A 288358-nucleotide genomic window follows, 5' to 3' on the forward strand; every position below is an offset into this window, starting at 1 on the left:
CTCCAATACAAAGTGAAGGAATATAGGTTATACTTGCAGCTGAAGGCACAAAGCCCACATAACTATTTGTTTTCATATATGATAGACCTGTAATAAGTGCCGTTCTTGGGAGTTGCTATTCTCCGAGATTGGTATGTACGGAGAGTGGTCTTTCAATGCCATTGCTTATAGTTGACACATTGACTTCAAGTATTCAAAAGAGGACATCGCTAACTTTCTACAGCATCTGGGCTCTAAAATTAAATTAGTTATTTTATCAGCCAAATTCTGTTAATTCTTACAAGGCTACATAATACAGTAATGTCATTCAACCCACAGTACATTGTCAGAAGAATGAGTAAACCTTGTCCTATGAGGAGAGATAGAATAGACTACATTTATTTTTCCTAGAGTTAAGAAGAATGAGAGGTGATCTCATTGAAATATATAACATTTTTAAGGGGCTTGACAGCTAGATGTTGGGAGGATGGTTCCCCTGGGGAGTCTAGAACTAGGGGTAACAGTCTCAGAATAAGGGGTTGGCCATTAAGGACAGAGTTAAGGAGAAATTTCTTCACGCAAGTGGTTGTGAATCTTTGCAATTCTCTACCCTAGAGGGCTGTGGATGCTCAGTCGTTGATTATACTCAATACAGAGATTGATAGATTTTTGGATTCTAAGGGAATCAAGGATATGGGTATAGGGCGCAAAAGTGAAGTTGAGGCAACAGATCAGCTATGATCTTATTGAATGGTGGAGCAGGCTCGAAAGGTGGAATGGCCTACTCCTGCTCCTAATTCTAATGTTCTTATGTTATGCTCTCCTTCTCCCATGCCAAAATTTACAACGAAATAATGGCTCCACATTAAATGTTTTTTAAAATCTGGAACGTCAGGATGTTAAACAATTTTTATTCTATCATGATTACTGAAAACACGACAGTGTTAATTCTGCCACTACACAAGTGCACACACTGCCAAGACTATACGTCAATGTGTTACCTGTTCAAAGAGACTTCTCACGTTCTTTAGCGGGATAATGGTTTTGGATGGTGTAATGTAAGTACCAGTGAGTATGCTCACAGGTTTGTAGAGCTGTTGCATTGTGAGTGGCTTAGCCAGTCACGTGATGTTCACAAGACTCAATAAAACCTCAGTCAGTTAGGTCTAGGTCATCCACGATGAGGCATGCCGTTGTGAGCCTAGTGGGTGAACTGGTTGTTAAACCTTTGTTCTTAATAGCAATGTCTTGCTATGAATTATACAGCAAAGAACCATGAAGCGAATACATTACAGATGGTCCTGCTCATAGTTAGTTCACTTGTGAACACTTTGACATGGTTCCTAACATCGGGTTCACATCCAACAAGTGAGTAGATTTTCTTGATCGATTCCTGCAGTGGTATTTAATCAGAGATTTTTCTTCGGCTGTGTATTTTCAGCAGAGACAGAAAACTGCAGTGATATTATGGATGTCACATTTTTCTTCTGATCCAGGACTGCTCAGGATGCCCTCTACTCTGAGGCTAATTCATCATGCTCAGACAGGATCCCAAGAGACTAATTCCAAACTTCTTGCTACTGCGTTAGCAGTGACCCTGCGAAAAGACTTAGTACATTTTCAAACACTTTCATTTGCTACTTCCTGCAACCAAGACACTGTACTAGGATCTCCACAGTCAAATTCAATGTTAACTAAAACAGAATCTTCAGAATGCTCGCTGTAATGTTCTACTCGGGGACCAGATACATAGAATTACAAAGAATTAAAGCCCAAAAATAGGCCATTCGACCCAACTGGTCCATGCCGGTGTTTATGCTCCACACGAGCCTCTTCCCACTCTGCTTCATCTCACCCTGTCTGCATATCCTTCCATTCCTTTCTCCCTCATGTAATTATTGAGCTTCCCCGTAAAGGATTCTATGCTATTCGCCTCAACTAATCTATGTGGGAGCGAGTGCCACATTCTCAGCATTCTTTGGGTAAAGAAGATACTTTAGAACAGAGGAGGCTGGGGAAGACCTAATTGAGGTATATAAAATTGTATGGGGCATAGATAGAGTGGATAGGAAGGACCTATTTCCCTTCGCAGAGGGGTCAACAATCAGGGGGCATAAAGCTAAAGTAATTGGTAGGAGGATTTTGTTGGTCGGTGCAGACACGATGGGCAGAAATGGCCTCTTTCCGTGCTATATATTTCTGATTCTATGGGCTAGACTTTCCACTTCACATCGCCCATCTATGGCCCATATGTTGCCCAGGGAGATCAAGCACACCGCCTGCCCTTCTCCAGTAGGCGATTGCTCACCTCGCTGACCTGATCTCCGTGGGGTCGGCGTGTGCAATATGTCGCGCCTTGGCATCGCCAGCTGCACACCGCTTGGTCCCAGTGCCTCATCGCTCTCAATCGAGATGATCGCAGGTTCATTACCACCACCCCACATCAACAGCCTCCTCGTGCGGGAGCTCCACCTCCTCCTCATCCACCAGCTCTTGCTCCTCAAACTCCATTTGAGGAAATATATCTCCCTCCATCTCATCATCATGTTCCTCCCGCTCCACCGATTCGGACGGTGCTGGTGCCAACTGCACCTCTACCAGTGTATCAGGTTTCCCTTAAAAACACACATGATGACATTTTTACATAGCTCATTGGAACATAATGATGAACATTACCAAGAGACGTTACATATCAATACTTTTCACGACCCCAGAAAGCTGTAACTGCTGCAATCCCTGCTTCATGTGCATGCATGAACTGACATGACATCATTAGTACATCATAAAATTACAGGACATTAGATCAGTTACATACTTAAGTTTTTAATACTGTTTTTAATGTAGTGCGACAAATTACAAATTACTCACGAGACGCATGGCTGGGTTCAGCCAGACCACGGGTGGTGGCCGAACGGCTTTTACGGCCAACCAGAGCGGCCGCACCCTCCTCAATGTTGCTCAAGGGCTGCCGTTGAGCAATGCCGTCCGCCTTTGTTCCGCATTATTGATAGATATCTTCTTCTGCAAATAGAAAAAGTGCATAGCATGGCATGGCGTAAGCTAATGGACCAGGTAGAATCTTGATGTCGCAACAATTTAAGATGTTTAAAATGTCACATGCTGCTGGTTCACATAACACATTTAAGAATGACAAACATTTTCGGTCAAGGGTTGTTAGTTCATACAATAATGAATGTCCAGGTTGAATTAAATGCAGGACATTCATTACTCTATTAAAAATTTGCATGCAAAAGTAAAACATTACATATTTAATTTTTAAATTATTATTTGCAATTTACTGTTAACATGGTTTAACTAAAACATTCAAGATGTACATGCAATGCAGGAACTTCACTGCTCTATTAAAAATTTGCATGCATCAGTAAAATATAAAATATAAGCAGTAAATCACAAAATATAAAATGCAATTTACTCACTGCAGCCACCAAACTATTCCAGCGTTTTCTGCACTGGTCACAACCCCTCGCCTCATGGGATGCCGAGGACAACACCGCAGCGATCTCCCCCCATATTCTCCTATAAACACGGGGTGGGAGCTTGCCTTGTGAACCCCGAGTCAAATCGGCCCACAGGGAATGGACCACGTTCACCAGGGAATTGGCCTCATCACTGAAAGGCTGCGCCCTTTTCAACTCAGATTCATCAGACATTTTTAATATTATATTCGATAATATAAGATTTCAATTCAAATTTATATTCGCTAAATTATTTTACTGCTCTGCAAAAACACAAATCTCTTTCCCCTTTACTCACACTACAGTCTTCCTCCTCTCTCTCTCTTTCTGCCCCTCCCTCTGCCTTCTGAGCATGTGTGATGACCCCTGACCTCACGAAACGTGGTGAAACCAGTCGGCCAGGAAAAAAAATCTCACACATGCGCACAAGGCCGTTGCTAGGGAAGCTTTTTGACTTCCTCTTTCGGTGGGCGAACGCGACTTCGCCGAAAATGAGATTGCCCATTCAACATCGCCGGCCTAAGGCCGAGTGGAAAATCGCCCCAAAAAAATGGGCCATGTAAGGCTGAGATGTCCTACATCGCTGGAACAAGGCCCATTTTTGGGGGCGATGGCCCCCTAGTGGAAAGTCTAGTTCTTTGATTCTCCTGAATACTTTAATGGATTTATTAGTGACTATCTTATATTGATGGCCCCTAGTTTGGCACTCCCTCACAGTTTGGAAGATAGTCCCAAAGGATCTGAACTGTTATTACCCCCCAGAAAGTATATTGTGTCATGAAGATAACTTGAGTTTTTTTAAGATAAAGGAGGCTGATTGACAAGATTGATCAAGGCAAATTATTCCCCAAGTTGAAAGGTTCAAACATTAGAAGGCACGATTAAAAAATAAGGAACTTAGAAGTAAAGAGAGTGAAGCGGAAAACCTTACTCTCAATAAACTTGGGCTAAGTTAGCAGGGAAATCCACTGACGTTAGCAGCGTAGATAAGGCCAATATTTGATTCTCACAACTGTAAGAGTGAAGAAACGTTCATGTAATCAGCATGGGTTGGATGCAAACCGTGTGTGTAAATCATCTGTGTCACCCAGTCACCTTAAATCAACATCCACAGTTTAATTAACTTAAGGAACTGTAAGATTTATGCTCATTTCTTTAATTCAGCATTTCCAATTTTCAATTTAGAGCTGGCATTTCAAACAAAGCTTAAGCCCATCAAGAAAGTTATGATGAACCTGTATAAAACACTGGTCTAACCTCAATTGGAGTTGTGAAGGCCTTAGAGACGGTGCAGAAAAGAATGGTTCCAGAGATGAGGGAATTCAGTTATGTTGATAGATTGGAGAAGTTGGGGTTGTTCTCCTTGACACAGAGAAGGTTGAGAGAAGATTTGATAGAGGTGTTCAAAATCACGAGGGGTCTAGAGTAGATAGAGAGAAACTGTTCCCATTGGTGGAAGGACCGAGAACCAGAGGACACATATTTAAGGTGACTGGCAGAAAAACTAAAGGCGACATGAGGAAAACTTATTTTCGCAGCAAGTGGTTAGGATCTGCAATGCACTGCCTGAAAAGGACTACGGGGAAAACGTGGGGGAGTGGGACTAGCTGAATCTGCTTTGCTTCTTCTGGTTTTCTGTTGCTTCCTGAGACCAATGGGAAGTTGTGAGACAAGTTATAATATCTTCTAAATATCATGCCATGAGAGAAGGAGGATTAGAAGAAGCTTGTCGGCTGGGTCTCGAGCACCGAACGAGTGAGTGATTTTTGCTTTCAATATTCAACTGCTGGATAAATGGGACAGGTGCCAGTTGCAATTTACCCCTCTGCCCAACTCCCCCATCATTTTTTTTCTGGCCTATCCTTGCTGCAATTAGAATAGTATAGCCAAAAATGAGGGCCTTCATTCACATTTTCTTTTTGGAATGCAACCCGTTCTTTTCACTATATTTTCTGTTTATTTTTTTCCATACATAACTTCCAAGAACTAAAATGAGATTGCAAGACTTAGAGTCAAATGTAGCTTTAACATAAGAAATAAGAACATAAGAAATAGGAGCAGGAGTAGGCCATACGGCCCCTCGAGCCTGCTCTGCTATTTAATACGATCATGGCTGACCTGATCATGGACTCAGGTCCACTTCCCTGCCCACTCCCCATAACCCCTTATTCCATTTGAGGAGTGGTTATGTTTATAACAATGAATATTGACATCATTGTGTCAGCCAATCAGATGGGGCAGGACTTAAGGCAGGGCTCACAGCAAACAGAGTCTATTTTACAGAAGAGTCTATTTAAAAAGAGCCTGTACGAACTACAGCAAACAGACCTCATGACCGAAACTACAGCAAAGTCTACCGATAAAAGCAGGGCGGTTTTTCCAGCAAAATGCAGTGAGTGGAGGATGATACACAATACCAATTATGTGCATAAAATCAATCCCAGTCACTTATAGCAGTGCCATCACCAGTCGTGATTGACAGGGGAATTACCCAATCATCTCCATTCTGGCCAAGACTCGCATTGTCATTCTATACGGCTTTATTTTAAATGATTATGAACATAAGAATAAGTGAGGCCACACCTGGAAAACTGTGTGCAGTTTTGGGTTCCATATTTACGAAAGGATATACTTGCTTTGGAGGCAATTCAGAGAAGGTTCACAAGGTTGATTCCAGAAATGAGGGGGTTGAAATGAGGAAAGGTTGGGCCTCTAATCATTGGAATTCAGAAGAATGAGAGGTGATCGTATTGAAACGTATAAGATTATGAGGGAGCTTGACAGGTTGGATGCAAAGAAGATGTTTCCACTGATAGGGGAGACTAGAACTAGCGGGCATGATCTTAGAATAAGGGGCCGCCCATTTAAAACTGAGACGAGAAGAAATTTCTTCTCTCAGAAGGTTGTGGATCTGTGGAATTCGCTGCCTCAGAGAGCTGTGGAAGCTGGGATATTGAATAAATTTAAGGCAGGAATAGACAGTTTCTTAAACAATAAGGGAGTAAGGGGTTATGGAGAGCAGGCAGGGAAGTGGACCTGAGTCCATGATCGGATCAGCCATGATCGTATTAAATGGTGGAGCAGGCTCGAGGGGCCATTCAATAAGATCATGGCTGATCTTCTACCTCAACTCCACTTTCTCGCCCGATCTCCATATCCCTTGATTGCCCCTAGACTCCAAAAATCTATCTATCTCAGCCTTGAAGATATTCAGAGACTCAATATCCACTGCCCTCTGGGGCAGAGGCTTCCAAAGATTGACAACCCTCTGAGTGAAGAAATTCCTCCTCAACTCAGACTTAAATGGCCTACCCCATGTCCTGACACTGTGGCCCCTAGTTCTAGACACTCCAGCCAGGGGAAACAAACTCTCAGCATCTACCCTGTCAATTCTCCTGTATGTTTCAATGAGATCACCTCTCATTCTTCTAAACTCCAGAGAGTATAGGCCCATTCTGCACAATCTCTCATCATAAGACAGCCCTCTCATCCCAGGAATCAATCTAGTGAACATTCTTTGCACCGCATCCAAGGCAAGTATATCCTTCCTTAGATAAGGCCAAAACTGTGCACAGTAGTCCAGGTGTGTTCTTACCAAGGCCCTGTACAATTGTTGCAAGACTTCCTTACTCTATACTCCAACTTCCTTACGATAAACGACAACATGCCATTTGCCTTCCTTATTACTTGCTGTACCTGCATGCTAGCTTTCTGTGATCGGCCCTTTTGGCTAAGATCATGCGTAACTGACCTGACAGGGGAGTAACCACCATAACCCCAAGGTGGTTCTCCCTGGATCAGGAAGGTATATGCTTGCTTTTTTGGAAATAGGAGGTGGGTGGGGTGGCTTGACCCATCCACCTCCACGGAGGTGTGTGGGGGACCTGACCCATCCACCTCCATGGCACGAACCTGGTATTGCAGTACTTCCAGGAACGGTGCAGTGGCTCTAGGCCTTTTGGCTAAGAGCATTGGCGCAGAGTGATCCTTGAATGGGCCCAAGGTGACCTCTGGCGTTTGTGATTTGACAAAGAATTGGAACGATTGGCTACGAATTTCAAAAAAAAATGCTAGCTTTCTGTGTTTCTTGCACAAGGGCACCCAAATCTCTCTGAACACCAACATTTAAAAGTTTCTCACCATTTAAAAAACATTCTGTTTTTCTATTCTTCACATAACTTGTGATCTGTGCTCCAGTTGGAAAGGTGAGTGTTTAAACAAATTGCAAGGTACTTGATATCACCTTTCTCTTCCTGCTCCTGAGGCCCAGGTATTTGCTTCTAGCTCTACTTTTCCCTGAGGGGCAACAACTGCACAGTCTCCTCCTTCATGGAAGTGAGTCACTGGTGTTGGGACCCTAATGGGCTTTATTGTATTCAGACGCAAGTTAATTTGTTTTTAATCATTTCCAGTACCATCCTCATCACTGCTGATTGTTGAAATTGCATTATATTTGATTCAACCGTCTCAAAGGGTTTTGATCGAGTAAATAAGAAGAAACTGTTTCCACTGGCAGGAGAGTCGGTAATCAGAGGGCACAGATTTAAGATAATTGTCATAATAACCAGAGGGGAGATGAGGAGAATTTATTTTATGCAGGGAGTTCTTGCGATCTGGAATGCGCTGCCTGAAAGTGCGGTGGAAGCAGATTCAATAGTAATTTTCAAAAAGGAATGAGATAAATACTTGAAAAGAACACATTTGCAGGGCTATGTGGGACTAATTTTCAAGAGTCAGCACAGACATGACGGACTGGATGGCCTCCTAATGCACTGTATAATTCCATGATCTCCTTCCATCCTATTTACTCCCAAACTGTGGTTTATTTTTTTGCATAATATATTTCTTAAAAATCATTATTTCTAATCTTTGAGATGTTTCTTGCATTGTCTGCAAGCCTGGGGCAAGTCTTTTTAATGGAACTGCCTTTTGAAAATAGGCAGCATGGGTTTATTTTTCACAGCAGGAACGCCCCGAGCCTCTTATCTTTGCGGGACACTTAGTTGGATTCCATGGAACCTTGTGGGCCATCCACGTAATTTATTTCAATGTGCCCATTAATTTGCACATACTAATAGATTTTGTTGTTCTAATTTGGGATCCGTACACCAGCGAGCAACCAGCCCTATGCAAAATTCCAAGAAGCTTCCAAGAAGATAAACCAGAAAGTTAGAAATTTAAGAAAAGATTTGCATTTCTCTAGCGCTTTTCACGATCATTGGACGTCCCAAAGCACTTTACAGCCAATTAAGTACTTTTTTGACGTGTAGTCACTGTTGTAAGGTAGGAAACATAGCAGGCAATTTGTGTACAGTAATCTCCCACAAACAGCAATGTGATAAGGACCAGATAATCTGTTTTAGTGATGTTGATTGAGGGATGAGTATTGGCCAGGACTCCGGGGATAACTCCCCTGCTCTTCTTCGAAATAGTGCCATGGGATCTTTTATATCCACCTGAGAGGGCAGACGGGGCCTCGTTTTACCATCTCATTCAAAAGACAGTGCAGCGCTCCCTCAACACTGCACTGTGGTGTTAGCCTAGGTTTTTATGCTCAAGTCACAACACTCTGGGTGAAGAAAGTTTTCCTCATCTCAGTCTAAAAAAAGTCAACCCCTTATCCTGAGAATATAACCCCTAGTTCTAGATTCATCAGCCAGGGCAAACAATCTCTCAGCATCTAAAAGTAATGGTTCATTTAGATTAGAATGAATATGTGTGTGTGAATAAATTCACCTTGCAGTGTGGTATTGAGCCATAGAGACTGAGAAAGAGGTAGATTCAATCCGAATATTGGCCACAATTCAGTTGATCACCCCTGGGAAAGTGACGGGAAGAATCAGCCAGGGTTCTTAGAGCCAAGTGCTATCCAGTGATGTCTGTGAGATGAGCAGAAGATTTGCCTCGGCTGTGATGCCCTACCTAGTCAAGCAGCCTGCCTATACTCACATGTGAAGGCTGACTTGTGAGCAAGCAAATCCCAGCAGGGTGCAATCGACAAGATGTGTCCAGAATGCACTGGTTTTGCCGAGGTAAAGTAACACTCAAGTTTCTGCGCCTACTCATTTGCATAAGCCCGAACATATAATCTCCCTTGAATCAGCGCAATTGAGCGGCGTAATCGAATGGTGATTAATCGATTGTAATCGATTGGTGGCTATTCTGCAATCTTTTTCACTAAACAGCAGCAACAGGGGAGAACTGGGGCTTCAACTGACAGCTGGTCACTGCAGGTACAGATGATTATCACTGGATTCATGTGACCATGGGTGCCTGGGTGCCTGTGATTCTGGGCGCAGTTTGACGACCGCACCGCCCCGCCCCCAAACAAACGCAATCAGCGGATACTCACCATTCCGCCCTGCGGGGCCGTGGCCAGTAAGTGGGGGCGCACTGATTCGGGCAAAGGGTTCATCGAATGGAATTCGAAGGCCGCGGATACTTGGGTGTAACGCCGTTATGGGCGCAACTCACCTACGCTTAAAATATCGCCACCTTTTGCGCTATTTGATTTGATTGCACCTGGATGAAGCATTTATCACTGATGTGCCAGCTGTGGCTCAGTGGGTAGCACACTTGCCTCTGAGTCAGAAGGGTGTGGGTTCAAGTCCCACTTCAGGGACTTGAGCACATTAACCTAGGCTGACACTCCAGTGCAGTGCTGAAGGAGTGCTGCACTATCAGAGGTGGTGTCTTTTGGGTGAGACATTAAACCGAGGCCCTGTCTGCTCCCTCAGGTGGACCTAAAAGATCCCACGATACTATTTCAAGGAAGAGCAGGGGAGTTATCTCCGGTGTCCTGGCCAGTATTTATCCCTCAATCAACATAACAAAAACAGATTATCTGGTCATTATCACATTGCTGTTTGTGGGAGCTTGCTGTATGCAAATTGGCTGCAGTGTTTCCCACGTTACAAGTGTTACTACACTCCAAAAGTACTTCATTGGCTATAAAGTGTTTTGAGATGTCCGGTAGTCGTGAAAGGCGCTATATAAATGCAAGTCTTTCTATCTGGGTGGAAATCATGCGGAAACCCCTGGCTACAATATTTATCCTTTTGAAGGTATCAATAGGCTCAATATTTAAAGTGCAATGTCCGAAAAATGTTGAATAAAGTGTGGTGACCCTATTAAGACAAATATTTTCTCTTTTAAATTCCAGGCCGGTGCAATGCTTTAGAATTGATAAGTCCTTGATCTTCACACTGGCAAGCGGCAGGCCTGTTATATCCCCTCTGTGCCAGTTCCTTACAATGAGAGGAATTTAGGAAATGTTGTTGCTATTGGCTGCTTTCCAAGTCCTCCTCAGTCAATTTCTGGAATATAATCAGCTCTGAACGGCAACAGTTGAGCGACCGTGCGATTTATGCAATTGAAAGCGAAAATACCACAAAATTACCCCGCCGGAAATTTTATTTCTTGTTTGCAAAATGACGAATAAAAAATACAGGATGCTAAAGCAGTTCAACATGTGGCAAACTGTAAATATGTAATGCCAATAATGACAAGATTACCAAGTATATCAATCTTAGTTCTGCAGTGCTGTATATTTGCAGGATGCATAGGTGATGAACAAAATCATAGGCCAGGCTTTTAGCTGCAGACACATTGAACGTGGCCACAAGGGCTGATTCCATTCAGTCACATATTCCTGCTCAGACTCCATGATTACAAAATCATTGAATCAGATCATCGAATCATCGAGTCTTCCACATTTGAATGAGTGAGGACAAATATCGGGCCGGGTTTCTCGCTGATACACCCAGTGCAAGAAGTGAGGAGGCAGTCAACGGGTGAAACAGCTCAAAATATGTATATTTTTTGCCTCAAAGCCTTGCAAAGCACATAGTGATGTAAACTGAGTGTCCAATTTCATTCAACACTGCATTTAAAAAAATTAATTCATGGGATATGGTCACCCCTAATTTCGAGAAGGTGGAGGTAAGCCGCCGCCTTAAGTAAAATTGAGTGGTGTCTGGAGTCACATATAGGCTAGCCCAGGTAATGATGGCAGATTTCCTTCCCTAAAGCATATTTAGTGAACCTGATGTTTTTTTTTAATGGATAATCAAGGGGCTATTCTCACTAAAGAAGACTTGTGACGAAAGGTGGAGCAGGTTGGGCTGTAGTCGTTGGAGTTGAGAAGAATGAGAGGTTATCTTATTGAGACATATAAGATTTTGAGGGGGCTCAACAAGATGGATGCAGAGAGGATGTTTCCACTCGTGGGGGAATCTAGAACTAGGGGGCATAGTTTTAGAATAAGAGGTCACCCATTTAAAACTGAGACGAGGAGGAATTTCTTCCCCCAGGTTGCAAATCTGTGGAATTCTCTGCCCCAGAGATCTGTGAGTCATTGAATATATTTAAGGCGGAGATAGACAGATTTTTAAGGGAATAAAGGATAATGGGGAGCAGGCAGGGAAGTGGAGCTAAGTCCACGATCAGATCAGCCATGATCTTTATTGAAAGGCAGAGCAGGCTCAAGGGGCCAAATGGCCTACTCCTGCTCTTATTTCTTATGTTCTCCGACAGTGCATTGGAGTGTCAGTTTAGATTCTTGTGCTCAAGTTCCTGGAGTGGGACTTGAACCTACAGTCTTCTGATTTAATGGCATGAGTGCTACCCACTGAGCCACAGCTGACAAAGTTTTGCAAGTGTAAAACAGCACTCCCCTTTATAGAAACTTCACAATTTTTATTTGCCTTGAACTGTTGTGACTTGGAACTGAATGAGCAAATGCTTAGGTGTCCAATACAATTACCTCTCCACTTTGGTGCCTTCTATACATGAAACACTTTTATTTTGTATCTATAACCTGTCTGCAATACTTTTACATCACAATGAAAGGGTTATAAAGCGGCTAGAGGATTCTGGCCGACTGCCAGCCCCCTGTCATCAGTTGTAGTTGGTCCTAATGGACATTTTGTGGTCTCACTTTGTCAACACAAACAATCCTGCTGATGAATGACTCTGGGTGTAAGATTTATTAATGGCCTTAGGCCACTAGACCATTGGAAATCTGCTGGCATGGTAATCACTATGTAAATAAACAGTGGTCTTCTTTGGCTCCGTCCTACACTACATGATCAGGGCTGAGAGGTCAGTCCGTTAAGGACTGATTTGTTTTCAGATGCCGTGAAAATTCTTAAACAATGGATAGCTGCTTGAAGAGAAAAAGGAGAATCATTTGTCAGTTCCTGGCTTTTGTTTAGACAATTGTGACAGCTGGTACCTGCCACCGTAAGATGGACAATTCACCTTGTGCTTAAGCAGTTACCACTTGTTACCAGACGGCTTCATGAGAAATTTGATGTTAATTCAAAGGAAATAGATTTTACTTTCAGTTTATTAGGCCTTTTAACTCAAAAGAAAAATATTGGGCTAGAAATTCGGTAGGTTAGTGCCTCAAGTTAACACCTGGGTGAGGTGGGGGAGCGCTAACCGGGTGCTAAGGGGTTAGCGACTGGGCGTGGCAAATGCAGCGACATCTGCGAACTTTTTAGTGCCTGGGCCTCCAGCGCCTCGCAGATCATAACGTCATGAAGTATGCAGCACCCCTGTTATTGTCCCAGATCTAAAATTGCCTGCCAGTCCCTGCTGTATCGCCTCACACCAACAACGCCAGCAAGAGGAGGCATTGTGAACTCGGCCGGCCGCTTGGGGAGCGGTAATTAAAGGGAATGGTTTTCAGCTAGCGCAACCTTTATTATTTGCACCAGTTTGGTGCCTGTGCAAAGTTTTTCATGTTTCACTGGTGCAAGCCCTCCACTTTGTGAGAGTGTTTGGGACAGTAATGGCAGTTGCGTAGGTTGCCTTGCAAAACAGAACTACTGACAACTAGCTTATGCAGCATTATTGGCCCTTCATTTAAGCGAGGGAAGTAGCCTCTCATGCCGTTACCAATGTGCTCAAAATTGTTTTGCGCTCTTCTGCTACTGCCCCGCTCTCGGACTTTAGCGCCTTAAGAGAAATGGTTGGCGTATGATTTAGTGCTCCACTTCCCTCTTGCTCTGAAACTGAACATTGCTGGAGGAGAGAATGATTATTGCCTTGTGCTACTTTTTCCAACTTTTCAAAATTTGGGGCGCTACTGAATTTCTAGCCCAAATACTTGCATTTATATAGTGCCTTTCACGACCACCGGATGTCCCAAAGGGTTTACAGCCAATTAAGTACTTTTTGAAGTGTAGTCACTGTTGTAATGTAGGAAACACAGCAGCCAATTTGTGCACAGCAAGCTCCCACAAACAGCAATGTGATGATGACCAGATCATCTGTTGTAATGATGTTGACTGAAAGATAAATGTTGGCAGGACACCAGGGATAACTCCCCTGCAAGGACAGGAGGGTGTGAATAAGAGCGAGGCAGGCATCAGGACCCAGGATGTAGTGATGGAGGAGCTTCAGCCCTTGTTTTTGTCCAACTGGTATGATGTACTTGCAGCCTGTGTGGACGAGAGCAGAGACTGCAGGGAGGATGAGCAAACTGACCACAGCACCGTGATTCAGGGGGCCATCCATGTTGGGAGGAGCATGCAGAAACCAAACGCAGACAAGAGTGTGCGGAAAACCAGATTCCCCAACCGTCCTTTCCTTCAACCACTGTCTGTTCCACCTGTGACAGAGGCTGTAGTTCCTGTATAGTCACCTGAGAACTCACTTTTAGAGTGGAAGCAAGTCGATTTCGAGGGACTACCTATGATGATGATGATTATGATGATCATCATGTTGAGGGAGTAAAAAGGAATGTAGGGGACAGTATAGTTTGTGGGATAGATACTGTTCTCTGCAACCAAGAAGTATGAGTCCAGAAGGCTGAGTTGCCTGCCAGAGTCAAGGACATCTCTTCCAGGCTGGAGAGGAACTTGGAGTGGGAGGGGAAAGATCCAGTTGTTGTGGTTCACCTAGGTAGCAACGACATAGGTAGGACTAAGAAAAAGGTTCTGCTGAGGGAGTATGAGCAGCTAAGGGCTAAATTAATAAGCAGAACCACAAAGGTAATAATCTCTGGATCAGAGAGTTGAATGCGTGGCTCAGAGATTGGTGTGGGAGAAATGGATTTCGATTCATGGGACACTGGCACCAGTACAGTGGAAAGAGGGAGCTGTTCCGTTGGGATGGGCTTCACTTGAACCATGCTGGGACCTGTGTCCTGGTGAATCGAATAACGAGGGCTGTAGATAGTGCTTTAAACTAAATAGTGGGGGAGAGGGATCCGGTGAGGGGTAATTTAAAAATTCAAAGAGAAAGGAGAAGGCGATATGGCAGGGTAAAGATAGGGGTAATGATAACCAGAGTATGACAGGAAGGGACAGAGATTACAAACATAAGAGTGCACCAGCAATTTGAGTCAGAGTAGGGAAAAATGGTAAAAAGACAAAATTAAAGGCTCATTATCTAAATGCATGCAACATTCGTAACAAGATAGATGAGTTGACCGTATTAATCGATAAAAATGGGTAGGATCTGATAGCCATTACAGAGAGGTGGTTGCAAGGTGACCAAGGCTGGGAACTGATTATTCAGGGGTATTTGACAGTTCAGAAGGATAGGCAGAAAGGATAAGAAGGTGGGGTAGCTCAGTTAGTATAGGATGAGAACAGTACAGTCGTGAGAAATGATATTGGCTCAGAAAATCAAGATGTAGAATCAATTTGAGTGGAGATAAGAAAGTTAAGGGAAATAAGTCACTGGTGGTAGTAGTCTATAGGCCTGCTAACAGTAGCTACACTGTAGGACAGAGTAAAATCAATAAATAATGGGGGCTTGTAAGAAAGGTACTGGAATAATCATGGGCGATTTTAATCTTCATTATAGATTGGACAAATCAAATTGCCAAAGGTAGTTTTCATAGAGAGTATTCGGGATGGTTTCTTAGAACAGGGAGCAGGATATTTTAGATCTAGTAATGTATAATCAGATAAGATTAATTTATGATTTCATAGTAAAGGATCCTCTAGGGAAGAGTGATCATAGCATGTTAGAATTTCAAATTCAGTTTGAGGGTGAGAAACTTGTGTCTGAAACTAGTGTCCTAAATTTAAATAATGGCAATTACAAAGGTATGAAGACAGAGTTGGCTAAAGTGGACTAGAAAAATATACTAAAGAGTATGACAGTAGATAAGCAGTGGCAGACATTTAAGTAGATATTTCATAACTCTTAGCAAAGATATATTCCAGTGAGAAAAAAAGACTACGAGAAGGATAAACCATCCGTGGCTGACTAAGGAAGTTAAGGATGGTATCAAATTGAAAAAAAGGCGAAGATTAATGGTAGGCCAGAGAATTGGGAATTGTTTAGAAATCAGCAAAGGATGACTAAAAAAATAATAGAGGGACAAGATAACTTACGAGAGCAAATTAAGAGAAATATAAAAACAGACAGTAAGAGCTTCTACAAGTATATAAAAAGGAAGAGAGTAGCTAAAGTAAATGTTGGTTCCTTAGAGGATGAGACTGGGGAATTAATAATGGGAAACAGAGAAATGGCAGAGACTTTGATCAAATATTTCGTATCGGTCTTCACGGTAGAAGACACTAAAAGTATCCTTATAATAATAGATAATCAAGGGGCTCTAGGGAGGGAGGAACCTAAAACAATCACTATCACTAGAGAAAATGTACTAGTCAAATTAATGCAATTAAAGACGGACAAGTTCCCTGTATCTGATGGTCTGCCTCCTAGGGTCTTAAAAGAAGTGGTTGCAGAGATAGATGTAATCTATCAAAATTCCCTGGAATCTGGAGAGGTCCCAGTGGATTGGAAAACCACAAACAAAACGCCCCTATTCAAGAAAGAAGGGAGACGGAAAGCAGGATAGTAAAGCCTAACATCTGACATTGGGAAAATGCTGGAATCCATTATTAAGGAAGTAGTAGCAGGATATTTGGAAAAGCATGATTCAATCAAGCAGATTTAACATGGTTTTATGAAAGGGAAATTTGACCACTTTATTAGAGTTCTTTGAGGATGTAACGAGCAGGGTGGATAAAGGGAAACCAGTAGATGAAGTGTATTTTAATTTCCAGAAGGCATTCCATCAGGTGCTACATAAAGGTTACTGCACAAGATAAGAGCTCACGGGGTTGGGGGTAATATATTAGCATGGATAGAGGATTGGCTAACTAACAGAAAACAGAGAGTCGGGATAAATGGGTCATTTTCAGGTTGGTAAACTATAAATAATGTGGTGCCATAGGAATCTCTGTTGGGGCTTCAACTATTTACAATCTATATTAATGAATTGGATGAAGGGAGTGAGTGACCATAACGATGCGCCCATGGGGAGTGCGATTTTAAGCCCATAGGAATTTAAGTTCAGTACATAGCTGATTGACACAGGAGTTAAATCGACAAAAAAACTCACTCCTTATAGCTAGTGCCATACTATCATGACAAAATTCCATGAGACACAATTTTTGCATAGTCCTGCTGTAAATGATACAATTAAAGTTTCCTATATCATAGAAATTGTGACCATACGCAATTGAGAAGGCACTGTTCATGGTGCTTGTGGTAGAGTTTTAAATTCCCCTCCAGCACTATCAATTTTAGCATTGTACAGGGCTCTCCCTATATTGACCTTACAATGTACCTTAATCCAAATCTCAGAGCATTTCCTTTTCTACATAACACCAACATGGTATTTCTGCTCCTCGCTCTCTGTATCCCTCGGCTTCTCATTGTGTGTCCAATTAATCATGAATTCAGAGCAGTCTTGTGCTGTGCGGTCAGAGTGCTTGGGAACTTGCATTGAACATGTCGGTACTAATTTTACTTTTTAACAGCCAGCAGAGAGTAGAGATCATCCCTTCTGTCTGAGATGCATTCAAACCCAGAGGCGAAAGGACATTGCTTTAACCAACTGTACCACCCTATCCTTGAGCCTTCTGTTTAAGCTGTCTCTCTAATACTAACTTGTGCTCTCTAATATTAAAATATTCAGCCTATATAAAATCCACAGTCCTGGATAGTGTGGCGAGAGTTAAAGGTTGCCGAAGTTAGCTGAAGCTATAAAGCAAGATAATTTTACAAGCTAAGTGAGAGATTTATAAATTTCAACATAACCCCAAGCCTGAGTTTTAGCCTTAAAATCTCCACAGGATCTATTATTCCATTGCACATATCTAGCATGGCTAAGAATCATAGAAGTTAGACAAGATAACATAGTATACAAAGAGCAGAGAATACTGGGGTTTCTTTCTGATTTTTGTATTTCATCTGATAAAGTTTAGATGTTCATTAATGTCACAGGCACAGAACAGGTCATTATACATAATCACGCTCTCTGCAGAAGCCTCACACATTGGCAAATTGAGCGCACACTCCTCTTCATTTTAACCGGAAGGTAATTATGGGCAGCCTGTGCTCAATATGTGTTGCTGGTGTGTGAAGCTTCAAACTGAGGGTGAGATTTAACAAAATGATTGCTTTTCATACCACCATACTGTCTGACTTTACAATTCTCATCATTGTTTTCACATCCCTCCGTGGCCTTGTCGCCCCACCCCCCCCACCTCCATCTCTGTAACCTCCTCCAGCCAAGCAATCCTCCAAAATGTCAGTGCTTCTCCTATTCTGGCCTCTTGTGCATCCCCGATTCCTGTCACTGCACCATTGGTGGCCCTGCCTTCAGCTGCCTAGGTCCTAAGATCTAGAATTCCCTCCCTAAACCTCTCCGCCTCTCGACCTCTTTCTCCTCCTTTTAAGACGCTCTTTGACCAAGCTTTTGGTCACCTGTCCTAATGTCTCCTCCTGTGGATCGGTATCAAATTATGTTTGATAACCCAGCTGTGAAGCATCTTGAACTGTTTTAGTATCTTAAAGGTGCTATATAAAGGCAAGTTGTTGTTGTTGAGTCCAGCGGCAATTGGAATCCAGCAGCCTTCCATTACATTAACAGCCTTTGCCTAGATTACATAGAATGTACAGCACAGAAGCAGGCCATTCGGCCCAACTGGTCCACGCTGGTGTTTATGCTCCACATGAGCCTCCTCCCACCCCTCTTTAACAGAAGCTAAAATTTTACAAAGTACTTCATGGTTGTAGCCCCAGGTCGAGTTGGGACCAACTGCTATACGGGGCGTGGAAATTCGACCGCGCCCACGAAAGGGAGCACAGAGGGCGCACATCCGCCTGTTGCATGGACCATGTAAAATTGGTGGCCGCTCATCATAGTGACTTAGGTGTTCAACCAGCGCTACCTGCGCTCTTCATTGGCTTGACACTGTGTTTCAAGGGGTTGGGGGTCTCTGAAAATTGGTGTCTCTGATGCCATTTAAAGATAGCTATCAGGTATTAAAGGGGAGAGGTTGATCCCCTCATGGAGGAATCTAGAACGAAGGGGCATAGTTTCAGAATAAGGGGTCGCCCATTTAAGAGGACAAATTTCTTCTCTTTGGAATTCTCTATCCCAGACAGCTGTGGTGACTGGGTGATTGAATATACTCAAGGCTGAGATAGGCAGATTCTTTGAACTATAGGGGAGTCAAGGGTTATGGGGAAAAGGCAGGAAAGTGGAGTTGAGGCCAAGATCAGATCAGCCATGATCTTATTGAATGGTGGAGCAGGCGCAAGGGGCGTCTGGTCTACTCCTGCTCCTATTTCTTATGATCTTATGGGAGGTTGTTTTCTTCTTGCATCCATCAGGGAATGCTTTTGAAGGGACAGCTTTCTGCAAAAAGTCCAGGCAGTGTACCCAGGTTCTCTGATGCCACATTGGAGGCCCTGTCCAGGCAGCTCCTGTTTCCCCCCACCCCAGGGGTCAGAAAGCCACCCCCGGGCAACACCTACGGCCCCAGTGGGAAGAGATCAATACTAGGAACCTCTTATGGTTTGGCATAGGTGATGTGACGCACTGGACACCTCCTGATCAACGCTGGCCCCTAAAAGCCAAAATAGTTGCCATCTGAGCTTCCCTGGCTGAGGTTCAATCTCTGTCGTGTTCATGGAGTTGGCCTCTTGGTCCTTGTTGGATGGAACGGTTTCCGTGCTCTGCGCAAACCTCTGACACAAGTTGGAGCTGGATTCGTCCATGCTCTAAGCCATTGTGCACGTGCTCACTAGCAGGCTGCCCAGTGCACCTAGCATTTCCCGGTGTATGCCCATTAGCCTTCATCAGTAGCCCAAGGTGTGGGGGGAGTGAATGCTGCAATAGTGGTGAGTGTGTGAGTATGTGGAGAAGGAGGTGGAGTAAAGTGTGGTGCAGTGATTGTTGGAGAGTGAAGGGAAGCAGAAGAGGGCAGCATTGTGAGTAGTGAGTCTGGAGGGGGTGGAGATGTGTGCAGAGTAAGAGAGCACTATTCTGACCTTGGCAACTCTGTTGAGATCATTGGACTTTTTGCTTGTTCAAAGAATCTTCCTATCTCAGCCTTGAGTATATTCAATGACCCAGTCTCCACAGCTGTCTGGGATAAAGAATTCCAAAGAGAAGAAATTTCTCCTCTTAAATGGGCGACCCCTTATTCTGAAACTCTGCCCCTTCACGCAAAGCCACAGACACTGTCCCAGGAGAATGGACCTGGTTCCATGGGAGAGGCACCTTCTGTCCTCCCTCAGTACGACAGCATGCCTGCATCTCTGCCACCTGCTCAAAGATGTCGCTGTTCCTCCTGGTGTAGACAGCCTTGGTGGCCTCTCTGTTATAGCGGTGGACTGCAAACTATGAGATGCCTGGTGAGAGTCTGTAGAATATACGTTACGGGCCGTGGTGACCCTGACCAGCACAGGCAGTGCTGTCCATGGCCTGGTACAAGGCTCAAGTTGCAGCAGGTGACATAGCTCGGTGACAGCCTCCTTTGTGAAGTGAGGTTGAGGAGATCAATTGCGGTGAAGAGAATGTGAGCGGCAGTGTCTTCACAGCATTCACAGGTGCGCAATTACTGACAGCAGTGCCCACAAAGCAAATTATCGCAATCTGCTACTCAGGATGGTGTAAGTATGATAGTTTCTAACATGGATCGATGAAATTGAGTGCTTTCTTTAAGTACTGAAAATATACTGAAGTGAGAACGATAAGCAGATATGTTGAAAAATAATCTTTTGCCACACATTTTTGCACGAGTGCCAATTCAATTTTGTGCTGGTTGCTCTTAGCAACAGAGGCTGTATTTACTTTGTGGGAATTGTATAAAATGATGCCTGTGCTAAGGCAGAATTTTGGGGACCAGAACAAGCACTAAACAGACAAAGCAAAATTGAAATTTAGTGATTTGCCAAAAACGTTTTACTGCTCTAGCATTTTTATAATCATTGCGGTTGATTTTAACTTGCGGGGGTGCGGAGGCGGGGGGGCGGAGGGGAGAGAATTTGGGGGGTGCGAAAGTTCGAAGTGCGTGATCATGTGACTGGTTGCCTGGAGAGTGAGGCCTGGGAATGACGTCAATGCTGAGGGATAGGGGTGAAAAGTCACGAGAGGAACAGGTCGGCATTAGGGACTAACTATGGCTCAGTGGGTAGTACACTCGCCTCTGAGTCAGAAGGTTGTGGGTTCATGTCCAACTCCAGGGACTTGAGCACATAAATCCAGGCTGACACTTCAATGCAGTGCTGAGGGAGTGCTGCACTGTCAGAGGTGCCATCTTTCGGATGAGATGTTAAACCGAGGTCTCGTCTGCTCTCTCAAGTGGATGTAAATGATCCCATGGCACTATTTCGGAGAAGAGCAGGGGAGATACCCTCGGTGTCCTGGCCGATGTTTATCCCTCAATCAACATAACAAAAACGCAGTTTATCTGGTCATTATCGCATTGCCGTTTTGTGGGAGCTTGCTGCGTGCAAAATTAGCTGCCGTGTTTCCCAGATTACAACAATGACTACACTCCCAAAGTACTTCATTGTCTGTAAAGCACTTTGAGACATCTGGTGGTCATGAAAGGTGCTGTATAAATGTAAGTCTTTCTTTTTTACTGATGCAGTCCCCAGCCAGATAAGTAAGGAAGGGGTTGGAGGGGAAGAGAGAGCAGCGATGATCGAGGGTGGGGGGAGGGTAAACCCAGGGACAGGGCGGGTGAGCAGGGGGTTATTTCCAAGGAGAATCCTAGTGCTCTTCCTGGCTCACAAGAATTCCACAAAGAGTCATTCCTTTAAGGTGCCTTGGCCTCTTCTCCCCACTCCCCTACTGGGGGAGTGCTGCACTGTCGGAGGTGCCGCTTTTCAATTGAGACATTAAACTAAGGCCCCATCTGCTCTTCCGGGTGAATATAAAAGATCCTATAGCAATATTTGGAAAAGGGCAGGGTCCTGACCAATATTTGTCCCTCAATCAACATCACTAAAAATATATTATCTGATTTTGTTGTTTGCTGTTTGTGCAAATTGGCTGCCAATTTTCCCGACATTGACTGTACTTCAAAAGTATTTCATTGGCAGTAAAATGCTTTGTGATGTCCTGAGGTTGTGATTGGCACTGTAGAAAGCACTGCCTTTACCTTTTTAATAAATCAAGATTCCTCAGCTTATCACGCTTTTTTCCAGACCGAAACACAGTCTCCAATTTAAATTTTTACATGCTAATTGCGAGATTGATGTTTAGCGTAATTATAGATTTAAAATTCATTTTAAGTTATTTAAAATCAGGCGACTCGCATGTGGTGGATGAGTCACTGGGGAAGGTAATTGCCCTGCGCCCTGATTGGGTGCAGTAACCTTCTGGGGCCGGGACTTTTAGCGCCCAGTGTGGAAGTCCCACCCCTTCCGTGTAATTGCCGTTACCGTCCCTGAAAGGAAGCGGAGCGCAATCTTTCACGCTTCATTTCCTTTGGGGGCTGTACCTGGGGCACTGATGGGAGCATTACATGGTTGCTTCACATAGCACTTGCATGCTTCAATGCCCCTCCCCTTCGCACCAAGGGGAGGGGCGCTGCACACTCTGCACAGCCTCTGAAGGTCTCCACTGGGCCACCAGGGCAGCGTGCGACTAGGCAGCAGCCAGCACCCAAGACGGAGGAGCGGGCTGCACGATGCTGGCCCGGACCATGCTACGGCCGCCATCGTCGAGCTGACCCACGAGTCAGTCAACAAAAAAAGATGGCGGCCTGTGGCACTCGTGCCCTCCCCTTGAAGCACCACCCTGAGAGCGGACGTTGGCCAGTTTCACGATCTGCAAAGCTGGGGTTGACGTCCGTTCGCTCCAGCCTCACGGCCCATGGTGCAATTCCCCCGTGGAGCATTAAAGGCTCTGAGCAGGGTGGTGAGGGGTGGCCGCACACGGCGATGGTGTCAACGCTGGCTGCGCGGCACTTCAGTGGCAGCGCCACCCAAGCAACTTCCCCAGAGGCGGTAGCGCCCTCCTCCCCTGGGTGAAAATGCTAACGGGGCTGTAAAAAGATCAATTTCGCCCCCTCTGATTAAAAATGCCTATGTTTTGATGATAAACTAATTTCCAGCTCTATTAAGCAAACTGCTCCAAGTTCCCACTCTTAAATACACCCAGGAATATTTTTCAATGCCAAAAAAAAATTACATTCTAAAATGCTGGCTAATTGCCCTGGTTCATGAACGAATTTACGGTTTGTGATTATGCAAATGAGTTTGAGCAGAAACTTGAACCATAAAATAAATTTGGAAAGCTTGCGCAATTTTGAGCACAATTTGAGACCGGATTGCTGATTGTGCTCGAAGCAGAATCTTTACGCCAGAATACCTAATGGGGATTAGTCGCTTGCAAGAGAACTAAGTGATTGGTTCCTAAATTAGTAGCCAACAGGGCCCACCTGACCCACTATTATTTTTCAGTAACCATCAAACCCTTGAAAATATTTTCTTTATATCATATGTTAAGTTATAACTTTACGCAGGTATTTTACAACAACGTACATTCTTTAAGGAGGAATTATTATTATCCAAGACCGGTAGCACTGCTTTCTCATATTCTGCAGATAGTGGGGAAGATTTCTTCTGTGCACTTGGTGTAGCAAAATTGTAAAGAATGGTTTAGGGATTTACTCCGCTGTTCTCCAGTGACCCCCAAAACCGCTGTGGACTAGGCATGAAATGGCATTAGAAAACACCTAGGAGTTGACTTTAAATTCCCTTCCTTTCTTAAAGGAAGGCAACCAGTAAGGAGTGTGCATTTCCCAGAGCAACACGGCTGAGATTAGGAAGGTAACAGGGTGAGGGATCAAACTTGTGTCCAACTATTCCAACAATGTGCCCAGCAGTTCTTATTTAAAATTTAGACAAATAAAATTTTCAGCGACTGCATTTTACAGTGACTATGTTGTTGATTGCTTACAGTGGGTGTAAAGAGGAGGTGATATTTGAAAGGTTACTATTACTGTTTGGGCTGGTATCTTATTCCATACGCAAGATCAACAAATTTGCCACTGCATAAATGGAGGTTGAACAGTTTTATGGCTTTTTTTTCATTATTTTCTTTAGTTTGTCCTTTGTTGAACCTTCTCTCCCAGACAGTGCTTCTTTCTAGACAAAAGATTACATGGCCAGCCTTTTCAAATGCTTCTGACAATAGCACTGTAATTATGATTTGAAGGCGGATGAGATTGATTTTGATTTCAGAGACGGCTCCAGCCACTTTCTGTCCTTCCCTCTTGGGAAGTGCTCTCGATTTCACCACCCTACCCCGATGGCATACTTGCATTTAATACGCTATGGCCAAGAGAATGAATGCGTTAGCACCATTAGGACAGAGTCTGGGGGATTTACAGACAAACACTCACACGCACATGCAACGTACACAGCAACAACAACTTGTACTTATATAGCACCTTTAATGTAGCAAAACAGCCCAAGGCGCTGAACAAGAGCAATATCAATAAAAACATTTTTGACACTGAGCCAAAGAAGGAGATATCAGGACAGGTGACAATAGCTTGGTCAAAGAGGTAGGTTTTAAGGAGCATCTTAAAGGAAGAGAGAGAGGTGGAGAGGTGGAGAGGCGGAGAGGTTTAGGGAGGGAATAACAGAGCTTAGGGCCTAGACAGCTGAAGGCACGGCCACCGATGGTGGAGCGAATAAAATCGGGGATGCGCAAGAGGCCAGAATTGGAGGAGGACAGAGATCTCGAAGGCTTGTAGGATTGGAGGAGGTTACACAGATGGATACATGCACGCACACCCGCACCAACATGTGCACTTCTCTCACACATTCACGCGCGCACACACACACACACACGTACACATTGCTAATATCAATTAGTGTGGAAACATGCAGGGGGGAAAGCCCTACAACTAGACCCAGCTCGTGGGAGAGTCAATCATCGCAAGGTGGATTCAGTTCGGGAAACTTTTTACCTGTCATTGAAAAGTTAAACACATCAATGATTGTTATGTTTTTCCCTCCTTAAAGTAAAAGGCATCGAGTCATGCACATAAGAAGCACGATAAATATAAAAACTGTTATAGTCTTGTCAATGCTATTTGCATCAAAAATGTTATTTACCTATCAATTTTAGTAATTTAGTGATGTTATAAACAAGCCACCTGTAACTTCCTAATATTTAATTGCTTGCATTATTATAACAGTACCATATTGGGTGCATGCACACATGCAGGCTTGTTTTCACTATGCATTACCTGTAATCGTACAAGTTAATTGTAACTTGTTAACACTGCTTTAAAAAAAATATTTGTCCAGGCATGATTGACGGGGGAATTGTCTAATCATCTCCATTCTGGCTGGGAATAGCGGTGTCAATGGGTTCAATTTTGGCCGAGCCCGTTTTTTGGCGTACTTACTGGAGTTGCACAGCTTATTTACGTTCCCAGATACGCCAGAAAAAAATGTTGTAACTTTGGCCGCTGTCTAGCCTTTTCACTGCAGGCGCACAGCGTGGCCAGTCATTCTGCGCTGGAAAATGTGCCGGGACGTCTGCACATGCGCAGTGGTGATTCGTGATGTCCGCGCATGCGCAGTAGCGCGCAACAACATGTTATTTTGGTGGAGCCACCCTTGGAAGAATAGCAAACTGGGGTAACCGTTGAGAAGTGCTGGACGTGGGATGATGTGAGTTGTAGATGTGCTTACAATACTTCATTTTCTTTTGTTATGGTGAACATTCTACAAAATGTTATATTTTCTCTGTAAATGTTTGCCCTGTACCTGCCATCATTTTTTTTTTAAAGACTAAGATGAGGAGTATTGTATTCTCAGCTAATAACTTGTAATTAATTAATTGTCGATCAAATAATTTCAAAGTATTAAGATATAGGTGGCCGGGTGACCTCCCGGTGTGATCGATCACTTAGTGCTCCTGCCTGCCAGTGATTTCTAAGAGATTGATCGCACTGGGAGGCCACTCAGCTAGGGCTAGGGGCAGGCAGGAGAACTGATAGTGCTCTACCTGCCAGTAATTTCCATCAGTTCTCCTGCCTGCCCCTGCCCCTAGCCCTAGCTGAGTGGCCTCCTGGTGCGTTGTCCTGCTCCTAGCCCAGGCCGAGTGGCCTCCCACACCGGCCGGCCTGCTGCCTTCCCAGGCCGAGTTTGAAGATGAAGTTAGGACTTCAATTTTGTATTTTTTATTGAACTGTTAGCATTTTTTGTTTGCAAATATTGCTAAGGCTAAGGTTTGGTCCTCTACGCTTTCTGCCCCTATCCCAGGCCGAATGGCCTCCGATGTACCGACCTGCTCCGATTTCTTTAACTCTCCGCAAGGGTTTTCTTAAGTGGCCGCATTAAGTGGTCTAAGTAGAAATGGAGTTACCATTAGCTGGCCAAAGTTGCCTAAATGGGCAGAACTGTTGTAGGTGGCTGGTAACGCTCCCTTTTGAGAAAAAAAACAAACCTAAAAAAATCATAACTAACTCAGTTACGCTGGTGCAAATTAATTGGGGAAAATGGGGATTTTTAAGTTACGCCAGAAAAACCAAGTTGCTCCAAGAGCCCATAATGTGCAGCCATAAAAACCCCACAGATGCGCAAAGATCAGTTTCTGGAGACACCAATGTCAAGGAGCAAGTCTGGTCTCCGAACCCCAGTCCAGCCACTTCATTATTCCCTCAGCAAAGTGGATGATGACTGGAGGGGGATCACTAAAAATCTGATTATTTTTAAAGAAGTAAAACATACATTTAAAAGTAAATGAGTGACACATAGACAAGTATGTATCATTGATATAGCATGTAGCTGTGATCTTACCCTTTCCTTGAAGTGAACTTGAGAATTTTCTTGCGTGATTATCTATCTAATCTCAGTTAATTTCAAGTACAGGCGACACCTGATCGTGTGTAACTACTTTGACAAGGAATGTTACATGGATCAGGGTTTTTATGAACAGGGGATAAAAATGGGCAAGCTTTTCATTCTGTCTTATTTAAATATTTGTGCAGCAAATTAAGCGAAACAAAATGAATCCTCGAGTCATGCAGCACAGATCATGATGGCTCTAGACAGAGTAGATAGAGAGAAACTCTTCCCATTGGCGGAAGGGTTGAAAACCAGAGGGGACAGATCCAAGGTGATTAGCAAAAGATCCAAAGGCGACATGAAAACAACTTTTTAACGCAGCGAGTGGTTAGAATCGGCAATGCATTGCCTGAAAGTGGGATGGAGGCAGATTGAATCGTGGCTTTCAAAAGGGAATTGGATAAGTACCTGAAATAAAGAAAAATTTGCAGGGCTACAGGGAAATGAGTGGGACGAGCTGAATTGTTCTTGCAGAGAGCCGGCACAGGCTCGATGGGCCAAATGGGCTCCTTCTGTGCTGTAACCGTTCTATGATTCTATGATTCACAGAAGGAGCCCGATCGGCCAATCATGCTTTTGCCTGCTCTTTGAAAGAGCTATCAGATTTGTCTCACTTCCCTGTTCTTTCCCCGTAGCCTGTAAATGGTTCCCTTTTCAGGTATTTACCCAATTCCCTTTTGAAAGTTACTATTACATCTGCTTCCACCACCCTTTCAGGCAGTGCGTTCCAGATCATAACAACTCGCTGCATAAAAAAAGAATTCTCCTCATCTCTGCGTTTGTAAAAAAAAAATGAGCATTGCTCTGTGAAACAGAGAAAAGGGCAAGCAATCATTCACACCTTGGTGTGCACAGAATTTATATTTGATTCATCTCGATGACCTCCAGAGCTAATAGAAATGAAGTATCCACTCCTGTCTGTTCCCAGGCTTAATTTAATCACTATCAAATTATTTTTCTAAATAAGTAGAATGTATTAGTTCACTGCAGGTGTCAGTGGAGTCATTTTTTACATATGACTCTCATTCATTTTCAGATTTGCTTGCTCAATTTAGCTGTTTGAGTCTCAGCCAATCTGAGGACTACACCAGACACCCCACAGTGATTTCATTAACAAAATATTAAATTAATTGTCTGACAGCTCTGAAAGACAACAACTTTTCAAGCCTTAGGTTCACATTACAAGTCACGCTCCTCCACTAGCATTCGCGCTGCATAGTCAGGAGAAATTCTCTCACAGGGTTTGGTTTTCTCTACTATGTTAATAGACTCTCAACCAAATCTCCACTGATGTTGCACAGCTCAATTCCTGTTCAAAACTAGATCTGTGTAAAAAAAAAACTTTAAAAAGTATACAGCAAATACACCGAGTCCTGTTAAAATGTAAAACTGATCCACATGGAAAATTGCCATACATTAGGATCTTAAGGCCTTGGAGAGGGTGCAGAGATTTATTAGGATGCTACCAGGGATGAGGGACCTCAGTGACTTGGGGAGACTGGAGAATGTGGGATGTTTCTCCTTCGAGCAGAGAAGTTTAAAGGGAGATTTAAAGGAGTTGTTGAAAACTATGTGGGGGTTTTCGTAGAGTAAATAAGGAGAAACGGTTTCCACTGGCAGGGGGGTCGGTAACCAGAGGACACAGATTAAAGATAATTGGGTAAAAGAACCAGAGGGGAAATGACAATCTAGAGTGAACCACAGCGAGACTACCTCTAGAGGGGGTGGTCATAAGGCACTTTGTTAACACTGCAATGAGTGTAAATGTGGAAACCAGTTCATAAAGAGCTCATAAAGGTCCATTAAACATCCCTAAACCCCAAAATTTGGGGAACCTAACTGATCTTAATTTAATTGTTTGATCTGGTCATTATCACATTGCTGTTTGTGGGACCTTGCTGTGTGTGAATTGGCTGTCGCATTTCCTACCTTACAACAGTGAATACTCCAAAAGTACTTTGTTTGGCTGAAAAGCACTCTGAGATGTCCTCAAGCCGTGAAAGGTGCTATATAAATGCAAATTATTTTTTCCCTGTTAAATGGATCATTCCAGCTAGCCAATTTTCAAAGGGTTCTGCTGGAACACAAACCTGTAGCTCGCAGATTTCGGCTGGCAGCTGCAATGTAAATGCTCTCCTAAGATACAGTACACACAAAGAAAGTATTGTAAAACATTAGTCTTAATTCAGTAAGAAATTTTGGAGTATATATTATGGTAAAGGGATTTCAGTGAAACTTTTGGGGGCAAAATTGCCCCTTTTTATAGCCCCGTTTTCCCCAGGGGAGGGAGAAGCTACCACTTCCCGGGAAATAGCTTGGAGGTTTGCGGAGACGCTGCCATGGCAGGGCTGCACCCCGCGGTCAGTGCCCGGAGCCGCCATGCAACCGGCCATGAAGTCATCGGCGTGCACGGGAGACCCCCTCACCACTCCACACCGACCCCCCCCGCCACGCCGCGGCAACCCCTTAACGCCCCGCGGTGGAAATTGCCCCGCGGGCCTCGAGTCTGACATGAGCGGATGTCAATGCCAGCTTAGCCAGTGATTAAAGGGGAGGGCGCCAGCGCCGTGGGCCGCCATCTTTGTTTGTCAGCCGACACTCGGGTCAGCTCGACCATGACAGCCCTAGCGTGCTCCGGGCCACCATCATGCAGCCCAGCACTCTGTCTTGGGTGCTGGGCATCTGGCCCGGTCGCACGCTGCCCAGTGGAGGCCATCAGAGGCCGTGCAGACCCCATGCCCCAGTAACGCCCCGGGACCTGCCCCTAAAGGAAGTGGAGTACGGGAGATTGTGCTCCACTTCTTTTCAAGGGCAGTAAGGGCAATTCCGCAGTGGGAACAGGACATCCGAGCACTAAATTCCCAGCCCCGGAAGGTTACTGCTCCCAATCAGGGAGCAGGACACTTTTGCCCTCTTTATTCCTCTTTCCATCCAGTCGCTGTGCAAAGCCCATCTTGGTTGTGTTCAGTGGTTACCAGTAGTATTGCCAAGGCCCTACTCCCACCACAGCTCCACAATAACAACACTTGTTGATTCAAAGTAACATTTTCGATTTGCACACAGACATCAGACGTTGAGGCTTAAACAAAGAAAAACTTGCATTTATATAACGCCTTTCACAACCACCAGATGTCACAAAACACTTCACAACCAATTAAGTACTTTTGGAGTGTAGTCACTGTTGTTATGTGGGAATTGCAGCTGCCAATTTGCGCACAGCATGCTCCCACAAACAGCAATGTGATAATGACCAGATAATCTGTTTTTGTTATATTGATTGAGGGATAAATAATGGCCAGGAAACTGGGGTTAACTCCCCTGCTCTTCTTTGAAATAGTGCCATGGGATCTCTTTCGTCCACCTGAGAGGGCAGAGGGGCCTCGGTTTAAAGTCTCATCCGAAAGACGACACCTCCGAGGTTCAGCACCTCCTCAGCACTCCACTGGGAGTGTCAGCCTAGATTTTTATGCTCAAGTCCCTGGAGTGGGACTTGAACCCACAAGCTTCTGACACAGAGATGAGAGTGCTGTCCACTGAGCCACAGCTGACACTTGAAGTATGATGATCAGTTGATGGTAATGGATAAATGTTTAGCTTCTTTTGTAGTGAAGGAAAGGGAGAGAGAGAGAGAAAGAATGCTGACAGATAATTGAAGTGATCCTGAGGTATCATTAAAAGGCTAGACAGTACAGTTAGGTAACGTTCAAGTAGCCAGCCAATTGAAAATCAATGTCTTCTTATGCTGAAAATTTAGCAGCCATGTGGCATGTTCTAATTCAACTGATTTTTGGGTGGTCAGTGCCTTATACCAAAGGTACGCTTAAACTTTAGGGTAAAAGGGAATCCATAATTGGATTACTCTCTGATTTGCCATTGTAACGTAAACCAGTTAAGAGACCTTATGCTGTGATCTCCCCTTGCAACACCCAGGCCCATATATATAGGTTACAAAGCATCAAATAGTATCAACATTTAAGGCTGTTATCACATTTTTTGTGTTCAAACGCCCTAAGTGAAAGTGAAAAATGATCCAGGTTGAGGTGAGAGTCAATGAGGGTTTTCAGGGAGCAAATCGGTCTTCTCTCCAATCCCACCAAACTGAGGATTGGAAACTTGCCTAAGAATTCACAGCAACACATATCTATTAAGAACTAGTTGGTATATTAACAAAGGTTTAACAATCACACTACACATTACCAGTTCATCCACTAGGCTCACAACTGCATACCTCATTGTGGATCCCCTAAACCCAAATTACTGGGGTTTTATTGATTCTTGTGAACATCATGTGACCAGCTAAGCCACTCACAAACCTTTGAGCATACTCACAAGTGCATGCATTACAGCCTCCACTACTTCCTGTGGTAGCAAGTTCCAAATTCTAACCACTCTTTAGTTTCTCCCGAATTCCCTTGAATTTATTAGTGACTGTCTTATATTTATGTGCCCTAGATCTGGTTTCCCCACAAGTGGAAACATCCTCTCTGCGTCGACTCTATCAAACTGACTGGGGTTTTATTAAGTCTTGTGAATAACACGTGACTGACCACTCACAGTACAAAAGCTGTACAAACCTGTGAGCATGCTCACAGGTGTATACATTACACAAATCTTATCCTTTATTTTGTGTATTCAGTAAACACATCAGAAGGTGAAGGCAGGGAGGGGAACTTAGAAATGATTTCATATCTAACTTTATCTACTTTTTGTAGCACAATCTGTGTGTAGGAAGGAAATGGAAAATAACGCCCACTGAAGCTCTGCAAAGATGCTGCTGCATCCATCAGATTGTTCGCTATGTTTAATGCGGACCTGCTGAATGGGTTGAAAGCGTTATCTGAGCTAAACTGCACAGCAGGTTGCTCAGCACCTTATTCTGTTTAGACAACCACCAGTATTGGTTCGTTAATTGTGTGGTGGGTGCAGTGAGGGATGCTGTTAATCTGGAACATCAGGATGGAAAGGCAGGAATGCTGCAGCATCCACAGTATGGTATTTGCTGAATTTAAAATGGCAACATCCCTTTTTGTTGGCCCCACCAAGACAGGAATATAAAAACCCTGGAATTCATAGAATCATAGAAGTTTACAGCACGGAAGGAGGCCATTTCGGCCCATCGTGTCCATGCTGGCAAACAAAAGGCTATCCAGCCTAATCCCACTTTCCAGCTCTAGGTCCGTAACCCTGCAGGTTATGGCACTTTAAGTGCCCATCCAAGTACTTTTTAAATGCGGTGAGGGTTTCTGCCTCCAGCACCATTTCAGGCAATGAGTTCCAGACCCCCACAACCCTCCGCATGAAGAAATTTCCCCTCAAATCCCCTCTAAACCTTCTACCAGTTACTTGAAATCTATGCCCCTGGTTGTTGACCCCTCTGCTAAGGGAAATAGGCCCTTTCTATCCTTTATATCTAGGTCCTTCATAATTTTATACACCTTAATGAGGTCTCCCCTCAGCCTCCTCTGTTCCAATGAAAACAAATCCAGCCTATCTAATCTGTCCTCATAGCTTAGATTCTTCACTCCCGGCAATATCCTCGTAAATCTCCTCTGTACGCTCGCCAGTGCAAATACATCCTTCCAGTAATGTGGTGACCAGAACTGCACGCAGTATTCCAGCTGTGGCCTAACCAGTATTTTATACAGTTCAAGCATAACCCGCCTGCTCTTGTATTCTTTATCTCGACCAATAAAGGCAAGCATTCTGTATGCCTTCTTAACCACCTTATCTATCTGGCCTCCTACTTTCAGGGATCTGTGGACATGCACTTCAAGACTCCTTTGTTCCTCTACACTTCTCAGTATCCTACCATATAATGTGTATTCCCTTTCCTTGTTAGCCCTCCCATAATGCATTACCTCACACTTCTCTGAATTAAATTCCATTTGCTACTGTTCTGCCCATCCAACCAGTTAATTGATATCTTCCTGCAGTCCGCAGCTTTCTTCTTCATTATCAACCACATAGCCGATTTTATTATCATCTGCAAACTTCTTAATCATACCTCCATATTCAAGTCTACATCATTGATATATATCACAAAAAGCAAGGGTCCCAGTACTGAGCCCTGCGGAATCCCACTGGAAACATCCTTCCAGTCGCAAAAACACCCATCAACCATTACCCTTTGTTTCCTAACGCTGAGCTAATTTTGGATCCAATTTGCCACTTTGCCCTGGATTCCATGGGCTTTTACTTTTGTTACCAGTCTACCATGTGGGACCTTATCAAAAGCTTTGATAAAATCCATCTACTCTCCATCATATGCTTTGCCTTCATCGACCCTCCTGGTTAACTCCTCGAAAAATTCAATCAAGTTAGTCAGACATGACCTTCCCTTAACAAATCCGTGCTGACTGTCCTTGATTAATCCCTGTCTTTCTAAGTGAAGATTTATCCTGTCCTTCAGGATTTTTTCCAATAATTTTCCCACCACTGAGGTTAGGCTGACTGGCCTGTAATTACTCAGTCTATCCCTTTTTCCCTTCTTAAACAAAGGTACCACATTAGCAGTCCTCCAGTCCTCTGGCACCACACCTGAAGCCAGAGAGGATTGGAAAATGATGGTCAAAGCCTCTGCTATTTCCTTTTTTGCTTCATTTAACAGCCTGGGATACATTTCATCTGGGCCTGGGGATTTATCCACTTTCAAAGCTGCTAAACCCCTTAATACCTTGTCTCTCACTATTTTTATTTAATCTCTCATATTTCACACTTCTTCTCCTCGATAGTAGTGTCTGCATCGCCCCTCTCTTTTGTGAAAAAAAACACAAAGTATTCATAAGAACTATACCCACATCTTCCACCTCCACACACAGATTACCCTCAGGATCTCTAATAGGCCCTCCCCTTTCTTTAGTTATCCTCTTGCTTTTAATATATTTATAAAACATTGTTGGGTTTTCTTTGATTTTACTTGCCAAAAATTGTTCATGCTCTCTCTTTGCTTTCCTAATATCCTTTTTAATTTTACCCCTGGACTTTCTACACACCTCCTGAGATTCTGCAGTATTTAGCCCTCGGTGTCTGAGCTCTCAGGGAGGAGGGATGAATTCTCATTTTAATATCTCGGCTTAGAAAATACATGAAAATAATTTTGATTAAAGCGTTGCATGAACCAGTTAAAAAGAATAGACTTCACCCTAACATATTCGCATTCCATGTGAATATTTACTAGGAATTAATCCAGTTCTTGTCTCTGCCCCCTGCCAGCTGCAATGGTGAGCTTATGTCACCTGTGACTGTCGCATGCACTGGCTGGAAATGAGGTCTGTTTGCAGGTGGACACACAGATCGCTTTGGCAGACTGAGAATATTGGTGATTCTGCCAACATTCCAAGGGACTTGTGCAGATACTGTAACAGTTTAACAAAAGCAAAAATACTCCGGTTGCTGGAAATCTGAAATAAAAGCTGAAAATGCTGGAAAAGACTCAGCAGGTCAGGCAGCATCTGTGGAGAGAGAGAGAAACAGAGTTAACATTTCAGCTCAATGACCTTTCATCAGAACTAAAGGTCAGCGAACTGAAACTTTAACTCTGTTTCTCTCCCTCTCTCCACAGATGCTGACTGACCTGCTGAGTTTTTCTGGCGTTTTCTGTTTTGATCACCCTAATAGTAATGTTGTCAATAGCAGCAATGTGTCTAGAAACATCATTTTAAATGACTTTTGAAGAAAATCGTGAAGTGAAAACAAAAGAAAGACTTGCGTTTACATAGCGCCCATCGTGACCTCAGGTCATCCCAAAGCATTTCACAGCCAATGAAGTACATTCGAAGCGCAGTCACTGTTGTAATGTGGGAAACACGGCTGTCAATCTGCGCACAGCAAGATCCCACAAACAGCAATGTGATAATGACCGGATAAACTGTTTTAGTGATGTTGGTTGTGGGATAAATATTGACTAGGACACTGGAGCTAACTCCCCTGCTCTTCTTCTAAATAGTCCCATTGGCATTATCTTCCATTCGGCCTGAACAACTGGGGTAAATTTTGGTGTACTTCCATTGTAATTCTGGCATAAATGTGATCAAGAAAATTCAGGGCCAATGACTCGTCAGCTATAATATTACAGCAATAACAATCAACAACAATATAATTATACAAGTTTAAAAGCAAAATGTGCAACAAGGAGGCTTGTATCACTAAGTGTTAAGAACCATTACTATCCTGGTAGTTAAGTGGATAAATGGACTAAATGTTGTAATACTGAGTCTCACAGAGCAGAAAAACCCAGATTTGGTGCCTAGTTAACCTGTATCTGCCAGTGTGTCAGCTAGTTACACGGAGAAACATGGCTGTGCCCTAATTTCCTCCCTTCCCCACCTCCCCCACCCCCCCCTTCTCCCCCACACACACTTATGGCCACTTTCAGACCTATTCCAGGATCTTGAACCACGACGATAAAGGAACAGTGATATGTTTCCAAGTCAGGATGGTGTGTGACTTGGAAGGCAACTTGCAGGTGATGGTGTTCCCATGCCCGTGCTGCCCTTGCTCTTCTAGGTGGTAGAGGTTGCGGGTTTGGGAGGCGTAAGACATAATCCTGTTAAGTTGCCCCCTCAACATGAGATGCAGTACCTTGGTTCCTGCCCCCAACCCCAATTACTAAATCGGCAGTCATTCGGACACTTTGCCACCAGTAAATTACCAGGAGCATTAGATGCTCACAAACTAAACCCACATTGAAGAAAAGCATGTGTTGCTCTTTTTCTGAAAGTGGCAGCTCACGTTGTCATATGATTGCACGGGCTCTGACTATCATCTGGTAATTCAACCAGGTTGCCATTTCCATGTAGTAGCCTGGACAGTGAGTTTTGCCTGTTTATTCATGGACAGCATCACAAGGAAGCCTGACGCTGTCTGCTTCCAATGTCCACATGTACATTCCAATAATGAACACAACAAGAACAACTTGCAATTATAACATAACATTTAATATAGTAAAACGTCCCAAGGTGCCTCATAGGAGTGTTATCAGACAAAATTTGACACCGAGCCACGTAAGGAGATATTAGGACAGGTGACCAGAAGCTTGATCAAAGAGGTAGGTTTTAGGGAGCGACTTAAAGGAGGAGAGAGAGGTAAGAGAGGCGGCGAGGTTTAGGGACAGAATTCCAGAGCTTTGGGCCCAGGCAACAAAAAGCACGGCTGCCAATGGTGGAGCGAAGAAAATAGGGGCTGCGTAAGAAGCCAGAATTGGAAGAGCGATGAGTTCTTGGAGGGTTGTGAAGCTGGAGGAGATTACAGAGAGACGGAGTGCTGAGACCAGGGAGGTATTTGAACACAAGGATGCAAATTTTAAAATCGAGGCAATGCTTAACCGACAGACAATGTCGATCAGCGAGCACAGGGATGATGGGTGAACGGGACTCGGTGCGAGTTAGGACATGGGCAGCCAAGAGCAGCAGTACTGCAGGACATGTTTCCCTCCGTAGCTGGGAGAGGCCACGACCAGCTCTTTGATCTGTTCTTTATGGCTCAGTATCCCATCATCACGTATTGCCTTTAACCCCTGACCCTTGGGATTGCCTATGATGATGATGATAACCCTTAAGCAATACGCATTGACAAACCTTTACATTCACCCCCAGCCTTTGCTATTAGAACGAAAATCCACTGCAGTTGCAGGGAGGGACCTCTTGCCTATGTATACTTTGAAGAGGCAAGCACAAATCTTAATTGGTCTGCATTTAAAAGAAATCAGATTTTGTTTAAGACAGTAAAAATTCTTCCAACATGAACAACATCAGGTGCAGCACTCACCCTGCCCTTCACTGAATCTGTCTGGCAATTCCGAATGAAAGAAATCCCCGCTCTAAAACGGTTGCTAGGGATACAAGTGGAAAGAATCTCAATAATCTCAAACCGTTTCTCAATTGTCACAAATCCTTTTCACCATAGTGCCTCCAAATTTATAATTAACTGTGCAACCTGTGAGCAGTTTGAAAACTGAAATTATGAGAATCGGAAATGTCAGGCTGGTAAATTCAGTGACGAGGCAAGAGAATGTGTTTAGAGGTTGAGGTGAGGTGGAAACAAAACTAATGTGACTTGGTGACTGAGTTTACTTTCATGGGACTAAAAATTAGTTTGGTTTGCACGGGGCACTAACGGGCCGCTAAGCGCTTACCGCCCGAGCGCCACGCAGTTAGTGCCTGCCGCGAACTTTAATGGTGGTTTAGCGGCGGAGCTATCAGTTAGCGCCACCCACTTGGTGACTTCAAGAGTGTGCAACGCGACATTAGCACTGCGATCCTGAACTTTACTCCTCTTGCTTGCCGTAGCACCTGGCACCATCACCGACAGGGAGAGCAGGCGTTCCATGGAAGCTCCCGGGACGTTATTATAAAGCCGGAGCAGGATGGGTGTTCAGTGTAAAATCTGTTAACATTGCTGTGACTCTGTGAGGTCTGACAGTCTGTTGCTGATGTTTCCAACGCTTCCTTCAACTTTCTCTCATTGTTCGGGTGGTCCAGCTGACCTCCCCGTTAGGCGCGAGGATACCGGTTTCCTAGCGCCAGACCTTCATTATCCCTGCAGCGCTACCACCTCATAGCGCCCTCGGAGTAGCGTGGAACATTTCCCTTAGCGCTCCACTCCCCTCTTGGGGCGCTAATAGTGAATATCTCATTTGGGGGCGGTAAACATCGGCCAGCGCTATATTAGCGCCCAGCGGTGTAACCGCCTCAAACCGGGCTATAACGAATTTCTAGCCCATGGAGTTCCTCGACATAAAGGTGAAAATTGTACCATTCATTTGTCCTGACAGCTACCTCTTGTAGAGACCACAAAAGCATCTTCTTTGCATAAAAGACCAATCACAATGACTTTTAAAGGCTGTACAGATGTTTTATCAATATCACAGTGTAGAAAGACCATGGGGCCGAAATTGCCCACCGTTGGATACGGGGCGCACCTACTGTGTTTCTGTTGTTTTTACCGGCGCAGTGGATGTGGTGGCCTCTTGAGCAAAATTTGTCTCGTTGGCTTTTTTTTTCAGCGGACCGGAAGTCGGTCAGAATGGGGACGGAAGTTCGGAGTCTAGAGGGGCGGCAGGTGGGGGTTGGTGTAGTGGACACCGCTGTCAGTCATCAGCGTAGCGCTGACAATGTCGTCACGGCATTGCGGCACCACGACTCTCCCCTTCACTTAAAGGGGAGAGCCTGCGCGATTCTTTAAGTTTGGTCCACTGGGCCACGAGGGAGGGTTTCAGCCGGGCCAGCAACCTGGCACCCAAGCACCTAGCCGAACCCGGGGGCGTGATTGCTAGCCCGACATGGCAGTCGGCCGACAAAAACAAACATAGCAGCAGTAGGTTCTCCCCTTTAATGGCAGCCGCACTGCCATTTTAGAAGTACTCCAAGCACGGTGCACTGACAGAATAAGCTGCTGGTGGCACCGAGCAGCGGGAGCAAGACTTTTTTGGCGGAATTTCGACATCGGTGGGGTTGGGGGGGAGGCGGGGGTGGGGGGGAGCATCAGCAGTGCATGCTCTGATGATGCACGTAGGACGGATTGGCAACAGCGGGGCGGGGGGAGCGGTGGTGGGCAGGGGGGTGGGTCACCGCTGGGATACCGCAGGAGCAGAATTTTCAAAATGGCAGCCATTACACGAGAAATTGGTGGCCATTGCACACCACAGCATGGCCGCTGATTTCCGCCGGTAATAGGCCTTAAGGAAAGGGGCAATTTTGGCCCCCATGACTTGTGCAGATACTCGCCCTAGAGGAACATCCTGCTGGCGACAGCAATGCTATAGAATGGTGCACCTGACAGGAGTCCGGTAGCAAATGTTTCCCAGTTCGAGTTATCACATTTAAATGTCAAATCCCCATGAGCACAGTTTTTAAAAGCATCTTACATTCTATTAAATGCAATATTTGTATTGGGAAATGTACTTCCTTAGAGGTTATTGACTTGCAGACAGATTTATGACTAGGGTCACAAGAATTTTTTTTTTGCTGGAGTTAGATGAAGTCCTTACTACTAGGGGGAATCAAGGGGTATGGCGAGAAAGCAGGAATGGGGTAGTGAAGTTGCATGTTCAGCCATGAACTCATTGAATGGCGGTGCAGGCTAGAAGGGCCGAATGGCCTACTCCTGCACCTATTTTCTATGTCCATACAAATCAATATTTAATTTATAATGCACCTATTTCCATCCTGTTGGGATTATACAAGATGACTGTGCCAAATGTGCTGTGGTATGAGGGAAAAGCCTCCTGCGTACCCATGTTGTATTAGCTGTTCTGGTTTGCCAAACAGCAAGCAATTAGAAAAGCAAATGGTATGTTGGCTTTTATTAAAAGAGGATTTGAGTATCGAGTAAAGACGTCTTACTGCAATTAGTATAGTATAGTATAGTATTAGGCGGTCCCTCGTGTCGAGAATGACCTACTTCCACACCCAAAAAGGATGAATTCACAGGTGTTTCAATGAGGAACCTGACATTCCAGGTCCCGAATTACATCTTGAAGGGTGGAAGATGCCTGAAGTGGCCACTGCTGCACCTTTCCTGGGCCCTGACCTCGCTGTTGTTATAGGCTACGCCACTCCTGGGCCTCTGCCTCACTGCAGGGCTCCATGACTCAGACCTCGCCACTCCTCGACTCTGACCTCGACGCTTCTGGGCCACGATCCCACTGCTCCTCCACTCAGACCTTGCCGTCCTGGGCCATGACCCTGCCGCTCCTCAACTCCGACCTCACCTCCAACGTCGCTGTTCCTCAACTCTAACCTTGATACGTCCTTACTATACAGTATAAATGCACACGAGGCCCATGCTTGAGAGAAGGTCAGTCTGTGACCTGTCCTTTATTCCTTAGCACTCAAGTGATGAAGGTGGATAGAGCTTCCCCTTTTATACCTGAAGGTCCAGGTTAGGAGTGTCTCCCACCTAGTGGTCATTGTTCTCACAGTGTACAATTTAGGTCAGATTATATATGGGTTACAATGCTGGTTGAATACATGACAAACCTCACCGCTCCTGGGCCCTGAATTCTCGTCTCTCCTGGGCCCCGATCACACCATTCCTGGGCCCCAAAACTTTCGCCGCTCCTCTGCTGCTTGTCACCTCTCCTCCTGCACCTGGGCCCCGACCCCGCCGATGGTCCCGCCCACGTTCCAATCAGCGACCTGGATTCTGGTGATGTCAATCCAGTTGCCCTCCTCGAATCTGTTGCCCTCCTGGAACAGCTCGCACTGCTCCCCGGAGTGGGACTTGAATCCATGGCCTTTTGTCTCAGAAGTGAGTGTGCTCACGAACTGAGCCACGGCTGATTCAAATTTGGCAGCCGGTGCACTTCGAAGAGGGGAATCGGACATGGAAGGAACACTATGCTCAAATATTTGCCCCCCACATCCCATTTTCCTCCCAGAAATTGGTCGCGACGAGTACCAATTTCTCCCCCCCCCCCCCCGCCGAGTCTCCAATAATTTACCCCGTTGGTTTAAAGACAAACTCTAGTCACCATTAGATTCTAGAAATGCAGAAAGAAAAAACTTTTGTGAATAAGGATGTTCTTTTGAACAGGACAAGGCTCCAACTCTACTTCTGTGTTATATAAGCAATAGTTGAAATCATGAAAAGTTGGTACCTCAGCAAGTTATCAATTAATTAACTGCATCATGCAGCCCAGGACCGTCTCTGCTTTGACCCAGTCAGCCTGATCTCAGCCAGCTTGGCGATTGTGAAGTAAAATTGGTCTCAACACCCTTGGGTTAGGGAGGGAAAAATCAGACAGGATTCACATTATTACTCATTAGTCACTGACCCCTGCTGGTATTGTGCATGTGTGGGCCTCAGGTTAGGATAGTAAGGGCTCAGCTGTGATACCGTGAGTAATATAGCCTATCAGTACACATGGACAAAGATCATGCATGAATAATGGCCAGTAGTACGAGCTGCCAGAGGTCTTTCGGGCACTGTGGAATCACCTTCCAACAAGTATATCAAAAACTGTGTCAGATGGAATTCAATATGGGCAAGTGTGAAGTCATCCACTTTGGATCTAATAAAGATAGATCAGAGTATTTTCTAAATGGTGAGAAGCTACGAACTGTGGAGAAGCAGAAAGATTTCAGGGTCCATGTGCAGAAATCACTAAAGGCTACTGCACAAGTTCCAAAAATTATTAAAAAGGCTAGCAGAATATTGGTCTTTATCTTTGGAGGACTAGAATAGATAGGGGTGGAAGTTATGTTACAGTTACATAAAGCTCTGGTTAGACCCCATTCTGGAGTACTGTGTTCAGATTTAGGCACCGCACCTCAGGAAGGTCGGATTGGCCTTGGAGAGGGTGCAGTGCAGAGTCACCAAATGATACAGGGGCTAAAAGGGTTAAATTCAGAGGACAGGTTGCATAGGCTAGGCTTGTATTCCCTTGAGTATAGAAGATTAAGGGGTAATCTAATTGTGGTGTTTAAGATGATTAAAGGATTTGGTAGGGTAGATAGAGAGGAACTATTTCCTCTGGTGGGGACATAACCTTAAAATTAGAACTAGGCCATTCAAGGGATGATGTCAGGAAGCACATCTTCACACAAAGGGTAAAGGAAATCAGGAACTCACCCCCCAAAATTGGGAGTTAATTTAAAGCTGAGATTGATAGATTTTTGTTAGGCAAGTGTATTAAGGGTTATGGAATGAAAGCGGGCAAATGGAGTTAAGATAAAGATCTATTTGAATGTCAGAACAGGCTCAAGTGGCTGAATGGCCTCCTCCTGTTCTTAGTGTCAGCTGTGGCTCAGTGGGTAGCACACTTGCCTCTGAGCCTAGAAGGTTGTGGGTTCAAGTCCCACTCCAGTGACTTGAGCACAACAAAATCTCGGCTGACACGGCGAGGGAGCTCTGCACTGTCAGAGCTGCCGTCTTTCAGATGAGATGTTAAATCGAGGCCCTGTCTGCTCTCTCAAGTGGATGTAAAGATCCCATGGCACTATTTCGAAGAAGACTGGGTGAGTTATCTCTGGTGTCCTGCCCAATATTTATCCTGCAATTAACATAACAAAAAAACATTGCCGTTTGTGGGAGCTTGCTGTGTGCAGATTGGCTGCCGCGTTTCCTATATTACAACAGTGACTACACCCCAAAAAGTACCTCATTGGCTGTTAAGAGCTTTGAGACGTCCGGTGATTGTGAAAGGTGCTATATAAATGCAAATCTTTCTTTCATATGTTCCTAAGCAGAGGAGAGTAGGGGAGGGGAGAAAACTGATGTTGTGAAAAGAACTTGTTATATGTGCCATGTCAGAAATAGCAGTTTTGGGGTCAGTAGTAAGTTAGGCATGGTTTCACCTACCCATCAGTTGTGCAATGTTATGTTGCCTGCATCCACTTACTGGGAAAATAGGTCCATTTATCGTTCAGCTCGGAACCAGTCTGGTCAATAATTGTGAAATTCACTGCAAATTGAATTTTTTTTGATTGACAGCTGCATCACGACTCTGAGGTAGTAAATATACACATAATTGAACTTTGTATTTTGACATGTCTGTCAATTCTTAATAAAACATTTCCAATTTAGAATGTAATGACTGAAATCTCTTTAGTAGCAAGCACGATGGGTGACTATTAGCTGACAGCACCTTTCATGAATTTCTAGGACTCAATAGCTGAAGAATGGGAAAAAGGATTTGTGGCAGTTTGAATAGATGCAAGAGTATAAGTAATAATGTCCTTTTTTTTGGGGTTCCAGTAAGTGTTCAGCTACACATGTCTGTGCAGAAGCCGTGATTTTCTCATTGATTGAAGGTTCCAATCTGTGTTTGGCGGCTGCAGTTCAGGGGGATGTGTTGAGGTGAACAGCTAAGAGGGTTGTGGCTGGAAAGGACAAAAGGCAGATCCCTAAATATCATCCCCCTCTAAAAATGTGTTCTTTTATTTTCGTTGTAAATAAGCCATAAAATAAAGTTGTGTAAGTATAGGGGATAAATTGTCTCCCCCAGTTTGAAGTACAATGCCCCAGGGGTTAAGGTGAGCTTGAATGGTCTGCTGCCACTTTCCGATTCTCATATTTGACACCAGATCTGTGCAGCAAATGGCACAGGTGGTTTTTTTTGTAATATGTGAGGGGGGAAAATGTCAGAAGCAGAACAAAGCATCACCACCCGGTGGGAGAGACTAGAGCATGAGAGCCCACTGAGCAGGATGGAGCCAGTGGGTGCCTGTGTATTGGAGCGCAAGAACTTCAGGGCAGGAAAACAGACGATGGAAAAACATTTTTTTTTAATAAAATGCCACATCAAGAAGTAAAATGTGACAGCCAATAGTATTTGGGGAACTGCGGACAGTGTGGGACTCCCCCTGATTTGAAGTAAAGATTATGCCACACCGCCGATGATGTAATCAGCCCGCGACTTTTGAATGTTAAGTAGGCCCCGACCTACCTTTAGCGTGAGCCTCATCGATTGACCGATTCTCTGTCATAAATAGGACGGTGGCCGGGAATGCAGTGGGTGGGAGCCGGGAGCTATAATTTTCAGATTTAAGATGCTGGATCCTGAGAGCAGAGAAGGCTAAGGGGAGATTTAACAGAAGTGTTCAAAATCATGAAGGGTTTTCCTAGAGTAAATGGGGAGAAACTGTTTCCACTGGCAGGGGGATCAGTAACCAGAGGACACAGATTTAAGGTAAAAAAATCCAGGGGGGAAATGAGGAGAATTGTTTTTACGCAGCGAGTTGTTATGGTCTGGAATGCACTGCCTGAAAGGGTGGTGGAAGTAGATTCAATTGTATCCTTCAAAAAGGAATTGGATGAATACTTTAAAAGGAAAACCTAGCAGGACTATGGGGAAAGAGGAGGGGGAAGTGGGATCATTTCAAAATTGACACAGGCACGATGGACCGAATGACCTCCTTCAACGCTGTATGATTCTATGATTTATTTAAGAAGGTTTATTCAGCACAATCCAGCATGAATAATACCTCAGTGAGCAAGCAGTCAAAGAGGTATCTAAAGGGATTCTAGAGTCTCTTGCTGTGTGATTGAGCCCTCAAAAAGTGGCGCGTAAAGAGGCCCTATCCTCGACTTATAATCTGGCTCCAAGCCAATCATTGCATGTGCATGGCCTGCAAACCTCTAACTTTCTCAATTCCAGTGGGGTCCTAAGATCCACAAGCTTGTCAGCGTCCCAACTTTTCCAGGTCTGTGCCGAGAGGGTCCTGGAGTATAGGGGAGAGAGCTAAACATAGATCCCCAAGTGCCAGAGAATCTGAGTCCAGAGAGCAGCAGGAATGAAGGAAAGCCCAGCAGAGAAAGTAGGGAGCCCGACAGATGAATAATGTATCTGCAGAGAACCCCGAATGCCTGACAACAGAGAGCACAGGTACAATTCCTATAGTGAGGTCAAGGAAGTCATTACGAACAGTCCGCCACAGATCATGCAGATTTGAAAAACTATTTTTCTATGTTTCTATTTTTCTATGTTTCTATCGAACATTGCAATTAGGGGCAGCATCATCAGATGTTAGGGACAGTTTGAGGCCTATAGGTTGAAAAGGGGGTTAGTCCAAGCTAAGGTTGCCAATACTGGTTGTACGTTTTCCTGAAGGTTTCATCACATGACCTCCAACCTCCAACCATCCCGCCCAATCAAACAGTGTTATTTTTCCCCCATCTCCAAAATATTTATAACTTTGAAAATAAAAATGCTCAAAGAAAATGAAGAAAACACACAATTTTCTTAATGTCCCTGTCACTTTTCTCATGGGTTACCTGAAACTGTGCCCAGGGGATTCATCTTTAATTTCTGGATACTCCATGATAATCCTAGAGGGTTGTCAATCCTAGTCCAAGGCCTCGAACTGAGATACTAGGGAGAGGGTTACTGTACCGTGTAATGAAGGTAAGTTATTCTGTAGTGAACATGAAAATTTAGCAAACTAACAAATGCTGGCCAAAAGTTGACATAGCCCTCCTCAAAAAAGCTGCCCTCTCAAAGTAGGCTGAATGTAGCCTTTGGTACATGTGCAAGATTGAAGCAGGGATTCCAACCCTCTAGGACTGACCTTGGAGGCTGCAGGATTAAAGTACTGGACCCTGCTGCAAGAAAACACAGGAGAAAGATTAGTGGCATTAAAAAATGGTGCTTCCTTCTCATTTTCTTTGAACACTTTTATTTTAATTTTTTTATTCGTTCACGGGATGTAGGCATCGCTGGCAAGGCCAGCATTTATTGCCCATCTCTAATTGCTGTTGAGAAGGTGATGGTGAGCCGTCTTCTTCAACTGCTGCAGTTCGTGTGGTGAAAAGTACTCCCACAGTGCTGTTATGGAGGGAGTTCCAGCATTTTGACACAGTGACGATGAAGGAATGGCTGATTATATTTCCAAGGCAAGATGATGTGTAACTTGGAAGGTGTATAACTTGGAGGGGAACTTGCAGGTGATGGTGCTCCCATGCGCCTGCTGCCCTTGTCCTTCTAGGTGATCGAGGTCGCGGATTTGGGAGATGCTGCCGAAGAAGCCTTGGTGAGTTGCTGCAGTGCATCTTGTAGGTGGTACACACTGCAGACACAGTGCGCTGGTGGTGGAGTGAGTGAATGTTTAATGTGGTGGACCGGGTGTAAATCAAGTGAGCGGCTTTGTCCTGGATGGTGTTGAGCTTCTTGAGTGTTATTGGAGCTACACTCCTCCAGACAAGTGGAAATTATTCCATCACTCTCCTGACTATTAATTATAATAATATTGGAGTTTGGAAAAAAGGCTGTTTAACTGAGTGGGGCAGTTAAAGGCAGGGAGCCATGTGATGAAACCTCCAGGAATATGTCCAATTAGAGTTGCCAACCTTAAAGTGAAATGGGAGGGAGCTGAACTTTCAGTGTCTCCAGTTTGCAATCTAATATATCAACTTTTTTAGATTATTAATGTGACTCCTCAGATTCTCCCAGTGGATGTTTACTGATACAGATGACACGGGCTCTCTCCCTAGTTTCTTCTCAGCAGCCAAACAACCTCCAGCATGCATGCCTAAACAAACTGAAAACAGCTTTCTAAATTATAGAACATAATGATGCACTGCCATTCACAAGCAAACCGATCCATGCCTCTGTTACCTTTAGCCTTGACAATTCCAATGCTCTCCAGGCTGGCCACCCACATTCTACCCTATGTAAACTTGAGGTCATCCAAAACTCTGGTGCACATGTCCTCATTCGCACCAAGCCCGTTCGCCCATCACTCCTGTGCTTGCTCACCTACATTGGCTCCCGGTTAAGCAATGCCTCGCTTTCAAAATTTACATCCTTGTTTTCAAATCCCTCTATGGCCTTGCCCTTCCCTATCTCTGTAACCTCCTCCAGCCCTACATCCGGCCACCCCCCCACCGAGGTATCTGCGCTCTAATTCTGCCCTCTTGAGCATCCCTAATTATAATTGCTCAACCATTGGCGCCTGTGCCATCAGCTGCCATGGTCCTAAGCTCTCCTTCCTCCTTTAAGACGCTCTTTAAAACCTAGCTCTTTGATCAAACTTTTGGTCATCTGCCCTAATTTCTCCTTATGCGGTTTGGTGTCAAACTTTTGTCTTATAATACTCCTGTGAAGCGCCTTGGGATGGTTTACTACGTTAACGGCGCTATATAAATACAACTTGTTGTGGTTATCACATATTGCGGTAGAACATTGCAGTTAAGTTTTAAATATGGCAATCTCAATGTAATTTAAAAAGGTATTGCTCATCCAATGTTATTTCCAAACTATAGCAATTCCTCAAGTACAGTAATAGGAATAGTCAAATGAAATCATCTGCCTTTACAACATCTTCCTTATCTCAAAAAAGCAGCTGTAACTAGTTTTGAAGAAGATAAACTTTCACTTTAGACAACAAACAAGCTTACTCCAAATACATTTTTAAATGCTGTATTTTTTTCAGCTGTCTATGTCTAATTTTTTTGTGGACAAATGCGAAATATTATCAGAAAATTCTGGAAACACTCAGCAGGTCAGGCAGCATCTGTTGAGAGAGAAACAGAGTTCACATTTCAGGTCAATAACCCATTGTCAGAACTGGAAACATCTTAGAAATATAAAAATAAAAGGTTTTAGGCCAGGAGTAGACATGGATACAGAAAGCAGTATAAGATTTGATTTCCATTCCTTGTCTACTGCAGTACACCCCATTCAGGCAGTGCAGCAGACAGCACCATTATTGGGTACAAGAAGAAAATACCTAGTGAATTCTTGGTAATATGCTCGTAGGTAAAGGATAATTAATGAATGCTGTAGCAGCATTTGACTTGACAGAAAACATGAGTAAAATTGATGGACTCATATTGTAACCAGGAGTGTTTGGAGTCATGAACTATTTAGCAATGAACTTTGCTGAATTAATGCACATTTCATACAGGCTTAATAAAATCAGGAATGTAGGAATATATCCCATTTCTAAAAGGTAGTTCTTATTCCTATCACGACTTTTCAACTCAATCTTTAGAAGGGACAGCAAAGACAATTCAATTAAGCTCATTTAATTCCAAATACTGGATCCATTTAGGTTGTAATGAGTTAAGTAAGAAAAGGAACTCATGAGGTAGGTGGTCAGGTTCCAAGCAACATGGAAAATACAAACCCTTTTTGTTTTCCCATATACTCTCCTTCAATTTCCTTTCTGGGCCACACCCTAGCTCTGTAGCCTCCTCCAGCCCTGCAACCCTCCGAGATCTCTGCACTCCTCCAATATTGGCCTCTTACACATCCCCGCTCTGGAATTCCCTTCCTAAACCTCTCCACCTCTCTACTTCTCTTTCCTCCTTTAAGATGCTCCTTAAAACCTACCTCTTTGACCAAGCTTTTGATCACCTGTTTTAATATCTCCTTAAGTGGCTCAATGTCAAATTATTTCTGATAACGATCCCTTGAAGCGCCTTGGGATATTTTACGACGTTAAAGGCGCTATAGAAATGCAAGATGTTTTTGTAAACAGATGAAAAAGGCTACTTTATGTGTTACGTTGTTGCCTCTCTAAAGACTTTCGGAATTCCATTGCAGATATCTCCAATAAAGTTTGCGCACATAAATTAGAGCAACTGATATTTGAATTTTGCAATAAATGTTTTTATCTCTAACAGTCCAGATGCAGAGCTTTGTGCATTGGGATTGCATTTCACGAAGGAGGACACGAACAACCTTCCGGTTATAAAAGGGGTCGGGGGGTCTAGTAAGGAGGAGGAACTGAGGGAAATCCTTATTAGCCGGGAAATTGTGTTGGGGAAATTGATGGGATTGAAGGCCGATAAATCCCCAGGGCCTGATGGACTGCATCCCAGAGTATTTAAGGATGTGGCCTTGGAAATAGTGGATGCGTTGACAGTCATTTTCCAACATTCCATTGACTCTGGATCAGTTCCTATGGAGTGGAGGGTAGCCAATGTAACCCCACTTTTTAAAAAAGGAGGAAGAGAGAAAACAGGGAATTATAGACCGGTCAGCCTGACATCGGTAGTGGGTAAAATGATGGAATCAATTATTAAGGATGTCATAGCAGTGCATTTGGAAAGAGGTGACATGATAGGTCCAAGACAGCATGGATTTGTGAAAGAGAAATCATGCTTGACAAATCTTCTGGAATTTTTTGAGGATGTTTCCAGTAGAGTGGATAAGGGAGAACCAGTTGATGTGGTATATTTGGACTTTCAGAAGGCTTTCGACAAGGTCCCACACAAGAGATTGATGTGCAAAGTTAGAGCACATGGGATTGGGGGTAGTGTACTGACATGGATTGAGAACTGGTTGTCAGACAGGAAGCAAAGAGTAGGAGTAAATGGGGACTTTTCAGAATGGCAGGCAGTGACTAGTGGGGTACCGCAAGGTTCTGTGCTGGGGCCCCAGCTGTTTACACTGTACATTAATGATTTAGATGAGGGGATTAAATGTAGTATCTCCAAATTTGCGGATGACACTAAGTTGGGTGGCAGTGTGAGCTGCGAGGAGGATGCTGTGAGGCTGCAGAGCGACTTGGATAGGTTAGGTGAGTGGGCAAATGCATGGCAGATGAAGTATAATGTGGATAAATGTGAGGTTATCCACTTTGGTGGTAAAAACAGAGAGACAGACTATTATCTGAATGGTGACAGATTAGGAAAAGGGGAGGTGCAAAGAGACCTGGGTGTCATGGTACATCAGTCATTGAAGGTTGGCATGCAGGTGCAGCAGGCGGTTAAGAAAGCAAATGGCATGTTGGCCTTCATAGCAAGGGGATTTGAGTACAGGGGCAGGTGTTGCTACAGTTGTACAGGGCATTGGTGAGGCCACACCTGAAGTATTGTGTACAGTTTTGGTCTCCTAACCTGAGGAAGGACATTCTTGCTATTGAGGGAGTGCAGCGAAGGTTCACCAGACTGATTCCCGGGATGGCGGGACTGACCTATCAAGAAAGACTGGATCAACTGGGCTTGTATTCACTGGAGTTCAGAAGAATGAGAGGGGACCTCATAGAAACATTTAAAATTCTGACGGGGTTAGACAGGTTAGATGCAGGAAGAATGTTCCCAATGTTGGGGAAGTCCAGAACCAGAGGTCACAGTCTAAGGATAAGGGGTAAGCCATTTAGGACCGAGATGCGGAGGAACTTCTTCACCCAGAGAGTGGTGAACCTGTGGAATTCTCTACCACAGAAAGTTGTTGAGGCCAATTCACTAAATATATTCAAAAAGGAGTTAGATGAGGTCCTTACTACTAGGGGGATCAAGGGGTATGGCGAGAAAGCAGGAATGGGGTACTGAAGTTGAATGTTCAGCCATGAACTCATTGAATGGCGGTGCAGGCTAGAAGGGCTGAATGGCCTACTCCTGCACCTATTTTCTATGTTTCTATGTTTCTATTTCAGGCACATGTGTTATTAGTACTCGCAGTGTATATGTTGGGATTGCTTAAACCAAAGGTGCAGGTGAAACAGACTCTCGAGGCTTCCCCTAAGTTCATTAGGTGACAACCATGGCTCAGTGGGTAGCACTGTCACCTCTGAGTCAGGGAAGGTCGTGGGTTCAAGACCCACTCCAGTGACTCGAGCACAAAAATCTAGCCTGACACTCCAGTGCAGTGCTGAGGGAGCGCGGCACTATCGGAGCTGCCGTATTTCAGATAAGACATTAAACCGAGACCCCGCCTGCTCTCTCAGCTGGATGTAAAAGATCCCATGGTACTATTTTGAAGAAGAGCAGGGCAGTTATCCCCAGTGTCCTGGCCAATATTTATCCCTCAATCAACATCACTAAAACACAGATTATCCATTCATTATCACATTGCTGTTTGTGCAAATCGGCTGCTGCGTTTCCTACATTACAACAGTGACCACACTTCAGAAGTACTTAGTTGACTGTAAATTGCTTTGGGACGTCCTGAGAATGTGAAGCAGGCTATATAAATGCAAGTTATTTCTTTCTAAAATCCAGTTCTAAAAATTAGCAACTTCAGATGGGTTCTACTGTGACAGTACTGGGTTGTGCCTTTGAGATTTAGTCAATAAAAACCTGCAGATACTTTGAAGGATGCAAGATTGAATTAGTCTCTCAGGAATTGCTCTTTTATGTTAATACAAACATTATTTTAAATTAAAATTAATATTGAAGAAATTTATAATTACAATATTAAATGCATTAGATCCACGGCTTATAGGGCTCAATTTTCTCCAAAGCTTTTTTTTTGGCGTACTTGAAGAGTTCCGCCCATTTTTTGGGGGCCCAAAAACGCCAAAAAAAAATGTTCTATGTTTCTCCATTGATTTCTTCATTTTGGCGCATCCTAACCTGCCCTTTAGTTTTGGGGGGTGAAGCCTTGATCTGCGCCAAAAAGATCGGGTTGCCACGGTAACCAGGGACACCATGCGAGCTGAGGCTGCAAAGTGAAACATACAGCCAGCTCCCAACACATTAAAACATATTGCATCAACTTTAAAACACATTAAAATATATTGCAGCAACTTACCTCCAATTAGTAAAGCCAGTCCCGCTCCCCCGGCCCTAGCCCTGGCCGAAGGGCCTCCCGGTCTACTTGCCTAGCCCGCCCTGAGCCCCTTGCCAGTGCCAATCCCGCCATCACCTCCCCCCCCGCTCCCCCGCCCCAGCCCCGAGTGTCTTATCAGTCCTGCTTCCCCCCCACAGTCCCGAGTGTTTTGCCAGTCCTGCTCCCCCGCCCATAGCCCTGGCCGAAGGGCTTGCCGGTCCCGGATCTCCCCCACCCGGCCCCTCCCCCAGCCCCGAGTGCCTTGCCGGTCCGCTCCCCCGCTCCTAGCCCTGGCCAAGTATCCCCCAGTCCGCTCCCCGCCCCTATCCCATGCTGAATAGCCTCCTCCCTTCCGGTCCCCGCACCTAAGTGCACCCGAAAAGCTTCCCCTCACACCCTCTCTCCCCCCCACACCCTTCCCGCCACCCTTCCCCACCACCTACCTCTCTTTCCCCCCACCTCTCTTTCCCCCTCTCTCTTACCTTTCCTGCTGCTGGTGTCCGGGCATCTGCTGCACTTATCTGCGCCGATTTCTTTAACTCTCCACAAGGTTTTCCTGCAAAGGCCATAAACACTGGCCTAAGCAGAACTGGAGTAACTCTCAGCTGGCCAAACTTCCCGAAATGGTCAGAATTGGCGCGGGTGGCAGGTTACGCCCCCTTTGGCTGAAAAAAAAACTAACCTAAAAAAAATCGTAACTAACAGAGTTGCGCTGGTGCAAATTGATTGGGGAAACTGTTTTTTTTAAACTTGGGCCAAAAAAAGCAGCCTGCTCAAAATAAACAGGGCAAATCACTGGGGAAAATTGAGCCCATGGTGAGGGGAGGTGATCTGCTGCAATGCAACATCTTCCACAATGCGTGATGACGAATTAGCATAATTCTACATGTAGAAGATTCAGAGAAGTTGTGAAAATACTGATTATTGAAAAAATTAAAGTGATCAAGCATGTCTTGTCACAACAAATCACTGGCACCGCTTACAGGCCTCGATTATTACATAGAAACATAGAGACATAGAAAATAGGTGCAGGAGTAGGCCATTCGGCCCTTCTAGCCTGCACCGCCATTCAATGAGTTCATGGCTGAACATTCAACTTCAGTACCCCATTCCTGCTTTCTCGCCATAGCCGTTGATCCCCCTAGTAGTAAGGACCTCATCTAACTCCTTTTTGAATATATTTAGTGAATTGGCCTCAACAACTTTCTGTGGTAGAGAATTCCACAGGTTCACCACTCTCTGGGTGAAGAAGTTCCTCCGCATCTCGGTCCTAAATGGCTTACCCCTTATCCTTAGACTGTGACCTCTGGTTCTGGACTTCCCCAACATTGGGAACATTCTTCCTGCATCTAACCTGTCTAACCCCGTCAGAATTTTAAATGTTTCTATGAGGTCCCCTCTCATTCTTCTGAACTCCAGTGAATACAAGCCCAGTTGATCCAGTCTTTCTTGATAGGTCAGTCCCGCCATCCCGGGAATCAGTCTGGTGAACCTTCGCTGCACTCCCTCAATAGCAAGAATGTCCTTCCTCAGGTTAGGAGACCAAAACTGTACACAATACTTCAGGTGTGGCCTCACCAATGCCCTGTACAACTGTAGCAACACCTGCCCCTGTACTCAAATCCCCTTGCTATGAAGGCCAACATGCCATTTGCTTTCTTAACCGCCTGCTGCACCTGCATGCCAACCTTCAATGACTGATGTACCATGACACCCAGGTCTCTTTGCACCTCCCCTTTTCCTAATCTGTCACCATTCAGATAATAGTCTGTCTCTCTGTTTTTACCACCAAAGTGGATAACCTCACATTTATCCACATTATACTTCATCTGCCATGCATTTGCCCACTCACCTAACCTATCCAAGTCGCTCTGCAGCCTCACAGCATCCTCCTCGCAGCTCACACTGCCACCCAACTTAGTGTCATCCGCAAATTTGGAGATACTACATTTAATCCCCTCATCTAAATCATTAATGTACAGTGTAAACAGCTGGGGCCCCAGCACAGAACCTTGCGGTACCCCACTAGTCACTGCCTGCCATTCTGAAAGTACCCATTTACTCCTACTCTTTGCTTCCTGTCTGACAACCAGTTCTCAATCCATGTCAGTACACTACCCCCAATCCCATGTGCTCTAACTTTGCACATCAATCTCTTGTGTGGGACCTTGTCGAACGCCTTCTGAAAGTCCAAATATACCACATCAACTGGTTCTCCCTTGTCCACTCTACTGGAAACATCCTCAAAAAATTCAAGAAGATTTGTCAAGCATGATTTCCCTTTCACAAATCCATGCTGACTTGGACCTATCATGTCACCTCTTTCCAAATGCACTGCTATGACATCCTTAATAATTGATTCCATCATTTTACCCACTACCGATGTCAGGCTGACCGGTCTATAATTCCCTGTTTTCTCTCTCCCTCCTTTTTTAAAAAGTGGGGTTACATTGGCTACCCTCCACTCCATAGGAACTGATCCAGAGTCAATGGAATGTTGGAAAATGACTGTCAATGCATCCACTATTTCCAAAGCCACCTCCTTAAGTACTCTGGGATGCAGTCCATCAGGCCCTGGGGATTTATCGGCCTTCAATCCCATCAATTTCCCCAACACAATTTCCCGGCTAATAAGGATTTCCCTCAGTTCCTCCTCCTTACTAGACCCCCCGACCCCATTTATAACCGGAAGGTTGTTTGTGTCCTCCTTCGTGAATACCGAACCAAAGTACTTGTTCATTTGGTCCGCCATTTCTTTGTTCCCCGTTATGACTTCCCCTGATTCTGACTGCAGAGGGCCTACGTTTGTCTTTACTAACCTTTTTCTCTTTACATATCTATAGAAACTTTTGCAATCCGTCTTAATGTTCCCTGCAAGCTTCTTCTCATACTCCATTTTCCCTGCCCTAATCAAACCCTTTGTCCTCCTCTGCTGAGTTCTAAATTTCTCCCAGTCCCCGGGTTTGCTGCTATTTCTGGCCAATTTGTATTCTGGGGCAGGGGGATGGGGTGGGGCCAGTAGTGGGCAGCGCACTTGGAGAGTTTGGGGATATGGAATAAGGGCAGGGCCTCATTTAAAGAAAAGTTTCCCGAATCCCCGTACGATACCAGGGCAGACTGACTACAGGCTGGCGGGTGGGAGCGGGAACTTGATGGCAGGAGGCCAGATTCGGGGACAACTGGTAAAGGTCTATCCATGCATATCATTTTTCGATAAAATTGTTGTCAATATTACAGTTGACTAGTTAGGAATTGATTAGAATTGTGTGCTAAGAAATAAAGACTTGCATTTATGTAGCGCCTTTCACGATCTCAGGACATCCCAAGGTGCTTTGCAGCCAATGAAATACTTTTGAAGTGTAGTCACTGTTGTAATGTCGGAAACACGGCAGCCAATCTGGAGACAGGAAATCCCATGAACAAAAATATGATATTGACCAGCTAATCTGTTTTTTTAGTGATGTTGGTAAGGAAATATTGGCCAGGACACAAGGAATAACTCCTCTGCTCTTCAAATATTGCCGCGGGATTTTACATCCACCTAAAAGAGCAGATGGGGCCTCGGTTTAAGGTCTCATCCAAAAGGCAATGCAGCACTCCCTCAGTACTGTACTGGGAGTGTTAGCCTAGCTTCTGCACTCAAATCTCTGGAATGGGACTTGAAGCCACAACCTTCTGACTCAGAGGGGAGAATGCTACTCGCTGAGCCACAGCTGACACTTGTATTCATGCATGCACAATGATGAGCAGCAGCCTTGCCTGATTACATCTTCGTAATATGTGCATGATGTTCCATTATTCTATACAGTACAGTAAACAGAACTGATTGGATGACTTTGCAAAGGGAATTAGTTTGAAACTCTCTTCAGTTAATGGAATTACACTCTCAGCGGGTATAAACTTGGATTAGATGCACTTAAGCAACACTGAATAAAACAATGCACATTAACTGAGAAATAATATATATTACAGGGTTAGCGCAAAGTATTCAGGATGGATAAACTATAGAAACTGCAAAGTAAATAGAAGAGAAACCAACTTATCGTTACTAAGCTGCAGCAGTGCCAGGTGAGAGCAAGGAAGCTCTGGGTCGAAAGTCAATCCTTCTCCATTGAGCTTTGTTGTCCATGTCACCTTTTGGTAATAAGAATGGCTGCAGCAAGAAGGGAAGTCTCCCTGCTGATTTCTGAGAAGCTGAGTTCCTTTTTATAGATTATTATTACAACACCCTGAGCGCCATTCGTCATCTTGGGAGACATGTCAGAGGATGCCACAGGACAATTTGATCAGAGGTGGCTAGCCCTTGGTTGCTAATAGTTTCTACCCGTATAGTGCAGAAACTGGGGAACCTAGAGTCGAAGACACTCGTTTACAATTCTCCCAACCTCCACCGATAAACATATCAGGCTGAATGGAAAGGGATTTTTGTTTGTTTTTGTAGATCTTCCACCCTTTCCAACAGCACTTTCATTTCAATATATTAAGCGGCACGAATATTGATTGCACTGTCGATAAATCATTCCATTGTTGCTGCTTCAATTATTTCTACAACTACATAAATACACCCTCTGGAAAACATGTATTGCAAAGAAATTGTACTCTGATTACAAGGAAATTAAAACAGCAGGGAGGAGGATGATAGGTCTGTGTGATTTGCCGATCAATACTATTTGACCTTTTCCTGTCCGTGATTGATTAGTTCTTCAAATCTTTAAAAAGGTGGATTGCCCTCTCTGGTTAGAGAGAGTTGTTTTACAGCATCTGTATAAATTTGTATTGTTCATGACCCTGTTCTTGGCTCTGATTGTCATTTAATGGATAGATCGATTGGAAGAATTCATTAACCCAATTCAATAGATTGTGACCCGGCAATAAGTTGTGGTTAGGGGCAGGTTCTGACATTGCAGCTCAACACTAAAGGATTGCAATACAGCTTCTTCCTGAGGTAGAGAGAGAATAACACAGCGCTTTTCAGCAGTAATGTGCTGGTTATCAGCTTGCCGATTTACTGCACTCATTGCTTGTTTAAAAATATGGAATTTCACTGTTTTCTTTGCCTGCCTGCTCAGGGAAATACAGCTGAACGAAGTAGATGATACATTATACTGACAGAATTTGAGGGCTATAGCAATGATGTATTGACCTGAAGTCACAGAAATGGCCAAGAATTTGACACAGCACCACAAGCCAAAGAATATTGTACACTCAAGTTCAGTTTCATAACCTAAGAGGGAATAGTTAGCCACTTAAAGGACAAAACTGCAGTCAGTGTTTGTTTTATGAAACCTTCAGACGAAAGCTTTAGGGGGTCTTAAAAAGAAAAACTAATCCTTCTGACAGTAGTTTAGAAATAATATTTCACCTGTTGCTCACTTGACAGTGAGTTTAAGGGAAAAATGCCAGCCCTTAAATGCACCTGAGGAATTGTACAAGACACAGGGCAAGAAATACATCTCAGGCAGTAGTACATTACAGTCCTTATTGATCTGGCCGCCTGTCAAATCCACTGAATATCAGGCGCTGTGTATACCAGCCGGCTGATCCGATACCACCCCAGGTGAGTTTGTAGGCCCATATTGATAACATCAATACTCATCTAGAAAATATTAATATATCATAATAGGTTGAATATCATGATGGCTATATGAATAAAGGTCAACACAGAAAATGCTGGAAACATTCAGCAGTTCAGGCAGCATCTGTACAGAGAGAAACAGAGTTAACATTTCAGGTCGATGCCTTTTGTCAGAACTGGAAAAAGTTAGCGATGTAACAGTTCTTTAAGCAAGTGTATGGGCAGGGAAAGCAGGAGGGAAGGAAAGACCAAAAAGGAAGGTCTGTGATCGGGTGGAAGGCAGAAGAGATTAAGAGACAAAAGGGATGATGGGGCAAGTTAGAAAGGGTATAAATGGCAGAACCATCAAATGGGAAAGAGAAAAACAAATAGGGGCAAAGATTATGGTCTGAAATTGTTGAACTCGATGCTATAAAGTGCCTAAACGAAAGATGAGGTGCTGTTCCCGAGCTTGCATTGAACTTCATTGGAACTGTGCAGGAGGCCGAGGACAGAGAAATCAGAATGGCAGTGGAGCGGAGAATTAAAGTGACAGGCGACCAGAAGCTCGGGGTCGCGCTTACGGACTGAATGGAAGTGTTCTACAAAGCGGTCACCCAATGTCTTCTGCCTCCCATTCTATCACAGACCTTCCCTTTTGTTCTTTCCTTCCATCCGCCCTTCCTCTGCCCCTCATCATCATAGGCAGTCCTTCGGAATCAAAGAAAACTTGCTTCCACTCTAAAAGTGAGTTCTCAGGTGACTGAACAGTCCAATATGGGAATTACGGGTCCCAATTTTGGCCATGACTTGCATCAATTTTTTTGGAGTAAGTTGTTTTTTCTGGCGTAAGTTTAAAAAATGCCATTTTCCCCCCAAAATTTGCTCCAGAGTAAGTCAGTTAGGTACGATTTTTTTTAGTTCAGTTTTTTTTTCAAAAGGGGGCGTTCCCAGACACTTAGTCCAGTTTTGGCCATTTATGCCACTTTGACCAGCTAAAACTTACTCCAAATCGACTTAGGTCAGCGTATGTGACCAGCTCTGAAAAACATTGCGGGCAGTTAAGAATTCGACGCAGGTTAGTACATTTAAAGCACCAACATTTACAAAGCACTAAATAAAGCACAAAAATAAGCATTCAATAACAAATAAAAAATACAAGGAAGCTGAGAGGACTGCACCAAGACTTAAAAAGCACTAAACAAACCACAAAAAGTAATAAGCAATCAATGAATAACAAATAAAAAATAGAAGTCCTACTTTTATGCCAGAATCAAGTTTTTTTTTTAACGTTTCCCCCCCGCATCAAAACACTCTTTCTCCCCGCCCCCCCCCCCCAAAACGTCTCCTCCCCCCACCCCCGAAATCAAAACTCTCAAGCACAACCATCAATAAATAGAAAATAAAACTGAAGTCCTACCTCGGTCTAGGAAGTCAGCGGACCGGCCGGCCGGTGCGGGAAGCCATTCGGCTGGGGATAAGGTGCAGCAAGATCGAGGCGTCCCTTCGGCCAGGGATAGGGGCTGCGAGCATCGGGTCCTGCTCACAGCCCGCAGGGAGGGCAGGAGCATGCGCGCAGACTTCACTGCACATGCGCGCAGACTTCATTGCACATGCGCGCAGGTGCCGGCACTGTTTTTGGCGCTGGCCTGTTGCTCCGTCCCCCCCCCCCCGCCCCACTGCACAATGCATGTCACTCTAGAACTCCGGGGATTCGGAAGAGCGGCCAGGATGGGGCGACTTTTTTCCGGCGCTGTTTCCAGCACGCAAAGTTGGCACGCTTAAGGTAAGTGTGCCGGAAAAAGGGGTTGGGCAAAATTGAGCCCACAGTCTCTGTAACAGGTGGGGCAGACCGTGGTTGGAGGAAAGGGTGCGTGCGACTGGTTTGCTGCCCGTACACTAGCTTAAAAACCTGTAACATCTCTAACTCTTTCTAATTCTGACGAAGGGTCATCGACCTGAAACTAAGATGAATCTAGATAGGGTGTAAATGGCAGAATCATCAACAGTTGCTGTGTGGAAAGCAAAAAAAATAGGAAATAAAAATAGGGGCAGAGGTCTGAAATTGTTGAACTGGATGTTGAGTCCAGAAGTCTGCAAATTGTCTAAACGAAAGATGAGGTGCTGTTCCTCTCCACATATGCTATGTATTTCCAGCATTTTCAGTTTTTATTTCAGATTCCAGCATCCGCAGTATTTTGATTTTGAATAAAGGTCAATTTTCCTTATAAAATGGCTAATTAGAATCTAACAAAACCCTTGGGGAAAATGGTTCTCAAACTCTTGTGAATGGAGAACTCTTTGCAAACACAGTCTCATGTATCCCCTGCCCTAACTTCCAAAAGCTAGTGTTAACATCCCAAAGGAAAACAGTGCTATTGTTGAGGAAATTATGTTTCATTAACTTGCAGCAACCAACACACGCAGAAAACTTCTGAAAGCTGATGGACCAAGGTCTGGTGACCTCAGAGTTCTCTATAATTTAGGGCCTTCTGTTTTAAAGCCTATGTTTAGGGACACGATTCTAACTTAGCTGGAACAGAAAAAAAAAATGCTGGAAACACTCAGCAGGTCAGGCAGCTTCTGTAGAGAGAGAGAGACACACAGTTAACATTTCAGGTTGATGAACTTTCACCTATTTCCAGTTCTGAGGAAAGGTCATCCACCTGAAACGTTAACTCTCTCTCTCCCCACAGACGCTGCCTGACCTGCTGAGTGTTTCCAGCATTTTCTGTTTTTAATTCAGCTTTCCAGCATCTGCAGTGTTTTGCTTTTGTATCGTACAACAGCTACTGGTTTGGAGATTTGTACCTACTTAAAACAATGTATACTTGACAAACCTAAACCTAAGCTATACTGTCAGCTCAGTGCCACTGTTTAGTCAAGTAAAAGAGAGCTCTGCGCACGTGTGCAAAGTGATTCGAAATTAGGTTTTTGGAGACAAGGGTCGTACAGTGAGTTAGACATTATCCTTTCACAGGGACTTCAATCCAGAATGAAGGGATTAAAAAACTCCATCATATGGGTCCTTGTGTAATGAATTTGAGCAGTCGCCTACATTACAACAGTGCCTACACTTCAAATAGTACTTCATTGGCTATAAAGTGCTTTGCGATATCCTGAGGTCATGAAAGGCACGCTATAAATGCAAGTCCTTCTATTTCAATCCATTTCTTAGAGGGTATGGAGGTTAAATTGCCCCTTTTTATAACCCCGTTAGCACCTCTGGGGGGGGGCACGTAAGGCAGGTTTTGCCTGGGGGAGGGTGGCGCTACAGGCTCCCGGGAAATTTCCCAGGAGATTCCCAGAGCAGCATCGCGTCTTATGATTAGTGCTCCGAGCCGCCGCACAACCGGCAATGACATCATCGCGGTGCACAGCGACCCCTCAGCACCCCGCGCTAACTCCTTACCATCCCGTGGGGGAAATTGCCCCGCGGGCTGCGGAGCTGGCGGACATCCGCTCTTGGGGAGGTGATTAAAGGGGAGAGTGCCAGTGTCCCGGGCCGCCAGCGATCTTTGTCGGACGATTCTTGGGTTGGTTTGACCAAGGCAGACCTAGCGTGGTCCAGGCCGACATCGTGCAGCCCTGCACTCCGTCTTGGGTGCCGGGCATCTGGTCAGGTCGCACGCTGCCCTGGTGGCCCAGTGGTGGCCATCAGAGGCGGTGCAGAGTGCTCATCGGCCCTCCCCATCTCGCCCCTGTAGCTCCCCGGGACCTGCCCCCAAAGGAAGTGAAGTGCCGGAGATTGCGCTCCGCTTCCTTTGAGGGGCGCTAAGACCAATTCAACGGCAGGGCAGGACTTCCATGCCGGGCGCTATAAGTCCTGGCAGGTTACCGCCCCATAATCGGGCCGCGCAGCTGTCCAGAATTTGGCACTAATTGGAGATCTCACTCAGGGAGGCCCAAGAATAACTGATAAGGGAGATTGAAAAATTATCACACTAATGCTTGAGAGGCTGCGCTCCTGAGGCTGGGACTGAGCATTGCTCTGCATCTGGCTCAAGCGCAGGCAGTGGAAAGAGCATACGGCGAACCAGTCCCACCCACCCCTTCTCTCAACGACTATCTGTCCCACCTGTGACAGAGACTGTGGTTCTCGTATTGAACTGTACAGCCACATAAGAACTCACGTTAAGAGTGCAAGCAAGTCTTCCTCGATTCCGAGGGACTGCCTATGATGATGATGGCATCTGGCTCTGTTGTCACTGATCTCAGTGCTTTCTGCAGACACTGGGTGCCTGAAGTGTGAATTGCCTCATTCCCCAGCTTGATGAGCACAAACAAGAAATGGTCCAAAACTTCAGATTTGAATTATACTGCACATTTTGTGGAATGCAAAGTAAAAACCACAAGGCTTCAATGCAAGTACAAGGAGTACTACAGATTAGCCTTGTCATTTGACATGCTCGCAGTGAAAGTAAAGTTTAAATTCCAATTTCCCTACAATTGGATTGTCTTTTGCCTGCCCTGAAGGCCATTCTTTATTGGTGAGCCTAGATGGTGAGTGTCAGTAAACCGACTGAAGTGGAGGGTAGCACAGTTAAAGCTGGCCTTCTCCTCACCTGACATAGAAACAGAGAAACATAGAAAATAGGTGCAGGAATCGGCCATTCAGCCCTTCGAGCCTGCACCACCATTCAATTAGATCATGGTGATCATTCACCTCAGTACCCCTTTCCTGCTTTCTCTCCATACCCTTTGATCCCTTTAGCCGTAAGAGCCATATCTAACTCTCTCTTGAATATATCCAATGAACTGGCATCAACAACTCTCTGCGGTGGGGAATTCCACAGGTTAACAATTCTCTGAGTGAAGAAGTTTCTCCTCATCTCAGTCCTAAATGGCTTACCCCTTATCCTTAGACTAGGTCCCTGGTTCTGGACTTCCCCAACATCGGGAACATTCTTCCTGCATCTAACCTGTCCAGCCCCATCAGAATTTTACATGTTTCTATGAGATCCCCTCTCATCCTTCTAAACGCCAGTGAATACAGGCCCAGTCGATCCAGTCTCTCCTCATATGTCAGTCCTGCCATCCCGGGAATCAGTCTGGTGAACCTTCGCTGCACTCTCTCAATAGCAAGAACATCCTTCCTCAGATTAGGAGACCAAAACTGAACACAATATTCCAGGTGAGGCCTCACCAAGGCCCTGTACAACTGCAGTAAGACCTCCCTGCTCCTATACTCAAATCCCCTAGCTATGAAGGCCAACATATCATTTGCCTTCTTCACCGCCTGTTGTACCTGCATGCCAACTTTCAATGACTGATGTACCATGACATCCAGATCTCGTTGCACCTCCCCTTTTCCCAATCTGCCGCCATTCAGATAATATTCTGCCTTCGTGTTTTTGCCACCTACAGCATCTGTCATGCGTTTGCCCACTCACCTAACCTGTCCAAGTCGCCCTGCAGCCGCTTAGCGTCCTCCTCACAGCTCACACCACCACCCAGCTTAGTGTCATCTGCAAACTTAGAGATATTACACTCAATTCCTTCATCCAAATCATTAATGTATATTGTAAATAGCTGGGGTCCCATCACTGAGTCCTGCGGCACGCCACTTGTCACTGCCTGCCATTCTGAAAAGGACCCGTTTATCCCAACTCTCTGTTTTCTGTCTGCCAACCAGTTCTCTATCCACATCAGTACATTACCCCCAATACCATGTGCTTTAATTTTGCACACTTGTGTGGGACCTTGTCAAAAGCCTTTTGAAATTCCAAATACACCACATCCACTGGTTCTCCCTTGTCTACTCTGCTAGTTACATCCTCAAAAAATTCTAGAAGATTTGTCAAGCATGATTTCCCTTTCATAAATCCATGCTGACTTGGTTCAATCCTGTCACTGCTTTCCAAATGCGCTGCTATTTCATCTTTAATAATTGATTCCAACTTTTTCCCCACTACTGATGTCAAGCTAACCGGTCTATAATTACCTCCTTTCTTAAAAATTGTTGTTACATTAGCTACCCTCCAGTCCCTAGGAACTGATCTAGAGTCGATAGACTGTTGGAAAATGATCACCAATGCATCCACTATATCTAGGGCCACTTCCAGAAGTACTCTGGGATGCAGACTATCAGGCCCCAGAGATTTATCGGCCTTCAATCCCATCAATTTCCCTAACACAATTTCCTGCCTAATAATGATTTTCTTCCGTTCCTCCTTCTCACTAGACCCTCGGTCCCCTGGCATTTCTGGAAGGTTATTTGTGTCTTCCTTCGTGAAGACAGAACCAAAGTATTTGTTCAACTGGTCTGCCATTTCTTTGTCCCCCATTATAAATTCACCTGAATCTGACTGCAAGGGACCTACGTTTGTCCTCACCAATCTTTTTCTCTTCACATATCTATAGACTCTTTTGCAGTCAGTTTTTATGTTTCCAGCAAGCTTCCTCTCATATTCTATTTTCCCCCTCCTAATTAAACCTTTTGTCCTCCTCTGCTGAATAATAAAATTCTCCCAGTCCTCGGGTTTGCTGCTTTTTCTGGCCAATTTATATGCCTCTTCCTTGGATTTAACACTATCCTTAATTTCCCTTGTTAGCACGCTGTGCTTCCCAGCACAAGTCACAGTCATTAAAATACTTCGTTACGTCTAAAAAAAAAAGGCGTTTTTAAAAATAAAATCAACATAATTTACTTCAAGCTGAGAGCCTTTGCAGGAAGCTGACAGACCATAATATATGAAGTCACACAAAAACATAGTGCAGGCTGTGTTTTTTCAAATTAGTAAAAGTGCTTGAATTTATGGCAGAGCAGCTTATATATATTTTTAATGTAACACACTAATGTGATACAAGTCTGAGAAGCTACTGAATCAATTTGCATCCAGCTATGCCAAATCTATACCGCTTGGCTGTAATTCCATTCTCACACACGCACAAAATCAAAAGTAGCGCCCGCCTGATTGAGATCCACCAACTCAATGCAAAGGGTTTCAACTGTGGCTCAATGGGTAGCACTCTCACCGCTGAGTCAGATGTTTGTGGGTTCAAGTCCCAGTCCAGGGACTTGAGTGCAGTACCGAGGGAATGCTGCACTGTCGGAGGTGCCATCTCTTGGATGAGGTGTTAAACCGTGGCCCTGTCTTCCCTCTCAGGTGAACGTGAAAGATCCCAATGCACTATTTCAAAGAAGAGCAGGGGAGTTATCCCCGGTGTCCTAGTCAATATTTATCCCTCAATCAACATCTAAAATAGATTATCTGGTCATTATCACATTGCTGTTTGTGGGAGCTTGCTGTGTATAAATTGGCTGCTGCATTTCCTACATTACAACAGTGACTACATTCCAAAAGTACTTCATTGGCTATGAAGTGCTTTGAGACGTCCGGTGGTTGTGAAAGGCTTTTCACGCAAAAGGTGGCAGAAGTTTGGAACTCTCCTCTGTAAATGACAATTGATGCGAGGTCAATTACTGATTTTAAATCTGAGAGTGATGGATTTTTGTTAACCAAAGTTAATCAGGGATATTGGGCAAAGATGACTATATGGAGCTAGGTCACGGATCAGCCATGATCTAATTGAATGACCGAACAGGCTCAAGGAGCTAAATGGCCTCCTCCTGTTTCTATGTTCCTTAGAGCCTACTTGCTCCTAATGACATCCTGAGGGCAATTAGAGGGTAATGGCTTTGCCTGTAAATCAGCAGCTGATTCTAAATCATTTGCTTCTCCCCGAGACTACAAAAACCAGCAGGCTTTCCTTTTCTTTTTATTAAGGATTGATTTGTCTGTGAAAAAAAGAGTGACACTTTGAAGTATGACAGATAAAACTTTATTATAGTTAGTTAGTTAGATCAGTCGATAGATAGATATAGATAGATAGATGTAGATAGATAGTTGGATGTGAAATAAAACAACAACAACTTGTATTTATATAGCGCCTTTAACGTAGTGAAACATCCCAAGGTGTTTCACAGGAGAATTATGAGATTAAAAATTTGACAGCAAGCCACACACATAGAATTTACGCAGGAGACCAAAAGCTTGGTCAAAGAGGTAGTTTTAAGGAGCGTCTTGGAAGGAGGAAAATAACAAGAGTTAGACATGGAACTGATACAGCACTGAATGAAGAATGCAATTTTTTCACGCAGAATAACATTGCCAGGTGATTGACAGAGCAGATAAAAGAATTATTTTGTAATTGAGAAGGAGCTGCATAGGACTGTCAATTCCAAACTATTAATGACTATAATGTAGTACAAGTACAAAAATAATTGAAGTACCACAATTCTGGCCTGTTCTGAGAGTTGCAGGACTTTGTTGTTTTGTATGGTACGGGTCGGTTCACCTCCACCTGGTGGAGGCACTCATTAAACTGGAATGTATGTGTAAACCCCACATAGAAAACCTTTGATCAAAGCCACCAACCGTAAACTGGCAGTGTAGCCTCGGTGAGAGGCCCTCCCACTGGCAGTTTCGGTTGCTAGGTGACAAGGATTTAGTCTGAAGGGAGGACAAAAGAAAATTAAATATAAGTCTGCCATCTAAATTTTCGCGCATGAAGATTGCTGCTGTTTGGAAGTTTACTGGGGCGCAGATACAAGTGAGATGTCTGGCAGCAGTGCGCGTCCAAACACGACTTTTGTCAGCGACAGTCTTGGAAAGACGGTGAAAGAAAAGAGACGGTGATGAGTTCCCTGTCATTGTGCTGATTACTGAGGCGAACGAAAGCATCTACTTTATGACATTGAAGCACAATAGACTATTCAATTGCTTTCTGACTGAATGAAGATTGCTGCTGATAATGTACTGGGCTATTGTGAGAATTATTTTAGTGGAAAGAATCACTCTCCAGCCTTCTTTTTAGTCTTTATTCAAAGCTATAGTATATATTTCAATCTATATACATCAGGAACATGCATATATGTAGTACCTTTAATGTAGTAAAATGTCCAAAGGTGCTTCACAGGAACGTTATCAAACAAAACTTGACATCGAGCTGCATAAGGAGATATTAAGACGGGTAAGGAGTCTCTTAAAGGAGGAAAGAGAGGTAGAGAGGCAGAGATGTTTAGGGAGGGAATTCCAAAGCATAGGGTCTAGACAGCTGAAAGAGGCCAGAATTGGAAGAGTGCAAAGATCTTGGAGGGTTGTGGGGCTGGAGGAGGTTACAAAGTTAAGGAGAAGCGAGGCCATGGTGGGATTTGAAAAAAAAAAGGCAAATTTTAAAATACCATGCCATTTTAACGTGGTACTTGGAAGACAGCCAAATAGCAGGTGATAGTGGGGAAGCAATATCGCTTCCGACTCAAAGAATGTAAGGGCAGCCACTTGGGAGGGCTTAGTGCAGCCAGTTGGGCTTTTAAATTTAGAAGCTTTGCAATGTGCCTGTTGCTCTACAAGGTTATCTTTAAGCGTACAAGTCTGCTTTCACTGCCCATCACCGAGAGTGGTTTCTAAGAAATAACCTCTCCATGCCAGTAAATACTGTAATATTAAGTAATCTCTTGTTGTGTTAGCGTGCAGAAAAAGACAGAACGTCAATGACACAGGGAAGGACAGAACCAAGGTGTAAATGACAGTGTGGGAAGAGGAAAACAGCCTGGATGTGAATTACAAAGTGACTTAGGAAAGACAGTGCAAAGACATAAATTACCAATTGGGATGAAAAAAAAAACTGACAGGTTGTGAATCAGAGAGTGGAATGTAAAATTGGCTCCACATAACCTACAAAAATGCAATGAGAACATTATTCATTCAGCTGTCATGCTACACAAATCAATGAAAATTATCCAATCAGATACCGGCCCGAATAATTCACAGGCAAATTTGTTAAGACTTTGTTGCTCTCCCCTATTTTAGACTTTGATCTTTTCACATTGCATCCTGTTAATAGTCCACGACACAAGGCACTCACACTCGATTCGAGGCTCTTCGCCATTCTGGAATTTCAACCGACGGCTATGCCACGTTCTAACCTTATGCCAATATGGTGGGCAGACCACCAGAAAAATTAGGGCTTTGCCAACAGGAGGTGCACAAGACTAGCCTAGAGCGATTCTTCCATTCTCTTACATTTGAAATAAGCCTGGAGATCCAAGAACTAATAGATCGTAAATGCAGAGTATTTCTGAGCCTCAAGCAACAACCCAACTCGGGAGCTACAAAGGAATGTTGCAGACGGCTCAAGGCTGAAGTCCAACAAAAAACCCGGGACCTAAAGACAGGTGGTGGATGGAGAAAGCACGGAGATACAACAGCCAGGATATCTGAGGATTCTTCATTGCAGTCAAGGCCACCTCCGGTCTAAACTACCAAGGCCCCACCCCACTCCTGGCCAAGAATGGAGAAACACTCATCAAGGACACCGAGGCTGTCAGGGCCCGCTGGAAGGAGCACTTTGAAGATCTCCTCAATCGAGACTCTGCCTTTGACTCGAGCGTTCTCAACTCCATCCCACAGCATGCGTCCCTCCACCACCTCAGTGAAACCCCAATGCCGCACGAGGTAAGCAAAGCCATAAAACAGCTCAAGAATGACAAGGCTACGGGTGCGGATGGAATTCCTGCTGAGGCGCCAAAGTATGACGGAGAGGCGCTGTTGGCACAGATACATGATCTCATCTCTCTCATTTGGAAGGAGGAGGGCGCGCCAGAAGATCTCAGAGATGCAGTGATCCTGACCATCTTTAAAAAGGGGGACAAGTCCAACTGCGGCAACTATAGGGGAATCTTCCTGCTATCAGCCACTTGGAAGGTTGTCGCTAGAGTTCTCCTCAACCGTCTTCTCCCTGTGGCCAAGGAGCTCCTCCCGGAAACACAGTGCGGATTTCGCCCCCTACGGGGCACAACAGACATGAACTTTGCAGCGCGACAGCTGCAGGAAAAATGGAGGGAGCAGCGCCAGCCCTTATACATGGCCTTTTTCGATCTTACAAAGGCCTTTGACACTGTCAATCGTGAGGGCTTATGGAGCTTCCTCCTCCGTTTCGGATGCCCCCAAATGTTTGTCAACATCCTTCGTCTGCTCCACGAAGATATGCAGGCCGTGATCCTTGCCAGCGGATCCATTACAGACCCAATCCACGTCCGGACTGGGGTAAAACAGGGCTGCGTCATCGCTCCAACCCTCTTCGCAATCTTCCTCACTGACATGCTCCACCTCACAGTCAACAAGCTCCCCGCTGGAGTGGAACAAAACTACAGAACCAGTGGGAAGCTGTTTAACCTACACCGCCTCCAGGCCAGGTCCAAGATCATGCCAACCTCTGTCGTTGAGCTACAGTATGCGGACTTCGCCTGCGTCTGCACACGTTCGGAGGCTGAATTCCAGGATATAGTCGATTATTCACCGAGGCATATGAAAGCATGGGCTTACGCTTAACATCCGTAAGTCAAAAGGTCCTCCACCAGCCTGTCCTCGCCGCATAGCATTGTCCCCCAGTCATCAAGATTCACGGCCTGACCCTCGACAACGTGGACCACTTCCCATAACTCGGGAGCGTCTTATCAACAAAGGCAGACAATGATGCGGAGATTCAACATCGCCTCCAGTGCGCCAGTGTAGCCTTCGGCCGCTTGAGGAAAAGAGTGTTCGAAGACCAGGCCCTCAAAACTACCACCAAGCTCATGGTCTACAGGGATGTAGTAAGACCCGCCCTCCTGGATGGATCAGAGATATGGACCATGTACAGAAGACACCTCAAGTCACTGGAGATATATCACCAACGATGTCTCCGAAAGATCCTGCAAATCCCCTGGGAGGACAGGCGCACCAACATCAGTGTCCCTGCCCAGGCTAACATCCCCAGCATTGAAGCACTGACCATACTCGATCAGCTTCGCTGGGCAGGCCACATAGTTTGCATGTCAGACATGAGACTCCCTAAACAATTGCTTTATGCAGAGCTCCTTTACGGCAAACGAGCCAAAGGTGGGCAGTGGACATGTTATAAGGACACCCTCAAAGCCTCCCTGATAAAGTGCGACATCCCCACTGATACCTGGGAGTCCCTGGCCGAAGACCGCCCTAGGTGGAGAAAGTGCATCCGGGAGGGCGTTGAGCTCTTCGAATCTCAACGGCGCGAGCGTGAAGAGGTCAGGCGCAGGCAGCGGAAGGAGCGTGTGGCAAATCAGTCCCACCCACCCACTTCTACCCAACGAATGTCTGTCCCACCTATGACGGAGCCTGTGGCTCTTGAATTGGACTGTTCAGCCACCAAAGAACTCACTTTTGGAGTGGAAGCATGTCTTCCTCAATTCCAAGGGACTGCCTATGATGATGAGCCGAATGAGCCAGGGTCTCCAAAAGCATGGAGGTCCTTCTGCAACTGTGTAGGGTATTGGTGAGGCCGCACCTGGAGTACTGCGTGCAGTTTTGGTCACCTGACTTAAGGAAGGATATACTAGCTTTGGAGGGGGGGTACAGAGACGATTCACTAGGCTGATTCCGGAGATGAGGGGGTTACCTTATGATGATAGATTGAGTAGACTGGGTCTTTACTCGTTGGAATTCAGAAGGATGAGGGGTGATCTTATAGAAACATTTTAAAATAATGAAAGGTATAGACAAGATAGAGGCAGAGAGGTTGTTTCCACTGGTCGGGGAGACTAGAACTAGGGGGCGCAGCCTCAAAATAGGGGGGAACCAATTTAAAACCGAGTTGAGAAGGAATTTCTTCTCCCAGAGGGTTGTGAATCTGTGGAATTCTCTGTACAAGGAAGCAGTTGAGGATGGCTCATTGAATCTATTCAAGTCACAGATAGATAGATTTTTAACCAATAAGGGAATTAAGGGTTATGGGGAGCGGGCGGGTAAGTGGAGCTGAGTCCACGGCCAGATCATCCATGATCTTGTTGAATGGCGGAGCAGGCTCGAGGGGCTAGATGGCCTACTCCTGTTCCTAATTCTTATGTTCTTATGTTCTTATATGCCCAAGGTTAGCAATAACAATGATCAAAATGATCAATATAGGCCTAGTAATCCCGGTCGGCTGCTTCCCGCGGGCGATCGACTGCAAAAGTTAAAAAAGATGTGCACTTACCTCTTCCTGCTGAACCAACGAGAGATCCCAGTCCTGAGGCTTTCACTCACTGCACGTTGGAGCGCGTGCACGTCGGGATGTCCATAAGTTGGAGCTGCAGTCACATGGCTCTGGACAGCCAATCAAGTTACAGTATTTTCTCATTCATAATAATGGAAACTCCATAAGTTGTACATGGCCTTCTTTGAGCTCACAAAAGTCTTCGCCACTGTCATCCGTGAGTGATTATGGAGCGTTCTCAGCTTCGCTGGCCCCAAAAGTTTGTCACCCCCACCCGCCTGCTCCACAATGACATGCAAGCTGTGATCCTGACCAATGGATCCACCACAGACTCATTACACGTTCGGACCGGGGTCAAGCAAGGCTGTGTCATTGCACCAACGCTCTTCTCAATCTTCCTTGCTTTCAATGCTCCATCTTACCCTCGGCAAGCTTCCCACTGGAGTGGAGCTAAATTACAGGACAAACAGGAATCTGGTCAAACTCCGCCACCTCCAGGCCAGATCCATCCTCCGTCATCGAATTGCAGTACGCAGACGACGCTTGCATTCTGCGGACACATTGTCAACACCTTCACCGAGGCGTACAAGAGGATGGGCCTTACACTAAACATCCATAAGACAAAGGTTCTCTACCAACCTGCCCCCACCACACAATACTGCCCCCCGGTTGTGAAACTCCACGATGAGGCCTTGGACAATGTGGACCATTTTCCATACCTCGGGAGCCTACTGTTAACAAGGGAAAACATCGACGACAAGGTCCAACACTGCCTTCAGTGTGCCAGTGCAGCCTTGGGTCACCTGAGGAAGAGAGTATTTGAAGACCAGGACCTCAAACCTGGCACCAAGCTCATGGTCTACAGAGCAGTGGTGATACTCTCCCTCCTATATGGTCTCAGAGACACGGACTATGTGCAGCAGGCACCTCAAAACACTGGAGAAGTACAACCAATGTTACCTCTGCAAGATCCTGCAAATCCATTGGCAGGATAGACGCACCAATGTTAGTGATCTCCCTCAGGCTGACATCCCCAGCATCAAAGCATTGACCACACTTGATCAGCTCTGCTGAATGGGCCACATTGTTCGCATGCCTGACACAAGACTCCCAAAACAAGCGCTCTACTCAGAACTCTGACACGATAGGGGAGCCCCAGGTGGGAAGAGGAAACACTTCAAGGACACCCTCAAAAACTCCTTGAAAATGTGCAACATCCCCACCGATATCTGGGAATCCCTGGCCCAAGTCTGCGCAAAGTGGAGGAAAAGTATCCAGAACCATAAGAACATAAGAAATAGGAGCAAGAGTAGACCATTTGGCCCCTCAAGCCTGCTCCGCCATTTAATAAAATCATGGCTGATCTGATCATGGACTCAGCTCCACTTCCCTGCCTGTTCCCCATAACACTTTACTCCCTTATCGCTCAAAACTCTGTCTATCTCTGCTTTAAATATATCCAATGGCTCAGCCTCCACAGCTCTCTCGGGCATAGAATTCCATAGATTTACAACCCTCTGAGAGAAGAAATACCTCCTTATCTCAGTTTTAAATGGGTGGCCCCTTAATCTGAGACTATGTCCCCTAGTTTTAGTTACTCCTATGAGTGGAAATATTCTCTCTGCATCCACCTTGTCAAGCCACAACATTATCTTATATGTTTCATTAAGATCACCTCTCATTCTTCTGAACTCCAATGAGTATAGGCTTAACCTACTCAACTTATCTTCCTAAGTCAATCCCCTCATCTTCAGAATCAACCAAGTGAACCTTCTCTGAACAGACTCCAATGCAAATATATCCTTCCTTAAATACGGAGACCAAAACTGTAGGCAGTACTCCAGGTGTGGCCTCACCAATACCCTGTACAGTTGTAGCAGGACTTCTATGCTTTTATATTCTATCCCCCTTGCAATAAAGGTCAACATTCCATTTGCCTTCCTGATTACTTGCTGTACCTGCATACTAACTTTTTGTGTTTCATGCACAAGGGCCCCCAGGTCCCCCTGTACTGCAGCACTTTGCAATTTTTTTCCATATAAATTATAATTTGCTTTTCTATTTTTTCTGCCAAAGTAGATAACTTCACATTTTCCCACATTATACTCCATCTGCCAAATTTTTGCCTACTCGCTTAGCCTGTCTATATCCCTTTGCAGATTTTTTGTGTCCTCCTCACAATTTGCTTTCCCACCCATCTTTGTATCATCAGCAAACTTGGCTACATTACACTCTGTCCCTTCATCCAAGTCATTAATATAGATTGTAAATAGTTGAGGTGGCAGCACTGATCCCTGCGGCACCCCAATAATTCCTGTTTCCCAACCAGAAAATGACCCGTTTATCCCGACTCTCTGTTTTCTGTTAGTTAGCCAATCCTTTATCCATGCTAATATATTACCCCCAACCCCATAAACTTTTACCTTGTGCAGTAACCTTTTATGTGGCACCTTATCGAATGTCTTCTGGAAATCTAAACACACCACATCCACTGCTTCATGCTTATCCACCCTGCTCGTTACTTTAGCAAAGCTTTTGATAAGGTCCCACATGATAGACTGGTCATGAAGATTAAAGCCCATGGGATACACGGCAAAGTGGCAAGTTGAATCCAAAATTGGCTTGGAGGTAGGAAGTAAAGGGTAATGATTGATGGATGTTTTTGTGACTGCGAGGATGTTTCCAGTGGGGTCGCGCAGGGCTCAGTACTGGGTCCCTTGCTTTTTGTGGTATATAGCAACGATTTAGATTTGAATGTAGGGAATATGATTAAGAAATTTGCAGACGACACTAAAATTGGCTGTGTGGTTGATAATGAAGAGGAAAGTTATGGGCTGCAGGAGGATATCCAGCTAATGGTCAGGTGGGCAGAGCAGTGGCAAATGGAATTTAATTCAGAGAAGTATGAGGTGATGCACTTTGGGAGGTCTAATAAGGAAAGGATATACACATTAAGTAGATGAATGTAGATGAACAAAGGGACCTTGGAGTGCTAGTCCACAGATCCCTGAAAGTAACAGGCCAGCTGGATAAGGTGGTTAAGAAGGCATACGGAATGCTTGCCTTTATTGGCCGAGGCATAGAATATAAGATCAGGAAGCTTATGCTTAAATTGTATAATACTTTGGTTAGACCACTGCTGGAGTACTGTGTGCAGTTCAGTTATAGGAAGGACGTGATTGCACTAGAGAGGGTGCAGAGCAGATTTATTAGGATGCTGCCTGGAATGGAGAATCTTAGTTATGAGGACAGATTGGATAGGCTGGGTTTGTTCTCATTGGAACAGAGGAGGTTGAGAGGAGACCTCATTGAGGTGTACAAAATATTGAGGGGCCTGGACATAGTGGATAGTAAGGGCCTATTTCCATTGGTGCAGGGATCTATTACGAGGGGGCATAGTTTTAAGGTGCTTGGTGGAAGGTTTAGAGGGGATTTGACAGGGGGCTTCTTTACGCAGAGGGTTGTGGGGATCTGGAACTCGCTGCCTGGAGGAGTGGTGGATGCAGAAACCCTTACCACTTTTAAGAGATGGTTGGATGGACACTCGAAGTGCAATAACCTGCAGGGTTATGGTTCCAGAGCTGGTAATTGGGATTAGACTGGATGACCTTTTGTTGGATGGCACAGATATAACGGTAAATACTACAGGGAATCGAATATGGCCAGGATGATCTCCTGGACTAGTTTCGATGAGTCAAAGAGGAATTTTCCCAGATTTTTTTCTCCCTAAATTGGGTTTTTATCTGGCTTTTGCCTCTCCCAGTAGATCACATGGCTCCGGTTGGGGTGGAGTGTAGAATGTTTCAGGGGTGTCGCATTTGTATGAGGCGGACTAGTTGGGCTGGGTGCTCTTTGCCTTTCCGTCATTGTTCATAGATTTATATGTAATCTTTAGGGCTACTGACCAAGGGCTGTGTGGCTCTTTTCGGCCGACGGGGATACGATGGGCCGAAATGGCCTTCTTCTGCGCTGTAAATTTCTATGTTTCTACGTTTCTATGTTACATCCTCAAAGAACTCCAGAAAATTTGTCAAACATGATTTCCCTTTCATAAAACCATGCTGAATCTGTTTAATTGATTTATGCTTTTCCAAATGTCCCGCTACTGCTTCCTTAATAATGGATTCCAGCATTTTCCCAATGACAGATGTTAGGTAACTGGTCTATAGTTTCCTGCTTTTTAAATAAGGACGTTACATTTGCGGTTTTCCAATCCACTGGGACCGTCCCAGAAACCTGGGAATTTTGGTAGATCACAACCAATGCATACACTATCTCCGCAGCTACTTCTTTTAAGACCCTAAGATGTAAGCAATCAGTTCCAGGGGACTTGTCTGCCTTTAGTCCCATTATTTTACCGAGTACTACTACTTTAGTGATAGTATTAAGTTTCTCCCTCCCTATATCCCCTTGATTATCCACTATTGGGATGTTTTTAGTTTCTTCTTCCGTGAGGACTGATACAAAATATTTGTTCAATATCTCTGCCATTTCCCTGTTCTCCATTATTAATTCCCCCGTCTCATCCTCCAGCGGACCAACATTAACTTTAGCTATTCTTTTCCTTCTTATGTACCTGTAGAAACTCTTAGTATCTGTTTTTATATTCCATGCTAGTTTACTTTCATAATCTATCTTCCCTCTCTTTATCATTATTTTAGTCGTTCTTTGCTCGCTTTTAAAAGTTTCCCAATCCTCTGGCCTCCTACTAGTCTTGGCCACATTGTATGCCCTTGTTTTCAATTTGATACCATCCCTTATTTCCATAGTTAGCCACGGATAGTTATCCCATCTCTTACAATCTTTCCTTCTCATTGAGATATATTTTTATTGCTAGTTTTGAAATATCTCCTTAAATGTCCTCCACTGCTCATCAACCGTCCCACACTTTAATCTATTTTCCCAGCTATTTTAGCCAACTCTGCCCTCATACCTTTGTAGTCTCTTTTTTATTTATGCTTATGACACTGGTTTGAGATCCAACTTTCTCACCCTCCAACTGAATTTGAAACTCAAGCATGTTATGGTCACTCATTCCTAGAGGATCCGTTACTAGGAAATAATTTATTAATCCTGTCTCATTAGACAGTACCAGATCTAAGATAGCCTGCTCCCTGGTTGGTTCCGCAACATACTGTTCAACGAAACTATCCCGGATGCATTCATGAACTCTTCCTCAAGGCTATCCTGGCCAATTCAACAGCGGAAGGAGCATGTGACAACCCAGGTACCCTAATCTCCCGCTCCTCCAACCTTCGTCTGCCCCACCTGGGCCAGAGACTGTAGGTCCCGCATTGGCCTCTTCAGTCACCTGAGTACTCATTTTTAGTGTGGAAGCAAGTCATCCTCGACTCCGAGGGACTGTCTAAGAAAAAGAAGAATAACTATTATGGCTATACAATAGACTCATACACCTGGTTTCCTGCAGATTCAAGGTGATCAAATTTGGCCTCCATGTGGTGTTGGACTTCTGACCGTCCCATGAGCTCTCTCCACAAGAAGGCTCTTACCCAATCTTTGTCACCAGTTTAAGGGACAAACTATTTGTACTGCACTTTTTTTTGACAGACAGGTGTCTGTCCTGCCCCGCCCATCCTGCACTTTTCTGACTGACAGGTGACAAGCCCCCCCTCCCCCCCCCCCCCCCGGCCAAATCATTCCATGCTCGTGGTGCCAAGAAGCAGGACCTGAGGCTCTGACTCTCTCTACCCCGGCACCGCCCCCTGGCCAGCCAGGGCCCCGATGGCAGCGGGAGGGGGGGGGGGCCTAATGGTGAGAGAGAGGCTGGGATGTGAGAGAGAAGTGGGGCTCCGAACCGGAAGTGGGACCCTGCGATCAGTCTGACCACGTTGTTGCTCCACGGGTTCTTTGACCAACTGCAAACCGGGCTTCCCACTGAGCCCCGAGCCTCCAGTGAGCCGTGAGTCCTGAGCGGCGGCGGTGGCGGGAAAAGAGAGAGTGCCTACGGGTTGGAGAGAGAGAGAGAGAGGCTGGGGGCGGGGAGAGAGAGAGAGGCTGGGGGCGGGGAGAGAGAGAGAGGCTGGGGGCGGGGAGAGAGACAGAGGCTGGGGGCGGGGAGAGAGAGAGGCTGGGGGCGGGGAGAGAGACAGAGGCTGGGGGCGGAGAGAGAGAGAGGCTGGGGGCGGGGAGAGAGAGAGGCTGGGGGAGAGAGAGGCTGGGGGAGAGAGAGAGAGAGAGGCTGGGGGAGAGAGAGAGAGAGAGAGAGAGAGGCTAGGGGAGAGAGAGAGAGGCTGGGGGAGATGAAAGAGAGAGAGAGAGAGGCTGGGGGAGAGAGAGAGAGAGAGAGAGAGAGAGGCTGGGGGAGAGAGAGGCTGGGGGAGAGAGAGAGATTGGGGAAGAGAGAGGCTGGGGGAGAGAGAGAGAGAAAGAGGCTGGGGAGAGAGAGAGAGAGAGAGAGAGGCTGGGGGAGAGAGAGAGAGGCTGGGGGGTGGGGGGAGAAAAAGACTGGGGAGAGAGAAAAACATGGGAGGGGGTTGGGAATTGGAGGGGAGAGAGGGAACTCCCGGAAGACGGATCATGTTCTCCCATCCCCCTATAAGGGACATTGTTGGAGTGGATGATATCCAGAAGTCACGACACTGACACAATTCACTTTATACCCAATAAGCCTGTTAACAATCCGTACACAATGGCCCATTTATGGTGGGGCCGGGGGGAGAAGGTGGAGGATGCACTTTTACCGGGTTAAAGTACTTCAGCTGAGAGAGATATGCACAGACTGAAATAAGGCACTTTGGCTGTGGAGGGATGTACTTGAACTGGGGTAAGGCACTTTGGCTGGGGGACGCATGCACTTGTGCTGGGATAAGGCACTTTGGCTGTGGAGGGATGTACTTGAACTGCGGTAAGGCACTTTGGCTGGGGGACGCATGCACTTGTGCTGCGGTGCGGGACTTTGGCTAGTCCTTGCTGTCTTCTGGGGAGCTCTGTCCTCTGTCGCTTCAGGCAGTCAAACTGGATCGAATTTGTGAAGTCAATGAGACCTTGGGATGAGCGGCTCCAGTGATACATTCCCATGAAACTTCAGGGTGTGGCTTATCCTCGAAGGGACCAATCAGAAACAAAGGCATGTTGGCCATTTTGGCAGTATAAATTTACATATCCTCAGTTTACAACCCTTACAGCCATCCTTAAAGTACCTTCACCCTTAATGTGAGTCATATCACTTGATGCCCAGAATGTATATTGAAGCAAACCTTACCAAACCTCCAGACTTGACATAATAGCCACCTTTAACTGTTTAACTGTTAATCAATTTAACCTGACATCCCTCTTTAACATAACAAAAGGAACAGGATGACCTATACAATCCCAGATAGTTTATCATCATCATAGGTTGTCTCTCGAATCGAGGATGATTTGCTTCCACATCAATAAGTTCACAGGTGTTTCAATGAAGGATCTAAAATTCCAGATCCAGAACTAAATCTTGAAGGTTGCAAGATGCCTGCGCATGGATTTTTTTAATGTGTGGTGGCCGTTGCTCACCAGCCACCACATGGGCTTGACAGAGCTAGGTCTTGGTCCAGTAGCAAGGATTAACCAAGACGACTGTAGACCAGCTCTGCTGCACGGACCTATGCTGCACGAACATAAGAACATAAGAAATAGGAACAGGAGTGGGCCATATAGCCCCTCAAGCCTGCTCCGTCATTCAATAAGATCATGGCTGATCTGATCATGGTCTTAGCTCCACTTCTCCATCCACTCCCCATAACCCCTTATTCCCTTATCGTTTAAGAAACTATCTATTTCTGTCTTAAATTTATTCAATGTCCCAGCTTCCACAGCTCTCTGAGGCAGCGAATTCCACAGATTTACAACCCTCTGAGAGAAGAAATTCCTCCTCATCTCTGTTTTAAATGGGCGGCCCTTTATTCTAAGTTCATGCCCTCTAGTTCTAGTCTCCCCAGCAATGGAAACATCCTCTCTGCATCCACCTTGTCAAGCCCCCTCATAATCTTATACGTTTCAATAAAATCACCTCTCCTTCTTCTGAATTCCAATGATTAGAGGCCCAACCTACTCAACCTTTCCTCATAAGTCAACCCCCTCATCCCCGGAATCAACCTAGTGAACCTTCTCTGAACTGCCTCCAAAGTAAGCATATCCTTTCGTAAATATAGAAACCAAAACTGCACGCAGTATTCCAGGTGTGGTCTCGCCAATACCTTGTATAGCTGTAGCAAGACTTCCCTGCTTTTATACTCCACCCCCTTTGCAATAAAGGCCAAGATACCATTGGCGTTCCTGATCACTTGCTGTACCTGCATACTATCCTTTTGTGTTTCATGCACAAGTACCCTCAGGTCCTGCTGTATTGCGGCACTTTGCAATATTTCTACATTTAAATAATAACTTGCTCTTTGATTTTTTCTGCCAAAGTGCATGACCTCACACTTTCCAACATTATACTCCATTTGCCAAATTTTTGCCCACTCACTTCGCCTATCTATGTCCTTTTGCATATTGTTTGTGTCCTCCTCACACATTGCTTTTCCTCCCATCTTTGTATTGTCAGCAAAATTGGCTACATTACACTCAATCTCTTCATCCAAGTTGTTAATGTAGATTGTAAATAGTTGGGGTCCCAGCACTGATCCCTGCGGCACCCCACTAGTTACTGGTTGCCAAACAGAAAATGAACCATTTATCCCGACTCTCTGTTCTCTGTTAGTTAGCCAATCCTTTATCCATGCTAATATATTATCCCCAACCCCTATCACTGTATGGGCTGGCCCGTACTGCCCCTGGGCCCTCGCCTTTCCTGGGCCCCGAACTCGCGCCTCTCCTGGGCCCCAATCACATCCCTCGACAACCTCTCGCTGCTCCTTTGCCCCGACCTCGCTGCTCCTGCTGTATGTGCCCACACTGCAATTACCGACGTGGACCTTGGTGACATCCCTTTTCACTGCCATTGCTCTCCTGCTCCAGCACGTGCTGCTCCCTGGAGTGGTACGCCTCCACGCCACTCCTTCCACTCCCTTAGTTTAATAATGATACTGCGAGAGGGCTTCCATTGTTCTGGCCAATTCCTGAAACTCGCACCACACATGGGATGTAGCCCACCTGCCTGCTTTCTGCTACTCCCATTGTCCCGACTAATCTCCAATATTAGCATATCCTAATGGCCTAGAGATATAATGATTGACCTTACACAAAGCAAGTTCTAACAGTCTTGTTAAAATATAATGTCAACTGTGGCTCAATGGATTCTGAATCAGAAGGCTGTGGGTTCTAATTCCACTCTCGTGCAATGCTGAGGGAGTTGCTGCACTGTCAGAGGTGCTATCTTTTGGATAAGACGTTAAACCGAGGCTCTGTCTGCCCTCTCGGTTGGATGTAAAAGATCCCATGGCACTATTTCGACGAAGTGCAGGGATGTAAACCCCAGTGTCCTGGCCAACATTTATTCCTCAATCAACATCGCAAAACATCACATTGCTCTTTGTGGGAGCTTGCTGTGCACAAGTTGGTTGCCGCATTTCCCACATTACAACAGTGCCTACACTTCAAAAAATACTTAAATGGCTGTAAAGCACTTTGAGACATCTGGTGGTTGTGAAATGTGCATTATAAATGCAAGTCTTTCCTTCTTACAATCAGTCATATCAAATAATATCATAAGGTATCTTGGACAGGTTGATCAGATTGCAGCGAGTCAAGGAAGCCCCAAAGTTTTTATTCTCGGACTTAGATAGCCAGAAAATTTGGGAGGAAATAATTTTTGTTCATTGTACTCCTTTAATAGAGTGAAATAATTTGTTGTCGCTGTTTCAGTAAAAATGGCAGTTCTCTTAACTGTATGGAAATCTTTGAGTTGCACCTCGCTTTCTGCTGGTATCATCTGTCCTGCAATGGCTCCATGAAAAGCAGCACAGGCCATAGTTTCAGACTGGCCCAGAGTCGCAGAATACCAGGATACCATGCTCTCAGTTGGGGAGTCTTCATTCCTAGCCAGTAGTATGGTTTCCCAGTATTCTGCTGCTCTCGATTTGTGTCTCCCAACCTTTGAAGTTGCAGGCCCTATTGTTTGTTGCTGGAGACATTAAATAAAGCAAAGACGCAGATAAGGTGACCCCAATGTGAGAGTACCCAAGCAGGTAAGAAGATTGGCATTTGCACTAAAATGCCAAATCACTGCCTGCTGAGTACATTTTACTTCACAAAATGGGGCAAGTACTGAACAAAACATATTCTCTCCTGGACTTTCCCTCTCTTCTGAGTAGCTTTGCTGTGACAAGAATAATCAAAGACCAATTCCAAAGCAGATTAAACACTCCATTAAACTTCTGAAACCAAGGCTGTAAGATAATCAAAGACCATAACATCATACTTAGAATTCAGCCAATATTAAAATGATGGCCTATATATCATTTCCAGTGATATGTACAGTTCTCTTAACTGGTAGAAGTGCCGAATAGGCAGCCAAATCTCTCAATATCTGGGATCTCTTCCAAGAGATACAAATCAACCATCAAACAGAAATGAGCACTTCTTCATATTTTTGCTATCCAACTTCTCTAAAAGGGAAATCAAGGAGTTCAGAGGCATGTAGAGGAAATATTATCATATTCCCAAATGGTAATATCTTTAAAAAGTACACATTATATTAATTGTCAGCACAATTTAGATGTAATAGATCTTAGAAATGGGGGCCAAAATTCACCAACCGCAAAGGGACGGCAACCGCGGGGCTTGGGCGGCCGATCGAAAAAATCGATCAGCGGCCGTTGTTGCGTGTTTTTCCCTCCCCAAGTCATATTCAGCTCGGGCGGGGATTTGAGCGGTGCGCACTTCCGGCGGAAACGGTGGGGTGAAGCCACAGTACAGGAAGGATTTCAGCTGAAAAGCGGCCAGACCACGATATTGAGCATCCAAAAAGGTTGGGTTTTTCCCGGCAGTGCCTCCGCGAGGTATTCCAGTCGGTGCACGAATGCAACACCTCTGGAGGTTTGCCGCGACCAGATCCGTTAGATAAGGACATTTTTTTAATTAACTATTACTGCTTTTATTTCAGATTCCAGCATCCACAGTATTTTGCTTTTGAAATAGTTTTATTAATTGTTTTGGCTCCATTAAACCGACTGAGTGCTGCTCAGAGGCTTTCACAGACTTGTCTGACTCTTTAGTGGAGGCCTGTGGGCTGCAGAGAGCTGCTTGGCAGGTTTCACCCTGAGGATGGGAGGAGTGTTGGGAGGGCAACACCTGGTACACCTGGTCAGAAGCAGGGCAGCACACAGGAGAAGGCTTCGCCGTCAGCACCGTGCAGTCAGGCAGCGGGCAAGGGAGGCAGCAGCCATGATTCGTTCATTCTGTGCCAGACCAGTGTGCCTGTTACCTTCACCGGCCCGAATCAGGATTGCGGTTGACAAGGGATATCCCCTGTCCACTTGGCTGCTCACTCCTCTGTGGAACCCCAGGACAGCGCCAGATCATGCATACAATGACGCTCATTGTGCCACCAGGTGCTTCTTCGAGCAGTGCATAGGCATCCTTAAGCAGTGGTTCCGGTGCCTGGACTGCTCTGGTGGCACCTTGCAGCACTCTCCTCAATGGGTCTCCATAATCGTCATGGTTTGCTGCATGCTGCACAACCGGCCATCATGAGAGGACAGCCACTGGAGGTCGAGCCAGCAGTATCCCTGAGGAGGAGGGGGAGGAGAAAGAGGAGGATCCCCGTCGCACCAGAGCTAGGAGGCGTCGACCCATCACCATCCTGGAAGGGCCGGGTGCAGACTCGCCAGCACCCTCCTGGGTGGGTGCGTCCTCACATATGTGGAGGTGCCTGACACCTCCCCTGCAATCTCCCTCCATGCATTATGTACTGCCTCTCTGCCAGGTCTCCCCACGTCAGGAAACAGTATTCTTCTTCTGTCCTCCGCATCATCCATCAGTGGCTCCAGCTCCATATCAGTGCACCTCTTACACCAACCATCCTTCCAAAACTCCTTCCCCCCTCAGGGCCTTGCTGCAAATTGCCTTTAAAAAGGTGATGATAACACTCAAATTAAGACAGCCACATCACTGAGAAATCTACTTTGGAAGGGTTCATTAGCACTGGAACCCATTTGTTCATTTTTGGAGCTGAATATAGGGTGGCCTAGCCACAAAAAAAATTTGTCGCTGATGATCCTAAGAAGGTGGGGGAGCACCAGCTTTCCCCAAGCAGCCAACCCGCAATCTTGATTTGGGCTGGTGAAGACGGTGGGCACACTGGTCTGGCGCAGAATGAACGAATTTTGGGCCCACAATCTATTCAAGGCGATCTCAGTCTTTGCACAATGCAACTGGCACAGGAAGACTGTTATTGTTCAATTTTTATTCTTTTATAAATCAATAACCCCAAAATCAATCTACATCTTACGAACCAAAACTCAATTGTTTAGATGTATTTGTGTTAGTTATTTTTACAGTGATGTTTTTGTTTACTTTCTTGTCCACCAATGTATTTCTTTAGACAATGCAGGATCCCAAGCTGCTCTCTTTCAATCCCCCCATTGACTACTGCTCTCCTCAACACCCCAGTGACATTGCCACAGAAATCTCTTTCCTATTTTCATCACTTAGTCTTTGCAGCAAGCAGATTTTCAACCTCTGTCATTTTCACTCACATCCCCCTATTTTCTCTCCAACTTCTGTACCCTTCTCTCCTCACACAATCATACCCTATAATTAAACACCCTCTTACACACCCATGACCATCATGAAAGGAGTCACCACCTCCACATAGTCAATCACTGACAAAGGCCATCCCAGATGACTGCTTTTTCTCCCTGGTGTCAGCTATGGCTCAGTGGGTAGCACACTTGCCTCTGAGTCCCACTCCAGAGACTTGAGCACAAAAATCTAGGCTGACACTCTAGTGCAGTGCTGCACTGTCAGAGGTGCCGTCTTTCAGATGAGACGTTAAACCAAGGCCCTGTCTGCTCTCTCAATTGGATGTAAAAGATCCCATGGTATTATTTTGAAGAAGATGCGGTGAGTTATCCCTAGTATCCTGTCCAATATTTATCCCTCAACCAACATCACTAAAACAGATTATCTGGGTCATTATCACATTGCTATTTGTGGGAGCTTGCCTGTGTGCAAATTGACTGCCGCGTTTCATGCATTGCAACAGTGACTATACTCCAAAAAGTACTTAATTGTCTGTAAAGCACTTTGAGATGTCTGGTGGTTGTGAAAGGTGCTATATAAATGCAAGTCTTTCTTTACATTCTGCCCCCCTCCAACCCAGTTACTCTTAGGATGGGCTTATCTGCCATCCAATTTCACCCCCAACAAACTTCCTGAAGGTACCGGGAATCCACTTGGAACTGGTGCAATGACTCCTAATTCTTTTCTGCCCCGTCCTTCAAGATTATCTAAAATCAGGTAGAATTTCCTTAGAAAATCATGTTCTATGCCCCTATTTTAATTTTTTATGATTTGCCAACCAATAGAACCAAGACTATTTACTCTGCCAAAACTTTCATAATCTTGATAACCTCGATTAGATACTCCTTTATCTACTTTGTTCTCATGAAAAAGTCCCAGGTTTTTGAGCTGTTCTTCATAACTTTAACCTTTCGTTCCCAGTACCAAACTCGCAAATCTGCACTGTATCAGTCAGTGAAAGTTGGCATGCAGGTACAGCAGGCGGTGAAGAAGGCAAATGGCATGTTGGCCTTCATAGCTAGGGGATTTGAGTATAGGAGCAGGGAGGTCTTACTGCAGTTGTACAGGGCCTTGGTGAGGCCTCACCTGGAATATTGTGTTCAGTTTTGGTCTCCTAATCTGAGGAAGGACGTTCTTGCTATTGAGGGAGTGCAGCGAAATTTCACCAGACTGATTCCCAGGATGGCTGGACTGACATATGAGGAGAGACTGGATCAACTGGGCCTTTATACACTGGAGTTTAGAAGGATGAGATGGGATCTCATAGAAACGTATAAAATTCTGACGGGACGGTACGGGACAGGTTAGATACGGGAAGAATGTTCCCGATGTTGGGGAAGTCCAGAACCAGGGGACACAGTCTTAGGATAAGGGGTAGGCCATTTAGGACTGAGATGAGGAGAAACTTCTTCACTCAGAGAATTGTTATCTGTGTAATTCCCTGCCGCAGAGAATTGTTGATGCCAGTTCATTGGATATATTCAAGAGGGAGTTAGATATGGCCCATACGGCTAAAGGGATCAAGGGGTATGGAGAGAAAGCAGGAAAGGGATACTGAGGTGAATGATCAGCCATGATCTTATTGAATGGTGGTGCAGGCTCGAAGTGCTGAATGGCCTACTCCTGCACCTATTTTCTATGTTTCTATGTTTCCTTGACCCGGAAATGCATGATAAGCTCCAATTTTGACTTAACCACTGACTTGTGCAAATTCAAAGCCATTTTCTTGTATTTACATTCAATGCTCCGGTGGGGAACAAAAGACAGAATCTTGTTTACCTCTTTCATAGCTTCTTCAACCAGCAGAACCAAGTCTTGAAGATCTGACTCTCTGCATCCATAGATCACTCTGTTCAAATCTTACCATTTAGCATAGAGTTCCCAGTGCTGGGAATTCCCACTCTGTCCAACATCAATGGCCATGTCTTTAGCAGGCATAGGCTCCTTGGTCCCCTAACAGTCCATTGCAGATCATCATCATCATAGACAGTTCCTTGGCATCGAGGAAGACTTGCTTCCACTCCTGAAGTGAGTTCTTTGGTGAATGAACAGCCCAATATGAGAGCCACAGACTCTGTCACAGGTGGGACAGATAGTCGTTGAGGGAAGGGGTGGGTGGGACTGGTTTGCCGCACGCTCTTTCCGCTGCCTGCGCTTGATTTCTGCATGCTCTCGGCGTTGAGACTCGAGGTGCTCAGCGCCCTCTCGAATGCACTTCCTCCACTTAGGGCGGTCTTGGGCCAGGGACTCCCAGGTGTCAGTGCGGATGTCGCACTTTATCAGGGAGGCTTTGAGGGTGTCCTTGTTACGTTTCTGCTGCCCACCTTTGGCTTTACCGTGAAGGAGCTCCGAGTAGAGCACTTGCTTTGGGAGTCTTGTGTCTGCCAAGCGAACTATGTGGCCTGCCCAGCAGAGCTGATCGAATGTGGTCAGTGCTTCAATACTGGGGATGTTAGCCTGAATGAGGATGCTGATGTTGGTGCGCTTATCCTCCCAGGGGATCTGTAGGATCTTGCGGAGACATCGTTGGTGATATTTCTCCAGCAACTTGAGGTGTCTACTGTACATGGTCCATGTCTCTGAGCCATACAGGAGGGCAGGTATTACTACAGCCCTGTTGACCATGAGTTTGGTGGCAGTTTTGAAGGCCTGATCTTCAAACACTCTTTTCCTCAGGCTGCCGAAGGCTGCACTGGCGCACTGGAGGTGGTGTTGGATCTCGTCGTCGATGCCTGCTCTTGTTGCTAGGAGGCTCCCGAGATACGGGAAGTGGTCCACGGTATCCAGGGCTGCACCGTGGATCTTGATGACTGGGGGGCAGTGCTGTGCGGTGAGGACAGGCTGGTGGAAGACCTTTGTCTTATGTATGTTTAACGTAAGGCCCATGCTTTCATACGCCTCAGTAAATACGTCGACTATGTCCTGGAGTTCAGCCCCTGTATGTACGCAGATACTGTATTGCAGATTCTAGACCACCAAAACTGGTTTGTGGCCCTTCTGCTATACTCCTGCCAAAGTTACAGCAGGGGTTTAACTGAAAAGCCCTTATTTTCAAGGCCCTGGGGCTGAATTTTCGGCTTTGCTCGTTTCAGGGCGGTAACGTCTGTAACATTTGCGCCCAGGAACAGTTTGCGCTTTAGTCAGCAATATTGGGCAGCTGGGCCCTGATTGCGGGACGGAGCGCTAAGGAAGGCATTGCACACCTCTCTTGAGGCGCTAGGCCGGCTGAGCATGCAAAAGTACCGAGCTAAACAGCCGACCCGGGAGCGCTGGGGAGAAAAGAAAAACATGAAAAAAAACACCCAAAACATTCCCAAAAAGTAACTCGTGGTACCACAAAATAAATCGCAAAAAAAAAATAGGATCTATATGTGTGCAATATCTAAACATCATCACTTGATAGGAATCAGCAACGGGGCTCTGGCTAATTTTCTCCCCCTTTCCTTGTTTGGGAATAATATGGAATTCTTCAGGGCACTGTCTTCAGGCAATTTGTCAATGACGTTCCCTTCGTCCTAAATTCAGGCGTGGGTGTGTTTTCCTGACCATTCCATAGTGTTCAGCTCCATACACAGCTCCTCCAATAATGAAGCAGTCCATGCCAACCTACAGCATGAATTGGACGGGACAATATCCAAGCTTCAGCTGACACGTGGCAGGTACATTTGGACAAATAAGTGGCAGGGAATGACTATCTCCGACAAGAAAAAGGCCAGCGGCACCACTGTAGCTGAGTTCCCCCTCCCATCCCCCCGCCCCCTCCATTAACATCTTGGCACTCACCATTGGCCAGGCATTTAACTTGATCCGGCATATCAACACCATGGTTACAAGAGCAGGGCAGAGGCTGGGCACTCTGAGGTGAGTGGCTCATCTCTTAACCCCTCAAAGCCTCTGCACCAACTAGAAGGCTCTTGTCAGGAGAGAGTCCGGTACTGCACCGAATGAACCACAAGTGCTACCACAGCTGAAAAGCACAGCCAAAGCTTTAATGACACCCTGTCCATGGTCAGTAATGAACATGCCCAACACACAACCCTGTCATTTAGAACATCTAAATTGCAGTCTACAGTACCTAAACATGTATTACAAACCAGGAAAGTTGATCACATTCTTTTCCAATCATCTGGATGGGTGCAGCTGCAACATTCAAAATGCTGTCACATCATCCAGGACACAGCAGTTTGCTTGCTTGGCACCTCTCAATATACTGGACTCAATATCCATCACTGGCATACTCTGGTTGCACTATACACTAACTACAGACTGTACTGCAACAACTCACCAAGGTTACTTCGACAACACTTCCCTCCCCACTACCAACAAGATGCACAGAGGAACAAAGTCATGGGCGTGCTATCACCTCCATGTCCAAGTCATCTTGATCTGATCATCTCTCAATGTTTCTGTTATGTCTTGAATAAAGAATCTGACCAGATGCTGTAAGCTTAATGTAACGTGTGGCCTTAGTCCTGTCTTACAAGTCTCCAGAGTGCCTATCCAGCCTGTGAGGCCTCCTTATGTACAGGTGCTCCCAAGGGATTGTGGGATCCCTTGGGACTCCAGGGGATGAGCCCTCTGGTGGTTAAACGAGGTATTTACAGGTTTACATATATAACAGTTTCTTCATCGTCGCTGGCTCAATATTCTGTAAGGTCTTACCCAATGCCAAGGCCGAGGTACCATCAGCACAAAGACTCTAATGGCTGCAGGACCACGTCAGAACTATAAATGCTTCCTTACCTGGTGTCTTCCGCACCCCAAAATTGACTACCTCTGTCCTGGCTGAGATCAGCCAGCGCAGTAAATCTGTGGTCTTCTTGGTCTGTACCAGCTGTACATTTATAGTGCACTTACAACAACAGTTTGTATTTATGTATCATTTTTAACATAGTAAAACACCCCAAGGTACTTCACAGGAGCATTATCAGACAAAATTTGACACCAAGCCACATGAGATATTAGGACATGTCACCAAAAGCTTGGTCAAAAAAGTAGGTTTTAAGGAGCATCTTAACACAGGAAAAAGAGGTAGAGAGGCGGAGATGTTTAGGGAGGGAATTTCAGAGCTTGGGGCCTAAGGTACGACCACCTATGGTGCAGTGATTAAAATCAGGGTGGCTCAAGAGGCCAGAATCAGAGGAGCGCAGATATCTCGGGAGGTCATGGGGGCTGGAGAGATTACAGAAATAGGGAGGGGCGAGGCTATGGATGGATTTGAAAACAAGGATGGGAATTTTAAAATCGAGGCGTTGCTTAACCGTTGAGCTATTAAAAGTGTCCCCCCAACCCCCCTCTTTTCTCGAAGAGCCACACCGGGTCACAAAATGCTGTTCTTCCAGTGTGAAAGGCTTTGCCACCTGCAGTGGAAGTTGTACTCAGAGTGGCGGAGTGACAAACCCCACAGGAGGATACTGTTGGAGACTGTGTGTGTGCGATCTGCTAACTTCAGAAAATTGTACTCTTTACTCCTAAATACTGACGTAAGTCAAAAAGTGGTAAAAACAAACCATATTGAATCTGTGACATTGAGATTTTATTGGCTATTGGAAATAAAATAGCATGTTATAAAATCAGAAGGCAAACAGGCTGGGATTTGCACTAAAGCGTGCTTTCAGAGGGATCACTCATTGCTTTGGAGATATTTCTACTAAATTAGTACTTAACGTCATTTGAGCTGTAATAACAACAACAACTTGTATTTATATAGCGCCTTTAACGTAGTGAAGCCGCCCAAGGAGTTTCACAGGAGTAAGATGAGATTTAAAAAATTTGACACTGAGCCGCGTAAGTAGAGATTTGCGCAGGTGACCAAAAGCTTGGTCAAAGAGGTATGTTTTAAGGAGTTCTTGAAAGGAAAGAGAGTCAGAGAGGTGGAGAGGTTTAGGCAGGGAGTTCCAGAGCTTGGGGTCGAGGCAACAGAAGGCACGGCCATCAATGGTTGAGCGATTATAATCAGGGATGCTCAAGAGGGCAGAATTAGAGGAGCGCAGACATCTTGGGGGATTGTGAACTGGAGGAGATTACAGGGATAGGGAGGGGGAGAGGCCATGGAGGAATTTGAAAATAAGGATGAGAATTTTGAAATTGAAGCATTGCTTAACCGGAAGCCAATGTAGGTCAGCGAGCACGGGGTGATGGGTGAGCGGGACTTGGTGCGAGTTAGGATACAAGCAGCCAAGTTTTGGATCATCTCTATTTTACATAAGGTAGAACGTGGGAGGCCGGCTAGGAGTGCGTTGGAATGGTCAAGTTTGGAGCCTGGCTTCAGATTCAGGGACCCAGAACTTGAAGAACATCCCAGAACTGAAACGCCTCATGGTGTGACAGACCAGTCTGGAGGCTGCGAATGGGACTTGTTGGTGACCGGGAACCCGCACAACATGTTTGCACGTTAGTGGATATGCCGAAAAAAAATGGAGCAAACAAGAGAAGTCAATGGCACGGTTCCATAACCCAATGCTTCAGTTAGAACTGTCACCTCTTCAGAATAAATCTAATCTCCTGCACCCTTGCTTTGTTCTTTGAAACGCATAGCATGCTCTAACAATTTCAAACCAAATTTAACAGTGGCGGAATGAGTAGTACAATGGGTTAGCACACTCTCCTCTCATCTTGGTTTGAATCTAATAAAAACAAATAGAATGGAAGCTTCTGCATAAATTAAGTTTAGGCAGTGTAATCTTAATTCTAGTCGTTATAACTTGCAGTAATAACTGCCTTAATAACATGGATGTTACAACTATCAAGCATCTCTAGGTATATAAACAGGAAAAGATTAGCAAAAGTAAATGTGGGTCCCCTACAGGCTGAGACAGGAGAAATTCTAATGGGAAATAGGACATGGCAGAAAAATTAAGCAAATACTTTGGGGCTGAATTTTACCCCCTCCTTAAGGCCCAATACCGCCTCTAAGAGGTGGTAATGAAGCAGATCTGCCTCACCGACCGGGGGCAGACAGATGGGTCGACCCATCCGGAATTGCCCCTGGGCTGGGAATGGAGGGGATGGGTTTCCGTGCTGCCCCCCCGTCGGGCTTACAAACTGGTGGCGGCCCAATTTCCGTTGGAAATTGCCCCATGGGAGCAGAGTCGGTGCCACTGACAGCTTTCCCCTGATGACACCGCGTGACTTGCGCCCCGCTCTGGACCCCCTTATACCCCTCAGCCGCCCCAAACACCGTCCGGAGGGAAACAATAGCTCTAGGGCTGAATTTTCGCCACCATTCTGTGCCGTTTTTTTGGCGTATGCTGTTTTTTTTGGAGTAGACTAAAATCTGTAAGTTTCACCAAAGTTTTTGCAGCATCCTAAAGTACTTAACTTTGATTTTTTTTTAGTTCCCAATTTTTTGACATCACTGGGGACGGAACCTGCTAGGTGTGCCATTTCTGGCCATTTAAGTCGGTTTGGCCAAGTATAATTTTTTCAAAAACGGCGTACTGTACCCTTCTGAAAAACCTTACTGGACTAAAGAAAATCGACGCAGAGAAAAGAGGAAATCGGCGCAGAGAAAACGCCATTGTTTTAGCCAAGCTGAAGACACAACACCAAGGGGCCTTTTGGCCCGGGATAGGAGCGGCACCGGGAGGTTCTTTTCGGTCCAGGCTAGCAGCGGCAGCGGCGGGGGGGTGCGGGTCCATTTCGGCCCAGGCTAGCAGCGGGGGGGTGCGGGTCCATTCGGCTCAGGATAGAAGCAGCACCGTGGGTTCTCCCGGCTGCTGAGCACGTGAGAAAACTGAATTCACGGCACATGCTGCGTCCATTCGTCCATTCGTAGTCCAATTTCACAAAGGGACCTGAAACAGGCCCCCGGCTCCAGATTTGCTGAGGCAATGGGCCTTATTCCAGGTGCAGGAGTGCCTCCTGGATAGCTACCGAACAGTCCTAACTAATAAAAGCGGCCAGCACACTTCCGGCATGGAACGAGCGCAAACACGTCTACCGCCATATTGGGCTTTCGGGCGTCTATTTTACGCCTGTAAAATAGAGACAGCGCAATCGAATTGCTAGGTCTTGATTTCTAACGTGCTTTGGTCTGTATAGTTCACTGATGGTTTGTGAGTTATTATGATAATGAAAACACTGTAAATTTTATGGAACTATTGTCTTTCTTGGTGCCACTGTCACATAGGGCCCAAGTTTCGGCCTCAGTTGTTCCTGATTTTTTTGAGCAACTGGTGTAGAATGGAGTATCTTAGAAATTCAAATTCTTGGCATTTAGTTTGCTACAGTTCTAGTCAGTTAGAACAGTTTCACTTTGGAACAGAATTTTTTTTTCAAAAGGGGCGTGTCCGGCCACTTACGCCTGTTTTCAAAGTTTCGGCAGTGAAAACTTACTCCAAACTAACTTAGAATGGAGTAAGTGAAGATTTTTGTACGCTCGAAAAAACCTTGTCTACACTTTAGAAAATCAGGCGTAGGTTATAAATTCGGCGTAGGGAATGGCGGGTTGGGGGGGGGGGGGGGTGGTTTAAAGGGAAGTTTACAAACATTAAACACTTCAGTTTTACAAATAAAGAGCCATCATCAATAATAAATGATAAATACATCAATAAATCAACCAATAAATCAATCAAAAAAATTAAATAAAAAATAATTTAAAAAAAAAATCAATAAATAAAACATTTTCTACTTACCGACTGCAGCACCGGGAGTCCTCCAACAGCGTGCTGGGACGGTCCCCCCAGTGTGTCTCTTGTCAGTGTCTCTATCTCTCTGTGTGTGTGTGTCTCTCACTCTCTGTCTGTCAGTGTCTGTGTTTCTAACAGCGGGGGGAGGGGGGAGGGAGAAGGGGGGAGGGGAGGGAGAAGGGGGGAGGGGGAGAAGGAGGGAAGGAGAGAGGATGTAGGGAGGGAGGGAAGGAGAGAGGAGGGAGAGAGGGGAGAAGAGAGGAGGGAGGGAGGGGAGAAGAGAGGAGGGAGGGAGGGAAGGAGAGAGGAGCGAGGAGGGAGGGAGGGAGGGAAGGAGAGAGGGTGAGGGAGGGAAGGGAAGGAGAGAGGGGGGTGGGAGGGAGAGAAGGAGGCTGAACGGCCGGACCCAAGACCTCGGGCAAGATTTACAGCTAGGTGGCGTCAGGTCTCGGAGGGTGGGGGGGGGGTCGTGGAGGTCCGGGGGGGGGGGAGGTGAGAGAGAGTCGCGGAGGTCTGGGGGGGGGCGGGGGAAGAGAGAGTCGCGGAGGTCCGGGGGAGGGGGCGGAGCGGAGAGAGTGTCACGGAGGTCGGGTCGCCGGGGGTGGGGGGGAGCGGGAGTCGAGTCGGGTCGGGAGGAAGCAGGAGCTGGCCGTGGGAGGAGCCTTATTCACGCAGCCCCAGTGAGGCCATTCGGTCAGGGCTAGGGGCTGTGTGCTTCGGGCCCCTCCCACACGGTTTTGGGCGCCTGGAGCTACCGCACATGCGGCCCACTGTAGCGCGCAAGTGCAGAGGTCCCGGCACTGTTTTCAGCGCAGGGACCTGGCTCCACCCCCTACAGCTCGTGCTGCGCTGCGCCCGCTGCAGAAGACCTGCAGGGAGCCGGAGAATAGGGACGTTTTTTTTAGGTGCACTTTCTGGGGCGAAAAACGGGCGTCCAGGTCTGGGCTGCGCCGTTTTAGGCGCGTCCTGAAACTTGGGCCCATAGTGTGCAGGATAAACATGTTTGAATTTGAGAAGCCTAACTATCGCAATTCATTAATAAGATCCACAGGTTATTTTCTTCTCCCTCGTACTAAATATGTGCCAGTCTGTTCACTGCAGAGTCTGAGCTTTACTCAGTCCTCGAGTCTACTTTTGTTGCACTAGGTGGCAACCTCTTTCATATTTTAACAACTGATAAATGTAAAGTAATTTAGTTTAAAATTTATTTTGCTCCTTGTTTTCTAATTTCTAATCCTGACGCCTTATTCTATCGCAGTTTAACACAAAGAGCGTCTCTAAAAGTAGCCCATTGATTCTCTTCAGTAGCGTTATTAATTTTTTCCAGTGCGGCCTTTTATATACTGAAAGAGGTCGGGAGAGAAAAAGGTCTTGGTGTTATTGTGCGCAGATCACTGAAAGTTCATAATTAATGCAGAGAAACTGCAGCTATATCTGACAGAGTGTTGGGTTGTATTAACAGAACCAGTCAATACAAATCAAAGGACACCATATTGTCACTGTACAGGTCACTGGTCAGACCACACTGTGTACTGAGCCCAGTTTAGCCCCCCCCCCCTCACATGGTGGGTAATGTAGTGGCCTTGAGGAGAGTCACAAGAATGATTCCTAGCTGAAAGAACCTCGGCTACTCAGATAAGCTCAAGGATCTTAGTCTATTTACTTTAGAGCAGCGCAGATTAGAGGTGACCTGATAGAGGACTATAAAATCATTAAAGGCTGGTAACATCCCCATTGATAGATTATTCCAGTTTAGATTGAGGAGGAGCAGAGGACATGAGTTTAAACTATGTTAGAGCAGGAATAGACTAGATGTTGGCTGGTTCTTTTTTCCCCAGAGAGTAATGAATCTCTGGAATACATTGCTGGCTGGTGCAGTGGGAGTTGACCCTCTGCCTTCAGGAGTGAGCTGGACTGGTCCTTGACTGAGACAGAGATCGCAGCATATTGAATATAAGTGCCTTTATAGATAACACCTGGTCCGTTTGATCTTCTAAACTGGTTTTGGGGTCGGAGAGGAATTTTCCAGAGTATTTTTTCCTTTATTGACCCTACGATTTGTTTTGCCTCTCCAGGGAGATTACATGGCTCCAGGGGGATTGGTGGGTGGAGAGGTAGGATGTGTCTAGTTATGATGCTTCGGCTGTCATGGTGTGGGACAGTCTTGATGAACCAGCTGATCTTTCCCTGCTTGTAAATTTTGGATGTTTGTGTAGCTTGTTGATTCAAGTTCCATCACCTTTTCAGCATAAGGGTAGCAGATAAAACAGAGGGCAGGAAGGGTAAAGGGTTGAAGTGACAGAGAATTCCAGATTGGATTGGCCAAACATGAGTCTATTAGCATCTGGAAGGGCCCCAAATTGAGGTCTGCCTCAAAGGTGGGTAGAGTTGATGAGGCTTCTGATTCAGATCATTTTTTATTAGCAAAAGAGGTCTGGACTTTGGACAAAGCTGAACCCATTTTGTTGCAACAAACAAGGCGAAAGGCATGTGCATCTTTGTTACTAATTAATTGCGGGAGAACAACTTAGAAAGTTGTTTATTCCTTCATATTGACAGTGACATAGGCCTGATCTTAAAGTACCTTCTGAGAACCATGGAAACAATATTAAATAATCAGAAGGCAGGTGTAGAGTTAAATGGAACTCGGGCAGTCTTACTTAAAATTACATAAACTGACTGGGCTCTTAAAGACACTTAAATCTTGAATAAGTGCCTCATTAATGTTCGACAGAGTACTGATGCTCTTTAAGATAAAATCAGTGCAGTTTATTCTAGTGGTAAAGTTTTTTTTTTAAATTGCTTCTTTTGAAAAACGACCAAAGATGATGTGCTGGCAAGTACCATCTATTACTGCAGCAGATACTGGAAAGAAGTCTCTGGTACAATTAGGGTACTGTTAAAACTCAGCGCTGATGGAGGCGGCGGTGGTAAGATTAAGAAAGACTTGCATTTATATAGCACCCTTCATGACCACCGGACATCTCAAAGCGCTTTACAGCCAATTAAGTACTTTTGGAGTGTAGTCACTGTTGTAATGTAGGAAACGCGGCAACCAATTTGCGCACAAGCAAGCTCCCACAAACAGCAATCTGACAATGACCAGATAATTTGTTTTTTTGTTACGTCGATTGAGGGATAAATATTGACCAGGTCACCGGGGATAACTCCCCTGCTCTTCTTCGAAATAGTGCCATGGGATCTTTTACATCCACTTGAGAGAGCAGACGGGGCCTCGGTTTACCATCTCATCCGAAAGATGACACCTCCTTAAGAATGGGGAACCCTGTTTCCTATCCGACTGCATGACACCGTATACAAGCCATGTGCAAAAAAAAACGTACTGCATTGGCATCAGCAGCTGGCTATAGAGACTACAGAAGATAGCATTTCAAAGGGACAGGTTTGTTCAGTGAAACATGTCACTCCGAGAGAGTGCTAAACTGGGACCTGATGCCCTTTCACTTTCTCTGTGGCAGTAAACCCTTCCTAAGGCAATTAGGCAGTAAATTGATGTTAAATAGACAGAATTAAAAATGCATGTTTGAGCAGGAAGAAATTTTACTGCATCCCTTCGACACCAAAACACTGCTCATGTCATGAAACTTTGGGGACTTTTTTTTAACATGCGAAGATCTATTGAATCGAACAATTGCCGCAGCCTGAGTTAATTTTTAACCGTGCTTTCCAATAATTATTCTCTCTTGCAGCCGACCTGGATCATGGTGCTTCTTTTAAAGGAATTACATTTTCTAGCTGTTCGCTCAATAAATTAATTCTCACAGTGTAACGGTAATGAGCTCCTCAGTGCCATTGCTGCTCGCCTCGGGAGGCAAAACGCTAGGACCAGCGTCCAAAAGCCCCAGGATTGAAGCCAGCAATCATTTGGCGAGAAACTCAGGGCTGACACAGTGCCACCTCGCACATTCCTTTAGTCGGGAGTTAATCTGATTCTGGGAATCTGAGAATTGAAATCAAATGACATGATAATAAATTCAGTTTTGGAAGCCATGGGATTTTTCGCACGCTTCTGGCGAAAAGTTCAATTTGTGTGGGTCGGTGTGAGACTGCTCATACCCGAACCTGACAGGCAGCTGTGCCACAATGGGCTAGTTGTGTCTTACTGTTTGAGCTTCCCGTTCTTGTTAAGCAATCCTTTGACACGACCTGCCGAGTGCATTGTCCTGCCCAGTTACAGAAAGGTTGTGATTGTTCAATTATGGGTGCTGTACGTGCGACTCTCACACACAGTCTCTGGGAGAAGAGGCCCAAAGGGTTGCCAACTCTGGTTTGACATATTCCTGGAGATTTGATTCTGTGACGTTTGATCACATGATGTTTTCCTTTGAAAAAAACAGAGGTCAGCAGCAGTTCAATTCCAGGCGGGTCCACAATTATTTTTCCTCAAAAGGTCTTGTTCATTGTACTTTTTTCATATTTCTTGTTCCAATGCGCATTTTCTTATATTTAGAAAAATTGAAATCCATCTGTTTGACTCAATAAAAAGAGTCAGACTCCCACACATTTGAAGGAATGATTGCTTCATGGTTATGTAACCCTAACCCTAACCCTAACCCTAACCCTAACCCTAAATGAGCTGGAGATATGAGTTAAAATCCCAGCACGGTAGCTGGAGAATTTATATTCAAATAATTAAATAAAAATCTAGTATCAGTAATAGTGTCTGTGAAACTACCAGATTGCTATAAAACTCCATCTGGTTCACTTATGTTCTTCATGGAAGGAAATCTGCCGTCCTTGCCCGGTCTGGCTCATATGTGACTCCAGACCCCACAGCAATGTGGTTGACTCTTAACTGCCCTCTGAAATGGCCTAGCAAGTCACTCAGTTGTATTCAAAAATGAGGCTCATCACCACCTTCTCGAGGGTAATTAGGGATGGGCAATAAATACCGGCCTTGCCGGCGATGTCCACACCCTGTGAATGAATTTTTTTTAAATCCTAGTTTTGCTCAAAAGCACTTTTTTTCACAATACAACGGATATAAATTGTATCTACAAAGGATGCCAGCACTGAATTTAATTGATCCTCATTGTCCAGTGCCTTGCAATGACTTCACTGTCAATTGAGCAACCGGAAATGATGGGTTTATACTATGATAGGAGATGTTACGTCCTAGATTTAGATATCTAACTTGCACCCCATTTATGTGCAATGTGCATTAATTGTAAAGTGTTGCACGAAGTAACTAAATTTATCGAGGAACTTGCAAACTTTGTTTGCATTATTGGTGAATGCTGTTTGAAAGTGCATTCTGATCAAGTCCTTAAAACCAGCTGCTCTCATAACGTAACTTGCCTTTTTTTCTAACTTACACATACATTGAGACACAGATACACGGACCCCAATTTTAACTGCCCCCAACCTGGCGGAAACAGTGCGGGGTGTGGGTCAATATAACGACAGTCAGTTAGTTACCCACTTCGATCCCGCTGTGACCCAGTATCAACCTGCTCTTTCGAACAGGCAAGCAGGACACTCACAGGAAGGGAGCGGAGATGTTACTTTAAATATGTAGATCAGGTCCGATGTTTTCAAGCGGAGGTCAGGGGGGGTCAGTGTCAACTTTCCGGTCAGGTAAAACCTTGCAGGAGCCGGGCCCTGGGCCAGAAGAGTCTCAGAAGACAAGTTTTAAATTTAGTTTTCCTGTGTCCTTGTGGGGCAGGAGTCCTCCGGACCTCAAAAGGAAGCCATGGACCTCCATTGCTCTGGGCAGCCCCCAATTCACCTGGGTTGCACTGAGTCTCTGCCATTTCTGGAAATTCTGAACTTGCCTCGTAAGGGGCACAACATCACTTGCCCCTTACAAGGCAGATGCCATGAGGGGAGTGCAACTTGGAGCAAGGACTCCGTACAGCAGAGGTTCCTGTTCCAGTGGGTCAGTCTGGACTAGAGGCTGCCACACAGAATGAGTTAAGGTGTGCTGGCTTCCACCTGGGCAGATGTGAACCCCACCTGTGGGCTCCAAGCCAGGGAAGCCCCATGAGTCCACTTGCACTAGCCAAATTGAAACACTCGCTCCGACTCATTGTTGAGCGATATGCAGGACATTTCCAGTGTGGCCTTTCTTTCTATTTAATGGTTGACGATTACTTGCCAACAGTCCTGACCTTAAAAATGTATATTATGGAACAGTTATATTGCCTGTTTTCCTTCATCATGAAGCAGCTTCCATTTTGCAGTGATAAGCGATGAGCAATATAACTACTGGTCAATCAGCATCAACATTTGTGAAACCAGGAAGAGATACTCGCCTCACATAGCCTCAGCTGCAGACTGGATATATATTTAAACTGGAAAGAAATAAAGACTTGCATTTATATAGCACCTTTCACAACCTCAGGATGTCCCAAAGCTCTTTACAGCCAATTAAGTATTTTTGAAGTGTAGTCACTGTTGTAATGCATACAGCAAGTCCCCACAGACAGCAATATGATAATATCTAGATAATCTGCTATTGTTATGCTGATTGAGGGATAAATATTGGCCAGGAAACCGGGGATAACTCCCTGGCTCTTCTTCGAAATAGTGCCATGGGATCTTTTATGTTCACCTGAGAGAGCAGACGAGGCCTCGATTTAACATGTCACCTGAAAGGCGGCATCTCCAATAGTGCAGCACTCCCTCAGCACTTCACTGGAGTGTAATCCTAGATTTTTGTGTTCAAGTCTTTGGAGTGGGACTTGAACCCACAACCTTCTGACTTTGAGGCAAGGGTGCTACTCACTAAGCCATGGCTGACACATTCAATAGAAGGAGCCTAGCTTTAAGTTTCTAATGTTGGAAAGGAGCTAACTATCTCATCGGTCCTTTTCAACATTAAAATGTCACCAGGATTTTTACGCAGGCACACAGAGTTGTATGTGTTTGAGCTCTGTTTTGATGAGAAGGTAGTGCGAGTGAACGGTTTATCCAGCAGCTCTAGCAATGGTACTGATGCCAAACTAGCAACTATTCTACTCTGGAACCGAGCCATTTAAGGATTAAAAAAAAAACCTATTGAGGTTAAAGAGACGTTCTGTCTCTCAGCAAGAAGCAGTAATCTATTGGCCTAACGATGACTACACTCACTAAGAGTGAGTTGTCGTACATGGATGGCACCAGTGAGTATACGTTCCTCCAACTGTTAATGTAATCAAAAAATGTCTTTCATCGTATAAAATAGAGAAACCCAGCACATGGCTAACATGAGTGACTGGAATAAAATATACTCGTAGCATACTATCAACTGAGAGTTGTTAATACCCAACTAAAAGTGGCACATTTTCCTCAGTTTATCTGTCACTGTTTTGTGATATCCTCTCTGCTGTCACACTATCACACTAGTGCTGCTGCCAGCAGAATAGTTAGCTCTTCACTAACATTGAAACAAAATAATTAGCAAAACATTCTTATGTTCGCTGTGGCTCATTGGATTGTTGGTTCAAGACAAATTCCAGGGACTTGAGCTCAAGATCTCAGCTGACACTCCAGTGCAGTACTGAAGGAGTGCCGCACTGTCGGAGGTGCTGTATTTCAGATGAGACGTTAAACTGAGGCCCTGTCTGCTTTATCAGGTGGATATAAACAATCCCATGGCACTATTTCAAAGAAGAGAAGGGGGAGTTATCCCTGTTGTCCCGGCCAATATTTATCCCTCAACCCAATTCCTAAAAACAAATGATGTGGTCTTTATCACATTGCTGTTTGTGGGGAGCTTGCTGTGCGCACATTGGTTACCATGTTTCCTTCATTACAACAGTGGTTACACTTTAAAAGTACTTTTCAGTGCTTGTGAAGCGCTTTGGGACATCTTGATGCCATGAAGGGCGCTGTGTAAATGCAAGTCTTTCTTTCTTAGGAAGCCTCACCTGAGCTGCAGTGATACCTCAGCTGGTGTAGGGCCAGTAGTGCATAAGCCCTCCTGCAAAGAGCGGTCTCATACCTTGACAGTCAAATACCAAGGCCCTTTTACAGTTCAGCTAGCTCATTGTAATTGAAAACTGCAGTTGGTGTTTGCTTTATCACATTCTTCCACTTGTTGCACATGCTGCAGCTTAGCTTTGCGATCTCAAAGATAGGCTTTGTCCATTTGCTGACTTACGCTTACTGATTATTGAAGACATTGGCAACTGATATTAATTCTTGGGCCTGTTATTTTGGTCATCAAGGCTTTTTGCCTGTAGCATTTCTGTCTGATGATACAACAATGATGGGGGCTATATATTATATTATATTGAGATACAATTAGTGTGACATCACTAATTTAATCTGCACAAATAATTAGTGCATATAAAAGAGCATAACTACATAAGAAATAGGAGCAGGAGTAGGCTATTCGGCCCTTTGAGCCTGCTCCTCTATTCAATAAGCTCATGGCTGATCTAACTCAACTCCACCTTCCCGCATTATCCCCATATCCCTTGGTTCCCTTAGTATCCAAAAATCTATTGATCTCAGCCCTCTGGGGTAGAGAATTCCAAAGATTCACAACCATTTGAATGAATACATTTCTCCTCATCTCAATTCTAAATGGCAACCCCTTATTCTGATAATGTGACCCCTAGTTCTTGACTCCCGAGCCAGGGGATGCATCCTCTTAACAATTTTATACGTTTCAATATCTCCTCTCATTCTTCTAAACTCTAGGGAATATAGGCCGAGTCTACTTAATCTCTGCTCATAGGACACTCCAACCCGCCCCATCCAGGAATCAGTCTAATGAGCTATCCTTAATTATCAGAAAAGCTTTTTCCTTTACTATATGAACTTGAACTTGTATGCTATTCATCTCAACAGAGTAGTTGAAACGAATTGCATAGATGCATTTAAGGGGAAGCCAGCTAAGTACACAAAAGAGAAAGGAATATGAGGTTATGCTGATCGGGTGAGACCAATTAAGGTGGGAAAAGGCTCACATGGAACATAAACACTGGCATAGACTGTTTGGCCAAATGGCCTGGTTCTGTGCTGTAAACACTGTGGGCCATAATTTGTGGTCCTGACGGGAACGTGCGATAAGGGGCCGCGCAAGTTCCGTTTTTATGCATGAGCTGCACATGTGCTAAAACCCGAAACTTGCGATCTGTCAAGAATTATCTTGACAGATCACATGAATCCCTGGGAAAAGGGCATTCATGGGCGGAGAGTTGGGCTATTTGCCCAAATTCTGCCCAGCGAATGCCCATGAAATTCTTTCTCCTGGTAAAAGCAAACGTAGGGCCTGCTTTTACCAGCGTAAGAGTTTTAAAAAACAAACATTAAATTTTATCAATAATTTATACATTTAAAAACCTGTGACTTTTTTTTAGCCCCTTTAAAACATGTAAATTTATTTTTCAAAAAATTAAATTACTTGTTTTGAATATTTAATTAAATGCCATTTTAATTAATTTTAAATTATTGATTTTTTAAAAATTTATTTGAAGGCTAGTGTTATTTTTGGGGTATTCCCATTCATACTTCTAGGGTTTCCATACATACGGAATCTCCATAAACATGAATGGGGATTCCCTTCTGTCATTTGTTGGGCTGGCCCATGTGATCCCGGGGCGCTCGCAAACCGCCTGCACCCCTGAGATATGTGGGCCTCTATCCGTGGGTGCCCAGAGAGTCCCAGGACTGCGAGCCTCCGTACCTCCTGAACCACCAGGTACACGGGCATTTTATTTGCGGATCGGAGGCATTTCCCCCGCGGGAAGCCTCTGACCATAAATTCAGGGCCTGTGTCATTCTGTATAGAAGTTTGTTGAGGGCTGGAATATATAGCCTCGTAAACATTAAAAAGGTTGAAGAATGTATATTCAGGGGCCGAAATTCCCCTGTTCTGCGCATCCCGTTAGCGCCTCCGGGGAAACTGTTTTTTGGCTGGGGGGGGAGGGGCGCTGCCATCTCCCGAAAAATTGCCTGGGTGTGAACGGAGGCACAAATGCATTCACGCCGCACCCCTGCTGGTAGCGCTCTGGGCTGCTGTGCCTCCACCGATGACATCGTCGTCGTGCGCAGCGACCAGTTTTCGCCCCGTGGCGGCCCCTTTCCATCCTGTGGCGGAAATTGGCCAGTGCCCTATCAGGTTTCTGTGGGCAATGTTCGCGCCAGCCTCGCGGGTCGCGAACTGGGCCAGTCACCCATCGCGGGGCGAACCTTAAAGGGGAAGGGTGCTACTTTGCGCATCACCAACTTCTATTTACCCCCAACCCCACTTAACCGGTCAGCCCATGCTCCATTGATGTTGCATGATCTGGGCCGTGACCGTGCAGCCTGGCACTCTGTTTCGGTGCCGGGCTGTGGCCACGGCACCCCGTATCACTGGTGGCCCAGTGTACACCATCAAAGGGTCTGCAGAGTTCGCAGAATCCCTCCCCTGTAAAGGGGGTGTTGAAATACATCAGCGTATGCGGCGTATAGCGTTCCGCAATGCGATCGCATGGTGAGCACCTCTGATCCCGCCCCAAAAGGAAGCGGAGCATGCTCCACTTCCTGCGAGGGGCGGTAACCGGAATTTTGCGGCCAGGTTGTGACCTCCGCGCCGGGTGCAGGAAGTCCCGCCTTGCCTCGGTTACTGCCCCCAAACGGGACGTAACCGAATTTGGCCCCCTCATTTCCTTAGTTGACATCCAATTTTGGAAGCTGCTGTAACTTTGATAATCTGATCTGAATTAAAGGGTCTAAAATGCTCAAAGTGCAACTATTGGCCCTGAAATTCCGTTGTGGCCTTCCCACGACTATTTTAGAGAAAAATATGCACCTACCGTAAGCTGCTGCCCACGTTCGACTTTCCGATGCTGTGACCTGAGCTGACTGCGTGTCGCAGCACATGCACGTCGGGACTTGGGCAGGCCTGGAGCTGGAGTCACATGGCTCTGGGCAACCAATCAGGTAAAGTATATACTCATTCAAAGTAATAGGAGTTCCGTGGGATCCTAAACTCCTATTACTAGGAATGAGAATCACCCCCCCTCCAAACACCCAAGACAGTAATAAAAAATAGAAAATATACACCTCATTCATTTAAATTAAAGTTATTAATGTCTTAAAAAAGTATATATTTTCCCAATTTTTAAAAATATTTTTTTTAATAAACTTACCATTGTGGGGAGGGCTTTTAATGATAAAATATGTTTTAATAACTTTATTTTTGTATGTTTTTGTGTTTTTTATGCGCCTGCGCCTGCTTTTTCAGAAGCAAGATTTTTGAGGACATTTGTATGCGTAAATATCGGAAATTTGCACTTACAAATGTCCTCACTCCCAATCTGCAGAGGATCAAGCCAGAAAATTGACAGATCGGAAAAGCCGGTTTCCAGCGCATGCGCATTGCGCGCTGAAAACCGGCTTTTCCGATGCCTTCCCAGGTCCGTACAAACTTCGTACGGATCTGGGGAGGCCGGAATTTCAGGGCCAATGTATTTTGATGTATTATGAAATAAGAAGCTTGCAGATCAGCATGTTCTGACATCTAACAAGGTTTAAAAATTTTTTTAAAAGTCTTTGGCTATCAATTGAGAAGCTCAAAGTGTTCCAAGATTTATAAGTTATTGATGTACCAAGTTTGGAAAACATCTTGCCAGCAGTCACCTTCTAATTGCTGCACGGAGTAGATCAATAAAGTGGCCATTTAGCTGGGGGCTGTAAAAATAAGTGAGATAATGGAACATTCGTCCCTTCCAATACTCAGAGCATGGCCTGCATTTGTGCGGAGCAGGTTACTGCTCTTTCCACTCATTTTATCTTATGAGTTGAACAGGTTTTCAATCTGCAGAGACCACAAGGTGCTAGAAAATAAATCGCAACTTTAAAAAGCTTTCTCCGTGAGTGATTAGAAGTGTTCTCCCATTGTAAGCCACGTATGTTCAGCCAAGATAGGAGTTTCGCATCGTGCAAAATATATCCGATCGAATCACAAACTCTGCATCATTTTGCATAAACACAGGAATTCCACAAGGCAGACGCATTAGTGGATGAATGTAGACTTCTTGGAAGTGTCAGAAATGACCTTCAGGCTTGCAGTAAGCATTCACGTTCTACTGTACTAATGGAATATGTGACTTCACCCAAATGTCAAAAATTGTATTAGGCTCTCTGCATATATCCTTGTGTTTTGTATAATCTGTAACGTAGTGTGAATCCTCACCTAAGCAGCTACTTAATTCAAAGCAGGCCAATTCTAACAATTGAAAAGATGATAGCAGAAAGACAAGTTACATCTGGCAACCAGAAAACAATTTTCTTTTTAAAAACTTGAGTTAGTGCTAAGATATGGAGTGATCATACATTTATGCATTGCCTTTCATACAGTCAAGACACAGCAAAGAAACTCACAGCCAATAAAACACATTTGAATTGTGTTTGAACTGTTTTGTATGCAAATTCAGAAGTCAATTTATGCAAAGCAAGATCCCATAAACATCAATAAGAAGAATGACAAGTTAATCTGTTTGGAGGTGTTAGCCAGGGCACTGGGGAGAACTCCTTGCTCGTCTTCAAAAAGGTGCCATGGGATCTTTTACATCTACCTGAACAGGCAGACAGGGACTTGTTTAATGTCCATTCTGAAAGCCAGCACTGCTGACAAGGCAGCTTTCCCTCAGTAATGCACTTAAGCATCAGCTCGGATTATATCCTGGAGTGGGACTTGAACCCACAATCTTCTGACTCAGAGGCAAGAACACTACCACTGTGTCAAATAAATTGCCTGATGTGAGCAGAATGTAATCTTTTAGTGACATTTGCATCTAGTCAGCAGACACTGGCCGGAATCATCACAGTCCTGTGAGTGCAGGTTTGGAGGCGAGCCCGCTGTCAAAATGGCCCTGATTGACATGGGGGCCAGGATCCCACTCTGAACCCGCCTCCGTGTGAGTTTCTCAGCTGTCAGATCTGCTTTCGGATAGCAGACCTGACAGCAAATGGCGGGATAGGTAATTAACATCATTAAAAGGTATTTAAATGCTGGTTGAGAGGCTTAAAAATGGGCACTTACAATTTTACTCACTTTTTGACGGCTTTGCCGTCCCTCGGGTTTCACGCCTGAGGGACGGCAAAGTTGAGTTGGGTTCTCAGTGACTCTCTATTGCTTTGGCTAGTTGACAGCCGCAGAAGTGGTATAAAAGCTACCATTTCACAGCTGTTCACTTTCCAATGTCAGAAGCTGAAGCCTTCAGGTTTTGGAAGAGACTTTGAGCTGTAAGCACTTTGGAAATGTTTACAGTGAACTCTCTATTCACTGTCACCACCATAGAGCAACCTCTCTCACCATTGACAGGGCGCTTCTGTCATCTCAACCCCACCTGCCATCTATTCCAACAGCATCTGTGCCCTTGAAAATATCTCACCTTGGTCCATAGAATTCCACCACGATCAGCCCCAACACCAACATCACTAAACACACCTGCACCATCACCAATAACACCGACTTTCTTTGTAATCACCTGATATGTAGGGCATCAGCACCTGACCACATTGCTGCCCGGGAGACCAGTGATGGCTTCACCATGGCCATATTTACTTCACCTCACGCTGTACACCCTGACTCCACATGATGCACCAGATTGGCACCACCCCACACCAGCTCCATAAAGCATACCTGCAATGTCCAACCCATTTCTTTCACACATTAACATTGTGGGGGGTACTGTTATGTCTCACCATTCACTACAACTCACTAAGCCACTTCCAAAGGTGCTCAGAAATCTGCCCAAAAACATAAAGTCCTGAAAATAAAGATTTCAATGTTTGACAGCACATCAACATTAACTATACATGAACATTGGCTAAAGGACCCAAGTGCCTACCCTTGTATGTTGTTAGTTGGTATGATTGGACAAGGATGAGGGTGAGTGTGAGGGGTGGCTAGTGAAATGGGGAATTGATAATGTAGATAGAGAGAGAGAGATGGGTGGAGGTGCAAGTTAAGCAGGTGTGAGTAAGAATATGCATTGGAATTGAAGGAAACCTCCCTGCATGCTGTGATTCCCTCCATAAGTATCTGGAGGGAGTCATGGGAGAACCTGAGTGCAGCCGTGCACCTCTGTGCAGTGTTTGTCAGTGTTTGCTCAATGCTGCAAAAGACTGACAGAAGACCTGTCCAAAAAAAATTGGGCATGCTCCCGTTAAGGAAACCAGCTGATGGCATGTCATCAGCTGACGTCATCAGTCCTGCTTCCAGTTAATTGGCCTGGAAACCCGCAGGGCGGGCTTAACAAGACCAGTCATGGAAGATTGAAGTGAGAGGTTGGGCTGCACTTCGGAGCGGATTTTCCACACTGCACCAATGCCGCCCACATCGAATTCTCCTCTGTTGGCAAAATCCCGGGCACTGTGTCAGCTTTCAACATCTGGATGCATTCTATCACATTTTCTAGTAACATGCTTTCAGAAACACAACAGTCCTGTGTTCTAAAACTTCGTTCCAAGGTTGCTTTTCCCATCATCACTCATGAACATACTGCACCCTAGAATGCATCAGGAAATCCATTTCTAGCTGTCACATAAGCATAGAAACATAGAAACTGGGTGCAGGAGTAGGACATTCGGCTCTTCGAGCCTGCACCACCATTCAATAAGATCATGGCTGATCATTCACCTCCGTACCCCTTTCCTGCTTTTTCTCCATACCCCTTGATCCCTTTAGACATAAGGGCCATATCTAACTCCCTCTTGAATATATCTAACGAACTGGCCTCAACAACTTTCTACGGTAGAGAATTCCACAGGTTAACAACTTTCTGAGTGAAGAAGTTTCTCCTCATCTCGATTCAAAATGGCTTACCCCTTATCCTTAGACTGTGTCCCCTGGTTCTGGACTTCTGCAGTGTTGGGAACATTCTTCCTGCATCTAACCTGTCCAACTCCGACAGAGTTTTATATGTTTCTATGAGATCCCCTCTCATTCTTCTAAACTCCAGTGAATACAGGCCCAGTCAATCCAGTCCCTCCTCATATGTCAGTCCTGCCATCCCGGGAATCAGTCTAGTGAACCTTTGCTGTACTCCCTCAATAGCAAGAACGTCCTTCCTCAGATTAGGAGACCAAAACTGTACACAATATTCCAGGTGAGGCCTCACCAAGGGCCCGGTACAACTGCAGTAAGACCTCCCTGCTCCTATACGCAAATCCTCTAGCTATGAAGGCCAACATGCCATTTGCCTTCTTCACCGCCTGCTGTACCTGCATGCCAACTTTCAATGACTGATGTACTATGACACCCAGGTCTGGTTGCACCTCCCCTTTTCCTAATCTGTCGCCATTCAGATAATATTCTGCCTTCGTGTTTTTGCCACCAAAGTGGATAACCTCACATTTATCCACATTATACTGCATCTGCCATGCATTTGCCCCCTCATCTAACCTGCCCAATCACTGTGCAGCCTCTTAGCATCCTCCTCACAGCTCACACTGCCACCCAGCTTAGCAAACTTGGAGATATTACACTCAATTCCTTCATCTAAATCATTGATGTATATTGTAAATAGCTGGGGTCCCAGCACTGAACCCTGCGGCACCCCACTAGTCACTGCCTGCCATTCTGAAAAGGACCCGTTTATCCCGACTCTCTGCTTCCTGTCTGCCAATCAGTTCTCTATCCACGTCAATACATTACCCCCAATACCATGTGCTTTAATTTTGCACACCAATCTCTTGTGTGGGACCTTGTCAAAAGCCTTTTGAAAGTCCAAATGCACCACATCCACTGGTTCTCCCTTTTCCACTCTACTAGTTACATCCTCAAAAAATTCTCCAAGATTTGTCAAGCATGATTTCCCTTTCATAAATCCATGCTGACTTTGACCGATCCTGTCACTGCTTTCCAAATGCGCTGCTATTTCATCTTTAATAATTGATTCCAACATTTTCCCCATTACCGATGTCAGGCTAACTGGTCTATAATTCCCCGTTTTCTCTTTCCCTCTTTTTTAAAAAAGTGGTGTTACATTAGCTACAGTCCAGTCCATAGGAACTGATCCAGAGTCGATAGACTGTTGGAAAATGATCACCAATGCATCCACTATTTCTAGGGCCACTTCCTTAAGTACTCTGGGATGCAGACTATCAGGTCCTGGGGATTTATCGGCCTTCAATCCCATCAATTTCCCTAACACAATTTCCTGACTAATAAGGATTTCCTTCAGTTCCTCCTTCTCACTAGACCCTCAGTCCCCTAGTATTTCCGGAAGGTTATTTGTGTCTTCCTTCGTGAAGACAGATGAATGTTCGAAGAAAATTGTAACACCTTCATTCAGTCAGATCTGAAACTCTTTCTGGGCAAAATTCAGATTCACCCTCACACGTTCGAAACAACATTTATCATGTTGGTCACCAATCATAAAATGCTGTCAAAAGATTCAATAAAGCACAAAATGGGTGGAGATTTGATTCAACCTAACTCTGACAGCTTTCCTATTGGTAACATGCACTTTAGAACTGATAATCAGGTGTAACAACAAGAACATAAGAATTAGGAGTAGGAGTAAGCCATAAGGTCCCTCGAGCCTGCTCCACATTCAATAAGATAAAGGCTGACCTTCGACCTCAACTCCACCTTCCCACACTATCCCCATATCCCTTGATTCCCTTAGTATCCAAAAATCTATCGATCTCAGCGTTGAATATATTCAACATTGCAGCCTCCAAAGACCTTTGGGGTAGAGAATTCCAAAGATTCACAACCCTCTGAGTGAAGGAATTCCTCCTCATCTCAGTCCTAAATGGCCGACCCTTTATTCTGAGACTATGTCCTCTACTTCTAGACTCTCTAGCCAGAAGAAACAACCTCTCAGCATCTACCCTGTCAATCCCCCTCAGAATCTTATATGTTTCAATGAGATCACCTCTCATTCTTCTAAACTGCAGAGAGTATAGGCCCAATCTGCTCAATCTCACATAGAACAACCTTCTCAATCTAGTGAACCTTCGCTGCACTGCCTCTAAGGCAAGTATGTCCTTCCTCAGATAAGGAAAGCAGAATTAATAAGAACATAAGAAATAGGAGCAGGAGTAGGCAAACGGCCCCTCGAGCCTGCTCCGCCATTCAATACGATCATGGCTGACCCGATCATGGACTCAGGTCCACTTCACTGCGTGCTCCCCATAACCCCTTATTCCCTTATCAGTTAAGAAACTGTCTATCTCTGTCTTAAATTGAGCATAGTACTCCAGGTGTGGTCTCACCAAAGCCCTGTACAATTGTAGTAAGACTTCCTTGCTCTTGTACTCCAACCCCCTTGCAATTAAGGCCAACATGCTATGTGCCTTCCTAATTTCTTGGATTATAAAACTAACTCTCTTACATCTAAAAGATTACCTGTATCATAAGAACATAAGAAATAGGAGCAGGAGTAGGCCATTTGGCCCCACGAGCCTGCTCCGCCATTCAATATGATCATGGCTGATCTGATCATGGAACCAGCTCCACTTCCCCATAACCCCTTATCCCTTTATCGTTTAAGAAACTGTCTATTTCTGTCTTAAATTTATTCAATGTCCCAGCTTCCACAGCTCTCTGAGGCAGCGAATTCTACAGATTCACAACCCTCTGAGAGAAGAAATTTCTCCTCATCTCAGTATTAAATGGGCGGCCCCTTATTCTACGATCATGCCCTCTAGTTCTAGTTTCCCCCATCAGTGGAAACATTCTCTCTGCATCCACCTTGTCAAGCCCCATCATAATCATGCAATAGTGGAGAGTCTGCCCTCACTATAGCTTTCTTTTTGAGCATGAGAGCAACACCAGCCTACCAACACTTCTACATTGTGTGGGAGTATCACATTCACAAGTGTGATTGCAATCTTCCTGCCATCCAATTAAGAATTGCAATCTTGCACCTATTTAGACTGCATTAATAATTCCCATCGATTTTCTCGCTAGAGAATTAGAGAAGGTAAGAAAGCGTAATAGAGTCAGGGTTCTTGTAGCACATATAGAGGTAGTGAAAGCATTATATTAAATTACATAAGTTCTACTTTATGTAAACTTGACATCATCCATCACCTCTGTGTTCGCTGACCTACATTGGCTCCCGGTTAAGCAACGCCGCAAGTTTAAAATTCTCATCCTTATTTTCAAGTTCCCCTATGGTCTCGCCCACCTATCTCTGTCAACTCCTTCAGCCACACAACAACCCCGATATCTGCGTTCCCCGAATTCTGCCCTCTTGAGCATTCCTGATTATAGCGCTCGACCATTGATGGCTGTGCCTTCATCTGCCGAGAATTCCCTCCCCAAACCCTTCCGCCTCTCTTTTCTCTTTTAAGAAACATCTCTTTTCTCTTTTAAGAAACTTTTAAAACCTACCTCTTTCACCAAGCTTTTGGTCATCTGCCATAACTACTCCTTATGTGGCTCAATGTCAGATTTTCTGTCTTATAATACTCCTGTGAAGCACCTTGGGATGTTTTACTATGTTAAAGGCATTATATAAATAGAAATTATTATTGTTGTTGTTGTTATAAGCCTAAAGTTGTAGTAGAGGATTTTCACTAGCACTACAGATGTTAGAACAGATTTTCACCATAGCAGTCTTCTGTTTTACTTAAGCGTGAAAGCAGGAAAATATTCATCAGTCCCATGGCCAGTCTGGCTGTAAAAGGAGAATGGGTTAGGGTTAGGGTTAGGGTTAGAAAACGATAAAAGAAGAAAAGCACAGTGAAAAGAGGCTGAGAGTGAAGAATATGTATAATAATGCCACTTGGTCACTCTACGTGGCCCAAGAGACAGAGACAACTGGTCTAGTCTTGACCATAGCATGTTACAGGTGTGACGTCCAAAATCCGGAAACCTTGGGACCAAGGCCATTCCGGATTCTGGGTAGTTCCGGATTTCGGAACGTCTTTGCCTGGGCCGAGGATTGTAAGAAGTGGGGATCGGTCGGGCTGCCGGAGATTGGGGGTGTCGGTCAGGCCGAGGCCGGGAGGAGGTTGGGTGGCCAGAGGTCAGGGGAAGGTCGGGCTGAATCTGGGGGAGGTCAGTTGAGCAGTCGAAGATCGGGGGTGTCGGTCGGGCCGAGGTTGGGCCAGGGCCTGGGGGAGATCGTGCCGAGGTCGGTCCAAGGCCGGGGGAGGTCAGGCAGCCAGAGATTGGGCCGAGGTCGGGCCAGGACCGGGGGAGGTCGGGCTATGGCCAGTGGGAGGTCAGGATGAGGACAGGGGAGGTTACACCGGTGCAAGGGGAGGTCGGGCCGGGGCAGGGGGAGACCGGGACGAGGCCAGGGGGAGGTCAGGCCGGGGCCAGGGGAGGTTACACCGGGGCAGGGGGAGGCAGGAACGAGGCCAGGGGGAGGTCGGGCCGGGGCAGGGGGAGACCGGGACGAGGCCAGGGGGAGGTCAGGCCGGGGCCAGGGGAGGTTACACCGGGGCAGGGGGAGGCAGGAACGAGGCCAGGGGGAGGTCGGGCCGGGGCAGGGGGAGGCAGGGACGAGGCCAGGGTGAGGTCGGGCCGGGTCCGGGGGAGGTCGGGCCGAGGCCAGGGGGAGGTCGGGCCGAGGCCAGGGGGAGGTCGGGCCGAGGCCAGGGGGAGGTCGGGCCGAGGCCAGGGGGAGGTCGGGCCGAGGCCAGGGGGAGGTCGGGCCGAGGCCAGGGGGAGGTCGGGCCGAGGCCAGGGGGAGGTCGGGCCGAGGCCAGGGGGAGGTCGGGCCGGGCCAGGGGGAGGTCGGGCCGAGGCCAGGGGGAGGTCGGGCCGGGCCAGGGGGAGGTCGGGCCGAGGCCAGGGGGAGGTCGGGCCGGGGCAGGGGGAGGCAGGGACAAGGCCAGGGTAAGGTCGGGCCGGGTCCGGGGGAGGTCGGGCCGAGGCCAGGGGGAGGTCGGACCGAGGCCAGGGGGAGATCGGGCCGAGGCCAGGGGGAGGTCGGGCCGGGGCAGGGGGAGGCCGGGACGAGGCCAGGGGGAGGTTGGGCCGGGGCAGGGGGAGGCCGGGACAAGGCCAGGGGGAGGTCGGGCCAGGACCGGGAGAGGTCGGGCTATGGCCAGTGGGAGGTCAGGATGAGGACAGGGGAGGTTACACCGGGGCTGGGGGAGGTCAAGACGAGGACGCTGGGAGGTTGGGACGAGGTCGGGCTGAGGCAAGGTCGGCGGCCGAGATCGGGCCGGAGCCAGGGGAAGGTCGGGCAGAGGTCGGGTGGCCGGAGGTCAGGCCGAGGTAAGAGTCTGGATTTCGGAACATTTCCGGTTTCCGGATGACCACGCCACGGATCGGCCTGGTGTCTGGATTCCAGAGGATTCCGGAACATTCCGGATTCTGGAACTTCGGATTGCAAAAAGGTAGATGCTCAGGAAGTAGCTCTGCCGTGACTCCTTGAAGCATGTATGCACTAAGTGCCATTAGAATGCAGATTTTAAGCCATGATTTCTCTAATAGTGAGTTCCTGATCTTCGCTGCACTGTCAACTGAAGATCTGGTTTGTGACAGGGAGGGTAAGTTCTCAGTGCACTTCATAGCAGCTGGGGAGAATTACTGAATTAGCAGAGCCACAGGGATGAATTGTTCTTTTGCTCTACAAAGAAGGGGTAGATGGTGTGTGATGTGGGGAAACATATAACAGGAGACAAAATGATCAATCCGCCTATCAAAAATACAGGGTGGGGTTCTGTCTTCATAAGGGGAGTTCATAATTACCACAATTTGTGCAAGAGCAGTGTCAAATGCATCTCCGCCAAGTATTGCAAAATGCAATTGTAAATATATTTCTTTTTTACACATTAAAAAAAATTAGAATCAAGAAGTATGGCTTGGAATCCCCCACCTCTCGTCCCTCCACCCCCTCCCCGGTAGATCGAAGTTTCTTGTAAGTGAAAGACTCCTGATCCATGATGTGCTCAGGTGGCTTTAAGGAAATTTCCCTGGAGCACAGCTGGCTCCTTCATCCAGCAAAGTTTGATCCCCTTGACTTCTTCCTCTTGAGTTAAACCTGAAGGAGCGTGTGTACATACTGACAGTCCCGCTACCCTGGAGCAGCTTTCGTCCCGCATCAAGCGTGAAATCAGGAGGCTCCCTTCAGAGATGGATTTCAAGAGTTGCGGGCAATTCTGCTGCCTGTGCAGCAGCTGGAGTCGTGCAGCAGCGTGCAAGGTTTAAACAGTGCTTTCTAAACAGCTGTTGAATCAGTGCCATCGAAATTGTTAAGCATACCCAGTGAACACATCAGTGTCACTTGATTCTTATAAGACGAGAAATTACTGCTGTCAATATCAATGAATGCTTAGTTAATGTGTTCCTAGGACATTCACCTGTCTCTTATTTTAACTGAGGGGGTTGGTAAAAATGTTTAACTGCAATAGGAATATTTGAAAAGGGAAAATTTACACGGCTGTGGGCAAGGTTCTCTCTAAAATGTCATCGTTGTGCGCGGACAGCTTTTTCAATACACAGTATTTGAGAGCTTGTGAGTGGCCAGCATGGTATCTTTAAGATTGCTGAGCACCGTGCACAGCTTGGAGGGAACATTGGCTATGGGGAAAGAGCAATGGAGTGAGAATAACTGAATCGCTCTTTCCAAGAGCTGGCACAAGCACGATGGGCTGAATGGCCTCCTCGATGATTTTAAAAGCCTCCACTAAAATAACAGAAGAATGTTGCTTAAATGCATTAAGCCTCCATCTGCCAATATCACTGAGAGTAATTTTTAGGCTAGCAATAAAAGCCTAACCCTCACTACTCCCCACCCCCCAACGATCACTTTCCCTTTTTAGATCAAAATAAAGAAATGCTCAAATGATTTGTTTGATGATAAACTGATTTGATCAGCCTTCATGACAATTAGGCAAAGCATATTCATTGGGGCTGCCAAATAACTTGTATTATTGTTCACCTGTCATCCAGGGCCACAGATCGCAATTCGCACACTTGCCAAACACAGGCCAGGATTTCACATATTGGCATATACCCAGCATATCTTGGTCAAGGCAGAAGCATCAAGCCAGGACACAAATGATTGGATGATATATTCCTGTCACTTGCATGCCATTACAATTGCCACCCCTGTCCCCCCAATACACCCATAGTTGGGTAGAACTAATGTAAATCCCCTGTCACTTTTGGCGGAACATCTCAGAGTGATAGAGGCCACAGGGCGGGGGGGTGGGTGCCAGTGGAGTGTCTTCCAAAGATTTTCCCGTCATACTCTGCGGGAGTTAAGCTGGGGAGTCGGATAACCTTGCAGTTTTTTTTAATATTCTGAACCATTTAACATGTTAATGAAACACATAAGGTCATTGACATGTATTATGGTTCCTTTTAAAAGACTCTTAATGAATCATGTTCTCCAAAACAACATACGTTTTTTCTCCTGTTGTAGGATTACATAGGCATCTTCTATTCTATTGACAGAAAATAAAGTGCTGTTGATTCCTTAATTTCAAACAGAGAGTGAGTGAGAGATTGATTACTCATGGAGGTCAATTTCCAGTACGCTTGAGATTCCTACTGGATGTGGTGTTGCTCCCTTTTCATAACCAAGACCCCGCCAGCCCTCTCAGGTGGATGTAAAACATCCCATGGTGCTATTTTGAGTAAAAGCAGATGAGTTCTCTCTGGTTTCCTGGCCAATATTTATCCCTGAACCAGCATCACTCAAACAGATTGTCTGGCCATTACCGTATTGTAATTCGGAGAAGTGTGAGGTAATGCACTTTGGGAGGGCTAATAAGGAAAGGATATACACAGTAAGTGGTAGGCCACTTAATAGTGTAAATGAACAAAAGAACCTTGGAGTGCTTGTCCACAGAACTCTTTTAGAGGAGACAAAATAAAACATTTAAATGAAGTACCCCCCAATCTGGGGGGCCACTCCAAACATTTTCCAATGCCCTTTTTTTTTGTATTTTTGTAGTTTTTTTGGGGGTTTTTTTGGGCATTAAAATCGTATATTTTACAAGTGCCCCCTATAAAAGGAGAGGGGGACACTAAAACCCGGCAATTAAAACAAATTAAACTTTAAAACATATAAATTCAAATTAAAATTTGTTTGCCGGGGGTAACGATGCACTCCAGCCCCTCTGGCGCCCAGCTCTCGCGGAAGGCCGCAAGTGTACCGGTGGACACTGTGTGCTCCATCTCCAGGGACACCCTGGCCCGGATGTACGCGCGCAAGAGAGGCAGGCAGTCAGGCTGAACGACCCCCTCGACCGCCCGCTGCCTGGACCGGCTGATGGCACCCTTGGCCGTGGCTTGTCCACAGATCCCTGAAAGTAGCAGGCCAGGTGGATAAGATGGTTAAGAAGGCATACGGAATGCTTGCCTTTATTGACTGAGGCATAGAATATAAGAGCAGGGAGGTTTTGCTTAAATTGTATAATACTCTGGTAAGGCCACAGCTGGAGCATTGCGTGCAGTTCTGGTCGCCCTATTATAGGAAGGACGTGATTGCACTAGAGAGAGTGCAGAGGAGATTTACCTGCCTGGAATGGAGAATCTTAGCTATAAGGACAGATTGGATAGGCTGGGTTTGTTCTCATTGGAACAGAGGAGGTTGAGAGGAGACCTCATTGAGGTGTACAAAATTTTGAGGGGCCTGGATATAGTGCATAACAAGGGTTTATTTCCATTGGTGGAGGAGTCAATTACGAGGAGGCATAGTTTTAAGGTGGTTGGTGGAAGATTCAGAAGGGATTTGAAGGGGGGCTTTTTCACGCAGAGGGTTGTGGGGGTCTGGAACTGACTGCCTGGAAGGGTGGTGCATGTAGAAACCCTCACCACATTTAAAAGGTGCTTGGATGGGCACTTAAAGTGCCATAACCTGCAGGGTTACGGACCTAGAGCTGGTAATTGGGATTAGACTGGATAACCTCTTGTTGGCCAGCGCAGATATGATGGTAAGTACTGCAGGGAATCGAATATGGCCTGAGTGATTGCCTGGACTAGTTTCGATTGCCTGGATGGGTCGGAGAGGAATTTACCCAGAATTTCTTTCCCCAATTGGCCTGGGTTTTTATCTGGTTTTTGCCTCGCCCAGGAGATCCCATGGCTCCAGTTGGGGTGGAGTGTAGAATGTTTCAGTGCAAGGGGTGGTCGCAGTTGTGTGGGGCAGACTGGTTGGGCTAGGTGCACTTTACCTTTTCGCCATTGTTCATTGTTCATAGGTTTATATGTAACCTTCAGGGCTGCTGACCAAGGGCCGTGCGGCTCTTTGTCGGCCGGCGCGGACACGATGGGCTGAAATGGCCTCCTTCTGCGCTGTAAATTTCTATGTTTCTATGCTGTTTGTGGGAGCTTGCTGTGTGCAAATTGGTTTCCGCATTTCCCACATTGCAACAGTGACTACACTTCAAAAATATTTCATTGGCTGCGAAGCACTTTGGATGTCCCGAGCTCGTGTAAGGTGCTAAATAACTGCAAGTTCTTGATTTTCTTTCATTAACAATTAACCAGGAGCTACCACAGTAGGTAGTGCAACAAAAAGTGCAAAATCTCTGCACTATTCGGTTTCCTTCCCACACCAGAAATGTGGGGCAGATAGTCATTATCTGTGCTTGGACATAATCAATTGAAAGTAATGAGTGGAAAATGGGCAGGCTCTGTTACAGGCATGGGATCTACTCCACCACTCCAGGCATCCCAGTGAAAAGAGGACAATCTGCCCCATGGCATCCATTTTTTAGGGTATGATGGAAAGATGATATTTCCACCGATATAGGTGTTCCAAACTAGGAGGCAGTGACTAATAAATCCCATTGGAAATTCAGGAGAAACTTCTTTACCCAGAGAGTAGTTAAGATGTGGAATTCGCTACCACAAAGGGTCGTTGAGGTGAATAGCATAGATGCATTTAAGAGGAAGCTAGAGAAGTACATGAGGGAGAAAGGAATATAATGAATTGCTGATAGGGTTAGATGGAAAGAGGTGGAAGGAGGCTATTGGGCTGAATGGCCATTTCTGTGCTGTAAATTCTATGTAAAACCTCTTCAGGAGGGTGAAAGCTTGAGTGAGCCACAATTCAAATCGAAGATCATTTGGCTCCAAATCGAGCACTCAAATCATTGAGCTGACTAAACTTACAGTCTCACTTGTCTTATGCAAGTGACTGGTGAGCAATCGTACTCTGTAGAGGCAGACGCATTTGTTTCCGTCAACCACGCAAATACTTCTTTACAACTAAAATCGTTGTTATGGTTTTATCTCTCAGAACTGTGGAAGCTGAGTCCAAAGTTTGAACTCTGCCCTATGAAAGTAAAAAAAGAACTACTTGCATTTATACAGAGCCTTTCCTGACTTTGGGATGTCCCAAGTCATTTTACAGCCAATGAAATATTTTTTGAAATGTAGTCACTGTTGTAATGTAGGAAAATCGGCAGCAATGAGATAACGACCAGATCATCTGTTTTAGTGATGTTGATTGAGGGATAACTATTGGCCAGGACACTTGGGAGAAATCCTCTGCTCTTCTTTGAAATTGCGCTATGGTATCTTTCATCTACCTGAGAGGGCAGATGGGCCACAGTTTTAATGTCTCATCTGAAAGATGCAATCTCTGACAGTGCCCCCAGCTATTTACAATATACATTAATGATTTAGATGAAGGAATTGAATGTAATATCTCCAAGTTTGCAGATGACCCTAAACTGGGTGGCGGTGTGAGCTGTGAGGAGGATGCTAAGAGGCTGCAGGGTGACTTGGACAGGTTAGGTGAGTGGGCAAATGCATGGCAGATGCAGTATAATGTAGATAAATGTGAGGTTATCCATTTTTGGGGGCAAAAACAGGGAGACAGAATATTTTCTGAATGGTGACAGATTAGGAAAAGGGGAGGTGCAACGCGATCTGGGTGTCATGGTACATCAGTCAAAGTTGGCATGCAGGTACAGCAGGCAGTGAAGAAGGCAAATGGGATGTTGGTCTTCATAGCGAAAAGTTTTGTGTATAGGAACATAAGGTCTTACTGCAGTTGTACAGGGCCTTGGTGAGACCACACGTTGAATATTGTGTACATTTTTGGTCTCCTAATCTGAGGAAGGATATTCTTGCTATTGAGGGAGCACAGCGAAGGTTCACCAGACTGATTCCCGGGATGGCAGGGCTGACATATGAAGAAAGGCTGGATCGACTAGGCTTATATTCACTGGAATTTAGAAGAATGAGAGGGGATCTCATAGAAACATCTAAAATTCTGATGGGATTGGACACATTAGATGCAGGAAGAATGTTCCCAATGTTGGGGAAGTCCAGAACCAGGGGTCACAGTCTAAGGATAAGGGGTAAGCCATTTAGGACTGAGATGAGGAGAAACTTCTTCACTCAGAGAGTTGTGAACCTGTGAAATTATCTACCATAGAAAGTTGTTGAGGCCAGTTCGTTAGATATATACAAAAGGGAATTAGATGTAGCCCTTACGGCTAAAGGGATCAAGGGGTATGGAGAGAAGGCAGGAAAGGGGTACTGAAGTTGCATGATCAGCCATGATCATATTGAATGGTGGTGCAGGCTCGAAGGGTCGAATGGCCTACTCCTGCATCTATTTTCTATGTTTCTATGTTTCTATGTGCAGCGGAGGCCATCTCACTACTGCTTTGGAGTGCCAACGTAGATTTTGCGCTCAACTCTCTGGAGTGGGGCTTGAACCCATGACCTCCTGACTCAGTGTGATAGTGGGCAACTGAGAACGAGGTCTAGACTCCAGCAGAGAAATGAATCCCTTTGTTTACCGACAACTCATTTTTGTCTTCGAGCCCCGAGCAGATTTCATTATGTAGATAGCAAGGTTGGGGCACTCTCTACCCAAACTTGTCTCTGCCATCTTTGTAATGCTAGAAAACTGAGGAAACCCCTGGATCTGCCATCCTACCCACAGATTTAGTGACACGTTTATCTCTACCCAAGGGCCTCATAGTGGTTGATTCGTACCACTGCCCCTGCAGAGCGAAGATAAGTGTTCTCGATTGAGACCAATTCAAGTGTTGTATTCGCAGCAGGAAAAATATGCACTTACCTTCCAAAACAGCACTTTCTTGCTGTGTATGACTCCCATGGTATCAAAGGATCCATGTAAAGCTCTCTTGTTATAAAGAGTGCCCCTTGATGCATTTTCTTTTAAAGCAAAGCTCAATCGAAGTTTCCTCAGGGTGAATTATGCTGAAAATATTTCTGAGTGAGCAATAATAAAGGCTGAGATACTTTATCTGTTTACCTCAATAGTATTGGCTCAAGCATGAAGTGATGAATTCATATCTGGACGTTTTTCTTTCTAAGAAAGTGCATTCTATTGTAGTAAAGCTACAATAATATCTCAATCATTATAACTGAATTCTGTGTTCAATACTCTGCCTTACTGAGCCACTCTTGTATGCTCAGTGCCCTCTTAGGTGTACCCACAGCCCAGTCTCAACACAGAACAAAAAGAGATGGGACAAAGATTTTGCAACACGATTTTTCTGACAGTATCAGCAGGCAGGAGCAACTCCTGACAGTAAACTTCGTGGAGACTATCCTGCATTTGTCATTCACAAAAATAATGTGCGATGCTATCTGTTAGTAATAGGGACCGTGTATGAAGTGCATGACAGCTCAGAAAGTAGGGCGTCAAGAAATAGCCTGTCAGCTCTACGATTGCAAGAAAAACACATATTTAAACCCAGCACACAGTTCGTTTTCTTTTATTAAGCTGCTACTTATTTGTCTTCATTAATATATGGTCAATTAACCAATCACAATAGATCAGTGCCATGCTGAAAATGTCCTTTCTAGTATTCATTGAATATATTTAATGAAAAAATAAAATGCAATTAAGTGACAATATTCCTCCTAATTTTTTCAATACGTTTTTTGTCATGAGTGAGGTGAAGAGTGTCAGATCTGAAGAATGGAACTTATTTTTTGTTGAATTTGAATGCTTTATCTGCATCAAACACAGTTGAGATAAAGCTCCTTCGGTGCTGTGCTAACAACCGGAGTATGGCATTTTCATCAATTGTAAATTAGGTCAATTTGAGTGATTAGATTGAGACTGTTCACATTAATTTTAATTAAAGCCTTTAAATCCAGCAGAGAGAGGGTCTTTCATCCCATCAGTCTGAGCTGGATTCAAAGGCAGACTTAAGCACCTTTTCAGGTCTAATTGGAAATTATTTTTTATTTGTTTTATGTGGGCATCGCTGGCAAGGCCAGCATTTATTGCCCATCCCTAATTGTCCTTGAGAAGATGGTGGTGATCCACCTTCTTGAACCGCTGCAGTCCATGTGGTGATACTTCTTTGTAGCAGTTTGGTACAACTAAATGACTTGCTCGGCCATTTCAGAGGGTAGATAAGAGTCAACCACATGGGTCGAGAGTCTGTAGGACATGCGGAAATAACAGTTCATAGTTTATAGATTTCAGACCCGTGGAACAGAACAACACAAAAAACAATAAGTCTGTGAAAACTTCTTTTTACTTAAGATCAGCAAGAAATTACAAGCAAGTTCACACAAAACTATTGCCTATAATATCTCCTTGATTATACTTCAGGATACAGGATTATTCCCTGACTTTAAAATCAAGCTATGATAAGCAAACACCACATGCATACTAACACATGAGAGTGGTCGGTTCGGTGATGACTAGACATATGACTTTAACTGGCAACTGACCAGGTTGCTCTCGACTGAAGCCCCTAATGACTTTTTGATGCACTGTTTATACCTCAAAACTTGGTAACTTGCCCACTGTGTGCATGTTCCAAACTATATTAGTTGTTTTCTTCATTTCTTCTCATCAACAGTTAATTAAATGTTTTATGTTTTACTTCTGTAGCCTCAAAGACATCATTATTCACAGATGGTTTTGTTTTTCCTTGTGATAGCTAAACAGTCCATTCCCATCTAAGGTCAGTTGTTCCCCCTTATCTACAAAAACAGCTCACTGCTTCAACAGTTTTACAACAGTTCTCACAGGAATCAATCTCTTGGCTTCCCAAAGCATACTGGGTCATTAAATTTCATCAAGCTTTTAAGCTTAGTCAATTTATAGCAAAGTTACAGCAAAAATGGTGTATTTTTAAAGAGTCACATATAGGCCAGACCAGGTAAGGATGGCAAGACACTAATGAAACAGATGGGTTTTTATGATGATCCGGTAGTTTCATGGTCACCATTACTGAGACTAGCTTTTTAGTCCAGATTTATTTAATTAACTGAATTTAAATTCCATAGCTGCTGTGGTAGATCATTGGTCCAGGCCATCTGGATTACTAGTCCAGTGACATAACTACTATTTACTGTACCTGTTAACAGTTGACAACGTAACAGTTGAGCTGTATGCAATAGCACTGATGCACTCTTTTTTTTTCTACATCTGTTTTTTTCAGGTGATGTTCCACTTGGTCCCAGAGGACTAGCTGAAGCGACAGAGATGTGCACTCAAGAATGCTTGGTACTTGGCCACTCGGACAACTGCTGGATGCCTCCAGGCCTTGGTTCCTATCAGCAGCTCAAGTCGCCCCTCTCTACTTTTGGATCTCAGAAAGAATGGATTAAGAAAGATAAGCTAGCGAACGGACATGCACTGTCAAGGGCCTGGAAAGAAGATGGTAAAAGAAACCAGTTCAACGACAGGAAGCTGATTAGTGGCAATGAAGGACATTATACCAGTGGGAGTCAAATGACGGACATTCCTTTGGCCAGTTTAAAGTCATACAAACATAAACCAGCAACTTTGGAGACACCTAATGAACATCAACTATGAAGAGTGCTTTTCCCTTACCCAACATTAACTCATGCAAGCCTAATTACAGGCTGTAGTGGTAGAATATGCTTATCCTGTGTGTCAGACTTCTGTGTTACGGGTAGGCCTTTAGACCAGTGTTGCAGCAAGTACTTGAGGTTGTTTGTGTTTTAGAACCACGAGGTTTTGTAGTCCACTTGCTGTCAGTTCACATGCAAAAAACAAAGAGCTAAATTCTGTGATTGACTAACGGACTAGCGCGAGTTTGTCACTCCGCTTCAACTGCATCGCAGACAAAAAGAAAATGGTGGAATTGTCGCAAGTTTGTGTCCGTAAAGCCACCAAGAAAACAAGTTGCGTAGATATGACAACCGAAGCAGAAAGTGTGGGGGGAAAGAAAATGCTTCTTTTACTTGATAACCAGTTGCTGCTGCTCTATTTAAAAATAAAAGTCTAAACAGGAATGATGTTGGCTCTGGCCACAAAATGGACAATACGGCTGCCTCTCTTGTGCAGTAAAATGATCCTAGTGGACACTTCGACCGTCATTCAAAGTGTTTGTAAATAGGACAAATCATCAGTAAGAACTACTTTTTATGTAACTATATCCTTCACCAAAAGTAGCAAAAGACAATGTTCCACAGTTGCTTCCCCCCCACCCCACCCTCCCCCTCCTTGTTTGTATCCTTTTTGGAGTATTTAATTTGCTTCTTGTCGCTGAACTCCAGTGAAAGTGATATGAGTGTTTGTAATCTGTCCAACACCACTGTTTTCATATTCACAGAATATTTAATGTGTCGTGCCTTCATAATGTACTAAAACATAATACTGGTCGTTGTGGGAGCTGGCCGAAACGCTACTAGTTATCTGTACATTTGTTCTATGCCTGGCAGGTACCAGCATCATGTTTATTTGTTCAAGCAGTATGAGGAACTTTTCAACGCAGCTTTTAACGGCATGTTTAAGCAAATGAAAATCAATGCTTCTTATTTTATTTTGAATTCAACAGTTTAGGCATGGAAAGCCAATTTAACAATCTGGTAGATTGCATGTTTTGCAAAATTGGCTGATTTCTTTTACATTTTCAAACACATTCCAATATAGTTACACTGAGGGAAAAATAAACACACAGACACACACATACACACACACAACGAAAAACTAAGTAAAATAGGCAACCAAAAAAAACACAAACAAGCCCAGCGTTCATTTAAAAGCTGCAGTTGTCCCTTTCTGGGGTTTCATCTCCAAACGTTCAAAGCTACGTGTGAAATAATGGACGGCTGAGTGTGCCTAATGAGAGCTAGGGTTAGAACAATGACAGACTGCTTAGCAACACAACTCAATTATCCATTTCTATCTGTTATTTATATCGACTGTTATTTATTTTGATACATATAGCGTACTTTTTTTTGTACGAAGAGAGTTGGGATAGTCATTGAGTGTAACGTTTACAAATGGGTCAATGGCGCGAACTTAACACAATGAGCGTATATTATTGCAGAGATTACTGTAATGTAACTTATATTTTGGCAACGGATGCTACAAAATATGAAAGAAAAGATTGCAAATACGGAAGTTTTTAGTACGCTGTATATATTATAATTGGATAACATTTTCCCCCAATTATTAAACAGTTTTGTGCTAGTTTAATCATATAATTTTTTAAAATAATTATATATAATATAATATAATTAAATATAATCAGATTCAGGTGAACTTATAATGGGGAACAAAGAAATGGCAGACCAATTGAACAAATACTTCGGTTCTGTCTTCACAAAGGAAGACACAAATAACCTTTCAATTGTACTAGGGGACAGTAGGTCTAGTGAGAAGGAGGAACTGAAGGATATCCTTATTAGACGGGAAATTGTGAAAGGGAAATTGATGGGATTGAAGGCCGATAAATCCCCAGGGCCTGATAGTCTGCATCCCAGAGTACTTAAGGAAGTGGCCCGAGAAATAGTGGATGCATTGATGATCATTTTCCATCGACTCTGGATCAGTTCCTATGGACTGGAGGTTAGCTAATGTAACACCACTTTTTAAAAAAGAGAGAAAATGGGTAATTATAGACCGATTAGCCTGACATCAGTAGTGGGGAAAATGTTGGAATCAATCATTAAGGATGAAATAGCAGTACATTTGGAAAGCAGTGACAGGATCGAACCAAGTCAGCATGAATTTATGAAAGGGAAATCATGCTTGACAAATCTTCTGGAATTTTTGGAGGATGTAACGAGCAGAGTGGACAAGGGAGAACCAGTGGATGTGGTGTATTTGGACTTTCAAAAGGCTTTTGACAAGGTCCCGCACAAGAGATTGGTGTGCAAAATCAAAGCGCATGGTATCAGGGGTAATGTACTGACGTGGATAGAGAACTGGTTGGCAGACAGGAAGCAGAGAGTTGGGATAAACGGGTCCTTTTCAGAATGGCAGGCAGTGACTAGTGGAGTGCAGCAGGGCTCAGTGCTGAGACCCCAGCTCTTTACAATATACATTAACGAATTAGATGAAGGAATTGAGTGTAATATCTCCAAGTTTGCGGATGACACTAAACTGGGTGGCGGTGTGAGCTGTGAGGAGGATGCTAAGAGGTTGCAGGGTGACTTGGACAGGTTAGGTGAGTGGGCAAATGCATGGCAGATGCAGTATAATGTGGATAAATGTGAGGTTGAATATTATCTGAATGGCAGCAGATTAGGAAAAGGGGAGGTGCAACGAGACCTGGGTGTCATGGTTCATCAGTCACTGAAAGTGGGCATGCAGGTACAGCAGGCGGTGAAAAAGGTAAATGGTATGTTGGCCTTTATAGCAAGGGGATTTGAGTATAGGAGCAAGGAGGTCTTACTGCATTTGTGCAGGGCCTTAGTGAGACCACACCTGGAATATTGTGTACAATTTTGGTATCCTAATCTGGGGAAGGACGTTATTGCTATTGAGGGAGTGCAGCGAAAGTTCACCAGACTGATTCCAGGGATGGCTGGACTGCCATATGAGGAGAGACTGGATCAACTGAGCCTTTATTCACTGGAGTTTAGAAGGATGAGAGGGGATCTCATAGAAACATATAAGATTCTTACGGGACTGGACAGGTTAGATGCGGGAAGAATGTTCCCGATGTTGGGGAAGTCCAGAACCAGGGATATAGTCTTAGGATAAGGGGTAGGGCATTTAGGACTGAGAGGAGGAGAAACTTCTTCACTCAGAGAGTTGTTAACCTATGGAATTCCCTGCCGCAGAGAGTTGTTGATGCCAGTTCATTGGATATATTCAAGAGGGAGTTAGATATGGCCCTTACGGCTAACGGGATCAAGGGGTATGGAGAGAAAGCAGGAAAGGGGTACTGAGGTGAATGATCAGCCATGATCTTATTGAATGGCGGTGCAGGCTCGAAGGGCCGAATGGCCTACTCCTGCACCTATTTTCTATGTTTCATGTTTCTAATTGCTGATTTTCGAGACAGATTCTGTGTACTACTGTTCAACAAACAACATCTTTATTATAACTGTATTCAGTAAAGGACTTATTGAAAAATATTTTTAACTTAGGATACTTGTGAGGTAAAAAACATTTTTTTCTTAGAATATGTGCAAATAAAATATCCACAGAATATATGTAACTTGTAACTTAACTCAACTCTAAAGGTGTTTCCGATACTGAACTTTGAAATAAAGGTAGCATGTTAATATGAAGTTGACAATGGATTCACGTGAAATATAGTCTGTAAAAGGGTTGGCTGCAGCTTTAACTGTTATATGTTGAAAACATTTTGAACCCAGTTATTCTATGTATTTGGGCGCAAAATGCATAAAGAAAGAATTTGCGTTCTCTCGTGTCGTTCACAATCTCAGGACATCCCCAAAGCGCTTTACAGCCAATGAAGTACTTTTTGAAGTGCTGACACTGTCATGCTGTAGAAAACATGGCAGCTAATCTGCATACAGCAAGATCTTTCAAACAGCAATGTGAGAATGACGGATCATCTTTTTTAGTAATGCTGGTTTGAAGGTTAAATATTGGCCAGGAAACTGAAGAGATCTCCCCTGCCCTTCTTTAAATAGTGGCGGTGGGATCTTTTATGTCCACCTGAGAGGGAAGACCTCGGTTTTAGCGTCTCATCTAAAAGAGGCACCTCTGACAGTGCAGCACTCCCTCAGTACTGGCACTGGGTGTGTTGGCTTGGATTATGGGCTCAAGTCTCTGGAATGGTCAAGATGGTGCCCAGTCTTTGGAGACCTTGCCTCCTCCCCCTTAGAAAGCTGCCATCTCTGACTGATGGAGTGGGCTTGTTGGCTGAAACAGAGGAAAGTTGTCATGGTCAGTCCCTGATAAACCATTTCCCCCAGTTTTTTTTGGAGGAGTGTGTGCGGGATGGGAGGGGAGAGAAGCAGGCTGAAAAGCCATGTGAAATATGAAGACGTAAGATCCACTAATTGCAGATTGATTTGTTTTACATCCCTGCAAATGGTCAGAAGCATCGATCAGCAGTGGAGTCCAACAGGGGTGAAATGTTTGTCTTTAAACAAAATAATTAACAATAAAATAATAACCAAAAAAGCTCCCCTGAAAGGGATAAATAAAGACTTATCTTTGGGTGCTGCATCCCTACTGTCCTTCTGTATGCAATCAAAGAAAAGTCCAGCAGGACAGGGATATTGAATCCCATATATATACTATTTAAATATACATTCACTTACATACTGGGCACTGGAAGCAAATACAGGAATCACCTATTTGTGGTTGTGCGTAGCACGGAACAATTATGTCATGTTTTGACTTTCGATGATCAAAATCCTATACTTTCTGTAAGCAGTTCACGTGACTTTGGTTTTGTTAAATTGTTCCAATGTGCGTTACGGGTGATCTGCTTAGTCACAGTAAAGTCTGTTAGTTTGCAAGAAGTGTTTTGATGATGATGGCAAAATATATGACAGTTACCCTTGTTACTGCATTGTTGGTTCAACGTTATTTACGGTTATTCTGCTCTGCAATAAATGTTTGGCATTCTGTAATGTGTTGTATTATTCTATAAATTCACCACTAGAATTGAATCATGCTACCCAAGTAAAATTGGTCCACATTAAATCTTGATATTCTTCAAATCTTAATTCGTCCGGCTGTTAATCGTCTGTTTATGTGACCTTTAATCTTGCGGCTTATTTTTTCCTGTAGCTAAAATGGACACCTGTTATTGCCGTTGTATTGGTTCCAATCTGATTGAGGTTTATAAGATAATGAAGGGAATAGATGGTGTTCCAGCTGACAATTTATTTCAATTTGATAAGTTAGGCAGGACCAGGGGTCACAAATTTAAGTTGTTTCGGGCTGGATCTAGATTAGATGTCAGAAGGGGGTTCTTTTCCCAGAGAGTAGTAGATCTCTGGAACAAGCTTCAGTTTCATGTGGTGGATGCAGACTCGCTGAATTCCTTCAAGCAAGAGCTGGATCTGTTTCTGGCTGCGGCAGAGATCACCTCGTACAGAAGGTGGGTACTGCAGGGAATTCAAGACCAGAGTGATCTCCTGGACTATTTTCGAACACCTAGATAGAGGAATTTCCCAGAATTTTTTCCCCCAAGTTGGCCTGGGTTTTTAAATCTCTCCCAGGAGATCACAAGGATATGTTGTGATACACAAGGTATCGCAATTGTGTGGGACAGGCTCAATGGACCAAATGGTCTTTATCAGTCCGTCATTGTTCATGTGTTTGTAGATTATGCACCTCAGAGGTATACTTTCTTTTTGGGAAGGGCACAAATATGCAACAGCACTTAACCTGACCACTGAAGGCAGTACAGAGGGACTGCCTGTATAGGTTAATATATTATTTAATTTTATTTAATATAATTAATCTTGATTTACTGATTCTACTATAGTAGAATCCTTATTGTATTTACCATGTAAATTTAATTTTTTTTAAAGTTTTTCGCATGTATCTATCTATATGCTGCCGCTTCAGACCCGAGCATTTGACTTCTTTTTACATTTCCTTCTCCCGCATTTTCTTTCTTTCCTTCCCTAGTCAGTATCTAATGTCGACATGCCACCTCTCATCTATCCTCTCTCATATACTCTGTCCTCTAAAATCCCTACACCAACACTTAATTACTCTACAATCTTCCTACTCCCATGCTGTCATCCCAGACTTGACTCCGTTTTAGACAAGCCGGCATCTTCCCTCTGTGCCTCTCTTGGCATCCTCCAAAGGACCCACCGTGACACTCATCGCTGTCTCCTCACAAGCAGCAACCCCAACTGTCCCATCCTACAGTCTCACCGACCTTAGCACCCAGCTTGTCCAGGGAGGGCTAACCTTGCAAATCTCCTCTTTGTCCGACTCATCGCTCCAAGCAATGACCATGTGTAATCTGGCAGTAGATCAGCCATTATGGATTATCTCAAAATGTCCTTGCAGAATGTCTGTTCACTTTCAAACAAGCTGCTTGTCATCCCTGACCTTATCGTGGATGACTGCATTGGCCTCATGGCACTAATGGAAACTTGGCTGAGGGATAATGACACACTACCTTTAATCAAAGCCACCCCTCCTGGCTATACCTGGCACCCCTCCTTTGCCCCGCCCAGACTGCAGTGGTACCGGTATAGCTCTCATCATTACATCATACTTGGTCTGTCCCCCTATTCCTCTGGCACTTTCTCATTTTTTGAATATCTCGCCTTATTCCATCCCTGTCGCCTCTCATTCAAAATTCTCGTTCTCTACTGCCCACCCAAATATGATAAAATCTTTAACACGGAGATATCCTCACTGCTTTCCTCCTTCAGCCTATGCATTGAGTGACTTCTCATCCTCGGTAACTTCAACCTCCATCTCAATTCATCATGCTCTCTCTCCTCTGAGTTCACTACCCTCGTGTCCTCCCTTAATCTCTCCCTCCAAAAACTCTCTCCAAACGCTCTTACAACTGTACTTATCAACTCAACACTGTCCAGCCTTTGACCCTCTTTTAACAATGACATTTCTGCAGCCACCTTTGATGCCGTTAATATGTCCTTACTATACAGCATAAATGCACACGAGGCCCATACTTGAGAAAAGAGCACTCTGTGACCAGTTACCTTTATTACCAAGACCTCAAGAAGCAGACGGTGGGTGGAGCTTCCCCTTTTATACCGGAAAGCCCAGGTTAGGAGTGTCTCCCACAAGTTCGCCCCCTTTGGTCAGTGTTCTCAAGGTATACAACTTAGATCAGCTTATACATGGGTTAAAATGACAGTTGAATACATGACAGCCCTAGTCCCTATTAAAAACTTTACTCTCTCCCACGCTAGCTGTTCCCTCTGGTACAGCCCTCATCTTCGCTCCCTCAAGTCAAAAGGGCGCAGACTTGAACGGATGTGGCAGACAACCGGTTTAGCCATTCACCGCCAGATAAGGCTCGAACACATAAAACATTATCGGTTCCTACTCTTGTCTACAAAAACTGCTCACTATTCCAGGATCATTCTGGATTGCAAAAATTACTCTCGGTTACTATTCTCTACTGCTAACTGTCTTCTTAAAACCCTCTCCCCTATCTCCACCAGACTCACCTCCAACAATAAGTGTAAGGAGCTCATGGACATCTTTGTCTCAAAGATTGAGACCATCTGATCAGCTGCCTCTATGAGTTCCCTTCCTTCCCCTAGCCCACAGGGCCAAATTTCATCTGACGTTCTCACCTGCCCTAGCCCTAAACTCATATCTTTCTCTAGTTTCTCTTTGATCTCCCCTCTTGATCTCTCTAAACTCATCTTGTCCATGAGACAGACCCACTTCCTGCTCTCTTAACCCTATTCCCACTAACTGCTCCAATGTTAGCCGACATCGTTAACGGTTCTCTCTCCTCAAGTACTGGTCCCCTCTCCTTCAAATCTACTGTCATCAAAAAACTAACACTTGACCCTATTTTGCTTTGGTGGAGATGGGTTATCACCCCATCTCCACCCTCCTTTTCCTGTCCAAAGTAAGTGAATGAGTTGTCACCTCTCAAATCCATAACTATCCATGAATTCAATGTTGACTACTCCAGCAACGCCAATTAGGGGAGTGCAGATTATCTCGGAGAGTTGTAGGGCTGGAGGAGGGTACAGAGATAGGGAGGGGCGAGGCCATGGAGGAATTTGAAAATAAGGATGAGAATTTTTAAATGGAGGCGTTGCTTAACCTGGAGCCAATGGTGGTCAACGAGCACAGCGGTGATGGCTGAACTTCAGCTAATCAAAGGTTAATATTTCTGGTGTTGATCCCACCTCCAAAATGGATGATGGGATCTGTGAGGCTCAAAGCAAAATGTGGAATGGGTTAAAGTTAGAAAAAGGAATTAAGATATCGAAATCAAAGAGCAAACAAATGAGGAAGAAAAACTTATAAATAAAAAGGAAAGACAAGGTGAGCAAGAATAAAGGTTGGTGTTACTTATTTCCATGTTTTACATGTTCTAGTAATTTAGAGTTATTAGGCTCAATTTTCTCCAAAGCTTTTTTTTGCCATATTTGAAGAGTTACGCCCAATATTTTGAGGCCCAAGTACGCCAAAAAAGATTTTTTCTCAATTTTCCCATTGGATTTTTTCATTTTGAAGTGACCTAATCTGTCCTTTAGTTTTGGGGGTGGAGCCTTGATCTGCACCAAAAAGATCGGGCTGCCATGGTAACCAGGGACACAATGCGAACTGAGGCTGCAAAGTGAAACACGCAGCCAGCTCCCAACACATCTCTCTCTCTCTCTCTCTCTCTCTCTCTCTCTCAGGTCCGGGCACCTGCTGCGACGATTTATTTAACTCCCGCAAGGGTTTTCTGCAGAGGCCACATACGTTGGCCTAAGAAAAACTGGAGTAACTCTCAGCTGGCCAAACTTCCATAAATGACCAGAATTGGCGCGGGTGGCTGATTACGCCCCCTTTGGTTGAAAAAAAAACTGACCTAAAAATATCGTAATTAACTGAGTTACACTGGTGGAAATTGATTGGGGAAACTCTGGTTTTTCAACTTAGGAGAAAAAGAGCAGCCTGCTAAAAAAAACGGCGCAAATCACTGGGGAAAATTGAGCCCAATATTACTGTACTAAAGCAATTGATGACATTTAGTAGCTGTGTTGCTGTAATATTAGAGCTTACTTGAGCATCACAGTATATGAGCCCATTTAAAGACAACAGTGCCAAAAATCCCTCAGCCTGCCTGAGCTTAATCCCATGTCTCCAATAGTGATGATGTTCACAGTCACTATTGAATCAAAAGTATTTAAAAAATGATAGGAATGGGCTCAACAAAAAGAAAACAGATATTCACGTTAATGGTAGCACTTCATAATTGATTTTTAAAGAGGCCCCGATAGAGGGATAACCTCTTTAAACAGAAGTCAAAGGAATAGAATACAGGTGCATCAGTTAATAGAATAGAACACAGTCCTTTGGAATGCATTCTTGCATACACTGTGCAATGAACAACGGTTCATAATTTTTCTTCCTAATTAGTTACACGCGAAAGGAAATAAAATAAGGTGTCTGCTTTATATCTGAAAGTTGCAACGTGGACAGAGAAATGATTCTCTAACTTGCAGGGTTTTGCTTAATAACGAATAACCCATGGGGTTTGAGGTGGGCGGGGGTACGAACTGTTCCTAAAGTTCTTGACTTACCATGCACTGAAACAGAAAGTCGCGATTGAGACATTAGGAAAACAGTTTCTTCTGAACTTCAACATTGGCTGGAATTTTCACCTAAAAAAAAAGGTGGGTTTGTAGCGTGGGGGCAATTAAAGTGTTAAAAGTGCGATTACCAACTTGATCCCACCGGCCCAGTTATGGTTTTAACGGAGGGTGGGCAGGCGACCAATCTGTTCCCAGTGGGTGTTACCTCAAATTAAATATTATAATGTGACTGGAAGCCTCTTTTTCCCATCCTTTTTGTGTTTAACTACCGGGTGACAGGTTTCACACAATTCGTGAAACCCAGCAGTTAAACAGAGGCAGGGACTACTGCATCCAGTAGGTAAGCGGCTTTATACCAACCTCCTGGAGTCAGACTCCCGACCATACTCAACCCCCTGTGAACGGAGAGCCCCCACAGAAGGCCGCCGATCCAGCCCCCAAGCCCTCCCCAACCCCCCCCCAACCTTCCAACGATGATGATGAGGCTGGCCACGAACCTCTTTTCCTCCCCCTGTGATCCCTGGCCAACCGTACTGCCCTCTCCCCAACACCATGACCCTTGGCCGACCCACACCTCCGTGATTCCCCTTCCCCTGCCAATCCTCTCCAACCACCCCCACCGGCCCCCCCACCACACCCCAATCCCCAACCCCGGTCACTCCTCTCCCAGCCACTCCCGGACCCTGGCTCAACCTCTCCCCCCTCAACCCCCACCTCCCGATCCCAACCCCGGCCAATCCTCTTTCCAGCACCCCCACCCCACAACCCCCAATCTCCGACTCTGGCCAATTCTCTTTCCCCCTGCCCTCCCGATCCCTGACCCCGGCCAATCCTCTCTGCACACCCACCACCCCAACCCGATCCCCAACCCCGGACCAGCCTCTTCGCATCTGAAACCTGCCCACCCACAGTCAGCTGCCTCTCAATCTGGCTGGCTGCAGCCAGGAATCCAAGGCCTCACATTCAATCAGATCCGGCCGTTAAAGTTGGAAGGACCTGCAGGAAACCCGGCCCCCCCAGGTTTCCCACCCTTCTTGGAGCCCCCCAGCCCCCAACCCGCATCCTTTGAGAAAATTCCAGCCATTGTGTACCAATCCAAAGCTTCCTATAGACTATCAGTAGAAACACATCATATACCTCTTCTCCAGCCCATGGGATTCCCTCCCAGACAGTGATGTCTCTTGAAAATGTGTTACAAGGATCTAGAGGTTGAAACTGACACTTGACCGCCATTTGCTGAACTGGAATGATTGCACTGTGCATTAGCAATTGGGAACCCTTCAGCCCTGCCAGTTATGTCCAATAAATCTCTCCTGCATTTTCTGTGCTCCCAAGGAAAGATTTGTGCGACATGTTTCTACCCTACGTAAACTAGAGATGGTCCAAAACTCGGCTGCTCGTGTCCCAACTCACACCAAGTCCCGTTCACCCATCACCCCTGTTCCTGAATGAAATCCGTGGTATAAACTGAACCATCTAAGTAAATAAAGTTTTGCCGCCAGTTTAGGTGAATTTTGATAGCAACTACTCCATACATCCATAGCTGTGATAAATCGAACACTTGATTTAGCAGCAGCTCTGCAGTGTGTCTCCAGTGAATGTCCAGATGCGAAAGTGTGGATATTTGCGCCCAGGCTTTCTGACTAGTAGCTGTCTCTGGCAGGGTGGAATTCGCTTTTTTTCAATGGGGCGGAGTGTAAAACGGAACGGACGATCCGACCCTCTCATATTCCCGCCCGCCAGGTGGGATAGGTTAGAATGACTACCCACCCCCCCACCCCTCCAGTCAAGCTTGCTCCAAACTCAACAACAAGGCATGTTGTGACTTCCATCTTCCACTGACAAAGAGATACCAAGGTTGGGGGGGGGGGTGGGGGGTGGGGGGCTGTGGGGGAGGATTTTCGTGGAAGCAGATTTTAGGCAAATGAGCACCAACCATCCCTTCACCAATTGAGTCAATTTGAGGCTGGGCTATATAAACACCCAAGCCTTATTTACTTCCCACTGAACAGGCCTCATCACCCCACCCACCGAAACAGAAATAACAACAACAACTTGTAGTTATATAGTGCCTTTAACATAGTAAAACGTCCCAAGGCGCATCACAGGACTGTTACAGGACAAACAAAAATTGACACCGAGCCAGATAAGAAGAAATTAGGTCAGGTGATCAAAACCTTGGTCAAAGTGGTAGGTTTTAAGGAGTGTCTTCAAGGAGTTAAGAGAGGTAGAGAGGCGGAGATGTTTAGGGAGGGAATTCCAGAGCTTAGGACCTAGGCAACAGAAGGCATGGCTACCAATGGTTGAGCAATTATAATCAGGGATGCACACAAGGGCAGAATTAGAGGAGCGCAGACATCTCGGGAGGTTGTAAGGCTGAAGAAAATTACAGAGATAGGGAAGGGCGAGGCCATAGAGGGATTTGTAAACAAGGATGAGAATTTTTTATTGAGGCCCAGGCTGCCCACTGGCAAGTCATGGGGTGGGGAGTGGGGGCGCGGGGGTGGGGTGGAGCAGAGGTGGAATTTGACAGGGTCTTGCAAGTAGAAAGGGAGGGAGACCTGGGTAGAAGAGGACCAGACTTCGCATGCGGGGTCCAGGAGAGCAAACTTGCAGCTCCTAACCCCATAACGATTGCCCTTTTAGGAGCTCTGTTTCTTCCCCGATGGGATTTCCTCCACAGGCGGCCATGGTATGGTAGGAGATTTGCTCTTCCAGGTATTTGGGCCAAAATTACACCGTAGGACCATGATTGGCCTGTATTAAAGAGACAGGCGTGCAACTCGGACACCTTAAAAAAGAAAATGCTCCTTTAACATGGCACTAAGTGGGCATGGAGTGGTGAGCTTCTGGAGGAGTTCCTGCTTGCCGGGATGGGTTAAAGTCTGCCCCGCCCCATCCTCAAAGGTCCAAATCTTTAAAGAAGCTGGAATGGGAAGAACCTGCCATAACACTAGGAAGTGAATTCCTGCTGTTTACTCAGCAGAATCGGGTGGTATGCGTGTGGAGAACTCGTTTTATGGGCCAAAACCGACAAACCCTGAAAAAGAATCGGAGAAAGTAGTCACACAGATTCACGTTCCGATGGGCACCCTCTCCTCTCCCACAAGGAGCTGTTTGGTGCATCTTGGCATGGGAGGCGGTAGCTTAAAGCATCCAACACCAATCAGCCACCACAGTCTCGGATGTGGATAAGTCACATCCAGGTTCTCCGAGGGTGGTCTGGGACCCAGCAGAATCTGAGCCGGCCATAAATTGAAGGCCTGTATTCAGTCAACACATTTATTTCTCCCACCAGGGAATCACTTCAAAGAATTTCTAGGCTAGTTGTTGGACATCACATACAATCCATAGCACAAAGAGGAAAAGAACTGTAGCAAAAGCCCTGCCAAACTTTGCAGATTGTGCAATTTATCCAATAATCTCAATACACTTGATTTGGACATCGTGTCAAGAATGTTTTTGTGATTTTTTTTTGCAGGGAACCACATCAAACGATGGATATTGATGGGATAGAAGAAGTGCTGAATGCAGTTTTTTATGTGAGCTTTTTTTATAATATGAAGAACAGAAAGTATTTTGTATGAGCACAATTATCCAGGCAGCTCCAGTGTTTCTGGAATAACTTGCTCATTTTTCACTGCCTTCCTCCTATGTTGGCAACCCTTCTGATTTTGACCTTCTTAAGTCCCTTTGCAGAACAAGATTGTGGAGCACACTAGAATAATCCTGGTGAGAATTGGGGGTTGCTGTAATCCACCCTTGGTCGGTTTGGACATCTCAGACGCAGTCTCAAGGGACCACTGGTGTGCTCAATCATGATCCTGGTGGCCTAAGTCTTCTTGGTGGACGTCCAATTATATATCCACAACTGAAGCTCTTGCAGAAAGGACCCTGTTGAATTCCTCAACCACCTTTTCCTCTCCAAAGTCTAAATTCTAGATGTGCTATGAAGCAAAGCTTGCACCAAATGAAATTCAGCAAGAATGGAAAGCAAGAGAAAAGTAAGGAAAGTGCAAACACCACCAACCAGTGAGTTACAAACAAAGGATAGAGGAAGCAAAGTTGAAACTAAAATCGAAAGCAAATATTTAAGTTTCAATGGGTTAATGTATATTTTGAAGGAAGGATTGATACAGGCAAAGCCTAATCTTCATACGAGGAACTCTGGGAAAGTAACCAAGGGAGCTGTGGCCATAAATTTTCTTTGTGTTCTCTTTTATTTGAAAAAATAAATTAAATATATATGAAGCGATGAATTTAAAATAAACATGGTCTCCCATAAACATCATTGCAGTCCAAGTGAATACACAAACACACAGTGATCCAGGGAGCACTCTTTGAATGGCAGTGCCAGTAATACAGTTTCTGTTAATCTCCTTTTCACCAGCAGTAACTCAAAAACAGAAAAGAGGTTAAATAAAAAATAGGCAGCAGTTCAGTGATAAGTCCTACTGCTTGTGCTCAGAAACAATGGCAAATTGAAAACCAGATTTCTGGCCATTTTTTAAAAGGCAGATGGAAACTCTTTCCGCACCACTCAGATTGATTCACCCTGGAGGCAGATTGCCCAAGGTTTCCATCAGTGCTCGACTTGACCCTTAGGAACGATCGAACATAGAAAAGAGAAGGCTGAGGGGAGAGGTCTTTCAGATAACGAAAGGGTTTGATAGGGTAGATGTAGAGAGGATGTTTCCATTTGTGTGGGAGTCCAAAACTAGGGGACATAAATATAAGACAGTCACTAATAAATCCAATAGGGAATTCAGGAGAAACTAGAGAGTGGTTAGAATGTGGAACTCGCTACCACAGGGAGTAGTGGAGGCTGTAATTCAATCAAGTAACGCCACTCATCAATAACCTGCCCACTCATGTTGGACTGCTTTCTAGTGCTTTTTCATTTTGTTGCTTTAAAAGTCAGGTTACACACATACTCACTCAATTCAGGATTAGGTCTTTACTGAACCCTCATACTATCCACCACCAGTATGAGTGCACAAGCCTCCACTACACAAAACCAGTATGAGAGTTGCTGAGACACACTCGATGTGATTCCAGTGTGAGCACAAGCTACTGCTGAGAAACCACACTATCCACGATTCCAGGGTGAGCTGCTCAACAGTGTTTCATTATATTTCTTATACTAACTTTTGCCTTTCATCACTACATTTCATGCATACTACCAATAAACCATCAAGCACATCAAGGATACACACAAATGCCACAGAATAACAACGTACGTGTAATATATGCACCTGTGAGTATGCCCACAGGTTTGTAGAGCTGTTGCATTGTGAATGGCTTAGCCAATCACGTGATGTTCAAAAGTCTCAATAAAACATCAGTCAGTTGAGTCTAGGTCATCCATGATGAGATATGCAGTTGGGAGCCTAGTAGATGAACTGGTCATGTCATCATCATTCATAGATTGTCCCTCGAAGCGAGGATGACTTGCTTCCATGCCAAAAAGGGATGAGTTCACAGGTGTTTCAATGAAGGACCTAATATTCCAGATCCTGAACTACATCTTGAAGGGTTGAAGATACCTGTGCATGGAATTTTTTTAATGTATGGTGGCCGTTGTACACCAGCCACCACATGGGCTTGACAGAGCTATGTCTTGGTCCAGTGGCAAGGATTACCCAAGACGACTGGAGACCAGCTCTGCTGCACAGACCGAGCGCGCACACACACATAGCAGTGTGGCTGGCCCGTGCTGCCCCTGGGCCCTCGGCTCTTCTGGGCCCCAAACTCACGCCTCTCCTGGGCCTCAGTCACTTCCCTCTACAAACTCTTGCCGCTCCTTCGCTCCTCCTGCTATGCCTGCCCGCACGGCAATCAGCGATCTGGCTTTGTCATGTGTAGTGTGATTGTTAAACCTTTGTTAATAAACCAACTAGTTCTTAATAGCATTGTGTTGCTATGAATTCTTAAGCAAAGGTTCCTTGAAGCAAATACATTACAATAAATTAAACAACCAGGCACTTAACTCTTCTAATTGATTTGCGGCTGCAATAAAACTTTCCACTCTCTAAATAGAGTTATCAAGTTGACACATTCAGATATTGCTGAATGACACTTACACATTCTATTATTTTCTTTCCTGTGAAGATATCCTTTCTTTAAAATCTTCTTAGCCGATTTACAAACCATGCTCAGCAGAAAAATGTTTTAAGTTTTAACTCATCGTGTGCTGGTCTCACAGACTGTGCAGAAAGAATAGTGAGGTACACAGGTCATGTGAACCCTTGTTCCCACAACTGACACAGTTCAGGCTCTGCAAGAACCACTTGGCTCCAAACCTCATGACAGTCGTGTTCCAGACATGGAGACAAGAACTGGATGTTGGAAGAGAGTCAAAATTAGTTGCTCCTCAACACCAACGCAGCATGCGACTAGTTCTGGCGCCAAGAAGCCCTAGCAAAACTGAGCACAATGGAGGGGGTTAAAGGGCAAACTCTCCTGGGGCTGAAATCATACAAACGAAGATAGTTGTTGGAGGCCAGTCATCACAGACACAGGACATTATTGCAGGAGTTCCTCAAGGAACCATCTTCAGCTGCTTCATTACTGACCATCCACCAGTCATAAGGTCAGGAGTGGGGATGTTCACTGACTCAATGATCTTGTATCCATTCCTGACAATTGAAGAGTGCAATTTTGAAAAATTGTCGTTCAGTGGTGTAAATTTCAAGAGTATATAAAGTGACACCAAAGTTCCCAATCTGCACCTCAGTGTATGTGAGTAAAGGAGTAAGCATCCTGCTGCTGGTGTATGCTAAATATTTTGTGTGTGTGTGTAGTTCGTTTAAAATGTAAGTATGGCAAAAGTTCTAGTTGTATGTTGCAGCTGGAATGAATGCCGTGCTTAAGTATGTCGTGCAAGCAATCAAAGTCACAGGTTGTCTGAATCCTATTGATTAGGCAGTAATCAATGTGTAATCCAGGCGTACTGCAAAACTTAGTCCTGCTGTGGCACATACCAGGCATCATTAATATGCTCGCTGACCGATAGCATCTTCCAGCAACGCCTCAATCTTTAAAATCTCATCGTTGTTTTCAAATCCCTCCATGGCCTCGCCCCCTTTCTATCTCTGCAACATCCTCTTGCCCTACAACCTTTTGAGATCTCTGCGCTCCTCCAATTCTGGATTTTGATCTCTCCACCATTGGCGGCCAGGCCTTCAGCTGCCTAAGCCCTAAGCTCTGGATATTTATCCCTAAATCTCTCTGCCTCATTCTCCTCCTTTAAATGTCAGCTGTGGCTCAGTGGGTAGCATTCTCACCTTTGAGTTAGAAGGTTGTGGGTTCAGGCCACATAATCCGGGCCAATAAACCAGGCATTCCCACGCTGCAGCAATTGGCGACATATTTAAAGTGAGGGAGGTGGATCTTACATCGCGGGTCACATTGACTGCAGTGGTTGTGTGCATCGCGCTGCGTGAAGCTCTGACTTGAAAGCAGAAGTTTTATCTGCCATTACAGTATCCTTATTGTTATGTATGAATAAAGAGTCTGACCAGATACTGTAAGCTCAAAGTAAAGTGTGACCTTAGTCTTTTATTACAGGTCTCCAGAGTGCCTCTCTAGCCTGTGAGTACAGGTGCTCCCAAAGGATTGTGGGATCCATTGGGACTCCAGGGGATGAGCCCTCTGGTGGTTACACAAGGTATTTACAGGTTTACATATATAGTAACACTCCCCCCCGCTGGGCTGCTACACAGCTGGCCTTGCTGGGCTACCTGGTGTAGTGGGTCCTGCTGGGCTGCTGCGGGTGATGGGTTCTGCTTCGTGGTCAACCGCTGTGTCGGTTGCCAGTGGTGTGTGTGTTGGTGGGTCAAAGAAGGTCGGGTCTCATGTGGGTTGCTCTGGATAGTCCGTGAATCTGAGTTTGGTTTGGTCCAAGTGTTTCCTGTAGATGAGTCCATTCGAAAGTTTGACCCGAAAAACCCTACTCCCCTCTTTGGCCATGACAGTGCCGGGAAGCCACTTGGGACTTTGTCCATAGTTCAACATAAATACAGGATTATTAATTTCAATTTCGCGTGGCACATTTGCGCTATCATGATGTGTTTTGTTGAAGCCACCTGCTCTCCACCTGTTCGTGTCGATCATGATGGACTAATGAGAGCCTTGTCTTAAGTACTCTTTTCATGAGCAGTTCAGTGGGTCGAATCCCAGTGAACGAGAGGGGCCTCGTGCAATAACTAAACAGGACTCGGGATCGGCGAGTCTGCAGTGAGCCTTCAGTTACACTCTTCAAGCTCTGCTTGATAGTTTGCACTGCTCTCCCTTCCTGACCATTGGATTCTGGTTTGAATGGGGCAGATGTAACATGTTTGATCCCATTACGGATCATGAACTCTTTGAACTCGGCACTGGTAAAGCACGGACAGTTGTCACTCACAAGGACATCAGGCAGGCCGTGTGTGGCAAACATGGCCCGCAGGCTTTCAGTGGTGGCAGCAGACGTGCTTGCCAACATTATCTCACATTCAATCCATTTGGAGTATGCATCTACAACCACGAAGAAAATTTTACCCAAGAATGAGCCTGCATAGTCGACAGGGACCCTGGACCACGGTTTGGAGGGCCAAGACCATAAACTTAGTGACGCCTCCTTGGATGCATTGCTTAACTGTGAACATGTGTTATATTTGTGCACGCAGGACCCTAAGTCCGCATCGATACTGGGCCACCATACTGGCTATTGCTTTCGTTATTATTACAATGCCTGGGTGAGCACTATGGAGATCACTGATGAAAGTGTCCCTGCCCTTTTTGGGTACCACTACCCGATTACCTCACTGAAGGCAGTCTGCCTGTATAGACATTTCATCTTTGCGCCGCTGGTACATAAGAACATAAGAACATAGGAATTGGGAACAGGAGTAGGCCATCTAGCCCCTTGAGCCTGCTCCGCCATTCAACAAAATCATGGCTGATCTGGCTGTGGGCTCAGCTCCACTTACCCGCCCGCTCCCCATAACCCTTAATTCCCTTATTGGTTAAAAATCTATCTATCTGTGATTTGAATACATTCAATGAGCTAGCCTCAACTGCCTCCTTGAGCAGAGAATTCCACAGATTCACAACCCTCTGGGAGAAGAAATTCCTTCTCAACTCGGTTTTAAATTGGCTCCCCCGTATTTTGAGGCTGTGCCCCCTAGTTCTAGTCTCCCAGTGGAAACAACCTCTCTGCCTCTATCTTGACTATCCCTTTCATTATTTTAAATGTTTCTATAAGATCACCCCTCATCCTTCTGAACTCCAACGAGTAAAGACCCAGTCTACTCAATCTATCATCATAAGGTAACCCCCTCATCTCCGGAATCAGCCTAGTGAATCGTCTCTGTACCCCCTCCAAAGCTAGTATATCCTTCCTTAAGTAAGGTGACCAAAACTGCACGCAGTACTCCAGGTGTAGCCTCACCAATACCCTATACAATTGCAGCAGGATCTCCCTGCTTTTGTACTCCATCCCTCTCGCAATGAAGGCCAACATTCCATTCACCTTCCTGATTACCTGCTGCACCTGCAAACTAACTTTTTGGGATTCATGCACAAGGACCCCCAGGTCCCTCTGCACCGCAGCATGTACGGCTTTATCTGTTCCCGCATTTCAAAATGGACACTGGACCAGCTCCCGTGAAGCACACAATTTTTTACTAAGGACAGTAAGGGGTCCTGGCTCGTCCAGGTTCTAATCTGTCGGGCTGTAACGGGTGATTGCTCATTCTCGAATGCTTTCATTACATGACTAAATCTGTGGGCTGTGCCATTTCCACCCCCGTGGTGGGCAATGGCAGCCTATTGAGAGCATCGTCACAGTTTTCTGTGCCTGGCCTGTGGCGGATGGCGTAGTTGTATGCGGACAACGTGAGCGTCTATCTCTGGATGGGGGCCGATGCATTTGTATTGATCACCTTACTTTCAGAAAAGAGGGATATCAGTTGCTTATGGTCAGTTTCCAATTCAAATTTGAGCCCAAACAGATATTGATGCATTTTCTTTAACACATAAACACATGCTAACGCTTCTTTTTCAATCACGCTGTCGGCCCTCTCAGCCTTAGACAGACTTTTGGATGCATAAGCAACTGGTTGCAATTTCCCAGATTCATTAGCTTGTTGCAATACATACCCGACACCGTATGATAACGTATCACATGCTAGTACCAAACGCTTAAATAGATCATACAACACAAGCCATTTGTTTGTGCATAACAGTTTTCTAGCTTTTACACAGGCATTTTCTTGGCTTTTACCCCATACCCATTCGTCTCCTTTATGCAGTAAGGCGTGCAGTGGTTCTAACAGTGTGCTCAGACCCAGTAAGAAGTTACCAAAGTCGTTCAGGAGTCCTAGAAACGACCACAGCTCCATCACGTTCTGTGGCCTCGGTGCATTCTCGATTGCCTCCATCTTTGAATTAGTGGGCCTGATGCCGTCCGCCGCGATTCTTCTCCCCAGGAACTCCACTTCAGGCACCAGGAAAATGCACTTGGAGTGTTTTAACCTGAGCCCCACGCGGTTGAACCGACTAAGAACCTCCTCCAAGTTCTGCAGATGCTCGACGGTGTCCCGACCTGTAACCAAGATGTCGTCCTGGAAGACCACGGTGCCCGATTTCAGTAAGCTTTCCATGTTTCTCTGGAATATCACCGCAGCTGATCGAATCCCAAACGGGCATCTGTTGTAAATGAAGAGACCTTTGTGCGCGTTGATGCAGGTGAGGCCCTTCGATGATTCCTCCAGCTCCTGCGTCATGTAGGCCGAGGTCAGGTCCAGCTTTGTGAATGTTTTTCCTCCCGCCAGCGTCGCAAAAAGGTCGCCTGCCTTTGGTAGTGGGTATTGATCCTGCAAGGCAAAACAATTGATAGTTACTTTGTAATCATCACAGATTCTGATGATGTCATCTCCCTTGAGGACTGGAACAATTGGACTGGCCCACTCATTGAATTCGATCGGCAAAATGATGCCCTCTCGTTGCAGCCAGCCCAGCTGGATCTCCACCCTCTCTCTCATCATGTACAGTACTGCTCTTGCCTTATGATGGATGGGTCGCGCCCCCAGAATTAGGTGGATCTACAATTTTGCTTCTTGGAACTTCCGGATGCCTGGTTCGAACAGCGATGGGAACTTGTTTAAGACCTGAGCACACGAAGTGTCGTCGGTGGACGAGAGCGCTTGGACGTCGTCCCAGTTCCAGCATATCTTTCAAAGCCAGCTCCTGCCGAGCAGTGTGGGATCATCGCCCAATACCACCCAGAGTGGTATCTTGTGCACCGTTTCATCGTAGGAGACATTTACAGTAGCACTGCCGATTACGGGAATCAATTCCTTTGCGTAAGTTCTCAGGACTGGCCTTGAGGTCTTGCTGCACCACAATTTATCAAAGTCTTTTTGCTCATAATGGACTGGCTCGCGCCCGTGTCCAGCTCCATTGACATCAGGAGTCCAATTAATTCAACCTTCAGCATTATCGGGGAACACTTGTGGTAAATGTGTGTACCCCATATGCCTCTGTCTCCTCGGTCTGAGGCTCTGGTTGATCATGATCCGCTGTGGATCTGTCCTTCTCTGTAACATGGTGGTTTGCAGGATTAGCAGGTTTTGCAGCTCACCGGCACATACGTTGGAGATGTCCCATTGTTCCACAGCCCTTGCAAACGTATCCTTTGAAGCGGCATGAATGGAAACGATGATTACCCCCACAGTGCCAACAAGGTATTAATGACCTAGCATTCATCACCCTTGATGGTGGACTCTGAGACATCTGCGGACGTGCAGCTACAGGCATGTGAGGCCTATACATTGCGATTTGAAAACAACATTACTTTGTTCACAGTATTTGTAGCAGCACTTATGTGCTGAGAGATTTGCTTGGTATTGTCACTGGTGGCAATGAACGCCTGGGCTATCGCTATGGCTTTACTCAAGGTTGGGGTCTCTACATTCAAATGTTTGTGAAGTATCACTTCATGGCCAATGCCAAGTACAAAGATGTCCCTGAGCATGTGCTTCAAATATCCTTCAAAATCGCAATGTCCTTCACGGCGTCTTAGCTTGGCGACATAGCTCGCCACTTCCTGGCCTTCAGACCTTTTGTATGTGTAGCACCAATACCTCGCCATCAGAATGCTTTCCTTTTGGTTCAGATGCTCCCGGACCAGTGTGCACTAATCATCGTACGATTTTTCAGTGGATTTCGCTGGAGTAAGCAGATTTTTCATGAGGCCATATGTTGGTGCCCTCAAACGGTGAGGAGAATCGCCCTTCGTTTGGCAGCGTTCACTTCTCCTTCCAGCTCGTTGGCCACGAAGTATTGGTTGAGTCGCTCCACGAAGGTTTCCCAATCGTCTCCCTCTGAAAATTTCTCCAGGAATTCCACTGTTCTCTGCATTGTTGGGTTCGTCATCTGTATCTCGTCACCAGTTGTTATGTATGAATAAAGAGTCTGACCAGATACTGTGAGCTCAAAGTAAAGTGTGACCATAGTCTTTTATTACAGGTCTCGATAGTGCCTCTCCGGCCTGTGAGGCCTTCTTAAGTACAGGTGCTCCCAAGGGATTGTGGGATTCCTTGGGACCCCAGGGGATGAGCCCTCTGGTGGTTACACAAGGTATTTACAGGTTTATATATATAACACTCACAATGTCAGTGAGAGAATTTAATGGGGGATTTACTAGTTCACCGCGGTAATCATGCTGCATGCTATTGCCAGGCGGCATCAAGCTAGAAGAAGGGCTCTTGGCCATGTCGGCCCATGGATGAGGAAAGGCCAAAGATGTCTGGGGGAGAGCTCTTACCCCCACCCCCCCCACGGGTTACAGGCACCAACGCTCATACCTCCAGCTCTCTGAGGAGCAGTGCGTGGGAAGGCTGCGCTTCTGAAAGGTAGTGCTGACAGAGATACACCATCTCTACAGGCAGACCAATGCCTGGTCTGCTCTGGAAGCTGCCTTCAATACTCCCCTCAACAGGTATCCAAATTCATTATGCTGCATGTTGCCCAGCTTGGCCATCATGAGGGGCCAGGCATTGCCAGTAGGAATTGCAGGCCCACCTCAGGAGGCGGAGGAGGATGACGAAGACAAGCCTGGTGAGGTGCCCATTGGATAGCCACAACATCCACAGGGAAGGCAGCATGGAGATGCTGCCGGACCAAGAGTCACACGTCGCCAGCTCATAATGGACCGGCTCTCCTAAATGGAGGAAAGTGAACTAATATAGGACACGTTATATGCCCCCATAAAGGCACATCTCCGGTGAAGGTTGGAATGATGCAGAAGACACCAATGGCAAAGGATGAATCATAAATTTTACTACAGTAAAGGAACAAAATCTTCTCCCCACCAAAAGAAAACCATACAATATACAACGTTACGTTGCAGGGCACTGAATAACAATTAAGTCCCTTAAATCAACAAAACATTTTTAACACCACGATTTTTGACTGGGACGCAAAAACTTCCTTGTGTCATGCCTGATCTTGTGCCCCTGACCATGGAACCTCATTTTTCACAGACAAGGGCGCAAACTTTTTCCAGGCAGTAACAGGATCTCCCTGCCGCCATTACTGCCCCAGTATCTCAAAAGCCAAAAAATCCAGCCGTTTCTTTTTTAAAACTTACCTCTTTGACCAGGCTTTTGGTCACCTCTTCTAAATGGCTCAGTGTCAAATTTTGCGCCTTGGGAGGTTTTACTATATTAAAGGTGCTATATAAATATAAGATGTTGTTGTTGTCAGTTATTCCTGAAGAAAGCCATGATCCACTGTATCCTTACCTTTTAGTTCACAACAGCATGCCAATTTATGAAGGAAGGTTTTTTTTGACCAAATAATAAAACTCTGGCACCATCCCCTTACAAAGGTTAATGGCAATTCAAGTATATTTACCCTTTTTTGCCCCTCTCACTTCCGTAAGGATATCCAGGGTCAGCAAAATCTCATGAGACTCGCATTAAGGAGTTTTCACCATTTACCAGCTAGTGCCTGTCAGTTCAAAAAGGTGCAACTGAAATATAGTATTATATATAGCTCTGAAATTGGTCATTAGTTGGAGCACAGTATTGGAAATTGTGCCTCATTTACTTCAAACCTATCTGTTCCCATAGATGATTGTTAAATTTCAAATGTAAATGCAATTTTTCTCCCCCTGTCGTGTCCTGTGGAACCATCCATTAGCAAGAAGATAAGGCAGCGACTGCTTGTGAATACAGAAGAGGCAATTGACAGTTGGTTACAGATTCTTTTTCTTTTCTGTTCTTTTAATACTGCCCCAACACAGAAAGCTCATTTCCAGTTAATAAGGATAAGAGGAACCCCATTCCGATCGTTGATTATTTTCTAAACCAGACTCTCCAATAGAGATAACAAAAGCAACCCATGAGACCGCCTGCATCTTAGGATGCCAGTGCGCCTTCATTAAGCGTGCAATAATTATGGATAATTGTGCTCAGTCAATTGTCAGCCACAATCAATTTTTATTTGATTGAGTCCTGTTAAATTATGCAAAGAAGCCAAGTTCCAGATGAACTCTGCCTAACTTCCTCGTTTTTCTAAGATTTATTCGTTCACAGACTGTGGGCGTTGCCAGCAAGGCCAGCTTTTATTGCCCATCCTAATTGCCCGTGAGGAGGTGGTGGTGAGCCGCCTTCTTGAACCGTTGATCCTTGTAACAGTTTGGTACAACTGAATGGCTTGCTAGGCCATTTCAGAGGGCAGTTAAGAGTCAGCCACATTGCTGTGAGTCTGGAGTCACATAGAGGACAGACCGGGTAAGGACGGCAGGTTTCCTTCCCTAAAGGACATTCGTAAACCAGATGGGTTTTTAACAATAATCTGGTTCTTTCCTGTTCACCATTATTGATACTGGCTTTTTTTCCCCCTGACTAATTTAATTAACTGAACTTAAATTCCCCAGCTGCCATGGTTGGATTTGAACTCATTTCTCTCAGATCATTAGTCCAGGCCTCCAGGTTACTGGTCCCGTAACATAAACACTATACTGCCATTCCCATTATGTTACCAGCTACCTCTGTGTTTCTTTCAAAAACACACTGATGCATGCTTTAGTCTGAACTCTGGGAGGGGATACTGGTTCTATCAAAAACATATTTCTTGACATTGTGCAAAGTGGATGGTTGTTCTTTTGATCTGGTTCAAGTGTAATTAATTTCCTGTGGTCTCATCTGTATCTCTGCTAGCCAATCTGTGAATCGCATGGCTCCCCAAGCGTGTGTATACAAACATCTTCTTTCGGATAGGTGGTTGGTGCTGGCCATTGGTACTGACGTTGCCTCCTCAGCAATTGTTTCTCTTGCAACCGCTGACAGCATTGCATTTCAAAATCCAACCCCTTTCTGTGATATATTCTTTACAGCATCACAAACACACAGACTACAAGATAGCACTACAGGAACAAATTTGGTGACCTTGTCACATGATGCTTTTTATTGTATAAACAGCATTAGTTGCATTACTACAGTAGTCCATCAAGTGGAGCAGTAGTCCACAAGGTGGAGCTATAATTACACTGTCCTTTTGTTAAATGCCATTGTGGTCAATCTGCTCCAAGCAACTTCCAGTTGTCTGTCAGTGCCTCAGGCTTCAGGCTGCACTTCAATCAAGCCGTAAAATATTGCCACTAACATCCCACAATTACGAACTTATTGTTCATAAAGATCTTATGAATAATGACGACCAGGTAAGGACTCTCTGGCCTATCCGGCCTGTCCCACACAGTTGTGATACCTTATCTATCACAACGTATACACTCCCCACTTCACCCAAAACCATGTGATCTCGCGGAAGAGGTGGAAAACCAGAAAAAAACCCAGGCCAATTTGGAGGAAAAAATCTGGGAAACTCCTCTCCAACCCATCTAGGTGATCGAAACTAGTGCAAGAGATTATTTTGTCCCTGAATTCCGTCCTTCTGTAAGAGGTGATGTCCAGCCTGTAGGGGGTGGTGGGTCTGTCAGTTCGCTCCCACTCCCTGGTTCTCGAGCCTGGATTTATTAATCAGGGTGTGATAAAGTGCAGCAGACAATTGTTTTGTACAAAGAAGGTATGGATTTTATTCAAGAAGAATGAATACACCTTTTGTTAAAAACTGAGAAACCTTATCACTTTAAATGAGAGAAAACGTATCACTCCAATGGGGAATCCTTTACTAAAACACAAGAGAATACACAGCAGTATAATACCTCCCACCTCCCAATTCCCTTACATAACTAAGTTAGGCTCTGGGGCTTCAGGGACAATGCTCAGCAATCCTTTCTTGACAGTCAGTAATGGGTCGCCGTTTTGGGGTTCATTGCATTTGGTCGATTTTGCTAGCCGTACCCCGAATGTAGGAGAGGACTTCTTGCTGCATGTTCCTCAGTTGGGTGGTGTCCACTGATGCGGTAGGGCGCGTATTGGATCTATGGGTTAAGTACCCATTTTCTTCCTTCAGCAGTAGGTTTTAAAGTTCTTTTAGGGAATGTTTTACCCGTTGGTAGCTCAGGGATAGCTTGTAGAGTGGAAATAGCTTGCGAATCTTTGGGTTTTCGTTGAGTTGACTTCGGTTTTGAAATCGTTGGTCATGGTGGCTCAATATTACCAATTTGGTTGCTGGTAATATCTCGGTGGTTGTTTCGTGAGCCTCTTGCTGCCGTGGAGTGCTTGGTGTCCTGGTCGCTGGCGATACTGTCTTGGTTGATGTTCTGAAGAACCAGGTTAATGAAGCTGGTGTGCTGATCTTGAATCTGACAGGTCTGAAGCATACAAAGCTGGTGTAGAAGCAAAGTGCAGTCCTGACTGTAAAAACAAGCCTCAATTATATACCCGTAGAGACTTCCTTATCTGCGCGCCAAATCATCCTTGGTCCTTTGTTTAAGTTTTGGCGGGCTTGTTACTGGTAACTGGATTGAAAATGTGTCAATTGCTGGAATTATCTGTGGGTTTCGAGTTGCAATTGTTAAAGTTAGTTTCTGGTGTCGAGTTGTCTGCCTGGGTCCCAGCTTTCTATGCAGGCTGGAAAGGTGATTGGCATTATGCATGTGTTGGATGGGTTTTTGTGCTTGGATTGAAACTGTATTTCCTTGGATCAATTGTTAAAATGTAAATGTCTTCTAGGGGCAGGTTTCGAGGGTAAACAGTTCCCCAGACAATTTGATTAACTCAAATGTCCCCAGACAGCTTGATTAGCTCCAATATCAAAACTGGCCTTTTAGAGGTTGAACCCACCCCTTTTCTTGTAGCCCTTTTCTCACAGATCCAACATTCACCTTTTAAAAATCCCAAACTTGGTTAAAACTCATAGATTTCTTCCATAAGCATTTTAGGATCCCAAACTTTCTCTTTAATAGTCCCAAATCGAATTCCCTTTTCAATGTGCCCAAACACAGTGGGGGGGGGGGGGGTTTGCGGGGATGGGGGGGTTCCATGAATTTTGGAATCTCGCAATCCCAATCAGAAACAGGTCCAGCTCTCGCTTGTTTGCCTTGTATTATGCTTGTGGGACAGAACATGCTTGAGAAATCTGCTATTATTCACCTGAACAACCTGTTAGCTGTGGCTCAGTGGGTAGCATGCTTGCCTCTGAGTCAGAATGTCATGGGTTCAAGTCCCACTCCAGAAACATGAGCACAAGATCTAGGCTGACACTCCAAGTGCAGTGCTGAGAGAGTGCGCACTGTTGAAAGTACTGTCCTTCAGATAAGACATTAAACTGAGGCCCCATCTGTACTCTCAGGTGTACATAAAAGATCCCACAGCACAATTTCAAAGAAAAGCAGGCAAGTTCTCCCTGGTGTCCTGGCCAATATTTATCCCTCGAACAACATCGCATTATTTCATTGGCTGTAAAGCGCTTTGGAACATTCTAAAGTTGTGAAAGATGCTATATAAATGCAAGTTCTTTCTTTAATCAGGGGCAGGACTTCCACCCGTGACTTCTGACTCGACTGTAGTTTCCAGATTTAGGGGGAGAAATTTGCCTATTTTATGCCTCCCGTTAGTGCCTGCAGGGGGCGGTAATTGGGAGCTAATTGATTACCTACCAGGTACGGCGTATTCACTGACACCCGCGAACTTGCACTGGCGCCAACACTTACCGCCTCGCTCTCTTACGCCCCGTAGATCGTGATGTCATCTGGTGCATAGCGCCCCGTTAGCGCCCGGATGTGATATTCGCTCCTGTCACCTGCAGCTACAGGAGGCATTGTCACCTCGGCTGCCTGCTTGGGCAGTAGTGGTTAGGCAGGGGAAAATTTATTAATCTCCCTTTCTGGTGTCTTTTTTTTTTGACCCTGCAATTCCTCAGCCCTCCACCATCTTAGCGTGCTTGGGGCTGTTATGCATGTAGCGCTGATCCCGTGGCCCCAAAGAGATAAGATGAAGATTGAATCAAACCAACATTGGCACTTCCCTTTAAGAGAGAAAAGGAGCCTCCAAAGATGGCAGCGCTGCACTGAACATTGTTCAGCACTCTGCCACTATCGCCCCCTCTCACTCACTTTAGCGCTCTAAGGGAAGTGATAGCTCTTGATTTAGTTCCCCACTTCTCTCTCGGAGCGCATGAGTGGAAGTCCTCGGGAGGAAAAGTTATTTTTTGCCTACGATACTTTTGCGCTCCCTGAAAAGTTATCGCCCCAAACGGGACGCTACACAAGTTCTAGCCCTTAGAGTCATTAATGTGAGCACCTGGCACTGGAAACACTATTCATTGTAAAAACCGATCGATTTGAGGTAGAACGTTGTAATGCTGTGAGATATAAATGCTTCTGGCAGTTTAACAATGCTGCACCAAAGGAATTTATTCACCAAAATATATTAGAGATCTATCTGTGACAGAGCACAGAGCTCTTTATTTTTCAGATCCTAATGTTGAACTTCTGCTTCAGATGTTTAGGATGGGAGGACCACTTTGGAACTGATAAAAAGAATAATCTAATAGAGCTGCAGTAGCTAAGTGGAAAGAAGTCGCCAGAGCAGTCCTTTCCAATTCCACCATTTGGCACGTGGACACTCAATGCCCCACATACCAGCTCAGGCAAGGTAAGAGAAGCCAGGCACACTTCAAAGAATGCACTGTACTAATCGACTTACCATCCACACTCCCACTGTGTAAAATGCTTGAATCGCATCAATGCACGAGAGGTAGAGAGATAGGGCTCACTTAACCACAATTATCTGCGCTGTTTTTTTGGCCTGCACCATTTTCTTTGGAGTAAATTAAAATCTCAAAGTTTCCCCAAAGTTTCTGCGCTAGCATAATTCACATAGGTAAGACTTTTTTCGGCTACTATTTTTTTTTACCTTATTGGGGGCGTAACCTGCCACCTGCGGCAATTCTGGCCATTTAAGCAAGTTTGGCCAGCTCCGATTTACTCAAATTTTACTTAGGACGGCATATGTGACCACTCTGGAAAAACCTTCTGGGCAGTTAACAAAATCGGCGCAAATAAGAGAATCAGCACAGCAGGTGCAGTTCCACGGCCCGGACACCAGCAGCAGAAAGGAGGATAGAGGAGAGAAGGGAGAGGGGCGGAGTCCTTTCGGCCAGGGTTAGGAGCGGCAACCGACACTGACAGGGGAGGGAAGCCTTTCGGCCAGAGTTAGGAGCAGCACCTGGCACCGGGAGGGGGAGGTCCTTCAGCCAGGGCTAGCAGCGGCAACCGGCACCAGGAGGGCGAGGTCCTTCAGCCAGGACTAGCAGTGGCAACCGGCACCGGGAGGGGGGGGCGGGGGGACGGCAGGGGGGGGGCGATAGACTTTTGGCATAAACACTTTCATAATTTAATGCTGGTAAGCTGCTGCAATGTGCAAGGTACTTGTGCAGGTTGCTGTGACCTGGCCATAATGTTTTGTATATTTCACTTTCCAGCCTCAGCCCACAGTGTGTGCCTCGTTACCCTGGCAACCCGATTTTTTTGCGCAGTTCTTAGGCTCCACCCCCGAAGCTAAAGGACAGGCTAGGCGGCACCAAAATCAACAATTCAAATGGGGAAAGTTGGATGATTATTTTTGACAAAGTTGGGCCCCCAAAAAACAGGCGTAACTCTTCAAATACACTAAAAAACGACTTTGGGGAAAATTGAGCCATTAGTCTTTACAACCCCAGTTTTCATTTGAAAGTGTTCTTTCACTCACCTCTGCATTCATTCTCCCCCATCAAAAGCCTCACAAGGAATGTAATTTGTTACCTCTAGACTTGTCTACTCCAACGCACTCCTGGCTGGCCTCCCACATTCTACCCTACGTAAACTTTAGGTCAGCCAAAACTCGACAGTACGTGTCCTAACTCGCACCAAGTCCTGCTCACCCATTCACCCCTGTGCTCGCTGACTGACATTGCTTCCCGGTTAAGCAACGCAATTTCAAAATTCTCATCTTTGTTTACAAATCCCTCCATGGCCTCGCCCCTCCCGATCACTGTAATCTCTTTCAGCCTCACAACCCCACGAGATGTCTGCACTCCTCAAATTCTGCCCTCTTGAGCATCCCTGATTATAACCATCTGTGGCCGTGCCTTCAGCTGCCTAGACCCTAAGCTCTGGAATTGTCTCCCTAAACCTCTCCGTCTTTCTATCTCTCTTTACTTTAAAGATGCTCCTTAAAGCCTACCTTTTTGACCAAGCTTTTGGTCATCTGCCGTAATTTTTTCTTATGTCAAATTCATCTGTTTTATATTATAACACTTCTGTGAAGCGCCTGGGGATATTTTACTATGTTAAAGTGCTACTGTCAATTTCAGTGCCACTGAGAGTGAGGTCCTGGTGCCGATGTCAGCTGCCAGGTATGTCTGCAGGAGGTGGCAGAGCTCCATCACCACCTTCTTGCAGAACCTCAGCCTTCTTGGGCACTGCTCCTCAGACATCTCAAGGTAAGAATAATGCACACAGTAAATGTTATATATGCAGACTATAGATATACTCTTTGTGTAGTCACTGTATAGTTGCATAAGATCGAGACTTGTTACCTGATGTACTATCAATATGGTTTACACTGTGTATATACTATGCTGGCACCACTAGAGGGTGCAACTGGTGGAGACCGGGGTTTCCTGCCCTGTGGCAGAGGCTGTCCACCAGAGGGCACTGCGGTGGGAGACCTGAGGGTCACCTGCATAGGTGTACAGGGCCCAGTATAAAAGGCTGCCCACCAAACTTGTGCCTCACTCTGGAGTTAGGAATAAAGGACTACGGTCACTACAGTCTGAGTACAACACGTTGCCTCGTGGAGTCTTTCATAATTGCATTACAGATATAACTACTGGCGACGAGAATACGGACTTTCACACGATTATAGCTATCTTTGGCACACTAAAAGACTTCGCAGAGGGTGATGATTGGGATGCCTTCATGGAAAGGCTTGGGCAATATTTCATGGCAAATGACCTAGCAGGGGAGACGGACACATTGGCGGAGAAGCGCAAGGCTATTCTGCTGACCAGTTGTGGGCCCAAGTCTACCACCTCATCAGGGACTTGCTGGCACCCATGAAGGCCATGGATAAGACATTTGATGAGCTGACTGAACTAATTCGCGACCAAATAAAACCAAAACTGCTGCAACGAGGTGCAGTGTGGCTGAAAAAAAAAGATAGCCATGGCCATATCACGAGGTGCAACACTGAGGGACCAACACATGGTGTCGAACAAAGGATTTGATTAGGGTAAAGCCAGCAGGGTTCTCTTAAAGGAGACCTGCAACCAACTGAATTTAAAGAGACATTGTATGTATGACAAGCAATGTAACAAACAGATTAAGATTGTGAACAAAATGTTGTTGCGAGATGTCAGTACTATTCCTAATGTAAAGAACAAAACGTTGTTGAGAGATGTCGGTACCAGGCTTAATGTTAAGAACAAAATGTTATTGCGAGATGTCAGGAATAGAATGTCCCCAAAAGTAGCAAGCGAGCGAATTCGGGAGGGTAAAGGCGCTGATCCTGATGCCCTACCCCAGGTGTCCCCACAAGTTATAGGCCAGCGACCTCAGGAGGGTGAAGGCACTGATCCTGATACCCTGCCCAAGGTCTATCCCACGCTGCAGGCACCCGATGGCACTATTCGCCACGGACCTGGAAACAAAAACGGCGCCAATACACGCAGTCGGCCGCCGTTGCCCATCACCCGGGTGGAGACGGTGCAGCCCCCAGACCCTGTCGCTACCTCGGCCATGTCCGGCAGCAAAAGGTCAGAACCAACGAGTTCCCCAAACGGGACTTGGAACAGCCAGGTTCCCAACACCGTTAGAGAGCAGGCAGAAGATTCTGCAGCACACAAAGGAGGACAGGGAGGCCACACACATCTGTGGCTCTGCCCACCACTAGGCAACAGCAAAGGCCCTGAGTCCTGGCTAGGTGAGCGAACCAAGCCCAACCCGCTAGCAGGGGGCATAGCACTGCTACCAGACGACTAGGACCTCGTCCGGTTGCTCTGGAATCTGCGTCCACGCATACCTGTACTGCTACCTCACTACTTACCATGACCGAACTATAAATGCAATCTACCCAATCCTGGCGCACGACCTCAAAACATAATGAATGTAAGTCACTGAACCAAGGTGTCACGATACAAACTGTAACTTTCTTTCTTTGTAATTGCACTGTGTCTGATCCTATGTGTTCATGTAACGGGCCTGCTGCATGGTCTCGCAGTGGTCGGGGGTGGAGGGTGGGGGATTGGATGTATGTAGTCATGGACACACACATGGATCACACCCAGAACCCACTGGAACCTCCACTGCATCATCGAACCATCCAAACTGGTAACCACATCCAACATTGTGGCAAAAAGACTTGGGAGTTAACAGGGAGAGAGTCAATCCAAATCACAGCCAAGGTGCAAGTGCTACTGGCACTTCAGTCTGTGGAGAGCTAAACCAGAGCACATAGTGCAAAGGTAATCGGCACAAAGGACTTGGGGGAGAGTGATGTTATATATGCAGACTATAGATATATTCTCTGTGTAGTCACTGTATAGTTGCATAAGATGGAGACTTGTTACCTGATATACTATCAATAAGGTTTACACTGTGTATATACTATGCTGGCACCACTAGAGGGTGCAACTGGTGGAGATTGGGGTTTCCTGCCCCTGTGGCAGAGGCTGTCCACCAGAGGGCACTGCGGTGGGAGACTTGAGAGTCACCTGCATAGGTGTGCAGGGCCCAGTATAAAAGGCTGCCCACCATGCTTGTGCCTCACTCTGGAGTTACGAATAAAGGAAAAAGGCACTACAGTCTGAGTACAACACATTGCCTCATGGAGTCATTCATAAGTGCATTACAGACATAACAGTAAACCCTTCGACTGTACGGCCTCCTGCCCCATCGTCTGGGATCTCTCCTCGGGCAAACATCCACATTTGCCATAAGTCGTCTCTACAGCCGACACCGCAGGAAGACGTGGTGTGCAATCACTGCCCCCATAACTTTGCAGAGGTAACAGCGATATGCTAGTTCCAAATGTATCTGATCTTGATTCACAACAATGTCTCCGAGATGCTAGTACTGAAACTTCAGAGTCAGTAGTCGCAGGGTGCCAGCACCTTCGAACTGGGAGGGCAGCCAACGCAGCACGGACCGCGAGCTCGCTGGCCAGCTGCAACTCCCTTTAAATAACGCCTCGGATTCATTTCCCAACCAAGTTTTTCAGACGTCATCGCCGCCAGCCAATAAGTGAGGCGGCAAAAGTGAATTTGACAAAGGAGGCGTTGCACGTGTACTGACGTCAGGATTTCCATGGTACTAGTTAGCAGGGCGGCAAATCTTTACGTCCTTGAAAAAGGAGAACCGAATTTCCCATCAGGCAGCACCCATGCCTAATGCTGCCGCCCAGCTGTTCACACTCCATTGCCGCCTCACTCAGGTGATATCAGCTGGCAGTAGCAACCAAATTTCGACCCCTTCGTGCTATCTCTTTGCCCGGCTGAGTTCAGGCAGCTCATCAAGCCCAGGGATTGAAACAGGCATCTGTCTATTTTGGTTCAGCGGCAAGTCTAAAGAAAGGATATATTTGCAATAGAGGGAGTGCAGCAAAGGTTCACCAGAATGATTCCTGGTATGGCAGGACTGTCATGTGAGGAGAGATTGGGTCGACTAGGCCTGCATTCATTAGAGTTTAGAAGAATGAGAGGGGCTCTCATTGAAACGTACAAAATTCTGACTGGGTTGGATAGACTGGATGCGGGGAGGATGTTTCTCCTGGCTCGGAAGTCTAGAACAAGGGGTCACAGTCTCAGAATCCTGGGTAGGAAATTTAGGACCGAGATGAGGTAACATTTTTTCACTCAGAGGGTGGTGAACCTGTGGAATTCTCTACCACAGAGGGCTTTGGAGGCCAAGTCACTGAATATATTTAAGAGGGAGATAGATAGATTTCTAGAAACAAACGACATCAAGGGGTATGGGGAAAAAGCGGGAATATGGTGTTGAGATGGAGGATCAGCCATGATCATATTGAATGGCGGTGCAGACTCGAAGGGCCGAATGGCCTACTACTGTTCCTATTTCTATGTTTCTAAGTCAAATAATGCAGTTACTTTAGAAAAAAATAACATTCCCAGGAAAAATAAAGTAGATCAGATCCTCTCGCACATTGTCCCAGCAGCATGCATCTTCCTTATTTGACCTGGAAAACTGAACTATCAAATTGATTATTACATTTGAAGGACCATTTTTCCATTTTAAAATTGCTTTTAAACAATTTTCTTATACTCCTTCTTGAATTCTATGCATCTCGCCATTAATTTATTCTAGTCAGAGAGCATGGAGCCTGTGCAAAATGATATCAATGTAATAAATTCAGTGCATCAAGGTTTAATCTATTCAACAGCAATTTGATGGCTGGGCAAGGATTAAAATGAAACCTTGAATAGGACTCATTTGTTAGGTTGGGTCTACTTTATTATTGCTTGTCGGATATTTGGACCCATTATTGTATTCACTATCATCATCATAGGCAATCCCTTGAAATTGAGGAAGACTTGTTTCCACTCTAAAAGTGAGTTCTCATGTGACTGTACAGTCCAATACCAGTATTACAGTCTCTCTCACAGATGGGACAAACAGTCATAGAAGGAAAGGGTGGGTGGGAGTCTGGTTTGCAGCATGCTCCTTCCGCTGCCTGCACTTGTTTTCTGCTTGCTCTCAGTGACAAGACTCGAGGTGCTCAGCACCCTCCCTGATGCTCTTCCTCCATTTAGAGCGGTCTTTGGCCAGAGATTCCCAAGTGTCATTGAGGATGTTGCACTTTATGAAGGAGGCTTTGAGCGTGTCCTTGTAACGTTTCCTCTGTCCACCTTTGGCTCATTTGCCAAGAAGGAGTTCCGAGTAGAGTGCTTGCTTTGGGAGTCTTATGTCGGGCATGCGGACAATTTGGCCCGCTCAACGGAGCTGGTCATGTGTGGTCAGTTCTTTGATGCTGGGGCTGTTGGCCTGATCGAGAACACTGACGTTGGTGCATCTATCCTCCCAGGGGATTTGCAAGATCTTGCGGAGACAGCGTTGGTGGTATTTCTCCAGCGATTTGAGGTGTCTTGTGTATATGGTCCACGTCTCTTATCACCACTTTCACCAAGTTGATAAGGAGCCTATTTACCAGCCCACGTTTTTTTCTCAGTTGTGGCTCGGTGCCTCTGAGTTAGAAGGATAGAAGACCACATAATCTCGGCTAATATTCCAGTGCAGTGTCAAGGCAGTGATGCACTGTTGGAGGTCCCGTCTTTTGGATAAGACATTAAACCGAAGCCTCATTTGCTCTCTCAGATGGATGTAAAAGATCCCATGACATTATGGGGCCAAGATTGCCCCTTTTTCTGCGCCTCATTTGTGACTCCGGGAGCAATGGCCTTTTCGCCTGGGGGCTGGCAGAGGTAGCACCTCAGGCGAAATTGCCCCGGAGGTTTTGGGGCGATGTGCCGGTAGCGCCGCGCACCCCGATTAGCGCCCCTGGCCAACTATTTTATTTTGTTTGAGAATGCCAGTCTCATGGAAAGAGCTGAAGGATTGTGGTGTCAGACCTAAGTGGCCTGCCGGACACTGCAAAGGAACTCAACATACCATCACTGTCCCGAAGGGGTTCAGCCTCACCCATCGCCATGGCACCAACTTGAATGCCCACCAGGGCTGAGACGCATTCCTCCAACGGAGTCAGGTCCTGGTGGCCCTCAACTCAACTGGACCTTTTGGGTGCCAGGCTGCTGCCTCAGCAGAGAGGTGCCCTGTGCCCAGTGGCGGGCACCAAAGGACCTGTAGAGTGCGCAGTAGCTCTCCCCTTTAACTGAAGGGGAGGGGTGTTGTAGCGCATCAGCACTACATGGAGCTTCAACGTAGCGTTGGCCTCTTCAGCGTGATGCTGGATTCAACGCAGCACTGCCACCCCTGGAGCACCTCCAACAAGGTGGAGCGCCTGAGACACTGCTCCGCCTCCTTTTAGGAGCGCATAGCACCATTCCACGCCGAGGACAGGACTACTGGGCTGGCCCCGGAAGGGTTGTGGGCAATTTCGGCCCCCATATTTTTAAGAAGAGCAGGGGAGTTATCCCGGTATCCTGGCCAATATATATACCTCAACCAACATCACTAAAACAGATTATCAGGTCATTGTCACATTGTTGTTTATGAGAGCTTACTGGGTGTAATTTTGCTGCCGCACTTCCTACATTAGAACAGTGACTTCATTGGTTCTAAAGCACTTTGATAGGGCCTGAGATCATGAAAGGAGGTATATTCTTTCCTTTCTTCCTTCCTTACTTCTGACCTTCCTTTCTTCCCCTCCCTTCCTTCCCCTCCTTCCTTTCCCATCCCTTCCTTCTCCTCTCTGCCTTCCCCTCCTATCCTTTGCCTCCTTTCCTCCCCCCAACCTTTCCCTCCCTTCCTTTCCCCACCCTTCCCTCCCTGCCTTTCCCCTCCCTTCCCTCCCTCCCTCACTTTTGGCTGCATTGATCCGTTTCGCACGATGACCATCAGACTGCATTTCCCAGTTAGGATTAACCCCAGAAGTACTGGATGAATGGAAATTCACTACTAATATCAGTTCAATGAGTTATTAGACACGCTCTGTTGCAAATGAATTAGACTGACATTTTATACATTGTGTTGAATCCTAAACGCTTAATAGGTGGGCTATTGAGCATAGTGCGAAAGGAGCACTCCAAACATCTGATTTGTGCCAAAAGCTCGCTAGTGGGAGGACGAAGTTGGAATATTTATGATATTTTATATTTTTGCAGGACATCTCGACGAGAACTGCATTAACAATTTCTCAGGGATGATTTTCCACTGGGCTTAACTTTGCTGCAAGTCTTAAAAGAATAGGAACATAACATTAACCGTGATGGGTCTCTTTGTACCCTGTGATTGGGATACTGGGATTGGGGCAGCAGGCACACAAACGCCACATGCACTCCCAGCGTGAGAAGCTCGATAGTGTTTTGTGTGATGTGTGCAAAATACTTACATTAATTGCGATAAATGATAGTATCAGGAAATAACCAAAAATGGGGTGTCGTTTAAGGAAATGAGGACACAAGGATAAAGAGTGAAATCTGTTAGAACAATACAGAATATGAAAGAGCTGGACACAGGAATGTTGACTGATATCTGCTCACCTTTATTGTCGAACCAGACAGCACAGAAGAAGGCAATTCGGCCCTGTGCCGGCTCTTTGAAAGAGCTATCCAATTAGTCCCACTCTCCTGCACTTTCCCCATAGCCCTGTAAATTTTCCCTTTTTAAACAGAGATCCAATTGCCTTTTGAAAGTTACTGTTGAATTCCACCACCCTTTCAGGCAGTGCTTTCCAGATCACAACAACTCTCTGAGTGAAATAAATTCTCCTCGCCCTCTGGCTTTTTTGCCAATTATTTTAAATCGGTGTCATTAGGTTACATGAATAAAGAATTTTTATGAATGACGAAGGATATGGTTGATTGAAATGAGCTGTTAAAAAAGATAAATCAGTCATATATTATGCAGTATGCACAAAAACAATAGTTGTCCGTTAGTGTAATCCCGTGGCCAAGGTCACAATAAAGGGTTGTTAGTCCTGCAACAATAACCTTCATATGGTTCAGACCCAAGTACTTTCAAACAACAAGCTTTAATATACATTAACTAAAAACAGTATTGGTTTTATACAACTGTTCAACATTATTACATTAAATGGCGAGCAAATAATACAACTTGTTTCTTCTACAAAGTCCCTTTCAAGCTGATCAGACTTGGTGGGGCTGAAAATGCCCTATTCTGCACTTCCAGTTAGTGCTTCCGGGGGGCGGTGGGGGGGAGTTACCGGCACGGTAACGCCATGCCCCACTAGTAGCAGCCCGGGCCACTGTGTCTTTGACGGTGACATCATCACCATGGACGACAACCCCATTCCACCCTGCGACGGAATTTGCCTAGCGCCCAGTGAGGCTGCTGCAGGCTACTTCCAGGGTGGAGGTCAAAGGGGAGGTGTGCGTGCGCCATTTTCTTTCTTCATCTGACTCGCTGGTGTGCCCATGCTCCATCGATGTCCAAGCTGCGATCGTGCAGCCCGGCACTCCATGTTGCCATGGCACCACGCAGCCTTGGTGGCCCAGTGGAGGAAATCAAAGGGCATGCAGAGTTCACAGCAGCCTTCCCCTTTAAAGGAAGGGGAGGGGCATTGAAACGCGTCAGCGCTACACGGAGAAGCCACGTAGTGTTGCCAAACCCGCCCACGTAGCGCCCCTGACACTGCCACAACAAGAAGTGGAGCGCTAGACATTGCGCTCCACTTCCTGTGAGGGGCGGTAAACCGAATTTCGCGGCACAGGTCGGAAATTCCGTGTTGGGCGCAGGAAGTCCAGCTCTGCCTCGGTTACCACCCCAATCGGAGCATAACCCAATTTTTTCCCTGTTATCTTTTGTAGGTCGCTGTTACAGCGAATGGACTTCTGACTGTTCAGAGATTGCTCGAACATTTGTGGTGGAGAGGGGACAGGTTCTATTCTGATAATATTTGGCTATCTTGGGCTGCACCTACTCATATCAATAACCCCCAAGCTGACATCAGGCTTAGCTCTTGTATGCAATGTTTTAATTTTTATTGTTCTGCCCAGCTTAACTGAAAGTGTCTGGTTCTTTACGTATTATCCTAATACCAGTCCATGACATAATTTTGCATGTTAGGTTATAGGTCTCCTGGCAACTAGTCCATTATCTCGATATAGTTTTGACTCAGTGGATAGCACTCTCTAGGTGGGAGGGGCTAGGAGTGAGCAGGTGCTGCTGATTACTGCAGGAATTGGAATGAGTTTGTAAAAAATTGGAGGTGGCTTTTTCCCAAAAAAATTTTAGGGCCTTTTTAGCCCATAAACATCAGCCAGATGGCTGATGAGGGGCCTGGAGTGCTGGGTCCCTCAGAGAACAATGCTCCCAGGATTAATTTAAACACGGGAGAGAATGTCTTGAGAAGGGAGAACAAAAGGCCCAGTATTTGGGCCGGAACCCCAGGAGGTTTGGAAAAGAAAACATGGTGGTGGGTCACTGCCAGGATAAGGAGATGTGAGCTTGGGATATCATCCAGGCAGTACACGAGGACTGTGGTGAGGGAAGTTGCTTGCTTGCCGACCAAAGCCGAATGTTGGATTCGAAGTGACGGTCAGTGGCCGAGAGCCTGAAGGTTGGTGCGAAGTACTTGGATGTATCTTTGCTGTATTCCAAAGAGGTGATGGTTTCATTCTTAAAACTGCTGGTTTATGTTGAGGACGATGTGCTGATAAAAAAGTTGGAGTTGTGGGACATTAAATTTTGCTCAGTAATAAAGAGGAGATACAATCCAGGAACGCGGGTAACCGATGGAACCCGTTATTAAAAGTGCGGTTCCCAGAGGGGGTGAAGTCATTATCCTTCAGCATGAAATTCGAGACAATGGAAGGAGTGCAGTACTGCCAGATTCTGCATGATAACCAGGTGAAGGTTTGCTATTACTGTCTTGGACAGGACCATCTAGTAAGAAGCTGTCCGGATCTGTACTGTTATAACTGTGGGAAGCCTGCGCACATCGCTCAGAACTGCAAGGCAGAGAGCTGTGCGGTTTGTCACAAAGCCCCCACCTGCTGTGACTGTCAGGCAGAAGGAAGCTTCTTAAGCAATGAGGAGAAGGAGCAGGAGGTGTGAATGGAGTGGCCAGAAGAGTGGAGCAGGCGGAGGACACAGCTACCGAATGATATGAGGGAAGAGCACAAGAAAGTGCAGAAAATTGCAAAGCAGAAAACAGGATGGAGATGGTGGAAAACACACCAAGTATGGTGGAAAAGGACAAAGTCAGCAGAGGACATCACGGGTCAGGGACAGAGTCGAGCCATAATATGGCTCGCCTTCAGTTGTCCGTGGGGGGGAAGGAGGCGGAAGCGGGGTGTGGGGTAAGTGTAAGTACTCCAAAGGGAGATGTGGAGTTGTACATCTTGGGGGAGCAAGAGAGGGCAAGACCAGGAGAGGGTGCAAGAGGCAGGAGCCTTAAAGGGGCAGGAGGACGGGAGCGAGAGGACGAAGATAACAAAATGGAGCAAGATGGGTGGAGACATGCCATTGTTCCAGAGAGAGAAGAAACGGGGAGTAAGAGTCAGCGGTGGAGATGAGGCCGAAGGGAGTGGCATTGTTGTAGAAACCATGTTAGTAGGAGGACTCTCTAAGGGAGATTCTCTATCTGATGGGGGACAGGAGATTACAGAAGAGCTCGAGAGTGAGGAGTCAGAGGAGGATGTAGACATGGAACTGGGGGGTGGGGGGCATCATGTGGAAAGGGAAAGTTAGTGAGGGGCAGAAGGAGTGAGAAGGGGCAGTTTTGCCGCCTAAATTTTATGTAAGGTAGAGGCTGAAACTTCAGGGGAAGTTCAAACAGGAGGTGAAAAAGAGCCGGAGCCTGCAGGAGAAAGCAACAACTGCCCAAAAGGTTGGGAAGGAGCATGAGAGGAGGGAAGGGCCAGAGATGAAATAATGATGGGGGGATTATCAGGCACACTTCTTTTATTAGGACCAATGATTACATTCGTCTCGATTAATGTGAACTGACTGAGGGGGGAGAAGAAATTGCAGCAATTGTTGCAGTGTTTGCAAGAAACCTTTTGGGATGAGGATATCCTAGAACGAGTTCAGAAGGTTTGGAAGGGAGAAGTGTTTGCAAGTTGCACAAATAATAACCGTAGTTTTAGTAAGTTCGTCCATAAAAGAGAACATTGCATTGGTGAACAAGGACACTGAGGGGAGATTTTTGCAGGTAAAGGTACAAATGGAGGAATTGAATTGTGATCTCTTTAATATCTATGCGCCGAATGACCATCGCAAGCGCCATGAGTTTTTTCGGTGGTTATTCACAGAAGTGGCAGAGGCGGAAAACCCTTGAATAGTGGGGTATTTTAATGTATTTTTATCTCGGCTGGACATTTCAGCCCAGGTGACTTTTAAGGATGATAACTCCAGAGAGGTGATTGTAAAAATGATGGCAAATTTAAATTTGAGAGACATATGGAGGGATCAGAACCCCATAAACAGGTTCTCCACAAGAGGTTGTGTGAGTGATGTTTTAAAACAGAGCCGAATAGATTTTGTATTAATGTGGGAAGGGTTAAGTTCTGAGGTGGTGGAGATTTATTATAAAAAAGTATTTTTTAGTTACCACTCGGCTTTGGTTCTTAAAATTAGGGACAGCGGAGTTTAATTTGGACCAGGGTTTGACTTTTAAACAATCAGTCCCTGAAAGAAATTGCTTTTAAAGAAGGGATTATAAATATAATAAACAATGCTTGGAAGGAACCTATATTCTTGAAAGAAAAAAGAGTTTGGTGGGACAATTTCAAAATGAGGTAAAAAAATGTTGGTGCGTATGGGAAAGAAATATCAACAATCAAGAAGAGAATATAAACAGAAGGTTTACATATATCTGCAAAGCAGTTGACAGAGGGGATAAGGGAGCAGAGACTAAGTAGAAGGTTTTAAAGGGTGGGAATTATTGCAAGCTGAAAGATGCAAGGGGGTCATTCTCCGTGCAAAGGCTAAAGGTGCATTGGAGGGAGAACAATGCACTAGATATTTTCTAGAGTAAGAGAAGATGCGACAAAGGTTATCCTTAATTGGAGAGTTGAAGGTTGGGGAAAAGATCATTAATGAAAGTGGTGAGATTATGGAGGAGGTTAGTAGCTTTTATCAAGAGTTATATACAAAAGAAGACATTTCCAAATTGACGATGGAGAAGGTCCGTGCTTTTATTAAAGAGGGTTTAAAGGAGGATGAGAGAAGCATGTGTGACAAAAAAGCGGAAATAAAAGTAGAAGTAAATGGAATGAAGGAAAGGAGAAGCCCAGGGTCTGATGGACTATGTATAGAATTTTATAAAGAGATTTTGGCCCCAAGTTTCCACATGATTTTGCGCCTGATTTTTAGGAGCAAGTGGTGGAGAACGGACTATCTTAGAAATCGCAATTCTCCACATTTTTTTTTCTGCAGTTCTAGTCAGTTAGAACAGTTTCACTTTGGAACAGAATTTTTTCTTCAAAAGGGGGCATGTCCGGCCACTTACGCCTGATTTGAAAGTTTCTACAGTGAAAACGTACTCCAAACTAACTTAGAATGGAGCAAGTGAAGATTTTTGTAGAACTGAAAAAACCTTGTCTACACATTAAAAAATCAGGCGCAGGTTACAAATTAGGCGTCTAGAACGAGGGGGGGGGGGGGGGAAGGGAAGTCATTAAATTATACAATAAATCCTTATTTATACTTATACAAATATTATACAAATAAATCCAACCTGAATAAAAATTTATAAGCAAAGAAAAGATTAAATAAACCATCTTCCTACCTGTGTGAAAGTGCTTCAGCCAGGGAGAATGCTGCAGGAAGCCTCACAAGTTGAGGCACCCGTTCCTGACGGCAGGGAGGGGGTGGGGGACGAGAGTGAGGGCCCGACTAACCGACCAACCACAGCGGGGGGGGGGGGGAGGCACCCGTTCCCGATGGCGGGGGGGGGGGGTAGGGAAGGAGGCAGTGAGAAGGCTGCAGGAAGCCTCAGAAGTTGAGCAGCCATTCCCGACGGCAGGGGAGAGAGGCTGTCGGGAAACGGCTGACTCAACTTCTGAGGCTTCCTGCAGCCTTCTCACTGCTGCAAGAAGCCTCAGTGCTGATCATGGAAGGGCAATGTGCTTTTAGAAACATAGAAACATAGAAAATAGGTGCAGGAGCAGGCCATTCAGCCCTTCTAGCCTGCACCGCCATTCAATGAGTTCATGGCTGAACATGAAACTTCAGTACCCCATTCCTGCTTTCACGCCATACCCCTTGATCCCCCGAGTAGTAAGGACTTCATCTAACTCCCTTTTGAATATATTTAGTGAATTGGCCTCAACTACTTTCTGTGGTAGAGAATTCCACAGGTTCACCACTCTCTGGGTGAAGAAGTTTCTCCTCATCTCGGTCCTAAATGGCTTACGCCTTATCCTTAGACTGTGACCCCTGGTTCTGGACTTCCCCAACATTGGGAACATTCTTCCTGCATCCAACCTGTCCAAACCCGTCAGAATTTTAAACGTTTCTATGAGGTCCCCTCTCACTCTTCTGAACTCCAATGAATACAAGCCCAGTTGATCCAGTCTTTCTTGATAGGTCAGTCCCACCATCCTGGGAATCAGTCTGGTGAATCTTCGCTGCACTCCCTCAATAGCAAGAACGTCCTTCCTCAAGTTAGGTGACCAAAACTGTACACAATACTCCAGGTGTGGCCTCACCAATGCCCTGTACAACTGTAGCAACACCTCCCTGCCCCTGTACTCAAATCCCCTCGCTATGAAGGCCAGCATGCCATTTGCTTTCTTAACCGCCTGCTGTACCTGCTTGCCAACCTTCAATGACTGATGTACCATGACACCCAGGTCTCGCTGCACCTTCCCCCTTCCTAATCTGTCACCATTCAGATAATAGTCTGTCTCTCTGTTTTTACCACCAAAGTGGATAACCTCACATTTATCCACATTATACTTCATCTGCCACGTATTTGCCCACTCACCTAACCTATCCAAGTCACTCTGCAGCCTCATAGCATCCTCCTCGCAGCTCACACTGCCACCCAACTTAGTGTAAACAGCTGGGGCTCCAGCACAGAACCTTGCGGTACCCCACTAGTCACTGCCTGCCATTCTGAAAAGTACCCATTTACTCCTACTCTTTGCTTCCTGTCTGACAACCAGTTCTCAATCCACGTCAGCACACTACCCCCAATCCCATGTGCTTTAACTTTGCACATTAATCTCCTGTGTGGGACCTTGTCGAAAGCCTTCTGAAAGTCCAAATATACCACATCAACTGGTTCTGCTTTGTCCACTTTACTGGAAACATCCTCAAAAAATTCCAGAAGATTTTTCAAGCATGATCTCCCTTTCACAAATCCATGCTGACTTGGACCTATCATGTCACCATTTTCCAAATGCGCTGCTATGACATCCTTAATAATTGATTCCATCATTTTACCCACTACTGAGGTCAGGCTGACCAGTCTATACTTCCCTGCTTTCTCTCTCCCTCCTTTTTTAAAAAGTGGGGTTACATTGGCTACCCTCCACTCGATAGGAACTGATCCAGAGTCAATGGAATGTTGGGAAATGACTGTCAATGCATCCGCTATTTCCAAGGCCACCTCCTTAAGTACTCTGGGATGCAGTCCATCAGGCCCTGGGGATTTATCGGCCTTCAATCCCATCAATTTCCCCAACACAATTTCCCGACTAATAAAGATTTCCCTCAGTTCCTCCTCCTTACTAGACCCTCTGACCCCTTTTATATCCGGAAGGTTGTTTGTGTCCTCCTTAGTGAATACCGAACCAAAGTACTTGTTCAATTGGTCTGCCATTTCTTTGTTCCCCGTTATGACTTCCCCTGATTCTGACTGCAGGGGACCTACATTTGTCTTTACTAACCTTTTTCTCTTTACATACCTATAGAAACTTTTGCAATCCGCCTTAATGTTCCCTGCAAGCTTCTTCTCGTATTCCATTTTTCCTGCCCTAATCAAACCCTTTGTCCTCCTCTGCTGAGTTCTAAATTTCTCCCAGTCCCCAGGTTCGCTGCTATTTCTGGCCAATTTGTATGCCACTTCCTTGGCTTTAATACTATCTCTGATTTCCCTAGATAGTCACGGTTGAGCCACCTTCCCTTTTTTATTTTTACGCCAGACAGGAATGTACAATTGTTGTACTTCATCCATGCGGTCTCTAAATGTCTGCCATTGACCATCCACAGTCAACCCCTTAAGTATCATTCGTCAATCTATCTTAGCCAATTCACGCCTCATGCCTTCAAAGTTACCCTTCTTTAAGTTCTGGACCATGGTCTCTGAATTAATTGTTTCATTCTCCATCCTAATGCAGAATTCCACCATATTATGGTCATTCTTCCCCAAGGGGCCTCGCACAATGAGATTGTTAATTAATCCTCTCTCATTACACAACACCCAGTCTAAGATGGCCTCCCCCCTAGTTGGTTCCTCGACATATTGGTCTAGAAAACCATCCCTTATGCACTCCAGGAAATCCTCCTCCACCGTATTGCTTCCAGTTTGGCTAGCCCAATCTATGTGCATATTAAAGTCACCCATTATAACTGCTGCACCTTTATTGCATGCACTCCTAATTTCTTGTTTGATGCCCTCCCCAACATCACTACTACTGTTTGGAGGTCTGTACACAACTCCCACTAACGTTTTTTGCCCTTTAGTGTTCTGCAGCTCTACCCATATAGATTCCACATCATCCAAGCTGATGTCTTTCCTAACTATTGCATTAATCTCCTCTTTAACCAGCAATGCTACCCCATCTCCTTTTCCTTTTATTCTATCCTTCCTGAATGTTGAATACCCCTGGATGTTGAGTTCCCAGCCCTGATCATCCTGGAGCCACGTCTCCGTAATCCCAATCACATCATATTTGTTAACATCTATTTGCACCGTTAATTCATCCACTTTATTGCGGATACTCCTTGCATTAAGACACAAAGCCTTCAGGCTTGCTTTTTTAACACCCTTTGTCCTTTTAGAATTTTGCTGTACAGTGGCCCTTTTTGTTCTTTGCCTTGGGTTTCTCTGCCCTCCACTTTTCCTCATCTCCTTTCTGTCTTTTGCTTTTGCCTCATTTTTGTCTCCCTCTGTCTCCCTGCATAGGTTCCCATCCCCCTGCAATATTAGTTTAACTCCTCCCCAACAGCACTAGCAAACACTCCCCCTAGGACATTGGTTCCGGTCCCGGCCAGGTGCAGACCGTCCGGTTTGTACTGGTCCCACCTCCCCCAGAACCGGTTCCAATGCCCCAGGAATTTGAATCCCTCCCTGCTGCACCACTGCTCAAGCCACGTATTCATCTGCGCTATCCTGCGATTCCTACTCTGACTAGCACGTGGCACTGGTAAAAATCCCGAGATTACTACTTTTGAGGTCCTACTTTTTAATTTAGCTCCTTGCTCCTTAAATTCTTTTCGTAGGACCTCATCCCTTTTTTTACCTATGTCGTTGGTACCAATGTGCACCACGACAACTGGCTGTTCTCCCTCCCATTTCAGAATGTCCTGCACCCGCTCCGAGACATCCTTGACCCTTGCACCAGGGAGGCAACATACCATCCTGGAGTCTCGGTTGCGGCTGCAGAAACGCCTATCTATTCCCCTCAGCATCGAATCCCCTATCACTATCGCGCTCTCTATCTTTTTCCTGCCCTTCTGTGCAGCAGAGCCAGCCACAGTGCCATGAACTTGGCTGCTGCTGCCCTCCCCTGATGAGTCATCCCCCCCAACAGTACTCAAAGCAGTGTATCTGTTTTGCAGGGGGATGACCACAGGGGACCCCTGCACTATCTTTCTTGCACTACTCTTCCTGCTGGTCTTCCATTCCCTATCTGGCTGTGGACCCTTCTCCTGCGGTAAGACCAACTCACTACACGTGATACTCATGTCATTCTCAGCATCGTGGATGCTCCAGAGTGAATCCACCCTTAGCTCCAATTCCGCAACGCGGACCATCAAGAGCTCGAGGCGGATACACTTCCCACACACGTAGCGCCCAGGGACACCGGAAGTGTCCCCGAGTTCCCACATGGTACAGGAGGAGCATATCACGTGACCAAGCTCTCCTGCCATGTCTTAACCCTTAGATACACTTAAATTGGTAGTAACAATGCTAAAGTTCACTTACTGATATAAAAAAGAAAAGAAAAGCTACTCACCAATCACCAGCCAATCACTTACCCCATTGGCTGTGACGTCACTTTTTGATTCCCTTCTACTTCTATTTTGCTTTCTCTCCTGCTGTAGTTGCACCGGTACGCTTTTGATAGGCCGCTCCCCTCTCACCAACTGCCGCTGGCTCTCGATCTCCCGCTGGGCTTTTGATAGGTTGCTCCCCTCTCACCAACTGCTGCTGGCTCTCGATCTCCCGCTGGGCCTTTGATAGGTCGCTCCCCTCTCACCAACTGCCGCTGGCTCTCGATCTCCTGCTGGGCCTTTGATAGGTCGCTCCCCTCTCACCAATTTTATTAAAAAATGTTCACAAATTAAACAGCTACAAGGAACTACAAAAATGGCCGAGTGCCAATGTTTCCTTCACACTGCGTGTGCGCGAACGCTCCAACGCGCACTTGCAGGGTTGCCGGCAGGAAAAAAACTAATTTAAATGGTACCCGCCCCCTCCTACTTACAAAATCAGCGTGAGTGGTAGGCTCCGCCCCCTGGGCGGCACGCCAAGCAGACATGGAGCTGCAGGGCGCTCCAGAATCGTGCGTTTTTTTTCTGGCGCCGTTTTCGGCATGAAAAACGGGCGCCCAGCTCGGAGGGGCACCCGTTTTGTAGCGTGTGGAAACTTGGGACCTTTAAGTCCATTGGTCTTCGAGCTTTTAAGGAGATTAAACCTGAGGGAAGCCTTATCCCCATCTATGATGGGAGGTATCCGAGGTTTAGCTTATAAAAATAAAGGGGATAGAAGGGACCTGAAGAATTGGAGGTCCATCACATTATTAAATGGGGAATATAAGATCTTGGCAAGGGTTATGGCAAATCGTATGAAGGAGGTGATGCTTCAGATAGTTTCGCCTTCAGTCCTATGGAGTCATAAGCTGGGACATCGCAGACTCTGTGGTCTCAATCCGAGATGGGATAGAACTCATGGAGTGGGAGGGAAGCTTATGTACTAAAGATGGATTAAGAGAAAGCCTTTGATAGAGTCTCTCATGAATTTTATTGATGGTTTTGGAAGCATTTTGTTTTGGAAAAAATTTCATCGAGTAGATAAGAATTTTTTATTCAAGCACATTTAGCTATGTTATGTTTTTTTTAATCCAAGTATTTTCCATAACAGAGATCAGTGAGACAGGGTTGTCTCCTGTCCCCATTGTTGTACACATTGATAGCAGAACCATTAGGATACATGATGCGAAAGGAACAAGGCATAGTTGAGATTGCGGTTCCCAGTTCCGGGCAAATGTCAGTGATATACCAATATGCAGATGACACGACCTTAAATTTGAGAGATGGGGAGTCAGTGAGGAAAGCTATGGGAGTAGTGGAGGAGTATTGTAGAGCTTCAGGAACCAGAGTAAATGATAGTAAGTCCCAATGCCTGGTTGTGTGAAGGAGTAAAGGGGATTGCTTGGAGGAAAGCCCTTTTAAGGTGCTGGAGGTTTTAGATGTTCTGGGGGTTCATATAGGGTGCAAGAAGGATAGGGATGAAATGGATTGACTAAATTGGGAAGCAACGGTTATGAAAATTAAACAGATTTTGGGAAGATGGGAAAGAAGGTGACTGAAAGTGCAAGGGAGAGCGACATTGGTAGCTCTCCTGCTACCTAAACTATGATACTTATTGACGGTGGAGGATATTCCTGAGTGGGCGAAAAAGTCTACCTGAGAGGCTTGTGTAAAGTTTTTATGGGAATGGAAGCCAGCCTTGGTTGCTTACAATATCATTATTGGACAGCGAAATCAAGGAGGACTCAATTTCCCAGATATTGATTTGAAGAAAAAATCCTTTAGAATTAAATGGGTGAAGAGATTTCTTCAGAAGTCAATTACAAGTTTTTGGAAGAATTGTTTCCAGCATTTTTTAAAAATTAAGTGGGATAGGAGGACAGGGAATATATTATATGGAATACCACAATATGTTTTTGAAATCAATTTAAACCTCTCCCTAGGTTTTATAAGAGGGTTGTAGACACTTGGGCCCAATTTTCAAAAAGGGTACAGTTTATTCCCAAAGGTGCTGAGGAATTATTAGAACAGCCCTTATTTTTAAACAGGTGGATCAACATTGAAGGAGAGGTATTATTTAATCAAGCTTTTATAAAAGCTGGTATTATATATGTTATATATGTAAATGTATTTACTCTGCACAGCCAACAGAGGGCTCATCCCCTGGAATCCCAAGGGATCCCACAATCCCTTGGGAGCACAGATATTTAAGGAGGTATCACAAGTTGGGAGGCACTCCGGAGACCTGCAATAAAAGACTAAGGTCACACTTTACTTTGAGCTCACAGTGTTCAGTCTGACTCTTTCTCCATACATAACAACTGGCGACGAGGTACAGAAACCAAACCCAAAGATGCAGAGAGCAGTGCACATCCTCGAGAAATTCTCAGAGGGAGATGATTGAAAACTTTTGTGGAGCGACTCGACCAATACTTCGTGGCCAACGAGCTAGATGGGGAAGATAGTGCTGCCAAACGAAGGGCGATCCTCCTCACCATCTGTGGGGCACCACCGTATGGCCTCATGAAGAATCTGCTCACTCCAGCGAAACCCACGGAGAAATCGTACGATGATTTGTGAACACTGGTCCGAGAGCATTTGAGCCCGAAGGAAAGCGTTCTGATGGCGAGGTATCGGTTCTACACCGACAAAAGGTCTGAAGGCCAGGAAGTGGCGAGTTATGTCGCCGAGCTAAGACACCTTGCAGGACATTGCAAATTTGAAGGATATTTGGAGCACATGCTCAAAAACTTTTTCATACTTGGTATTGGCCACGAAACCATACTTCGCAAAATTTTGACTGTATAGACCCTAAACCTTGAGTAAGGCCATAGCAATAGCCTAGGCGATCATTGCCACCAGTGACAATATGAAGCAAATCTCTCAGCACGCAAGTGCTGCTACAATTACTGTGTACAAAGTGATGTTGTTTTCGAATCGTAATGTACAGGGCAGGTCACACATGCCTGCAGCTACATGTCCGCAGATGTCTCAGAGTCCACCATCAAGGGTGATGAATACTAGCCCATTAACACCTTGTTGGCGCTGCGGGAGTGATCATCGTTTCCATTCATGCTGATTCAAAGGGTACATTTGCAAGGGCTGTGAGCAATGGGACAGCTCCAACGAATGTGCAGGCGAGTTGCTAATCCTGTTAAACCTGAAAATGTTGCAGAGGAGGACAGATCCACGGAGGATCATGACGAAGATGAACCAGAGCCTCAGACTGAGGAGGCAGAGGTACATGGGGTGCACACATGCACCACGAATTGTCCCCCGATAATGCTGAATGTTGAATTAAATGGACTCCCAGTGTCAATGCAGCTGGACACGGGCACAAGCCAGTCCATCATGGGCAAAAAGACTTTCGAAAGGTTGTGGTGCAACAAGGCCTCAAGGCCGGTCTGAACTCCAGTTCGCATGAAATTAAGAACTGACACAAAAGAACTGATTCCCGTAATCGGCAGTGTTACCGTAAAGGTCTCCTATGATGGAGTGGTGCACAAGCTACTGCTCTGCATGGTACCGGGCGATGGTTGACAGGAGCTGGCTGGGAAAGATACGCTGGAACTGGGACGACATCCGCGGGCTATCGCTCGCTGACGACACTTTGTGTGCCCAGGTCTTGAACAAATTTCCTTCGCTGTTCGAACCAGGCATCGGGAAATTCCAAGGAGCAAAAGTGCAGATCCACCTAATTCCGGGGGCGTGACCCATCCATCACAAGGCGAGAGCAGTACTGTACTTGATGAGAGAAAAAGTAGATATCGAGCTAGACTGACTGCAAAGAGAGGGCAGCATTACACCGAACGAGTTCAATGAATGAGCCAGCCTGATCGTTCCTGTCCTCAAGGGAGGCGGCACCGTCAGAATCTGTGGCGATTAAAAAGTAACTATCAATTGTTTCTCCCTGCAGGACCAATAACCACTACCAAAGGCCGACGACCTCTTTGCAACGCTGGTGGGAGGAAAGACGTTCACGAAGCTAGATCTGACTTCAGCCTACATGACGCAGGAATTGGAGGAATCATCGAAGGGCCTCAGCTACATCAACACGCACAAAGGTCTTTTTATTTATAACAGATGCCCATTTGGAATTCGATCAGCGGCGGCGATATTCCAGAGAAACATGGAAAGCTTACAGAAGTCGATCTCGCACACCGTGGTCTTCCAGGACAACATCTTGGTCACAAGTCGGAACACATTCGAGCATCTGCAGAACCTGGAGGAGGTTCTTAGTCGACTCAACTGCGTGGGGCTCAGGTTAAAACGCTTGAAGTGCGTTTTCCTGGTGGCTGAAGTGGAGTTCTTGGGAAGGAGGATTGCGGCGGACGGCATCAGGCCTACCAACGCGAAGATGGAGGCAATCGAGAATGCACCGAAGTCACAGAAAATGACGGAGCTGCGATCGTTTCTGGGACTCCTGAACTACTTTGGTAACTTCTTACCGGGTCTCAGCACACTGTTAGAACCGCTGCATGTCTTAATACAAAAAGGGGATGAATGGGTTTGGGGCAAAAGCCAAGAAAATGCCTTTGTAAAAGGGAGAAAATTGTTATGCTCAAACAAATTGCTTGTGTTGTATGATCCATGTAAGCGTTTGGTACTAGCATGTGAAGCGCCATCATATGGCGTCAGTTGTGTATTGCAACAAGCTAATGATTTCGCAAACTGCAACCGGTTGCTTATGCATCCAGGAGTCTGTGTGAGGCTGAGAGAGCCGATAGCATGATTGAGAAAGATGCGTCAGCGTGTGTCTATGGGGTAAAGAAAATGCATCAATACCTGTTTGGGCTAAAATTCGAATTGGAAACTGACCATAAACCACTAATATCCCTGTTTTCCGAGAGTATAGGGATAAATACCAACGCATCGGCCTGCATCCAGAGAGGGGCGCTCACGTTGTCCGCATACAACTACGTCATCTGCCACAGGCCAGGCACAGAAAACTGCACCGATGCTCTCAGTAGGCTGCCATTGCCCACCACGGGGTCGGAAATGGCGCAGCCCGCAGATTTAGCCATAGATATGGAAGCATTTGAGTGTGAGCAATCACCCATCACTGCCCGGCAGATCAAAACCTGGACAAGCCAGGATCCCTTATTAACTCTAGTCAAAATCTGTGTGCTTCACGGAAGCTGGTCCAGTGTCCCAGAGGAAATGCAGGAAGAGATAAAGCCGTTCCAGCGGCGCAGCGATGAAGTGTCTATACAGACAGACTGCCTTCTGTGGGGCAATCGAGTAGTGGTCTTCAAGAAGGGCAGAGACACCTTCATCAATGACCTCCACAGTACCCACCCAGGCATTGTAATGATGAAAGTGATAGCCAGATCTCACGTGTGATGGCCCGGTATCGATGCGGAATTAGAGTCCTGCGTTCACAGATGTAATACATGCTCGCAGTTAAGCAATGTACCCAGGGAGGCGCCGCTAAGTTTATGGTCTTTGCCCTCCAAACCGTGGTCTAGGATAAACGTCGACTATGCAGGCCCATTCTTGGGTAAAATGTTCCTTGTGGTTGTAGACGCGTACTCCAAGTGGATTGAATGTGAGATACTGCCGGCTAGTATGTCCGCTGCCACGACTGAAAGCCTGCGGGCCATGTTTGCCACTCACGGCTTACCCGATGTCCTGGTGAGTGACAACGGGCCATGTTTTACCAGTGCTGAGTTCAAAGAATTCATGACCCATAATGGGATCAAACATCTCACATCTGCCCCGTTTAAACCAGCATCCAATGGTCAGGCAGAGAGAGCAGTGCAAACCATCAAGCAAGGCTTGAAGAGGGTAACTGAAGGCTCATTACAGACTCGCCTATCCCGAGTCCTGCTTAGCTACCGCATGAGACCCCACTTGCTCACTGGGATCCCACCTGCTGAATTGCTCATGAAAAGAGCACTTAAGACAAGGCTCTCGTTAGTTCACCCTGATCTGCATGAACAGTTAGAGAGCAGGCAGCTTCAACAAAGTGCATACCATGATAGCGCAAATGTGTCACGTGAGATTGAAATCCATGATCTTATATTTGTATTGTATTATGGACAAGGTCCCAAGTGGCTTCTCTGCACTGTCGTGGCCAAAGAAGGGAGCAGGGTGTTTCGGGTCAAACTTTCAAATGGACTTATTCACTGGAAACACTTGGACCAAATCAAACTCAGATTCACCGACTATCCTGAGCAACCCAACTTGGACCCTACTGTTTTTTAACTCCAACCATACACACCAGTGGCAAACGGCACCACGGTTGACCACGAAGCAGAACCCATCATCCTCAGCAGCCCAGCAGCGCCCAACACACCAGGCAGCTCAGCAAGGCCAGTTGCACAGCAGCTCAGCAAGGGCCCAACAAATGACCCAACAATACAAGCCTTCACACACCGAGACAATGAACCAGGACAAGAAGGGCCCCAGATCAACTCACATTGTAAATAGTTACATTTTGACTTTGGGGGTGGAGTGTGGTTATTTATGTAAACCTGTATTTATTCTGCACAGCCACTAGAGGGCTCATCTACTGGAGTTGCAAGGGATCCCATAATCCCCTGGGAGCACAGGTATTTAAGGAGGACTCACAGGTTGGAGAGGCACTCTGGAGACCTGCAATAAAAGACTACGGTCACACTTTACTTTGAGCTCACAGTGTTCAGTCTGACTCTTTCTCCATACATAACAATATATGTGAAAGATGTATTATATGAAGTAATTCCAGTTTGGTTGCTGAAAGCGGTAGTGAGGGACATGGTTTGGGAAGAGGTTCAGGAGGTAGAGGAAAAAGCAATTAAGATCATGTATGAGAAGATTGTGAGGGCAATGCCACAGGATTGGATGGAAGAAATAAATACGTAAATCTCCAAAGGAGTTATAATGCATTTCCAAGCTTTTCCAAGCTTTCTGCTGGCGAAAGGGGAGGAGTTGGTCCAATTTGACAACTGTAATACTCAAAATTTCTATAGAGTATTTAGAGAATGGAGATTTAAGACACCTGCTGCTCAGGAGTTTTGGCAGAATATATACCCACAGCTGGACTTCAACAGGGTTTGGAAGGAAGTGTGGGCGAATTTTAATGTAATCTGCACAGGGAGGTCTAAAACGGAGTGGAGTTAAACAGAATGGTTTATTCGGGAATTTGGAAAGAATGGGAATTTCTGGTAAGTATTGAGTAAGTTGAAGCTGTACATAGTGAAATCTAGTTTATCATTTTGATTTAAACCAGAACATTAAAACTGTAGTTAACAGAGATTGCCTCAGGAAAGCACCTCTGGCCCCACAGGCAGCTAAAGGAAGCTGCGGAGGCGGCAGTGAGGCCCCAGATCACCGCAGCCTCAGGTAAGCACCTCGCCCCCACAGGCAGCTTAAAGGCGGCGGCGGCTAGATACTCCAGGGAGCACCGCAAGCAGGTTGGTGACTGTGACGAAGTGGAAATGGGCAACTCTACAGGAAAGCAGGGAAGTGATTGCTGGTGAGTTCTCTCTCCATATAAATTGGCCAGAAAAAGCAGCAAACCTGAGGACTGGGAGAAATGTAGAATTCAGCAGAGGAGGACAAAGTGTTTAATTAGGAGGGGGAAAATAGAGTATGAGAGGAAGCTTACTGGGAACATAGAAATGTGAAGACCAAAAGATTAGTGAACACAAATGTAGCTCCCTTGCAGTCAGAACCAGGTGAATTTATAATGGGGAACAAAGAAATGGCAGACCAATTTGGTTCTGTCTTCACGAAGGAAGACACAAATAATCTTCCGGAAATACGAGGGGACCGAGGGTCTAGCGAGAAGGAGAAACTGAAGGAAATCCTTATTAGTCAGGAAATTGTGTTAGGGAAATTGATGGGATTGAAGGCCGATAAATCCCCAGGGCCTGATAGTCTGCATCCCAGAGTGCTTAAGGAAGTTGCCCTAGAAATAGTGGATGCATTGGTGATCATTTTCCATCAGTCTATCGACTCTGGATCAGTTCCTACGGACTGGAAGGAAGCTATTGTAATACCATTTTTAAAAAAAAGAAGCGAGAGAGAAAACGGGATAATATAGACCGGTTAGCCTGACATCGGTAGTGGGGAAAATGTTGGAATCAATTATTAAGGATGAAATAGCAACGCATTTGGAAAGCAGTGAGGCTCGTTCCAAGTCAGCATGGATTTATGAAAGGGAAATCATGCTTGACAAATCTTCTAGAATTTTTTGAGAATGTAACTAGTAGAATGGACAAGGGAGAACCAGTGGATGTGGTGTAGTTGGACTTTCAAAAGGCTTTTGACAGGGTTCCACACAAGAGATTGGTGTGCAAAATTAAAGCACAGGGCATTGTTGGGTAATGTATTGACATGGACAGAGAACTGGTTGGCAGACAGAAAGCAGAGAGTTGGGATAAACGGGTCCTTTTCAGAATGGCAGGTAGTGACTAGTGGAGTGCCGCAGAGCTCAGTGCTGGGACCCCAGCTATTTACAATATACATCAATGATGTTGATGAAGGAATTGAATGTAATAACTCCAGGTTTGCAGGTGACACTTAGCTGGGTGGCGGTGTGATCTGTGAGGAGGATGCTAAGAGGCTGCAGGGTGACTTGGACAGGTTAGGTGAGTGGGCAAATGCATGACAGATGCAGTATAATGTGGATAAATGTGAGGTTATCCACTTTGGTGGCAAAAACATGAAGGCAGAATATTATCTGAATGGCGACAGATTAGGAAAAGGGGAGCTGCAACGAGACCTGGGTGTCATGGTACATCAGTCATTGAAAGTTTGCATACAGGTACAACTGGCGGTGAAGAAGGCAAATGGCATGTTGGCCTTCATAGCTTGGGGATTTGAATATAGGAGCAGGGAGGTCTTACTGCAGTTGTACAGGGCCTTGGTGAGGCTTCACCTGGAATATTGTGTTCAGTTTTGGTCTCGTAATTTGAGGAAGGACATTCTTGCTATTGAGGGAGTGCAGCGATGGTTCACCCAGGATGGCAGGACTGACATGAGGAGAGACTGGATCAACTGGGTCTTTATTCACTGGAGTTTAGAAGAATGAGAGGGGATCTCATAGAAACATATAAAATTCTGACAGGACTGGACAGGTTAGATGCAGGAAGAATGTTCCCGATGTTGGGGAAGTCCAGAACCAGGGGTCACATTCTAAGGATAAGAGGTAAGCCATTTAGGACTGAGATGAGGAGAAACTTCTTCACTCAGAGAGTTGTTAACATGTGGAATTCTCTACCGCAGAGAGTTGTTGATGCCAGTTCGTTATATATGGGAGTTATATATGGCCCTTACGGCTAAAGGAATCAAGGGGTATGGAGAGAAAGCAGGAATGGGGTACGGAGGTGAATCATCTGCCAAGATCTTAATGAATGGTGGTGCAGTCTCGAAGGGTTGAATGGCCTACTCCTGCACCTATTTTCTATGTTTTCTATGTTTTCCTTTCTTGCTTTTCTTGCTTAATTATTTAATCTCCTGTTTACTAAATAGCAGTAGTGTGTGTTTTACTAACGGTTAAAATTCTGTGGCATTGGTGGGACTAAAAATAAAATGTAATTAATTAATTAAATACATTAAGTTGGCAGGACGGCAGATGTGTCAGTGCTGCAACATGTGGGAGCTGATGGACCCCATTGAGGTCCATGGTGGCCCCGTCTGCGGTAAGCATCTGCAGCTCCAGGAACTTCCGCATTGATGAGCTAGAGTCTGAGCTGCAGACACTGCAACACATCAGGGAGGGGGAGAGTTACCTGGACACTGTGGTCCATGGGGTAGTCACACCTCTTAGGTTAACTAATTCAGAGTTGTCTTGTGGTCAAGTACAGGAGGGTGTGACTACGAGTGAGGAAGGTATGGGGATCCAGGATTGAGCGATGGAGAAGACTCGGCCCTTGCTCTTGTCCAACAGGTTCAAGGCTCTTACTCCCTGTGTGGACAAGAGCAGGGACTGCAGGGAAGATGAGCAAACTGACCACAGCACCGTGATACAGGAGGCCATTTAAGTGGGGGGAGTACAAAGAAACACTGTAGTAATAGGGGACAGTATTATTAGGGGGATAGATACAGTTCGCTGCAGTTGTGAACGTGAGTCCCGAAGGCTGTGTTGCCTGCCCGGTGCCAGGGTTAAGGACATGTCCTCAGGGCTGGAGAGGAACTTGGAGTAGGAGGGGATAGATCCAGTTGTCGTGGTCCAAGTGTGTACCAACGACATAGGTAGGACATACAAGAAGGTTCTGCTAAGAGATTATGAGCAGCTTGGGGCCAAATTAAAAAGCAGAAACACAAAGGCAATAATCTCTGGATTACTACCTGAGCTACAAGCAAATTTACATAAGATCAGAGAGCTAAACTTGTGGCTCAAAGACTGGTGTGGGAGAAATGGGTTTTGGTACCTGGGGCACTGGCACCAGAACTGGTCTAAGAGGGAGTTATTCCATCGAGACAGACTCCACTTGGAACATGCTGGGGCTAGGGTCCTGGCGAACCAAATAACTTGCGCTGCAGAGAGAGCTTTAAACTAATTAGTGGCGGTGGGGGGGAGGGTTCAGGTGAGCAGGAACCTAAAAGCTCAAAGAACAAGGTGAAGGCAATAGAGCAGGGTAGCATTGGGGGAAACGAAAACCAGAGTGTGACAGGAAGGGACAGAATCTATAAACATAAGAGTGTATCAGAAACTGGGGCCATAGCAGGGGAAAATGAGAAGAAAACATATTGAAAAGCTCTTTATCTGAATGCATGCAGCATTTGTAACAAATTAGATGAGCTGTCAGCACAAATAGATACAAATGGGTATAACCTGATAGCCATAACAGAGACATGGTTGCAAGGTGACCAAGACTGGGAACTAAACATTCAGGGGTACTTGACAATTCGGAAGGACAGATGAAAGGAAAAGGAAGTGGGGTAGCTCTATTGATAAAGGATGGAATCACTGCACCAGTGACAAACGATATTGGCTCAAATGATCAGGATGTTGAAAAAGTTTGGATGGAGATAAGGAATAATAAGGGGGAAAAGTCACTGGTGGGCGTAGTCTATATGCCCCCTAACAGCAGCAACTCTGGTGGTTGGAGTATAAACCAAGAAATAGTGGGGGCTTGTACAAAGGGAACAGCAATAATCATGGGTGATTTTAACCTCCATATTGATTGGAGCAATCAAATTGGTCAGGGTAGCCTTGAGGGAGATTTCATAGAGTGCATAAGGGACGGGTTCCTTGAACAGTATGTAATGGAACCAACCAGGGGGCAGGCTATCTTAATAAACAATCTTCTAGTAAAAGATTGCCTTGGAATGAGTGACCACAGCATGGTTGAATTTCAAATTCAGATGGAGGGTGAGAAAGTTGGATCTCAAACCAGCATATTAAGCTTACATAAAGAAGACTACAAAAGTATGAGGACAGAGTTGGCTAAACTGGACTGCGAAAATAGTTTAAAGTGTAGGACGGTTGATGAACAGTGGTGTACATTTAAGGAGATATTTCATAACTCTCAAAAAATATATATTCCAGTGAGGAGGAAAGCGTGTGAAAGAAAAGTCAGCCATCCCTGGTCAATTAAGGAAATAAAGGGATGGTATCCAATTAAAAATAAGGGCATATAAAGTGGCCAAAACTAGTGGGAGGACAGAAGATTGGAAAGCTTTTAAAAGTCAGCAGAGAATGACTTAAAAAAATGATTAAGAAAGGGAAGATAGACTATGAAAGTAAACTAGCATGAAATATAAAAACAGATTGCAAGAGTTTCTACAGTATATAAAAAGGAAAAGAGTGGCTAAAGTAAATGTTGGTCCCTGAGAGGATGAGAACGGGGAATTAGTAATGGGAACATGGAGATCGTAGAAAATCTGAACAAATATTTTGTATCAGTCTTTATGATAGAGGAAACTAAAAAGATCCCAACACTGGATAGTCAAGGGGTTATAAGAGGTGGTACTCAGTAAGATAATGGTATTAAAGGTGGATGAATCCTCTTGACCTGATGGCTTGCATCCTAGGGTCTGAAGAGAAGTAGCGGCAGGGATAGTGGATGCATTGGTTGTAATTTACCAAAATTCCCTGGATTCTGGGGAGGTCCCAGCAGATTGGAAAACTGCAAATTTAATGACCCTATTTAAAAAAGGAGGCAGACAAAAAGCAGGAAATGTAGACCAGTTAGCCTAACATCTGTGGTTGGGAAAATGTTGGAGTCCATTATTAAAGAAGCAATAGCAGGACATTTGGAAAAACATAATTCAGTCAGGCAGAGTCAGCATCGATTTATGAGCGGGAAGTCATGTTTGACAAAGTTTCTGGAATTCTTTGTGGATGTAATGGACAGGGTGGATAAAGGGGAACCAGTGAATGTGTTTTAAGAACATAAGAACATAAGAAATAGGAGCAGGAGTAGGCCATACAGCCCCTTGAGCCTCCTCCACCATTTAATACAATCATGGCTGATCCGATCAGGTCCACTTCCCTGCCCGCTCTCCATAACCCCTTATTCCCTTATCGTTTAAGAAACTGTCTATTTCTGTCTTAAATAATTCAATGTCCCAGCTTCCACAGCTCTCTGAGGCAGCGAATTCCATAGATTTACAACCCTCTGAGAGAAGAAATTTCTCCTCATCTCAGTTTTAAATGGGCGGCCCCTTATTCTAAGAATATGCCCTCTAGTTCTCGTCTCCCCCATCAGTGGAAACATCCTCTTTGCATCCACCTTGTCAAGCCCCCTCATAATCTTATATATTTCAATAAGATCACTGTCATGTATGTATGATTGGGGTTACAATCACCAGGTGGTACGACTATCAGAGGTCATTGGGCTGTACGCTCATGTGTGCGGCCCAGGTATAAAAGGCAAGCCATCATGTAATGTATTCACTTTGGGCCCGAATAAAGTAGAGCCAGGTCCATACCTGTGTTAGTTTACAGTATTCAGTCTATCAAGTTATTACATACATAACAATCACCTCTCATGCTTCTGAATTCCAATGAGTAGAGGCCCAACCTACTCAACCTTTCCTCATAAGTCACCCCCTCATCTCCGGAATAAACCTAGTGAACCTTCTCTGAACTGCCTCCAAAGCAAGCATATCCTTTTGTAAATTTGGAAACCAAAACTGCACTCAGTATTCCAGTTGTGGCCTCACCAATACCCTGTATAATTGTAGCAAGACTCCCTGCTTTTATACTCCATCCCCTTTGCAATAAAGGCCAAGATTCCATTGGCCTTCCTGATCACTTGCTGTCCTTTTGCAGATTTTTTATGCCCTCCTCACACATTGCTTTTTCTCCCATCTTTGTATCGTCAGCAAACTTGGCTATGTTACACTCGGTCCCTTCTTCCAAGTTATTAATATAGATTGTAAATATTTGAGTTCCCAGCACTGATCCCTGCAGCACCCCGCTAGTTACTGATTGCCAACACGAAAAATGAACTCTTTATCCTGACTCTGTTTTCTATTAGTTAGCCAAACCTCTATCCATGCAAATATGTTACCCCCCAATCCGTGAACTTTTATCTTGTGCAGTAACCTTTTATGTGGCACCTTGTCAAATGCCTTCTGGAAGTCCAAATACACCACATCCACTGATTCCCTTTTATCCACCATGTTCGTTACATCCTCAAGGAATTCCAGCAAATTTGTCAAACATGACTTCCCCTTCATAAAACAATGCTGACTCTGTCTGACTGAATTTTGCTTTTCCAAATGTCCTGCTACTGCTTCTTCAATAATAGACTCCAACATTTTCCCAACCACAGATGTTAGGCTAACTGGTCAATAGTTTCCTGCTTTTTGTCTGCCTCCTTTTTTAAATAGGGGCGTTACATTTGCAGTTTTTGAATCTGCTGGGTCCTCCCCAGAATCCGGGGAATTTTGGTAAATTACAACCAATGCATCCACAATCCCTGCGGCTACTTCTCTTAATATCCTAGGATGCAAGCCATCAGTTTTAAGAGATTTATCTGCCTTTAGTCCCATTATCTTACTGAGTACTACCTCCTTAGTGATTGTGATTGTGTTAAGTTCCGCCCCCACTGTAGCTCCTTGGCTATTCACTGTTGCGATATTGTTAGTGCTCTCTACCGTAAAGACTGATATAAAATATTTGTTCAGAGTTTCTGCCATCTCCATGTTCCCCATTATTAATTCCCCGGTCTCGTCCTCTAAGGGACCAATACTTACTTTAGCCATTTTTTTCCATTTTATATACCTATAGAAACTCTTGCTATCTGCTTTTATATTTCATGCTAGTTTACTTTCATAGTCTATCTTCCCTTTCTTAATCATTTATTTAGTCATCCTTTGCTGGCTTTTAAAACCTTCCCAACCTTCTGTCCTCCCACAAGTTTTATCCACTTTGTATGCCCTTGTTTTTAATTGGATGCCATCCTTTATTTCTTTAGTTACACCCTTTCCTCCTCACTGGAATATATTTTTCTAGAGAGTTGTGAAATATCTCCTTAAATGTACACCACTGTTCATCAACCGTCCTAAACTTTAATCTATTTTCCCAGTCCAGTTTAGTCAACTCTGCTCTCATACCTTCATAGTCTCCTTGATTTAAGCTTAGTATGCTGGTTAGAGATCCAACTTTCTCACCCTCCATCTGAATTTGAAATTCAACCATGTTATGATCACTCATTCCGAGGGGATCCTTCACTAGGAGATTGTATATTAATCCTGTCTCATTATACAGGACCAGATCTAAGATAGCCTGCCCTCTGATTGGTTCCGTTACATACTGCTTAAGGAACCTGTCTCTTATGCACTCTACAAACTCTTGCTCAAAGGCTACCCTGACCAATTTGCTTTGTCTAATCAAGATGGAGGTTAAAATCACCCATGATTATTGCTGTTCCCTTTTTACAAGCCCCGCTATTTCTTTGTTTATGCTCTGACCGACAGAGTTGCTACTGTTAGGGGGCCTATAGACTATGCCCACCAGTGACATTTTCCCCTTACTATTCCTTATCTCCACCCAAACTGTTTCAACATCCTGATCATTTCAGCCAATATCGTTTCTCACTATTGCAGTAATTCCATCCTTTATCAATAGAGCTACCCGACCTCCTTTTTCTTTCTGTCTGTCCTTCCGGATTGTCAAATACCCCTGAATGTTTAGTTCCCAGTCCTGGTCACCTTACTACCATGTCTCTGTAATGGCTATCAGATCATACCCATTAGTCTCAATGTGTGCTGTCTACTCATCTATTTTGTTACAAATGCTATGTGCATTTAGACAAAGTGCCTTTAAATTAGATTTTTTTACCATTTTTTCCTGCTTGTTTCCTCTCTCCTTCAAACTCATTTTCTTTATTTTTGCTTTCTTATTCCAGCTTTACTCCCCTCCCTACTGAATCCATTTTCAGGTTCCCATACCCCTGCCAAGCTAGTTTAAACCCTCCCCAACAGCACTAGCAACCGCGCCCCCCCGACCCCCCGACCCCCATAAGGATATTGGTCCCGGCTCTGTTGAGGTGCAACCCGGCTTGTACAGGTCCCACCTTCCCCAGAAGCGGTCCCAATGCCTCAGGAAACTAAAGCCCTCCCGCCTGCACCATCTCTTCAACCATGTATTCATCTGCTCCATCCTCCTATTTCTGTACTCATTAGCTCGTGGCACTAAGAGTAATCTGGAGATTACTACCTTTGTGGTCCTGCTTTTTAATCACTCTCCTAGCTCCCTAAACTCCGCCTGCAGGACCTCATCCCTCTTCCTTCCTATGCCATTGGTACAGATGTGGACCACGACCTCTGGCTGTTCACCCTCTCCCCCCAGAATGCCCTGCAGCTGCTCAGTGACAACATTGACCCTGGCACCAGCGAGGCAACATACCATCCTGGAGTCACGTCTGCGGCCGCAGAAACGCCTGTCTGCTCCCCTGACTATTGAATCCTCTACCACTATAGCTCTTCCATTCTTCTTCCTCCCACCATGTGCAGCTGAGTCACCCGTGGTGCCGTGGACTTGGCTCTGGCTGCACTCCCCAAAGCCACCATCGCCCTCACCGGTACTCAGAACAGAGTACTGGTTGGAGAGCGAGATGGACTCAGGGGACTCCTGCACTACCTGCCTCACCCTCCTCTTCTGTCCAGGGGTCACCCACTCCCTCTCTGCCTGCACACTCTTAAGCTGTGGGGTGACCACCTCTAGAAACGTGCTATCCACATAGCTCTCAGTCTCGCGGATGCACCGCAGTGACTCCAGCCGCCGCTCAAGCTCCACAACATGGAGCTCAAGTTGGTGCAGCTGGAGACACCTCCTGCACACGTAGTTGTCCCGGCTGCGCGAAGCATCCAGGATTTCCCACATGCCACAGGATGTGCAATCCATGGGATTGAGCTGCCCTGCCATCCCTCTAGTTACACTCGCAACTATCAAGTAGAACTAAACTCTAACCCTTAGCAAAACACACCCAGTCGCTACTCAGCAAACAGACAATTTAATTAACTGGTTCTCCTCAGATAATAAAGATCACACATATTCAATTGCAGTTCCTAACTTACAACAATATCAAAGATTTCTTAAAGAAAAGAAAAAATACTCACCAATCCACCAGCCAATCACTTACCTGCTTGGCTGTGACGTCACATTTCGATTTCGATTCTTTTTACTTTTTGACCCTGCTGCAGCTGGCTCCTCCCAACTCTCGCGCCCTTTTATCTGGGCCTCGATCTCCCGGTCCTTGTTGTATTTGGACTTCCAGAAAGCATTTGACAAGGTGCCACATAAAAGGTTACTGCACAAGATAAAAGTTCACGGGGTTGGGGTAATATATTAGCACGGATTGAGGATTGGCTAACTAACAGAAAACAGAGTTCATTCTCGGGTTTGCAAAGAGTAACTAGTGGGGTGCCGCAGGGATCAGTGCTGGGACCCCAACTATTTGCAATCTATATTAATGACTTGGATGAAGGGACTGAGTGTAATGTAGCCAAGTTTGCTGACAATACAAAGATGGGAGGAAAAGCAATGTTTGAGGAGGACACACAAAACCTGCAAAAGGATATAGACAGGCTAAGTGAGTGGGCAAAAATTTGGCAGATGGAGTATAATGTTGGAAAGTGTCAGGTTATGCACTTTGGCAGAACAAAAATCGAAGAGAAAATTATTAATTAAATGGAGAAACATTGCAAAGTGCTGCAGTACAGCGGGATCTGGGTGTCCTCGTCCATGAAACACAAAAGATTAGTATTCAGGTACAGCAGGTGATCAGGAAGGCCAATGGAATCTTGGCCTTTATTGCAAAGGGGTAGAGTATAAAAGCAGGGAAGTCTTGCTACAGTTATTGGTACAGTTTTGTTTTCCATATTTAAGAAAGGATATACTTGCTTTGGAGGCAGTTCAGAGAAGGTTCACTAGGTTGATTCCGGAGATGAGGGGTTTGACATGAGGAAAGGTTGAGTAGGTTGGGCCTCTACTCATTGGAATTTAGAAGAATGAGAGGTGATCTTATCGAAACGTATAAGATTATGAGGGGGCTTGACAATGTGGATGCAGAGAGGATGTTTCCACTGATAGGGGAGACTAGAACTAGGGGGCATAATCTAAGAATAAGGGGCCACCCATTTAAAACTGAGATGAAGAGGAATTTCTTCTCTCAGAGGGTTGTAAATCTGTGGAATTCGCTGCCTCAGAGAGCTGTGGAAGCCTGGTCTTTAAATAACTTTAAGACCGAGATGGACAGTTTCTTAACGGATGAGGGAATAATGGGTTGTGGGGAGCGGGCAGGGAAGTGGACCTGCGTCCATGATTGGATCAGCCATGATCGTATTACATGGCGGAGCAGGCCCGAGGGGCCGTATGGCCTACTCCTGCTCCTATTTCTTATGCTCTTATGTTCTTAAATGTCCAGAGTGAATTGAATTGGATTTCAAATTTGTTCATAACCAGATTTTTACCATGATACTCTTATGTAAGATTGAGCGAGTAGAGGTGGCAACTTGCCCTGTGTGTGGGACATGGGATGAGACTCTGTCCCATTTGCTGGTGTTATGTCTGCAGTTAAAAGATTGTAAGTGTTATGTTAGACAGTTGTGTGAGGTGGGTGAGGAACGAAGAGCAAGAATGGGAATCCCGTGGGACTCAATTTTGAGATGGGGATTGCAAGAGAGTCTGCCCGAGTCTAGCGGAGTGGCAATTAATTCAATGTTCAGTTTGGATAGATTTATTATTGTGCAAAGAAGGAATGATCTGTTTCTTAAGGGGAGGAGAATAAACCTAAAATAGTACTTTGAATATAAACTAAAAGGCTCTGTGGATGCTGTTATGTCTTGAATAAAGAGTCAGACTAGGTACGGCAAGGTCAAAGCAAGGTGTGACCATAGTCCTTTATTACAGATCTCAGAGTGCCTCTCCAGCCTGTGAGGCCTCCTTATATACAGGTGCTCCCTTGGGACTCCAGGGGATAAGCCCTATGGTGGTTAGACATGGTAATTACAGGTTTACATACATAACAACACTCCCCCCGCCCCCCCAAAGTCAATAGTGTAACTATTTACAATGTGAGTCGATCTAAGGCCTTCCTTTCCCTGGTTGATCGTCTCGCTGCAAATACTGGTTTTGGTGAGTCGTTTGTTGGGCCCTCGCTGGGTTGCTGCGCAGCTGGCCTTGCTGGGCTGCTGGGGGTGGTGAGTCCTGCTGGGCTGCTGTGGGTGATGGGTTCTGCTTTGTGGTCAACGACTGGGTCGGTTGCCACTTGTGTGTGTGTTGGAGGGTCGAAAAGGTAAAGTCTATTGTGCGTTGTTCTGGATAGTCCGTAAATCTGAGTTTGGTTTGGTCCAAGTGTTTCCTGCAGGTGAGTCCATTTGAGAGTTTGACCATAAACACCCTACACCCCTCTTTGGCCACAACAGTGCCAGGAAGCCACTTGGGACCTTGTCCATAATTCAACACAAATACAGGATAATTTATCTCAATTTCGCATGACACATTTGTATGTATTCTGTTGAAGCCACTTGCTCTCTACCTGTTCGTGTAGATCAGGGTGGACTAATGCGAGCCTTGTCTTAAGTGCCCTTTTCATAAGCATTTCAGCGGGAGGGACCCCAGTGAGCGAGTGAGGCCTTGTGCAGTAACTAAGCAGGACTCGACATAAGTGAGTCTGCAGTGAGCCTTCAGTTACCCTTTTCAAGCTCTGTTTGATTGTTTGAACTGCTCGTTCTGCCTAACCGTTGGACACTGGTTTAAACGGGGCAGATGTGACATGTTTGATCCCATTACGGGTCATGAACTCCTTGAACTCGGCACTGGTGAAGCACGGCTCATTGTCACTCACAAGGACATCAGGCAGGCCGTGCGTGGCAAACATGGCCTGTAGGCTTTCAATGGTGGCAGCGGACGTGCTTGCCCATATAATCACACATTCAATCCATTTGAAGTATGCATCTACAGCCACTAAGAACATTTTTCCCAAGAATGGGCCTGCATAGTCGACATGGACCCTGGAACACGGTTTGGAGGGCCAGGACCATAAACTTAGTGGCACCTCTCTGGGTGCATTGCTTAACTGTGAACATGTATTACATTTGTGCATGCAGGACTCTAATTCTACATCGATACCGGGCCACCACATGTGGGATCTGGCTATCACTTTCATCATTACGATGCCTGGGTGGGTGCTGTGGAGATCACTAATGAAGGTGGTCCGTGACTTTTTTTGGCACCACTACCCGATTACCCCATAGGAGGCAGTCTTCCTGTATGAACATTTCATCTCTGCACCGCTGGTACAGCTTTATTTCTTCCTGCATCTCTAACGGGACACTAGACCAACTCCCGTGGAGCACACAGATTTTTTACTAAAGACAGTAGTGGTCCTGGCTCATCCAGGTTCTTATCTGTCGGGTGGTAACAGGTGATTGCTCACTCTCGAATGCTTCCATTACCATGACTAAATCTGCGGGCTGTGCCATCTTCACCCCTGTGGTGGGCAATGGCAGCCTACTGACAGCATCGCCACATTTTTCTGTGTCTGGCCTGTGGCGGATGGCGTAGTTGTATGCGGACAACGTGATCGCCCATCTCTGGATGCGAGCCAATGCATTCGTATTTATCCCCTTATTTTCAGCAAAGAAGGATTTAAGTGGCTTATGGTTGGTTTCCAATTCAAATTTGAGCCCGAACAAATATTGATGCATTTTCTTTACCCCGTAAACACACGCTAATGCTTCTTTTTTGATCATACTGTTGGCCCTCTCGGCCTTAGACAAACTTCTGGATGCATAAGCAACTCATTGCAATTTCACAAATTCATTAGCTTGTTGCAATACACACCTGAACCCGTACGACGATGCATCACATGCTAGTACCAACCGCTTACATGGATCGTACAACACAAGCAGTTTGTTTGCACAAAACAGCTTCCTAGCTTTCTCAAAGGCATTTTCTTGGCTTTTACCTCATATCCATTCATCTCCTTTACACAGTAAAGAGTGCAGGGGTTCTAACTATGTGCTAAGACCTGGTAAGAAGTTACCAAAATAATTCAGGAGTTCTAGAAACGACCGCAGTTCCGTCACGTTCTGAGGTCTCGGTGCATTCTTGATTGCCTCCGCCTTCGAATCAGTGGGCCTGATGCCATCTGCCGCAATTCTTCTCCCCAGGAACTCCACTTCAGGCACCAGGAAAACGCACTTCGAGCATTTTAGCCTGAGCCCCACACAATTGAGCCGACTAAGAACCTCTTCCAGGTTCTGCAGGTGTTCGACGGTGTCCCGACCTGTAACCAAGATGTCGTCCTGGAAGACCACAGTGCACGGGACCGACTTCAGCAAGCTTTCCATGTTCCTCTGGAATATCACCGCGGCTGATCGAATCCCAAACGAGCATCTGTTGTAAATGAAGAGACCTTTATGCGTGTTGATACAGGTGAGACCTTTCGATGATTCCTCCAGCTCCTGCATCATGTAGGCCGAGGTCAAGTCCAGCTTCGTAAACGTTTTCCCTCCCGCCAGGATCACAAAAAGGTTGTCTTCCTTTGGTAGTGGGTATTGATCCCGCAGTGAGAAACAATTGACAGTTACTTTGTAATCACCACAAATTCTTACGGTGCCGTCTCCCTTGAGGACTGGGACAATCGGACTGGCCCACTCATTGAATTCGATCGGTGAAATGATGCCCTCTCATTGCAGCCTGTCCAGCTCGATCTCCACCCTCTCTTTCATCATGTAAGGTACTGCTCTCGCCTTGTGATGGATGGGTCTCGCCCCCGGAATTAAATAGATCTGCACTTTTGCTCCTTGGAACTTCCCGATGCCTGGTTCGAACAGTGAGGGTAACTTGTTTAGGACCTGGGCACATGAGGTGTCGGTGACGGACCAAAAGCGCTCGGACGTCATCCCAGTCCCAACATATCTTTCCCAGCTAGCTCCTGCCGAACAGTGTGGGGCCATCGCCCGATACCACCCAGAGTGGTAACTCATACACCGCTCCATCGTAGGAGACCTTTACGATAGCACTGCCGATTACTGGAATCAGTTCCTTTGTGTACGTTCTCAGTTTAGTACGAATGGGAGTCAGGACTGGCATTGAGGCCTTGCTGCACCACAATTTATCAAAAGTCTTTTTACTCATTATGGACTGGCTTGTGCCAGTGTCCAGCCCCATGGACACCGGGAGTCCATTTAATTCAACCGTCAGCATTATCGGGGAACACTTTGTGGTAAATGTGTGCACCCTATATACCCCTCCCTCCTTAGCCTGAGACTCTGGTTTGTCATGATCCACCGTGGATCTGTCCTCCTCTGCAACATTTGCAGGATTAACAGAGTTTGCAGCTCGCCTGCACATATATTGGAAGTGTCCCATTGTTCCATAGCCCTTGCAATCGTATCCTTTAAAGTGGCATGAATGGAAATGATGATCACCCCCGCAGTGCCAACAAGGTGTTAATGGCCTTGTATTCACCATTCTTGATGGTGGACTCTGAGCCATCTGCGGGCGTGCAGCTGCAGGTATGTAGGTCCTGCCCTGTACATTATGATTTGAAAACAACATCACTTTGTTCATAGTACTTGCAGCAGTACTTGTGTGCTGAGGCATATGTTTGGTATTGTCACTGGTGCCGATAAATTCTGGGCTATCGCAATGGCTTTACTCAAGGTTGAGGTCTCTACAGTCAAAAGTTTGTAAAGTATTACTTCATGGCCAATGCCAAGTACGAAGAAGTCCCTGAGCATGTACTCCAAATGTCCTTCAAATTCGCAATGTCCTGCTAGGCGCCTTAGCTCGGTGATGTAGCTCGCCACTTCCTGCCCTTCAGATTTCTTGCACATGTAGAACCGCTACCTCGCCATCCGAACGCTTTCCTTCGAGTTTAGATGCTCCTGGACCAGTGTGCACAACTCATCGTATGACTTTTCTGTGGGTTTCGCTGGAGCGAGCAGGTTTTTCATGAGGCCATATGTTGGTGCCCCGCAAACAGTGAGGAGGATCGCCCTTCGTTTGGCAGCGTTCGCTTCTCCTTCCAGCTCTTTGCCCATGAAGTAGTTGTCGAGTCGCTTCACGAAGATTTCCCAATCATCTCCCTCCGAAAATTTCTCCAGGATGCCCACAGTTCTCTGCATTGTTGCGGTGAGGTTTGTCATCTGTATCTCGTCGCCAGTTGTTATGTCTTGAATAATGAGTCAGACTTTACTGCAAGCTCAAAGTAAAGTGTGACCGTAGTCCTTTATTACAGATCTCAGATTGCCTCCCCAACCTGTGAGGCCTTCTTATATACAGGTGCTCCCAAAGGATTATGGAATCCCTTTGGACTTCAGGGGATAAGCCCTCTGGTGGTTAGGCATGGTATTTACAGGTTTACATACATAACAAATGCTTTATTCAGAAAATAATTTTAAGATAATATTTTATGATCAAATTATAAAGTACCATAGATTATTATGTTACAGGAGATAAATTAAACTTCAGGTTTTAATGTTAATATGTGTTGGAGAAATGGCTGCACAGGGTGGTATTGGAGCTCGCCTCCTGAGTGGTCCAGACATCTAAAGTGCTGCTTCACCAATCCAATGGTTTCTCCACAAAATTGCGAGTTGCTCTGTGGTTCTCATTGTATCGCCTCTCAATTTGTGGCGGTGTGCTCCATGCTGCACAACGTGGCTATCAGGAACAAGAATTGCCTGATGAGTCTGACAGTCCACCTCACCAGAGAGAGCACGAGGAGGACGAGGAGGCAGATGCTGATATCGGCCCAGACAATCAGGCTGATGCTGAAGCCATGCCCGCGTCCCCCTGTAGACTACATGAAAGAGCTTGTGGTGGCATGATTGCTGCAAAAGCCTTACGTCAGGAGCTCATCAATGATCACTTTGCCTGAAAGAACATTGGTATTATTTACAAGGCTGACACACTGGTGAGTGTGCAGGTCATACATCAATGGTGGGCTTCACCTTGGTGACATTTAAAGTTTAAGTTGCTTAAATTTAAGTGTAATTATAGCCTTTGATGTTAAGGAATCACCAGCATGTAACGGTGCAGCTATATGAGCCAATGCGCTACAAGGTTTTGTTAAATAAAAAACATTTAAACCAAACATTAGTCTGAAATCATCAGTATTTCTGTACAAACCACCGCCCCCCCCCCCCCCAATTTTTCCTCCCCACCTCTAACCCTTCCCCTTCCCCCTGACTCCAAGCTGCCTGGCCGAGGAGCGCCTCAGACGATGCTTCACTGGGAGGGGGTGGGGGGGTGATGGCCAAAATGCTGCTTGGACAGATACAGTAGAGGACGGTCCCGAAGTAATGTGCTCCAAGCCAGAAGCAAGATGTTGCTGCTGGCTCTCATGTGTGGTTGGCAATGGGGGTGCGGCACCTTGGGGTGCAGTGCCGCGCTCTGGGACCACTGGGAGCTCTCTGCCATCAGTGTTCCTGGCTACCAGCTCCAGGGCTTCCTCCATCCCTTCCATGTTATATCTTATTTGTTGGACAAAAACTCGGTGCCAACTATGTTCTTGGTGCTTAGTAGGCTTTTTGCTGCTGGTGAATCTCCCTCGTGTCTCCCACAACAGCCAGACAAGCACACACCACAGCCACACACGCTTTCAGTGCCTCTGAGCTCCTTCTCTATCTGTCTCCTCTTCTGCGCATGTCATAATGACTCTTGACCTCTTGAATCGTGTGAATCGCACGTTGCCATGCCATTGTTAAGGACGGCGACACTTTACGGCAGAAGGTCAAAAAAATGTAATGCTAACGCCCATTTCATATCGCTCGCAGTAACGGCCATTTTCAAAAATCTAGACTCAGTGCTTTGAGAATGGGGGAGAAGCCGATGATCTGAAAATCCTGTTTTAATGCCCACGCCAATAAGATTGCCCATTTTTGGGAGATAAGCCCCATGTTGGGGAGGGCATCAAACAGCAAATTAGGAGTGCATGCAATAAAGGTGCAGCAGTTATAATGGGTGACTTTAATATGCACATAGATTGGGCTAGCCAAACTGGAAGCAATACGGTGGAGGAGGATTTCCTGGAGTGCATAAGGGATGGTTTTCTAGACCAATATGTCGAGGAACCAACTAGGGGGGAGGCCATCTTAGACTGGGTGTTGTGTAATGAGAGAGGATTAATTAGCAATCTCATTGTGCGAGGCCCCTTGGGGAAGAGTGACCATAATATGGTGGAATTCTGCATTAGGATGGAGAATGAAACAGTTAATTCAGAGACCATGGTCCAGAACTTAAAGAAGGGTAACTTTGAAGGTATGAGGCATGAATTGGCTAAGATAAATTGGCTAATGATACTTAAGGGGTTGACTGTGGATGGGCAATGGCAGACATTTAGAGACTGCATGGATGAATTACAACAATTGTACATTCCTCTCTGGCGTAAAAATAAAAAAGGGAAGGTGGCTCAACCGTGGCTATCTCGGGAAATCAGGGATAGTATTAAAGCCAAGGAAATGGCATACAAATTGGCCAGAAATAGCAGCGAACCTGGGGACTGGGAGAAATTTAAGAACTCAGCAGAGGAGGACAAAGGGTTTGATTAGGGCAGGGAAAATGGAGTACGAGAAGAAGCTTGCAGGGAACATTAAGGCGGATTGTAAAAGTTTCTATAGGTATGTAAAGAGAAAAAGGTTAGTAAAGACAAACGTAGATCCCCTGCAGTCAGAATCAGGGGAAGCCATAACGGGGAACAAAGAAATGGCAGACCAATTGAACAAGTACTTTGGTTCAGTATTCATTAAGGAGGACACAAACAACCTTCCGGATATAAAAGGGGTCAGAGGGTCTAGTAAGGAGGAGGAACTTAGGGAAATCCTTATTAGTCGGGATATTGTGTTGGGGAAATTGATGGGATTGAAGGCCGATAAATTCCCAGGGCCTGATGGACTGCATCCCAGAGTACTTAAGGAGGTGGCCTTGGAAATAGCGGATGCATTGACAGTCATTTTCCAACATTCCATTGACTCTGGATCAGTTCCTATCGAGTGGAGGGTAGCCAATGTAACCCCACTTTTTAAAAAAGGAGGGAGAGAGAAAGCAGGGAATTATAGACCGGTCAGCCTGACCTCAGTAGTGGGTAAAATGATGGAATCAATTATTAAGGATGTCATAGCAGCGCATTTGAAAAATGGTGACATGATAGGTCCAAGTCAGCATGGATTTGTGAAAGGGAGATCATGCTTGACAAATCTTCTGGAATTTTTTGAGGATGTTTCCAATAAAGTGGACAAAGGAGTACCAGTTGATGTGGTATATTTGGACTTTCAGAAGGCTTTCGACAAGGTCCCACACAAGGCATTAATGTGCAAAGTTAAAGCACATGGGATTGGGGGTAGTGTGCTGACGTGGATTGAGAACTGGTTGTCAGACAGGAAGCAAAGAGTAGGAGTAAATGGGTACTTTTCGGAATGGCAGGCAGTGACTAGTGGGGTACCGCAGGGTTCTGTGCTGGGGCCCCAGCTGTTTACATTGTACATTAATGATTTAGACGAGGGGATTAAATGTAGTATCTCCAAATTTGCGGATGACACTAAGTTGGGTGGCAGTGTGAGCTGCGAGGAGGATGCTATGAGGCTGCAGAGTGACTTGGATAGGTTAGGTGAGTGGGCAAATGCGTGGCAGATGAAGTATAATGTGGATAAATGTGAGGTTATCCACTTTGGTGGTAAAAACAGAGAGACAGACTATTATCTGAATGGTGACAGATTAGGAAAAGGGAAGGTGCAACGAGACCTGGGTGTCATGGTACATCAGTCATTGAAGGTTGGCATGCAGGTACAGCAGGCGGTTAAGAAAGCAAATGGCATGTTGGCCTTCATAGCGAGGGGATTTGAGTACAGGGGCAGTGAGGTGTTGCTACAGTTGTACAGGGCCTTGGTGAGGCCACACCTGGAGTATGGTGTACAGTTTTGGTCTCCTAACTTGAGGAAGGACATTCTTGCTATTGAGGGAGTGCAGCGAAGATTCACCAGACTGATTCCCGGGATGGTGGGACTGACCTATCAAGAAAGACTGGATCAACTGGGCTTGTATTCACTGGAGTTCAGAAGAGTGAGAGGGGACCTCATAGAAACGTTTAAAATTCTGACGGGTTTGGACAGGTTGGATGCAGGAAAAATGTTCCCAATGTTGGGGAAGTCCAGAACCAGGGGTCACAGTCTAAGGATAAGGGGTAAGCCATTTAGGACCGAGATAAGGAGAAACTTCTTCACCCAGAGAGTGGTGAACCTGTGGAATTCTCTACCACAGAAAGTAGTTGAGGCCAATTCACTAAATATATTCAAAAGGGAGTTAGATGAAGTCCTTACTACTTGGGGGATCAAGGGGTATGGCGTGAAAGCAGGAAGGGGGTACTGAAGTTTCATGTTCAACCATGAACTCATTGAATGGCGGTGCAGGCTAGAAGGGCTGAATGGCCTGCTCCTGCACCTATTTTCTATGTTTCTATGTTTCTATGTAGTTTCTCCTCTCAGCACTCAATTGCTTGTTAAATGATTCCTGGTTTTATACCTTCACTAAAGAGAGAGTTTAATTTATATAGGGCCTTTCATAACCACCGGATATCCCAAAGCACTTTACAGCCAATTAAGTACTTTTTGAAGTGCAGTCACTGTTGTAATGTAGGAAACGCAGCAAGCAATTTGCACACAAGCAAGCTCCCAGAAGCGGCAATGTGATAATGAGTCGATAATCTGTATTTTTAAGTGATGTTGATTGAGGGCTCGATATTGGCTGATACACACCCTAATCAAAATTTCATACCATGTGTTGATCAAACTTTATGTGAAGAGCTTCTTGATGTTGGTCTTAAATTTTCTTTTACCAATTTGAACCCCTGTCCCTCGACCAACTCTCAGGGGGAGAAATTGGCCTGGTTTGTGCCACCCATTGGCGTCTGCGGGGACGGTAACGGTATGCTAAGGGGTTACCAACCGGGCGCTGTGAAATCACCAATGCCCGTGAACTTCCCTGGCGGTTTTGCAGCTACCACCTCACTCTCTTGTGCCCCATAGATCATTGCATCATCTGGTGTGCAGCGTCTTGTTACCGCCCTGGGTATTATATTTGCTGCAGCATCACCGGGCATCAACAACAGCAGCTGGAGGATGCGTTGTCACCTTGGCTGGCCGCTTGGGAAGCAATATTTAAAGGCAGTGGTGTTCAGGTAGGGCAAAATGTATTTATCTCACCAGTCTGGTGCTTTCTGATTTGTTTTGACGGCGTGATTCCTCAGCCCTGCACTCGCTTATAGTGCTTGGGGTTGTTGTAAGGGTTACTAAATGCCGAGTTCCCAGTTACACAGTTCTTGATGTCAAGATTTATAAAGAACAAAATTACATATGGCACAGGGATTTTGTCTCAACCAAAATTTGTACGTTTTATTGAACATACACACAACTACCTCCCCTGTATAAATCATTATGATCTATGTGGGGCTAACAAATCCAGAATTCAAACACCGACAAAAAGGTCATTTGCATTGGCACAACTTGACACAGTTAAACTTGTTCGCGATCTCACAGTTACATATAAAGTTACCCTGACTCACACACAAAACCCTTCTATGATTTGGCTGGAACAAAACATACAATTACCAATTCCTCGGCTTTCTTCTGAGGTTGACTGTAGGCCCTGTCCTTGGTTGCAGCTTGTGTCCCCATGACTGGTTGGCTTCTGTTTCTGTGCTGCTGTGTTCTGCTGCTGCGTGCCTTCGAAAGGGGGTCTTCTTTGTACCAAAAACCAATCTTGGAACACATTTAACATGATGTCCGCAACAAATGAAAATATGATGACCGCATCTTGGAACAGATTGAACATGATGGCCGTATCAAATGTGAACTCTTGATGGCTAATTGTTCCCCATCTAGAGTCATTGTTCATGATTGTTATGAGGTCCTTTACAGAGTTGGTTTTCCATTAGTATTCATATCCGCGTGGCTCACGGTCCATTGTCTAGGCCTACCCTGATACCAGTCTTTCTGGAGCCACAGTCCAGGGTACGTTCTTTAAACAATGTAACCCCTTAAGGTAAATGAATATATAAATGTTCCTGTATCTTTTCAGGCAGGAAACCATTGAATGTGTGAATGTCTCTCTTCGGCTGCCATTGTCTGGTGATTTAGGTCGATGGCAAATATCTTGTCCTTCATGATGTCTGATGGTTTGGCTGTATTATAAGAATTAACCCTTTCCTGCCCGGCTCTTTTTGCTAACTGTAACGCAGTTCTGAGGTTTTATATTCAATAGTCCATTTTTGCCGTTGGGGAGGAGGAACAGATCCTACACTGTTATGTACGTAGCACAAGTCCTGTGGCTCCACAGAGATAGCATCAATATTGATTCAAACCAACATTGGCCCTTCCCTTTAAGTGAGGGATGGAGCCTCCAAAGATGGCAACACTGCATGGAACATTGTTCAGTGGTCTGCCAGTACTGCCCCTCTCATGCACTTTAGTGCTCTAAGGGAAGTGATAGCACTTGATTTAGCACTCCACTTCCAGGAGCAAAAATTCTTTCTCGCCTGGTGATAATGTTTCAGGTAGCACAAAAGTATCACCCTAAATGGGTGCTACTCAATTTCTAGCCCTCAGGATTTAATTTGAAGGAATTTCTCAGATCTATCTTTTCCGTACCATTTAACACATCTTTAGATGGTCAATTTGCAGTCATTGTCTTTCAAGGCTGAAAAGTTTCAATCAGCAGACTTATGGCTCTTCTCTGAACTGCCTCAAGGGCTTCAATATCTCCCTTGTGTCTTGGTGAGCAAAACTGGGCACATTCTTCAGATATGGTGATTAGAGCATTATACAATTTAAGTATGACTTCCTCTGATGTAAATATTATTGTTTTTTTCTATACAGGTCAGTACTATATTTGCTCTGTTAATTGCAATAGTTGTATATGTTGAGTGTCAACTTTACTAAGACCCTTAGATTTTGTAATTTCAGCATCAGCTAATTTGACAATTTGTTGTGTACCAGACTAATTCCCAGTCTAAAGCATCTTAGTATCAAGATAGGCTACAAGAGTTGGGACTCTACACTTTAGAGAAGCGTAGACTTAGAGGTGATCTGATTGAGGTTTAAAAGATAATGAAGGGAAGAGATTGTGTTCCAGCTGACAGTTTGTTCCAATTAAATAGGTTAGGGAGGACCAGGGATCACAATTTTAAGTTGTATAAACCCAGATCTAGGTTAGATGTCAGGAGGCAGTTCTTTTCCCAGAGAATAGTGGACCTCTGGAACAAGCTGCCATCTCATGTGCTGGATGTTGATTCACTGAATTCGTTCAAGCAAGAGCTGGACCTGTTCCTGGCTGGGCGATCACCTCTGACAGAAGGTAAGTATTTCAGGGAATTTGGGGCCAGAGTGAACTCTTGGACTAGTTTTGATTGCCTAGATGAGTCAGAGAGGAATTTCCTAGATTTTTCTCTCCCAAATTGGCTTGGGTTTTTAATCTTTTTTTGCCTCACCCAGGAGATCACATGGTTTCAGATGGATGGTGTGTGTATATGATAATGCACAAGGTATCGTAATTTTGGGGGACAGGCTGGATGGACCAGATGGTCTTGACCTGTCCATCATCGTTTGTATGTTTGTACTTTTCCACTGTCCATTCTGCTGCCTTCGTTGTGGTTTGGTCTTATTGTGCTCGATGCCCAAGATTAGTGCTCTGGTTTCTCATTATTTTCTTGGCTTCAAACTCTCTCGAACCATGATCTTTATTTGGTCTTTGTACAAGGACATGTAATATTATAAAAACAGCAAATGCTGGAAATAGTCAGCAGGTCAAGCCACACCTGTGGAGATAGAAACAGAGTTATTGTTTCAGGTCGATGACCCTTCATCAGAACTGGAAAAAGTTAGTGATATAACTGTTTTTTAAGCAAGTGTAGGGGCATGGAAAGAGGGAGGGGAGGAAAGAACAAAAGGGAAGGTCTGTGATAGGGTGGAAGGCAGGAGAGATTAAGTGACAAAAAGGATGATGGTGCAAGGCAAAAGGAGATGGTAATGGGACAGTTAAGCAACAAAAGATGAATCTAGATAGGATATAAATGGAAAAAATCACCAATAGCTGCCCTGGGAAAAGAGAAATAAACAGAAAAAGAAAAATATATAATAATAAAATAATAAATAAATAAAAATAGGGGCATGGTTTAGGTCTGAAATTGTTGCTCAATGTTGAGTCCAGAAGGCTTTAATATGCCTAAACGAAAGATGAGGTGCTGTTCCATGTAATATTATGCTGCTTTTCAATCCGTTTTCACTAATGCATATGACACAGCTACACACAATAATTGTCGTGAACTATTTTGCTCCCAACAGATGCCCTTTTGTCCCACAATTTGACGATGTTACGATTGTTGCCGAGTGACTGCAATCACATGTCGAGGTCAGGGCGTGGATTGGGAACACAATGGGCCTGAAATTTCATCCTCTCCGGGTCCGTACGGTTCCAGCGAGGCCCTGCAAAAGCCGGTTTTCAGCACGCAATGCGCTTGCGCCAAAAAACAGCTTTTCCCATCTGTCAATTTTAGCTTGACAGATCTCCCGCATCCCCACAACCAGGACATTCACATGAGCAAGATTGCGTTACTTGTCCATCTCTTGCCCAGCAAATGTCCTTAAAACTCTTGCGCCTAGTAAAAGCAGGCACATAACCTACTTTTACCAGCGTAAGAGTTTGAAAATGTATAAAAAACATGTAAAAATAAAATTTAAATACACATTTTTATGTTAAAAATCCTGTCCACAAAGATAAACATAGAAACATGGAATATAGGTGCAGGAGTAGGCCATTCGGCTCTTCGAGCCTGCACCGTGATTCAATGAGTTCATGGCTGAACATGCAACTTCAGTACCCCATTCCTGCTTTCTCACCATACCCCTTGATCCCCCTAGTAGTAAGGACTTCATCTAACTCCTTTTTGAATATATTTAGTGAATTGGCCTCAACAACTTTCTGTGGTAGAGAATTCCACAGGTTCACCACTCTCTGGGTGAAGAAGTTTCTCCTCGTCTCGGTCCTAAATGGCTTACCCCTTATCCTTAGACGGTGACCCCTGGTTCTGGACTTCCAACATTGGGAACATTTTTCCTGCATCTAACCTGTCTAAACCTGTCAGAATTTTAAACATTTCTATGAGATCCCCTCATTCTTCTGAACTCCAGTGAATACAAGTCCAGTTGATCCAGTCTTTCTTGATATGTCTGTCCCACCATCCCGGGAATCAGTCTGGTGAACATTTGCTGCACTCCCTCAATATCTAGAATGTCCTTCAAGTTCGGAGACCAAAACTGCACACAATACTCCAGGTGTGGCCTCACCAAGGTCCTGTACAACTGTAGTAACACCTCCCTGCCCCTGTACTCGCTATGAAGGCCAACATGCCATTTGCTTTCTTAACCGCCTGCTGTACCTGCATGCCAACCTTCAATGACTGATGTACCATGACACCCAGGTCTCGTTGCACCTCCCCTTTTCCTAATCTGTCACCATTCAGATAATAGTCTGTCTCTCTGTTTTTAACTACCAAAGTGGATAACCCTACATTATACTTCATCTGCCATGCAATTGCCCACTCACCTAACCTATCCAAGTACTCTGCAGCCTCATAGCATCCTCCTCGCAGCTCACACTGCCACCCAACTCAGTCATCCGCAAAATTGGATATACTACATTTAATCCCCTCGTCTGAATCATTAATGTACAATGTAAACAGCTGGGGTCCCAGCACAGAACATTGCGGTACCCCACTAGTCACTGCCTGCCATTCTGAAAAGTACCCATTTATTCCTACTCTTTGCTTTCTGTCTGACAACCAGTTCTCAATCCATGTCAGCACACTACCCCCAATCCCATGTGCTTTAACTTTGCACATTAGTCTCTTGTGTGGGACCTTGTTGAAAGCCTTCTGAAAGTCCAAATACAGCACATCAACTGGTTCTCCCTTGTCCACTCTACTGGACACATACTCAAAAAATTCCAGAAGATTTGTCAAGCATGATTTCCCTTTCACAAATCCATGCTGTCTTGGACCTATTATGTCACCTCTTTCCAAATGCGCTGCTATGACATCCTTAATAATTGATTCTATCATTTTACCCACTATCAATGTCAGGCTGACCGGTCGATAATTTCCTGTTTTCTCTCTCCTTCCTTTTTTAAAAAGTGGGGTTACATTGGAGTGGAGTAGCCATAGGAACTGATCCAGAATCTATGGAATGTTGGAAAATGACTGTCGATGGATCCGCTATTTCCAAGGCCACCTCCTTAAGTATTCTGGGATGAAGTCCATCAGGCCCTGGGGATTTATCGGCCTTCAATCCCATCAATTTCCCCAACACAATTTCCCGACTAATGAGGATTTCCCTCAGTTCCTCCTTCTAACTAGATCCTCTGACCCATTTTATATCCAGAAGGTTGTTTGTGTCCTCCTTAGTGAATACCGAACCAAAGTACTTGTTCAATTGGTCTGCCATTTCTTTGTTCCCCATTATGACTTCCCCTGATTCTGACTGCAGGGGACCTACATTTGACTTTACTAACCTTTTTCTCTTTACATATCTATAGAAGCTTTTGCAGTCTGTTTTAATGTTCCCTGCAAGCTTCCTCATACTCTATTTTCCCTGTCCTAATCAAACCCTTTGACTTCCTCTGCTGAGTTCTAAATTTCTCCCAGTCCCCAGGTTCGCTGCTATTTCTGGCCAATTTGTATGCCACTTCCTTGGCTTTAATGCTATCCCTGATTTCCCTTGATAGCCTTTTTTATTTTTACGCCAGACAAGGATGTACAATTGTTGTAGTTCATCCATGGGGTCTCTAAATGTCTGCCATTGCCCATCCACTGTCAACCCCTTAAGTATCATTTGCCAATCTATCCTAGCCAATTCACACCTCATACCTTCAAAGTTACCCTTCTTTAAGTTCTGGATCATGGTCTCTGAATTAACTGTTTCATTCTCCATCCTAATGTAGAATTCCACCATATTATGGTCACTCTTCCCCAAGGGGCCTCGCACGACGAGATTGCTAATTAATCCTCTCTCATTACACAACACCCAGTCTAAGATGGCCTCCCCCCTAGTTGGTTCCTCGACATATTGGTCGAGAAAACCATCCCTTATGCACTCCAGGAAATCCTCCACCATATTGCTTCCAGTTTGGTTAGCCCAATCTATATGCATATTAAAGTCACCCATTATAACTGCTGCACCTTTATTGCATGCACCCCTAATTTCCTGTTTGATGCCCTCCCCAACATCACTACTGCTGTTTGGAGGTCTGTACACAACTCCCACTAATGTTTTTTGCCCTTTGGTGTTCTGCAGCTCTACCCATATAGATTCCACTTCATCCAAGCTAATGCCCTTCCTAACTATTGCATTAACCTCCTCTTTAACCAGCAATGCTACCCCACCTCCTTTTCCTTTTATTCTATCCTTCCTGAAGGTTGAATACCCTTGGATGACAAGTTCCCAGCCCTGATCATCCTGGAGCCACGTCTCTGTAATCCCAATTACATCATATCTGTTAACATCTATTTGCACAGTTAATTCATCCACCTTATTACAGATACTCCTTGCATTAAGACACAAAGCCTTCAGGCTTGTGTTTTTAACACCCTTTGTCCTTTTAGAATTTTGCTGTACAGTGGCCCTTTTTGTTTCTTGCCTTTGTTTACTCAGCCTTCCACTATTGCTTTTTACCTTTCTACCATCAGTTCCTGATGCCATATTAATTCACCCTGTCTCACTGCATAGGTTCCCATCCCCCTGCCATATTAGTTTAAACACTCCCAAACTGCATGAGCAAATGTTATCCCCAGGACATCAATTCCAGTCCTGCCCAAATGCAAACCGTCCCTTTTGTACAGGTCCCACTTCCCCCAGAACTGGTTCCAATGTCCCAGGAATTTGAATCCCTCCCTCTTGCACCACTGCTCAAGCCACGTATTTATTCTAACTATCCTGCTCCCTCTACTCTGATTAGCACGTGGCACTGGTAGCAATCCAGAGATTACTACCTTTGAGGTCCTACTTTTTAATTTAATTCCTAGCTCCCTAAATTCAGCTTGTCGGACCTCTTCCCACTTCTTACCTATATCGTTGGTACCTACATGTACCGCGACAACTGGCTGTTCACCCTCCCTCCAGAATGCTCTGCAGCCTCTCCAAGACATCCTTGACCCTTGCACCAGGGAGGCAACATACCATCCTGGAGTCTCGGTTGTGGCCGCAGAAACTCCTATCTATTCTCCTTACAATAGAGTCCCTTATCACTATAGCTCTCCCACTCTTTTTCCCACCCTTCTGTGCAGCAGAGCCACCCATGGTGCCATGAACCTGGCTGCTGGTGCCTTCCCCTGGTAAGTCATCTCCCCCAACAGTATATCTGTTTTGGAGGGAGATGACCGCAGGGGACTCCTGCACTACCTTACTGCTCTTGCCTTGTCTCGGTCACCCATTCACTATATGTCCTAACCCTTACCTGCGGTGTGACCAACTCACTAAATGTGCTATCCACAACATTCTCAGCATCGCACATGCTCCCGAGTGAGTCCATCCGCAGCTCCAGTGCTGTCATGCGGTCTGTCAGGAGCTGGACACACTTCCCACACACATAATAGTCAGGGACACTGGAAGTGTCCCCAGTGTCCCTGATTTTCCACATAGCACAGGAGGAGCATGACACAGGTCCGAGCTCTCCTGCCATGACTTAACCCTTAAATTAATTTACTTAAACACCAAACAGCTACTTAGTAGTTTGCTACCAATTAAAGCAATCTAAAAGAGAGTTATACTTACCAGTCGAACAGCCAACCACTTACCAGCTTGGCTGTGACGTCACCTCTCAATTTCGCACACCTCTATCTTTGTCTGCAACTGGTTGGGCTGGTCTCTGGGCCTCTGTCTCCTACTCTCGCACTCCTTATCAGCTGCTCTAGTGTCAGCACTGGTAGGAAAAACAAGACAAAACAGCACCTGCCACCCCCACTTACCAAATTCACGAATGCCACCCTAAGCTTCTATACAGCATGCTCTGCACGAGCTGCCTCTTTTTAAACTGTATCTAGGTCAGATGACTCACTACTGGTCAGTCGTTTACAGAACTGGTTTTAACTAGCTGCTAATTGCCTCCTACTGGAGAGTTACCTTGTTTTTCTCTGCCTATACCTGAAAGATTCCCAACGATTTAACTTTTCCCCTTTAAATTAAACTGCAACTTACTTGGAAGCTACTGACAATTGCCACTAACAATTTACGGCAACCGCCAAATGGTTTAAAGAGAATAACCCTTAAAACTCACCCACTTACCAAACTCACGAATGCCACTCTATGGGCACAAGTTTCGGGCCTCGCCTAGACCTGGACATCCGTTTTTTGCGCCACAAAGTGCGGCTAAAAAAAATTTCCAGATTCTCCAGCTCCCTGCTGGTCCTCTTGAGCTGGGCGCGGCGCAGCACGAGCTGTAGGGGGCGGAGCTAGGTCCCTGCGCTGAAAACAGTGCCGGGACCTCTGTACATGCGTGCTACAGTGGCCGTGCATGTGCAGTAGCTCCAGGCACCCAAAACTGTGTGGGAAGGGCCCGAAGCATGCAGCCCCTAGCCCTGGCCGAATGGCCTCACTGGGGCTGCGTGCATAAGGCTGCCTCCCATGCCCAGCTCCTGCTTCCTCCCGACCCGACTCGACTCCTGCTTCCCCCCCGTCCCCGGACCGGACCAGGCCGCGACACCGACCCGACTCCCGCTCCCCCCCCCCCCCCCCCGCTCCCGGACTGGACCGGACCCGACCCCCCGGACTGGACCCGACCCAGGGTCCCTCCCCCACCCGACCTGACCTCCCTCTCCCTCCCCCCCGACCCGAACCGAATCGACCTCTCTCCCACCACCCCCCCAACCCGACCCGCGCTCCCGACACCACCCGCCCCCCCCCCCGGACCGGACTGGACCCAACCTGACCTCCCTTCCCCCCTCCCCCGACACGACCCGACCTGCGCTTCCTCCCTCCCCCCGCCCCCCCTACCCGAACCAACCTGACCTCCATCCTCCCCCCACCCCCCCATGACCCGACCCGTGCTCCCGACCGCCCCGCACGGACCCGACCCGACCCACACTCCCGACCCCGACCCGCGCTCCCCCCGACCCGACCCGCGCTCTCAACCCCGGACCCCGGACCCGACCCGCCCCAACGCCACCTACCTGTAAATCTGGTGCTGGGGACGGACCCTGCCCGAAGTCTTGGGCCCGGCCGGGCCCGGCCCGTTCAGCCTCCCCCCTCCCCTTCTCCTTTCCCCCCCTTCTCCTTTTCCCCCACTTCTCCTTTCCCCCCTTCTCCTTTCCCCCCCCTTCTCCTTTCCCCTTCCCCTCCTCCTCTCCCCTTCCCCTTCTCCTCTCTCCCCTTTCCCCTTCCCCTCTCCCTCTCCCTCTTTCTCCTTTCGCCCCTTTCTCTCCCCCCCCTTTCCACCCCCTTCTTTCCCCTCCTTCTTTCCCCCTTCTCCCCCATCCCTCCCTCGCCCTCTGCCTCCCTCCCTCCCCTCCCCCCCCTCTCCCTCTACCCCCCTCCTCCCCCTCCCCTCGCTGTCAGAAACACAGACACTCTCAGACAGAGAGTGAGAGAGACACACAGACAGACAGACAGAGAGATAGAGACACTGACAGAGACACACTTGGGGAGGGCATGCCAGCATGCTGTTGGAGGGCTCCCGGTGCTGCAGTCGGTAAGTAGAAAATGTTTTATTTATTGATTTAAAAAAAAATTATTTCTTATTAATTTTTTTTGATTGATTTCTTAGTTGATTTATTGATGTTTTTATCATTTATTATTGATGATGGCTCTTTATTTGTAAAACTGAAGGGTTTAATGTTTGTAAACTTCCCTTTAAACCCCCGCCCCCCCCAATTCCCTATGCCTGATTTGTAACCTACGCCTGATTTTCTAAAGTGTAGACAAGGTTTTTTCGAGCGTACAAAAATCTTCACTTACTCCATTCTAAGTTAGTTTGGAGTAAGTTTTCAATGCCGAAACTTTGAAAACAGGCGTAAGTGGCCGGACACGCCCGCTTTTGAAAAATAAATTCTCTTCCAAAGTGAAACTGTTCTAACTGACTAGAACTGGAGCAAACTAAATGCTGAGAATTTGAATTTCTAAGATACTCCGTTCTACACCAGTTGCTCCAAAAAATCAGGAGCAACTGAGGCCGAAACTTGGGGCCCGATGCTGCTACACTTTTAAACCCTAATTACATCACTTAAAAAAAAACTATTTTTTTTTCTCTATAACATTTCATTAACGTTAATTTCAATGAATGGTAAATATGTGCGGTGATTTTTTATTTTTTCTGTTGTATTTGGGGGCGGTTTCTCATTGATAGTAATAGGAATTCGGAGTTACGGAGCTATTACTATTACTATGAATGAGAATACTTTACCTTGATTGGGTGTCCAGGCCCACGTGACTCCAGCTCCAGCTTCAGTTCCGTACCGACAAGACGTGGACGTGCTCTTTCGCTGGAATCGCTGATGGTCCCTCGAGCAAAAGATAGGTGCGCTTCTTTTTTCTTCTTTTCATTCGCCCATCCGCAGGAAGCCCAGAACCGCGATTTCAGGCCCAATGCTTCACAATGTCTTGAAACATTTTTCTACATTTTAAGACACTAAATACAAGTTGTTGCTGTTGTTCACAGATGGAGTTCACGTTTTATTGTTTCTGATTTGGTGGAAATGTTTAATTTCATGGAGCGATTGTAGAATGCAAAGAAAATGCTTTTGGTCTGTTTCAATTTCATATCGATTGCACTATGTGGACAACGCATAATCTAAAGAAACATCTGCAACATGCTGTTTCAGTGTTCAGTTCAGAAGTATGTACCGGAAGAGATGGGGGGGAAAAAAATCACGTTGATGGTAACAATGAAAATGTTCTTTGCGCTATTTTAAAGAAAGAAATGTTACGAGGGAAGTACATGATGAACTGCATGCTGAGTACAAGCTCTTGGTGAGATTGATTACCATTGCAAAAATCTCCTAAAGAGTCGACCACGGAAATGACAGGATCATTTAGAATTCTCCGAGATATGTGAACTAGTTTTATAGGCACCTGTTGGATGAATTGTGAATCCTGTAAGGTTTAAGATTTACCGTAAAACCTGCTGTATAATGAATAATATCTGGACTTCGGGTGATTATTACAGATTGAGGTTGATGTACATTATATCCAAGCAGCCTTTAAGACCAAACCTTCATAAAGGATCTTACAGATCAGTTTCAGAAACTTTTAGTAACTAATAGAGGGTTGACAGCTGATTCATAAATGCTATGACTATTTATTGTAGGTTGGCAAAAGGAAAATAAGACTGACATTCAAATGCATCATCAACGTGCCATAGTGGACACTTTCAATTACAAGGATCCTGCAACTGCACTTGTTATTTCCAATGAAAATTGTGTTGCCAGGATAAGTTGAACATGCCCTTCGACTTTCAAGATACTTTTGAAAACTTGTATATTTGATATCTTAAATCTATTTCTTCTGTTCTTGGCTTGTCTGTTGTCAGTTTGTTGCTTGTTATGTTATAATAGCTTGTTAGATGCTGCCACCCTGATGGTGAATAGACTTACTTTACTTACTATGGCCCTGAAAGTATGATGTGGGATACGGAGCCTGAGAAATTCAGGGCTGTGGTGACCTTCATCTCATCGGACAATATCCTGTGAGAAGTAGATTGTGACTTGAGGTCATCTTGCAGAAGCTGACATAGACGCCCAACGATATCCTTTGGGAAGCACATTCTGCACAACTTTAAAGAGGGCACAATGGGTTTTCCATGAGAATACTCCTGTATTTCTTTTGTGGTGGGGGGGGGGGGGGCGCAGGGTGGGAGGTGCAGTGGTTGGTTTGGAGGAAGGACGATCAACAGATATTGGTCAGGATGATCAAGGCAGCACCAGAGACCTGTGACAACCACCTGCCAGTAATGCCACACCAGAAAATGCAGACTGGTGTGCTGCTATTGCTAGTTGTCCCAGCAGCAAAGTGTATGCGGGATGCACATTGCAATGAGTTAGATGGCATTCTGCAATCTGACCTACAGCTTCCCTTCATCTCAGGGCCAAGGGTTGCAAAGTTCATCACCATTCCGAAGAGTAATGCTGTTGGGTCATTCCAGGCTTCCACTGGAAACATCCACTTGACCATAGTTATATGCAGTAGGACAACCATAACCATAGGATAACTAGAGAAAGAGTGGGACCTATTGGAGACCATAAAGGAAATCTGTGTGTGGAGAAAGAAGACATCGGTAGAATTCTTGATGAATACTTTGCATCTGTTTTCACAAAATGGAGGGGTGATGCAGACTTTACAATGAGGGAGGAGGAGTGTAAATTATTAGACAAGATAAACATAGTGAGAAAGGAAGTATTAAGGGGCTTAGCAGCTTTGAAAGTGGATAAATCCCTAGGCCCGGAAGAAATGTATCCCAGGCTGTTCAGAGAAGGAAAAGAGGAAATAGCAGAGGATCTGACCATCATTTTCCACTCCTCTCTAGCTACAGGTATGGTGCCAGAGGACAGGGGTGCTGCTAATGTTGTACCTTTATTTAAAAAGGGAGAATGGGATAGATTGAGTAATTACAAGCCAGAAAGCCTAAACTCTGTTGTAGGAAAATTATTGGAAAAAACCCAGAGAAACAGGACAAATCTTCATTTGGAAAGACATGGACTAATCAAGGACAATCAGCATGGATTTGTTAAGGGAAGGTCGTGTCTGACAAACTTGATTCAATTTTTCGAGGAGGTAACCAGGAGGGTCGATGAGGGCAGTGCTTATGATGTAGTGTATATGGATTTTAGCAAAGCTTTTGATAAGGTCCCACATGGCAGTCTGGTCACTTAGGTAAAAGTCCATGGAATCCAGGGCAAAGTGGCAAGTTGGATCCAAAATTGGCTCGGAGGCAGGAAGCAAAGGGTAATGGTCGATGGGTGTTTTTGTGACTGGAAGGCTGTATCCAGTGGGGTTCTGCAGGACTCAATGCTGAGTCCCTTGCTTTTTGTGGTATATATCAATGACTTGGACTTGAATGTTGGGGCTTTGATTAAGAAGTTTGCAGGTGACACTAAAATAGGTTGTGTGGTTGATAATGAAGAAGAAAGCTGTGGACTGCAGGAAGATATCAATGTACTGGTCAGGTGGTCAGAACAGTGGCAAATGGAATTCAATCTGGATAAGTGTGAGGTAATGCATTTGGGGAGGTCTAACAAGGCAAGGGAATATACCTTAAATGGTACGACAATGAAAACTGGAGGAAAAAATGGACCTTGGAGTCCAGATCCACAGATCCCTGCAGGCCCGGTAGATAAGATGGTTAAGAAGGCATATGGGATACTTGCCTTTATTAGTCGAGGCATGGAATACAAGAATACAAGAGCAAGGAGGTTATGCTTGAACCGCAGCTGGAGTATTATGTGCACCACATTACAGGAAAGATATGATTGCACTGGAAAGGGTGCAGAGAAGATTTACAAGAATGTTGCCTGGACTGGAGAATTTTGGCTATGAGGAAAGATTGGAGATGCTGGGTCTGTTTTCTTTGGAACAGAGGAGGCTGAGGGGAGATCTGATTGAGATGTATAAAATTATGAGGGGCCTGGATAGAGTGCATAGGAAGGACTTGTTTCCCTTGGCAAAGGGATCAACAACCAGGGAGGATAGATTTAAAGTAATTGGGGAGTGTTATAGAGGAGTTATGAGGGGAAATGTATTTACCCAGAGGGTGGTGGGGGTCTGGAACTCACTGCCTGAAAGGGTGGTACAGGCAGAAACCCTCACCACATTAAAAAATACTTGGATATGCACTTAAAGTGTTGTTATCTACAGGGCTACAGACCAAGAACTGGAAAGTGGGATTAGGCTGGATCGCTCTTGATTGGCAGGTGCGGACACGATGGGATGAAATGGCCTATTCCATGATGTAAATTTCTATGATTCTACGATTCTATTGTCAATCAGCGGTTCACAGATGAATACAGAATGTCAGAGCTGCACAGTTTGCCAGAACCATCAGTGCCCGAAAGACAACCAACAGCAATAATTACCAGGCATTGCAATTTTATTGAGTGGTAGGATTCCTCCCACATCTCAGGAGCTGTGGATTGCGGACTCATAGCCATACATGCTGCATTAAATGTCACCATTTATGTCAACAGGATAGAATTTCACCCTTTGAATGTCCAGCTCATGTGGGATCACCAATGTAACATATGCACCAGTGAGTATGCTCACAGGTTTGTAGAGCTGTTGTATTGTGAGTGGCTTAGTCAGTCACGTGATGTTCACAAGACTCAATAAAACCCCAGTCAGTTGGGTCTAGTTCATCCACGATGAGGGATGCAATTCTGAGCTTAGTGGATGAACTGGTAATGTGTAGTGTGATTGTTAAACCTTTGTTAATAAACCAACTTAATAACAATGTGTTGCTATGAATTCTTAAGCAAGAACCCATGAAGCAAATACATTACAAACAACATTCCATTATGCATGTGAACAATAATTTTCCTGGGAGCTGTCGCGATGCCTTCATTTTAAGGCAGTTCCCCACCTCAAGGTGTTAATACGGATTCTTTTTCCCTCAATCTTTCAGCGAATACACTGACGCAAAAACCTTGCCTTTTCTGTAAAAGACCTTTATTGAAGATTCTCCGGCCGGGACTTGTCAAGACAAAGGAACACTCTCAATCAGAACCTGTTTACCTTCCTCTGGACAAGCCCCTTTTCAGCGCGAAACAACAACAGTTATACATTTTCAAAACAGAACACATTTGATTAGCACTTGGTCTATCCAATCCCTTTCTGCCTCCCCCCCGAGTACGTCCAATGGCAGGCAAGAAAGTCTCCCAATTAGGGTTGGTGTCAGGGTCAGGTTAGTTATAGCTTCGCTACACTGTCTTCCCTTATCAGTAAAGAACCCAATTAGTTTCCCTTCCTCCTTATCAGTAAAAGCCATTACTTTTCCCCCTCCTATCTAGGATTGCTTTCTTTCTTTGTGCTGCCTTGCGTCTTTCTCATGACCCGTGTTTAACCTCAACCTCAACTCTTGGTGACCCCTTTTTTTTCTGTCGATTCTGCAGTTGTCTGCATCTTGACATTTCTTTAGCTATTTTCCCATGATTCCCTATCTCCATCCCTCTGCCACATTTACAATCCTTCTGTGTCCATTCTCATTCCCCCCTTTTATCATTCCATGATAACCCTGGTGACTATTCCAGGAGTATCGCATTCAGCTGTTCGCATTCTCTTTCCTGATCCTCCTTGTTGTCTGTGAGTCCACCTCGAGCCTCTTCGCAAGGTCTTATCAATGTCTGTTTAGGTTCTCACATCGTATCCTGTCGGAATATTATTGAATTGATAACTTCTAGAGCCTTGGTACAAGGCCGAAGAGAGGCCTTTTAGCTCCTTATAGGCCAGTGCAGGAACCAGCACTTTAACCCTTGTCCCGCTGGTACCCCTAATGCCAAATTTCTCTTACAATTCCCCCCTTTTGGCCCTTGGCTATAAGCCAGGCTGGCCATATTTCCCAATAACTATCTCCTTGTAGGCAAGTTCCAGATAGGTTCGTTCACCTGGGTGGCCATCTCCCAAGCTTCGGGATCCCCTGAAATCCTCCCACAGAGTTATATAAGGTAAGTCCTTCCTGTAGGACTGCTTAAATTTTCATCCCTTATGGCCTTAATCATAGTGCGTGCCCTGACTTATCGTTTGGCCTGTTTAATTCGTGCACATGTTAATCCCATCATGACCATCAGAACCAGACCCTGTATTACTACAAATACATGTGATATTATTCTTATCCATGGGTGAATTTGAATATTAATTCCAATGTCCCACAGCTTTGAGTACCAGGGCTGATCAGCCAGCATTGCGTTAGTGTCTCTCTGTAAGTTGTCTATTTCTTCCATCAGCCGGACATACTGTCATCTTTGATTCTGGATTCCTTGCACCAAACGTAATTGTTCCTCATTTAGTTCCGGTATCTGTTTGCCTTGCGGTTCCCATACCGCCTCTTCGTACCCTTCTTGGAGGGTACCCGTGATTGTTCCGTGGATGATTTCCGTTGTCTCGGGATATATGTGGTATCCATTTACATCTATTTTTCACATGGGCCTGAAACACAAGTTAGGGTTGGTGATGACACAGGGGGTGACTCCTCCCCTGGTCTTAATCGTCAGGTTGGCTGCTCCTGTGCTCCATTCCCTTGTGGAGCAGCGATTGTTTCGGAATCGTGTTTGAGAGGAGTGATACTCAGCATGCATCCGCTTGTTTGGTGGAATCTGCAATCATCATTCGTCATTCGTGGCGTACCTCGACATAAAACCACTTGGTTAATTTTATAGCAGTCAGTTATGTCAATGCCTTTGGCACTATTGTTAATTTTAACCACCCGTCTGGCAGGCTGATGGTAACGTAACCGAGTTTGGTTTCTCACTTCACCAATATTTTCGATCTGTTACATCATACTGTGGTATGGATAACATAAATCCGATCACCTGCCCAGTAATACATCTGAATTTCGGCACCCATGCGTGACTATTCCTTCGTACCTTGCATGTGTTACTCATTTTTTTATCTAGAGTCCAATTGTTAAGTATGCTGTTCGGAATCCAATCTGGTATGTCTCCATTCTGGAGTTGCACCAAATTATGTTGTACCTCACTTAATATCCAGACCCCATACCCGGAGCAAACTATCTCAGCCTGTAATCGTTTAATTATATCGTTCCCCATTGCGTGGATCAATTTTATTGTCTTGGCATTTCGGCAATGTATGGGCCACTTGTAACAGTTCCCCTTCTGTGCCATCTCCCCACCGCGCATGTAGGGCTTGGTTATCCAAGTCCCTCCCAACTAAAGCACTCAAGACTATGCCATTAAGTTGTTAACCCGGTCGTATATTGCATACAGGCCTATGGAATTCATTGTCATAACCCCTGCCGCATAACCCGTGCCTAGTGTTTCCAATATTCCCCTTTTTGTTCGACCTTGCCCTGTTCCATTTCTGACATTAAATCTCAGGGTAGTGGGTTCCGGGCCTTCAAGGATCCGCCAGGTTCTGGTATAGACTTATAGTTTCATTCCCACAGAAGCTAGGAAGAATGATATCCATTAGATTTAGGTTAAGTAGTCGCTGATGCACCCCAAATTATATTCTTTTATTACTAGCCCCCCCTTTGGCTCCAGTCTTTATGGACGGGCATGTGGGAGGAGGATGTGTGGTGGTACTATAAAGAGTTGCAGTTCCCAGAGTGGGTGTTGGAGCAACAGTGGTGGATCTATTCCGGACTCGAATGTCCCAACACCACTGATCTGTACCCACACACGGGGAGGTCGGGCATGTTCTCCAACTAGTATCCCCTGGTTGAGGTCGCCCTGGGCAAAGACAGGCGTGCACCTTATATTCCAGAGACCTCCCTTGGTCTTAATTTTATCCCACTGGCCAGTTTTCCTAAACATCCTGGGATCCCACCCCCTTTTTGCTCCGTTCTGTTCCCACCCTTCTGTTTCTCTTGCGGGTGGATTTGGCGGCTTGTTTGCAGCTTCGTCCGCCCAGGCATGAGCTTCTAGAACTGAGATTCCATCCAGTTGGATTTCTGCGCCCTTCCCCTTTTGGTCCTATGAACTTGCTCCTGTCCTCGGAATCTACTGGCGCCCATGGCATCGGCAGCCTGCTGCATTACAACCTTACTTAATACACTATACATAGCTATGCGTTAAAATAAGTTCTGTCCTTGCTCCAGTCCTTGGCTGCTGGGATGCATATTTCGGCAGTTAAATTAAACAAAGCCCCATCTCATGTAGTTGTGTCTTTCCTGCGTGTGCTATACTCTCGTAGTTCGTCTGCATTATCCAGTGCTTGCGTGGGCCTTAAGGTCCCCAGTATCCTGAGTCTCCAGAGTCGAAGTAGCCGCTGCGGTCCCATCTCGGTGAATATTTTATCTGCAAATTGTAAACAGATAGCCTGGTCATCACCAGGTGTTCGGTTCTGGTCTACTCATCTTTTATCCATGCATGTTGCGGTCACTCTGTGAAATCGGAGGTAAGGGTTAGGTTGGGTTTGTGGACTACACTTACCCACCATGGGGTACATTGGCTCTATTGCCATAGGTGATGGTGCTATGGCTGCGCACTGCACTATCCGTCTGGCCCCGTTTTAAAAAAAAAAATCTCTTCCAGCTTATTTATCTTAGCTTTTAACTTTTGAATTTGTTTTGTTTGAGTATCTTTCTTTTATTTGTATCAGGCGAGTATTATTACATAGGCTAGTTCTGTTTTTATTTTTATTCTGACTATCGCACCATTTCCTCTGTTAGGTGAGTCTTTTTTATTCTATTAAGAAATCCAAATTAATAATGTCCAGTATAAAACAGCTGTCAATGGAAAGGGTTAACTCCTTTACAGGTTTGTAAGAAAGCCTGATGTCATTACGTGACTTCATGTAATCATCCGAAAAATTATTTTTTTTTAAAGTCTTTGTGCCTTCAAAACTTGCTTAGAAATTAGGAATCCGTTAAATCAGCAGAAATCATTAGTAAAGCCGTCATAATAAAAGTCTTCTCATCAGGAAAGACGGCATTTTAGAGTAAACTCCAATGTTTTCTTCACATCTAATTGCCAAAGATTTTCTTTTGATTGATTTAAAACGAGACCACACATTTATAATAGCTATTTTGTTTACTGAAATCCAATTTTCACACATGCTGTGTACATTCTAACATTTTGTTTTATTTTATGGTCCCATTCACTGGGCAAATCTTGTGGGGTTTTTTTCTCTCTCGGCACAAAATCTAAACACCGTGCCAGTTCCATTTTCTATAAGAATTTTAAAATTTAGTAAGATTTTCTAATTCCCAGTTCTTTCTGTGCTGAGTTCACATAGCTTAGATCTTTTCTCCACGTTATTTTCAAAACCCTCCTGCTTGTTTAGACTGTTCGGGACTTTTCTAGATAAACACCGTCTATTCTGGAAATCTTTTCAAACTGCAGTGAAACTTTCTCATAATTTAAAATCATTATCACTGTAGAGTGTCTTTTACCTCTTCCAATTTTTTTTTTCCTTTTCCCAATTAAACCAATATCTTTTTCACAGCAAACATCAACTAGTATTTAGTAAGTTATGTCTTTTTCCATCGCAAACACATTTTTTTTCAGCACTTACTTAGTATGTTACATCTTTTTTCAAACCTTTTAGTTTTATATCTCCTTTTTTCTTTAAGAGATCAGATTTAATTTAATAATTTTTTTTTGAATCCACCTCAGTATTTTGTTGTGCCTTCTCTTAATATCTTAAAATTCCAATTCAAATTTTGTAATTTCAATCTTTATTTAAAACTTCTTTTTTGAGCTAGAAGCTTTTTTTCAAAGGCATTCTTTATCTCATTCCTAGACGAAATTTATGTCTTTCAACCCAATGTAATCAATCATTGCATGTTTTCTTTCAACAAGTAAGTGAGCGTGTCAAATAAATTCTTTTTTTTTCAATCACCGGGAGCATGTATTTTTTATCTTTTACTCAACAAACCTATCCTTTGTGCATTTCCTAGCTCCGTAACTTATCATCCGAATATATCCACACCTGCGTTCCTAACTTAAAATGTCTTAAAACTTCCCACATACAGGACAACACTACAAAGGGTTGAAAAAACTTTCACTCTGTTTGGAGAAATGGGTGGAGCTAAAATAAACAAACAGCTGCTCCACTCTTCGAAACAGGCTTTTAAAAACATGAAAACATAAAAATTCATTCCGCAGTCAAAAAATCACACAAGGACTCTCACTCAACGACAGACATTCACAAAAGTCTCTCTTCATTCAACAAAGCTTATTAATTAAATTTTTTCTTTGGCCGGCTCTATTTTTGGATCCATGATTGCCCATTCCTGCATTGCCCTGCGGTAAAGAAATATTTTATCCTTACACAATTCCTTTTATCCTTACACAATTCCTCGTGTCGCCCCGTGATTTAGTTTTACACAATTTCCCTATCCCTCCGCGTCACCCCGCGGTGTTCCTATTCGCGTCGCCCCGCGATAGTTTATTTCCTTTTCCCTCCGCGTTGCCCCGCAGTTTTCCTATTCACATCGCCGCGCGATAGTCTATTTAAGTCCAATCAGCGCCTAGACGGACTAAGTGATATACAAAGTCGACGTCGTACCTGACTTGGACACTTATTTCCTAAGTTAAAAGGTATTCGTCAGATTGACCTGGATCTCGTTCAGACGTTATCTGAGAACCAGCGAGTGGCCAAACTTTCCTCAGACTTTTGGAACTGAAGGAAACTGAAGTAGTATTTAAAGGGTACTCACTCCAGTGGCCACTTTCCTCCCGTCTCGTCCAAGGCTAGTCCGGCTCTTATTTCGCAAGCTTTCGGCAGTCGTCCGTTGAGATCCCACTTCTGACACCAAATGTTAATACGAATTCTTTTTCCCTCAATCTGTTTCAGTGAATACACTGACGCAAACACCTTCTTGCCTTTTCTGTAAAAGACCTTTATTGAAGATTCTCCGGCCGGGACTTGTCAAGACAAAGAAACACTCTCAATCAGAGCCTGTTTACCTTCCTCTGGACAAGCCCCTTTTCAGCGTGAAACAACAACAGTTATACATTTTCAAAACAGCACACATTTGATTAGCACTATCCAATCCCTTTCTGCCTCCCTCCTGAGTACGTCCAATGGCAGGCAAGAAAGTCTCCCAATTAGGGCTGGTGTCAGGGTCAGGTTAGTTATAGATTCGCTACACTGTCTTCCCTTATCAGTAAAGAACCCAATTAGTTTCCTTTCCTCTTTATCAGTAAAAGTCATTACTTTTTCCCCTCCTATCTAGGATTGCTTTCTTTCTTTGTGCTGCCTTGCGTCTTTCTCATGACCCGTGTTTAACCTCAACCTCAACTCTTGGTAACCCCTTTTTTTTCTGTCGATTCTGCAGTTGTCTGCATCTTGACATTTGTTTAGCTATTTTCCCATGATTCCCTATCTCCATCCCTCTGCCACATTTACAATCCTTCTGTATCCATTCTAAAAGGGAATCCTCCTCTCAACTCCACATTCAAAGAACATGGGTCGCTGCCAGCCATCATTACCTGCCCACACTGCCCGCTGCCACCCCGCCCCCCTTCCCACCTGGATTGATGCTGCTACTTCCCCCAGTCAGCATTACCTCTGCCCTGGCCATGGCTATGTTGCAAACCGATCGTTCACTTCCCAACCTGTTCTCTCTCCACTTCCAATTACAAATGCCCCTTCCTGATCGCCCCCCACCCCCGCACCCCTCATCACTTACCTGAGGGCTGCTGGTGAATTTTATGCAGCCCAAACTTCAGCCTGGTAATGAGGCCCGAAGCCCAATATCATCTCAGGCCTCACCATTTAGGTGTGGGTTTTTCTCCCTGCGTGCAGCCCCCCTTCCCCAGCCCCCATGCCAGTAAATGGGAGTGCCCGAATCTCGAGGCCATTGGGTTCTCTCCCGACACTTATACAAATTATACAGGTGAGGAAGGCATTGAAGAATGCTGACCAATGATAATACTTATTCCCCATATTGATGGGCTTCAATTCCTTTACCATCAGAAGAGGGAGAAACATTTGCAAAGCATGTCAATCTTGAGCCATGTTAGTTTTCAGAGGCAACCAGATGTTCATATTTACTATCAGAGAAGCCAAGTTCAATCATTGTTGCGGCATTATTAATATAATAACGGGTACTGCAACATAGTTGTTATGTTACTGGACTAGTAATCCAGAGTGCAAATCCCATCATGGCACTGGGGAATTTCAATTAAGTTAATTCAATAAATCTGGAATTAAAAGCTAGTATCAGTAATGGTGACCATGAAACTACCGGATTGTCGTAAAAACCCATTTGGTTCACTAATGTCCTTTAGGGAAGGAAGTCTCCTATCCTTACCTGTTCTGGCCTATATGTGACTCGACAGCAAAGTGCTTGACTGCCCTGTGAAATGGCAGCTCACCAGCTCCTTCTCAAGGGTAATTAGGTATGGGCAATAAATGCTGGGTTTGCTGACGACACTCACATCCCATGAACAAATAAAAATAAATAAATAGTATAGGCTTGGTATACATAAGAACATAAGAAATCGGAGCAGGAGTAGGCCATTTGTCCCCTCGAGCCTGCTCTGTCATTCAATAAGATCATGGTTGATCTGACCTCGGCCTCCACTCCACTTCACTGCCTGCTGCCCATAAACCTTGACTTCCTTATCATTCAAAAATCTGTCTATCTCCACCTTAAATATATTCAATGACCCAGCCTCCACAACTTTTCGGGGTAGAGAATTACACAGATTCACGACCGTCTGAGAGAAGAAATTCCTCCTTATCTCCGTTTTAAATGGGCGATCCCTTATTCTGAAACTCTGCCCCCTACATCTAGATTCCCCCACGGGAGAAACATCCTCTCTGAATCTACCCTGTTAAGCCCCCTCAGAATCTTACACATTTCAATAAGATCACCTCTCATTCTTCTAAACTCCAATGAGTATAGGCCCAACCTGCTTAACCGTTCTTCATCAGACAACCCCTTCATCTCATGAATCAACCTAGTGCACCTTCTCTGAACTGCCCCCAATGCAAGTATATCCCTCCTTAAAGAAGGAGACCAAAACTGTATGCAGTAATCTAGGTGTGGTCTCACCAGTGCCCTGTACAGTTGTAGAAGGGCTACCCTAATTATATGCTCCAGCCCCCTTGCAATAAAGGCCAACATTCCATTTGCCTTCCTAATTAATTGCTGTACCTGCATACTAACTTTTTGTATTTCATGTACAAGGACCCCCAGGTCCCTCTGTACTAAAGCATTTTGTAATCTCTCCCCATTTAAATAATACATTGTTTTTTTATTTTTCCTACCAAAGTGGAGAACCTCACATTTTCTCACATTAGATTCCATCTGCCAAATGTTTGACCACACACTTAGCCTATCTATATCCCTTTGCAGATACTTTGCATCCTCCTCACGACTTGCTTTCCCACCTATCTTTGTGTCATCGGCAAATTTGGCTACATTACACTCGGTTACTTCATCCAAGTCATTAATATAAATTGTAAATAGTTGACGTCCCAGCACTGATCCCTGTGGCACCCCACTAGTTACAGTATGCCAACCTGAAAATGACCCATTGATCCCGAGTCTCTGCTTTCTGTTAGTTAGCCATTCCTCTATCCATGCTAATTTATTACCCCCCACCCTGTGAGCTCTTATCTTGTGCAGTAACCTTTTATGTGGCAACTTATCGAATGCCTTCTGGAAATTCAAATACACAACATCTTTTTCCACCCTGCTCGTTACATCCTCAATGAGCTCCAGCAAAAGTGTCAATCATGATTTTCCTTTCACAAAACCATGCTGACTCTGCTTGACTGTATTATGGTTTTCTAAATATCCTGCTATTACCTCCTTTTATAATGGACTCCAGCATTTTCCCAATGACAGATGTTAGGCTAACTGGAGATCGATAGTTTCTTCCTTTCTGTCTTTCTCCTTTCTTAAATAGGTGCTTTACATTTGTGGTTTTCCAATCCGTTGGGACCTCTCCAGAATCCAAGGAATTTTGGTAGATTACAACCAATGCAGCCACTATCGCTGCAGCCACTTCTATTAAGACCCTAGGATGCAGGCCATCACGTCCAGCTGACTTGACCACCTTTAGTCCCATTAGTTTGCCTCATACTTTTTCTCTAGTGATAGTGATAGTTTTAAGTTCCTCCCTCCCTATAGCCCATTGATTATCCATTATTGGGACGGTTTTAGTGTCTTCCACCATGAAGACCGATACAAATTATTTGTTCAAAATCTCTGCCATTTCCCTGGTTCCCATTATTAATTCCCCAGTCTCATCCTCCACTACTTTAGCTCGTCTCCCTCTTTTTATATGCCTGTAGAAGCTGTATGATGTTTGGAGTGGCTTTGATATGATTGGAAAGTCACTTTTGGGATACACTTAATGGCAGTATTAGCTGCAAGTCCAAGAACCTAAAACAGATCCAAAAATGAATTGAGAAAGTCAAGATTGGTAGGGGGCAGAAGATGTTAAGTAAAGGCCACTGTGGAATCTTCAATATGAGGAAGTCTTGCTGGATGAAGACTAAGTGAATATTTAGCAAGGGAGTCATTGCATGAAAATCTTATTTGGAAGACACAATGGAAACACTCGAGTTGAAGAAGTTGCAATTAAATTAACAAGGTTCACCAAAAGCAAGCTTAATTAGAGGCAACAATTTCATCCTAAACATTTTCATGCGACATTAATGCATGTCAGATCAGCATGAGTTTTCAATTAATAAATCCCAGCAATATACTTGGACCAGCTGTGTCTGATCCAGCACAACTTCTCCATTGGCCTTCCCAAGATCTGCGTGTCTTAATTATTGTTTGACTTTAAATGCGATCACAACTAAATGTTTTTTTCCTCTTCCAGTTACATGATCTTTGTTTGTGAAAATTGCACCTGTAAGCTTGAACACCTGTTCAAATGCAAATGTGGCTGCTGCACAACTATGATTTAATGAATAACAGCTTTACCTAAAGCAAACTTCTCAGACTATAAATCTATGTCATTAAACTAAATGAAATATTAGAATCGTTTGAACAAATTTAATTACTTTGATTTCTCTATTTTATCTGGCAAGGCACATAAAATTAATTTTCCGTAACACAGCACAAGAAGGGAAGAATGTTGTCAGGCATTTAATAGGTACTTGACAAGATCACCAACTTTACTTTCTGCAGAAACAGAATGTAAGATAATTTACAAAACAATGAATCGTTACAAAAATTGTGATCTGAATTTATTTTGTCACCAATTTCAACAGCTGTGCGTCAAACATCAGAAGAGATAATGTCAGCTCAATAGATTCATTTTTCCTTCCTTTATTCTTTATTTCCTCTCCTTTCTTTATTTTTATCTTACATTACTAAAAGTAATCCCATTAAAGGTTAACCAACGCAGCTCTCAAAATTTTGAAAAACATTATACATATGTTGTCCAGCTTAGTGGGCTGCCGAATTCAGCTTGTGATATAATATACTTTCAGTCACTTGTGAGACTTCTTCGCAATACATTGCCATTTATACAGTCAGAAGATGACAGTAACATATATATCGGTAAAAGAAATGACGGTAACTTAAACACTCACTCCCTCCCCCACCAGCACACCATGGCTGCAGTGTGCATAAGATGCACTGCAACAACTCGCCAAGGCCTCTTCGACAGCACCTCTCAAAGCCGCCACCTCTAAAATCTAGAAGGACAAGGGCAGCAGACGCATGGGAACACCACCACCTCCATGTTGCCCTCCAAGTCACACACAATTCCGGCTTGGGAGTATATCGCCCGTTCCTTCATCGTCGCTGGGTGAGAATCCTGGAACCCCCTACATAACAGCACTGTGGGAGTACCTTCACCACACGGACTGCAGCGGTTCAAGAAGGTGGCTCACCACCACCTTCTCAGGGGCAATTAGGATAGGCAATAAATGCTGGCCTTTCCCCCACACCCCAGGAACGAATGAATAAAAAAGGAAGAGAGGGAGAATTTGCTGGTGAAACTCTCTCTATATCACTTTAATTCAGTTTGAATAGAATGCATCACTTTTTTGACTTTGGTATCTGTTAAGTTTTGAAGTTCAAGAATTTCAAGAAAATGGACATTGGTTACAGACACATAATTAAAGTTTTTTTGTGTGGTTATGCAAATGTGGTGCACATATTTATATATTGAACAATATATTTAGTCTCCTTTTATTTTCGGTTCCTCCAACTGGACAGACTAGCAATCTGCTTCCAAGCTTTTGTTTATATTGTTGTATAAGCAGTTGTTTGCATGCATGCAGACTAGCTTAAAATGGCATTCACTCTTGTTATTTTCAGTCCAGGCTTCTTATCAACACCTCCAATAAGGTCACCATCTTTGGTCGGACATATTCCTGGAGAGTTCATCACATGACCTCCTGCCTCAAACTGTCACGCCCCCTCACTCCTGCCGTTGGTCCATCCATCATTGCCTTCCCACGACCAATTGGAAAGCAAACAGAATCTTTATTAACTGATTGGATTAATCTTGACTGTTGGGCAAACAGTCTTTCCCCCATCACCAATAATTTTACAACTAATAAATGAAAGTGTTCAAAGAAAATGCAAAAAACACAATTTGTTCTGTAATATATATAACTTCACCCAGTGGACTACTGTGACATTGCAGCCATTGCTGTACAACAATAAAGAGTGAACAAGGCATGTGACTGGCTTCCTGATGTTATTAGCCATCTTAGAGCCTGTGTTTGTTTGTGGTGTTGTACAGAAAACATAAAATTGGCAATGAGGATTGGATTATCGGATATCCTAACTGAAAAACAGAGGGACTTTGAGAGCTTCTCTGTTTTGATTAACAGCTAAAAATCGAAGGTAAATTACAAGCACATTTGGCTGAACTGCCAGAGTCCAGATGGCCATGCCTATGGAAATAATAGTGTTTGGGGGAGTTTCAATGCGACCGTGAAAGTTTTGGAGCATATGTGGAGTGGCTAGAAATGTTTTTCACTGCAATTATTATCATTGAAGTCCCCGATGAAGAAAACCATAACCGGATGGTGTAGGAAAGAAAATGGGCTAATTTCTTAACTGAAGTAGGGCCCATGGTGTATGAAACCGTGAAAAATGTGCTTGTGCCTGTCAAGCCAAAGGACACATCACTTAAGCAGATTCTAAATAAGTTAGAATAGCACGACAGTCCTGAGCTCCTGGAAATTGCTGAAAGTTATCATTTCGAAATACGAGGTCAGTTAACCAACAAAAGTATCAGTCAGTACATTGTAGCATTAAAAAAGCTATAGATTCACTGTCATTTTGGAAACTTTCAGGACTGAGCATTGCATAACCGCTTTGTTTGTGGGATGAAAAATGATGCAATCAGAAGAAAGTTATTGACTTTTGATTCAGCTTGTCAGACAGCTATTTCAATGGACATGGCCGACCAATATTCTCGAGAATTTTGTACCATTTCCAGTCGTCAGACAACCGAGGTGAATCACCTGCAGGTTAAAAGTAAAAGGCAGTTGGGCCCCAAGGTCTCAGCAACTGGTAACATAGCATTAAAGTCATGCTTTCGGTACCTGGGATAACACATTGCACAAAGTTGTCCATATGTGAAGGCAGAGTGATTCTTCTGCAGGAAAACAGGGCATCTTGCGAAGGCATGCCAACTGAAGAGTAAACTGAGTTTTGAAGCTACAAGTAGAAATTCCCAGAGACTACATAGCATGGAAGAAAAACAGCAGGACAAGGAGGTTTTAGAGCGACACCTCATCAGGAGCATGAGAATATCTACATTGATTTTAAAAGCATCATCATCCACGTAGATGTTGTAGGAACCAAGAAACCATGGAAATCAACACTGCTGCATCTGTGAGTGTAGTACTGGAATCACTGTACCTCGACAAATTGCATGATTTCCGATTGGAGAGCCCCAAGATCGAGCTGCGAGGGGACTCAGGAGAGAACATTCCTGTGATAGGTCATATCACCGTACCGGTGAAATGCAAGAATCAATTTCAGAGCTTGCCTTTCTTCGTAGATTTTTCATATTGTTTGAGTATCCGAAGGTATTCTGTGAAACAGGCAGTCCGATCCAAGGCTTCAAGGCGAGTGTCAGGGTTCAGAAGGACGCTAGACAAGCTTACTGCAAAGCATGTCCCGTACCATATGCACTCAAGGAGAAAGTTGACCAAGAATTCTAAAGACCAGAGACAGAGAACATTATTTCTAAGATAGATCTATGTAATTGGGCTGCACCCATTGTTGTATCTCAGTCCGATGGTAAGGTAAGGTTGTGTGGTGATTATAAAGTAACCGTAAACCAGTTTCCAGAGGGTAATCACCCCAATACATTGCCTAAAGTAGGAGATTTGTTCACAACACTGACAAGTGGTCAGATATTCTCAAAGTTGGATCTTATGAATGCCTATTTACAACTTGAACTAGATGAGTCCAAGTCATGCTTGACGATAAATACTCATCTTGGCCTATATGAATTTAATAGGCTACCATTTGAAGTGTCTTCCACCCCTGCCATTAACCAAAATTTTGCAAGTTATTGAAGGGGTAGTATGTTATTTAGATGACATACTAATTTCAGCACCAAACAGGCAAATTCATAATAACATATTGAATGAAGTCCTCAAATGGCTAGTGAAGCACTGAATACAAGTAACTGCTCCCAAGTGTGAGTTATTTCAAAATTCAGTGGAGTACTTAGGACACAGAGTAGACAAAGATGGTTTACGTCCAACTAAGGGAAAGCTGGATTCAATCAGAAATGCACCCACTCCCAAGAATGTCATTGAACTTCGATCATTTTTGGGTCTTTTGAACTATTATGGGAAGTTCCTCCCAAATTTGGCTACAGTGTTACATCCACTGAATGCACTATTGAAAAAACAGATCCAATGGAAGTGGTCAGAAGAATGCGACGCAGCATTCAAGGAGTGTAAAAGCCAATTGGTAGAGAGCACCATGTTAGTTCACTTTGACATATCTAAGGAGATCAAGCTAGCATGCGATGCCTCTCCATATGGAGTTGGGACAGTGATCTCTCATGTTCTACGTAGTGGGGAGGAGAGACCAATTGCATTTGTTTCACGCACTCTCAGTGCCAGTGAGCGTAATTATGTGAAAATCAAAAGGGAAGCTTTGGCATTAATTTTGGGGTCAAGAAGTTCCACAAATACTTGTATGGTCGTAAGTTTACCATTGTTATGGACCATAAGCCCCTGACAGCAATCCTCCATTCAAAGTCCCCAGTTCCAACATTAGCTGCAGCCCGAATGCAGAGATGGACTTTCATTTTGTCAGCATATACATATGACATTGAATACAGATGATCAGCTGATCACAGTAATGCTAATGCTATGTCTAGATTGTCTTCCCCAGCATGAGTTATACTCGATAGTGAAGAAGTGTTCTATTTTTCATACATTGATGAACTGCCAGTCACAACTGAAGAAATTGTTAGAGCAAGCAAACGTGACCCAGTTATGTCAAAGGTATATGATTACATCGCAAATGGCTAGCCAAACCTTGTAAAAGACCAAGATATTCATCCATTCTTCATTCATAGGAATGAATTATCAGTAGATAAAGATTGTATCATGTGGGGTACAAGAGTGGTTATACCTATAAATTCAGGTCCAAATTATTAAGAGATCATTATGACCAGCACCTGGGAATCTGCTTGACCAAGATTTTGCATAGTTACTTATGGTGGCCAGGTCTAGATAAAGATATAGAGTACATCGTCAGTCAGTGTATGACATGTAAATCGGTAAACAAGAAACTACCATCAGTACCATTACAGACATGGAAATGGCCTCCCAGGGTGTGGCAAAGGTTACATATTGATTTTGCTGAACTAGAAGGACAACAATTGTTCATTGTGATTGATAGCCATTCGAAGTGGGTAGAGTTGTTTCCAATGCAGAAAATAGCAAGTAAAACATTAGCCATTTTGCAAAGATTATTTTCTTTCTTTGGCCTCCCAGAAGAAATTGTTTCTGATAATTGACCACAATTTTGTTCAGAAGAATTTGCACAGTTCACAAACAAAAATGTTGTGAAACCTACCAAGGTTCCACCGTACCATCCTGCTTCAAATGTTGCAGCAGAGCGCATAGTACAAATTGTAAAACGTGCCCTCATCAAACAGATGTTAAATCCAAATCCAAAGAATCAACAGTTGTCATTGGGCCACAAATTGGCTAATTTTCTATTTACGTATCGTAATACTCCTCCTACAACTACTGGTAGAACACCAGCAGAGTTATTCTCAAACGACAGCCATGAACCAGATTCTCAGAGTTAAAATCAAAATTGGCACAGTCCGTAGAAGAGAAACAATTAAGACAGAAAGAGAATCATGATAGAGCTGGAGTAAAAGAAAGAAGTGTGAAATTAATCATAAGGTGAGGGTGAAGAACCATCACCATAAATGGTTAAAGTGGTTACCAGGAAGCGTGGTGAAGATATGTGATCCTCGCACATATTTGATCATGGACAGGTTAGGTTTGTTCACATTGATCATAATTTACCTACAGACATGGAAGGAGTTGAAGGTTGGAATGATTCAATTATTTCTAACTCATCAGATAGTTTTGATACAAGTAAAATACCAGTAGCATATCCTATATCAAATGTACTGGAAACAAGTCCAAGAGAAAGTCAGAATTTAAGTCTGAGTCCGAGTCAGGCAGACAAACAGTCTGAAGTTGTAGAGAGTTCAAATGTAAATAAAGGGCATCCCTTGGAGGAAAACTTTCCTCAGGATCAGCCTCGAATGAGTATAATTTCAACACCATGTTTGGAAGGTTCTTTTCGAGAATGAAGGTATCCTCTTTGTAACAGAAAACAAGTGATTAAGCTTGATTTGTAAATATGCAAAATAAGTCCCTATTTTTTGTTATATATAACCATGCAAGTTATGTATGATGATTGTTTGTTATAATTACTTCTTCATTAAGGAGGGAGAAGTGTAATATTTATAGCTCCACCCAGTAGACTACTGTGGCATTGCAGCCATTGCTGTTTACAACAATAAAGAAGGAACAAGTCACATGACTGGCTTCCTGAAGTTATCAGCCGTCTTACAGCCTGTGTGTTGTGATGTCATACTGAAAACATAACAGGTTCTAATGCCCCAGGGATTTTTGTCCTGGGTTGCTTGCAGCAGAGTCATGGAAATTAATTTTTAATTCCCAGAGAATTTAGGATAATCCTGTATGGTTGCCTCCCAGGATAGCATATTTGACTAAGAACTCATCTTGTCAGCTACTTGGTGCCTTGCAATCACATAAAAGGATTGCAATGTTTCTTTTTCCTCGATGCAGACTGAGTGGGCAGGGTGGCAAAATCATAAGTTAAAGTCAACCGGCATTGTGCGGTGGCCAAAATCTTTGACATAATTGTCCACCAGTAGTGCTGTCTCTGTCAATAAGATAACTACATTTTATTTAAATCAGAGCAGTCCCTCAAAATCATAAGCAGTCCTTCGAAATTGAGGAAGACTTGCTTCCACTCTAAAAGTGAGTTCTCAGGTGACTGTACAGTCTAATACGGAAATTACTGTTGCTTTTACAGGTGGACAGACAGTCGTTGAAGGAAAGGGTGGGTGAGTAGTCTGGTTTTCTGAACACTCCTTCCACTGCCTGCGTTTGTTTTCTGCATGCTCTCAGCGTCCAGACTCGAGATGCTCAGCGCCCTCCCGGATGCTCTTCCTCCACTTAGGGCAGTCTTTGGCCAGGGATTCCCAGGTGTCGGTGGGGTTGTTGCACTTTATCAAGGAGGCTTTGAAGGTGTCCTTGAAACGTTTCCTCTGCCCACTTGGGGATTGCTTGCCATGTAAGAGTTCCGAGTAGAGCACTTGTTTTGGGAGTCTTGTGTTGGAAAAGTAGACCATGTGGCCCGCCCAACGGAGCTGGTCGAGTGTTGTCAGTACTTCAATGCTGGGGATGTTGGCCTGATCAAGAATACTGACGTTGGTGCGTCTGTCCTCCCAGGGGATTTGCAGGATCTTCCTGAGATATCGTTGGTGGTATTTCTCCAGCGATTTGAGGTGTCTACTGTATATGGTCCACGTCTCTGAGCCATACAGGAGGGCGGGTATCACTACAGCCCTGTAGACCATAAGCTTGGTGCCAGATTTGAGGGCCTGAACACTCTCTTCTTCAGGTGACCGAAAGCTTGCTGGTGCACTCGAGGTGGTGTTACACCTTGTCGTCGATGTCTGCTCTTGCTGATAGTAGGCTCCCGAGGTATGGAAAATTGTCAACGTTGTCCAAGGCCGCACCGTGGATTTTGATGACTGGACAGCTGTGCAGTGTAATGGGGTCAGGATGGTGGAGAACCTTTGTGTTAAGGATATTTAGTGTAAGGCTTTCGTACACCTCGGTGAAGATGTTGGCGATTGCTTGGAGTTCAGCTTCTGAATGTGCGCAGATGCAAGTCTTGTCACGAAATGTAGTTCGACGACAAAGGATGAAACGGTCTTGGATCTAGCCTGGAGCAACGAGGGTTGAACAGGTTCCCACTGGTTCTATAGTTTAGTTCCACTCCAGCGGGGAACTTGTTGAGCATGAGATGGAGCTTTGCAGCGAGGAAGATTGGGTCTGCGGTGGATCCATTGTTCAGGATCATGGCTTGCATGTCGTTGTGGAGCAGGTGGAGGATGGTGACAAACTTTTGGGGGCAGCCGAAACGGAGAAGGAAGCTGCATAATCCCTAATGGTTAACAGTGTCAAAGGCCTTTGTGAGTTCAAAGAAGACCATGTACAAGGGTTGGTGCTGTTTGCTGCAATTCTCTTCCAGTTGTCGCACTGTGAAGATCATGTCCATTGTACCCCGTAGCGGATGCAATCCGCACTGTAACTCTGGGAGGAGCTCTTCAGCCACAGGGAGAAGATGGTTGAGAAGGATTCTAGCGATGACTTTCCCAGTGGCCGACAACAGGGAAATTCCTCTGTAGTTGCCGCAGTCAGACTTGTCCCCTTTTTTATAGATGGTCACGATTACTGCATCTCTGACATCTCCAGGCATGCATTCCTCCTTCCAGATGATAGAGATGAGGTCATGCATTTGAGCCAATAGTGGCTCTCCGCCATACTTTAGTGCCGCAGTGGGGACTCCACCTGACCCTGATACCTTGTTGTTCTTGAGCTGACGGATAGCTTTTTCTACCCCGTGCAGGGCTGGGGTTTTGCTGAGATGGTGGCGGGTAGCATGCTGCGGGATGGAATCAACGACACTCGAGTCAAAGGCAGAGTCTCGGTTGAAGAGATCTTCCAAGTGTTCCTTCCAGCGGGTCCTGACTGCCTCGATGTCCTTGATGACTGTCTCTCCATTCTTGGCCAGCAGTGGGGTGGGACCTAGGGTGCTTGGGCCGTAGGTGGACTTAACTGCAGTGAAGAATGCTCGCATGTCATGGCTGTCGGCCAGCTGCTGAATCTCCTGTGCTTTCTTTATCCACCATCTATTCTTTAGGTCGCGTGTTTTTTGTTAGACCTTGGCCTTCAATCATCTGTAGAGCTGCTTTGCTGCTCCGAGTTGGGTTGTTGCTTTAATTTCAGAAATGCCCTACGCTTGAGGTTTATTAGCTCCTAGATCTCCTTGTCATTCTCATCAAACCAGTCTTGGTGTTTCCTGGTTGACTGACCGAGCGTCTCTTTGCAGGCACTGGTTATCATGGCCTGGAGGGCAAACCAAGCACTGTGGGCACTCTGCTTCTCTGGATCATTGAGGGCCGCCAGGTTGGCAGTGAGGCGCTGGCTGTATAGGACTCTTTTAGCTGAATCTTTGAGTGCCCTGGCATTGATTTTCCTGCGACATTGCTTCTGTTGCCGTCGTCACTTTGGGCTATATTAATGATGATGACGGAACCGATTAGGCAGTGGTCCGTCCAGCAGTCGTTGGCTCCTGTCATGGCACAGGTAACGCGAAAGTCCTTGCGATCTCTCGCTTGAACGATGGCATAGTTGAGCAGGTGCCTATGTTTGGAGCGAGGGTGTTGCCATAATGCCTTGTACTTGTCCCTCTGGTGCAACAAGGTGTTGGTGATGAGAAGGTCATGTTCTAGGCATTTTGTCAGGAGCAGGGTACCACTGGAGTTTGTTTTCCCTACCCCCTCTCTGCTGATCACGCCTCCCCAGAGGTCCGTGTCCTTACCAACTCTGATGTTGAAGTCGCTGGTTTTGTCGTCCGTAGGGATGTGGGACATGGATTGTTCCAAGCTTTGGAGTAGAATGCCTCTTTGACCTCATCTGTTGCGTCGAGTGTTGGGGCATACTAACTGATAACTGTGGCGCACTGGTTCTGGGATAGGGTGAGCCGGAGAGTCATGAGGCATTGGCTAATCCCGCAGGGGGAATCTCTGAGGTGGTCGACCAGCTCACTCTTGATAGCGAAACCAATGCCATGGAGGAGACATTCTTCCTCTGGTTTGCCTTTCCAGAAGAAGGTGTAACCATCACCTTGTTCTTTGAGCTGGCCTTCCCCTGCCTGCCGGGTCTCGCTTAGGTCGGCGATGTCTAAGTTCTCGGGCAACGATGGCGGTGCGCTATTCCGGTCTGTCACTATTGGGGTTGTCCAGGAGGGTCGTGACGTTCCAGGTCCTGAACTTCATTTTTAAGGGTGGAAGATACCTGTGCATGAGTTCTTTTAACGTGAGGTGGCCGTTGCACACCGGCTATCACACGGGCTTAGCAGAGCAAGGTCTTGGTCCAGTGGCAAGGGGGTCCCCTCAGCACACCTCAGATCTCCCACCACCTCTCCTGAAGGCACTGCTTAGTGTCGAGCTTACAGCTCACAACCCACCATAGGCAATTAGGCTCATACAGTAAATCTGAGCACAATGAAGCTGTCCACAATTGTCTTGTCGTCACATCCCATTCCCCGCACCCACCGAATTAGCAAGCTTGTCTGATACCATAGGTATGGTAAATACGGTGGATGGGGGTGTACATGGATTTACAGAAAGCCTTTGACTAGGTAACACAGAGAAAGAAAGAAATAAAGAAAGAGAGACTTGATTTATATAGCACCTTTCACGACCACCGGTTGTCTCAAAGCGCTTTACAGCCAATGAAGTACTTTTGAGTGTAGTCACTGTTGTGATGTAGGAAACGCGACAGCCAATTTGCGCACAAGTAGGCTCCACAAACAGCAATGTGATAATGACCAGATAATCTGATTTTTCTGTTATGTTGATTGAAGGGATAAGTATTGACCAGGACACTAGGAATAACTCCCTGCTCTTCTTCGAAATAGTGCCATGGGATCTTTTATGTCCACTTGAGAGCACAGACAGGGCCTCGATTTAATGTGTCATCTGAAAGATGGCACCTCTGATAGTGCAGAGCTCCCTCAGCATTGCACTGGAGTGTCAGCCTAGATATTTTGGGCTCACGTCCCTGGAGTGGGTCTTGAACCCACTACCTTCTGACTAAGAGTAGAGTGCAACCTACTGAGCCTCAGCTGATCATTGGAGAAGATTAAGTGGTATGGAATTGGGTGAGGAGAGGTAGAAAATTGGATTAAAACTGGCAGAAGCAGAGATTAGGAATAAAAGGCAGTTGCTCAGTGGTTAGTCATGTCCCACTGGGGTCTTTTCTCAGACCTCATCTCACAGCAATGTTTTAGATGTAGTGCCAGAGGGAGCAGTATTCAAGTCAGTTTAAGTGATATTGGTTGAGGGATAAATATTGGCCAGGGCACCCTGCTCTTCTTCGAAATAGTGCCAATAAGTTGATATCAGCTTTTCGTGGGGAAAAGCTGACAGTTTTTATTTCCAGATCACTGTTTGCTAACCCCAGATCATGTTTCTGGGTGTTGGATAAGGACAGGACAAGGCTTGATAGCAATGCATCATGTCTCAGTGTCTAATTTCGTACACAATGAGTGACCATCTGGACAAGGTATCAGCGGGCTGCAGGTTGAACTGTACCCCAGCATGAGTCAGCGTCTTCAGGGGAAGAATTGAAAATCAAATGATAAATACTTTGCAAAATAGGTTATATGCTGGAATTACCTGTGGCTACCATTTTTGATGTGCAGCATAAAATCCAGTGTGATTGAATTGAAGATGGTCTTAGACATGTAGATATTAATATGATCATACCTCACAACTATCAGGTTTGGGGGTCTGGTTGGTGTGTCAACATTTGGTATCTAGATCGCCTCTGTACCCCCAGTCAGACTCCTACTGAATCCAGTGGTGTACGAATAAAAGGATATATCAATGATAAAGTGATTCAGTGTGTATGTATAAATGTTGAAAGTGCAGATTATGCAGAAAGGCTGCAGCTTAAACTAAAGAACACAAAATGGATTGCTCCAAGTTCATGTCTTCTGGAGCTTAAGGGACAAAAGAAGCGTGGCTTTGAAACCCATCGAAACTCACCAAACTGGAAAGGGTGTTAATTGGAAAGCAATTAACCTAATCAAGGAATGGCATCAGTCCTTCAGACAGTCACATGTGTGAGGAAAGCCACACATGGTTGAAGGATAAATATTGGCCAGGACACCGGAACTGCCCCGGAACATACAAGGAACTGCCCTGGAACCAAAACCCAAACCTGGGGCTTTCTGAGAGACAATGGATCACATGAGAATAAAAAGTCAAGCCCAAAGCTTGCTCGCTATTTTCTCTTTTCGGACCACACGTCAAAGCAGGGAACCTTCCTTCACTGAACCAGAAGCTTTGCCTTGACTCAGAGGGAAGTTTATGTCTTTATAAATTTGTAACTCATTATTGTAACATCATTGTACCTGTTGTAACTAAGTAGAATCCGTAGGATACTCGTCGACGCTGGTTGTCTGATAGGCTACGTGCATGTGTGTGTGCTTAATAAACTTATTCCAAATTGTTTTTAAATAATTGGTCTTGTTGTCAATTTAATGCCAGAGGTTTAGAAATCTTACAGTGGCAAATGCACAGGTGCGACAATACTCCTCTTCATGCGCTCTAAGCCCTACTGGTCCTGATTGCTGCCTCTGTATAATGGAGGGGCAAAGAGAATACAAGGGCAGAGCATGGGGGAGGTTGGAGGGGAGTAAGAGAATGCATGACAAGTGGAAGGAGGGTGAAGAATGTATGGCAAGGAAAACAAAGAGATCAGAATTCATAACAATGCGAGAGTGAAGAATATACAGGGAGAGCACAGAATTTATAGCCAACAGAACAAAGGGCGTAGAATATATAGTAAGAGAAGAGGGTACAAAGGGATGGCAAGAGGAAGATGGATAAGGAGGGAAAGGGGAAGGGGGAATTGCAGTGGAGAGGAGCAAGTACATGGCTGTGAAAGATGTAACAAGATAATGTGTAATGCGCCAACATTAGCATTGCTGCGGGATGGAGTCGAGAACACTCGAGTCAAAATAGAGTCTCGGTTGAGGAGATCTTCAAAGTGTTCCTTCCAGTGGGCCCTTACTGCCTCGGTGTCCTTGATGAGTGTTTTCCTGTTCTTGGCCAGCAGTGGGGTAGGGCCTTGGGTGTTTGGGCAGTAGGTGTCCTTGACTGCGATGAAGAATCCTCACACATCATGGCTGTTGGCCAGCTGCTGTACCTCCTGTGCTTTCTCCATCCACCACCTGTTCTTCAGGTCCCGGGTTTTTTGTTGGACCTGAGCCTTGAGCCACCTGTAATGCTGCTTTGCTGCTCTTGAGTTGGATTGTTGTTTAAGGCTCAGAAATGCCCTGCGCTTGCAATCTATTAGCTCTTGGATCTCCTGATCATTCTCATCGAACCAGTCCTGGTATTTCCTGGTTGAGTGACCAAGGGTCTCTTTGCAGGCACTGGTTATGGAGGCCTGGATGGCAGACCAAGCGTTGAGGGCTTTCTGCATCTCAGGGTCATCAAGGCATGCCAGGTTAGCTGTGAGGCGCTGCCTGTATAGGGCTTTCTTAGCTGGGTCCTTAAGTGCCCCAGCATTGACTTTTTTGCGGCACTGCTTCTGCTGCCCCCTCTGCTTTGGGGCTATGTTGATGTCAATGATGGATCGGATTAGGCGGTGGTCCATCCAGCAGGTGTCAGCTCCTGTCATGGTGCGGGTGATGTGCACATCCTTGCGATCCCTGGCTCGGACAATGACATAGTCGAGCAGGTGCCAGTGTTTGGAGTGAGGTTGTTGTTATGATGCCTTTTATTTGTCCCTCTGGCAGAACAAGGTGTTGATGATGAGAAGTTCATGTTCTAGGCATTTTGTCAGGAGTAGAGTACCGCTGGAGTTCGCTTTTCATACCCCTATCTGCCAATCACGCCTCCCCAGAGGGCTGCGTCCTTGCCGACCCTGGCATTGAAGTCACCGAGGAGGATCAGTTTGTCGTCCGCGGGGATGCGGGACAGGAATTTTTCGCGGCTGGAGTAAAAACCCTCTTTGGTCTCATCTGTTGCATCGAGTATTGGGGCGTATGCATTGATGACTGTGGCGCACTGGTTCTGGGATAAGGTGAGTCGAAGATTCATGAGACGTTCGTTAACCCCACAGGGAGATTCTTTGAGGCGGTCGACCAGCTTGTTTGACTCAAGTGTTCTCGACTCCATCCCGCAGCATGCTACTCGCCACCACCTCAGTAAAACCCCAACGCTGCACGAGGTAGAAAAAGCCAAAGGCAGCTTAAGAACAACAAAGCTTCGGGAGCGGATGGAATTCCTGCTGAGGCACTGAAGTGTGACAGGGACTGTGTTTCTCGTATTGGACTGTTCAGTCACCATGAACTCATTTTTAGAGTGGAAGCAAGTCTTCCTCAATTCCGAGGGATTGCCTATGATGATGATGATGATGAGCAACCTCTAACAAGGAGCGTCGATAGAATGTGTAGCACCCTCTAGCTAGGAGGTATAGCGAGCGGTATTGAGAGAGAGGGTCTGTGAAGTAATGCCATCTTAAGCTCCACATGGCTGTCTGAGATCTCCCAAATAAATAGAGTTAAGCTAAACTAAGAGTGTGCAAGAGTGTTCAAGAAACTATAAAATACATGGGGCTAGACAATCCATAGATTACCGCTACTGCCAGTATCTCAGCGGTAATCGGGTGGTATGAAGATGTCGAGTCATCCATACCACCCGATTACCACCGAGATCTAGAGCTACTACTTTTACCTGCTTCCCTTCCGGCGGTAGTGGTGGCAGCAGTGTATGGCAGTGAGCGGTTTCAATCGTTGTGGAAGGTCAGCTTCATCTTGAACGGCCGAACTGCTCATGCGAGTTTTTTTTGTGAGCATGCTGTAAAGGGGTGGTCCCGGGGGTTAGGTTCACCTCTGACCTACTTGAGCGGTTCGAATCGCTCCCACTCCCTTGGGTTCTAGACTCTGGATTTATTTGGGGGATGTGACAAAGTGCAAAGGACAACTGGTTTGGTGCAAAAGAACTTTGACTTTATTAAAGAGAAGAAAATACAATGTCAAACATATAATCATTCTACTAAAGAACAATACATTACACTTTCAAAGGGGGGTACAGTAAAAATTACACCTCCCACCTCCCAATACCTAATTCTAGCTAGGTTAGACTCCAGGGAAGGCAGGGATTATGCTTACCAATCCTTTTTGGTCAGTTAGCGGTTGTTCGCAATTTCGGGGTTCGGTGAATTCTGTAGGTTCTGCTTGCTGTACCCCGAACGTCTGAGAAGACTTCTTACTGCGCAATCTACAGTTGGGTTGAGTCCGCTGATGCGGTAAGGTGCGTTTTGGATCAATGGGGTAAATACCCAGTTTTTTTCATTAGAAATAGGTTCAAAGTCTCTTTTGGTAATGTTTTCACCTGTTGGTAGTCAGGCCTTAGATTGTAGAGTGGAAACTTTCGATTCTTCGGTTTCCTCCTGTTGGAGTTTTTTTTCGAGTTTGGTCGATCGCGGTGGTTTTTTGTTGGGACCACGTTGGCTGTAGTCGGTTGCTGTCGCGATGGTGATGCTCTTCCTTCCTTCAGGGCTTCAGGACTTCGAGGCTGGAGAAGTTAGTTTACAACTGTCACGTTGGTTTCTCTCCCTTCTTGATGACATAAGCATGGTCTCTGTTGTATGGCAAAGTGTGTCATACCCTCTGTTAAAACAGGGGTCCAGTTATATGGTTTGAGTTGTTCTAATCTTTGCGTCAAATCAATTCAGAATTCTTTGTTTAAGTTTGGCGGGCTTGACTTTCCTTTGTAATATTTTGGTGATCTCGTTAAAAGTTAATGTGTCTTGGGTGGGTTGCATTTCTAAATCTATTTCCTGATGGAAATATTCGCTTGCTAATCACAATGTTCTTTTGTGCTTGGTTTTTTTGCATACAGGCTGTGGTGGGCCCTTTGTTCTTATTCATGTTGAAGTTGGCTTTTCTCAGTTTGGTTTGATGGCTGGCCATCACTGAATTATTGTTGTAATGTAAATGTCTCCTGTGGAGAAGGGTTTTCGAATGTCATTCCTCCAGACAAGTTAACTTAGTCTCAACACCTAGACAGTTCCAATAATCAAGTGGGCTTTAGGCCCGCCCGCAGGCTTGAATTTGTCTTTTAAAATCCAAAATTCGATTAAAGTGCGTAGTTTCTTCCACAAGTAGTTTAGGACTTCGAACTTTCTGGTAGATAGTCCCAAATTAAATTTCATTTTGAATGAGCCCAAACACTGGGGGGGTTCTCATGAATTTTGCATCCTTCAATGTGCAAGTTTTTTTCTGCGCATGCGCGATTCTACCACCGCCCCCCCCCCATTTTGTTTCCGGGTCCAGAGTGGTCATCCCACGCATGCGCAATTGAGGGAGAGGTAAGAGAGGGGTTAGGAGAAAGCAAGCAACGTGTTAGGAGACATCACTTATCAATATAACAGAAAAAGACAGAGCAAAATATATACTAATAATCTGAAATTAATCACCAAACTAAATAATGGAAGATCAATTAATAGTCACGGTGGAGATCAAACCAAGGCAAACATGGGAGGGAGGAAAAGGGTGAAAAGGTCTACAATGGATGCCCAAGCTGCTTTGGTCCATGAGGTGGTGACGCGCTGAGAGATGCAGCAAATGTCACCAGCTGATGCCTGAAAGGAGCCCGATTATAGAATGAAAATACTGCAGTCACCTTAACCTCAACAGGTAGTGCAGTCCTGATGGTGCTGGTAGGCTGCAGATCTCCCTTAATTATTTGTCATAGCTCACTGATGACCTCCTTTCGGAAGCGCAGCCATCTCTGAATCATTGTTGTGATGTAAATGTCTCCTGTGGAGAAGGGTTTTCGAATGTCCATTCCTCCAGACAAGTTAACTTAGTCTCAACACCTAGACAGTTCCAATAATCAAGTGGGCTTTAGGCCCACCCGCAGGCTTGAATTTGTCTTTTAAAATCCAAAATTCGATTAAAGTGCATAGTTTCTTCCACAAGTAGTTTAAGACTTCTCCTCATCAGCCGTCTGCCACCTCTTTGATTGGGCACATAATGCTCTGCAATAAACCTTCTTCCAGCTGTATTCTGCTGCATGTAATTAGTTAGCAGTATTGGCTGGGAAATTACAGGCCCCATTTCTTTAAAGTTCTCTAAACTGTCAAAAAATTATTAAAATTTCCTAAAACTATCTTAAAATTAAAGCAGATACTATACTATACCATGAAATTACAAGTATTCCTTTCAAACACCCATAAAGTACACTAATAAATGATTTAAATGTCTCCTGCAGTTAAAAGCAACCTTTGCATCTGATTTCAAAATGGCGTCCATACTGCTGGATCCAGGGCAGTTAAGTGTACCATTTTCAGGGCGATAGTAATTGCCGGCCGTATTTTGGGCGGTAATAGAGACAAATGCCAGAATTAGCATCGGGCGGTATCATGGGTGGTAATCGGGCTGTGCACGACAAAATCGACCAAAAATTGACTGGATGTAATTTGCGGGGGGCTCCGGTTACCGTTGGCATTGAGAGGCCGCCGAAACTAAGGTGATGGTATATGGGCGGTAAGTCAGTGTAAATTTCCACTGGAAGCAAAAAATGGATGGTAATGATGTAAAAAACTTAAATCGGGCGGTAATATGGGCAGTAATTGGGCACAAAAATCCCGAAAGTCTAGCCCATAGTGTCAGAAGCGGAGACTTCTGATCTTTCGTCGAACGCATCTGCGACCGAAATATTGGAACTGTAAGACTTTAACGAGCCGATTGAAATTGACGTTAAGCAGTGCAGTGCAGAGCGTGCTTGCTACGCATCGTGCATGGATCAGTGAAGGGCGATAAATAGTCAGAAGCTTGTAAAATAATCTGGAGGCATTAATAAAGTAAACTTAAAGTGGCATATGTTATTGTAGAGCCTTGATTGAAAAAGTATTTCTACAATTACATGGCCACAACATTTTACTATTGGACTTGTTCTCGTCCTCTGGGTATTTGAACTGTATACATGTAAGTGACAAACTCAGAGTCCTAAACTGTAATGAGTTAGCATGACCACCACAGTGCCAACTCATGTGCACATTCCTCTCCCACCTCTATTGCTGGTAACTGGCGATTTGAAAGCCAACTGGAAAAATTCAAACAGCTGTGGGACAGCTATGAAATTATCACAAATATTGTGGAAAAAACAGATAGGGTTAGGGTTGCAACGTTTATCACTGCCATTGGCAGCGTTGCGCTAGACATCCACAATAATCTTCCCGACAAATCAGAGGAAGACCTGCAGGAAATTGAGATTATTTTGAAGCTCTGGGAAGAGCACTGTAAAGGTAAAACCAACATCATCTATGAACGGTACCAGTTTAACAACTGTGTACAAGGGGACGAGCAGTTTGACAGATATCTCGTGAAAGTCAGAGCTAGCATCATCATGTAATTTCGGCAATTTGAGAGATGATTTCATCAGAGACCGCATAGTCTGTGGAATATCTGATAACACTCCATGTAAGAGATTGTTGCAAGAATCAAGCATAACACTCGATAAATGTGTGATGCTCTGTAAAGCTACAGAGGCCACAGTTGCACAAATTAAATCCACGAAGCTCACTACAACATACTCTGATTTCAAAGCTGTCAGATAAAAACCCCGACACATAAAGAAAAAATTCACAGACAAAGAGTTCACGAAAAATTGCAGATATTATGGCAAAAGACATGAGCTGTCAAAAACTAAATGCCTAACGTACGGGAAGATCTGCACAAGTTGGCGCAAACTAAATCACGTTTCTAAAAAGTGCAGACAGTCGAGGCAAAAGTCTACACATAACTCTAAATATAAGGGCAAGTCAAAAGTTCATGCATTATATGAAGAGAGTTATGATTCTGATTTTGAAGTCATGACTGTAAAGATGTTTGGCAAAGTTGATCATACAATCAAGGACAAAGCTGACAGAAAGTATCCTAACAAGATTATGGCTACCTTCTCCACGAAAGGTCAAATGGTAAAAATGTAAATAAATTGTGGGGCCACATACTACCTCTTAGATACTTACCTGAAGGCTTAAAGATAAAAGAATCTAAGACAATGCTATCACTATATGACAACCATGCAACCATTTCAGTGGTAGGGACTTGCAATGTGCCACTGGAAAATGCAAAGAACAAGGTACACTGTGCCCTTTGTGATCATTGAGAGCTAAAGTGCACCACTGATTGGCTCACGCATTGCTCAACAGCTACAACTGCAGCATCAGAATATCGTGGTGGTAAATGAACCATGCGAATCGCAGCTACGAACAAGGCAAACGTCTCGCTAGCGTCAAAAACTATCAACAATGCGCATCTGGATGTGTTTAAGGGACTTGGACACATGCCAGGGACAGTTCACCTTGAACTTAATGAATCAGCGACACCAGCTGTAATGCCACCCAGACGGGTGCCAATAGCGATCATACAAAAACTAAAAGAGGAATTCGATCGTTTGGAAAAACGACAAATAATCATGAAAGTGGTTGAACTGATGGACTGAACAAAAAACAAATGGAAAGATACGATTATATATTGACCCTCAACATCTGAACAATGCCCTGAAAAGTGGATACTATCCACTTCCTGTGATCGATGACATCTTGCCACAGATGTCAAATGTAAAGGTCTTTACTAAAGCAGACTGCAAGGAGGGTTTCTTGCAATGTGAACTAGTCACAGAGTCCTCCTATCTCACAATCTTCCAGACTCCATGGGGACGATATTGTAAAGTCCTTACTTTACAGCATGAAACCACACGAGGCACATTCTGGGGACAAGGTCACTCTGTGACCTTAACTCTTTATTCACAGGACTCCAAAGACAATGACCCTGCGTGGGACTTCCCTTTTTATACCTGTGTGATCAGGTAAGGAGTGTCTTCCACAAGTTCACCCCTTGTGGTCAAGGTGTGCATCTAGGTTGAGTGTATACAGTAATACAGTGGTGTTACATTGTGGTTACATACATGATATCACCTCCCCCCCCCCCAAAGTCTTATTGGGATCATAGGTTTAGTCTTTCAGGTGGTCTATGCTCCCTCGTGGAGCGCCGCAGTTGGGGCTCTGGTTGTTGGACACTGACGTGAGTGTCTGTCACCTGTGGTGATTCCGGCCTGTCTGGGCTGACCGCAGGGACTGTGCATTCTTCTGATTGCTCTTGGTGCTCATTCACTGGCGATGTTGTGAGCTCCATCTCATGGTCTTCTTCAGGTTCCTCCATGTCGATGCTGAACCTTTTTTTTACTTGGTCCAGATGCTTGCGGCATATCTGACCATTGTTGAGTTTTACCACGATGATCCTATTCCCCTCTTTGTCAATTACAGTGTCCTCAAGCCCTTTGGGCCTCATGGCGTGATTGAGGATGAATACAGGATCATTTATTTCTATACATCTCCCCCTCGAATTACGGTCATGGTACTCGTTTTATGACTTGCGCTTGCCCTCAACTATGTCGGTCAGGACTGGGTGAATGAGGGACAACCGAGTTTTGAGTGTCCGTTTCATTAGTAGCTCTGCGGGCCGGCCCCCGTGAGCGAGTGCGGGCGGGATCTATAGGCCAGCAGGAGGCGCGATTGGCGGCATTGTAGGGAGGGTCCTTGAATCCTGAGCATACCTTGCTTAATGATTTGGACCGCACGTCCCGTCTGGACATTGGAGGCCCGCTTGAACAGCACAGTCCTGACGTGGTTGATGCCATTGTCCTATATAAACTCTCGGAATTCGTAGCTTGTGAAACATGGGCCATTATCACTAACCAGGATGTCCGGCAAGCCATGGGTTGCAAAGATCGCACGTAGGCTTTCCACGGTGGTGGATGACGTGCATGAATTCAGAATGATGCACTCAATTCATTTTGAGTATGCATCTACCACAATAAGGAACATCTTTCCCATGAACGGACCCGCATAGTCAACATGAATGCGTGACCATGGCCTGGTGGGCCAGGGCCACGGGCTGAGCGGGGCCTCCCTGGTGGCATTACCCGCCGTGCACCTGTGAACACAGTGTTCCAGGTCTGAATCAATTCCAGTCCACCAAACGTGTGACTAGGCAATGGCCTTCATCAGCACAATGCCTGGGTGCTCGCTGTGGAGTTCCCTGAAGAATGCCTCCCTGCCCTTCTGGGGCATAACTACCCGGCTGCCCCATAGTAGGCAGTCGGCTTGGATGACGAGCTCATCCATCCGTCTGTGGAACGGTCTGACCCCCTCAGGGCATGCTTTGTGTGCGGGCGCCCAATCCCCAGTCAGGACACATTTCTTAATCAGGGATAGGAGGGGATCTCTGTTTGTCCAGATCTGGCGGGCTGTGATGGGGAGCCTGCGCTGTCAAAGGCATCGACAGCCATGACCATCTCAGCGCTTTGCTCCACTGACCCTCAGTGGTGGCCAGTGGATGCCTGCTGAGTGCGTCAGCGCAATTTTCACTGCCGGGCCAGTGCCGGATGGAGTAGTCATAAGCAGCCAGCGTGAGAGCCCATCGCTGTATGCGAGCTGATGCGTTGGCATTGATAGCCTTGCTGTCTGACAACAGGGATGTTTATGGCTTGTGGTCCGTCTCTAATTCAAACTTCCGACCAAAGAGGTACTGATGCATTATTTTTACACCATAGACACATGCAAGCGCTTCCTTCTCGACCATCCCATATCCCCGTTCTGCTTGAGAGAGTGACCTGGAGGCATAAGCCACAGGTTGTAGTTTACCCTCAGCATTGCCCTGCTGCAACACACACCCAACCCTATAGGATAATGCATCACATGTCAGAACCAATTTTTTTCGGGGTTGTACAGGGTCAACAACTTGTTTGAACAAAGTAGGTTTCGTGCCCGATCAAAAGCCTATTCCTGACAGTCCCCCAAAAAACCAATTGCAACCCTTACGCAGGAGCACGTGTAGCGGCTCCAACAACGTGCTCAAGTTTGGCAGAAAGTTCCCGAAATAGTTCAACAGTCCCAGGAATGAACGCAACTCCGTTGTTTTGCAGGGCCTGGGTGCTCGTCGAATCGCCTCTGTTTTGGATTCGGTGAGCCGAATCCCATCTGCAGCAACCCTCCTGCCCAGAAACTCAATCTCAGGAGCTAAGAACGCACATTTAGACTTTTTGAGTTGCAGGCCTACCCGGTTCAGTCGGCGTAGCACCTCCTCTAGGTTGTGGAGATGTTCTTCGGTTTCTTGACCCGTGATGAGGATGTCGTCCTGGAATACGATCGTTCCAGGAATGGATTTAAGCAGTCTTTCCATGTTTCGTTGAAAAATCGCGGCCGCTGATCGAATGCCAAATGGGCACTTGTTATAAACGTGGTGATGGTGGTCAGTAGTTTAGATTCGTCGGCCAGTTCCTGTGTCATATAGGCTGAAGTGAGGTCCAACTTGGTGATCAGCTTGCCGCCTGCCAGCGTGTTGAAGAGGTCCTCCGCTCTCGGGAGCGGGTATTGATCTTGTAGGGACACCCAATTGATGGTGACCTTGTAGTCGCCACACATCCTGACCGAGCTATCCGCTTTTAGGACAGGAACGATGGGGCTCGCCCAGTCGCTGAATTCAACAGGCGAGATGATGCCATCTCTCAACAGCTGGTCCAATTCGCTCTCAATCTTTTCCCGCATCACATACGGCACCGCTCTGGCTTTGTGGTGCACTGGCCTGGCGTCCGGGGTGATGTGTATCACTACTTTAGTGCCTTTGAAAGTCCGGACGCCAGGTTGGAATAGTGAATCGAATTGTTGTAGGACTTGTGAGCAGAACTTCGCTCCACAGATGACATTGCGTGAACATCCCCCCATTTCCAGTTCATCTCGGCTAGCCAGCTCCTCCCCAACAGTGCGGGACCATTGCCCGGGACAATCCAGAGCGGCAGCCAATTCACGAACCCATTGTGTATGACAGCCAACATTGCATTGCCTAGCACCGGAATGATTTCTTTAGTGTAAGTCAGTAAATGTGTCTCAATACGTGCTAATTTGGGTCTACTGGCTTTAATTGGCCATAGCTTCTCAAATTGCTGAACGCCCATGAATGACTGGCTGGCCCCAGTGTCCAGCTCCATGCGTACTGGGATACCATTTAATAAAACCCTCATCATCATTGGTGACATTTTGGTGTATAAACTGTGAATATTCGCCACATGGACTCGCTGAACCTCGGCGTCCATTGATTTGCCCCAAAAGTCATCTTGCCTCAAAGAACCCTCTTCTGGTCCATCCGCCTCATATATTAGTCTGGTTGCAGACTTCCTGCACATTCGAGCTAAGTGGCCACTGAGATTGCAGCTCCTGCAGACAAACTGTTGAAATCTGCAAGATCTAGCTGAGAGTTTTCCCCCACACCTCCAGCATGAGTTAAAGTTGCTATTATTGGGATCAAAGGGACTATGGCCAGGCATTCCGCTCAGACTGTCCCTTTGACTGCTGTTAAGCACCCTATTAGTGGATGTCAATGGCCCCATCCCGGGCCGCATTGTCCACTGTGATGGTGTGAATGTCCGTTCAGCCTACCATTGTCTCTGTTGAAGTCCTATTCTGGGGTCTATTGCTGCCTGTGGAGTGTCGCACTGCCCCTGCCTGCCTGCGGGGCTCTGAGTCGCATTGATGATGTTGACTCCCTGATCCATCGCCGCGTTAAAGGCAGAATTGCGCGCGGATATTATTTTCATCTCTTCCTCCCTCGCCATGAAAGTTTGAGCTATCAACGCCGCCGCTTCCAAGGTCAAATCATTGGTCTCAATTAATTTGCGGAAAATTCCCACAAGACTGATGCCCTCGATAAAGAAGTCCCTTAGCATCTCTCCCCTGCAGGCATCTGTGAACTTACAGAGGCTGGCCAAACGCCGGAGGTCCGCTACGAAGTCCGGTATGCTCTGTCCTTCACGACGTCGGTGGGTGTAGAATCTCTGTCGGGCATTAAGTATGCTACTCGCCGGTTTGAGGTGCTCCCGATCAATTTGCTAAGTTCTTCAAAGGTTTTGTCCGCCGGCTTTTCAGGTGCTAGTAAGTCCTTCATGAGCGCGTAAGTCTTTGGTCCGCAGCTGGTCAAAAGATGAGCCCTTCGCTTGTCGGCCGCTGAATCCCCCAGACATTCTACAAAGCAACGGAAAGGTTGAGAACGTGGTTAAGCTCGCAAAGCGGTTAATCAAAAAGACAAAGAAAGACTGTGGTGACTTCTACATGAAACTTCCCATCTGGCGAAACATACCAACTGAAGGCTTTGATAGTTCACCAGCACAACGCTTACTCGGTCGCCGCACAAAGACAAACATCCCAATCGCAAACAAACTACTCAAACCAAGAATCATATATGACGTCATACTACAACAGAGGTGCTACAGCATTTCCTACACTGCAGGAAGGAGAAACAATGAGACTCAAACAAATACGAGAAAGCAAAGAGTGGCAAAAAGCTCAGGTTCAGAAACAAGTCGGAATTCGTTCATATCAGTTCATTACAGAAGATGGCCGTGAGTTTTGCAGAAATAGGAAACATCTGAGAAAGAGCGCTGAGACATTCATCGAAACTCCAGAGGTCTCAGTGACACCCACAGATGATCCGCTGCCAACACAGCCAACTAACTCGTGAAACAGCACTTCAACAACAACATGTGAAAACAGGGATATGTTGCCTGATATCTCCCCTCAGAGCACTGATAAAGGGACTAAAGCGATTAGTGCACAGAACACCACTGAAAGAACCAGTTTGAGGCAAAGCAACAGAATCCACACAACACCAAAATACCTGGAGCACTATGTACAGAATGAAGAAATCATGGACACTGGACACTTGGATAAAGAATTAAAAAGGCAAGAGTTTTGTTGTTGTTTATTAAACTTGTACAGGTTGAACCTCCCTTATCCGTGACTCCCTTATCCGGCAGCGCCCCTCGTCCGGCATGATTCTGGTGGCGGGAGCGCATGTGCAGAACGCGGCCGACCTCCACCTCGACTTTGGGGCCGCGCCGACACTCAGCCTGCCAGGGCTCGCTGACACTTGGCCCGCCAGGGGCTGCGCTAACACTCAGCCCGCCGGGGCTCGCTGACACTTGGCCTGCTGACACTCGGCCCATTGGGGGCTTGCCGACACTTGGCTCACCGACACTCGGCCCATTGGGGGCTCGCCGACACTTGGCCCGCTAACACTCACCCACCGGGGTCCCGCCGATATGTGGCCTGCCGGGGGCCCACTGACACGCGACCTGCTGGGGGCCAACCGACACTTGGCCCGCTAGGGGCCCGCGCCCGCCAAAACTTGGCCCACCGGCCAACACTCGACCCGCCGATACTCAGCCCACCATGGTCCCGCCGACACTTGGCCCGCTGGGGCCCAATGACACGTGGCACGCTGGGGCCCACTGACACGCGGCACGCTGGGACCAACTGGCACTCGGTCAGCTGGGGCCCGCCGATACTTTGCGGCTCGCCGAAATTTCAGGCCTGTCTGGGGCACCGACTTCCTCCCCATCTCCCCGACCTCGGGCCACCTCTGCACCCCCCTCCCCCCCCATAAGAAGTTAACTACCAGTTTATATTGAAGCTAACTTTAATTCATTTTTGTTTCTTCTGAAAGGAAAGGTGTAACGAGATAATGTATAGCGCCCTCTAGCTAGGAGAAAAAGGGAGCTGTATTGAGAGAGAGGGTCTGTGAAGGAACACCATCGAACATAGAAACATAGAAACATATAAATTTACAGCGCATAAGAAGGCCATTCCGACACATCGTGTCCGTGCCGGCCGACAAAGAGCCGCACGGTCCTTGGTCAGCAGTCCTAAAGATTACATATAAATCTATGAACAATGACGGAAAGGCAAAGAGCACCCAGCCCAACCAATCCGCCTCACCATAACTTCGACACCCCTTGTACCAAAACATTCTACACTCTACCCCAACCGGAGCCATGTGATCTCCTGGGAGAAGCAAAAACCAGATTAAAAACCCAGGCCAATTTAGGGAGAAAAAATCTGGGAAAATTCCTCTCCGACCCATCCAGGCGATCAAAACTAGTCTCGGAGATTATCCTGGCCATATTCTATTCCCTGCAGTATTTACCATTATATCTGCTCTGTCCAACAAAAGGTCATCCAGTCTAATCCCAATTACCAGCTCCAGGTCCGTAACCCTGCAGATTACGGCACTTTAAGTGCCCATCCAACCATCCCTTAAAAGTGGTGAGGGTTTCTGCATCCACCATTCTTCCAGGTAACGAGTTCCAAATCCCCACAATCCTCTACGTAAAGAAGTCCCCCATCAAATCCCCTCTAAACCTTCCACCAACCACCTTAAAACAATGCCCCCTCGTAATAGACCCCTCCACCAATGGAAATAGACCCTTACTATCCACTATGTCCAGGCCCTTCAATATTTCGTACACCTCAATGAGGTGTCCTCTCAACCTCCTCTGTTCCAATGAGAACAAACCCAGCCTATCCAATCTGTCCTCATAACTAAGATTCTCCATTCCAGGCAGCATCCTAGTAAAACTGCTCTGCACTCTCTCTAGTGCAATCACGTCCTTCCTATAATATGGCGACCAGAACTGCACGCAATACTCCAGCTGTGGCCGAACCAAAGTATTATACAATTTAAGCATAACCTCCCTGCTCTTATATTCTGTGCTTCGGCCAATAAAGGCAAGCATTCCGTATGCCTTCTTAACCACCTTATCCATCTGGTCTGCTATTTTCAGGGATCTGTGGACAAGCACTCCAAGGTCCCTTTGTTTATCTACACTATTAACTGGCCTACTGCTTAATGTGTATACCCTTTCCTTATTAGCCCTCCCAAAGTGCATCACCTCACACTTCTCTGAATTAAGTTCCATTTGCCACTGCTCTGCCCACCTGACCAGTACATAAGAACATAAGAACTTAAGAACTTAAGAATTAGGAACAGGAGTGGGCCATCTAGCCCCTCGAGCCTGCTCCGCCATTCAACAAGATCATGGCTGATCTGGCCGTGGACTCAGCTCCACTTACCCGCCCGCTCCCCATAACCCTTAATTCCCTTATTGGTTAAAAATCTATCTATCCGTGACTTGAATACATTCAATGAGCTAGCCTCAACTGCTTCCTTGGACAGAGAAATTCACAGATTCACAACCCTCTGGGAGAAGAAATTCCTTCTCAAATCAGTTTTAAATTGGCTCCCCCGTATTTTGAGGCTGTGCCCCCTAGTTCTAGTCTCCCAGTGAAAACAACCTCTCTGCCTCTATCTTGTCTATCCCTTTCATTATTTTAAATGTTTCTATAAAATCACTCCTCATCCTTCTGAACGCCAACGAGTAAAGACTCAGTCTACTCAATCTATCATCATAAGGTAACCCCCTCATCTCCGGAATCAGCCTAGTGAATCATCACTATACCCCCTCCAAAGCTAGTATATCCTTCCTTAAGTAAGGTGACCAAAACTGCACGCAGTACTCCAGGTGCGGCCTCACCAATACCCTGTACAGTTGCAGCAGGACCTCCCTACTTTTGTACTCCATCCCTCTCGCAATGAAGGCCAACATTCCATTCGCCTTCCTGATTACCTGCTGCACCTGCAAACTAACTTTTTGGGATTCATGCACAAGAACCCCCAGGTCCCTCTGCACCGCAGCATGTTGTAATTCTCCCCATTCAAATAATATTCCCTTTTACTGTTTTTTTTTCCCACGGTGAATGACCTCACATTTTCTGACATTGTATTCCATCTGCCAAACCTTAGCCCATTTGCTTAACCTATCTAAATCTCTCTGTGTCCTCTACACAACCCGCTTTCCCACTAATCTTTGTGTCATCTGCCAATTTTGTTACACTACACTCTGTTTCCTCTTCCAGGTCATCTATGTATATTGTAAACAGTTGTGGTCCCAGCACCGATCCCTGTGGCACACCACTAACCACTGATTTCCAACCCGAAAAGGACCCATTTATCCCGACTCTCTGCTTTCTGTTACCCAGCCAATTCTCTATCCATGCTAATACATTTCCTCTGACTCCGCGTACCTTTATCTTCTGCAGTAACCTTTTGTGTGGCACCTAATCGAATGCCTTTTGGAAATCTAAATACACCACATCCATTGGTACACCTCTATCCAGCATGCTCGTTATATCCTCAAAGAATTCCAGTAAATTAGTTAAACATAATTTCCTCTTCATGAATCCATGTTGCATCTGCTTGATTGCACTATTCCTATCTAGATGTCCCGCTATTTATTCCTTAATGATAGCTTCAAGCATTTTCCCCACTACAGATGTTAAACTAACCGGCCTATAGTTACCTGCCTTTTATCTGCCCCCTTTTTTAAACAGAGGTGTTACATTAGCTGTTTTCCATTCCTATGGTACCTCCCCAGAGTCCAGAGAATTTTGGTAGATTATAACGAATGCATCAGCTATAACTTCCGCCATCTCTTTTAATACCCTGAGATGCATTTCATCAGGACCAGGGGACTTGTCTACCTTGAATCCCATTAGCCTGATTAGATTGATACCCTCCTGCAGCCCATGATTTTCCTCTTCATTATCAACCACACAGCCAATTTTAGTGTCATCTGCAAACTTCTTAATCATACTCCCTATATTCAAATCTAAATTGTTGATGTATACCACAAAATGCAAGGATCCCAGTACTGAGCCCTGCGGAACCCCACTGGAAACATCCTTCCAGTCACAAAAACATCCATCAATCATTACCCTTTGTTTCCTTCCTCCAAGCCAATTTTGGATCCAACTTAACACTTTGCCCTGTTTCCCATGGGCTGTAACCTTCATGACCAGTCTACCATGTGGGACCTTATCAAAAGCCTTGCTAAAGTCCATATATACTACATCGTATGCACTACGCTCATCGACCCTCTTGGTTACCTCCTCAAAAAATTCAATCAGGTTAGTCAGACACGATCTTCCCTTAACAAATCTGTGCTACTGTCCCTAATTAATCCTTGCCTTTCCAAATGCAGATTTATCCTGTCTTTCAGGATTTTTTCCAATAATTTTCCCACCATTGAGGTTAGGCTGACAGGCCTGTAATTACTCGGTCTATCCATTTCTCCCTTCTTAAACAAGGGTACTACATTAGCATTCCTCCAATCCTCCGGCACCATGCCCAGATCCAAAGAGGACTGGAAAATGATGGACAAGGCCTCTGCTATTTCCTCTTCTACTTTGCTCAACAGCCTGGGATGCATTTCATCCAAGCCTGGGAACTTATCTATTTTCAAAGCTACTAAACCCCTCTCTCATTATATTTATTTCATTCAGAATATCACACTCTTCCTCGATAGCAGTATCTGCATTGTCCCTTTCCTTTGTGGAAACGGATGCAAAGTATTCGTTAAGAACCCTCACAAAATCTTCCACCTCCACACAAAGATTACCCTCATGGTCTCTAATAGGCCCTACCCTTTCTTTAATTACTCTCTTACTCTTAATATATTTATAGAACATCTTAGGGTTTTCCTTAATTTTAACGGCCAAGAATTTCTCATGCTCTCTCTTAGCATTCCCAATATCCTTTTTAATTTTGCCTCTTAACTTTCTATATTCCTCTAAAGATTGTATAGTATTTAGCCATTGATATATGACATAAGCCTCCCTTTTTTCCTTAATCCTCCCCTGTAAGCCCCTAGATATCCAGGGGGCTCTAGAATTATTTTTCCCAACCTTTTTCTTTAAGGGCATATGTTTGGCCTGTGCCTTCTGATCTCCTCCTTAAATGCTTCCCAATGTTCTGACACTGATTTACCCACAAGTAGCTGTTTCCAGTCCATTATGGCCAAATCACTCCTTAACTTAGTAAAATTGGCTTTTTCCCAATTCGGAACATTTATTTCAGGCCTATTCTTGTCCTTATCCATAACCAATTTGAATCTGACTGAATTATGGTCACTGGCACCCAAGTGCTCTCCCACTAATACCCTTTCAACCTGCCCAGCTTCATTCCCTAAAACTAAATCCAAAACCGCCCCCTCTCGTGTTGGTCTTGCTACATACTGACAAAAAATGCTCTCTTGAATGCATTTCAAGAATTCCGCACCCTCTATACCCTTCACACTAAATTTGCCCAATCAATATTTGGATAGTTAAACTCCCCTACTATTATTACCCTATGGTTTTTGGATCATATATGTCTTTGTGCCAGTAATGCTGAGTCTCTGGGGTCAAATTTCCATTGGCTTCCTTCTGCAAGCAGAATTATGGTAGAGCAGGGCTTCAGACTCTCTGACTTTCAGACCATAACCTCGGCCCATATTTTTTGGAAGCGCTTATTATGGCTCTCCATGATCACATGACCTGATTGGAATGTTTGGAGGATAAGACACACCCAGCAGTTTCTCTGAAATGTGTCATTAGAACTGCACAACCCAAGTTCTGAGTGACTTTACAAAGTGTAATTCAAACCATTCTGACTGCCAACTCCAGACAGGATAGAGCTAACCCATCCCAGCCCAAGTTCCTTCCCCATCCCAGCCCAAGTTCCTGACCTCCACCCACCCTCTGCCCCCCCCTCCAGCCCAAGTTCCTGCCCCCTCCCAGCCCAAGTTCCTGCCCACCCCAGCCCAAGTTCCTGCCCCCTAGCTCAAGTTCCTGCCCCATCCCAGCCACAGTTCCTGAACTTACCCGCCCTCTCCCCGCGCACCAAAGATGGGGCATTGTGTGTGGATCACAGATTGTTAACAGGTTTATTGGATATGAGGTGAATAGTGACAGTGTCGTGATGTCCGGATTTCATCCACTCCAATGATGTCCCTTATCACAAATGCACCGAGCTTTCTGAGAAATTGGGTGTGGGAGGAAAGTAGAGGGGGGGGCGGAGGGGTTGGATGAACCTGATCCATCTTCCCTGAGTTTCCTCTCTCCCCTCTGATTCCCCCCTGATCCAGTCTCCCTCGCACTCCTCCAGTCCCTCGCACTCCTCCAGTCCCTACCCCGACCGCTCTCCCCTGACCACTCTCACCCCAAGTTTACTAATCTTCAGAAAAATGCAGACCATGAACTAAAAATTGATTGATACAAGCTTTGGAATTAAACTGGACAATTAAGGACATCCTGTGGTCAGGCATCAAAACTGAGTTCATGCATAACAACAATGGCGTTGTTATGTGAGACCCTGAACTTAATTGACCAGGGTGGGGAAAACCGCCACTGGAGATATCAAGTCAGTAACAACAAAGGACCTCGACGAAGTGCAAATTTTTGGGCTAACAGCATTCAACATAAGGAAATATCTTTTGCATTATCAACTCCACGTGCAAATTAGGAGCCATTCAACCTCATCACCAACCAGTTAAACAGATTGATAATCGAATTTCGTCACAGCGAGAAACTTATTCAAAACCTAGATACAAATACACAGACATGCAAGCAGAGAACACAAGAAGCAACAGCAAGCAGAAGCAGGAGGAGGCAGGAGGAGGCAGGAGGAAGAGACAGAAGGAAGGAAAGAAACAGAAGCTGCAGTTAATGGCCAGAAAAAGAACCACAAACCTACAATAGCTACAGCCAGGAATGGTGATTGTATGTCTAAAGTCAAATTTCTCTCTGCAGTCTAGTCCTGTAGTTTTTAGTTGTTTTTTGTTGCATTATAAAATGAACACTGGGTTAAGCCTAAAATTTTGTGCCACGTGTTGTCCTTTCCCACTATGAATCAGAGTAGAGTGAACAAAGCAAACACCCTATACTCTTCCCCTCTCCCTCACTCTCTCTTCCCCTCTCCCCCACTCTCTCTCTCTCTCTTCCCATCTTCTCCACTCTCTCTTCCCCTCTCCCCCACTCTCTCTCTCTCTTCCCATCTTCCCCACTCTCTCTCTCTCTCTCTCTCTCTGTTCCCCTCTCCCCCACTCTCTCTCTCTGTTCCCCTCTCCCCCACTCTCTCTCTTCCCCTCTCCCCCACTCTCTCTCTTCCCCTCTCCCCCACTCTCTCTCTCTCTCTCTCTCTTCCCCTCTCCCCCTCTCCCCCACACTCTCTCTCTCTCTCTCTTCCCCTCTCCCCATTCTCTCTTCCCCTCTCCCCCGCTCTCTCTTCCCCTCTCCCCCACTCTCTCTCTCTCTCTCTCTCTCCCCCTCTCCCCCACTCTCTCTCTCTTCCCCTCTCCCCCATTCTCTCTTTCCCTCTCCCCCACTCTCTCTTCTCCTCTCCCCCACTCTATCTCTCTCTCTCTCTCTTTCCCTCTCCCCCTCTCTCTCTTCCCCTCTCCCCCTCTCCCCCACTCTCTCGCTCTCTCTCTCTTTCTCTCTCTCTCTTCCCCTCTCTCTCTCTTACCCACACTCACTCGCTCTCTCTCTTTCTCTCTCTCCCCCTCTCTCTCTCTTTCTCTTTCCCTCTCTCTCTTCTCTCTCTTCCCTCTCTTCCCTCTCTTCCCCTCTTCCCCTCTCTTCCCCTCTCTTCCCCTCTCTTCCCCTCTCTTCTCCTCTCTTCCCTCTCTTCCCTTCTCTTCCCCTTTCTTCTCTCTCTTACCCTCTCTTCTCTCTCTTACCCTTTCTTCTCTCTCTTACCCTCTCTTCTCTTTCTTCCCCTCTCTTCCCTCTCTCTTCCCCTCTCTTCCCTCTCTCTTCCAATCTCTTCCCCTCTCTCTCTCTCTCTTCCCCACTGTGATATATTCTTACGACATCACTAAAAAACACACTTTGTAAGATGGCTCCAATACATCATGTGACTTTTATTATATTTACATTAGTTGTTGCATTACCACAGTAGTCCACTAGGTGGAGCTCTATATTACACTTTTCCCTCCTTAATGAAGAAGTAATCATAACAAAATAATAATCATACATAACTTGCTTGGTTATGTACATCAAAAGGTATGGACTTGTTCTGCCATATTTACAAATTAAATTTAACCACTTGTTTTCTGTTTTGAAGAGGATAGCTTCACTCTTGATCAGAACTTTCCAACCTTGATGTCGAACTTAGACTCATTCTAAGTTGAGCCTGAGGAGAATTTTTCTCCAAAGACAACCCTTGATCTACATTTTAACTCTTTACAACTTCAGCCTGTTTGTCTGCCTGACTCGGACTCAGACATAAATTCTGATTTTCTCTTGGACTTGTTTCTATACATCTAATGTAGGATTTTCTCCTGGTACTCTACTTGTAACAAGTGAAGAGATCGCAAAGCCTCTGTTTAAAGAATGGACTCAGTCGAGAATATTTCATGGACTTTGTGGGATTTTTCTGAGGGTATTTTTCCCTGTGATGGGATCACCCTGTGCAGAAAAACCACATGGCAGTTGGCTGTGACAAAAGAACTGTCAGTCATCCAGAATGTACGGGTTCGCCCGCCAGTCCTAGCTAAAGGAAGGGGGCCATATGCAAAAGCACTTCTCACCTCCATCTCAGAAGAGAAGCAGAACAATGAACCCATTAGCCTGGCCAATCAAAGAGGAGCCAGTTTCCTGTTTGTTTTTTCCCAACATTAAGATCGAGATATATCCCAGACTCAGGGCCATTAGTCCAATACACATGGGTCTGATGGCCCATCAATGACTAAGCACCGGAGTGTTTAGAAACAAAAGGGTTTTAAAGATTGGCGGGAAAGATAGGGGTAGCAAGACTCCTATAAAGATAGACTCTTTTCTACCATTTCACTACCCTCTTGCCCTCAATGTAAAAAGAAGAAGTACCAGAGGCGGAAGCCGCAAATCTGAAAGAAGCCGCTGAAACAGAGAACTACATACCCCTCACAGGGTACGGCCTCCAGGCAGTGACTTCTCACAGCTGAGCTGAGCGATCGAGACCGACTGTGTGTGGGGAGCGCAAGGTCACGAATGTCCCAAGCAGGTCACCAGATATCCCAAGTGTGGTGTATGTAGCACACAAATCACTGACTCCACACGGTCTGGTGTAAATCTAACTGCTGTGACCTTCGTCCTTTATTGTTCAGCTCCAGAGTGCCTCTCAGGTGTGGTGGTCAGCCTTTTATAGTGCCTGTTCGAGGTACTTCCAGGTTTCTCACCACAGCGCCCTCTGTGGTGTGGCATAGTGCTTACATTACATTTAAGGTACCAGGACGATACACACATCATTACATAACATCACCTTTCCCCCCCCCCGCCCCCACCAGGACGCAGGACAATGATACACACATCATTACATAACATCACACTTGTCCAACGGAAGGCAGGTAGGCATGGACATCACGTTAGTGTGGTACATATTATCTGGTACATTAACTAGTTATTGACTGGTAACGGATCCTTGATTTCTTTGTTAGCCCTTATCATTAATTGTACTTAATCCATTATTTTATACAAATACAGTGGCCATTCAGCATTAAAAAATTAATTCTTATTATAAATTCGCCATCTCACATTAACATAGCTCATTTTAGACTTGCTCTGCCTTACGGAAGTCCTTTGTGGGGACCACCTCTTGGTAAGGCCCTTTTAAGACTCCCGGGTGCATTTCCTTTTTAAGGCGCCATCTTTGATGCAGGAGGATTCCACAAGGCTTTTCCTTGGGTGCCACCATCTTTGATGCTCTGCTGCTCTGAACACGATGCCGCCGCCATCTTCTTCTCCGCCGCTCCAGATGCCCTCTGCCGTCGCAGCCTCCGCTCTCCTCCGCTGCCACCTGACTTGCTGCCTGTCCTGCGGCAGTCGTGGCCTCTCCAGCGGCCTCCACCGCGGCCTCCGTAGCGGCCTCCCATGCGGCCGCCGTAGCCGCCGACCTCCAGCTGCTGCCGCCGCCCGATGCTAACAGCTCCTCGGCGGGGCTCTTCCAAACCGCCGGCCATCCTGGATCCCTCGCACCCCGCCGGCTCACCCCCCCCCCCACTAGGCCCCTCCGTGCAGGGCTGCTTGCCTGTGGGGGCTGAGGCTGCAGGATCTCTGTGGCTTGAGGTCCGGGGCTGGGGCTTGCTCTGCTTACCTGTGGGTGGATTGAGGCTGCAGCTCCACCTTGGTCGGCGCTGCTCTCTGGGGACCCGGGGCACGGCAGCACCCCGGGGAGCAGCAGCCTGTGGAGTGATAATGTCTTCCCAGCTCCCACGGACCGTCCCCATCTACCTCCGGCCGAGGAGTGTCGGCCCATCGCCTGCAACGATCCACAAAGGTAAACCATGCGTCTCGTCCCCGTGGGATACCTGCACCATCGCTCTGCCAAAAACAGGTATTAGTTCCCTGGTGTAGGTACGCAGTTTCGTCGTGACCGGGACCAGCTTGGGTCGTGCAGCTGGGTTAATCCACAGTTTATTAAAAGTTCTCCGACTCATCAACGACGGACCCGAGCCCGTGTCCACTTCCATACTCACTGGGACTCCGTTGATTTTTACTTCCCTTATCACTGGGGGCGAATCGTCAGTACATGTGTGCAGTCCCAACACCTCTTCTTCTTCTATCTGCTCCTCGCTGAACAGTAGATTATCCCCCATCTCCTCAGCCACATGGTGAGTCCGATTTCTTTTACACATACGCTGAAGGTGGCCTTTAACGTGGCAGGTATTGCACGTATACTCCGCAAACCTGCACCAGTGAGCCCCATGGCTTCCTCCACAACGCCAGCATGGTGCTGCTTGATTGGCCCATCTGCGGACTATGAGTTGCAGGATCCCAAGGTCCGTGCTCTCTGCCCCGGGCAGAGCCACGTTCTGCAGTTTTGTCCGTGGTTCGAGACTGTGTGGATTATTTGCTTGGTGCTGCAAGTCGAGGTTATATATGCCCGGCTGATGGTGATGGCCTTTGTCAGAGTGACTGTGGGTTCCGTGGCCAGCAGCTTGTGAAGGAGGCCCTCGTGGCCAATCCCCATAACGAAAACGTCCTGTAATGCCTCGTCAAGGTGTGCGCCAAAATCACACGGCGCTGCGAGTCTCCTGAGTTCCGCAGCATATTTGGTGACATCCTGGCCCTCGGGTCTGCAGTGATGGTAAAATTTGTACGTTTTACAATTTGTACTGTGAGCTTTGCTGCACCAGAACCTTGGTATGTTTCACGTTTCTGCTTGTGAACTGTGTAAATTCTTCTGAACAAAATTGCGGCATATTATCAGACACATTATCTTCTGGGAGACCATATGAAGAAAACATTCTTTGCAAATTGTCTAGTGTTTTACTTGTTGTCATTTTCTGCATCTGAAACACCTCTACCCACTTCGAATGGCTATCAATCACAATGAACAATTGCTGTCCATCTAGCTCAGAAAAAGCTACATGTAACTTTTGCCACACCCTGGGAGGCATTTACATGGCTATAATGGTACTAGTGGTGGTTTCTTGCTTACTGATTGATGTCCCCGTTTTCTTGCAGAAGAAACACTCTGGGGCCGAAATTGCCCTGCACCTGAAACTGGATGGTCACACCACCTTTGGCCGTCCGTTACCACCAATATGATTGCGGTGGTAATAAGATCGAAATTGCCCTTTTTTGGGTCATAATCGGAGCGGAATCTTAATTCCTGGTGGTAATGGCTGTTTTCAGTGGTGTGGTTGCAGTGTGCTGTTTGCACTGAGAAATTCCCCTCCGATCCAATTGATGCAAAACCATCATGCTTACAATGCAGCTGCTCCCTGGCCTTCTTAAAGGGCAGGTTTTGCAGCTGTGTCTTCAGTTCGTCGTGACCTTTCTTTGCACAGGCTGGCCGCTGACCTGGAAGCTCAGAATGCTCTCATGCACTCTGAGCAACAGAGCACGGAGCCTCTGATGGCTTCCAGATGTCATGCAGTGTCAACTGGAGGCTAAGCGATATTTGACTGCTGCCATTGCGGCTGTGTCCACGATGGTCCACCGGGGGCCTAAGGGTTCCACCACACCCGCCAACCTGTTCTCCAGTAGCTTGGTGGGGGAGATGGGGTGCTGCCCCGGGGGAGTGGCGCTGGTTCCTCGGACCAGGATACTGATATTGCCTCTCCGGTTCACATCAGCCCTGAGCCAAGACCTGCCACGCCACAATTGCTGCCAACCATGGCTTCGCCCCAGCCACTTCCGACCGAAGGCGCACAGGAGGATGCGGCCCAGTCTTCAGCCAGCCCTTCTAGGGCCAGAGCTGGTTGAGGGCATTCAAGAACGACATCTGTAGCTTCCTCTACAGACACACAGCAGCCTTTTCAAAGCCATGAGGCAACCACAGGGGAGACACTGCGGCATAGTGTAAGGATAGGTCTGCATAAGAGGGGTAATAAGGAGTTGGAAAATGGATGATGTGAGTGTTTGGAGACCCATTATTTAGGTTTCACAAATCTTTATTTATTCTTTGTAATTTGTGATCATGTCTGCCATTTCAGTGGCAAATGGAATGTTGGCCTTTATTGCAAAGGGGATGGAGTATAAAAGTAGCAAAGTCTTGCTACAACATTACAGCGTGTTGGTGAGACCACATGGGGGCCTAAATTGCTCCTTCCCTTAAGGCCTGTTACCGCTGGAAATTGGTGGCCATGCTGCGGAGTGGAATGGATGCTGATTTTTCATGGAATGGCCGCTATTTTGAAAATGTAACCCGCCGGTGACCTGCTCTACTCACTACTGCTCCACTGCTGCCGATCCATCCTAAGTGCCTCATCAGAGCGCCCACCACCACTGATGTCCCCCCCCCCCCCCGCCGATCGCGAAATTCAGCCAAGAAAATTTTGCTCCTGCAGCTTGGTGCCACCAGCAGCTTTTTCTGCTGGTGCACTGCGCTTGGAGCACTTGCAAAATGGCGGTGCAGCTGCCATTAAAGGGGAGGGCCTACTGCCGCGGTCACAATCTTATTTAAGTGAAGGGGAGCGACGCGGTGACACACCAGTGTCATGACATCATCAGCGCTATGCTGATGAGTAACAGCGGCGGACGCTCCGCCCGCCCCCCCCACTTCCGTCCCTCTCGTGTGTGAACTTCCATTCACTGCTGCACACCGGCCCCTATTATGACCGACTTCAGGTCCGCTGGAAACAAAAAGCCAAAGTGCGGAACTTCGCGCAAGAGGCCACCACATCTACCGTGGCGGAGAAAACAGACGAAACAAGGTAGGTGCGCCGTGTTTTCGGCGGGGGTCAATTTCGGCCTCTAGAATATTGCATATAGTTTTGGTCTCCTTATTTAAAGAGGAATATATTTGCATTGGAGGCAGTTCAAAGAAGGTTCACCAAGTTGATTCCTGAGATGAAGGAATTGTCTTACAAAGAAAGGTTGAGCAGGTTGGGCCTATACTCATTGGAGTTTAGAGGAATGAGAGGTGATTTCATTGAAACATACAAGATTCTGAGTGGGCTTGACAAGGTAGATGCTGAGAAGATGTTTCCTCTTGTGGAGGAATCTAGAACTAGGGAGCATAGTTTCAGAATAAGGGGTCTGCTATTTAAACCGATGAGGAGGAATTTCTTCACTCTGAGGGTCGTGAATCTTTGGAATTCTCCATCCAGAGAGCTGTGGAGGCTGGGTCATTGAATATATTTAAGGTGGAAATGGACAGATGTTTGAACGAAACGGGTGTCAAGGGTTATGGGGACCGGGCAGGAAAGTGGAGTTGAGGCCAAGACCAGATCAGCCATGATCTTATTGAATGGCGGAGCAGGCTCGAGGTGCCAGATGGCCTGCTCCTGTTCCTATTTCTTATGTTCTTGTGTTCTCTCCATAGATGCTGCTTGACCCGCTGAGATTTCCAGTATTTTATTTCAGATTGCAGTATCCGCAGAATTTTGCTTTTGTGCTTCCGACTGTCTGTTTGTTTCCCTGACCATCAGCTCTGTAGCCCGGGGCTGGAAGCCTGACTCGGGTCCCAGCCTCCTGTGGGCTTTGTCGCAATGTAAGTGAGTTCACTGGGTTGTGGAGATGGTAGTAAAAATATTTTGACTGCCCACCTCTTGGTTCTGCTGTCTGCAGCTTGGTGATCAATCACAATGCCGACACTATCCCCTGGGCTCTGAAAGTTGCAGTCACTATTCAGATGAGAACGTATTTCTTGCTCTTGCATATTTATATTGATGGAGTTCAAGAGATCTTGGGGCCGAAATTCAGCCTCCCGAAAAGACCTCTTACCGCCGGAAATCGAGAGGCCATCGATTTGCAATCCAATGGCCGCCACCAGCGAAATTCTCCTCGGACATTTCTGCAACGGTGTTGACTTCCGCCCCAACATCCGCCACAGTCTTGTGGACGTTGCCTTAAAGACGTCATCAGAGCGTGCACCGCTGCCTCTCCGCCCCGGAAGCTAAATTAATTATAAAAAATCAGCCTGCCGCCTGACGGTGGCCCGACAGCTTTTTGTGTCAGTGCACGGTGCCGGCCGGCTCAAGACCGCGAGCGGAGGTGAAAGGAGTGTTGCGTGAATCATCATTTTTTCCTGTCAAAACTTTTTCGGACTTCTGAAATCTTTCTTAGTCGCCCTTTTCAGATCGGCATTGAATACTATTGGCCCGGGGGCCTCAATCTGTACTCCACAGGGGCCTCATAGTGAAGGTTGAGCCTGCCAATGCAATGGGCTCAAAGCACATTGTGCGTGGCAGGGAGGCACGCAGGAGAAGGCGACGCTGACAGCAACGGCTCCCAAGGCAGCGGGCAAGGGAGGCAGCTGCCCAACATAGAGAAGGGCCTGGAAATGGTGACAGACCTCAAGGCAGAGAGGTTGGCCAGGAAGAAGCTGGCGTGAGGCGGTGGGTCAGGTATGCTGACCCCCGCACCAGATAATGGGCGAGATCCAAAGAAGGCAGGAATAAGACGATATAGATGCTTGCCAGCGGCAGCCTGCAGATTCTGAGGAGCATGCAGAGGATGAGAGAGAAGGCAATCAGCCAGCTCCCATAGGAGGGGCCCAGCATAGAGTTGGGGGAAGAAAGCCCAATCGTGCAAGGGTCTACAGGCACCAGTTTTCCTTCATGGAGATCATAGATAACCAATGTCTTCGCAGGCACCGATTCAGGAAGAACATCCTCAGGGAGCTGTGCAATCTCCTGCGCCCAGATCTGCAGCCTCAGGCAAGGCTGAGGACAGCTCTGAATGTGGAAACCAAGGTGACCATTGCACAAAACCTTTTATGCAACTGGCTCTTTCCAATCTGCAACTGTAGACATCTCCAACATTTCTCAGTTCTTTGCCATCGCTCCATCCGTCAAGTGACAGATGCTCTCTACAAGAAAAGGCTGGAATATATTTCTTTCCCGATGAGCAGGGAGAAGAAGATGGAGCAGCAGGCCGGATTTGTGCTGATTGCGGGGTTCCCCAGGGTGCAGGGTGTCATCGACTGCACACACCTCGCACTGATGGCGCCACAAACCCATACGGAGATGTTCATGAACCGAAAGGGATTCCACTCCCTCAACGTGCAGCTGCTGTGCGACCACCAGCACAAGATCATGACAGTGGATGCCCGGTATCCAGGCAGCAGCCACGATATCTTCATCCTGCACCAGAGCAGTGTGCCCGCCGTGTTCTCAGGCCCAAACCAAGATTGTGGCTGGCTGCTTGGTGACGAAGGATATCCACTGTGCACTTGGCTGCTCACTCCCCTTCGCAACCCCAGGACTGCTGCGCATAATGTCGACAACGACTCTCATTCAGGCACCAGGTACATAATTGAGCACTGCATCGGGATCTTTCAGCAGAAGTTTCGGTGCCTGGACCACTCTGGTGGAGTGTTGCAGTACTTGCCTGAGCAGGGCTCCTTATTTGTGGTCGTCTGATGCAGGCTTCACAACCTGGCAATCATGAGGGGCCAGCCGCTGGAGGTCGATCCAGCAGTAGAACCTCAGGAGGAGGTGCAGGAGGAGGAAACATAGAAACAGAGAAAATAGATGCAGGAGTAGGCCATCCGGCCCTTCGAGCCTGCACCACCTTTCAATAAGATCATGGCTGATCATTCCTTCAGTACCTTGTTCCTGCTTTCTCTCCATATCCCTTGATCCCTTTAGCTGCAAGGGCCATATCTAACTCCCTCTTGAATATATCCAATGAACTGGCATCAACAACTCTCTACGGTAGGGAATTCCACAGGTTAACAACTCTGAGTGAAGAAGTTCCTCCTCAACTCAGTCTTAAATGGCTTACCCCTTATCCTATGACTATGTCCTCTTGTTCTGGAATTCTCCAACATCGGGAACATTCTTGCTGCATCTAACCTGTCCAGTCCCGTCAGAATTGTATATGTTTCTATGAGATCTCCTCTCATCCTTCTAAACTCCAGTGAATAAAGGCCCAGTTGATCCAGTCTCTCCTCATATGTCAGTCCTGCCATCACAGGAATCAGTCTGGTGAATCTTCGCTGCACTCTCTCAATAGCAAGAACATCCTTCCTCAGATTAGGAGAGCAAAACTGAACACAATATTCCAGGTGGGGCCTCACCAAGGCCCTGTACAACTGCAGTAAGACTTCCCTGCTCCTATACTCAAATCACCTTGTTATGAAGGCCAACAGACCTTCACCGCCTGCTGTACCTGCAAGCCAACCCTCAATGACTGATGAATCATGACACCCAAGTTCTTGCTGCACCTCCCCTTTTCCTAATCTGCCGCCATTTCAGATAATATTCTGCCTTCGTGTTTTTGCCCCCAAAATGGATAACCTCACATTTATCCACATTATACTGCATCTGCCATGTATTTGCCCACTCGCCTAACCTGTCCAAATCACCCTGCAGCCTCTTAGCGTCCTCCACACAGCTCACACCGCCACCCAGTTTAGTGTCATTTGCAAACTTGGAGATATTACACTCAATTCCATCATCCAAATCATTAATATATATTGTAAAGAGCTGGGGTTCCAGCACTGAGCCCTGCTGCACTCCACTAGTCACTGCCTGCCATTCTGAAAAGGACCCGTTAATCCCGACTCTCTGCTTCCTGTCTGCCAACCAGTTCTCTATCCACGTCAGTACATTACACCCAATACCATGTGCTTTGATTTTGCACACCAATCTCTTGTGTGGGATCTTATCAAAAGCCTTTTGAAAGTCCAAATACACCACATCCACTGGTTCTCCCCTGTCTACTCTACTAGTTACATCCTCAAAAAATTCCAGAAGATTTGTCAAGCATGATTTCCCTTTCATAAATCCATGCTGACTTGGACCAATCCTATCACTGCTTTCCAAATGTGCTGCTATTTCATCCTTAATGATTGATTCCAACATTTTCCCCACTACTGATGTCAGGCTAACTGGTCGATAATTACCCGTTTTCTCTTTCCCTCCCTTTTTAACAAATGGTGTTACATTAGCAACCCTCCAGTCCATAGGACAGATCCAGAGTCGATAGACTGTTGGAAAATTATCACCACAATGCATCCACTATTTCTACGGCCACTTCCTTAAGTACTCTGGGATGTAGACTATCAGGCCCTGGGTGGGGATTTATCGGCCTTCAATCCCGTCAATTTCCCTAACACAATTTCCCGCTTAATAAAGATATCCTTCAGTTCCTCCTTCTCACTAGACCTTCAGACCCCTAGTACATCGGGAAGGTTATTTGTATCTTCTTTTATGAAGACAGAACTAAAGTATTTGTTCAATTGGTCTACCATTTCTTTGTTCCCCATTATAAATTCAGCCAAATCCGACTGCAAGGCACCAACATTTGTCTTCACTAATCTTTTTCTCTTCACATATCTCTCGAAGCTTTTGCAGTCATTTTTTATGTTTCAGGCAAGCTTCCTCTCGTACCCTATTTTCCTCTTCTTAATGAAACCCTTTGTCCTCCTCTGCTGTATTCTAAATTTCTCCCAGTCCTCCGGCTTGGTACTTTTTCTGGCTAATTTGTAAGCCTCTTCCTTGGATTTAACACTATCCTTAATTTCCCTTGTTAGCCACGGTTGAGCCACCTTCCCCATTTTATTTTTACTCCAGACAGGGATGTACAATTGCTGAAGTTCATCCATGTGATCTTTAAAGGTTTGCCATTGCCTATCTACCGTCAACCCTTTAAGTATCATTTGCCAGGAGGAGGGGGAGGTGCAGGAGGAGGAGGACGAGGATGTGCGTCGCCAGCCACCCAGGAGGCGTCGTCGCCATCCCAACCCTCCAAGGGAAGTACAGACCTGTCTCATTGCTGCTCGTTTCCGATGTTAATGCCCACATCACCCTTCATCTTTGCCTTTCCATGACCATCTCAATGAGTCCTTTCAGACATCATTGCCTACAGTCAAATGATACACCTGATATACCACCTGCCCAGATATAGGAACACAAAATAAAGATTTATTACAGAATAAAGAAAGGTGGAAAAACGTACACATAATCATTTTTCGCCGTTGTGCATCTCCTTATAACCCCTCTTATGACATCCTATTCTACTACTGTTACGTTTAGAATAACTCCACAAAACTGTATATCTTAAGCTCAAACTGTTGTGACCTTGGTCTCTTTATTGTAACTGCAGAGTGAGGAGGCAGTATGGTAGACTGCCTTTTATACCTGCTTGCCCAGGGTGTGCAGGTGACCCTTGGGTCTCCCACAGGTGCGCCCCCTGGTGGCAAGCCTTACACATTGGTAATGTTTACATACCATAACATCATTCCTCCCCAACGTCTTATGTACAAGTTATTTACTAGTTGAGGCGATCCAGGGCTCTGCGTTCCCAGGTTGATCGCCTGAGTTGAAGTCCTGGCATGGGTGAGTCGGTTGGATCATTGCTGCACTGCAGTGTGGCTGGTCTGATCGGACTGTCGGGCATGGTGGGTTCATCTTCGTGGTTGACCACGAGGTCAATTGCTGGTTGGGTGAGTGTGGGTGGATCAATGATGGTAATGTCCTCTTTAAACTGATCTTGGTTGTCAGTGAACTGCAATTTGGTCTGATCCAAGTACTTTTTGCACGTTTGTCCGTTCAAAAGTTTGACAAAAAACACTCTATTCCCCTCCTTGGGTAACACAGTGCCAGCAACCCATTTGGAATCTTGACCATAATTAAGAACAAACACAGGGTCATTGACCTTAATGTCACGTGATGCAGCCGCGCGATCGTGGTACATGTTATGCCAGTGACACCGGGTTTCTACATGATCATTGAGATCGGGGTGGACTAAGGAGAGCCTGGTTTTGAGTGCTCTCTTCATCAGCAATTCTGCAGGTGGAACCCGGGTAAGCGAGTGGTGTCGTGTGCGGTAGCTGAGCAGAGTCCGAGATAGCCGAGTCTGCAGGGAACAGTCCATCATGCGTTTCAAGCTCTGCTGAATGGTTTGGACTGCCCGTTCCGCTTGACCATTGTATTGCGGGCTTAAATGGTGCAGACATGACATGTTTGATGCCATTGTGGATCATGAACTCGTTGAATTCCAAGCTGATGAAGCATGGTCCATTGTCATTAACAAGGATGTCAGGCAAATTATGGGTGGCAAACATGGCCCGGAGGCGTTCAATGGTGGCAGTGGACATACATGACGACCTTATTGTACATTCAATCCATTTAGAGTAAGCGTCCACTGCTACTAGGAACATATTTCCTGGAAAGGGGTCAGCGAAATCTACGTGGAACCTTGACCACGGTTTGGAGCACCTCAGTGGGGCATCCCTTGGTGCATTGCTCAACTGTGAGCAAGTGTTGCATTGGTGCATGCATGACTCCAATTCTGAGTCAATGCCGGGCCACCAAATGTGCGATATGGCGATAGTTTTCATCATGACTATGCCTGGGTGGGTACTGTGAAGGTCACTTATAAACGGTTCCCTGCCTTTTTTTGGTAAAATTACATGATTCCCCCATAGGAGGTAGTCCGAATGGATGGACAGTTCGTCCTTGCATCGGTGGAACGGCTTAATTTCGTCTTGCATTTCCCCTGGGACCGCCGACCAGCTCTCATTGTGGACACAGCTTTTTATTAGTGATAGCACCAGGTCCTGGCTAGTCCAGGTCCAGATCTGGCGAGCTGTGACGGGTGACCCCTCGCTCTCAAAAGTATCCATTATAAGGAGCAAGTCTGCAGGTTGCGCCATTTCCACCTCGGTGGTGGGCAATGGTAGCCGACTGACAGTTTTCAGTGTCTGGTCTGTGGCGGATTACATAATCATACACAGATAACATTAGTGCCCATCTTTGGATGCGGGATGAAACATTGTTGTTAATACCTTTTCTTTCTGAGAACAATGAAATGAGCGGCTTGTGGTTGGTTTTGAGCTCAAACCGGAGCCCAAATAGGTATTGGTGCATTTTCTTAACCCCGTATACGCACGCTAATGCTTCTTTTTCAACCATACAGTAGGCTCTTTCAGCTTTACATAAGCTTCTGGATGCATATGCAACCGGTTGCAATTTGTCTGACCCATTGGCTTGCTGTAACACACAACCGACTCCGTATGAAGATGCATCACAAGCTCGCACTAAATGTTTACACGGGACATACAATACAAGTAAATTGTTGGAACAGAGCAGGTTTCTAGCCTTGTTAAAGGCTGTCTCTTGAGCTTTACCCAAAACCCAGTCATCACCCTTGCATAGCAATGAATGCACTGGTTCCAGCAAAGTGCTCAACCCCGGTAGAAATGTTCCAAATTAGTTGTGGAGTCCCAGGAACGAACACAGCTTCATCACATTCTGTGGTCTGGGTGCATTCTTGATGGCCTCTGTCTTGGAGTGCATGGGTCTGATGCCATCTGCCGCAATCTTTTGCCCCAGAAATTCGACCTCTGGTGTTAGGAAAATACACTTGGAGCGTTTCAACCCGAGTCCCACTCTGTCCAGTTGCTTGAGAACCTCTTCCAGGTTGTGCACGTATTCGATGGTGTTGCGGCCAGTGATCAAGATGTTGTCTTGGAGCACCACGGTGCGTGGAACCGATTTCAGCAGACTCTCCATGTTCCTCTGGAAGATGGCCGCCGCCGAGCGAATCCCAAAAGGGCATCTGTGGTATATGAACAGTCCTCTGTACGTGTTGATGCACGTCAATTTTTTCGAAGGTTCAGCCAGCTACTGTGTCATGTAAGCAGAGGTTAGATCCAGCTTGGTGAACGACTTCCCCCTTGCTAGCATTGCAAACGGGTCATCCGCTTTGGGTAGTGGGTACTGGTCCTGTAACGAGACTCGGTTGATTGTTACCTTGTCGTCCCCGCAGATTCTGACCGTCCCATCGCTTTTCAACACCGGAACAATTGGACTGGCCCAATTGTTGAACTCGACTGATGATATGATCCCACCTTGTTGAAGTATGTCCAGCTCGTTCTCGACTTTTTCTCACATCATGTATGGAACTGCTCGGCTTTGTGATGAACGGGTCGTGCATCAGGGACTAGATGGACCTGCACCTTGGCGCCTGTGAAGTTGCCGATGCCTGGCTCGAATAACGACGAGAATTTGTTTAGCACTTGGGCGCACGAGGCATCATCCTCCGAAGACAGTGCTTTGATGTTGTCCCAGTTCTATCGGATCTTTCCTAGCAAGCTTCTGCTGAACAGCGTTGGGCCATCGCCTGGTACAATCCATAGTGGTAAATCATGCACAGCTCCATCGTACAAAACCTTCACTGCCACACTGCCAATGACTGGTATAAGCTCTTTGGTGTAAGTGCACAGCTTGGTGTGGATCGAACTTAGTTTTGGCCTTTGTGCCTTGCTGCCCCACAGTTTCTCAAAAGCCTTCTAGCTCATAATTGACTGACTCACCCCCTTGTCCAAATCCATGGAAACTGGAATGCCATTTAATTTGACTTTTAACATTATCAGAGGGCTTTTGGTGGTGAATGTGTGTACCCCATACACTTTCTCTTCAGCCTCGGGTTGAGTTGCCTCTCTTACTCGTTCAGCGTGATCCGCACCGGATCAGTCATCTTCTGCCGACTCTGCCATGTGGTTAGTCGCAGCACGTCTGCACATTCGCTGGAGGTGCCCCATTGTTCCGCAGCCCTTACACACGTAGTGCTTGAATCAACATTAATGGGCTCAATGATTACCCCCGCAGCGCCAACACGGCAATGGATTCATGTTCACGCACCACGGCGGATTCTGAGTCATCCTAGGTCTGGCCTCTGCAGACGTGTAGGCTCTGCCATGTACAGTTCTGCCTGCTGAAGGTGTTATTTTATGCACAGTTGAAGATTTCCAGTGAGTTCCGATGCTGCCATGATATCTGTTTAGTGTTATCATTCGTGGACATAAAAGCCTGGGCTATCGTGATGGCCTTGCTCAGGTCGAGGGATTCGGCAGACAGCAGTTTACGAAGAATGACCTCGTGGCCGATTCCAAGCACGAAAAAGTCCTGCAACACTTCCCACAATAATGCAGCAAATACGCGCGGTCCTGCAAAGCGTCTTAGGTCGGCGACATAGCTCGCCATGTCCTGGACCTCGGAGCGGTGGTGCGTTAAAATCGATACTTGGTCATCAAGATGCTCTCCTTCGGCTTGAGATGTTCCCGAACCAACGTGCACGAATCTTCAAATGTCTTGTCCATTGGTTTTGTTGGTTCTAGCAGATTTTTGATGAGGGAATAGATCGTGGACTCACAAATGGTGAGGAGAGTCGCCCTGTGCTTGATCGCGATTTCTGCCTTTTTCAGTTCGTTGGTCACGAAATACTGGTCAAGACGCTCAATGAAGGCTTCCCAATCATCACCCTCTGAAAGGCCTTCTCTGCTCAGGGCCTAGCTGCAAACACTGGCTTTCAAGAAGGCCAGGGAGCAGCTGGCTCATTAGCAGCAAATCACCAGGTGAATTTCACGGTCCAAACGCCGCTCCCCATCCACACCGCTGCAAACAGCTGATTCCCGCCAGAAAATACCGCTGGCCGCCATTTTATTACCAAAAAAGCTGAATTTCGATCGAATGACCGCCGCAACCATTGCGGCCAAGACCCGGGAGGTGAGCCCCGTTTCGGGCGGACCTGAATTTCTACCCCGTTCATTCACACGGTCAGTTCTGACGGTCCAAGGGCCAGATAAGTATTCAAACGTCCTGAGATATTTTGAGGGAAAAAATCTCCAAGTACCCAAAGTGGTGGTCCTTATTTTTCATATGTTTTCTGCTTATTTTTGTATCTTTTTCCTCATTCTGTGCTTAGTTTTTTTTTGCCTCATTTAGATCCTGGGCACTATCTCAGATTAAAGATATCTAGCCAGGAAGAATGGAAAGGGCTGAAGAGTGAAATTGAAATTCTGAGAGAAGTGCTCTGAAATCAGATCAATTATTTAGCCTTGGCTTTCATAAATGTTCTGTAGGCTTTACTGTAATGTTGAAAACCCAGAATTTTCTTTCATAATCGCGATGAGGCTCCTAGCGCTCACAGCAACTTCCAGCGTCCGCATGTGCGCAGTTAAACACAGGAATCCGTATGCTGCTGTCCGAGTTACCCTGCTCCCCCATAGGCTGCGCTATACCGTTACATTGCTGATAGACTCTGCATTGAAATACATGGCACGGTGTGAAGTTGCCCACTCGTTCTCTACTAAACATGCCGGAAATAGTTAGGGGTGGCATATTCAGGAGTAAGTTCATTTTTAACGGCATGGTGAGTGATAACTATTGCCAAACAACCTCTCTGGCCCTGAAAATTAATTTTACAAGTATGGAGACTTTTTCATTCACTTTACTTTCTCTGTCTGTATTCATTATCTCTTTGCCTCTCTCTCTCTCTCTCTCTCTCTCTCTCAATCCCATCTTTCTGTCCCTCTCTTTCTGTCCCTCTTTCATTCCTCTCTCTTTCTTTCCTCTCGCTTTCTTTTGTTTTCTGTATGTGATTTAAATCCAATTTATATTTCCTGCTTTATACTTCCTGGTTTAGAATCTGCATGTTGCCGTGAAGATTCGTCAATGTTATTGGTTGAAGAGTCTCACTGCTTCTTCACCTTCTCACAGACACCAAAGATGCCCTGTAGAGGGGACCACGCTGAATCAGATGCCAGATTAGAGCAATCTGCTCTGAAGCCCGCGTGTCGTTCCTTTGCCGTTGACTTCAATATCCGGACCGAGGTACCACAAAGATCTTTTTACAATACTGCGGCAGAACATTTGGCCCCTCGAGCATGCTCCACCATTTTATAAGATCATGGCTGATCTGATCATGGACACAGCTCCACTTCCCTGCCCGCTCCCCATAGCCCTTCACTCCCTTATCGTTCAAAAATCTCTCTATCTCCACCTTAAATATATTCAATGACCCGGCCTGCACAGCTCTCTGGGGCAGAGAATTCAAAAGATATACAACACTCTGAGAGAAGAAATTTTCCTCATCTCAGTTCTAAATGGGCGACCCCTTATTCTTAAACTATGCCTCCCTCGTTCTAGATTCACACACGAGTGGAAACATCTTCTCTGCATCTACCTTGTCAAGACCCCTCAGTATCTTATAGGTTTCAATAAGATCACCTCTCATTCTTCTAAACTCCAATGAGTATAGGCCCAACCTGCTCAACTTTTCTTCATATGTCAACCCCTTCATCTCAGGAATCAACCGAGTGAACCTTCTCTGAACTGCCTCCAATGCCAAGATATCCCTTCTTTAATAAGGAGGCCAAAACTGTATGCAGTACTCTAAGTGTGGCCTCACCAATACCCTGTACAGTTGTAGCAGGACTTCCCTACTTTTATACTCTATCCCCCTTGCAATAAAGGCCAACATTCCATTTGCCTTCCTGATTAATTGCTGTATCTGCATACTAACAGCACCGATCCCCATGGCAGCCAACTTGTTACTGTTTGCCAACCGGAAAATAACCCATTTATCCCAACTCTCTGTTTTCTGTTAGCTAGATAATTCTCTATCCACGCTAATATATTACCTCCAACCCCGTGAGCTCTTATCTTATTCAGTAACCTCTTATGTGGCACCATATCGAATGTCTTCTGGAAATCCAAAAACACCACATGTTCTGGTTCCACCTTATCCACCTTGCTCGTTACATTCTCAAAGAACTCCAGAAAATTTGTCAAACATGATTTCCTTTCCATAAAACCATGCTCAATCTGCTTGACTATATTATGCTTTTCCAAATGTCCTACTACTGCTTCCTTAATTATGGGCTCCAACATTTTCCCAACGGCAGATGTTACGCTAACTGGTCTATAGTTTCCTGCTTTCTGTCTCCCTCCGTTTTTAAATAGGGGCGTTACATTTGCGGTTTTCCAACCGCTGGTACCTCTCCAGAATCCAGGGAATTTTGGTAGATTGCAACCAATGCATTCACTATCTCTGCAGCCACTTCTTTTTAGACCTAGGAAGCAGGCCATCAGGTCCAGGGGACTTGTCCACCTTTTGTCTCATTATTTTATTGAGTACTTTTTCTTTAGTGGTAGTGGTTGGGAAGTTTTCCCCACCATGCCCCCCCCCCCATAACCCCATGATTATATTATTGTGATATTTTTAGTGCCTGCTACCGTGAAGACCGATACAAAATATTTGTTCAAAGTCTCTGCCATTTCCCTGTTGCCCATGATTAATTCCCCAGTCTCATCCTCTAAGGGACCAACGTTTACTTTAGCTATTCGCTTCCTTTTTATATAATTGTAGAAGCTCTAACTATCTGTTTTTATATTTTTTTCTAGTTTACTCTCATAATCCATTTTCCCTCTATTTATTATTTTTTACTTGTCCTATGCTGGTTTAATTTTTTTTTCCAATCCTCTGGCCTTCCACTAATCTTGGCAACATTGTATGCCAGAGTTTTCAATTTGATACCATCCTTTACTTCCTTAGTTAGCCACAGATGGTTCTCCCTTTTCTTAAAGTTGTTCCTTCTCACTGGAATGGATTTTTGTTGAGAGTTATGAAATATCTCCTTAAATGTCTGTCTCTGTTTATCAACCGTCTTACACTTTAATCTATTTTCCCAGTCCACTTTAGTCTTCATACCTTTGTAATCGTCTTTATTTAAGATCAGGATATGGGTTTCAGGCCCAAATTTCTCACCCTCCAACTGAATTTGAAATTCAACTATGCTATGATCATTCTTTCCTTGAGGCTTATTTACTATGAAATCATTTATTAATCCTGTCTCATTACACAGTACCAGTTCTAAGATAGCCTGCTCCCCGGTTGGTTCCACAAAGTACTGTTTGAGGAAACCATCCTAGATGCACTGTATGAATTCTTCCTCAAAGCTATCTTGGCCAATTGATTGGACAAATCAATATGAAGATTAAAATCGCCAATGATGATTGTCGTACCTTTCTTACAAGCCTCCATTATTTCTTGATTTATACACTGTCCAATAGTGCAGCTACTGTTAGGGGGCCTATAGACCACACCCAGCAGTGACTTTTTCCTCTTTTTATTTCTTATTTCCACCCAAACTGATTAGGGCTAGATTTTCAGAAGTTTTATGCCAAAATCGATTCGCATCGCAAACCGCGAGTTTCGGCAACTTTATTCTGGGGCCAGTAGCACTGTGAGAGAGGCCTTGGGAGGGGGAAAAACATAAAAGAAATTTCAAAAAACATTCAGAAAACCCTTACCTACTAAATTGCTGAAAAGTAATTTAAAAAGAAAATCTTTAACTTACCTTTTTTGCAGGTCTTCATACTTCACACGTTTGACCTGTCGATATTTTGGGTGTGGCGTAAGGGCCGAAAGTATGATGCAAACACAATCCTGCCGACAGTATTTTCGCCACGGAGGGTCAAATCGCGTCGAAAACCCTTTCCCACAGCTGGCAAAAATCCAGCCCTACATCTTGATCTTCTGAACCAATATAATTTCTCACTACTGCACTCATCCTTTATTAACTGAGCTCTCTCACCTCCTTTTCCTTTCTGCCTATCCTCTCCTTGTAACCATGTCTCTGTAATGGCTCTCAGATCATACCCAATTATATCTATTTCTGCTGTCAGCTCATCCATCTTGTTAAAATGCTACGTGTATTCAGATAAAGAGCTTTTAATTTTGTCCTTACCATTTTTCCCTGCTTTGACCCCACTTTCTGATACACTGTTATTTTTATACATGCTGTCCCTTCCTGTCACACTCTGGTTATCATTTCCCCCATGGCTACCCTGCTCTATTGCCTTCTCCTTTCCCTTTGACTGTTTAAATTACCGCTCACCTGAACCCTTCCCCCTACTATGCAGTGTAAAGCTCTATCTACAGCACTAGTTATTTGATTCGCCAGGACACTGGTCCCCGCACAGTTCAAGTGAAGCCCATCCCAATGGAACAGAGCATTCGTAATAAGGTGGATGAATTAACTGCGCAGACAGCTGTTAACGGATTTGATGTAATTGGGATTATGGAGACATGGCTCCAGGGTGACAAGGCTGGGAACTTAACATCCAGGAGTATTCAATATTCAGGAAGGATAGACAGAAAGGAAAAGGAGGTTGGGTAGCGTTGCTGGTTAAAGAGGATATTAATGCAATAGTAAGGAAGGACATTAGCTTGGATGATGTAGAATCTGTATGGGTAGAGCTGCGGAACATCAAAGGGTAGAAAACGCTAGTGGGAATTGTGTACAGACCACCAAACCGGTAGCAATACGGTGAAGGAGGATTTCTTGGAGTGTATAAGGGATGGGTTTCTCGACCAATATTTCGAGGAACCAACTAGAGAACTGGCCATCCTAGACTGGGTGATGTGCAATGAGAGAGGATTAATTAGTAATTTTGTTGTGCGAGGCTCCTTGGGGAAGAGTGACCATAATATGGTCGAATTCTTCATTAAGATGGAGAGTGACACAGTTAAGTCAGAGACTAGGGTCCTGAACATAAAGAAAGGTAACTTCGATGGTATGAGACATGAATTGGCTAGGATAGACTGGCGAATGATACTTAAAGGGTTGACGGTGGATAGGCAATGGTAGAAATTTAAAGATCACATGGATGAACTTCAACAATTGCACATCCCTGTCTGGAGTAAAAATAAAACAGGGAAGGTAACTCAACCGTGGTTAACAAGGGAAATTAGGGATAGTGTTAAATCCAAGGAAGAGGCTTATAAATTGGCCAGAAAAAGCAACAAACCTGAGGACTGGGAGAAATTTAGAATTCAGCAGAGGAGGACAAAGGGTTTAATTAGGAGGGGGAAAATAGAGTATGAGAGTAAGCTTGCAGGGAACATAAAAACTGACAGCAAAAGCTTCTATAGATATGTGAAGAGAAAAAGATTAGTGAAGACAAATGTAGATCGCTTGCAGTCCGAATCAGGTGAATTTATAATGGGGAACAAAGAAATGGCAGACCAATTGAACAAATACTTTGGTTCTGTCTTCGCAAAGAAAGGCACAAATAACCTTCCAGAAATACTAGGGGACCGAAGGTCCAGCGAGAAGGAGGAACTGAAGGAAATCCTCATTAGTCAGGAAATTGTGTTTGGGAAATTGTTGGGATTGAAGGCCAATCAATCCCCAGGGCCTGATAGTCTGCATCCCAGAGTACTTAAGGAAGTGGCCCTAGAAATAGTGGCTGCATTGGTGATCATTTTCCAACATTCTATAGACCCTGGATCAGTTCCTATGGATTGGAGGGTAGCTAATGTAACCCCAATTTTTAAAAAAGGAGGGAGAGGGAAAACAGGGAATCATAGATTGGTTAACCTGACATTGGTAGTGGGGAAAATATTGGAATCAATTATTAAAGATGTAATAGCAGTGCATTTGGAAAGCAGTGACAGGATCTGTCCAAGTCAGCATGGATTTATGAAAGGGAAATCATGCTTGACAAATCTTCTCGAATTTTTTGAGGATGTAACTAGTAGAGTGAACAAGGGAGAACCAATGGATGTGGTGTATTTGGAATTTCAAAAGGCTTTTGACAAGGTCCCACACAAGAGATTAGTGTGCAAAATTAAAGCACATGGTATTGGGGGGTAATGTATTGTTGTGGATAGAGAACTGATTGGCAGACAGGAAGCAAAGAGTAGTAATAAACGGGTCCTTTTCAGAATGGCAGGCAGTGACTAGTGTGGTACCGCAAGGTTCAGTGCTGGGACCCCAGCTATTTACAATATACATTAATGATTTAGATGAAGGAATTGAATGTAATATCTCCAAATTTGCAGATGACACTAAGCTGGGTGGCAGTGTGAGCTGTGTTGAGGATGCTAAGAGGCTACAGGTTGCATTGGACACATTAGGTGAGTGGGCAAATGCATGGCAGATGCAGTATAATGTAGATAAATGTGAGGTTGTCCACTTTGGTGGCAAAAACAGGAAGGCAGAATATTATCTGAATGGCGACAGATTAGGAAAAGGGGAGGTGCAACAAAACCTGGGTGTCATGGTACATCTGTCATTGAAAGTTGCCATGCAGGTACAGCAGGTGGTGAAGAAGGCAAATGGCATGTTGGCCTTCATAGTGAGAGGAATTGAGTATAGGAGCGGGGAGGTCTTACTGCAGATGTACAGAGCCTTGGTGAGGTCACACCTTGAATATTGTGTTCAGTTTTGGTTTCCTAATCTGAGGAAGGACATTCTTGCTATTGAGGGAGTGCAGCGAAGGTTCACCAGACTGATTCCCGGGATGACAGGACTGACATATGAAGAAAGACTGGATCAACTTGGCATTTATTCACTGGAATTTAGAAGAATTAGAAGGGATCTCATAGAAACATATAAAATTCTGATGGGATTGGATAGGTTAGATGCAGGAGAATGTTCCTGATGTTGGGGAAGTCCTGAACCAGTGGTCACAGTCTAAGGATAAGGGGCAAGCCATTTAGGATTGAGATGAGGAAAAACGTCTTCACCCAGAGAGTTGTGAACGTGTGGAATTCTCTACCACAGAAAGTTGTTGAGGCCAGTTCGTTAGATGTATTCAAAAGGGAGGTAGATGTGGCCCTTATGGCTAAAGGGATGAAGGGGTATGGAGAGAAAGCAGGAAAGGGGTATTAAAGTTGCTTGATCTGCCATGATCATATTGAATAGCGGTGCAGGCTCGAAGTGCTGAATGGCCTACTCCTGCATCTATTTTCTATGTTTCTATGTTTCTTTGTTTCTTACCCCAGTACTGGTGACAGTCCACCAGGAATTGGAACCCATTTCTCCCACATCAGTCTCCGAGCCACACGTTCATCTCACTGATCTTAATTACCCCATGCAAATTTGCTCGTGGCTCAGGTATTATACCAGAGATTATTACCTTTGTGGTTCTACTTTTTAATTTAGACTCATACTCCCTCAGCAGAACCTCTTTCTTTGTTCTACCTATGTTATTGGTACCTACGTGAACCACAGCAACTGGATATTCCCCCTCCCACTCCAAGTTCCTCTACAGCCCAGGGGTGACGTCCTTAACCCTGGCACTAGACAGGCAACACAGCCTTCAGGACTTATGCTTTTGGCTGCAGAGTACAGTATCTATCCCCCTAACTATGCTGTCCCCTACCACTACGACCTTTATTTTTACTCCCCCCCCCCCTCACTTGAATGGCCCCAGTACCACGGTGCTGTGGTCATTGTGCTCATCCTCCCTGCAGTCCCTGCTCTCGTCCACACAGGTAGTAAGAGCTTCGAACCTGTTAAACAAGAGCAAGGGCTGAGGCACCTCCGTCGCTACTTCCTGGGTCCCCATAGCTGTCTCGCTCATAGTCACACCCACCTGTCCCTGACCATGGACAAAATTTGTATTGTTTAAGCAAAGGGGTTTGATTGCCTCCTGGAACACAGCGCCAAGGTAACAGTCCCCTCCCTGATGTATCGCAGTGTCCAGCTCAACAACTTTGAGCCAAAGTTCCTCGAGCGGCCAACATTTGCTGCAGTTGTGGTCGCCGTGCACCTCAATGATGTCCACCAGCTCCCATGTGCAACAGCTGCAACACATTGCCTGCTCTCCCATCTCTATTATATTTTATTTAATTAATTAGGTTTTTAGTTTAAAATATCAATTGTCTATGTTTACTTTTTAATCCTGTCTCTTAATTTTAAACCAATGCCCAAGTTTAGAAGAAAAAGAGAAATACTCACCAACCAGCTAGCCAATCACTTAGCTGCTTTCCTGTGACGCCACACTTTGATTTTGTTCCCCTCTTAAGTCGGCTCGCATTGCTCCGAGCTCCCAGTGGCGACTAACTCCTTTTATCCCCACTGCTCCGGTCCTGCTCTCGCTGCTGGTCTCGGGCCTCGGGTGCAGCTCCTTTTATCCCCGCTGTTCAGATCTCGCTCTCGCTTGCAAACTCTTAGATTAGTTAAGGGACCTTCAACCTCTGAGAAGTTGTCTTGGGAGTCTACAAGACTCTGGAGTTAGAAGAGCAGCCATCATATAAGAGTTAAATAAAATGACTAGTGTCTCTCGCCATCCTTTCTCACAGACTTGGATTGGTCTAAAATGATGTGTATTCTGAGGAATAATATTAATGCTAAGTGGCATGGATTGCAGGGAGTTTGAAGTTGTGTGGAGTCGGTGTTGGGGCATCCCATGAAACGTATCAATGCTTCCTGTAATCAGTGTAAATCACTATAAAAATGAATTGATCACTTTTTTTACTGTGTCCTCCATTCACAGCCTCCATAAAACCCCATTCAAAACATGGGTTACCATTAGCACTATTTTCGAGGGTAAACATTGTATCAAATTGTTTTCTCAACAGATGCATCTGTGGGTTTAAAAATATACGTTGTCAGTCAGGCATACAAATGTTATATTTCACAGTTACGTTTACTCAATGGTATTTTTCATGAGCATTCAAAGCAAATTCATCCAAAAACAGTATAGAATAAGTACACCAGTGAAAATATTCCCTTTTTAACATGGGTAAAAGCCAGTTTGAAAGCAATTCAGATAAGCTGTGTGAATAGGACGATAAGCTTTAGAAATCGATTCCCATCTTCCTGCCACTACAGGGTACTAAAAGGTAGCAGTTTAACTAAACGCAGAAGAATTCTACAAACACCCTTTTTTGAGAAATTGCGAGTTATTGGAAAAGGTCGATTTGATTGAACACAAGAGAAGTGCAGTCCTATCAAATTGGACCTGCAAAACCAATTTCAGAAAATGCATAGCATGTTCAAAACAGACTGATGGTATCATCCAGGGCCATGGTGAATGATGAGTGTGATGTCAGTTCGTTGTCAAACAATCCACATTCAGTTTTCCCCACACATCATAAAGATAGGTTCCACCATTAATAACGTCAAATCCCAGCTATTTCTGGCGGGACTAACTAAACTGCTTCCTGCCTTAATATTGCAGTCAAGTAACGTGTCCCATTTTCTGCAGAAAGAACAGGGAGGCTTTAAGTGCATCTAGCATTAAAAGAGAAAGTTAGATTAATGTTTTTTGGGTGTTTGCCTTCATCAGAAGACGCAAGGTGCTACATCTAAAACATCCATCTTTTTCATTTTGTTACCGACTGTCCTCTATGTTCTTGCAGAATTTTCTATTTTTATCTCGGATTCACAGCCTTCCTTTTCATCCTTTTATATTTATTAAAAATTGTCCTTTGCAATAAATCCATATTCTATTACAATAAATCTATATTCCATTACCTTTGCAATTCCTGTTAAAATACTGTGCATAACACTAACTGAAGACACCTGAAGAAAACTGAAGCGTGCTTTAGGAAATGTATCGTCCATTAACATATCAAGCAAAAGCCAAAGTGCTAACACAATCAGCATCTGGTTTCATTAGTATTGCAATAGTTATTTGCCCTTTTCACAGGAGCATGATCAAAATTAGTGCACCTTGGTAGATTAATTGTTCCTCGCATGTGCATTGATTAACAATGACAACAAATATCTATTTCACTTTCCTGCATATGTGTTTGCATAAACCAAAACAGCAAAAAAGCTATGGAAACAAACTGTGTGGCAATACAAGAAAATAATGCGAGCAGTAGGCGATAAAATGCTTGATATTAAGGAATACAATGCATAATCTGGATTTATTTTTGACCTTTTTCAATTTTTCTCTCTCTTTAGTCGCTGCTTTTCTGTGGTTTTATTTCTTCTCTTGGTTTTAACTTCCGTCTCTTTCTTGCATCTTTCCCTTGCTTTTTCAATGTTGCCTCTCTTTCTGTCTCTCCTACCTATCTGTCTTTCTGTCTCCAACTTTATTGACTATCTCTCTCGTTTTCTTTCAATGCTGCTTTTCTCAGCCCTAAGTGATGGGCCGACTGGGAGCCATGATAATTTGGCTTGCAGTTGATATTCCGATTGACCTCTCCATTCCAGATTTAGAAAACATTTTGAAAGCAGAATATGTGAACAAAATCCCATAGCTTATTGGATTTCCCAGTTTCCTGCCTACACCTGAAACTGAGTGACTGGGAATGCCTGGAGAACTTGGAATTCTGAGAACACTTTTCTTTCTTTAGACAGGCAATTGAACAATTAGATCGCTGTCTAAATATATCATTTGATTTTTGGCAGATATTTTTGGAATTCTGCCTTTCAGATTGTGTGCCAAATTGAAGGCAATTATGAGATGGGTGTATGATGAGACCAATTTGAAACAAGTATAATATAAGCATCTGGGGAATATGGGATTGACAGGTTAGATGCTGAGAGGATGTCTCCCTTGGCTGGAGAGTCTAGAACTAGGGAGCATAGACTCACGATAAGGGGTCAGTCATTTAAGACTGAGATGAGGATGAATTTCTTCAATTAGAGAGTTCCGAATCATTGGAATTCTCTATCCCAAAGGATGCTAAACCATTGAGTATATTCAAGGCTGAGATTGATTGATTTTTGGACTTTAGGGCAATCCAAGGATATGGTTATTGGACGAGAAAGTGGAGTTGAGGTAGAAGATCAGCCATGATCTTATTGAATGGCGGAGCAGGCTCGAAGGGCCGTATGGCCCACTCCTGCTCCTATTTCTTATGTTCTTATGTTCTTATATTCTTACACACTTGTGCAGGTAACAGAGTCACATGGAATAAAAATGATTAAAACAATGCCCATTAATGTGCCTCAATGAGAACCACCAGTTTTAATGGACAAGGTCCCTGAATCTTCCATCAAAGATTCAATCATTCGGTCTGGGTTTGTGCATCAGTAATCAGCGTGAATTTCTAACTGGAATTAAAATGAGATAAGTACAGGGGAATTAATTATGTACCGTAACACAATTCACAAAGAGATGGATTAAAAATTAAATTTGTTATTATAGCAGGGATCACGGAGGGAAAAAGGGTTTTCTGCTTTTCCGACAATGGAATATGGATCAAAATTAATCAATGTAACTATTGTAAGTGAGCTTTTGTACTGCATTCATAAGTGTTCCAGATTGAAACTCATTTTTGTGAATGGTGCATGTTATGTAGGTTCAAATTAGAATAACTGCCCCACCCCCTCCTTATTGGCATGGTTTCAAACTGGGAATGGTTTACTTACTGATTCAAATTCTGACTCTTCTCTAGGACAAGGGCACTGGTGTACATGACCATTTGACTGAAATTTGGAACTGCCCAATGAAAGTATTTGGTCAGAGACATGTGTGGATCATAGTGATCTGAGTGGAATTGAATCCCTACTTCAGTGAACATATGTGGAATTGCTGAAGTTTTATTATCACTTAGCACATTTGGTTGACACTGCTAGATACAGATAGATTCATGAATGTTGCCCTTAGTTCAGCAAATCCAATAATTCTGTTTTGGGGTTGCAATGTTTTCTAGTTTGTTTGTTCTGAAGGTGTGGGCGAGGCTGCAATTTTTTGCTCAATCCTAGTTGCTCCGGAGGGCCGCATTCTTGTGTTTAGGTTTGCTAGGCCACTTCAGCGAGCATTAAGAATTGGCAGTGTCGTATGGGATTGTATTCATGTGCAAAAGAGAAAAAAAAACTTGCATTTATATAGCGCCTTCCACGACCTAATGAAGTACTTTTGTAGCGTAGCCACTGTTGCAATGTGGGAAATGTGGCAACAAATTTGTACACAGCAAGCTCCCACAAACAGCAATGTGATAATGACCAGTTAAACTGTGCTGTCCGGATGGAGAGTGTCCGGTTTCCTTTAACATTAGTGTGCCAGTTGGATTTTTAGAACAGACCGGGTGAATGTCCACCTTCTGTGCTGTAAAATCCTACAACTCAATGCTGGTTTAATTCTTGATTCAGAACTACAATGCCTTTGCACTTGACTGGGTTTTTGCCTCCTGTTTCAGGACAGTGATCTCTATGCACCAGCTATCTCCTGTTGTACGTGACTTTGGGATTTGGGTTTGGTAGAGTTGCTGTGTTCTACTATATCAGCTGTGGCTCAATGGGTAGCACACTTACCTCTGAGTCAGAGGGTTGTGGGTTCAAGTCCCACTCCAGGAACTTGAGCACATAAATCTAAGCTGACATTCCAGCGGAGGTGCTGTCTTTCACATAAAATGTTAAACCTAGGCTCTCTCTGCTCTCTTTGGTGGATGTAAAAGTTCCCATGGTACAAGTTTGAAGAAAAGCAGGGGAGCGATCCCTGGTATCCTGACCATTCTTCATCTCTCAACTGACATCACAAAAAAACCAGATTATCTGGTCATTGTAACATTGCTGTTTGTGGGAGTATGCTGTGCACAAATTGACTGCTGTGTTTCCAGTATTACAACAGTGGCTACATTTCAAATGTACTTAATTAGCTGTGAAGTGCTTTGGGATGTCTGGTGGTTGTGGAAGGTGCTATATAAATGCAAGTCTTTCTTTCTTTCCTTCTTAATGTGCAGTTGTGACCCAGAATGCAACATGGACTCTTTCTCCCCCTACCCCTCCAACTTTTGCAAAATTGGCAGCTATTTGCATTATAGAGTGTAGTTGATGGAGGGAGAACTGTCTTTGGCTGCACTGCTGCAGTGCAGAAGCACCTGTGGAGTAACAAAGGGAACCCAAAATTGAGCTGCTTGTGGCACTACGAATGAGAGCATGACCCTGATCCTGTGATACATCTTGAGTTCAAAGACCCCCGCTGACAATGTAGGGGAGAAAATTGAATAAAAGTGAAATCTATGCATCAACTAGCCGTGAATAAATGTTATATGCTAATACTCTCAAAGCAATTCACACTTTGCCCAGCTGTGAGTTTCTCTGTCATTAGTCCCATGGAACAATTAGCATATGAATAGCTTTGACCTGTGAATTCATCTGTTAACTCCTTAAGTGCAGAAAGCCATTCTCTGCTTTCAAACTGTACAGATCTTCTCTTTTGTGTAACCTCTGCAACACAAAGAGTTTCTGTATATGTCTAATGATGAATGCTATCAATAGAGTCAACATACAAAGGCCCAGATGCTGTCAAAAGCACAGTGCTTACTCTCTCCTTTTTCTGCTGAGACATCAATAATCTGCGCACTACCCAAGTGCCGATTCTTCATGTGAAGCTTGGACTGTAAGATTCAGCTAGCTATTTAATCTTCATCTGACATCAACACAAGCAAGGGTGTCTAGACAGTGATCAGGAGCAAGAACTCCAGCTAATTTTTCCTTTCCTAGCTTGTGGCCAGTAGAGCTCAGAGAAATCATTGTAAACCAAGGACCAAAGCTCAGATCTTCGTGAAATGAATGGCTGAAGCTTGCACCATATTACTGTATGGGTGATTCCGCAATTGTATGCTTGGCATATAGGAAGAGGACTACAGCCTTTGGTTTATATTATTACATCACTCGCATTCCTAACAGTTGGAGATGTAGGGGTACGTAGTGTAGTGGTTATGTTACTGGACTAGAAATCCAGAGGCCTGGACTGATGATTTGGAGACGTGAGTTCAAATCCCATCATGGCAGCTGGGGGAATTGAAATTCTATTAATTAAATAAATCTGGAATTATAAAGCCATGGTGACCATGAACCGACCGGATTGTCATTAAAACCCATTTGATTAACAAATGTCAATTAGGGAAGGAAATCTGATGTCCTGACCCGGTCTGGCCAATATGTGACTCCAGAACAACAGCAATGTGGTTCACTCTTAACTGCCCTTGGAAATGGCCTCGCAAGCCACTCAGTTGTACCAAACCACGACGACAAAGTCACTGGGTGTAACTTCACCAAACGGACTGCAGCGGTCTAAGAAGGCTGCTCAAGGCCAATTAGGGATGGGCAATAAATACTGGTCTTGCCAGTGATGCCCAAATTAATAAATTTAAAAAAAAGTTTTTAAATGTCACACGGTGTAGCGGGAGAGGGGGATGGAGGGAAGGAAGAATGGATGTTTAAGCTGATGGATCGGGTGCCAATGAAGTCTTGGATGGTGTCGAGCTTCTTCAGTGTTGTTGCAGCTGCACCCATCCAGGCAAGTGGAGAGTGTTCTTTCACATTCATAACGTGCCTTTGGGGAGTAAAGAGGTGAGCCATTCTCTGCAGAATTTCCAGACCCTGATCTGTCCTAGTAGCCACAACATTTAGGGAGTTGGTCCAGTTGCGTTTCTAGTCAGTAGTGACCCCCAGGATGTTGATGGTTGAAGATTCAGTAATGGTAATGCCATTGAATGTCAAGGGGAGGAGTCTAAGCTCTCTCTATTTGGAGATGGTCATCGTCTGGCACTTGTGTGGTGTGACTGTAACACGGCACTTACCAGCCCCAGCCTAGACATTATCCAGGTTTAGCTGCATGCAGACACGCATTACTTCATTATCTGGGGAATTTTGAATGGAACTGTACACCGTGCAATCATTAGCGAACATCCCCACTTCTGACCTTATAATGTAGGGAGAGTCATTGATGAAGCAGTTAAAGAAGGTTTTGCCTAGGATGCTGCCCTGAGGAACTCCTGTAATGATGTCCAAAGGCTGCGATTATTGGCCTCCCAACAATCATAGCCAGGGCATCTCCAGCAATGGCTTCCCATCCTGTTCCTGTATCATCTTCTGTGACTTCCCGCAAGAATCAATCCTTGTTCCCCTTCTCTTTCTCATTTCCATGGCGTATTTCTCATTCCATGCTTATCTGTGATTTTAGATGGCACTGTGGGACTGTTACACCAAACACTGGGGAGGAGTTAAACTAACATGGCAGGGGGATGGGAACCTATGCAGGGAGACAGAGGGAAATAAAATGGAGGCAGAAGCAAAAGATAGAAAGGAGAATAGTAAAAGTGGAGGGCAGAGAAACCCATTTTACAACGCTGATAGCTCACCGTGGTTTTGTTGGTTTGCACGTAGATTTGCTGTCATCGGCATCTGATCCAGGGTGGTGCCCTCTACAGGGATCAGATTAAAGAATCCGCACTGAAACACGGGCCAAAATCGCCCCTGACCGAAATGGGGTACGCCTACTGATATAAATGATTTTTCTCCGCCCCAATCAATGGGCCGGAGAGTCGAGCAGAATTGAGGTCATAACGTTTTTTTTTCTCCAGGCGGTGTTTGCGGTGGCGGCTGAGGGGACAAAGTCATTCAGGCGGGGCGATAGGCGGGTGTTCAGCGCGCCGACGCATCACAACGTCCCTCCCCTTCAATTAAAGGGGAGGGCCACTGCGAGCTCTGCACAAATTTAGTTGGGCTCACTGGGCCACCAGGGAGGATTTCAGCCAGGCAGGTACCCGAGAGGGGGTGTCGGTCTGCCTGTTGGTGGCCCGGCCAAACCCCCTGCACTCAACATAAAGTTCAACAATTTCAGAGCATAGCCTCTGGCCATCATTGGCTCCCTACCCGCACCCCATCGACCGCCCTCCCTCTCCATCCCCATCATATGTTTTTTTCTTCTTCTTTTTTTTCTCCTCTTTGGCCCTAATGGCGCTGGGCATTACTCTGCCATTCATACCCTATCTAGCTTAACCTTTTTCTGTCATTAACATTTCAAGTCGGCCCATCATCCCTTTTGTCTCTCTAATCTCTCCTGCCTTTCACCCTATCACAGACCTTCCCTCTTGTTCTTTCTTCTCCTCCCCCTTTCAGTACTGCTTAAGAATGCGTTCTTTTCGAACATTCGCCAGTTCTGACGAAGGGTCAGCGACCCGAAACGGTAACTCTGTTTTTCTCTCCACAGATGCTGCCTGGCCCATTGAGATTTCCAGCATTCTCTGTTTTTATTTCAGATTCCAGCATTCGCAATATTTTGCTTTTATATGGCCGTCATTGTTCAGCCGACTTCGGAGTCGGCTGACCATTAAAATAAAATGGCGGCTGCGGCAGTGCGCCCTCCCCTTTAAGGCCGCACACGTCGCCCAGCCACGAGCAGCTTCCTTCCACGGAAAGCTGTCAGGAGCACCGAGCGGCAGCCGATCCGCTCCCGCAGGGCAATTTCCCGTGAAGCAATTTTCCCACATAGGTGGAAAGGGGGCTGCCGCTGGTCGGTAAGTGGTCGGCGCATGCCCGACGGGCCGGGAACACGGGCGGTGCGGTAGTGTGCACCGCCACAAAAATAAAGGAGGGCAATTTCTCAAAATGTCAGCACCTCCGCCCCGACTGAGCGATAGGTGCTTACATTGCTTACTGCCTCTTTGAGCTCTTAAAAAAGTAGCAATTTCGGCTCTGCAGAGTTCAAACCAGGATGTATAACTTAGATATAAATCATGTACAGAAAGCCAAATAAAGATTGGGAATGAAAGATGAGTTTAAGAAAGAGAGATAAACGATACAATAAGAAAAAATAATTTAAAATAAATCAGCAAACTAATTAAGTTCAGAAGGAATGAGACTCTACACTTGTAAAATTATATTTTCAGTGCCAGAGAGATTGTTTGGCAGATTTATTACGGCGTTAAAAATTTGCATACACCTGAATGTACCAGCACTAGCTTTTTCTGGTATGTTTAGTGGGTAACCAGTGGGTAAGTACCGCAAAATCACGCCCTTACATGGATTTCAAGGCCAAGTCTATCGGCAAGGTACTGTTATAGTGCAGCGTGTGGAGGAACAGGGTAACTCAGACCGCAAATTTGGATTTCTGCATTTAACTGCTCATTGTCCATACTCCGGAAGTTGCTGTTCAATTTACTCCATAATAACGATGAGCGCTGATAGCCTCACCATTATTTTCAATGCAAAATCTGGGCCAACATGTCTTATTTTACAGTTATTCTTCATTATCTAATTCACTTACTCCCCTATTTGGTCCCGAGATCCCTACCACTTCCATTTATTTATCGTATCCTGTGAAGGACGATCAGATCCCATTATACTCTTCCAAGGTTCCCTGTGCTTGATGGACAAATCTTTCCACTCTGGCATTTTTACCCATTGATAAATATTCATGATCAGCCAAGGTCATAAATTCATCTTGTGCTGGGAGACATGCAAAATGAAAAGCTACTTAGCTCTAAGGATTATTGTGGTTTAGCAGCCAGATTGGAAAAGGATTAGTCGAGGCTGGGAGCAGGATACCAATCCACCATCTCGATTGTGCAGCAGAAGCTGTATGGGCCAGGAACAACATGTGGAAAGCACAGATTCCATTAAAATAAGTGAACACCATAAGGGAACTGTTATATATGTAAACTTGTATTTACTCTGTACAGCCACCAGTGGGCTCATCCCATGGAGTCCCAAGGGATCCTATAATCCCTTGGGAGCACAGGTATTTAAGGAGGCTTCACAGGTTGGAGAGGCACTCTGGAGACCTGCAATAAAAGACTAAGGTCACACTTTACTTTGAGCTCACAGTGTTCAGTCTGACTCTTTCTCCATACACAAGAATTGGCGACGAGATACAGATAGCGAACCCAAAGATGCAGAGAACAGTGGGCATCCTGGAGAAATTTTCGGAGGGACATGATTGGGAAACTTTTGTGGAGCGACTCGACCAATACTTTGTGGCCAACGAGCTAGATGGGGACAAGAGTGCTGCCAAACAAAGGGCTATCCTCCTCACCATCTGTGGGGCACCAACATATGGCCTCATGAAAAATCTGCTCACTCCAGCGAAACCCACGGAGAAATCGTACGACGATTTGTGCACACTGGTCCGAGAGCATTTGAACCCGAAGGAAAGCGTTCTGATGGTGAGGTACTGGTTCTACACCTACAAAAGGTCTGAAGGCCAGGAAGTGGCGAGTTATGTCGCCGAGCTAAGACGCCTTGCAGGACATTGTGAATTTGAAGGACATTTGGAGCACATGCTCAGAGACTTTTTCGTACTTGGCATTGGCCACGAAACCATACTTCACAAACTTTTGACTGTAGAGACCTCAACCTTGAGTAACACCGTAGCAATAGCCCAGGCGTTCATTGCCACCAGTGACAATACAAAGAAAATCTCTCAGCACAAAAGTGCTGCTACAAATACTGTGAACAAAGTGATGTTATTTTCGAATCGTAACATACAGGGCAGGTCACACATAGCTGCAGCTGCATGTTCGCAGATGACTCAGAGTCCACCATCAAGGGTGATGAATGCAAGGCCATTATCACCTTGTTGGCTCTGCGGGGGGGTGATCATCGTTTCCATTTATGCCGATTCAAAGAGTACGTTTGCAAGGGCTGTGGAACAATGGGACACCTCCAATGAGTGTGCAGACGAGCTGCAAAGCCTGTTAAACCTGCAAACCACCATGTTGCAGAGGAGGACAGATCCACAGAGAATCATGATGAAACAGCGCCTCAGGTAGAGGAGGCAGAGGTACATGGGCTGCACACATTCACCACGAATTGTCCCCCGATAATGCTGAATGTTGAACTAAATGGACTCCCGGTGTCAATGGAGCTGGCGTGAGCCAGTCCATCATGGGCAAAAAGATTTCGAAAGGTGGTGGTGCAACAAGGCCTCAAGGCCAGTCTTAACTCCAGTTCACATGAAACTAAGAACTTACATGAATGAACTGATTCCTGTAATTGGCAGTGCTACTGTAAAGGTCTCCTACGATGGAGCGGTGCACAAGCTACCATTCTGGGTGGTACCGAGAGATGGTCCCACGCTGCTCGGCAGAAGCTGGCTGGGAAAGACACGCTGGAACTGGGACGACGTCTGAGCGCTATCGTCCACTGACGACACTTCGTGTGCCCAGGTCTTAAACAAATTTCCTTCGCTGTTCGAACCAGGCATCGGGAAATTTCAAGGAGCAAAAGTGCAGATCCACCTAATTCCGGGGGCGTGACCCATCCATCACAAGGTGAGAGCAGTACCGTACATGATGAGAGAAAGGGTAGAGATCAAGCTAGACCGACTGCAAAGAGAGGGCATAATTTCCCCAATTGAGTTCAGCGAGTAGGCCGGTCCTTTTGTCTCAGTCCTCAAGGGAGACGGCACCGTCAGAATCTGTGGCGATTATAAAGTAACTATCAATCGTTTCTGTAATATCCTTACTCAATGGCACTAAATCCACACGAGGCACATTCTGTGGACAAGAACTATGACCTGAACCTTTATTCACAGGACCAAGAAGTGATGACCCTGCGTGGGACCTCCCTTTATATACCTGGATGACCAGGTAAGGAGTGTCTCCCACAAGTTCACCCCCTGTGGTCAAGGGGTGCATTGCTTAAGAATACACAGTATTGCAGTGATGTTACATAGAGGTTACATACATGATATCACCTCACCCCCAAAGTCTTACTGGGATCATAGGTTAAGTCTTTCAGGTGGTCTACGCTCCCTCGTGGAGCGCCAGAGTTGGGGCTCTGGTTGTTGAGCCTTGGCATGAGTGTCTGTCACCTGTGGTGATTCCGGCCTGTCCGTGCTGACCGCTGGATTGTGCATGCTGCTGAATGTTCTTGTTACTTGTTCACTGGCGGTGGTGTGAGCATGATCTCATGATCTTCCTCTGGTTCCTCAGTGTCCATGCTGAACCTTTTTTTTTACTTGGTCGAGATGCTTACGGCATATCTGCCCATTGTTAAGTTTAACCACGATGACCATGTTCCCCTCTTTGTCTATTACACTACCCTCAAGCCATTTGGGCCCCACGGCGTGATTGAGGACAAATACGGGGCCAATTATTTCTATACATCTCCCCCTTGAATTTCGGTCATGGCACTCATTTTGGGTCTGGCGCTTGCCCTCAACTATGTCGGTCAGGACTGGCTGAATGAGGGACAACCGAGTTTTGAGTGTCCGTTTCATGAGTAGCTCAGCGGGCGGGACCCCCGTGAGCGAGTGCGGTCGGGACCTATAGGCCAGCAGGAGGCGCGATAGGCGGCGTTGAAGGGAGGGTCCTTGAATCCTGAGCATGCCTTGTTTAATGATTTGGACCGCACGTTCTGCCTGGCCATTGGAGTCCGGCTTGAACGGTGCTGTCCTGACATGGTTGATGCCATTGCCCGACATGAACTCCCGGAATTCGTAGTTTGTGAAACATGGGCCACTATCGCTAACAAGGATGTCTGGCAAGCCGTGGGTTGCAAAGACCGCACGTAGACTCTCCACAGTGGTGGATGTCGTGCACGAATTTTAAAAAAATGATGCACTCGATCCATTTCGAGTACGCATCTACCACAATGAGAAACATTTTTCCCATGAACGGGCCCGCGTAGTCTACATGAATACGTGACCATGGCCTGGTGGGCCAGGGCCACGGGCTGAGCGGGACCTCCCTGGGGGCATTACCCAGCTGGGCACTCATCATGCACCTGCCAACACAGTATTCCAAGTCTGAATCAATTCCCGGCCACCAAACATATGACCGGGCAATGGTCTTCATCAGCACGATGCCTGGATGCTCACTGTGGAGTTCCCTGATGAAGGCCTCCCTGCCCCTCTGGGGCATGACTACCCAGCTGCCCCATAGTAGGCAGTCAGCTTGGATGGAGAGCTCATCCATCCGCCTGTGAAACGGTCTGACCTCCTCAGGGCACGCTCCGTGTGCGGGTGCCCAATCCCCAGTCAGGACACATTTCTTAATCAGAGATAGGAGGGGATCTCTGTTTGTCCAGATTTTGATCTGGCGGGCTGTGATGAGGAGCCTGCGCTGTCAAAGGCATCAATGGCCATGACCATCTCAGCGCTTTGTTCCGCTACCCCCTCGGTGGTAGCTAATGAAAGCCTGCTGAACGCGTCAGCGCAATTTGCGTTGCCAGGCTGGTGCCGGATGGAGTAGTCATAAGCAGCCAGCATGAGAGCCTATCGCTATATGCGAGCTGATGCGTTGGCATTGACAGCCTTGCTGTCTGACAACAGGGATGTTAATGGCTTGTGGTCCATTTCTAATTCGAACCTCCTGCCAAAAATGTACTGATGCATTTTTTGTACACCATCGACACATGCGAGTGCCTCCTTCTCAACCATCCCATATCCCCGTTCTGCTTGAGAGAGCGACCTGGAAGCATAAGCCACAGGTTGTAGTTGGCCCTCAGCATTACTCTGCTGCAACACGCACCCAATCTTTTAGGACGATGCATCACATGTCAGAACCAATTTCTTACAGGGTCGTACAGGGTCAATAGCTTATTCAACAAAGTAGGTTCCGCGCCCGATTGAAAGCCTGTTCTTGACAGTCCCCCCAAAACCAATAACAACCCTTATGCAGGAGCACGTGAAGCGGCTCCAACAACGTGCTTAAGTTTGGCAGAAAGTTCCCGAAATAGTTCAAGAGTTCCAGAAATGAACGCAACTCCGATGTGTCGCCGGGCCTGGGCGCTCGTCGAATCGCCTCTGTTTTGGATTTGGTGGGCCGAATCCCATCTGCAGCAATCCTCCTGCCCAGGAACTCAACTTCAGGAGCCAAAAACACACATTTAGACTTCTTGAGTCACAGGCCTACCCGGTCCAGTTGGCGTAGCACCTCCTCCAGGTTGTGGAGGAGTTCCTCGGTTCACGACCCGTGATGAAGATGTTGTCCTGAAATACGATCGTTCCAGGAACGGATTTGAGCAGGCTTTCCATGTTTCTTTGAAAAATCGCGGCCGCTGACCGAATGACAAACGGGCACCTGTTAAAAACAAACAGTCCCTTGTGCGTAGTGATGGTAGTCAGTAGTTTAGATTCATCGGCCAGTTCTTGGGTCATGCAGGCTGAAGTGAGATCCAACTTGGTTAACAGCTTGCCACCTGCCAGTGTGGCGAAAAGATCCTCCACTCTCGGGAGCGGGTATTGGTCTTGTAGGGACACCCGATTGATAGTAGCCTTGTAGTCACAACAGACCCTGACAGAACCATCCGCTTTTAGGACGGGAACGATGGGGCTCGCCCAGTCGTTGAATTCAATGGGCGAGATGATGGCCTCTCTCACCAATTCACTCTCAATTTTCTCTCGCAACACATACGGCACCACTCTGGCTTTGTGGTGCACTGGTCTGGCATCCGGGGTGATGCGTATCACTACTTTGGTACCTTTGAACGTTCCAACGCCAGGTTGGAATAGTGACTCAATTGTTGTAGGACTTGTGAGCATGAACTTTGCTCCACAGATGACATTGCGTGCACATCCCCCCATTTCCAGTTCATTTCAGCTAACCAGCTCCTCCCCAACATTGTGGGACCATTGCCCGGGACAATCCAGAGTGGCAGCCGGTTCACTGATCCATTGTGTGTGACCGCCAACATTGCA

General features: G+C 45.4%; 1 protein-coding gene and 2 long non-coding RNA genes across 3 annotated transcripts; 2 read left to right on the top strand and 1 right to left on the bottom strand.

Moving 5' to 3' along the window:
* Positions 1 to 382: 382 nt before the first annotated feature.
* LOC139274709 (uncharacterized) lies at positions 383 to 25282 on the bottom strand. Its single transcript, XR_011595574.1, has 3 exons — positions 24995 to 25282; positions 2848 to 3000; positions 383 to 2594 (listed from the first exon to the last, which is right to left on the bottom strand). It is a non-coding gene; the product is annotated as an uncharacterized lncRNA (long non-coding RNA).
* A 90-nt stretch (positions 25283 to 25372) lies between these two features.
* LOC139274711 (uncharacterized) lies at positions 25373 to 125137 on the top strand. Its single transcript, XR_011595575.1, has 2 exons — positions 25373 to 25424; positions 119668 to 125137. It is a non-coding gene; the product is annotated as an uncharacterized lncRNA (long non-coding RNA).
* A 132921-nt stretch (positions 125138 to 258058) lies between these two features.
* Positions 258059 to 258862, top strand: LOC139274584 (putative nuclease HARBI1). The gene has a single exon (XM_070891266.1). The coding sequence runs from the start codon at positions 258059 to 258061 to the stop codon at positions 258860 to 258862; it is 804 nt and encodes a 267-aa protein (XP_070747367.1).
* The last annotated feature ends 29496 nt before the right edge of the window (positions 258863 to 288358 follow it).

This window comes from Pristiophorus japonicus, chromosome 10 (assembly GCF_044704955.1).
Source record: "Pristiophorus japonicus isolate sPriJap1 chromosome 10, sPriJap1.hap1, whole genome shotgun sequence".
Lineage (NCBI taxonomy): Eukaryota > Metazoa > Chordata > Chondrichthyes > Pristiophoridae > Pristiophorus > Pristiophorus japonicus.

Bases quoted from the DNA above. Each gene is read 5' to 3' on its own strand.
- LOC139274584 (XM_070891266.1), top strand. From the start codon at position 258,059: ATGGAGATCATAGATAACCAATGTCTTCGCAGGCACCGATTCAGGAAG.